General features: G+C 45.9%; 1 protein-coding gene and 1 pseudogene across 1 annotated transcript; one reads left to right on the top strand and one right to left on the bottom strand.

Moving 5' to 3' along the window:
* Nucleotides 1-148,644: 148,644 nt before the first annotated feature.
* On the bottom strand, nucleotides 148,645-279,323 carry LOC146809771 (C-type lectin domain family 4 member E-like). The gene is made up of 7 exons (XM_085614383.1): nucleotides 279,023-279,323; nucleotides 206,641-206,694; nucleotides 205,139-205,249; nucleotides 204,510-204,572; nucleotides 171,516-171,667; nucleotides 161,209-161,309; nucleotides 148,645-148,912 (listed from the first exon to the last, which is right to left on the bottom strand). Exons 1-7 carry the CDS (start codon nucleotides 279,138-279,140, stop codon nucleotides 148,762-148,764), a joined length of 750 nt encoding a protein of 249 aa, XP_085470509.1. The 5' UTR covers nucleotides 279,141-279,323; the 3' UTR covers nucleotides 148,645-148,761.
* On the top strand, nucleotides 203,300-203,420 carry LOC146809772 (U6atac minor spliceosomal RNA; annotated as a pseudogene).
* Nucleotides 279,324-288,358: the final 9,035 nt, after the last annotated feature.

Raw genomic sequence — 288,358 nt, 5'->3', positions numbered from 1 at the left:
AAGCTTGTTTCTGGTCCAGGGAAGGCATGGCTTGGCAGTTTGGGCTGGACTGTTCCAATGAGGCACAGGGTCAGACTGATTTGCATATGGCCATGTCTGACCTGGGGTGGCAGAGTGGGCTAGAGAACGGTGATGGATCAAACCCGGATCTGTTGACTGGGTGTGAGTGTTTGATTGGTTCTGATGCTCCGTCCATCACCACCCCTTTTTGTACCGCTTTGTTCGCCATAAGTTGGCAGGGTATGCTCAGACGTGAGTCCCTTGCTCACTTTTCCACTGGATTCAAGCAAACCTGGCTGAAGATGGCTGAAATGCCAGAAACTGGTCCTAGGAAGCTTGTTTCCGGTCCAGGGAAGGCATGGCTTGGCAGTTCCGGCTGGACTGTTCCCATGAGGCACAGGGTCAGACTGATTTGCATATGGCCATGTCTGAACTGGGGTGGCAGAGTGGGGTAAAGAACGGTGATGGATCAAACCCGGATCTGTTGACTGGGTGTGAGTGTTTGATTGGTTCTGATGCTCCGTCCATCACCACCCCCTTTTGTACCGCTTTGTTTGCCATAAGTTGGCAGGGTATGCTCAGACGTGAGTCCCTTGCTCACTTTGCCACTGGATTCAAGCAAGCCTGGCTGAAGACGGCTGAAATGCCAGAAACCGGTCCTAGGAAGCTTGTTTCCGGTTCAGGGAAGGCATGGCTTGGCAGTTCGGGCTGGACTGTTCCCATGAGGCACAGGGTCAGGCTGATTTGCATATGGCCATGTCTGAACTGGGGTGGCAGAGTGGGCTAAAGAACGGGGATGAATCAAACCCGGATCTGTTGACTGGGTGTGAGTGTTTGATTGGTTCTGATGCTCCGTCCATCACCACCCCCTTTTGTACCGCTTGTTCGCCATAAGTTGGCAGGGTATGCTAAGACATGAGTCCCTTGCTCACTTTGCCACTGAATTCCATCAAGCCTGGCTGAAGACGGCTGAAATGCCAGAAACCGGTCCTAGGAAGCTTGTTTTCGGTTCAGGGAAGGTATGGCTTGGCAGTTCGGGCTGGACTGATTTGCATATGGCCATGTCTGAACTGGGGTGGCAGAGTGGGCTAAAGAACGGTGATGGATCAAACCCGGATCTGTTGACTGGGTGTGAGTGTTTGATTGGTTTTGATGCTCCGTCCATCACCACCCCCTTTTGTACCATTATCCTACTATTGGCGCAGGGCTCGCATCAGCAGTTTACTGGTGTGTGGTGCTCATACTCTATATAAGAGTTAGGGGCATATTATCAACGGCCAGCGATAACTATCGCTGGCCGTTCATAGCGATAGAAAAATTATCGCCAGCTATCGCTGAATATTATCGCCATGATAACGCTATATTTACAACGCATAGCGCTATGGCGATAATATTTCAGCGATAGCGGTGTTTTCAATGGAACATCGCTGGTTTTCCAGTGATGTTCCATTGAAAACAGCGATAACATTGCTGATAGGACCCTGTGGTCCTATCAGCATAATCCATATCCCATTAAAAGTATGCCTTAGTCAGGAATTTAACAGGTGTTAAATTCCTGAGTTAAGGCTGAGGTAGCGCGATTTTTTTTATCGCTGCACCTCCTTGTTAATATCGTGAAGCTGCCTTCACGATATTAACATGTGTTGTTTTCACAGCCACGCCTCTTTTGCATCTCATTAGCGATGCGAGGCGAGGCTGTGAAAAATCGGGCTCTACATCAAGGAAACACGCGCTAGCGTGTCCTTGATGATATTGCGATATAATTATCGCCGCCTTTCGCCCAAAAACGGATGCTAAAGCGGCGATAATTATATCGCCAGCTCTTGCTAATATGCCCCTTAGTTCTATACTTTGAGCTTTCTCACCGCCAAGAGCAGCTTTAAAGTACGCTTAAATGATCGAGTTTGAAACAGCATGGGTTATCAGGTAAGAATGTGAGGAAAAGAGGGCGGTAAAAATAATGGAGGAAGAGAACGCTGAAAGAAAGCAGGATACATTGAGTGGGGAGAAATGCAAGGGGGAGGGAGAATGGCGTAAACTTATAAAAACAAGCGCACGTGGCAGCAGGGGGAGGGGAGAGGGGTAGGGGCCTGCGCGATTCACTTGCGGGAGCGAGCTGCTGGCGCTGCGATTTTGATAACATATGGCGCAAGCCTCTCGCTCCTGCAAGTGAATCTCCAGACGTGCACTCGTTGCCATTGGAAGCAATACAACGTGTGCACGTTTTTGCCCTCAAAGCTGTGCCAACGGCTAAAGGTCTTTCCTTATCAGCACATGCGCACTGCGTATGCAAGACCTAAGAAACCATGGAGTTACGCAAGTAAAAACACACAGCAGCAGATAACCATTCACCATAGTCTGAGCCACGAGAATGATGCGCAGTTGGGACTCAGACTGTTAGATAAGTTTTATAATTGCGTCCATGAATCAGCGAGTAACTGCGAGCCTGAGTCAAGTCACAGTCCTATTACTGGGAAACTCAACCCTCAAAGGGAGAATAAAAGTATTTTAGGGACCCCTGTTTGGAACCGCTTTATTTAGCATATTTATATAGCGGAACTCGACCCGAAGGTATTGGAGCGCTTTACATGAGCACCTATTACGTTACACAAGAACACATTCATTTTTTTTGGTTAGCACAGGAGATCAGGGGGCATATCAGCAAGGCGAGGCGATAGAATTATCGCCGCTTTTGCGGCCGTTTTCGGCCGAAAAGCCGCGATAATTTTATCGCCTAATTAGCAAGCTCACGCTAACGCGTGAAAACTTGGGTTAGCGTAGGAATTCCTAACGCCCAGCTTTGCATCTCTAATGAGATGCAAAGTGGGCGTTCCTGACCTGACATGACAGGAGAAATGTCGCTAAGCGACATTTCTCCTATCATCAAGCCCCACGCTATGAAGCATAGCGGCAAGAAAAGTAGCGATAACCCCTGTTATCGCTACTTTCCTTACTCCTGCTTCAGGACTGACTTAGCCATGATATCCTATGAAAGGTGGATATCATGGCTAAGTTTGTGTGGCCCTATCATCAAGCTAACGCCACATTGCGTGAGATTATCGCTGGGTTTCCAGCGATAATCTCACATTAGGCAGTTAGTGAGGATATTTATTGCTTTTGCGATAAGCGTTGCAAATAGCACGCTATCTCAGAGATAAAAATCCACGCTAGCCGGCGATAATTATCCTAGCGCTAAGTGCGCTTAGCGATAATTATGATATGCCCCTAAGTGATTTGCCCAGAATCACAGGCTGTTGAGCGAACCCAGACTCAAACCTGGTTCCCCAGTTCTAAAGTCTGCAGCTCCGTCCCTTAGGCCACATGCTCTCTGAAGAGAATGTGATCCAATTTCAGCTCTTTCGTGCCCTGTTTGGCCAGGTCAGTGGCACACAGGTCCAAATTCTAAATGTGGTTACATCTAGTATATTTAGGGATGGTGATGCGTGTTTTCAATATTCTAACACAGCAGGAGCTGACTAATACTACTGCAAATAATACAACAGAAAGGAATACCATAGCACCCTATAACGAAATGTTCAAGAAACAAATAAGATTAGACAAAAGAGTGGTCCTTAATGTAGAAAAACGATATTTGACTATCTTTCAGTATAATCTTGTTCCTTTTTTAATAAATGGCTGCCATGAATGTATTGAAAACTGGAGAATAATGATTTGTGGAACAAGATTATACTGAGTGATACTCAGCGTTTTTCTACATTAAAGAAAACTTTTCTGTCTAAAATAAGCAGGGCATGAGTCGGGGGTACATGTGGGTGGACGCCGTCCGCCCACTATTTTCTCAGGGTGGATGCCGCCCACCCTGCCAAGAAGATGGGTCCCACCGAAAAAGTATGCTGAACTCGCCCTGGTGTAATGTGCAAACACCAGGACACATTCAGCATCGCCTACAGGTTGTTGTCTGCTTTCCATCCGACAACGTGCAGGCGGGCGGGGCTTTCTTAGTTCAGACTCCTGCTGGGCCCACAACAAAGGCCGTATCTGAGGAGTCATCAGACCTCCTTTTGTTCACGGCTCTTGGCTGGGAGCAGTCAGGAGCCTCACACCTAGAAGCAAATGCGGTGGAGGAGAAACAAAGGTTCACACCTTGTTAGCACTTCACACATACTTAGGAGAGGCAGCTTTTTACTTTGTTCAGTTTCTGTTTACTGGATATGCATGTACTGCAAGAATGCCAGATGTGTTGGTCTTTCCCAGTATTTACACAAAATAAATGTAATTTAAGTAGCACTTACTACCCATGAGGAGGAGTTTAAATAATTTAAGTACCACTATTTTTTCTTGTAAAGCACTATTGGTAGAGGAAGTTTACGCGGACAAAATGCAACATTGTTTTGTGTGTAGCTTACAAAAGTGTAAATCTTCTGCATCAATCAGGAGCGTTTCTTTGTACACTCGAAATGCTTTCCAATGTACTCATGATACACATGTTAAACATATATGTGAGGGCTTAAGATCTGATGTCACTTCTTGTGATGCCACTTCCTTTGGTGCCAATTTCTGTGATTTCACGCACCATGATGTCACGCTCCGCGATGTCAGGCGCCTCGATGTCATGCGCCGTGATGACACGCGCCGTGATGGCACGCGTCGTGATGCCACTTGCATTCTGTTTAACTAGGTCAGCCCCCCCACTTATTTTTTTAGGACTTGTGCCCTGAACATAAGTCCTTACTGTTTGGACCTTATTTGTTTTTTGAACATTTCATGATAGAGTGCTATGGTATTCCTTTCTGTTATATTGACACATTGGGGTCCTTGGTCCAGTGTGAACTCACTACTTTGGTAGTAGGGTGTGGGATTACCTTTTAGGAATCATCTTAAGGGAATTTAATATCATTTACATTTAGTGATTATTGTATGCCCACTACAGTTGCACTTTGAATAAGAAGTGAGATTTCTGTTCACTACTGCCCCTTCTTTTTGCTACTACTGCAAATAATCTCTGTGATACCCTCTCATTTCTCATTTGTAGGGTTCTGTTTTAGTTTAAAAGAAACTTTTTTATGAATATTACATGACACATAAAAACAAAATGTCTCTGCAAAATGGCTGTTATAGACTCTCACACATCAACCAAATTAAAAAAAGAAAGGAAACTGTATTTAAAACAATCCATTTAAGAAGTATTCAAGGTCATCAGGGCACTCGCAGAACAGACCTGGCTCTGAGGCGGCCCCCTTAAAGGCTAAAGCCCTGGGCCAGAGCCCACTTTGTCTGTGCCTTAAAACGTCTCTGATTGTGATGTGACAAGATGGGAGAAAAAGACTGACACTAGTAGTGGAATCACATACATCAGAGATCGTCAAACTTTCTTCTCTGAACCCCCCTCCTTAGCTAAATATGTTTGATTCAGGCTCGACTCCAGAACTTTATGGGATCAACTGGAGGAGTTGGAGGTGTAGCACTGCGCGCAGGGTTCGGTTCTTTTACGTTGTGTGTAAAAATGGACCTCCTTGTTTCCTTTTACACTGAAGTTAGGCATTACATGGTGCAGACCACCATGCTGCCAAGAAGTCAGGCTGACCATGGGAGACATTATAACCTGGTTACAAAGGGTGTAATAAAATTGCTGTTTGCATGATGTGGCATCAGGCTCTCCAAAACCTGTTTGGTCAGGTCATGCTAGAGAGGCTTTGAGTGAGAAGCCAATTTTTGCTTAAACATTGATTAGGGATACAAGATGTTAGTTTTGACCGAGTAGTACATCATTCGTATAAGCTTATTCAAGGTTTTGGTGTAAAGTGAGGTCAATTTCATGGACATATAAAGAAGGATAGGATTCTAAAACACGACGCAGAATTCTGTTGCACTGTAATCAGGAGTCGAAGTGTGAACTTTCTTCATGTTCTTCAGCTTAGAGAGGATTTGACAGACCATAGAAATCCAGTTTTAATCTGTTCTTGATTGGATACTCTTAAATAATAATAATAATAATACAGAGTTTTATAGAGCACGAACAGTTACCTCACGAGGAGATGTCCCGGCGCTAAACGCAGGCACAGAAACAAATACCGAAGTGCTAGTCAGTCAATTAGCGAGGTTGGGTGAAGAGCCAGGTTTTTAGCATTGTTTTAAAACAAGATTCAGAGGGGACCTGTTGGAGCTCAGGGGGGAGTGAGTTCCAAAGCCTTGCTACATTGGCCGAAAACGTTCTACCACCCAGCCGAGCCCTTTTTATTCGAGGGACTACTAGCTGGATCCGGTAGTTGGAACGGAGAGAGAGGGACTGCGTGTATCTTGGCAGCCGATCCCTCAAATAAGTTGGACATGAGCCAAACAAGGATCTGAAGGCTAGCGTAAGAGCCTTGAATTGATCCTGTGGGCTACTGGTAGCCAATGAAGTGATCGAAGATGCGGAGAGACAGAGTGCTTGAATGGAATATGCATTAACAGTCTCGCAGCCGCATTCTGGACCACTTGCAGACGTTGAGTTAAGTATTTGGGCAAGCCCAGGAGCAGGCCGTTCGCGTAATCCAATCTGGATGTGACTGTCGCATGGATTACCGTTTTCCTGCAATGCACTGGAAGAAGTCGCAGGATTTTGCGAAGATTCCTAAGTTTACCCAGACAACAACCCATCAGCTGTTGTGTGTGCGAAACAAAGGACAGATTGTTGTCCCAACGCACTCCCAGATTTTTTGCCGAGGGACTGGGGGAAGGGGGGGAACCCATTGCCATCGGCCACCAAAGCTCAGAGGGGGGCGGGGTGCCTTTGCCAAAGTAAAGCACTTCCGTTTTATCCGCATTAAGCTTTAATTTATTGGTGTTCATCCAGCGCGCCACATCATGGAGACAGCCTTTAAAACTTGACAGGGCTGCCTCTGACACCTCTGCATATGGAAACACAAGCTGGGTGTCATCGGCATAGGATACTGCCTTGACCCCCCAGTTAGCGATAAGTGTGAAGACTGGGGCCATATAGATATTAAATAATAGTGGACTGAGCGCCGAGCCCTGAGGTACGCCACAGCCTAACGGCTTGGGTGTAGAAGAAGCGGTCCCCAAGGCCACCTTCTGGGTTCGCTGGGACAAGTATGAGTGTAACCAGTCCAGCGCTTGATCCTGTATGCCCACTTCTGACAATCGCATCAACAACCTTGCGTGGTCGACGGTGTCAAAAGCCGCCGAAAGATCCAGGAGCACCAGCAAAGCTGAGTCTCCCGAATCCAACGACCATCTTATTGACTCTGCCACCTCGATCAGAGCTGTCTCGGTGCTAAAGCCGGGTCTAAAGCCTGACTGAGTATCGTGCAGAATCTTGTTGTCCTCTATATATTTGCTAAGCTGCCGCTGGATAACTTTCTCCAGCATCTTGCCCGGGGCAGCCAGTAGGGAAATAGGGCGAAGGTTGCTGAGATCCTTAGGATCTCCATTAGGCTTTTTCTTTAGTGGGAGGAGGGTAGCATGTTTCCATATATCTGGGAAGACCCCCGAAGAAATGGACGTATTCCAAACGTGTTGTAGGGACGGGGCCACAAAATCTGCTATTGTGCACCACAGTTTGGGGGGGCAAGGGTCGTCCGGTGAGCCCGACTTGCAGCACCTTAATTCCTGCATGACCGCGGGCATAGGTACTGGTTGAAAACAGGTTAACGGACCGCTTGTCAACACTTTAGCAAACTGATCTGTTTTCTCCGTTGTTACCTCTGGGCCAAATGAGTCGTAAACACTCTTAATCTTCTGGTCAAAGAAGTCCGAGATTTTATTACAGAGAGTGACCGAAGGCGGTATCTCCCTTTCAATGCATCTAGGTTTGAAAAAGGACTGAACCACCTTAAAGACTTCCTTGCTGGAATGTTCTGCCTGTTCAATCGACACTGCAAAAAACTGTTTTTTTGCCTTTCTGACAGCCTTCTGAAATTTATGGGAAGCCACCTTATATTGAGTTCTTTCCTGGGTCCCATAGTTTACCCTCCACAGCCTCTCTAACCGTTTACATTTTGCCTTCTCAATTCTAAGGTCCTGTGAGAACCATGGAGCAGAAGGCGAGTCCCTTTTGGACACAGCGCGTTTAGCTGGAGCAATGGACGAAATCATAGTCCCAATCCATTGATGAATCCGCAGAGCGTCAGTGTTGGCATTCAGAGTTAGCGTGGGTTTGTTTTTAGCCAGCACTGGGCCCATAGCGGAGGGGACTAGCTTCGTCCATTGCCTTCTCATAAAAACTCGTTTGCTTGGCATTGGTCTGTCAGCTGCCAGATTTATTAAAAAAGGTATAAGCAGGTGGTCAGACCAGAGTAATGGCAGGGTTTCTTCTATCACCACCTTTTCAATATTAGAAAGGATGAGATCGAGTGTGTGACCCGCTCTGTGTGTGGGGCCCTTATTAATTAAGCTCAGATTGGCGGCAAACAGAGTGGCCCTTAGTATCTCTGCTTGGGCACAGTCCGTTCTGTCCATATGGATGTTAAAATCCCCCACTACAAGGAAGTAAGGGTGGAGGAGGGAGCTCTGCACTATCACGTCCAACAGGGCAGTAAGATTAGAATCATTCCCCCCAGGTGGGCGGTAGATAACTAGACCTGCTAAGGAGGTCTGAGGGCCCACCTGAATGCAGAAGTGTAATCCCTCCATACCCGCGATCAGCGTAGGGGCCGAGGATGTTAATGTGAACTGTTCTTTGATTATAGCAGCTACTCCTCCTCCTCTTTTTCCACCCATTCGGTTAGCGAGACACATTGTGTAGCCCAGGGGCATTGCCAAAGCTATTGCAGTCACATTATCCTCACTAAGCCACGTTTCAGTCAGAAATAAGACATCCCAGTCATGACCTTCCAATAGCAGCCAGATATCATTGGCATGCTTTGAAAGGGATCTGCAGTTCAACAGCCCCGCTCTAAGACTTCTATTACTGAGCGGTCTGGACTTGCGGAGCCCCTTCTCCTCCTCATTATCCCACACACCAAAGGATTTGCCACACGTCCCGCAAGTGTGAGCGAGGGGGAGAGAACTTAGGTCAAACCTGTGCGAGCAGCATCCGTCGTCTGTGTTGAACCTCCACAGATCATCTCGAGACCACACGATCCTTTCCCTGGCTGTGCCACTACGAGCAGCATGCCTGGCCCTGGCCGCAGACTGGTCGCGGACGGGCGCAGACGGGCGCAGACGGGCTTGCCTTTGGCGCGCCTTCTGCGCGCCGCTGGCGCGCCCGCTGCGCGCGTCCGCTGCGCGTTAGCCAGGGCATCAGTTTTAAGCGTGTAGGGATGCAACAACTAGAGCGCTGACTGCCGTGCACCGGAAGTAGCGAGCTCCCTCCACATCAATCGGGACAACACCCGCGGTGGAACGGGGAGGAGCAACCGGTCACGGCAAACAATCAGGACCGAGTACAGGTAAATCTAAGTGCAAATGGCAATGCTTTACGATACGTTAATGTGCAAATGACGCGTTTTTAAAAATACACATATGTGCAAATAAGCTGAAGGAGAAACACAATTTTATAAAATGGCGGTGGAGGGTGAAGGTTATTTTAAAATATATAGGCTGCACACAAACACATTAAAATGACTGACTAAAAAGTTCTGGCTCAATCAACACAGGTCATCTAGCAGGACATAACAGTATTGTCTCACTGCGCGCGTCTTAAAGAGCTTCTCGATGAGTTAAGATTAAAGAAATCCAGAGGAGTATCTTGCCATTAATTACATGGTCACTGGTGTACAGATCCTCATAGAACCCCCCAAAAATACAATATCCTGATCTCTCAACAGTGGGGGTTCTGCTTATCCTTGATCAAAGATAGGTTTATCTACTTTTACCAGTCTTTAGGCAGACTGATCTGATTCCTGGTATTTCTCATTTATCTTGAGAACAGGATGGTCAAAGTACACAGTTTGTTGAATTCAATGTTTAATTTCTTTAGGTTTATTAGTACAATGTTCAAATTGGTTTCAATGTCCTTTTCAAGCGATTTCTTCTTTACGAAGTAATTTATGGAATGTTCTTTTCGTTCTGTCTGTTGATGGATGAAACTTAGATTATCTCTACAATTAGACTTTGTAGGTACCCCACGAAGTCACCATAGGACATGCACTTTTATTTCTGGCCTACTCAATAGTGTACTGCATCAACACAATTTCTAGGGCTTGTGGGTCATTTTGAGAAGGTAATGGGTTAAAGTTTTACTGTTGTTTAATTGTTCAATAACATGTTCGAAACAGATCATTTTCTTTTTGAGAGAAACGAGGAGATGAGTAGAATATGTACTGAACAGCAAGAGGATTTGCTCGATATTAGGGCTCATGTTGAGCTTGATCTTTCAGAATTCCCTGAAAGTCATCTCTCCCAGTGGCAGTACATAGTAAGACTGACATATTACGCTAACACATGGTTGAACTAAGTGTTACAATCACCCTCCATTATCAGATACCTTGTGGTAATTTAAAGATGAGATGGTCAACACTTTCTCAAGCATTGGGGAATCTGTGGGTCAGGGCAGGATAACAATGTTGCAGGGGGTTGAGTCAAAATCCGGCTTTTTCACTTTGCCATCCACCAGACTAAGGGGCATATCAACAACAACCGGCGATAATTATCACTGAGCGCACTTAGCGCTCGGATAATTATCGCCGGCTAGCGCCGATTTTTATCACTGAGATAGCGTGCTATTAGCAACGCTTATCTAATCAGCGATAAAAATCCTAGCGCTAACTGGCTAACGTGAGATTATCGCTGGAAACCCAGCGATAATCTCACGTTAGCTAGTTGATAGGGACTCAGAAACTTAGCCATGATATCCACCTTCCATAGGATATCATGGCTAAGTCAGTCCTGAAGCAGGTGTTAGGAAAGTAGCGATAACAGGTGTTATCGCTACTTTTCCTGACGCTATGCTTCATAGCATGGGGCTTGATGATAGGAGAAATGTCGCTTAGCGACATTTCTCCTATCATGTCAGGTTAGGAACGCCCACTTTGCATCTCATTAGAGATGCAAAGCTGGGTGTTAGACATCCCCACGCTAACGCAAGGTTTCACGCGTCAGCATGGCCTTGCTCATATAGCGATAAAATTATCGCCACTTTTCGGCCGAAAACGGCCGCCAAAGCGGCGATAATTTTTTATTGCCTCGTTGTAAATATACCCCTATATTTTTTAAGCAAAGTGACTGATGGTTTTAATGATTTATGAAGCACGATTTTCATGTCATTTTAGTTGCGAGAAGGCAAAAGACACCCAATTGATGGACGGAATGCAGAACAAATCAAAACATTCACCCTCAGTCAAAAGATCTGGGTTAAAGCCATCATTCTTTTGCTCACCATGCCATCTCAGTTTAGACCTTTTTTTAGTTGAGGCTGACCATACATCTTCCCAACCATTTTTTCACAATTAATCCAATTCTTATGCATCCACATGTGTTTCTTGGATTCAGCCTTTGTTATATGTTGGTTTTTAGAAACGTAACAAAATCTTCTGTCTCTTTATGAGGTAGCTGATCACCTTAATGTTCCTGGGAATACATTAGTAAACTATTACATAGCCTCCACGTCAACGAGGAAACATGGCAGCCGGCTGAGATTCCGGTCCGTTACTTAGTGAGTGGGAGCGGCGTAATAGTGCAATTTGTACTCACCGCCGCCAGCCTCTCGTTCTTTTTACTCCTGCAATCCCCGATTCAACAGGGTGCAGTCTGCCTTCTTGCGCACAGTCACTGAAGGGTTCTGGAGTGAATGGTGGAGTTGTGGCATGAATGGTGGCGCTGGGACCTCCTTCCTGGGTTGCGGCGTCAGGAGCACTGCGGGTGGTTTGCTTGGCTCGGCAGCTACCTGGAAGGGAGAAGAACAGAGCTGGCAGAGTCAGCACAAGTGGTTTGTGCTCCTGAAGGGATTCTGCAACACTGGCCGAACAGTCAAATAAGGGAAAAGGCGGTAGGTGACCTGCAATTGATCGCGGGTAAACAGCTGAACCATGATCAGAAAAGCAAGTGTTGGGCAGATGAGTATAAATGGACATATTGACCTAAGGGTAGAGCCACAACAGGAAAAGCAAGTAGGACACCAGCAAACCAGCCCCAAGAATATAGATAGATCACAGACCCTGCCAGATAGACGCTACACACTAAGATCGCGCATTTGCTCCCCCTGGGTATTGGAAGAGGGCGCAGGGGCTGAAAAATTCTTTTGCAAACCACAGTAAAATTACAGCTTAGTCGGAGGAAAGTTAGAACAAATACTGGTCTCAACAGAGACCAGCACCCCGTCCCCAAAAGGACCACCACTAAATTGGCGAATACAGGCCTGTTGAAGGGGAAACAAGTAGCTGTGGCCCAAAATTTTTCAGAAAATCACTCCCTCACTTAGATCTTATTTCAAGCTTAGTATTGACACAAGAACTGCGGAGGGATGTATAGAGAGCATGGATGGTAAAAAAATACCCCCGAGCAGGAAAGACTGGAGAATAGAGCAAAGAAGCTCAATAGGAAGACTACTCCTACCAGTGAGCCTGATATTCCCCAAGTTCTCCCAGTAGTTACAACGCAAAATAGATTCTCGCCCTTGAATGTGGAGGAATTACCCTCTGAGGTTGGTGGCAAAGGTGATGATGCTCCAGTACAATATCTAGGGACCGATGGGCTATCTACCCCTGAGTAGGTGAGAGCACCAGTAGCTCGGATAGTAAAAACGCATTGCAAGAGATGCTGTGCCGAACGCTTTGATATTTCAGAGGCAAATCAGAAAGAAATCCAGTGAACTTGCTTGAGCCTGAAAAGAAATATAGAAGGTCTCACTATACGAACGCAAGAATTGGAGCTGGGCTTTCAAGACCTACAGGCTAAAGCCCAAACAAACACACAAGAGGGGGAGCGGTTAAAACAAAGAGAGAGAGTTCTATCGGAAAGACTCGAAAGGTTGGAAAACAACACAAGGAGAAATAATATTAGAATCCTGGATGTGGCTGAGGGGTTGGAGGGATCAGATATAAAACCATATGTGATAAACTTGCTGAACAGTTCGTTCCCGCAGGAGGTCCCTCCGTTAAACTTAGAAGCAGAAATTCAGAGAGTGCATAGAGATCCTTTCAAACTACATCCAGGTTGAAAAAAACCACGAAAGATCTTGGTAAACTTTCTCTCGTACTTTTGGGGTTAGCGCTAAAAGAAAAATCACTACAAGCAATGGGTGCTTCCTACAGAGTTAGGTCGGATATCTCAAAATAAACTGCCAATAGACAGTGGGAACTGGGTAACAGAATGGATGAGTTAAAGAAACTGGGGGCATCCGTACAGTTGAGGTTCCCAGCTTTCCTAAAAGTGATGTGGCAAAATAAAATGCACAATTTTTCAGATCCGGCTGATGTGGATACATTTATCCAGGAAGTGAAACTAGGCAATACAAGTAACAGATAGAAGGCAGGCGGTGGGAGGAGGTGATGGTAATATGGTTCCCCCTCAGCATAAGCTCAATAGGCAGCAGGGATGCCTATAAAATATATTTTTGGGGGAGGGTTTCCATGGGAGAGTGCACTAGTGGTGGGGAGCATAGGGAAAAAACTAAAAAAAAATATTTTGTCCTCAAGTCAGTAAAGGAGTGCTTGTTATAAATCATCAAAAACAAGGTACGCAGGGATATCTAATGAGGAAGTTGAAGAATTATGAATAAGAAAGATCTGACGATTCTTTGTTGGAATGTGAATGGTCTGCGGGTCAAAAGAAGGCAAAGAATTATAGTGCAATATTTAAAAGATCAGAACGCCCAAATATTTATGCTTTAGGAGATGCATCTTCTGAGACAAGAATGTAGGGAATTCTTTTCTAAACAAAGATGGGTTAGAAAGTGGGTATCTACTGACCAAGCTCATTGTACTAAAGGGATAGAAATAACAAGCATTGGCATAGCCAATAGGTCTCGCCTTTGGGACCTTATAAGTGTTTAGCCATGCAACAGTTGATGTTGTTGCACCAAGAATATTGTGCTGCATGATTAAATACTTATAAGGTCCCAAAGGTGAGACCTATTGGCTATGCCAATGCTTGTTTGCAGGGGTGGTTGTTTGTGTAGGCAGGGCCTGAAACTACGAAGGTTGCTTATTTTACAAGCGATGCCTGGGTTCACAGTTAGCACCAATTCATCTCAAGAATGGAGCATAGATCAAGGATGATGAATTATTTGAAATTCTCACATTTCCGTGGCAGGAAGGAACATTGAATATTGATTGTAGGCATACATTTGTGCCAAAACAGAAGCTGGAATGAAGAAAGAAAACGACAATATATTTAAAGTTGCACTTAAAAATTTCAAACTCGTTCAGAGCACAGTATGTGCTGAAATGTGACCACGCACAAAGGGATGTGTTCCAGCAGGAGCAATGGATGTCACCTGATAACAGACTGTCAGACCTTTCAATAAAACCCCAAACTCTAGTCTGTGAAAGGCAAAGCTAGTATGAAAAGCAGCCGCTGGCTACTATGGCAACATATAGGCTGGACGTTTCACTGCATGTATTTGAAAGCCTCGTGAGAAGAAACATATCGGACGTTGCTCTTTTGTGGCGCTGAGCGCTGGCTCTCAGGCTGTGCAGGCGCTTTTTAAAAGCTGCATTTTGTTTGGAACAACGTGAAAGAAAGATTCATTATTGTGATGTATTCAAATGGCCTGTCCCTGATTGGAGGGGAATTCGGGTAACTCAGATAACAAGCATTGGCATAGCCTAAAAAGTGTCACTCGTAGTCGTTCAAATGTCACTTATAATTACATTGAAAATCTGAAAATGTCACACCTAGGCAGCTATGTAACGCACTACCAGCTCACAGCACTTCCGGCGCCACACGTCTCAGAACCACTCAAAGAATGATAGCTTAGACACACCGTGCCCTCCAGCGCCTTCTCGGAAACACTCTGCGCGGGTCAGCTAGGGACAGTTACCCTGGTCAAAGACGTGCTCTGCGTGGGGGGGAGGGGCGGAGGGAGTTGAAGCAAGGCCGGGCTGAAAGTGAAAATACACGCGATCTTGCGGTGAGGGAGGGGAATGGAGTTGAAGCGCAGCCGGGCTGAAAATGAAAATACATGCGATCTTGTGGTGAGGGAGGGGGATGGAGTTGAAGCAAAGCCGGGCTGAAAGTGAAAATACACGCGATCTTGCGGTGAGGGAGGGGCATGGAGTTGAAGCGCGGCCAGGCTGAAAGTGAAAATACATGCGATCTTGCGGTGAGGGAGGGGGATGGAGTTGAAGCGCGGCCGGGCAGAAAGTGAAAAGACGCGCTCTGTGATGAGGGAGGGGGAGGGAGTTTGCTCGAGCAAAACAGGGAGGCAGACAGATGGCGGTGCGCGCGTGCACGCTCGCATGCACGTAAGCTTTAGGCCACCAAAAGCCTGTGGCAGCACTTTGAAAACCCACACACTATATGTCTCGCAGAGCAGCTCATGCACTGGCTCAGCGAGACCTAATAATAAAGGTGAACTCAGGGATTGAGCTTCTTAGATACAGAGCAGATGAGGGTGGGCGTTGGATAATTGCCGAGATCAAGATAGCCCCCGTGACATATACACCAGCGAGCTATTACTGTCCAAACATAGATGATGTATCACCTCTGATTAAGCTCTTCTCTAACCTGGATGATTTTCAATCTCCCATTATTCTTGGTGGTGATTTTAATGTCCTATTGAATAATGATCTTGATAGGTCATCAGCTAGGACTCAAATTACCTCCCCTAAAATGAGGGCATACTTATTAGATATGACTGAGGATTTTAATTTGTGTGACGTCTTTCGCAGAGTCGAGGGTAAACGCAGGGGTTACTCCTTCCATAGTAAGAAAAACGGGCACTTCTGAAGAATAGATTACCTGTTCATGAACAAAAAGAAGTGGAGTTGGTAGTCGGGATAGACCTTCTGCCTATACATCTTTCGGATCATGCAGCGTTGTGATTGAAAATTAAGAGAAGAGACACCCATACAATCGGTAGGTGGACGATGAACAGAAGGATTATTCTACAGCCCGAGATAACAGAGAAGGTGCATTGTAATACTGAGAATTTTTTTCTCATGGAACCTGGGGTCAGCCTCCGTGCATACGGTATGGAATACCTATAAGGCATGGTTAAGCGGTATTGTTAAAAACCTAACAGTATACTGGGTCAGGGAAGAGAAAAAAGGCCTTAATAAAATCGAGGAGGAGAAAGGCAAAATCAAAAGCCTATTAAGAAAACAAAGGTTTGGAAAGGGAAAGAAAAGAGTGGGTAGATAAGCTGGAAGGTTTAAGATTGAGGTTTAGAGCCAAATTGCAGGAGAAAGTAATTCAACAGTGGGAGGTGACAGATCCAGAGATATTACACAAGGGGAATGCTGTGGAAAGCTCCTGGCTTGGAAATCATGGTTGGATAGAAATCAACATTTTTATAGGGAAGATTCTAGTAGAGGAGTCCGGGCTCATAGTCGTGGAGAGCGAAAAAATCAGAGCTGCGTTTACTAACTTCCTTCAGGAGCTGTATACAGAAGAACCGAGCAGAAAATACAAGGTTGGCTCTTAAGTAAGCAGCTTCCTAAACTTACAGAAGCTCAAGCCCTCTATTCGGGACGAGAAATAGATGGTAGTGAAATCCTGGAAATTTTGAAAAAGCAAAAAAATGGGATATCTGCAGGACCAGACGGGATTCCTATCGAAATGTATTCTGTACTACGGGAAGAGATTATCCCGGTGTGGGTCAAACTATTCAATTCTATCCTGATAGATGGGGGCCCTTTCCCGATTACATGGAACAAAGCAGTAATCTCCTTAATCTTGAAGCCAGGCAAGAACCCGACACATTGCCAATCATTACATCCAATATCATTCCTTAATAATGATTATAAGATCTTCTCTGGGGTTCTTATCACACGTTTGAATAAGGTAATGGGTCTGCTGATTCATCAAGATCAAAAAGGTTTTCTTCCTGGGAGATATATGAATGAGCTTAACTATTCCTTGATAGGTTCTATAGATTTAGCCATAACGCTTAACGCCCCCCTCACAATTGTCACATTAGATGCTGCAAAATCATTTGATCGCGTCAATTGGAGGTATTTAAAGACTACATTAGAACATTTTGGATTGAGTGAAAAAATGATAGATATTATTTTTAAAATTTACAGAGCTCCAACAGCAAAGATTCTAGTTAGTGATAGTCTGTCTTCCCCTGTGCAAATTGAGAGAGGTACAAGATAGGGCTGTCCTTTGTCTCTATATAGAGCCTTTCACTCAAAAGTTTGAGGTTAAACTAAGAGATTAAATCCTTTAAAATTGGTGCATACTCTAGGAAGATCTCGCTTTATGCTGATGACCTTATGGTTTATACCTCGAAAGTAGTATCAACTCTACCACACCTTAAGGCAGAAGTGAGGGAATTTGGTAAACTGGCGGTATATGTGGCAAACGAAGGAAAAAACAGAAGTAATGATGTGGAACCAAGATAGCGGAGAAATAAAATGCTGGAGGAATTGAGATATCTGGGGATTAAAATAATTAAAGACCTTGGGAAGATAGCGGCTGTTAATTTGGAAAGAGTAGGAACAGAGATAGATGTATTATTAAAAAGATGGCAGAATCTTCCACTTACTATCTACAGTCGGAATAATTTGGTGAAAATGTCCATCTTGCCAAAATTCACCTTTCTCTTTGATAATATTCCGTTGCACTTCGAAAAAGAAACACTCCTGAAGCTGCAGGGGAAGATTTCTTCTTTCATGTGGGCTAGTTAAGGAATACGCCTCTCATGGAAATAGCTGAGACGAAAAGTGGGAGTGGGAGGCATGGGTCTTCCTGACCTTCTAATCTATTGTTGGGTGTTCCAACTTAAAAACAATAGAATGCTTCTACAAAGACCTGATGAATCTCTAATAGGGGGTATGTTTAAATCCATGTTGGTGGGCTTGCCTGAGGAGGGCTTCTCTTATAAATATGGGGCATCAAAATTTTTCAAAATAGTCAGATTAAAATGCCTCCAGTCAGCGGCAAGAGCTTGGTATGAGATAAGATCGATCCTAGGTGTACCTTATTAGAGCAGACTGTCTCCCATGTGGGATTCCCCAGGTACCCTGGAATGTGTATCAGATAGCCTAGCAAAACCAGTGAAAAAGCCAGATGTTAGGCAGTGGGGTCAACTGATAGATGACGGACTAAAGCTAACTTGGAGCTCCTGGCATGACAAGACAAAAGGGGCAATATCTAGATTTAAAATCTATCAGATCAATTCCTGAGTCAAAAGGGGTTAGACAGAGTCTCAAAACAAATGGAGCTGGAACTTCAGATCACAACGGCAAGGAAAAAAGAGGTGGCACTTTGGTATCAATTCCTTCTGGATGGAGAACTGACGGGAATTAAATCACCACACAGTGTATGGGATGGATGCTTGCCGGAAGCGGAGCTGGCAGATTTATGGCAAGTATCTTGTGGTACACTTTGCTTGGTCGTTAAACCTGCTGCTTTAAAGAAAAATCACTTTTTAACCCTGCATAGAATCTATTGGTCCTCAAAAAGGCTGGGAAAGATAAAAGGATGCATGGATTCAAAATGCAAGCGATGTGGCAGCTGAGATGCTGACGACGTGCACATGTTTGCCAACTGTTCAAAATTGGCAGGATTCTGGTCAGCAGTGGGTAACACCATTTCGCACTCCGTGGGTGTCAACATAGAGGTAAGCCCTGAGTTAATTATGTTCGGGATATCCCAGCAGGTTAAAGATAAGTACGATCTGCAAGTAAACTGCCATTATTTTATTTTTTACTTAATACTACTGGCAAGAAGAGAAATCTGTAGACTTTGGGCTCAATTGGAGGCCACCTCCTGGCAGGGTTGGAAGAACTCTGTGGGTTTTTTCAAGGAAATGGATAAAAGTAGTCTCAGGTTTTGGAACTTGCTAAAATATTGAAGACCTCTCTGTCCAATGATTGCACCCTCTCATTTTAGTAACTGGGAGGGCAGTGCACATTTCAAAACAACCCAGTAATTCTGATTGATCTGTAGCCGATTTTGGGCACTCACAAAGAGCGCATCGACTGGTGCTAATCGGTGGTGACGTGAGGACAAAAAGAAAAAGTAAACTTTTATATAGTTTCCAGAAGCCAACATCAATGCCCTATGCACAGTATTTTGGAAATGGATTTTGGGAGAAATAAAATGAGTCATTGAGCAAAATCATTTTTTTGTTTAGAGTTTGTTTTGAGCTATGTAGATGCTCAGGTGAAACCCCACAGATCCTTTTTCTTTGCCTTGGTATTACTTGAGTGGACTATATTGGGGACTTTAGAGACATGAATTAATTTGGAAGTAAATGTTTAGACTTGCTCAATGATGACTTGGCTATCTGGTTAGAGGATGAGAAGTTTCAGTTGGAAGTTCTTGAGGTGGCTGCACATTTCTTCTTAATTCTGTCTTTGAGGCAGCATATAGATTCCAAACTTGTTTACTTGTTCTATTCTCTAGGTCTTCATTGGCCTTCTGAAACTCAAATATCTGTTCATGCAGCACCTCTTGGATGTTTGCAAGAATCTGTCTCAACTAACTTCCCTACTATCTTTTTGTAGCTGCAAAGTGTATCGACTGTGACAAGTTGTATTCAATACTTTCAGATTTTGATTCAGTGGGGGGAGTGAATAATGATGCTATGTTTTAGGCTCAGACTTAAAGAGGGGATCAGGTTCTTTTTGGGAGATAGCAGACTGTTATTCAGCAGCCATGTGGACTGATCCAGCATCACCCCACAACCGGAGTTCACCATTTGATTATATGCCAGTAGGTTTTGTGGCATACCATAGGATGAAGTTTACTGAAATTGGTGCTCGTAGCACTGTAGCAGCGTGCAGCCTGATAGCGTGCTCTTCCGCAAACCGCATGTATGAATAATCCACGACATAACTGACACTTCTCTGCATGCCAGATCAGACGCACAGCCAAGAACAAAATCCTTATTTTAACAATGAACCACTCTTCAAATAGTAATCTTGCGTATTTCATATCTTTAATTGAATTTTAAATTTTTGAACATAATTATTCCATTCACTTCAACAGTCCCATTGTTCCACATTATTTCAAGTTTCGCTAGCATGCCCACCAGGACTTAAGAGTGACACGTGGAAATTACAATTCATCACATCGCGGCAGTCGGATTCGCAGAGTAAACACACAAAACTGCCGCAAGGCCAGAGGAGTGAGCGCCCATAAAATTAGGATTCCATTGAGGTGACAGCGTGATGATCCGCTGCTTCCAACCGCGGTGATCGCAAACAGTGATGAATGGGAGAGCCGACGGAAGGGCTGTTGCATATCCACTGTGGCGGAATATCCGTGACAAATATGGCGGTCGGCAAAAAAAACACACACCAAGGCCACCAAGTGCACACATCAAACTAGCTCCTTCCCCCAAAAACACCTAACACACCTCAATGACATACCCCTATGGCAACTTAAAAGATAAAAATCCCAGCATAACCCACACAGCACACCTGTCAGCAATACTCCATTTTGACACACCCACATAGGTGAGTATAAAACCAGCCCCTTCCCTGACCAGAATCCTTTGCACTACTCCAGCCCTGAAGGAACTAAACCCTGCAGCTCATTGGATAGGCAAAATACCAAACATCTTACCAGCACAACAACACACACACGCACACACCACCTACACTACCCCCACCACCCTCACAACTGCACCTCAAACCAATTGCACATCACAAACCATGGCACAAAAGAAAATGCCCAAATTCACAGAGAGTGAGTTGTCAGTCATGGTAGATGAGATAATCAGAGTAGAACCACAATTGTTTGGTACCCTGGTCCAACAGACACCAGTAGCCACAAGAGCACAAATGTGGGAAAGGATAGTCAACAAGGTCAATGCAGTAGGGACCACCCCGCGCTCTAAGCAGGAAATCATGAAGCAGTGACATGACCTGAAGAGGATGGTGAAAGAGAAGAAGAACAAGAACCGTCAGCTGGCTCAGATGACTGGCGGTGGTCCTCCCATTCCACCAAGAACATTCACTGCATGGGAGGAGAAGGTGCTTGCCATACTGCATCCAGAGAGTCTCACAGGAATTGCCTGGGGAGTGCAGGCTGGTAAGTACAAACAAATGTACACCATTACACTGCCATGTACTGTCTTGAAAAACATACAAAGCTACACCTCCTAGGTCCAATCACATTCATCTGCACCACAATACCCAACACAGGTCTCACAGATGTAACATTCACCCCATCTGATTCCCCCCAAAGGTATCCAGCTGCATTCCCAGGGTTGTATGTGTACAGGCAGCCAGCACCACAACTCACACCAGGCCCCCTTGTTCTACAGCTCAGCAAGATGGAGCACTCCGCCCACCTAGAAGCATGTGGCAGCCAATGCATTGTTCACTTTCACCTAACAGGTAGGTAGCCATCTCTACAGTGTTTTGGGGTGGAAGGCCTGCACAACAATTTCCACCAGAGCTCCTTGTCCCACCTCTGAGCAAGGTGGAGCACTCCACCCCCCATAAGCATGTGGCAGCCATTGCATTATAACAACCAAACTTACAGGTAGGTAGCCATCATCACAGGGAGGGGTGTTTGGGGGTGGGAGGCCTGCACAACAACTCCCACCAGGCACCCCTTTCCCACCCCAGAGCAGGATGTATCACTCCTCCGCCCAGACAGAAGCATGTGGCAGCCATCGTATCTCACCAAACAAACTTACAGGTAGGTAGCAATCTTCACAGGGAGGGCTGTTTGGGGGTGTGAGGCCTGCAGTACAACTCCCAGCAGGCACCCCTTGTCCCACCCCTGAGCAGAATGTAGCACTCCACCCACCCAGAAGTATGTGGCAGCCCTTGCATTGTTCACCTTCACCTAACAGGTAGGCAGCCATCTTCACAGGGAGGGCTGTTTGGGGGTGGGAGGCCTGAACTACAATTCCCACCAGGCACCCCTGTCCTACTCCTGAGCAGGATGTATCACTCCCCCACCCAGCCAGAAGCATGTGGCAGCCATTGTATCTCACCAAACAAACTTACAAGTAGGTAGCCATCTTCACAGGGAGGAGTGTTTGGGGGTGGGAGGCCTGCACTACAACTCCCAGCAGGCACCCCTTATCCAACCCCTGAGCAGGATGGAGCACTTAAACACACACCCAGAAGCATGTGGCAGCCATTGCATTGTTTACTTTCACCTAACAGGTAGGTAGCCATCGTCACAGGGAGGGCTGTTTGGGGGTGGGAGGCCTGCACTACAATTCCCACCAGGCACCCCTGTCCCACCCCTGAGCAGGATGTATCACTCCCCCACCCAGCCAGAAGCATGTGGCAGCCATTGTATCTCACCAAACAAACTTACAGGTAGGTAGCCATCTTCACAGGGAGGGGTGTTGGGGGGGTGGGAGGCCTGCACTACAACTCCCAGCAGGCACCCCTTGTCCCATCCCTGAGCAGGATGGAGCACTCCACCCACCCAGAAGCATGTGGCAGCCATTGCATTGTTTACCTTCACCTAACAGGTAGGTAGCCATCTTCCTAGGGAGGGGTGTTTTGGGGTGGGAGGCCTGCACAACAACTCCCACCAGGCCCCCTTGTCCCATCCCTGAGGAAGATGGAGCACTCCACCCCTCCAGAAGCATGTGGCAGCCATTGCATTACAACAATAAAACTTACAGGTAGGTAGCCATCTTCACAGGGAAAGGTGTTTGGGGGTGGGAGGCCTGCACTACAACTCCTACCAGGCACCCCTGTCCCACCCCTTAGCAGTATGTATCACTCCCCCACCCAGCCAGAAGCATGTGGCAGCAATTGTATCTCACCAAACAAACTTACAGGTAGGTAGCCATCTTCACAGGGAGGGCTGTTTGGGAGTGGGAGGCTTGCACTACAACTCCCAGCAGGAAATCCAGCCCCACCCCTGAGCAGGATGGAGCACTTATAAACACACATAGAGAGATGTGTCAGAAAGTCCACCCCAATGTGACAACAGAACAGGTAAGTAGACAGTGCATGCACCCAGAGGCGCAACTAGAGCCAAATTCCGGGGGGGGGGGGGGGGCTGATAATTCCAGACAAAGGCAGAGTGGAGCTGCAGGGGCTCTAAGAAGGGGTGAAAAAGCAACATAGCCTAGTTAACAGGTGAATGGTCTTTTAAAGACCTGTGAAGTACTCGGGTGCGGCCGGCAGCTCAAAAGCTATCTGTGTGTGTGCTCGGGAAGCTGTCTCAGCCCGGGCTGACACACACGACGGGGGGGGGGGCTGAAGCCCGTTGAGCCCAATGGGTGTTACACGCCTGCATGCACCCCACCATTCCTCTCGAAAAGCATGGAGCCATATGACAACACCAGCCCTTACATCCCACCAAATTTGACACAGATACAATATAAAATAACATTGTGCAGACAGCTAAACATATGTAACTGTCACAGAAGCAAAAGTGTAACTCACCAAAATCACATGTTGAAGAAACTCAGGACACAAACATGCACAGCACTGAATGTTCCATGGGGGCAGAGCTTGAAGGACCATATGTAAACAAAGCAAGCATGGTCTGTAGAACAAATAAATCACAGCACAGGACATGACAAAGGTATGCATGAGATAACCATGGCTAGTTCATGCGCCTGCCAGGCAGATTAATCAGCAAAGATGCTTCACATCAAGTCGTAGTGCCACTAGTTGTTAGATGACAACATGTCCTCGTAATCACAAAATCTGCACTTGGGGCCTGGTATCCATTGACATATCACACCATGGAAAATTAATGTATGTACTTCCACATCATGTCATGATGCACAGTACTGTGCGGACATACAATGTGAGAACTAGTAAACTGTGTACTGATACATCGAACACCAAGCTCGAGGGATGCACATCAATGACCATTTCCCCTCTGTCCCACAGGTGACCAAGAACTGACTGCAGAGGATGACAACACCAACCTGCAGAGCCGGTCTCCACCCCGGAACATGGACTCTCTGATGATGACTCCCTGGATTTCAAGGATGCGAAGCTTGAAGCCGGCCCATCTGGCATGCCAGGGCGCAACAGGTCCCACGACCCCACTGTCCCCCCTCCACCACATCAGCAGCAACAACAACTACGCAGACCCCTGCTGGAATGACCTGTGCACCTCCACCACCACCAGTGCTGCCTGCAACACTCTCCCTGCCCCAGAGGATGACCACCCCACCCCACCAACTGAGGAGGGCAGGGAGAGTAGGTGGGTGCGTACAGTGGTGAGGCAACAGGTCCGTGACAGCAGGGCAGGTGGGAGGGCAAGGGGGAGTCTAAGCCAACCGGACACTGGGACCGAAGCCCTGGACAACATCACCTGAGACCTTGGGGCCTATGAACGGGCCCAGGGACAAACGGGCCAGGCTCAGGAAGATTCATGTGAGCCCCACCAGCTGCTGAGGTCCATAGACACCTGCATGGGCCCAATCGTGGACCTCTTGGGCTAGCTAGTGGCGGTTCTGATGGACTAGCCTGAGGCACAAACAACACCTCCACCTTCCTCCGGTGGCCCACAGGATGACAGATCCACATCCTCTCCTGCGGCCACGGAGAAGGGGGACTCCTCAGACCCCACTGGCCCTGCAGCAGAGGCCCCCCTGCCAAACGACCAAGGGGCCGTCCAAAGAAATCCAAGGGAGGATCCCGTGGCAAAGCACCTGCCAAACGCCAGTCAAGGGGCCAGCCATGATGGAACCCCTCTTCACCTTGCCATTGACTTTGTTGATTGTCATTCCACATACTGCCATGTTAATGGCATCCGTCTGTTGGACTGGGTCACCACATCAATGTGGTGACTACTCGATCGTCTCATCTTCCATCACTGACAACTCATTTCTTCACTATTCACCTTTTTGTAAATATTCACTCCCCTGTCACATGTACCCATTGTAAATAAACACTCCTTACACACCTATGTCGTGTCTGCTCCGTGTTTACCACAGGATGTGCAATGTTCACCATGATTACAATGTACCAGGGGCACGGATTGTTTGTAGGCAAGGAGAGGCTGAAGGGAGCTAGAAAAACACAACAGAACAATATTGACTAGTCAGACGGTAGCATCACAGCAATCACACAACACTTGTCATCAAGGTACTTCAATCTGCACACATTACAATGAGCAACAGTACTGACATCGATATCCTGTATCTGTGCTACACTACCCTGTCCCCAAAACATTAGCATCCAGCACAGAGTCAACAACAGGCAGCAGTCACAAAGCTCACCTACACCTCTTCCCCAACAATGACATCAGAAGACAATGGCCCCGTTGTACGTTTACACTCACTTTCAAGGTAAGTAGCGGTTGATGAGATGTTTACGCAGGTCGACACCTTCCTCCTCTCCACTATCCTCGTCACTGGACATGGGTTGGTTTACATGCGGGGGCCTTGGCTGCCCATCAGCGTCCAGGAGAAGGGGGATCTCCTTGCGCAAGGCCAGGTTGTGAAGCATGCAGCATGCAACTCCAATCTGACACACCTTTTTGGGTGAGTACATCAGTGCACCTACGGTCTTGTCCAGGCAGCGAAATCGTGACTTCAGGAGACCAAAAGTAGACTCCACCACACGACGTGCCCTCCCATGGGCATCATTGTAGCGGACTTCACTTGGGGTCCTGGGATTTCCGCAGTGGGCTCAGCAACCAAGGACAGTTGGGAAATGCAGAGTCACCTAGAAGTGAGATACACAGAACAATTTTGTAACATTACTGTGGTAGAGGACAGCATGTCACACACACAGCACGCTTCTTGACTCTGCGTACTCACCCACAATCCATGCACACTCCGGAAGCAGATTAGCCATCAGCTGTGGCACAATGCTATTACACATGATGTACGAGTCATGGGCTGAGCCAGGAAACTTGGCACAGACATGTGAGATGATCATATCTGCCTGGCAAACTACTTGCACATTGATGGAATGGAATTGTTTCCTGTAGATGTGCTCACGTGCCTGTGGTGGAACCAGGCCAACATGTGTGCAGTCAATGGCACCAACAACATTAGGGATGTGCCCAAGGGCATAAAAATCACCCTTCACAGCCGCCAATTCATGCCTCCGGGGAAAAAAGATGTATCTGTCCTTGTAGGTCAGGACAGGACATCACTTAGCACCATGCTGAACATAGGTTGCGACATCCCACCTGCGCTGGACACTGTGTACTGGAATGAAGCAGTAGCAAAGAAATGCAGGGCCGCCATCACCTTACATGTTGGTGTCAAAGCAGTTGGATATGTTCTGCAAGGCCGCAGGTGGGGTTTCCAACAGATCACATAGGTCATGTAGGGTGGGTCGATCCAGACGGAATTTCTGTATGACTTCCTCATCCTCCATGTCCCCCAGCACTGTGAAGGGACGATGTACATTTGGTCGCCTCCTAGGTGAGATGAAAGGGGACCCATGTCATTGCAATCCACCATGTGATGTGTCCAACATCTTACGTTTTGACTGACACAATGCCAACAATGACTGGCAGCAAACCTCAGCTTACAGCACAACTTACATGTAGGGACACCGTCAGCTACACTAGTCGTACACTTGTACACTGTTCACACAGTGAGTCCCTCCAAAACAACATCTGACTATGTGAATGCCAAAGGTATGTTGCCACATCTTGCATGACCAGCACTGACAGTAGTTCATACAGCATATGTGTGAAACAGCAACTCTACTATCTCCTACATAGCTGCCACACCTTCTTGCGTAAGTAGAACAGGGCACACATCAACAACACAATGAGCACAGTCTGTGCATTAAGATCAAGTATGTTCATGAGCCAAACAAAGTAGACAATGAAATATGCACATTGTGTAGTCAGACATTCATCACTGTGAGTTGCTCAGCCATATCACACATTGACATGTGTACCCATTGGAGAGTACATCACAACACTGTTCTGTGTAAATGCCCAGCAAGATCACAAGTGACATGTGAGGGAGTACATGCCAATGTTTGCAATCATATACACCAACATGGCAGGTGTAGTCAGTAGCGGGCTAAATGTTACATTGGCATTGTTTGCACTACCTTATGCCATGAATCATGTGTCTACTGTACACTGTTGAGAACCATATCACAGTAGCGACCGCCTGGCCCCTGCGGTCTGTAACCACCAATGCCCAAACCACACTCGCGGATAGTGATATACATGTAGTAAAATGGCATTTGGCATACTCTGCCACCCAAATCACGGTCATAGGCACCAATGGATAGCAGCCATGTCGCGGTATCGACCGCCTGGCCCCTGCGGTGTGTCACCGCCACTGCCCAAGCCACACTCGCGGATAGTGATATACATATAGTAAAATGGCGATTGGCATGCTCCGCCATCCAAATCACGGTCATAGACACCAATGGATAGCAGCCATATTGTGGTAACGACCGTCTTTCCCCTGCCGTGTGTCACTGCCAATGCCCAAGCCACACTCGCGGATAGTGATATACATTTAGTAAAATGGCGGTTGGCATGCTCCGCCACCCAAATCACGGTCATAGGCACCAATGGATAGCAGCCATTTCGCGTAGCGACCGCCTGGCCCCTGCGGTGTGTCACTGCCAATGCCCATGCCCGTACAGCCAATGGAAAACCCCAATCGTGGTAGCCTAATGCATTTTTTAAAATAGCGGTAGGCATGCTCCGCCACCACAGGGCCAGTCATTGGATGCAATTGAAGGATGCACGACTGCGGTAGCGACTGCCTGGCCCCTGCGGTGTCTCACCGCCAATGCCCAAGCCCTTACAGCCAATCGGAACCGCTATCGCGGTAGCCTAATGCAATTTAAAAAATCGCGGTATGTGTGCTCCGCCACCGCTGAGCCGGTCATTGGATGCATTTGAAAAAAGCGGACCTGGAACACCAATTGCAGCAGCTTAGAACCACTGAAACTACCCCACGGGGCCATATATGTGTGGGAGAGAGCCTCACATTTCCACTGCTTCCAGACACTGCTGCCTGACACTCTTCACCACCAACTGCTACTGCTCCTGTCTCCAGATACTGCTGCCTGACACCCGTCACCACCAACTGCTGCTGCTCCTGTCTCCAGACACTGCTGCCTGACACCCCTCACCACCAACTGCTGCTGCTCCTGTCTCCTGACACTGCTGCCTGACACTCCTCACCACCAACTGCTGCTGCGCCTGTCTCCTGACACTGCTGCCTGACACCCCTCACCACCAACTGCTGCTGCTCCTGTCTCCAGACACTGCTGCCTGACACCCCTCACCACCAAATGCTGCTACTCCTGTCTCCAGACACTGCTACCTGACACCCCTCACCACCAACTGCTGCTGCTACTGTCTCCAGACACTGCTGCCTGACACCCCTCACCACCAACTGCTGCTGCTCCTGTCTCCTGGATCCAGTGATGGCAAGGACTGAGAAGATAAGGGCCTGTCCCTTCACCACTGAGGAGCTGGAGGTCCTGGTGTATGAGGTGCTCACACATTATGGGAGGCTATATGGTGCTCCAGATGTCATGGTAAGTGTTTCAGAGTGGAAGTGAGAGTGCAGGGAGTGCACACATGAAGTTGATCTGCTGCACTATGTGCCTGAGAGTGTGGGGTTGTGTCATACACTGCCTAGCATGCTGACTCCAGGGGAAAGGGGTGTGTAGCCTATTTTACACGTTTCCCTGGCTGCACATCAGAATGGGAGGTACATGCATTGTTTCTTCAGCCATATATGGACACAGCAAGTTGGTTGAGCGGGAGTCAGGACAGAAATTGCCTGTGTGAATGGATGTTTGGCTCCATGATGTTCTTCACAGGCTCATCTGTGACATTACCAAGGGTTTACATTCAGAGGGTACTGATGGACGTGTGGCTGTATAGGTCAGCACTATGCACAGAACTTAAATGCCAGAGGGTAACACTCTGGTGGTAATTCACCTATGACACAGCAGATTATTGTACTTTTATACAGAGCCCCTTCCATTTTCATCAGCATGTGTACTGAGTCGCATTTGTAGGCACTGTTTACGCTCTCATATTGTCCCTGCATGTGACATTTTTGATGCCCCACGTTGGACCTCAGCGTGATCCCACCTGGCCTGCACAGTCACTGCCCAATCTGGCAAGGACACATCACTGAATGTACAGAGTGAAACATATGGGTTGTCTGCTAGACTATCCATCAAAGAGCTATCTCAGCTTTGCAAACGACCGACCTTGTGAGAAGGGTGTGAGATTGTAAGATCATGTCCCTACAAGTGACCTCCATGACACAGTGAGCCATTCACAGGGCATTGACATTGTGGGCTGCGCAATGTTGGACAAAGTGAGTCTGCCCTGAAACATAATTTCCAATGTATTGTATGTCTTGCTCACCCACAAACTGGATAGGAGATGTGGGCCCCCTACACATATCTTTCTGTGCTGGCATCCTGCATGTGTATGAGATGGGCAGGTACTGTGTCCACCCTCATACCTGCATGCATTTTTGTATGATTCTCCCATGCTTATGTACTATGTGAGATGCTGTATTGTCTCTGCTAGACATATCTGTGAAGTAGTGCTGAGTTAGTATCATGCTCCTGTACTGAGAGATAGTGGTACATAACCCTGTGTCACTCAATTTCCCCACTCTTGTCTCCCATGCCTGCAGCTCAAAGTCCACCAGCGTAAGGCCGTGTGGAGGTTCATTGCATGCAAGGTGTGGGCTCTGGCTGTCTCCAACCGACGGCGAACACACTGTCACAAGAGGTGGGATGACATCTGCCGGCTGAGCAAAAACGTGGCATAGATGACACTGGGTCTGCTCCCTCGAACTGGAAGGTTGGCACGTAGGAGCATGACACCACTAATGGACAGCATCTTAGCTGTGACACAGCCTGAGCTTGATGCACGTTTGAAGGAGCATCAGCAGCAAGCTGGGGGTGAGTATTCTGGTAAGGGTGACTTTGGTTGTGAGTGACTGCATTATTTCCAAGCCTGAGCCAGTGCTGAGCTCTGTGATGTTGCTAGTGTGATGCAATGGCTTGTAAGTGGCCTCTGTGTTGGGTGCAGCTGTCATGCATTTTCCCTACCTGTACTATCCCATGTCATTGAAGTAATTGCCCTTGACATTGCATTCTGAGTTGTGGCCTTCTGGCATCGTCTGCATTGGGGAAGTCAGGGACATCCCATGGAAGGGAATGGCAGTGTGCCTCATCTGAGTGTGCTTACATCAATGTGTGCATTGCTTGACATCAGAATTATGAGGACCATGGCATTGTGGACTGATATTTTGGAGCCTGTATCTGTGTTGTCCCCTTCTGCTGCCTCCAGATGTGACTGTGGCGACATGTTGGGAGGTACATCTTCCCCTTCCCCCCTCAGGACTCTAGGTATGCTCAGAGGGATCTGTATGTCTGGTTACACGGAGCCACGGGCAGTCTATTCAGCTGTGTGGTCATCACATAGCTCACATATGTCAAGTTTGCATGATAACACGCAAAATTCAAGTTTGGAAAAGAGGTTGCACAATGTTACTGCACAGGGTGGTGTGCAACATGGGGATATCATCATCTTGTTAAGGCTTTGCTTGCATATGATGTTTGTGTTAATGCCACTGTACTGATCCTACGTCTCTGTCCCTTGCAGCATCTACTGTGGGCACAGTAGGACAGGGGACGGACACCAGTGGTGAGGCATCAAGCACGACTGCTACACATGAGGACACTGACACTGATGTGACCAGCACCTCGGAGGGGGACAGGAGTCTGCTTGAGGAATCACAGCCAGAGACACCAACCTCAACGCCATCTGATGCCAGCGGTGACACATCTCTGTTGGCGGGCACAAGGAGCGGGAACTCTGCATCCTCTTCCACCACACATCGTCCAGTGCCCACCCTCCCAACTACTTCCGCTAGTGCTGCATGTGCTCGCACCAGTAAGAAGGGAAGAGTGTCCTTCACCCCAGGCACCGCTGCCCCTGAACCTGTCTTCCCTGCTGCCTTCAGTGTTGAGGCTGTGGACCTTTTGCGCCAGCTGTTTGTGGGTCAGACAACTCTCCTCAATGCCTTCCTAGACCATGACAAAAGGTTGGCACAGGTAGTTGCCTTCATGGAGGGCATTCATTCAGACGTGGGTGGGCTACACCGGACTGTCAGGTCTTTGTCCTCCACAGTGACGGCAGCCATTCAGCTGTCACAGGCTCAGAGTCCAGCTCCAGTCCCTTTGGCCACCCCCCTGCCAGTGGCAACATCTGATGATAGTGACCACACACCACAGACCTCAGGCTCAAGATACAGCACACGCAGCAAACAATAGCAGCAGCCCAAGTGGGCCAGAGTGCAGACACCATCCCCAAAAAAACCAAAGCCCCCCCAGAGTGCAAAGGCAAAAGCCCTTCAGGTGACACTCAGGGGCATAGAGCCAAGAAGCAGGCATTAGGCTCACATGCCTCAGAGGCATCCCCAGCCAAGGACTCTCCTCTCCCAAAAGCGTCTCACAAAGAAAAGCAGTCAGTTCCTGTTCCTGCTGTGAAGCTGGTGCCTGCTAAGGGTCCACAGAAAAAGCCAGCTAAGGCAGATTCACTCACAACTTCTACTCTCATCCAGACCCCTGTGAAGAAGGGAAAGGAGGTCAGTGTACGGGGTTCACTTGGTAAACAGGTGGTGGAGGGGAAAAGGCAAGGCCAGGCCAAGCTTACCTCCGGATCCGGCAGGTCCCCAGAGGGAGGACCACCGGCTGCACCTGATGCAGCTTTGGTGGAAAGTATGCCTATTGTGCTGGCCCCACTTACCATTCCTCCCAAGACAGTTCTTGCTTATCGAGTCCCCAAGAAGTGGAAAGGCACCCCTCCACAGTCTCCCTCCCACACTGTGTCTCACGGCAGCATGACTCCACCTCCACGTGCCACCACACCACCCGGTCCAGCAAGCCCTCCGGCTCCCAAAGCCACTGATGTCTCTACCTCAGCTGGTCCTCTCTTTCCCAGGTCCAGTCCTCCAACTGGCCCCGACACTCAGCCACCTCCCAGTCCGACTGACAGCCAAGTCTGAGACAAAGTCCCCCTCATACACCTGTCTCTCCCGCAGCAGTGCCTGGACTGCCCATTGTGATGCCCCTAACTGTGTTGCTGACCATGTACAGTCTCACCCATTCCCTGTGCAGGTTCTCATGCACACATGTGCCTACTTTTCACTTTTTACTGGCCACTGGCATAGCAGTTCATTACTGTGTTTGCCCATTCCCTGTGCAGGTTCTCATGTACCTACTCTGCACTTTGGACTGGCCACTGGCCTTGCTGTTTATTACAATGTTTGCCCATGCCCTGTGCAGGTTCTCATGTACCTACTCTGCACCCTGGACTGGCAACTGGCCTTGCAATTCATTACTGTGTTTGCCCATTCCCTGTGCAGGTTCTCATGTACCTACTTTGCACTTTGTCCTGGCCACTGGCCTTGCTGTTCATCATTTTTGATGCCCATTCCCCGCGCAGGTTCTCATGCACACATGTACCTACTTTGCACTTTGTACTGGCCACTGGTCTTGCTCTTGTCTACTTTTGATGCCTAGCTGTGTAATATGTGAATAAAGACAGTTGCTCCTGTCATCTGCTTTGTCAGTGTCCTTGCTTGTTTTATTTGTGGGTATGCTTTAATGTGACACATGCTCTGTATGCCACTTTAACATTGCCAATGGCTGAGTTCACTTTTTCAGGGTTTTGCAGAGGTGACTGGCACTTCAGTTCTTCTTGACTCTGAGGCTTGGGGGTGCAATGATGGTTGTTTGTGATGAACTATTGTTATCATAATCAATCTATGGTGATGTTAGCTAAATTGAACACATGTCATGTTTGGATGCACTGCCAGCACAGAATGGGATTCTATCCACAGATTTGCAGGTAGGCTGGCCAGCGTCCATCATGTCTGTGTGATCTTTCTTGATGTGTGAACAGCAGTGTTGGTGTATGCTCATCTTGTGATGGCCAGTCATCGTAGTCACATGGGTAAATTTCAATGTGTGCACTTGGGTGGTCATGAAGTCTGCAGCGTGAAGGGGGTTACTTTGTCAGTAGTGTTGATGTGTGTGCCCCTGCGATGGCAGCTGCACAAATGTGCCAACCTGGATTTGAGTGTCTGTTAGTTGGATTGGTCAGCCCTGTGCTTGTGATTGTGTACACATGTGGGAGTTGTAGGTTGTGCACTGTGCAGTGTGTTGGTGTATCCTTGCACTTCTGGGGGACACCTACTTGTTGTTGGTGCCAATTGTGAGTATGCAGAGTGTGTGACTGGCAAGTCAGTGTTGTGTTTTGTTGATCAGCCATGCGTCTTGATACTGTTTGTGCTCACTGTGCAGACCTGCTCAGCCACACTGACATTGTGGCTGTGTTTTCTCATGCATTGCTGTCACTTGAGCCATTCTTTGCTGCAGTATTGCATGTGGGATGTGGAGTTGTACCATCCCCTATCTGTGCTTGTGATACCTACCCATTGTGAGTGAGCACTCCATCTGTTTGTGTATGGTGCACTTCTGCCATGTCCACTCATGACATACACACCACTTCACTCTCATGTCAGCTATCCCTTTGGATTGCCAGTGTGTGTTCCTCCCCACCATTTCATGTGTTTCACTATGTTTTGTGGTGCTGATCTGTGCACAGGTTCCTCTTCAGCCCCACCTGCTGCGACTGACTCCCTGGTTGTTTGGTGTGTGGTTCAGGGTCTGGGTTCACCTGGCTGGTTAATTGTGCAGGGGAGAGCTCAGGAGGGGCACACAGCATATTCCCTGATGGGTGTTGGGGGCCTAGTGTGTGAAGGGTGTAGTTGTGGCCCTGTGAATCTTTGGGGACTGCCCATGACTGGCGCGGGCCCTGCCTACTACATTGTGCGCATGTTTTCCTGCGTCTTCACCACTGCGGTGATGTGACCGGGAGATTGCTGTGATTTCGCGGTTACCGGGTGACCTGGATGCGGAGGGGTGATTTTGTGACAGGTAGGATGTGTGTGGGTACTATTGTGGATGTGTTCCAGTCCCCACGAGAGTGTCTGGTGTGGACTGGAACCATATATCAGCCCAGGAGTTGTGTGTTGTGGTTGTGTGCGGAATTGTATCATTGCATACCTGAGGCATTATCCGTGACAGTGCATTACTTGCTGGTAGTGTATCAGGTACAGCACCGGGAAGAACAGTAGAGCTGGATCCATTGCGGTACAGACCGGGTGGAGGGGACCAGGAGTCTGGTCTGGGGCTCAGCTATCGTGCTTCTGCCGTCTCCGGTTGGGTGGTTTCTTCGCAGCGGTGTGACGGGCTGCTTGGGGCATCCTGAGTTGTACGGCGGTCGGTACGTCATCCCGCAGGGCGATGGGTTTCTATTGGCTTTCACCGCCGCAGTGGCGGGTGATTTTTCTGGTAGTTCACGTCGCACAGCGGATGCCGGGAAATGGGCTATGTTTGCCCATTGTAATATGGCGGGCATGAGGACTGCTGCGGAAAATGACATTTTCCGCCACCGCAAGCACGGCGGTGGTGCCTCCGCCCGCCATCCTAATGGGACCCTTTGTTGTGGCACCTATGTAGTCACTAGTGCTCACAATCTATTTTTGAGTACTGCAAGGACTGATAAACTACTGCTGGTTAAGTGCTGGCCGCAAGGTGTGCAGGTTTTCAGTCACCCAGTTTGAAATGTATATTTTGATGGAAAGGATACTCTTCTTTGATAATCACTTTTCATTATTTTCATGTATATTTTGTCATAATAAATTGATCTTGGCATTATTGGTCTGTCTGTGCTGTTTCCAGTGCATGATACATATTCAAAGTGGGCTTTGGGTTAACCCGTTGCTCATGATTGGATGGCGTTGTTGTATGTATGTAAGATGATATTGAGAGGAGGGGAAAACCAAAGGAGAAGAGAAATATGGGCTTGGGGTTTAGGGAAAAGCCACGTTTTAAGTTTTTTCCAAAACAGGGGCGTTTTCCTGATGCATCTAAGCCTCAAGGGAAGTTTATTCCAGCATGAAGGACCCTAGACAGAGAAGGATCTGCACCCTGATCTCGTCTTCCTAAACCGCAGTACTTTGGCAAGACATAAGATGGAAGAGCAAAGGTTTCTACGGGGCACGTAGAACTCAACTCTAGTACGCATGTAGCCCGGGCCAGTTCCATACAATGCTTTTTGAGTAAGAAGCAAGATCTTAAAACTGATTCTTTTCCTGATTGGAAGCCAGTGAACATCGAGAGGAAGCCGTGATACTCGGGCACTGCGGGTAATCCCAAACATTGTTCATGGAGCTACGTTCTGAACCAGCTGCAGTCTATCAATCAGATAGTTTGGAAGGCCTGAGTAAAGTCCATTCCCGTAATCCAAATGTGCTGTGATCAGGGCTTGAACCACTTTTGTCTTGCGTAAAGGATAGAAAATGTAAAATGTTGCGTAACATACACAGTGCGGTGAAACATATACCCACTACTGTATTAACGAAACCCAAGTTGTCCATCAAGTTTGATTCCAACATTTTTCACTGTTGAGTTTTGAGTAAGTGGTGGCAAGGCATCAGTGGGCTAAAAAGATTGCCAAGATACCTCTGCTTCATCACCAAAGAAGAGAAGCTCAGTTTTTCCAGCATTACATTTAAGTTGGTTCAGAGAGAGCCAGCGAAAGACTACACTGTGGAAAATATTGATTTTTGTACCTGGGAACATCTCATTGTTTTTCCAAGAGAACAGCAACTGAGTGTCATCGGCATATGACACAGTTTTGGCCCGAAGTACTCTGTCAAGGTAGCCAGAGGGGTAAGATACACATTGAACAGTGTGGGGCTCAATGCCGAGTCCTGAGGCACTCCTCCCCGCAAATAAGGGGATTTGAAGAAAAAAAACGGGGACACCATACCTCTTGTCATCTCCCCTCAAGAAAGGATGCCAGCCAGTTCCAAGCCTGCCCTCCAATTCTGAATGAGCGGAGACGTTCTAGTTATATGCAGTTAGAGACAGTATCGAATGCAGCCGATAGCTCTGACATGATCAGCAGCGCCCTGTCACCTGCATCAAGGTAGATAAGGATGAAGTCTACTACCTCAAGCAGGGTTGTCTCAGTACTGCAATTCGTGGGAAAACCCGTTTGACTAACGTAGCAGGATGTTGGTTTCTAGGTAAGATGAAAGCTGATGATTTACTTATTTTTCAAGGACTTTCAAGACACCTGGAAGTAGGAAGATCAGCCTATAATTGCCTGGTTTTTTTTCAGTAAAGGTACAATTTTCGCCTGCTTCCATGTTGTAGGCACTATAGCTGATGTGAGGGAGGTGTTGAGAAGCTGATTTACCAGAGGGTTGATGGCCTCCACTCCACGGGATAGAATAAAGTCTGAGAGTGAGCACCTCAGTGCTGACAAGGAATAATCCATTGACGTCAGAGAGAAGGACTATAGGAACCTAACATTGTCCCCAGAAGTGGATGCTAATTGAACTAACTCGAGATTGTTCACTCTCAGCTTCTCTCCGGGAGTTTCCCTGTCCCTGCCAGCATCTATATTATTGCCTTCCTCCCTGGAAGGGGGAGTGGAGGGGGGGCTGGCCTGGATGTCGGCTATTTTTTCATAAAAGTGGATGGCAAGTCGTTTACACCATCCCTGGGAGTGTGCTTATGGCCCATGACGACTTCGGAAGAAGTGAATGATTTAACGATTTAAAAAATTTCCTTGGAGTGGTTGCCGGCATTTAGAATTTTAGCCTCAAAGTATGATTTTTTTGATAGTTTAATTTCTAAATTAAATTTACTTAAAGAAACCTTATACTCTCACTTTTTTCATAGGGCAGTAGTTCGCCCTACATTGTCTCTCCCTAGTTTAGTTGTTTTGAGACAGTAATTATACCATGGGTAAGCTGGTTTAGTCCTGTGCAGAAGTTGACGTCTTTCTGGTGCCAGGGCTTGAATGCAGGACTCAATCCCACTTCCAGCCTACTGCAGATGGCTTCAGATTGAACTTTATGAAAGGCTCTTACTGTACTGGATAAGTTGCCTTTATTAGGTGGAGGACACATTCGCCTATTCCATCTGAACCGCAGCATAAAGTGGTCTGACCAAATCAGAGGGATAGGGGCGTCGACTTCTAGGGGTCGAGAAGTACAGATTTGATCTAAGGTGTGGCCAGCAAGGTGAGTTGGGGCAAAAATTGACTGTGTCAAGCCCATAGCTGCCATACTCGCTTTGAGTACAGATGTTTCTCTCACTCTCCATATGAAGAGTAAAGTCTCTCAACATGATAGCAAGATGCAGTGCACATTTCTAAGCATTAGAGGAGCCAGAGCATCACATAATGAGGATATACATCTTCTTCTGGGGCTTGGAGTCCTATAAATAAATGTCTCAATTAATGTTTCAATTGCCTGCTTTTGAGTCAATGACTTTCCTTACTAGTCGTGTGTTTGTCTCATCAAGGAGCATCCTGGTATGGCAGAGTTCTTCTGATTGTCTGACTTGTATCCTTCCATTGTTCACTTGAGAGGACTTTCTTTTCTTTTTCATGCAGCACTCCACGGCAGTGTATGATTGTGTTTCCTTGTTCATACCCCTACCTGTTCCTGTTTCCTCCACGCTCTCTCGTCTACTCTCCAAGGCTTCTCACTTGCTCCCTGCCTCGCTGCCCATTTTAAATAATTTATTTATGTTTTTTATAACGCCTTGCAGTGGCAAAAACTGCAACTGTTGGACTTGGTTCTTTTTCCAGGGTTATCCTCAAACTTTTTGTTTCTTCCTCCTATTTTTCCCTGTCCTGTTTTTGTTGGCTTTAGAACTCTGGGCACTTTACCACTGCTAATCAGTGCTAAAGTGCATATGCTGTCTGTGTAAATTGTGAACATAATTGGTTATCGATGATTGGCGTATTTCCTTTCAGTTTAAAGTAGAATTTTATTGAGATAAATATGCAATTACAATACAAGTAAAATACAGTGAAGCAAAAAAATCATTAGGTCTATTATCTCAACTATGCGATATATGACAACATTCGAAGAAAATATATCAAAGCTATAGAAACCTGTAAATATTTGTAAGTAAGATCAAAAAGCAAGAAATGAAACACATAAATTATTGTTATTACTTTAAAACAGGTCATGGAGGTTTAGGTACTTCTTCAGTTCTAGGAGAGTGTGACTGTTAAATGCGTACGGATTTGTTTAAAAAAGGAGTTATGAGTAGCCACAAATGATCTCTTTTAATAGCAAGAGCCATTGGATAAATGTATTCTCTGTCAAGTCTCCATAACACCGAGCTTGAAAAGACACCTGAGAAGTGTCCTTCCAGGATTTCGTAATTTGTTGAAAAGCAACAGCCCGAAGTAAATCTATTATATGAAAATATTCAGATTGGGAACCCAATAATCGGACATACTACCTAGAAAAATGTTAATAAAATTAAATGGGGCCTGCATATTAAAAGTAGAATTTATCTTGTGCCAAAATTTCAACCAAAATTCATAAATAAGAGGGCATTCAATTCAATTCAATGCCAGCTTTATTCGCTTTTCAAGCAAAAAATCATAAAAGCATTCACTTTAAAACATCAATATTACATGATAAAAAAGTGCACAGGATACTTTTAAATACAAATTACTCAATAATACAGCTTTTAATTCCAACGATAATTCACAAATTAATTTTGTCCATCTCCAGCGAATTTCATATAAAGATTCCTTTCCTGCAGTTTACAATACTTTTCAAAAAAGATGCTATTGATTTTGCGAAACATTTATTTTCTAAAAATTGTAGAGCTAAAAGCGCTGGCCTACATTGTCTCAATCCTAATAGTCTTAAAATAGATAAAATCCATCTCCTTCTTTGCATTACATACAATTTACAGACTAAAACCACATGCATAGTTGTTTGCTGAGATTGTTTATCGCATGGGCAACTACTTAATATTATGGACCAGTTGTTTAATTCAGGAAAGCTTATCATACGATGAAAAAATCCAAATCTAAAATGAGTTAAAAAAATCGGCCATACCCACTTATTGCAAAGTTCAGGTACGGCTGTGTACCATAAGTAGTGAGTATAAGTTGGTTAGATTGTACCGACGATTTAGCTGCCTCGGCAGCAAATCTATTTGCCTCCATATGTGCTAAACAACATTTTTTAAGGTGCTTTCTAGTAACAGAATGTAAATTTCCAGGATTATTAAAATATTCAGAGTGGCCCAAATCATTCATACATTTTAAAATATATTTCAGGAATCTCCAGAACCCGATCTAAGATAAGGCTATCTTTTAATATATTACAATTATAATTATTTTTGTAGAAGTCCAGAGCCTATACCACAACAGAACTGGTTGGACTTTTATTAAGTCTGAAATGTAAGGCAATCCTAGTTCTGAGTGGCATACATAGGTGGAGGTACTATCTGGAAGCGCCAGGAGATATTTTAAGAAAGCATTCCCCACCGGTAGAATAGGTTTAGTGTCACGGAAGCCCCACACACTCGCACCATACATCGCTATACTGATAAATTCTGCCCTATAAATTTGTAACAGTTCCACTGGTGGTTTTCTACCAAAATTGTTTGCGAAATTGGCCAGAGCTGCAGTAGCTTTCATAAAAATCAGACTCCTGTTTTTTACTTCCTGGTACCATGTCCCCTTATTGTCGAATAAAATACCTAGGTAAGGAAAAGTTATGGTCGGTTCCACCTTTTTATTACCAATAAAAATGCCCCTGCACCTAGAGCTATTTTTACCACACTTCATTATAAAAGTTTTAGTAATATTAAGTCGTAGGCCCAACTTCTCCATGTACTCGGTGTAGCTAGTGAGTACCCTTTGGTGTCCTAATCATGTGCGGGCCATCAACACTGCATCGTCCGCGTGCAGAAGGGCGGGTACAGGGTGGTTATTTATTTGTGGCAAGTCCGGGCACTTCTCGATCAATGCTTGTTCCAATCCATTGGTATAGAGTGTAAATAAAAACGGTGCCAGGACGCATCCCTGTCTAACCCCCCTTTCCACGTCGAACGGTGCTGTGCATTCTCCCTTAAGTCCATAGCGAGTCCTTGCTTTCGCATTACAGTACAATTGCCTTACAAATCGACGCAGTCGTAAGCTGCCGAAAGATCTACGAAGGCAAGATATAATCTACCTTCTTTGGACCGCGTGTACTTCCCTATCAAAATATTAAGGTTTATCCTTGTTCAAGTGTACCCAAACCCTGGTGAAACCCAAATTGAACATCTAAGAGCACGTGATTATCTTCTGCCCATTCTTGGAGCCGATTAAGCACACTCCGTCCCGCTATCTTCACTAGTGAATCCAGTAAAGATAATGGTCGGTAACACACTGGGTTCTGCCAGTCGCCCTTTTTAAAAATGGGTACCAGAATAGATTCTGACCACGTCTCAATGATTCCAGTAGAACAGCAGGCAGCTAAAACCTGCGTTAAAAGTGGGCCCCATAAGAGCAGATTAGATTTAAAAAGATCAACCGGGACGCCATCAGGGCAGGGAGCCTTACCTCCCTTGCTCTCAGTTATTGCACGTGTTACCTCTTCTAGGGAAAAGGAGAGATCTATTGGATAATTAACTGTGGTTGTTAGTCCCTGTGATATATGTGTATTGTTTGAGATACTATTCTCAATTTCCAATTTATATACTTTGGAGAAAAAACCCACCCATTGGTGTTCACCAATGGCAATCTCTACATTCGGTGTATCTTTCACTTTAAGGAATGGAGCATTTACTGCTCGCCAAAATGCTGCACTGTCCCTATTTTGTGATGCTTCATGCAGCATTACCCATGTCTCATCTTTTAGTACCTTTCTAAGGACTGTCTGAGCCTGGTTATATTCCCCTCTACACAACCATATCTCATTGATATTTCTTTATGATTTATGCAAAGCATGTTTTAATTTTGTGTAGGCTTTGGTACAGTGTGAGTCAAACCATCTATGATTACTCATTAGTTCTTTCCTATTCTCAACCCATTAGGCATCTTTTATTTCGCCTGTGAGCTTCTGCGTGGGATTCTAGGATGTTGACGTGGGTACTTGTCTCGTCCAAGCAGATTAAAAGAGAGTTATAACTTTTTTCAAAAATGTTTCTAGTAAACTCTGCTGAATCTATCTTCCCCCACTGTAAGGAAAAGCCATTAGTTTTGCCCACGGATATATTTTTAACCATGGATACTGTATTATTGTGGAGATTTCGCATTCTGTTAGGAAAAGTTAGAATTATACTCTGTGGGAAATGGTCTATTATGTCGATTTTCTGAGTTCTAAAATGTATGAGTCTGTTAGGTAGTATTATATAATCTATATTTGAATTTGTGCCTCTCCCGTTAAACATCTGACTAAAAGGGGCTGGAGGGGTACAAAGATTATTCGCAAAACCTGAATGGAAAGAGAATAAAATCTCGTTTAAAAGATCCCCGTATGTTGAGTGGGGAAAATGAAAACACACATCATTGTTCTCTAATTGTAGTCCACAATTTTTACCTCCGCTTAGTGGGCATAGGACAATATTAAAATCACCCCCCCAAAAAACAATCACTTCTCTTGCATTCCCACACTGTAGCTTATTCGAATCCCTGACCAATCTTTTTAAAACACCCGCAATTTGGTCCCTTTGAGAGTTATTATGAAAATGTATCATTGCATAACAATGGTTTTAATCTACATACATGGTCACAATTTGATAAAAATTATCAGTGATAACCAGGGCTATCTTGTTAACATTCAGTTGATTTGAAATGTAAATACAATAACCGCCCTTAGAACTCCCATGTATGGCAGGGACAGCAGGTGTAAGAAACGTCTTGTATCCATTAATATCGGTTTAATCTGTCATCCATGTTACCTGGAGACATAGTATATTAAACTTTTCAATGAATTCTAACCATACTGGGTTTGTGAGCTTTGAGCGGAGACCAGCAATGTTCCAAGATAATACAGAAACATTCCCCATCTTTTCATCATCGACTTCTATCCTGTCAAGCTGTTCTCGGTTAGTGTATGTTGAATCTTGTGTCACACCAAATTCTCTTGAGGGGCTGTCCATTGGGATACACAGTGAAATGACTTCTAGCGTATCCCGCTTACTTAGATGGTATTCCCCCATAGTACTCATTGATTTGTCAGGCCCTATGATGGTGTTTCTGAGTGATTTATCTATATAAACATTTGAGAGTTCTTTTTCTACCCTCGGGACACCTTTCAAATTGTTAGCAGTTATATCTAGTGGGGAACATATGTCATTGTTCCATTGGGGCGTGATGTTACCTTTCCGAATATGAAGTCAATCTACCTCCTCTAGCATAGATAGGGGATCAAACCTGTTTTTCACCACCACGTTGAGTATGTTATGATCGTTCCTTGATATATCTCCCCTATTCGTTGTAAAGCCAATATCAGGGGGCGGCTGATAAAAATAACCCAAAGCTAAAACATGAATGCCTTGTGATGTTATATTGTTGTTTCCTGCTTTCCAGAGAATGCTTTCTACTAGTCGTGGTGTTTTAAATGACAGGACAACACAGTCCCCCGGTAGTGTTTTTCCATCTCTTCCGAGCCAACTAACTCTGCTCGCCATTTTAAGGTCCATGAAGTATCTCGGTTAACCCTGTCTTGGCCCCCAACCAGTGCAATGCTTTATTTTTTAAAGAGTGCCAGGGTTCATTTTCCTGCGCCATTATTCTCAGGACATTAGTAAGAATAACTGTATATGACGTAGCTGCTGGTGGCAAATCTAGACAGTCAGGAATAACTGGGGTTTTCATATGAATTGGATATTTGAGGCGCTCGTTGTTAGTTAATTATGAAGAGTTTCCATCTCTACAATTAAATGCCAGCCTCACATTAACTGATTTGCCATTGGAGTGTTTGGGAAATAGAGAACTCAAGGATTCTACTGTGGTCTGTAGTGTTTTCTCTGCATGGCTACTATTATCCTTGTATCCCTTCTCTATTGCTGGCTATCTCAGGAGGTTTTTGTGTGGTAGCGTTGCCTGTTTTCACAGTTCTAGTTAATTTTCCTAGGCCCTCTTTATTCTGGGGTTGATTATCATGTTTCATATTACTATCAGTTCCTTGGCAATTATTCAATCTCTGTTCGATCATGGAGACCCTATCAACTATTTTCGCTAATATGTCTTTTACAAAAGAGTCTAATTCTTTTACTAAAATAGTTAGGTCTTCCAATTCAATGGGGGGGGGGCGGGGGGGGGGAAACAATAGATTGTGTTTTAAAGTGGGGCCTTAAGTTTTCTCACGGTTTAGGTAAGATCAATGTTTTACCACACTTGCTTGGTTTTTTGTGAGGCTTTAATAGCAATGGCTTAGGCTCCCCTGAGCGTGTCTGATCATTTTTGCGCCTATCTTTGGCTTTCTTGTTACCTCTGGATTTCTTGAGTGCTTAGAGGGAGGTTGTGAATACTGCTCCTGATCACTAACCAGTATATGATCGGACACATTATGAATGCAGCCATTTTGCAATTGTGTGCCATTTAAGTGCCCAGAGGGGCCTGCCTGGATATCTATCTCATCAGGTTCCCTGCCCGAATCCCCCTGTTTGTCCAGATGTAAAGATTCTTCTACCGTGATGATTTGCTTTTCAATGGCCCCAACTGCCCCAGTCAGATAACTTAATGGTGTCTGGTGAGATGACCCCTTTGCCGCTGGGAAAGGGGGTGGGGGGTTATTTGTAGCCTTTCTTTTTCCCATCTTTGTGGTATGAACGACCGTCAAGGATTACCGCGGGTATCACAAGTATCCCAAAACCCCACTGATTATGTACAAATCCCCCAAGCCTGTATACAGTGGTTGATAGATAGGACAATCTTCCTGAAAATGACAAACATACAGGATGAGGGTCAATGTTTGAATGTCAACATTTTTTTTTTAAACTAACAGTCTCCAGCTGAGTCCAATGTGTCCGTGTTTGGGTGTGGATTTAATCTACCCTGGGACAGCTGGCTTCCTTGAGGAACTTAAAACACACAATGAGTCCATAGTGCTAGGACCGATACAATCTCCAAGTCCACTGTTAAATCACTCAGAGCCCAGAGGGGTGGCCCAGCCCAGCCTCCGTCGGGCTAAGAAGGGCCCGTCTTGGCCTAGTCTTCACCCGGCCGTGCCCGGGCACGCCCCGTGCGCGACCCGCACTGCGGGACTCCTCTGTCAGTTTGATGGCGCTCCTGCACCCGTTGCGTCTCATGGCCCCTCCTCTTGGGACTCGGACCGATGGAGTCAAGGGACCGATCTAAAATGCAGTGCAGTATGCAGTACTCAAGGACTCCCACCCTGCAGTACTCCTCTGTCAGTTTTATGGTGCTCATGTGCCCGTCGCGTCTCGTGGCCCCTACTCTTGGGACCGGTGGAGTCGAGGGGCCGGGTCCAAAGTGCAGTGCAGTATGCAGTACTCAAGGGCTCCCACCCCACGGGACTCCTCTGTCAGTTTTATAGCGCTCCTGCGCCCGTCGCGTCTCGTGACCCCTCTTCTTGGGACCAGTGGAGTCAAGGGACCGGGTCTAAAGTGCAGTGCAGTATGCAGTAATCAAGGGCATTCAAAGAGCATGTGTTAAAGGTCCGCTGAAGGTTGAGAACAAGACCAACAATTGAGAGATACTGCAGAATTATTTTTGTGTAGCGTAGTAGGGGTGATCAAAAGGCGGTTGTAAATAAAGAATAAAGTTTGAGTTTCATTAGCTGCTCTAGACGATTTTCGTATTTTAACCCAGATGTTGTTCCAAATTGAACAAGAAAAAGTAGTTAGCAGATCGATTTCCCAAAGAGTCTCTACTTCAGACTTAGCTCTTTTTTCCGGAACAAGTGTAAGCTGTCCATATACTTGAGATGCAGAAGGCAATACTTCCAATACGTTCTGTATAGGAGGAGGAGAGCGAGAGATTAATTGATCAGGAGGAAGTTTGTTATAAGATGATTGAGTTGCTGAAATTAGCAAATGGTATTTAATTGCATAAGAGTCTGGAAAGCAGAACAACGGCTGCACTACACTAAATGGTAGGCAGGTACCGTGTTGAAAAAATTGGTGAATCTATTTAAAACCTTTAGCATGGCAATATTTCCAGAAAATTAACTTTATTATTTATTTTAATAGAGTTATTGTACCAAATCGATGAATGCAAAAACTGATCTTTAGGAGATTTATAAGAAATAAAGAAGGGAGACAACATTTTACTTGTGTTCTTCAAAATTGGAAGAGATAAAGATGAAGGTCTAGAAGTAAAAGACAAGCACTCATTTAAGGCAAAAGTATGCCAAGAGGATTTTTCAAGATATATCAGTGGATATATCAGGGGATTCATTTTCTTTGAAAAAAAAGTATTAGCAAATTGTTTAAAGGCATGTGTAAATTGCAAATCCAAGAGAGGAGAATTATTAAACCTCCACCTCTTAATTCCCTGGGAGGGAGGAAGGAGATCCAAATCTAAGGTAACCGGTGCATGATCAGATATCAAAATGGAACCTATATCAAAATTAATGATGTGTTGAGATAAAGCATTAGAAGTAAAAATATAATCTATGCTTGATTGGGAAAAATGTACAGTAGAAATGAAAGTGAATTCCTGTTATGTTGGATTGCACAATCTCCAGGTATCAGAAAGAGATCGTTTGTGGAATATCGACTTGAACTGAAAATGAATTTGTGATGGTAAAAATCTAGATTTGGAGCGTCTATCTATGATGGGATCAATAACCATATTACTGTCACCGCCAACAATCAATTACTCATCAGTAAACGTCATCAAATTGGACAACACCCCTGGCCAAAATAAATTATCTGGAGAGGTGGGTGCATACAAATTACTAATAGTGAGAGGAATTTTATCAATAAGTAAGGAGACTGAGACCCATCTTCCTTCACAATCAACATCTTGTGAAACTATTTGAATAGCAAGCCGTTAATGACATAGAATAGCTACACCATTATGTTTCCCCGAACCCGGAGAAACGACAACATGACCAACCCACTGCCTTTTCAGTTTAGCAACTTCTTTGTCTGAAACATGGATTTCTTGTAATAAAACAATATCACCTTTTAAATTGGCAATGTGTAAAAAAACCCTTTGGCGTTTTTAGGAGAGCCTAAACCCTTTACATTCCATGAAAAAAATCTTAAAGCCATTTATAAAACGACAACAAATTTATAGAAAATATAACAGGTAGCAAAAAGTTACTTTATGTGAGAACCATATAACCAAACAACAAAACATATCGCAGAATAAACCTGAGAATGAAACAACTTATTTAAATAAATTGCATAGAAGGTATTACTTGAGATTAGAGAAAAAGAAAAAGAAAAAAGAGGATAAGAAGACAAGAAGATATCAAAAGAAGAGTGAATAAGTGGAGGAAAGATAAAAAAGGATACTAAGAATAAGCAAGAGAATGATAAAAGCTTCCCAAAATGTGAAAGTAGAGGAGAAGGATAAGAACATGAAGAAATAGAAAAGAGAAAGAAAAATAAAACCTATACAAAAAGGATAAAAACTAACATACCAGAAAAGACACACAAACTTCGAGGGTGGTGGAACCACATAAGGGAAACAGTACAAGAACTGAAACTCTCTGAAACGGGCACAGGAGGAAGGAGAAATATCATCAATAATGCAAGAGACGTCAACATGTAGGTTCACGACAAAGGCGTTACCTGAGAAAATGAAAAAGAAGAAAACGGTTATACAAATACTAATGACGTAATATAAACAACATATAAGACATATGAATAAGACTGTATGACAAAATGACAACACTCATTGAAGTAAACTTAAACAGTAGGTCAAGAAACTTCCATATCTTCCAGTCTGCAATTGTCCAAAAATCATTGAAGAAGACAAGGGTCCTCATAGGTCGTGGTCTTTTTATTATAGGTGATTTTAAACAAACAAGGATGGATAAGACCAAATCTGGCATTAAGGTTTCTCGGTGCTGGCCTCATGTCCAAAAATGTCTTCCGTCTATCCGCTGTTGCCTTGGCATAGTCCTGGGAAAAGAAAAGGGTGGATCCGTGCCAGGAGACTCTACCATTGACCTTGACTGCTTGCAGGACCTTCAGCAAGTCTGTATATTCTAAGAAATACAAAAAGACTCCTCGTGGTTGATTGGATGAAGATGCAGAATGTGACACATGACCTAAACGATGAGCTCTCTGGATGTTTAATTGCAGAGATTCCGGAAGATCAAGAATTTTTGGGAGAAATGACTGAAAGAAAGAAAGAGGATTAGGACCTTCAAGACCTTCCACCAAGCCGTAAATGCATAGGTTGTTGCATCAGTTGCGATTTTCAAGATTCTCAATCTGCTTTTGAAGATGCGAAATTTGGGATTGCATAGAAGGAACTTGAACTGCAACTGAGTGAAAGGGGTCCATTTTGTTTTCCAAGTGTACAACCCTACTTACCATGTGTGACCATTTGTCGTCCAACTGTTGAAGGAAAGTATTGGTCTCTTCCATGTACGGTTTAAGAGCCCGAATTTCCTCAAGAATAGTCTCCATAGAGATTAAAGGAGGAAATATAGTTGGCGAAGGTGGATCTTTTTTAACTCTTTTTCCAGAAGAAAGTGCTGACAAACATGGTAATTTGGACGCCATTTTGGAACTGGGAAGAGGTATACTGCAAGGCGGGAAATTTGATGCAGCACCTTAGTCGGAGTCCGCCATGTTCTCTTGAATAAAAGAAAAAAGGGTTGAAATCAATTGCAAAGGATGGAGACTTATTGGCAGAGCAACGAGTAGGTTTTGTTCTCCCCATGCACCAGATATCATAAAAGGAACACTTAGCCTTAAAATTGAAAAAGGCTTGACAAGGCAGAACAGTAAATATACTGGTACTTTATGTCAAAAACGTTTGGTCACCAGAGGAGCAAATGAGGCAATGTTGAAGGAAAAATTCACTAGAGCAAGTCCAACAATAAAGAAATTATTTGAGGACCTCTGAAGAAATACAAGCAAAGTAGTTGTCGTGTATATGCATCATTCTTGAATAATAAACGTTAGCAGGAAACCCAACAACGAAGTCTTCATGGCTTACTTGGTAGGAAACTCATTAACAGTCATGTCTGAAGAAACAGAGACATTTTCGCGGTGAAAAACAAGATCGCGGCCGCATTCCCTGAGGAAAATGAGACGAACGAAATGCCCAGAAACTGTTTTTTTCTCACCGCTAGGTAACAACCAATGACAAAAATCAGATGTAGGCAGCTTCACAGGGCGTCGCTTTACAGTTGAAAGCTCACGGCGGGTTCCTTGCGCTAGATGCAACAAAAGTCCTCCGCGCCATTATGGAGCTCACAGCGGAGCAGCCATCTCCGTCGGCATCAAAGCCACACCCCCCATGATTGGCGTATTTGATTTACTGGTAAGCCCCTAGTAAAGTGCACTGAGTATGCCAGGGCCTGTAAACCAAATGCTACTAGTGGACCTGCAGCATTGATTGTGCCACCCACATAAGTATCCCTGCAAATGTAACTCAGGCCAGCCACTGCAGTGACTGCGTGCAGTTTTGAGCAGCCATGTACCTGGCAAGTGCACCCACTTGCCTGGCTCTAACCTTCCCCTTCCCCATTTCTACATGTAAGGCACCCCTCAGGTAGGCCCAAGGTACACCCAGGGGCAGAGTGCAGTGTATGTGAAAGGGAGGACATATACTGGTGTGTGTGACATGTCCTGATAGTCAGTCAGTCAAGTATGCTTTATTCGAAAAATATTCATAAAAGCAAAAACAATAATACTATAAGAGCAATTCATACAATTAAAAAAGAATTAAATTCCAATCGATGATACCAAAATAAAAACATACTGAATATAAATTACAAACTTGGTTACTGGTCCTATTTAAACAAAATAATATTCTATACAAAAGTAGTAAAAGTGAATCAATCCCGGGAGTTAAAAGTGCTATATAATTTAAGAAAGTTAAAATGGGAAAAAAAATTAATTAAAATGCAGACAGATGAATATCAGAGAATAGTCAGATGACTAGCAGTCTCTATCTAAGCGAGAGAATAGTCAAATGACTAGCAGTCTCTGTCTAGGCAAGAGAATAGTCAGATAACTAGCAGTCTCTTTCAAGCAAGCAAATATTCAAGTGGCGAAAAATCTCTGTCTTATCGACCATGCCCACCCTAGGTATTTTGCAGTGGCAACTGATATCCAACTAGTGCAAATAATGCGCAAAGCAACAGTGCTGCTGGTGGTCCCTAGATTTTTACACATCGGGGACAACCAAATGCGCCTTGGAGCAGCATAAGCTTTGCATGAAAACAAAAAATGGCCAATTGTTTCTTTAATAAAGCCACAAATAGAGCAGCTACCACAAGATCCACCATCCCACTTAGCTGTCAGATATCTAAGGGGAAGAGCGCCTGCTCTAAGTTGAAAAAGGAGTTTTCTTTCACCCGGCTTATTTATGATGTCCCAAAATGGTTCTAAACAGGGGTATAACTTAGCCTCCAAGAATTCTCCAGTCATAGACCCCGCACTGGAGCTACTCCAATGCCGAGAGGCGACCATCTCCCAATAGATATCTTTTAGAACACATTTTGTGGGGAAAATTGCACTCTCCGGGTCTTCCCAAAGTGAGCGCAGACCAAGCTCAGTCAAGGTTATCTTAAGCGTTTTTAACCATCCAATTTTGTGGAATACATCAGTTCTTATTATGTCTAGAAAACCCTCGGCATAGTGAGAGAGCACAGGAGTCGTCCATATCCTACGCCAATATAAGATTGGGCGAAGCTTAACCAGATCTGAAACTGCTCTTCTACCCAGATCGTATTTAAGGGGGAGCAGAGGGGTGCTTTTAGGAACACCCGTTATAGCCCTAAAGAATTTATTTTCAGAAGATTGAAGCACAACCACTTTCTCAAAGCCCCAGAGCTCGGCACCATAAAGGGCGGAGCCTAGGGCCTTTGCTTCATAGACCTGTAGGGCGGGTTTAATTGGTTTAGTTAAGGATTTCCTGTGCTCAGCACAGATAGCACCAGACAATTGCCTGTGTCTAAGTGAGGCAATGTCGATATGACGGCGCCAACTTTTATCGCTAGAAATATGCATGCCTAGGTATGTGAAAGAATTCACAACTTCTAGCGGGCGGTCATTGAGAGTAATTTTGGTTTTAAAATTACGATGGGGGTTAAAGGACATGTTGTTTTAGCTGAATTAATTTCTAATCCATACTCCCCACAAAATTGGTCAAAAATAGATAAAGCACGCTGCAAGCCACTAGGGGTTTTAGATAAAATAAGCGTATCGTCTGCAAACATTAAAATGGGGATCTTAATCCCAGGTAAAAACGGAGCATCCACTTGAGCAGAAAGCATGCGGTCTACAACCTCATTAATATACAAAGTGAAAAGTACAGGGGCCATTGAACAACCTTGTCGGACTCCCCGCTCAACTGGGAAGTCCACTGTAACCGATCCTAATCCTCCCCATTGTATTCTTGCAAAATTAAATTTGTGGAGTCTCATTATCAGAGATAATAGGTCATCAGGTAGACCCTGCTTCTTAAGGACCAGCCAAAGCTTAGAGCGGGGAACGAGGTCGAAGGCAGCCCGCAGGTCTACAAAAGCCGCATACAAGCTGCCCTCGCCTAAAACAACAGTCCGCCATTGCAGCATAGTAAAGCGAAAAACCTGGTCCACCGTGCTTGTGAGCCTTCGGAAACCTGCCTGGAAGGGTGATAGAGCATTGAACTCCTCCGCCCAATCAAGAAGCCTGTTGGCAATCACACGTCCGACAACCTTTTGAATAGTATCAATTAGGCTTATCGGTCAGTAATTGCCCGGCTGTGATCGATCACCTTTCTTGTAGATAGGAATGATTACGGCACCCTGCCAAGAGGTTGGTACCGCAGCACCCGATGCAATAGCGTTTACAAGGAGACGGATATACTTGCACCAGCGTTCTTTATCATTTATAAATACATCAGCTGGAACGCCATCAAGACCGGGAGCACGGCCCGGGGCTACTGAGTTAATGGCCGTCATAATTTCATCAGTGTTAAAGAAGTGATCTTGAAACTGGTTTACACTGGTGTCTGGCCCTAATTCAACAATGTTGGGCTCTGCATACTGATTTTTGAAAAATTTTACCCATTCTTCCTGTGGAACATTATTGCATGGGGGGTCGGGCAAACCTGAGCTACCCCATTTAACAATATGCCAGAAAACCCGAGAGTCCTTCTTGTCACTGGCAGCCTTTAGCTCAGACCAGTGGTGCTCATCCCAGGCTTTTTTTGCCATTAAAATACTGGATTTATAATCTTTTCTGGCGGATTTTATTGCAATTGACTGCCCGCCTTTAATGGCTTTACCTAAAGCAAGTCGTGCAGCCCTACACTGATCATTATACCATTTTGCAAGTTTTGGGGCTCTAGCTCCTTTATTTTTCACTGGTATAAGAAAATGAGCTTTGATTGTAGAAAAAAGACAATTATGAATTTCTAATATATTGTCCATGCCGGAGCTAATTAATTTAGAGTGCTCTATGGCCAATATTGCTTGGTCAACCTGGTCGCTGATGTTAGCAATGATCTGTTGATTAGCCTCTATGTTTTCCCACCTTAATCTTCGCATATCATTGGTGGGAATGATCTTGGGGGGGATCAACTCGGTGTGACCAGAGGACTGGATGGTATGGGGCCACCATTTGTGGGTTACGCACAGGGGATTGTGCTCACTCTCTATTCGCCAGGCAACTTCCATGTCGCTAGTCAGGGGCCACAGTTTAAGACTACATAAGACGTAGTCAATCCTGGTATTATATCGCCCATTATCAAATGTGCTTGCCCCATTCTTATCACTGCAAGTCCTTCCATTTAGGGCTCTTAGACCCTTTTCATAACATAGAGCATTTAAGCTAATCACATCTTCAGTCCACCGCACGACCGGGTTGAGCTCCAGTTTAGGGATTCCCCATTGTCGGTCCTCTTCGTCACCAAAGAGGTCATCATCACTAATTAAGGGTTCGAATGTTCTGTTAAAGTCTCCCGCTATAACAATATTATGATTTAAGGAATGAGTATCAAGAAGACAACCCAAGGTTGATAAAACCTCGGTCCTCTCTCCCTTATTACACCTTACATAGATGTTATAAATATCCAAGATCCCAAGTTTATTTAAATTTATCCTAACGAGTTGGATATCTCTATGGTTGGTGTCTATAACTTTAATAAGGAGCTTTAAACTCTGGCGAACCCAGATAGTTAAACCCCCCCATAGGCCTCCCCTTTGGGCCCTTTAATGCAGGAACAAAGTAATTTAAATAACCCTGCACAAAGGATGGTTCACATGACCAGGTTTCCTGAAATAAACATACATCAAAATTGTTGATAAAACCTAACCAATCATCGCACTCCAATTTAGAAGTCAGCCCTGCAATATTCCAGGACAATAACTTCCCCGATATAATCTCAGAGTCAGCCGAAAGGCTGGCAAAGTATGGAGAGTCCGGGGCAATGAGATGATTGGTACAAGTAACAACACTGGCTTCAGGAACTTGGATTCCTGGCTCATTAAAAAGTGTAGAAGAGACATGAAAAGATGATTCAACGGTGGTTAGTAATGAACCCTTGGGGTAGGTAAGTCAATCTACCTCTTCGAGGTTGGCTAAAGCCTCATATCGGTTTTTGAGAGGTATGGGAGGGTTAAGCCGACTGCGAAGTGAAGCCCCGGCATTAGGAATGGGAGCTGAAAGGGAGCGAGAATAAAAATAAGTCAGCTCCCAAGTAGTAATAAAAGACTTAGCATGATTTTCGTGCCAATTGAGGATATGGTTCACCGCTCGAGGATCACTAAAATTAACTATTATAATGTCCCCATTTATGTTCTTTGGGGTGTGGCCCAGCCAAGGTAGACGCCGAACATGTAAAATTTCCCCATTTATGTATGATGGAAGAGGGAGATTTTGGCCAAGCCAATGAATCACTTTGTTTTTTAACTGGGGATAACTCTCAATTACGTCATCCTTTAGAGTAGGAACACCAGCAAGGACGACCACCAGGGGCACAGCTTCTGGTGGGAGTTCAATACATAAAGACCTACGCATCTGTGGGATAGAAATTGGATTATTAACTTTACTATCACACAATATGCCTTTTGATGTTGCCTTTATCCCTCCTAATGAGGCTCTTTCTGCAGCTATAGTGGGAGGTTGCATTGAAATCAGGAGATTGGTTCTTCCTACATTGTTATGAGTTACATCAGTAACTTTTGAGTAGTTTTGAGAAATAGGCTTTGGTGGTACAACAGGAGGAGGTAATGTAACAGGAGAGGAGATAATAGAAGAAGGAATAATGGGGGGTGCTATGGTTGGTTTGACAAAATTCTTAATTAATTCTCTGTTACTCTCTATTACCGACTCAACTTTGTCAAGCCTACTATTAATGGATTTCAAGCTCTCAATGATAGGTGACATAAGAGATTTCAATAGCCGATCAATCTGGGCCAATAACTCTACAGTAGCTGAATCTTTTACAGGACAAGATGCAAGCATAACTTTGGTCTGTGGATTAACATCAGAGAGTATACAACTATTGTCATTAGAAACCAAGTCAATATTACAAATACTTTTTGCTGTTTTATTATTTGGCTGGACGGAATCCACCTTCCTCCTTTTTTAGGGATTGGACCAGACTTTTTAACATGCCTGGATGAGTTAACCTTACGGGGTTGGGGTTTAGTACCTTGCAAGGGTAGCTCTTTAGATAAGGCTACTTCAGGAGATAAATTAAGAGATACAAGTGATCCGGTAGCGAGCATGTCCTTAGGTTGCTCGATTATGGAATTTACATTTCTGGATAGTGTTGGGGAATCGGCATTACTAAGAGTACATAAAAACTCTTTTTTAGACAACACACTCGTAACCGGAGAAATATCTGCAAGAAGGGGGGGAGCCACAGGAAGAGGCGTATTTTTGATGTGCTCGATAGAACAGCGACGCCTAGCCCTTAATTCCGCAAGAGTGGCATCCCGATCATTTCCGGACATGACTTTAAAAACATAACCGTCAAGAGTCCCCTTGCTTGCACCTTCAGCCATATTCATACAGCAGGGGCGAGTATGAAACTACAGAGTAGAAATACAGCTGATTCCACTGCAACAAGCAAATTAGTAAATATCAAATACTACATAAACATTACGATACCAAATGAAACATAAATAGGATCAAATGGAGGAAAAGCACAGCAGGCAGGGAGGAAAAGCACAGCAGGCAGGATTTTACTAGCCCCCTGAGAAGCGCAACAGGTAGGGAGCACACCACCAACAGATTTAATTAGGCAGCGAGCAGAGAAACCCCTGTCCTGATAGTGAAGTACAGTGTATTTCGTTTTTCACTATTGAAAGGCTACCTGCCCCACAGATTTTCACGCATCGCACCTGTGCGGCAAGTTTTCCAGACACATCACCCACAGACCAGAACCGTCTTGAAATTGACACATCACTTCCCCCTACAGTCTGGTTTCGACGCATTGCTTCTCCTGCGTGCAGCAGAACTGTCACATCGCCTCCTCATGGACTCAGGAACTGACGCATCCCTTTATTTTGAGATGCTTCCCTTCCTTGTGGCTGTTTGGCCTTGTGAATTTTGACGCATCTACAGGCACTTCGTGTAAAATCATGTATCCATAGTTTCCTAAAGACAAAGGGCCAGATGTACTAGCCCTTACAATTTACGAGTCGCAAATTGCGTTGTCTTGCGACTCGCAAATAGGAATGTACAACAGTGTCTCAGACACTGTTTGCGATTCCTAATAGGGTTGCAAATTGCCTGCCTCATTTATATGCATGAGGCAGGTGCAATTTGCGGTGGAATGGCTAGCACACCCAGGGATTGGGGCCTGCTGGGGTCAGCAGACCACCATTTCTATGACTGCTTTTTAAATAAAGGAGTTTTATTTTTAAATGCAGCCCGTTGTCCTTAAAGGAAACCGAGATGCATTTTAAAAAGAAAAATGAAACGTTACTGTTTCATCTTTTAGGAGTAGACAGTGGTCAGTGGGACCTGCCTGCTCTTAAAAAATATTTTCAATGGCAGTCACAAATTGAAAGGGGTCCCTTAGGGGCCCCTTCCAGTTTGTGAATGGGTTACTACCAATTTGTAATGGGTGGTAAACTGCGAGTGTTTTGCGGCTGCAACGATCTTACATTGAAGTGCGAGTCGCTATTAGGAAGGGACACCCTTGGCACAGCCCTTCCTATTAGCGAGTCGCAAACCCTATTTTGCGAGTCAGTAATAGGTTACCGACTCGCAAAATAGGGTTTGTAAATAGGGCAGACCTATTTTGCAGTCGCAAACTGGCCGCTTTTCCGTTTGCGAGAGCAAAAAATGGTTGTACATCTGGCCCCAAGTTGCTTGAAACCTTTCAAAACTCATATTCTTATTACACGTATGTTGGATTTTTGTTGTTTTGGTCTTGTGTTGGTTTAGATAAAGATACCTTATTTTTTCTAAGCTGTGTGGTGTTCATTTGTGGTGTTATCACTGTATTACTGTGTGTTTTGAGTACAAAAACTTTACACACTGCCTTTGGGATAAGCCTCTCTGCTCATGCCAAGCTACCAAGTGGGTGAGCAGGGGTGATCTAGAGTGTGGATCTGCCTTGCCCTGACTAGAAGCAAGGGTCCCGACTTGGACAAAGGTACCAACCTCTGCCAGCTAGACCCCCCCCCCATTTCTAACAGCTGCGCTACACACCCCTTTTTTCTGCACAGGCAACTATTTGTTTTTGTATTTTTATTACTTTTAATAAATTGTTTTCACTTGTCCGTCTGCCTTGTGGGAAATAAAAAGTGGCTGCTGTTCATCATGATATGCAATGCATGCATCACAACATTCACTGTGACACTCATATGTCACAATGCATGTGTGAGCCTAGTAATCATGTATAAGTGCATAAAAGTCATAGTTAGACTTGAAATCCTCAGCATAATATTGCCCCAGACATTTTTCCTTCACTCCACTGTTGAACTCATTTTTGTTGGCATTAGAACTTTACCCCTTCGAACCGGTGGTAAGGTGTTTGTGCTCTCTCCATTAAACATGGTAAAATTGGCATACACACAAAGAGGTGGGTGTTCAGGGGGAACATGGCAGCCGCCAGCTAGTCGGCCACAGGTCTTCCATCAGTTGCGCATTATACTGAGAGGGCTCTCCCTCTCTTTCTCTCTCCCCCTGCTCTCGCTCTTGCTTACCACAAAATGACTACTTGGACGCTCCATTCTTGTTCACCTTTTGGATCTTCAGCACTCGCCGATCCAAAGCCAGCATCCCCCTTCCAATAGTGCCGGGCAGTGTCTTCATTTCGCTGCCCGCCCCGCAGTGGGAGGGCCAGGCTTGGGAGCTGCGTCGCTGCCGCGAGGCTGCTCTCCAGTTCCGGGTTGGCAGATGAAGAGCCAGCATCGGGCGGGACGCATTGGAGGCATCCTGCTACATTGATTTACACGCGTGGCTGCCCACGGATGAATACGGTGGGGAAAAGGCAAGTCCTCATCCACAGGAGGCAGGGCAGGGTAAATCCTTCCCAATAGTGGCAGGGGGGGCCTGTAGCGATATCACTGGCTGGGTTACGGCCGTACACCCCGCCCTTTTTACTATTGAAAGGCTATTTGCCCCAAAGGATGACATGGGAGATACATTGTGCAAAACACACAAGATGATGGACGGAATGTTGCACATTGGCAAAACATTCACCCCCAGTCACAGATCTGGGTTTAATCCATCGTTATTTTGCTCACCACGCCACCCCAGTTCAGACATGGCCAGATGCAAATCAGTCTTGACCCTGTGCCTCATGGGAACAGTCCAGCCCGAACTGCCAAGCCATGTCTTCCCTGGACCGGAATCAAGCATCCTAGGACCGGTTTGGGAGATATGTTGTAACATCTTACAAGTATAACTTGGGGCAAGATAGAGAAATAAAGTTTACGCTCTCTGAACTCAGCATTTAATAACACATATTTTAGTAAAGATGGTTTTTAAATTGTGTGTTTGAAAATGCCACTTTTCGAAAGTAGGCATTTTCTGGTCTAACTATTCTGTGGGCCTCTGCCTGTTTGTGTATAGACTGTCTAGTTTTGGAGTGACAGGAGCTGTGGATGTGCATTCACTGTAGACGGGGATTGAGGTGTGCCTGGCCCTCCCTGGATGACTCAGAGCTGAGCTGACTAGACCTTGGCTGGGAGGAGTTTTCCTCGCACCTGAATAGGCCCTGTCTCTCTTGCACAATGCTGTCTCCACCCACTGTGGTCATACTGCACCAGTGAGGACAGAACTGGTTTGGACTGGGCTCATTAACCCTTGCACAAAGAAGAACAAATACAAAATGAGGCATAAGTAGTAAACCAAAAACCAAAGAACTTGAGATCACTTCTGTAATCATGAGGAACCTTTGTCAAGGAGAAGAGCTGGAGAGCTGTAAGGAGTATTGCCCCTTTGCTGTGTGCTGTTTAGAGTTGGCCTGCAGTTGCTGTTTCTGCCAAGGAAAGGACAAAGACTGGGACTTTGCTGAGAAACCTGCTTGAAGAAGAATCTCCAATGGCTTAAGTGAGCTGGCTTCCTGTTCTGAAGTCTCAGGGCCACAAAGACTTCACCCCCAGCTTCACTGAACTCTGCTGCTGAAAGTTCTGACCTTCCAGTAGTTGCTTGTTCCGGTTTTGGGCCTCTGGAGGGAGCTGGAAGAAACTGAAGAAACTAAGAAAATTGATGCATCGCCCTTCCTGCGGTTGTTTTCCAATGCAGCACCCCCATGCAGGAAGAATCTCCATGTATCCCTGCCGTGCGACTGTGGAGACGATGCAGTGCCTGCCCGCAACTGCAAGAACTGCCACATCGTGGGATCGCGACTGAAGAAACCGACGCAGCACTATTTTCCGCTGCCGCATCGATCGCCAACGCATCCCAGATTTTCATGCATCGCACCTGCGCGGCAAGTTTTCCCAACACATCACCCGCAGACCAGAACCGTCTTAAAATTGACACATCACTTCCCCCTAGAGTCCGGATTCGACGCATCGCTCTGTCACATCGCCTCCTTTATTTTTGGACGCTTCCCTTCCTTGCGGCTGTTTGACCTTGTGAATTTTGACGCTTCTACAGGCACTTTGTGTAAAATCATGTATAATAATCCACATTTGTAAAGCGCGAACAATCACCCGTAAGGGTCTCTAGGCGCTGGGGGCCGTTGGGAAGATTAAGCAAGCTATTGGTCAGAGTCACATGGTGCTGGGCTAATCTGCCGCCGGCGATCGAACCGTGATCCTCAGATTGCGAAGTCAGAAGCCCTGGCCGCGGTGCCACACCTCTTTCCTATCCTATCCATAGTTTCCTAAAGACAAAGGACTAGATGTACTAGCCCTTACAATTTACGAGTCGGAAATTGTGTCATTTTGCGACTCACAAATAGGAATGTACAACAGTGTCTCAGACACTGTTTGCGATTCCTAATGGGATTGCTAGCACCATTTCTGTGACTGCTTTTTAAATAAAGCAGTTATTTTTTTAATGCAGCCCGTTTTCCTTAAAGGAAAACGAGATGCATTTAAACAAGCTTTGGAATAGCCAATAGGTCTTGCCTTTGGGACCTTATGAGTGTTTAGTTATCCAGCACAATATCACCTGTTGCATGGCTAAACACTTATAAGGTCCCAAATGCGAGACCTATTGGCTATGCCAAAGCTTGTTTACGATGTTGCTGGGAGCGATGCTGCTGACTCTTTCCTCTGGGTTAAATCATTGAGAGCAGCAACAGGCATTAGCAGCAGCAATGTGGCTGAAAGAAGGAGGCGCGAGGCAGGGACGGCGCCTGGGTGCAGGGGCAGGGGCAAAACAGCGACAGCCAGGTCAGCTCTGGAGTTTCAGTGCTTTGACAGTTTAAGCTATTAGCATTGGAAATGGAAATGCCTTTTATTCATGTTTTTAAAAAGCAAAACATAAATAAAAGGCATTGTCATTTACAGTGCCAATAGCTCAAATTCAAGTAAATGACAGCCCTATTGCATTGCAAATGCTTGTCTTTTTGGGCACTGAGAGGTTAAGTGTTTGATCAGAAACACACGATGTTGAGAATCGAAACTCTGTTTTACTTCCAAAGTCAGCAGCTTTGGCCACACGCCACATCCTCTCTAGTGTCGCGGGGTCACAGGTATGCCCTCACATATGGTGTGATACAATGGGCCTATGCTGCTGAGCTACAATGAACAGACAACCACTCATTATTACTTGGTGTCGGCCGGAAGTCCCAAGCGATCCAGGCCCCTTTATTTCAGCCCTTTGGCCACACCTGGCCAGAGAGTGATACATTGTGTGTGTGTGCTTCCGGGTGGGAGTCAAAAAGGAGATGGGCAGTGAATAGACTAGACCGCTACATCCCATCCCAAATCAGTTCTTTAACCAGAAGTACTTCAATAAGACTAACACACAAAATCAGCAAATCTTTGGTTCGGATTGGGGTTAGGCCTGAGGTTATATCGATGTTGGCGACCACTTTGGATCTCCTTTGGACTGGTCGCTTCATGTCTGCCAATTGAGGCTCTGGAGCTGGTGTCTGTAGCTGGTGTCGATGCTGCACGGCTTCGAACTAGGTCATCAACGGAGCTGGGTTCTGTTTCTGTACACAAGGCCCCTCCGCTCGTTGATTGTTCTGAGTCTTGCCCTTCGACCGCTGCCACAGGGACCTGAACCATGAGATATTCTGGCTTATCACCTCTCCATTTCGCTTGCCAGTGATGGCTGTTCCTCGTACTGTTTGAACAGTCCATAACCCTGACTCGTAAGGGGTGCGGAATTTCCCTCCGCTCCTGCGGTTCCTTCCCAGGACAGTACATCCTGACGTCAAAGTTCAAGGTTGCGCTCTCCTCTGTTGACTGGCTTTATTGTTTGTCGATTACCTCCTCACTTGGGTGTCTGCTGGGTCATACAGTTCTTGCTCCCAGTTGTCCGCCATGGGGAGAGTGTCACACCTGGGCCCTTCCAGCATCAACGACCACGGAGGCCTCTGCGTTGTGCAGTGAGGGGTACTTCGGTACTCCCGCAGGAATCTCTGGAGTGTGACCTCCGGGTCCATTTGTTCAGCCACTGCTATGCGCAGGATTTTGTTCACGGTCCGGATGAATCGTTCTGCTTCACCACTGGCCTGTGGCCACTGCGGAGTGATGCGGTGATGCTCAACTCCTAGCTGGGTTAGGAAGTCTTTGAACTCACTGCCCTGGAACGGAGGACCGTTGTCTGTCTTGACTACATGTGATAGTCCGAAAAGCGCAAATGTCTTTTCCAGAACCGGCTGCAGGTGATTAAACACCGTGGATGGCAGGACTTCCACGATGGGGTATTTCGTGTAGCTATCAACTAAGACAGCCATGACTCGTCCATCTGGGAAGCTCCCAAAGTCGAGGCTCACCCACGACCAGGGTGACGGAGCCGGATCCTCGGTTATCACGGGAGCAGGTGCCTCTGGACTCCCGGTGAGCTGACAGGCTCTACAATTCCACACGACAGTGTCTACTGCTTCGTTTAGCCCAGGGAACCACACTTTTTCCCTCATTCTGGATTTCATTCTTCCCGTTCCCTGATGGCCTTCGTGTGCTAAGACGGTCGCCCGTTCTTGGAAGCTTTGTGGAATGATGATGCATGATCCTCTCAGTATTACACCATTTTCAGCAGCGCTGAGCTCGTCTCGGACTCTCCAGACCTTTCCCAACCGGGCACGGTCAGGCTCATTCCATCCATGGATGTCGTGGAGGAACCTTTCCCACGAACCCTTCTGTAGAGCGTCTGTCACTCTTTTGAGTACCATGTCAGTACACGTGTGGGTCTTGATTTCTTCTATGGAGAGGGCTTGTGAGCATGACCACTGAGAAACCATGTTGATAAAGTCTTCCGTTCTCTTCTCTTGGTCAGAGTTCTCATCTGCGGGGTGTGCGGGATGGCACGATAGGAAGTCGGCTGGGTTCTTCGAACCAGGCCTGTATACCAGTTCTAGTTGATAGTGTTGAAGTTGGATTGCCCACCGCTCAATCCTGGGTGGTGGGTGAGGTGCAGTTCCTTTGAATAGCGGGAGCAGAGGCTGATGGTCTGTTACTACTCTGAAGGGATGTCCACTGACGTACAGATGGAAGTGGTTACATGCCCACTTGATAGCAAGTGCTTCCCGCTCAATCCGAGAGTAGCGGATTTCGGTCGCAGTCAGTGCCTTGTTCGCAAAGGCCAGCGGAATCCAAGTTCCTGGTTCGGTTTCCTGTGTCAGCAGGGCTCCTAGTCCTACCGGACTGACGTCTACTATCAGTTCTGTTGGTCAAGCCGTGTTGAAGTAGGCCATGGTCGTGCTTTCCAGCAGCGCCGAATTTACTTTGCAGAATGCGTCTTCTTCTGCATGAGTCCACCGCCAGATGGTCTCCTTCTTGGTTAGGTTCCGCAGTGGCTCTGCAATGGTGGCGAGGTTCGGAATGAATCTTCCGCAATATGTTTCTATGCCTAAGAAGCTCCTGACTTCTGTTGCGGTTGTGGGGTCCACCTTCACCCCTTCCTGACTGAATACATATCCGAAAAACTGTTTTTTTTTTTTAAGAACTGCCATTTCTCTTTGTGGAGAGTCACTCCGTGATCTGCGAGGCGTTTGAGGGTGGCTCAGAGCTGACAGTGATGGTCTTCTATTGTTGCCGAATGCATTAGGATGTCGTCACTGACGTTAATGACACCTTGAAGCCCCGATAGGATTTCTCTTACAGCATTCTGGAAGATCTCCGCCACTGACGATATTTCGAAGTTTAACCTCTTGTAGCGTCGGAGCCCAGATGTGTCAAAAACGTGGTGATATACCTGCTTTCTTTTGCTAGTTTTAGCTGGTGGTAACCAGCGTTGAGGTCCATTTTGGAAAACCACTGGGAACCGTTGAGGTCAGCCAGTATGTCGTCGACCGTCTGTGTCAGATTCCTCTCTCTTTTTATCGCTTGGTTGGGCATTCTCATATCGATGCAAATCCTGATTTTCCCCGGTTGCCTAGGCTTTTCGGCTATGACCATGAGAGATACCCAGGGAGTCGGTCCCGTCACTTTTTCTATTACTCCCTGCTGCTCAAGCTTCAGTAGCTCTTGTTCTACTAGCGGTCGTAGGTGAAACTGTATCCGCCGATGCCGTAGGGCGATGGGTTTCACTGCTGTGTCAATATGTAATTTCACCGGCAGCCTCTTCATACACCTCAGACCTTCAAATAACTGCGGAAATAGCTCCAGGATATCTCCTATTTGGGGTGACTTCATGGCATTTGCAAATGTTACCAGACTCAGGTCCTCAGCGGTGTGGCTTCCAACTAATATGTCTGCTTCCCTGTCGACTACATGAAATGTAGTCGTGACTTTGTGGTTTTCCGACTTTACTTGAACAGACATTTTCCCTTTCAAGGGAAGTTGTGTTTGACTTCCGTATGTGAGGATTCTGACTTTGGATGGCATAAGTGCAGGCTTCGGGTTTAACTTCTTGTAGTGTTGACACCCCATGACGATCACTGACGCACCGGTGTCGATGAGAGACGTGACGGGTGATCCGGCGATCTCGATGGCGCATGTTGGCTGTGGCCGTCGCCTTCGTTTGAGGTCATTCGCGAAGGATATGAGATGGCATTCTTCTTCCTCATCCGTGGATGAGTTTTCAAGACACTGTTTGCAGTGTGTCGCTGACGTCGGTGTACTCGAGGTGGCAGGTTCTTCCAGTGAGAGGTGTCTCACAGCTCTGGATGGCGGCCTCCGCCCGGGAGTCCCTTTGCTCCGCAGTCCACCTCTGCATACACTTGCAAAATGTTTGGGGATGCCACATTTTGTACAGGTTCTGCCCCATGCCAGGCATTCATCTGGGGTGTGTTCTTCCTTACCACAGTATCCACACTGCGATCGTCGCAAGTTTCTATTTGGCCATCTTCCTCGTCCACCACAAACTGGTGTGCGAACGGCATCCACTCGCTCTGTCTTGACCGTCACTGCTTGTTCTGCTGTTTGGTTGAGAGCGGCTTCCATGGCAGTTGATCTGACATCGGACAGTTCATGTGAACGTGCTAGAATAAGTATGTCTTCTAGAGAGATTTGTGGCTGTCGAAGAATGAGGGTCCGCAGGGTCTTGTTGCGGCACCCTTGGATGGCTTGCGCTCTTACTTCTTTGGCTTGATCGTCTTCGGTACACGTGCTGGCCAACTCTCTTAGACGCACATGAAACATATTCATGGACTCTCCATCCCTCTGGCGGGCTTGTCAGAGTTTAAAGCGTTCGTAATCGGGATTGAGTTGGGGGTCAAAATGTGCGTTCAGGGCTCTGACCGCAGCATCGCAGTCTGTGTGCGCTCCTGTGTTCGGCAGATGCGCAAACAACTTGTATATTTCGTCTCCTGCAAAGTGCAACAACAGCGACCTCTTAACAGCACCGTCCGTTTCCCTCGTTGCTATGAAGTAGTTATCGAGACGGCCAATCCATACTTTCCATCTAGGTGTCGCAGTGGCAGGATCAATTAATTTGCTGAAAGGAGGGAGTGCGCTGACCTGGGAGTGCAGGTGGGGTGGTGGTGCTGCAGGAGTCACTGGTTGCTGGGCTGCGGCTGCTGCTTGATCGGTCATGGTAGGCCCCTACCTCGTGGCCCTCTTCAACTGTGACCTTTTCCTCTTTGTGGTTGTCAGGTGCTGTGATTGTAGTGGCCAATGCTTGTTTCTTGGAGCTGCACTTGATTTTGCCAATGTTTGTTTCTCCCTTCTCATGTACAGGCTGTTTCTGGTGAGGCGTTGTTTCCTGGCACGTGTGTGTGTTTCAGCGCACTGTCAGGGCACTGGCTGCGTGTCCCTGAGCTCGTTTTCTCGAGCTTAGTGGCGGCAAGAGGGTACAGCGCGAGCTCAACCAGATCGCCGCCGGGAGCACCAGCGCTTCGTGTCTAACTGGCGCGGCTCAGTAGGGCAGGCAGGCGCTGGGGGAACAGCTTCTTTACTCACTCACCGGCCGGTGATGCTTGGATTTTCTCCCCGCTCGGCAGGCACACGCCGACCCTCTGTGTTTTTCGTTGCACGCTGGGGCGCCGGCTGCGTTTCTCAGCTCCGGCGTTATCGTGGCAGGCCGATGGGCCAGAAGCAGTTTAGCCTTCTTTCGGGACACTGCTTTGTGGACGCAGACATCCCACCCTCATCACCAGTGTCGCGGGGTCACAGGTACACCCTCACATCTGGTGTGATACAATAGGCCTAGGCTGCTGAGCTACAATGAACAGACAACCACTCATTATTACTTGATGTCGATCGGAAGTGCCGAGCGACCCCGGCCCCTTTATTTAAGCCCTCTGGCCACGCCTGGCCAGAGAGTGATACATTGTGTATGTGTGCTTCTGGGTGGGACTCCAAAAGGAGATGGGCGGCGAATAGACTAGACCGCTACATCTAGGACTATGGTTTGATAGCTTGACCACAGTTATTCATAGAGGGCTGTTTTTATAATTGTTTTTATACTGGAAAATAAACGTTCGTACACCATAAGAGATATCTGCTTCCGGCCACACCACTCGTATCGGTTCTACCATAGTCGCACCACTCGTCTGGTTTCAAGATCACGGCATAGAAGAAGTGTTCTCATGGCCAGAGCTGCCATCTTTGGAGCTGGGGAACCAGGTTCGAACCTTAGAGTCGGTTCAGCATCTGTGCTTCTGGCAAATTACCTAATCTCCCGTGCCCACCATAAATGAAAGTGTCCTTTTGTAATGTGACTGGTGCTTATGTGTGCTCCGGTATATTCGAGTCGAGGTCACGCTACATAAATCTGCAAAGTAAAGGTCAAGCTTGCGACCTTGGAATTGGAAAGCCAGGTTCGAGTCTCAGTGGCGGCTAAATATATTATTGTGATTGTAACTGGTGCTCATGGAAAGAGCTGCAAAACCTTCATTAGGGTGGTTCTCGCGCTATATAAAACTGCAACAAAATAACCAAAGAGGAAAACGCGCCGCCAACAGCGCTCTAGACCTGCCGCTCATATAAATATAGAGTGCGCATGAATAACATCCCAGACTGGATAAAATTGTTCAAAATCCACTAAAAGATTGGGAGTCTAAGAGGTGCTGCCATGAAACCCGTGAAAATGAACACACTCTGCATTGACTCATGGTCTTGCTTTTTCCATACGGGGGTTTATTAGAATTTTCAGCATGTGTATTGCGAGACTGTGTGTGTTTGGAGGGATAGTACACTTTCAGCAAGTGCCATATTAGTGTAAAGCCTGCTGCCACCGATTGTGCAGCTAAGTGTAAATTTGTGCTCTTTATCTTAAATTATAAAGGGGCATATCAGCAACAACCGGCGATAATTATCGCTCAGCGCTCTTAGCGTGAGGATAATTATCGCCGGGTAACGTGGATTTTTATCGCTGAGATAGCGTGCAATTAGCAACGCTTATCTCCTCAGCGATAAAAATCCTAGCGCTAACTGCCTAACGTGAGATTATCGCTGGAAACCCAGCGACAATCTCATGTAGTGTGGCGTTAGCTTGCTGATAGGGACTCACAAACTTAGCCATGATATCTGTAGGAAGGTGGATATCTGACTATGGTTACCCCCAACTTTTTGCCTAGTGTCTAGCTGGTTTTTCGACTTAGTTGGCCTGAGATCCTGCCATTCAGGGTCTCAGGCTGTCTGCTCTCTCTTTAAAATGGACTTCATGTACCCTAGGTACATAACCAATTAGTAAGGATCACCTTATTGGACCCTGTACAGTGTACCCTAGGTACCCAGGGCATAGGTGTACCCTAGGCCTACCAGGGGCTGCAGCATGTATTATGCCACCCCTGGCCTGGCCTTCCAATCAGACACAACTGGCTGATCACTCAGCTGGGGCAAGGTCGTGTAATCACCCCTTGCTTAGTATACCTATATCTACCCTTAAAATAGACACATGTGTACCTATCAGCCACTCCTATGGCAGGCCTTAACAATCCTGGAGGCAGAGTGCTTGGTAACATGTGAAGTTGTGCTCTAGCATGTGCTGAGCCTGTCTGCAGCTTTCGGAACCATGTCCTTATAGCTGTTCTATGATATAGCCTACCATATACTCTAAAAGTGCCTTATAATCCTTAACGGTTATGGTAACTATGGTTTGGCTTTATCAAAACATGTCGTGTAAGGTGCCTAACACTTTGGAATAATACCCCCGTACCATTTCTGGTGATGAGGATATTATTCCTCCCTTCTAGAGGGAGAGACATGTTAAAATCCTACTTTGCTGTTTAACTCTCATCAAAGCCTCAGCATCACAAAATGGATGCTGCTGCCACAGACACGAGTCAGACCTCCTGATGCTGGGAGCCCTCCCAGCCAGGGAGGCCTGGACAATAGGTTTCTTGCTTGGGGAGGTGCTAGCACCTCCCCAGACAGACTTTAGTGTATTGGGGCAGGGAGGGCTGAAAGGAATGAGACATGCCTGGGGCACACAAGGTGCTCCATGCATAGTCCAGTTCAAACCGGTGCTGGGGCACTCCAGCCTCAGTCCTGGCGCGAAACTGGACAAAGGGAAAGGGGTGTACCCACCCCCCTCCCAGGTCCCACCCATAAGGCGTGACCTAGCAGGCAACCCAGCCCCCCAGATTAGTATAAGTGTGGTAGCTGGGCCCCAGGAGATTAGATTATCCTGAACCTGCAACTTGAACAGAAACTCTGGACCTTCGACATTCGACGAAAGAAGAAGACTGAAGAATCTCCCTTGTGGCCAAGGAGTGGCCACCCTGTGCGAACAGGCACCATCAAGAGACTTACCCTTTGCTTTGCTGAAGTTCTACGAGGGACCGACTGCAGAGCCTGACCAGAGCCTTGACTTCCAGACTTCTCCGACCCTGATCCACATCCACAGCCAAGCTGAGATCCGTGGAGGCGACGGGAGACGTGGGACCGGCCACCTGGGAAAAGTGGCGAGTATCTTCCAGCGCAGCTTCTGAGGCACCCTCGAGGTTGTGCACCGGGTATTTAGAAGCCCCAACCCCAAGCACCATCTGCACCGAAGATCAGCCCCCCACACTCCACGAGTCCTGCGTGGGGCCCTTCTGCATTTTCCTGCTTGCCGCGTCTGTCCAGTTGCTTGCCCGTTGGCTAGTAACCTTTGCGACGACACACCTTCAATTTTCCACTGCTGGTTTGGCTCCTCCAGACTGGGTCCTGCTCCTCTGTAAAAGAGAAGCACCCCAGACCTTCCTGGTCTGCACCAGAAGCAAGTCCTCCATTCTTCGTGGGTTCCGCTTGCCAAGGCTTGGTGAGTCCTAGTTCGACTTCGACGCCGCCGACAGCACGAGCCTTCGTGGGACAGTTCGCCTCCTGGTCCTGGTCGTCCTCGACGTCTCCTGGTACCCGTGGCTGCTGCGACAAGCTTCACCGCTTCACCTGCAATCTCCCGACATCGCCTGGTTCCACGTGGTCACTGGCTAGTGACCCAGACTCTGTCCCTTCTGCTTGCAGGTATCCTTCCTTCGTGATCCCGGCCTTGGGATCCACCGGACACTCTTAACTGACCGCCTGTCAGCAGCTTTCTTTCAGGCATCCATAGGAGTCGATGACGAAACCCAACGCAAGTTCACACCTATGCATCCACAGCCCGTGGGCTAGGTAACTTGGGTACTCCGGTGCTCATCAGGGTATTGACTATCCTAGTGTCTAGTTCTCAAGTCTCGACTTCCTAGCTACTCCAGAAGTGTCCTAAATCTTATTAATTCTGAACTGTACTATTTCTATCATTTATACGCATTACGCGTGAGTGTTTCCACTCTGCACCTGAATCCCGTGGGCCTCCCACTTCCTAACCTTGGGTAGTATAGTGTAGCCCCAGCAATTCCCTAGGCCTAGGCCTATCCTATTTCTGTGACAGTGGTCCTTATATCACTTACTTAGTTTATGGTTTGCGTGGCCCCTAGGGCCTAACTGTATTACTTACCTGTGTGACTTAATGTATGCTTGAATAAGACTGTGTTGTACTTACCTCGAATCTCATAAAGAGTGCTGAGGGTTTGACTAGAATAAATACACTTTATTTTATATATATATCTGTTGTGGTGTTCTTTCATTTGGTATTCAAGGGGTTACAAATGGTATAACAGCTGGCTTCACATGTCATTCAGAGTTTAGCCTAAGACTGCTCTTGTCCATGCCACCACTAGGATAGCTGGTCTATAAGGTTGACTTTACAACCAATCACCATAAGGGTTGTTTGGACTGATACAAGGTGTACACTAGAATTAGTGACATCATATATCAGGCCAACTTCTCACATTGGTGAGCAGCGGTTGGGATCTGAGCTTGCTGTTGTAATACCATTGTAATCTTGAGATACTAAATTGAAAGATCACACAGATATTGTTTAGGTACATATAACATAGATTATAAATACTTAAGTCCTACTGGACTTAGTTGTTGTAGGTTGAAGGGCCTAACACACCCTGACTACAACTACTAGAGAGGTTTAGTAGATGCAACTAGTGTAGGTAGGTGCACACACAACACCCTCACTAGAATCATGTCCCTGAATGGAGATCACACTGATACTCCCTCAGGAGAGGAGAATCCTCGACAGATTCCCTCTAGATATGATGCATTCACTTTCCAGGAGATGAGACAACCGTGTACCTCCAAGAGATTAAAACAGGGTTCCAACCCTACCCTTAGACAGCTAGTGGAGCTTCTGGAGGCCTATGATGCTGAAAGAGCTGCCAAGTATGGTGCCATAGCTGTAGATAAGGGCCTCCCCTCCACAGAAGAGACCCCTGACTTAACTGATACAGATGAGTTAGAAGAGACCTCAGAGGAAGAGGGAGGTAGCAAGACCCCAGTCAGAAGACTTAGTCAGGCTAACTTAAGCTTGCATGGGAGCTTGCATGGGAGCTTCCCTTACAGGCCCCCAAGTAATCTTAAAAAGAGAGTTAGGAGGGGTAGATCTCCCTCAGGGGACTCTCTCCACTCCTATCACTCAAGAAGCTCCAATGCTTCATCCTACAGGGGGATGACTTCCCCCCAGAGGAGAGAGCATGGGGCCAGAACGAGGGAAGCCAAACTGAGGATTGAAAGGGAAGAACTTGCCCTTGCCAAAGAGAAGCTTGCTCTGGCCAGAGAGCAAAAATTGTGTGGGTCAGAACCCACTGGTAGCAGCAACATTCCTAGAGATAGGGATAGGTCTTATGACCATAGAAACCTAAGCAAGATAGTCCACCCATACAAGAATGGGGATGACATCCACAAGTGGATGACTGCTTTGGAGAGGGCCTGCAAAGTACAGCAGGTACCCCAGAGTCAGTGGGCAGCTATCTTGTGGCTCTCCTTTTCTGACAAAGGTAGAGACAAGCTCCTCACAGTTAGTGATGAGGATGCTAACAATTACAAAGTCCTGAAGAGTGCTCTGATAGATGGGTTTGGCTTAACCACTGAACAATATAGGTTGTTGTTCAGAGACACCCAGAAGACACAGACACAGGACTGGTCTGATTTTGTGGATTGTGCCACTAAGGCTTTGGAGGGTTGGTTAACTGGCAGCAAGGTGCAGGACTATACAGGATTGTACAACTTGATTATGAGGGAGCAGATCCTTAATAATTGTCAGAACCAGCTTCTCCATCAACACCTGGTAGACTCAGATTTGACCTCTCCCCAAGAATTGGGAAAGAGGGCAGATAAATGGGTCAGGACCAGGATTAGGCCTAAAAATCAGGGTGGTGACCAAAAGAAAGATACCACCAAGCCTCAAGAGAAGGGTGGGGATAAAACAAAAGAGAAATCTTCCTCATGGCCCCAAAACTCCACACAGGGTGGTGGGTCCCAAGCTCCCTCCTCTACCACAGTTAAAAAGCCTTATTGCCATGAATGTAAAATTCCTGGGCATTGGAAAACTGACAACAGTTGCCCAAAGGCTAAAAACAAAACTGTTCCTCCAATTACTCCTGTCACACCACCTATTACTGTCAGCAGTAATCCCCCAGGTGGTGGGAGTGCCCCCTAAAATTTGGTTGGGTTTTCTTGGGGAACACAGGGGGATCCTGGCTTAGCCAATTCCCCTACAGCAGCTACTCTTGTCTGTGCTGGTGGCATGGGGTTTTCCAACTTCACTGCCTGTCCCAACACTTTGGGTAGGTACAGACAGGAGCCCTACATCAATGGTAGAAAAGCTGAGGCCTACAGAGACACTGGAGCTAGCATCACTATGGTGGCCCATAGGCTAGTTCCCTCTGAGCAGCTTTTGCCTGGTTTCTCATACCAGGTAACTAACATTGATGGCAAACAGAACAGTCATCCCATGGCAGAGGTATGTCTCAGCTGGGGAGGTGTCACTGGCCCTAAAAGGGTGGCAGTGTCCCCAACCTTGCCTGTAGACTGCTTACTGGGGAATGACTTAGAACTCTCAGCTTGGGCTGGAGTTGAACAAGACACCCATTCAAAAATGGTAGGCCTTTCAAAAAAGAGTAGTGGGGTTGTGCCAGCCACAACCCCTGTCCAAGTAGATGTCCTCCCTGAAAAGGTTGGAAGGGCAGTGGTAGCCACAGCCCAGGCAAAGACAGACTTCCCTGTAGAGACTGGCAGAGCTGTGCCAGTCACAGCTCAAACCCAAACTGAGTGCCCCCCTGAAAAGGTTGACAGGACTGTAATGGTCTCAGTCCATACTCAGACTGACATAGGTGTAGTGAAGCCTGAAACTATGGATCACTTCACACAAACAGAGAGTAGTGGGGAGGAAGAAAAGTCTCCCTCTCCCCAGACATTAGGAAAAGGTCAGCCTCCTCAGGGATCTGACCTCACCCCTTGTGAAGGAACTGCCCCAGAGGTAGCCAGGCCTGGCCTGGCAGAGCCTCTGATGTCAGTGGCCCCTTCCAAGGTGGGACCCAGTCTGGTGCAGGTAGCCTGCCTCTCTCTACCCTGCCTCAGTCAGCCCAGGGCTGCAGAGGTCAGGGAGGCCAGTGGACCCCAAGAGGGCCCCTGTCCACAAGAACCCCCCCATCAAAAGAATGAGGATTGCCTGGCTAGTAGCCCTAGCCAGGTGATGGTTAAAAACATTCCTGAGGGATCTCCTTTACAGGTAGTTAGGGACCTCCCCCAGAGGGATTCTGTTGGGCCCAGGCAAACATGGGACCTTAGGGCCCCAAACCTGACCTGTCCCTCCAGTAAGCCCACAAAAGGGACCCAGCCTTCAGCTTTAGGTAGCCAGAGGCTGACCCTGAGAGCACAGTGCAACTCAGTTAAAGAAAGAGAGGCATCCATGGTGGAGGATGATTGGAGGAAGCTGAGGACTCACTTTGAGGACACTCACTTCAGTACTCCATCTCAACACCAGCCTTTTACTTTGCAAAGACACACCAAAGGTAGAGATTCCCTATGGTGGAGACCCTATGATACCTTTAGGGTGAGGGATTGCTTAGTGGACCATGAGACAGGGGGTAACCATGCCAGTGCTGGTTCTTCCTTATATGGCCACTTAGGCAATAGAGGCTTACCTTGTCAAGTACAGCCTTATCTCCTTTCGTTTGGGGGGGGGGGGGGTTGTGTAGGAAGGTGGATATCTGACTATGGTTACCCCCAACTTTTTGCCTAGTGTCTAGCTGGTTTTTCGACTTAGTTGGCCTGAGATCCTGCCATTCAGGGTCTCAGGCTGTCTGCTCTCTCTTTAAAATGGACTCCATGTACCCTAGGTACACAACCAATTGTTAAGGATCACCTTATTGGACCCTGTACAGTGTACCCTAGGTACCCAGGGCATAGGTGTACCCTAGGCCTACCAGGGGCTGCAGCATGTATTATGCCACCCCTTGCCTGGCCTTCCAATCAGACACAACTGGCTGATCACTCAGCTGGGGCAAGGTCGTGTAATCACCCCTTGCTTAGATATAGTATACCTATATCTACCCTTAAAATAGACACATGTGTACCTATCAGCCACTCCTATGGCAGGCCTTAACAATCCTGGAGGCAGAGTGCTTGGTAACATGTGAGGTGGTGCTCTAGCATGAGCTGAGCCTGTCTGCAGCTTTCGGAACCATGTCCTTATAGCTGTTCTATGATATAGCCTACCATATACTCTTAAAGTGCCTTATAATCTTAAACGGTTATGGTAACTATGGTTTGGCTTTATCAAAACATGTCGTGTAAGGTGTCTAACACTTTGGAATAATACCCCCGTACCATTTCTGGTGATGAGGATATTATTCCTCCCTTCTAGAGGGAGAGACATGTTAAAATCCTAATTTGCTGTTTAACTCTCACCAAAGCCTCAGCATCACAAAATGGATGCTGCTGCCACAGACTCGAGTCTAACCTCCTGCGGCTGGGAGCCCTCCCAGCCAGGGAGGCCTGGACAATAGGTTTCCTGCTTGGGGAGGTGCTAGCACCTCCCCAGACAGACTTTAGTGTATTGGGGCAGGGAGGGCTGAAAGGAAAGAGACATGCCTGGGGCACACAAGGTGCTCCATGCATAGTCCAGTTCAAACCGGTGCTGGGGCACTCCAGCTCCAGTCCTGGCGCGAAACTGGACAAAGGGAAAGGGGTGTAACCACCCCCCTTCCAGGTCCCACCCATAAGGCGTGACCTAGTAGGCAACCCAGCCCCCCAGATTAGTATAAGTGTGGTAGCTGGGCCCCAGGAGATTAGATTATCCTGAACCTGCAACTTGAACAGAAACTCTGGACCTTTGACATTCGACGAAAGAAGAAGACTGAAGAATCTCCCTTGTGGCCAAGGAGTGGCCACCCTGTGCGAACAGGCACCATCAAGAGACTTACCCTTTGCTTTGCTGAAGTTCTACGAGGGACCGACTGCAGAGCCTGACCAGAGCCTTGACTTCCAGACTTCTCCTACCCTGATCCACATCCACAGCTGAGCTGAGATCCGTGGAGGCGACGGGAGACGTGGGACTGGCTACCTGGGAAAAGTGGCGAGTATCTTCCAGCGCAGCTTCTGAGGCACCCTCGAGGTTGTGCACCAGGGATTGGGAAACCCCAACCCCAAGCACCATCTGCACCGAAGATCAGCCCCCCACACTCCACGAGTCCTGCGTGGGGCCCTTCTGCATTTTCCTTCTTGCCGCGTCTGTCCGGTTGCTTGCCCATTGGCTAGTAACCTTTGCGACGACACACCTTCAATTTTCCACTGCTGGTTTGCGTTCCTCCAGACTGGCTCCTGCTCCTCTGTAAAAGAGAAGCACCCCAGGCCTTCCTGGTCTGCACCAGAAGCAAGTCCTCCATTCTTCGTGGGTTCCTCTTGCCAAGGCTTGGTGAATCCTAGTTCGACTTCGACGCCGCCGACAGCACGAGCCTTCGTGGGAAAGTTTGCCTCCTGGTCCTGGTCGTCCTCGACGTCTCCTGGTACCCGTGGCTGCTGCAACAAGCTTCACCCCTTCACCTGCAATCTCCCGACATCGCCTGGTTCCTTCCTGGTTCCACGTGGTCACTGGCTAGTGACCCAGACTCTGTCCCTTCTGCTTGCAGGTATCCTTCCTTCGTAATCCCGGCCTTGGGATCCACCGGACACTCTTCACTGACCGCCTGTCAGCAACTTTCCTTCAGGCATCCATAGGAGTCGACGACGAAACCCGACGCAAGTTCACACCTATGCACCCGCAGCCCGTGGGCTAGGTAACTTGGGTACTCCGGTGCTCATCAGGGTATTGACTATCCTAGTGTCTAGTTCTCAAGTCTCGACTTCCTAGCTACTCCAGAAGTGTCCTAAATCTTATTAATTCTGAACTGTACTATTTCTATCAATTATACGCATTACGCGTGAGTGTTTCCACTCTGCACCTGAATCCCGTGGGCCTCCCACTTCCTAACCTTGGGTAGTATCGTGTAGCCCCGGCGATTCCCTAGGCCTAGGCCTAGCCTATTTCCGTGACAGTGGTCCTTATACCACTTACTTAGTATATGGGTTGCGTGGCCCCTAGGGCCTAACTGTATTACTTACCTGTGTGACTTAATGTATGCTTGAATAAGACTGTGTTGTACTTACCTCGAATCTCATAAAGAGTGCTGAGGGTTTGACTAGAATAAATACACTTTATTTTATATATATATCTGTTGTGGTGTCCTTTCATTTGGTATTCAAGGGGTTACAAATGGTATAACAGCTGGCTTCACATGCCATTCAGAGTTTAGCCTAAGACTGCTCTTGTCCATGCTACCACTAGGATAGCTGGTCTATAAGGTTGACTTTACAACCAATCACCATAAGGGTTGTTTGGACTGATACAAGGTGTACACTAGAATTAGTGACATCATATATCAGGCCAACTTCTCACAATATCCACCTTCCATAGGATATCATGGCTAAGTCAGTCCTGAAGCAGTTGTAAGGAAAGTAGCGATAAGAGGGGTTATCGCTACTTTTCCTGCCGCTATGCTTCATAGCGTGGGGCTTGATGATAGGAGAAATGTCGCTTAGCGACATTTCTCCTGTCATGTTAGGTCAGGAACACCCACTTTGCATCTCATTAGAGATGCAAAGCTGGGCGTTAGGAATCCCCACGCTAAAGCAAGGTTTCACGCATTAGCGTGGCCTTGCTAATTAGGCGATAAAATTATCGCCGATTTTTGGGCGAAAACGGCCGCAAAAGCGGCGATAATTTTTTATCGCCAGCTTGTAAATATGCCCCAAAGTGATGTACTTTTCTCTTGTCCAAACAGCAGCTTTTTCAAATAATCAATGCTTTGTTCTGGGCGCATTAAAAAACAGAAAGAGGGAGAGATTGATTCTGTTCACCTTTCCATTCGTCTCTCTACATATCCCCCTCAAGTTACCTTTTCTCAATCTCTCATCTGGCTGCCTCCCAAAGCAGCTTCTCCTAATAACTCTACCCCCAACACTCAGTATCTGCAAGCTCAGAAAGAAGCAGCAGCTAGGAGTAGCTGTATATCTGTATTGGAACCCCAAGTAGACCTGACTCATCATACAATGGTTTCAAGAATGAGAGATGTGCAGTAGCACTGTCATTTCACACACAAGCCTTTTAAGAATTCCACTTGATGGCGAGTGCAGGGAGGCCCTCTTTAGAGCATTCGTGAGTCAGAACTGTGAGCAGGTAGAAAGTTAACTAGATTCAGCAGCACTATGCTCACTCAATGAGCTTTCAAAGGTTGGAAAGAGGTGGAGAAAAAGTGAGGAAGACAGAATGCAAAGGGAACCACATAGAAGGCTTGCAGATACCTTAGTAAACATAAAGGAAGGCTGAACATTGCAAACTCTGAAGCTCAAGCAGCGCATGTATGCACCCCGCCAACCTTGCTGTGCAAGGCACAAGCACACTGGTCCTTTGAGAATTGTCACAAAGAGAAAATGGCTCTACAGCCAACCTTAAAAAGTGCATTTGACCCCTTACAGCATTAATGTGCATCGGATAGTTATGTTAATAAAATGGGCGTAGGCAACAAGTTTGATGAAGCGTACCCTCTTGCCTCGGTTTGTTCTGTACTAAGTCACGTGCTCACTTATTGCCAAAAAATGGTGAACGGACATCCCATACTATGACGAAGCACAAATGTAGAATAAGACATCATAGAGAGTCTTGTCTTTATCACGGGAGCCCAATCTTACAAGACTCTTTGGACAATTATAATTAGAATATTTTTCTCTTTTAGCTTAAGCTGCCTCGATATACATACATCAGGGTTGGTTCAAATCATATGCGCATCCCCTTTCTTTGAACTATCACTAACGTACGAGCCTCTTTGCTGGCATGACTCACTCTGCATGTGAAAATAACATTTGTCAATTAACCCATCCAAGAGTCTCATAAACGTATATTTCCCTTATGTTGCAGTCCCTCTCTTTTAAGCCTTAATGGGCTATCAGCTGAGAAATATGAATAGTAAGCAACACAATGTCTCATGCCACCTATTCACACAGTGAAAGAAATCTGGGAAATGCCTCGCTAAAACTAACACACAACACGAATGCAGATCACGCCCAAACTTAAACAATTAAAACCTCAAAGCAGGAAATGCGACGCACGCGGGCTTAAGTTTTAGTGAAGTTGGTAAAATTAACCTAGGATTCCCTAAAATAAATTATTCAGATCAGATGCATTATTGGCTGAATACAATTTCTTGAAAATAAGTAACGTTTAATCTATCATGTCTTTGCCATGCATGCCCCAATTTATCTGCTAATGAGATTCATCACTGTGTATTTAATTTCCTTGAAGAAAAAAAATCTAGCGGCAAAAGTAACTTGCAGCTTGAATTTTATTAACCGACTTCTAATCGCCACAGTATATATCTGCAAGTCAGTACTGTCCGCCATAAGAAAAAAGTGTTTTCTGTTTCTGCATGCGCACTAAGCAAAAGTAAGGGCATTCGCATTAGAAAAATCTAAAGGCATGGGTAGTCAGCGGTGATCGTTGCCCCTAACCACGAGGCAGGCACCTACGGAATGACTTACCTTTTCGTAAGGGTAACACTAAGTACAAAGCCCCCACGTGCTGCACAAATAGAGGACGACAGAGTTGGTAAAATTCGAAGGGCAGATCTGCGTCGTCTCCCGCATACTGTGCGCGCGGACCTGGCCATTAAGGGTCACTAGACGTAGAAGACGCACTTTCACAGCCCCCTCCTCAGCCATGTTGGAGGATTCGCGGGTCCCTTCAATGACAAATGCAGTACCGACTCCCCACTGCCAGCAGAGCCCTGGATCAGCTGCTCTCATGCGTAATTTGAATCACCCTTGTTCCTACACTGTCACATCAGTGTAGCGTCACCACAGGCCACGCCCTCAAAGCTGAAGACTGAAGCGGGGTTACTGGCTTACAAGAGGTCCACTGCTTCTTGCTCCTCGTTACTGCATCTAAATTGCTTTGGATTTGTTTGCGACTGCCTTTTTGGGTACAGTCAGTGGCGAAAAGTATATTGCGCCTTTGTGTGTTGATGTCCAGCAATTTGCACATCACGGTATCAAGAAACACATTTGCATGGGAGAGGGCAGGAACAAAGGGATCGGGGGAAAACTAAACAGGAAACTAAAGCCAGAGCAGCAAGTGGAAGGGGTGGGGGGAATGCGGCCGACACCGTTTCCCTTGCGGGAGCGAGGAGGAACCATCAGTTTGCAAGTTAATTACAAACAGATGGTTTTGAAAGCTCTCTCCCGCAAGGGAACCGCCAAACGTGGACGCGTTGCCATTGAAAGCAATGCAACGCGTGCACGTTTTGGGGCGAATAAGCGAACCGATTACTAAGGGTCTCTCCTATGCATCGCATGCGCGTTGCGTAGGCGAGACCTAAAAAGAAAATTGAAACGTTACTGTTTCATTCTTCTAGGAGTAGGCAGTGGACAGTGGGACCTGCCTGCTCTTAAAAAAAAAATTCAATGCCAGTCACAAAGGGAAAGGGGTCCCTTAGGGACCCCTTCCGGTTTGTGAGTGGGTTACCCCCTATTTGTAATGGGTGGTAATCTGCGAGTGTTTTGCAGCCGCACAACAATCTTACATTAAAGTGCAAGTCGCAATTAGGAAGGGACACCCTTGGGACGGCCCTTCCTATTAGCGAGTCGCAAACCCTATTTTGCGAGTCGTTAATAGGTTACCGACTCACAAAATAGGGTTTGTAAATAGGGCAGACCTATTTTGCAGTCGCAAACGGACCGCTTTCCCGTTTGCAAGATCAAAAAATGGTCGTACATCTGGCCTCAAGTTGCTTGAAACCTTTCAAAAGTCATATTCTTATTACATGTATGTTGGATTTTTGTCGTTTTGGTCTTGTGTTGGTTTAGATAAAGATACCTTATTTTTTCTAGCCTGGTGTGATGTCCATTTGTGGTGTTATCACTGTATTACTGTGTGTTTTGAGTACAAAAACTTTACACATTGCCTTTGGGATAAGCCTCTCTGCTCATGCCAATCTAGCAAGGGGTGAGCAGGGGTGATCTAGAGTGTGAATCCCCCTTACCCTGACTAGAAGCAATGGTCCCGACTTGGACAAGTCTCTGCCAGCTAGACCCCCCCATTTCTAACAGCTGCGCTACACACCCCTTTTTTCTGCACAGGCAGCTATTTGTTTTTGTATTTTTATTACTTTTAATAAATTGTTTACACTTGTCTGTCTGCCTTGTGGGGAATAAAAAGTGGCTGCTGTTCATCATGATATGCAATGCATGCATCACAACATTCACTGTGACACTCATATGTCACAATGAATGTGTGAGCCTAGTTAGCATGTATAAGTGCATAAAAGTCATAGTTAGACTTGACATCCTCAGCATAATATTGCCCCAGACATTTTTCCTTCACTCCACTGTTGAACTCATTTTTGTTGGCATTAGAACTTTACCCCCTCGAAACGGTGGTAAGGTTTGTGCTCTCTCAGTTAAACATGGTAAAATTGGCATATACACACGAGGTGGGTGTTCAGGGGGAACATCGCAGCCGACAGCTAATCGGCCACAGGTCTTCCATCGGTTGCGCATTATACTGAGAGGGCTCTCCCTCTCTTTCTCTCTCCCCCTGCTCTTGCTTACCTCAAACTGATTACTGGGATGCTCCATTCTTGCTTACCTTTTGGATTTTCAGCCCTTGCCGCTCCAAAGCCAGCGTCCCCCTTCCAATGGTGCTGGAGCTTGGCAGTGTCTTCATCTCGCTGCTAGCCCCGCGGTGGGAGGGCCCAGCTTGGAAGTTGCGTCGCTGCCGCAAGGCTGCTCTCCAGTTCCGGGTTGGCAGAGGAAGAGCCAGCTCCAGGCGGGACGCATTGGAGGCATCTGTAGTGTCCAAGCATGGACACGTTCTAGTGTTCCAACATGGGTGTATTACACTATACACCCACCCACCACAGACGTCACTGGGTCAGGTGACGCTGTTAATAAAAAGGCCGAGCGCACGTGCTCGTGGCCATTGCCCACTACCTCAACTATGTGTGCAGTGTCAATCATTATACCCAGAATGCGGGCCTAGGGCCCAACATTACACTGGCAACGAGGGGGCTGTGCCCCAGCGTGCAGCAGCCCAGCAATATGAAAGGGGGAGAGAGATGCCTGCGGAGAGGCCCCCCAGCAGGCGAGAACAGCCCCGGGCGTGAGCGGTGACCGGGAGCCCACCCCGCACCGCCGCGAAGACCTGCGGGCGTGCAAGCCGCCCCGGAGGGACAAGCGAGGAAGTCGAGTGCCCACCCCGACCCCGTCGCGTTTGCTGCAGTGACCCCGGTGGGGGATCGCCCCGAACAAAGAGCGGACCGATCGGAGCCCACCCGCATCGGCCGCGACGTGCCTGGTGAAGGAGGAGAGGAGCGGACCGATCGGAGCCCACCCGCATCGGCCGCGACCCGGCAAGTGGCGCAAAGCACGCGGAGCCCACCCGCGGGGGAAAAGAGGCCCGCCGGCCAAAAGGTGAGGAGCCGCACAAAAAGTGACGGCCACGGTCCGCGGGAGCCCACCCCGCATCCGAGAGTGTAGAGGAGCTCCGTGCGAGTGAAGCGGACGGGAGCCTACCCCGCCACGATGGAGAAGAAAGCAGAAGCGACACCAGCAGGCCCCCCCGCGCGGTCCGTGAAGCTAAGAGACCTGCTGCGGGGGCGGGTCGAGGGAAAAGCGAAAGAGGAGCTGCGGGCGTGCGGGCGTGCCCGGGAAGACAGCGAGGCGGTCCGCCTCATGATACACAGCCCGACGAAAACCCGTAAAAGCGGCGAAGGGCTCTGCGAGTGGCCCCCACCCCCCTCCCTGCCGCGCGAGGACTGCAGGAAGCTGCCGCGGGCAGGGAGGGCGATCGTAAATATGAAGAATGGCCGCCGCCGGCCATAGGAGTATGCCCCCACCTCACAGGACCCCGGCAGCATTAAAGAATGAAGGTAAGCGGCCAGCGCCGCAGAAATAAACTTAAACGGTGTGCGTGATGCCACCATGCCCCACAAAAGTCCTGAGTGTGTCGAGGAAATCCAGCGTGACCCTGGAGCAGTTCTCCCCCAATCCGCAAACGCAGAGTGATGCCTGATCCTCAGGGCAGCTCCCTGACAATACCTGTGCCCCCCTGCCTCTCAATAAATAAATGTAAAAAGACTTACCTGCTGTCAAGCCCCGTGTCCTGCACTCCACTGCTCTGCTGTGGCTCCAGCCCTTCTGCACGGCCTACCAAAGCCTGGAAAAGTGAAAGAGAACAAGGAAGAAAAGGTTAGCAGCAGAGAAGGTTGCTGCTGAGTGAAGGGTAAAGCGACACTGCCATCTAGTGGCCACTGGTGGTACTGTAGCAATGGGAAGATTAACAAGCCTGCAGCAAGACAAGGAGGAAGTAGAACGGTGTCAAGCCACATCCACCCCAGCGAGGACTGCGCTGTCGCCGCATCAAGTGGAGCGAACCCTCGAGAGAGCGAACGGACTCAGCACAGATGTACCCCGGATGCGGAAGGTACACAGCAGCGCCTACAGGAGAGGAACCCACTGAAGAGGATGGGCGCAGCAAGTATCCGACACTGATGGGCAAGGATGCAGAGGCACACCCAGTGGCGCCAAGAAGCCACCACGTCAAGAGATCACACGGTACAGGGTGCAACGCTACACTGAAGATGTACCACGACGGTACGAAGAGAAGCACGCACCAGCGCCGGACAAGGCAGCAAACACAGGTAGTCACACGACGTGACGCACCTCGTGAACACAGGTAGTCACACGACGTGACGCACCTCGTGAAGCCGACCAGCCAAATGGTCGCACCACAAAAGCCAACCCACCAGGGGTTGCAAGAGGAGGTGACCGACGCACGGGTCAGAGTGGACATCACACCAACAAGTGACCAGCCAGGTGGTCAACGCACAGAAGCCAACCCGCCAGGGGTTGCAAAAGGAGGTGACCGACGCACGGGTCAGTGAAACTACAGAACAAGAGGTCTGACGGAAGACCGAAGGTATCCTGCCAGTGATCGGCAGAGTGGACCGTCAAGTGGTCCAAGAAGTTGAAGAACGAAGAGGACCAAGAGTATGGCACCGTGAACTTCGACAACCAAAGTACCCAAAAGGAGAAGACGAAGAGAAGGTCATGACCCTAACTCGGAATGCGGAGGAAGATGGAGAGAGTGTCCTCGGACGAGGACAAGACCAGGGGGAACGCGTGTAGAGTGCGCGCGCTGCATGGAGAAGCCTGGCCAGACCAAAAGGAGAACAGAAACGGTCCAGAGTAGGTCGTGAAGCGAAGGGATGAAGATATCAGAGTGGCACTTCCGCCACTACAAGAAAAGAGGAAGAATGAGATCTGAGTGGCACGTTTGCCACTACAAGAAAAGAAGAAAGAAGAGATCTGAGTGGCACGGTTGCCACTGCAAGAAGAAGAGAAGAAGGAAATAGATCCGGGGCACGTTTGCCACTGTTAAGAGTGGGAGGAGAAGTCAGAGTGACTCGACACCCTCACGGGGATTAGAACCGAGGAAAGAGAGAGGAGTGTGGCAAGACTACTCACACCCTGAAGATAAGGAAGGCGACAAGTATCAGAACACTGTGCGTAAGTCCTGAGAACACCCGTGGCACGGAGAGAAGACCATCTGCTTGACGATGCTTTCAGTACACCTGGGATCTGCAGAGGTGAGCAGGCCGGACCATTCAGAACATCCACCTTTGGGGGTCACACGGACACTGGACAACGCCAGCCGTGGTGACTCAGGGGCAAAGGCCTCAGGGATGCCAGTGAGAGAGCATCCCCGCGACGAGAGATGGTCATCAGCCGCCCTTCAGCAAAGGTCCCAGGAGGATGAATACATCGCGCGCAAAGACAGGAGCAAACAGCTACCCTCCAGGTCTGACTGCGGAATCTGAGGTGAGACTTGTTGTCTCCTCCGCACCCGCACTTATCGGCATGGGAGTAACACGATACAGGACACTCAACCCAGGACAGATCTGATGAAGAGGGCCTCAGGGATATCCCGTGGCAGGGGAACACCTGCGAGAGGGGCATCATGGTGAGAGGGGTGTCTTGCAACCAATCCGTCTTTTGCCAAAACAGAATACACGCCACGATAAAGAAAAGGACAGGACTGAAAGATGAACGACAACATCTAGCGGACGGCAACATCTAGCGGTGAGCCACAAGAACTCCGACTGCGTTTGTCGCCACGGAAGCAAGGTGTAGAGAAAAAGATTGTGAGGACAACTTCAAGGCAGTGCCGTCAACAGACAGGATCCATTGAGCACCAATGGCTGGTGCCACGGAGAACTGTTGGCTCCACGGCAGGGAGAACGTCGTCTGCGACTCCAATCAGCTGAGGCGTAAGAGACTCTGCAGAAGTTTGGTCACTGTATTGTACATGGGTATATCTTTCTTTCTCCCACAGGTTGAATTTTGACTTTGGGTTTTTGTCATTAAAAATTGGGAGGGATGTAGTGTCCGAGCATGGACACGTTCTAGTGTTCCAACATGTGTGTATTACACTATACACCCACCCACCACAGACGTCACTGGGTCAGGTGACGCTGTTAATAAAAAGGCCGAGCGCACGTACTCGTGGCCATTACCCACTACCCCAACTATGTGTGCAGTGTCAATCATTATACCCAGAATGCGGGCCTAGGGCCCAACATTACAGCATCCTGCTACATTGATTTAAACGCGAGGCTGCCCACAGATGAATACGGTGGGGAAAAGGCAAATCCTCATCCACAGGAGGCAGGGCAGGGTAAGTCCCTCCCAATAGTGGCAGGGGGGGCCTGTAGCTATATCACTGGCTGGGTTACGGACGTACACCCCGACCTAATAAAAAAAACAGCAACTTGCTCCGCAGTGCCTTACAGTGTCTTTGTAGACAGGGCTCCTAGAGGCTCTAAGTCAGCAAAAGGGATGCTGGCTTTCTGGCCTATGGAGACGGGCAAGAATCTTCAGATTAGATCAGAACCAGGGAAGATCTGTAGATATACACTTCGTACTAGGGGGCACTAATCACTTCTCTACCAGGACTAGCAGCACTCACATCACCCCCTCCTGTGCCCGATACAAGTAACACGACCAAGGGCCAGAATAAATCACCTGAATGTTCCAGGAAGGAGAAAGGTCTAGGAGGGAAGGTGGAGAAAGTAGCAACTACAGCGGCTGGTGAGAGCCCAAGAAGTAGGGGCAGGGTGAAGAAGGCTATCCGCCCGAAAGTGAGGGTCACTGAGTCTAAATTTCTTTGATGAGGGGAGTCAATGACCTAAGATTTCTCCCTTGGAATGTTAACGGGCTTAGGTGCAAGCATAGGCGTAGATTTATGATGAAATAACCTGGAGGAAAGCAGAGCGCATTTATGTCTGATTCATGAAACCCATTTAGACACCCTTAAAGGTCAAGCTATATTTTCAGAATACCCCTGGATAGAGTGCTTTCGAGCTTCAGAGCAGGCAGCACACTGCAAGTGTGTTGCTATCCTAATAAAATGGGGGTCGGCTGCGTTATCAAATCCTCTAAACTTGATAAATCTGGGAGGTAGATAATTGCCACTTTAGATTGTGGATGAGCAGAGCTTGTGGGTGCTGTCTTCTAAGGGCCCAATATTGATGATCCCACCTATCTATCTAACCTCAAATGGAATTTAATGAAAGCTACAACACACATTATAATTAAGGTTCCTGGTTTTCCATTTAAACGGGTTTTTACATATAAATACAGACGGAAAAATATTTTCTTTCCGTCTGTATTTATAAATAGAAATGGAAAAATACGACCAAACCGGTGCTCCGTTGGCAAGTGGTTGCCTCGCCACGCCGCCCTTCCTGATTTCAGTGTGTGCCTGCCCACATTAATACCTGCTGGGCCATTAATCTTTGGAAATGCATGGGAAATTCCTTCCTATGAGGGTCTTGTATTGACCTCTGGCCTGCCCTCCATAACCCTTTTGTTTCACTGTTTGCTTTTTATGGAGGCTGGGGACGCGCTCAGTAGCTAATGCGAGACTAGTTGAAATGGGTTGATTGCAGGATAGATTGTGAGGATCGGCAGGGTGACAAAGCATTCAAAAACTCTTTCAATCCTTTCTCTTACCTGTAGCTTTAGTTATTTTCTTTTTTTTTTAACTGCTTATTGGAAGTGTGTGGCAATAATAAGCAATTAACCAAATGGTCACTGAGGCACTTTGAGAAAGAAAAAAATATCTTTTGAATGTGACCCGAAAATGGCTAAAAGACCGGCAGCATAAACACAGTAGGGAAATTCGGTCGGATAACATTATGATCCTTGCAGGCCATAAAACGAAACTTTCCACCCTGACTTTGGTTGGCATGAAGAAATACAGCAAGAAGACAATAGCAGAATGTAACCATTCCTGTGAGGTGCATCTTGCCGGAGACAGCCAGGGCATATCTGTAAACTCTTTTAAAGTTAAATCGTGTTTTTTCCACGGCCTCAGTTACACTGTGTGATATAGCGCACTAATGCACTGAAAACGACTTTAACAAACAGAACTTTGTCTTCTAAATTCAGTAAAAAAGGTTCAATGCTACTAGGCAGTAAAAAGAAAAATAAGGCAAATGATACACATGTAAGGCCCAGACTCTTCAATGCAGAGACTCCCTTCTGGAAAATGTATTTTGCATTAGCGAAGAAATTGATTGAAAAAAATTGATTCAAAAGCTGACAGCTCATTTGGGTGTTGTTCATTATTTCAGGTTTCAGAAGTGTGAGGGAAATATAGCCCAGCAGGACTAAGGCAGGGCCTTAATTTCTGAGGAGCGCAACTTTATGCCCACGCCAGGCGGATGATTTATTCTCAAGACCACCCTATCCACATGGAAGATCATGGCAAAAGGCGGAGATGGGACAAAGGTGTTGGCATGACACATTAAAGATCCTTGGTGGTCAGAAATAGGAGCCTGCTGCTTAAAAGGAGGTTCTTTGCTCGCTCAGCTGTGGACAGCAACTTGCACCACAGAGCATGCTGCAGAGAGGAGCATGGAACTGGCAATAAGAGCAACAAGGCACCCAATATATCTAAATTATCATGAAAGTTGTCAGCTCTTTCATGCCCTGTTTGGCCAGGTCACTGACAGTGCACAGGTGCCCTCGTCTAAATTCTAAATGTGTTTACATCTAATAATCTTGGCTAGTAACATAGTGTTTGCAATATTGTAACACAGCAGCAGCACACAAGTGTATTGTATTCACTTAATTTGGCATATATATATATAAATATAGCTAAAACTAGAACAACCGTGTGCACTGTCTATTTAAATAAACATGGAGAAATACTAGCTCCAGAGTCTTATCTTGCTTGCGCCAAAAATAAATGCGGATATATACAGATAAAATGACAAAAAATAAATATGGATAAATACAGACGGAAATGTTAAAAAAATAAATACCATAAAACTGGGAGCCCTCATTATAATTGGGGAGATTTTTATGTTTTATTGTACCCTGTGCATGATAGGTCTAATAGAAGATTTCATGATAATGCCCCTCGGGTGCGCCAGACACTAAACAATATGTTGCATGAGTTGGCCCTGTTAGATGTGTGGAGGTATAAGATGGAAGCCAGCCAAAGCTTTACCTTCCATAGTAAAAAGTAAAGCCATTTTTCAAGGTTATATTACCTCTTCACAGACAGGGCCATCATAGAAGCAGTAACCACTGTAAATATCCTCCCAGGTCATATTTTGGACCATGCTGCGATCTGTTTCTCTTCAGCTGGTTATAGCAGCCCCCCCAGGCCAAGATGGACACTAAAGAGGGCTACCCTTACAGACTCTGACATGGGAGAGGTATTAAAGCAGGCATGTGTGGCCTACTTCAAGGACAATATTGGATCTACCTCCATACATTAGAGGGGTGTTACAAAATTTGTCCTATGTTAAAAATAAGGCTGAACATTTAAGTTTAAAAGATATGGAGGATAAAGTGGGTTTACTGTAGGCTGATCTTCTTTGGGTGCGCTTGGGGCCTGCCGCGGCAAGGGCATGGATACAGGGACTTTTAGAAGATGCGAGGCAAGACTACAGGATTAAAATAGACCAAACGTGTAGAGCGCAGTGGTATGCTAGGTGTATGCAGAATTTTGAGTATGGGGAAAAGGCTGGTGCATTGCTGGCCTGGAAAGGTAGGGCAGATAGATCTAGGAATCTCATCAGCCAATTAGTTGTGAATGACAGGGGGGGATATCTCTGATAAAATGGAAGACATGCAAGCCAGCCTAGTCTCCTTATTCCCCACACTACATAAGGAAGAGATTTCTCCTAGCAGCTTAGAGCTTCTTAAGGCCTGGCTGAGTAAGATACAATTGCCTAATTTAACAATGATTCGTGAGATACTTGAGGCTCCCATAACTAAGGAAGAGCTTTGCTTAAGTCTCACTCAAAGCAGGAATGGTAAAGCTGCAGGCACTGATGCCCTTCCCAATAAAGTGTATAGGACCATATGCAGGTAGTTAAATACCGGTCGGTAACGGCCGAAAATCTGTAATTTTCCCGTTACCGACCGGTATTTAGCCCCTTCTAATGTAGGAAGCAGGTTTTTAGGATTCGGTAATTTACCGATTCCTTATTTTAAGGAATCGGTAAAATACAGAAGGGCATATGCATCAACCAAACTAATACCGATTCCTTAATAGCGAAAAATAAGGAATCGCCATTAAGGAATCGGTAATTGGCATGCATCAACAGATTCGGTGAAATTTAGCGATTCCTTAAAAATCGCTAAATTTACCGATTCCTTAATAGCGGGGCACGCAAACGGCCTCACTAGCAAATAGCGAGTTCGGTAATACCGATTTGGCTAATAGCGAGTTCGGTAATACCGAATTAGCTATTACCGAATCGGTAATAGCGAAATCGCAAATTGCCGCGTCGCTCCGGGAACAGGCTGATGACATCACCAACCAGGAAATACTGCTGCCCCACCCACATAGCCTCGACAGAGGAGCAGACAGGAGCTGGAAAGAAGGACAGGCTGTGCAGAGTGAGGCCACACAGATTCTGCCATTCACATCACACATCCATCATGTCGCAGGAAGTGCCATCCAGCGCAGAATCTGCACGCAAGCGCAAGAAGAAGTTTTCGGACAGGGAGCTGGAGTACCTCATCGAGGGAGTGTCCAGCAAACACGACCGCCTCTTTGGCAAGCTGTCCCTCAAGGTGCCTGAGACCGAGAAGCGGCGCATCTGGCAGCGCATCCGTGAGAGGGTCAATGCGGTTGGCGTCACTAGCCGCAGCATCGACGACCTTAAAAAACGGTGGTATGACCTGCGGAAGCGCGCAAAAGAGAGGATTGCTGAGAGGCTCCGGGAGGCAAGAAGGACTGGAGGCGGAACAACCACTGCACCATCCAACACAGCCCTGGAGGACCTTGTGGAAGGGACGATAGAGCGGGAAGCCGTCGTGGGGGTGATCCAGATGGACACGTCCGGCGCAGCCACAAGTGCCCAAGGTAAGATGCATGCCTGTGCCACACCCAGCATAGCGTAAATCCATACCCATGCCCCCAGCCCAATCTCACTGTGTCTGCAGCTCTGGCACAGACAGCTCCACACATGACACTACTGCATCTTGGGAGTTGTAGTCTAGTCAGCCCAGAGTGCAGGTACAGGCGTAAATCCTCTGAGCACACACCACATATTTTGTACATGGCTGTAGACTGTTCATTTGTTGGACCACAGAGGGACATTAATGGGTACAACACTATGTAGGTGTAATCATCCCACTAATCATGCACTGTTTCACACACAGATGCATCACCTGGGGACTCTGACGACAGCGACCAGCTGATCATTTCTGAGACACCCGTGGAGTCAGACCAGAAGATTGCGCAGGATGCGCACGCACCGCCAACACCTGCCACCCCACCAGCACCACCTCCACCAGCGCCACAATCAACGGCACCAGCACCAGTGCCACAAGCCAAGGCACCAGCACCTGCGCCACAAGCCAAGGCACCAGCACCTGCGCCACAAGCAACGGCACCAGCAAGACAGCCTGCAGCTAGTACAGCCACAATACCGCAGAGGCACAGGCACCAAGTTGCGCCCTTGCAGGAGATGGCAACCCCCCCCCCGCAATTGGCACCCACGCAGCGCACATCCACACCACCTGCTGCACCACCTGGAGGCTCAAGACACGCACGGCGTCACAGGGCCCGTCGCAGTTCCGTCTCCTCAGCAGACCAGGATGTCCCAACAACCTCTGCAATCGAGGAGAGGATGCTGCGTACACAGAACCTGCAGGGAAGACATGTGGCTAGCATCAGCTGCAATATCGTGCGCCTAGCGAGGGAGATGCGCGCCATGACTGCAGCAGTCACCGACATGGGCTCCGCGGTCAGGGACATGGGCACGGCGGTCAGGGACCAGACCACTGCGGTTGCTGATGGCAATGCTCAGCTCAGGGAGGAGGTACGTGAGCTCACCCGTGCCATCAGGGAGGGCCATGAGTCCCAGAGGAGGAGTAACCGGCAGCTAATGTTGCGTTCTGCCGCCGCTACCAAGGCCATACAACGGCACAGCAACTGCACCGCTGTGTTGGCACGCCGCACAGTCTCCCTGCAGGTGGACCTTGGGCACTTCTGCGGTGATGTGGCCAAGTCACTGGGACACATCACCACTGCTGTGGAACAACTTCAGAGCAGCACATGCAGTGCTGCAGCATTGGGAGGGGATGACACCAGTGAGGCTGCCTCCAGTGTCAGCAGCGTGTCACTGGCAGAGGCCAGCACCAGGCGCCGAAGTTCGCGTGCCTCCACGGGGACAGGCCGTGGTGAGGCTTTGGATGCACCTGAGCGGAGGCTTGGTGTACGTGGCAAGCGCCACTAGAAATTTGGACATGCTGCAGGTCCATGGTGGAGCAACCATGGCCATCCAATTATTGTGTTTGCACAGGCCTGACTTTAAGGAACCTTTTATTTACATTTATGCAATCGGAGCATGATTCACAATGCTAGTTCTGTTGCACAATCCTCAGTGCTACTGTGCATTAAACAGTTGCACCCAACACCAACTTGTAATGTCTCATTTTACCCAGGGTCAAAAATGATTTTGCATTATGTCTGTCCGCCTCCTATGGCCATCTGCTGTGTTTGGGATGTGTGCCGGTCGTCGTTGGGCGGGTGGTTGGTCAGCCTGGGGGTCGTCATCCCTGTCCACCTCCATGGGTATCCCCCTTCTGGTGGCAATGTTGTGCAGCATTGCACATACAGCAATTATCCGACAGCATGTGTCTGGTTGGTATAGCATGGCGCCGCCAGTCTTGTGGAGGATACGGAAGCGGCTCTTGAGAATCCCAAAAGTCCGCTCTATCACATTCCTCGTGCTGATGTGTGCAGCGTTGTAGCGATGTTCCTGCGGGGTTGCTGGATTTAGGTATGGGGTGAGTATGTATTCCCGCAGGGCGTAAGCACTGTCACCTAGAAGATAGAAGCATAGACTTAGCATTGGTGATGTACATACATGTGTGGTGTTGGTGTGGGGAAGCGTAGTTCTACGTACCTAACAGGAGTCCCTCTCCAAATTCTCCATTGAGTAGTCGCCTGTGCATTCCACTGTTGCGGAAGATGTATGAGTCGTGTGTGCTCCCTGGGAATTGTGCCACTAGGTCCGTTATGATGTTGTTGGCATCGCACACAACCTGCACGTTGATCGAGTGGTATGACTTGCGGTTCCTGAAAAGGTACTCATTTGCTGACGGAGGACATATGGGGATATGCGTGCAGTCGATGCATCCAATCACATGTGGAAATTGTGCCACCTGGTAGAATGCCTGTTTGGTGCGGTCCAACTGCTGTGGGGTTGTGGGGAAGCTGATGTGTGTGTGGAGCATTGTCAGCATGGCATCTAGGAATTTCTTGAAGAAGCGTGACAGTGCGCTTTGCGAAACACCTCCGGCAACCGCAATTACCCCCTGGAAACTCCCTGAGGCCAGTAGGTGCAGGCTGCATAGGACCTGAACGTGCGCAGGGATAGCATTTGTCCTGTGTGTCTGGTGCTGCAGTAATGGTTCCAGGTCTGCAATCAGGCGCATGATCATAGCGCGATTGAGGCGATACTTCTGGTACACCTCGTCCTCATTCTGGCCGAGCAAGGTTATGCGCAGTCTGAACACTCGCTCCTGGACCCTTCTCCTGCGCTGTCCTGCTGCATTGATCCGCATCCTCCTTGCAAGCACGTAGAGGGCAGCCATTTTGTGGGAGCCAACAGGGTCTCCTGGGCCACATTTAAGGGTTTAGTGATTGCCTCAATCATTTGCACATGTAGGAAGATTTTTTTTATTTTATTATTTTTTTTTTTTTGTAACTTTACCTCCAGGTTTTGATTCTCCTTATTTAGCTCTGGCAAAATAGCGATTTTTGGGATTTTCGTTATTAGCGAGTTTTGTTGCATTGGGGTGCGATTCGTTATTTGCTATTGGCAATTTCCGGGAGCTAATAGTGATTTCGGTAATTGCGAATTCGGTATATAGCGATTCGGTAAATTAGCATTTTGGGTATTAGCGATTCGGTATGTTCGAGGTTATTTATTTAGCGATTCGTTATTTGCTCGGGTTTTGGGTTGATGCATTGGGATTGGGTATTTTTCACACAATACCGGGAGCTATTAACGAATCGGTATTTTACCGACTGGATTTAGGCTTGATGCATAAGGGTGAGAATCCTTAAAAGCTATGTAGGAGGCACTCAAGTGAGTGCATTTTTGCATTCAGGATTCGTTATTTACCACTAACTACAAGTTGGTGGTAAATACCGAATACCTTTAAAAAAGCAATCATTTGCTTTTTTCAAGGTGCCATGTGGCAGACATACATGCCATTAGGGATTGGCCCTGCCAGATTTTAATTGGTATTGTGCAGCTTTCCAATTTCAAAACATTCGGTTGCTACTGGCGAAGTCTGACTACTCCACTTGGGGAAAGCTACTTGGGTAGATGGTGAGGTAGTGGAGTGTGGAGGGATTCCTCTACAAGTTTGGTGCTCCCAGGTTCTTCAAGAAAGTTAGGTTAAAAGTATTAATTTGGGATTCCACAGGCAACCTGCTATGCTTAAAAGATGGGCTAAGTCTACAACTTATGAGGGTGGGTATTACAACATGGATAGATTTAATGACATCGGAGGGAGTGTATCCATGGGAAGTCATAAAAGCAAAGACTGGAAACGACCTATCTAGGTTTAAGTTTATACACCCATCCCCCCGGTTTGTTGCCTAAAAAAAGGAAATTGGGGGGGACTGGGAGCTGGAGCTCTCTCTCCAAGACACAAGTCCTAAGAATATGGAGGTTGCAAGGTGGTATAAGAAACCTTTGGAGGTTGAGTAAAAGAAGCTAGCACCCCCATACTCAGTCTGGATTTGAACCTTTCATGAGGGAGTTCTTAAAACAGTTTGGGATAACTCTCTGAGGCCCCTCTACTCTATTCTCAAACCAGCTAACCTGAGGAGGAATCACTTTTTTACCATAAACCGTCTGTACTGGACTCCTTCTAAAATTGCAAAGGTTGCTCCTCATCCTCGTCCCAATTGTGAAAGTTGTGGTTGTTCAGAAGCCAAGGATATCCATATTGTCACGGTGTTAGTGATGACGGACAGTGTTAGACTCCACTAACCATGTCGTAGCAGCCAGCGGGAACGATGACGAGCTGAGGGGCTTCCCAGCTCTCCGAAATGCTATGCCCCACAGTGCAAGAATACGCAGCTATGTGACTCAGCACCCCGGGGAAAAGGGAAGGGGACAAAATAAGAAAGGTCACTGCCTGGGAAGCGTCTGGCCTGTGTCTGGTCTGCGCTCGAAATCCGGATAGTGGGAGGGCCCTATAGAGGGACGAGAAGAAGGTACACAAGCATCAGCACTTATCTCTACTGACATCCACTCGCCCCCGTCCCTTCCCTTCCCAAGGCAACCACCCCAGGCACTTACTGGAACCAGGCAGTCATGACCCAGGAAATACGTGTCCGAATTCAACACGTAGAGAACGCGTTCCGTTCCTACTGGATCAAGGCAAAGGTTTTGAATGGAAGTCTGTGCTCCCGTTATTTCTCAGGCAGAAGCTGCAAAGTACTGACGTGATGCACAGCCCGGGGCAATCTGGACAGCTGTAGAAACCCCCCTGTAATAGGCACGAGAGTCTGCACCCACAGGGCGGGGGAAGAGGAGCCGAGGTGGACTGAGGCAGCAGAAAACAGTTCTGCACAAGCAGAAAGTACCCCGGGTTAAGTTCTATCCTTGCACCTCTGTGCGGGAAGAACAAGAACACAGCAAGCAAAAAGGAACGAGGGTAACAAGCAGGCAAACGCGGTCACGCTCAGGGAGTAGTACTTGCGTGAGTGCCAACAGCGATGCCTTGCAGCCCTTGGGGTCCGGTAACGATCGTGAAGGAAGTTCCAAACGCGACGCTGAATGTCCCAGCGGGACCTCGGGGAATTCAGCAACGGCGTTGACTTCGGAAATCCTGCGCGGGAAGGAAAGCGTCCGCCCTGATGAAATCTGCACGGCGTTGTCTTCGGAAATCCGGTGCGGGAAGGAAAGCGTCCGCTCCGACGTAGGAAGCTAAACAGATTGTCAAGCACCTTCTTCCTGTGGAGGAGGTGCTTAAGGGGGAGTTTGAATTAGTGTCCGCCAATCAGAACGACGGAGGAATGTCCCAGGGTATGCTGGGAGTTGTAGTGCCACGGGTCTCAGTCATTCTCTCTCGTGCTTTCATACCCTAGGGGAGCGCTGAGGTGTGTACTCTCTGTGATAAGGGTTTGGAGATGGGGAATCGTGACAGAACCCCTCCTGAAGGATCGCCGACTCGGTGGTCGTCCGGGTTTCCCTGGATTGTCTTCGTGGAACTGGTCTACTAACTCTGGGCAATGGAGATTCTGCTCGGGTTCCCATGTCCTGACCTCCACCCCAAATCCTTTCCAATCTACCAAATATTGGACTCGTCCCCGAATCAATCGGGAATCCAATATTTTGTTCACTTCATATTCCTCCTGCCCATCTACAACAACTGGAGGGGGTTGATCTATAACTCGAACGTTGACTGGACATGGCTGGAGAAGGGAAACATGGAAGACAGGATGTATTCACCAGGAAGGGGGCAATGCTAGTCGTACCGCTACTGGATTGATGATTTCTTCAATACTGTAGGGGCCTATGTATTTGGGTTTGAGTTTGTCTATGCCTTTCAGATGTATGTTTTTTGTAGCTAGCCAGACCTTATCTCCAATTTTATAGTCGGGTTCTGGGGTTCTTTTCTTGTCTGCGAATCTTTTGTGAGCTGCTTGCGCTCTCACCAGGTTATGTTTTGCCTCTATGAGAATTGCCCTGAGATGAGCATGGTGTTCCTGGAGGCTTGGAAGAGTTGTTTCTATGGGCCACTCGAAGGGGAGTATGTTTGGGTGGTGTCCCAATAAACAGAAGAACGGAGAGCATCCCAACGTAGAGTGTTCGGTATTATTGTATGCGAATTCCGCGGTCCATAAGAGATCGACCCAATCCGTGGCATTCTGCATGGTATAACAGCGGAGGTACTGCTCCAAGGTTTGGTTCAAGCGCTCCGTTTTTCCATCTGTTTGGGGATGGTAACTTGTTGAGAGCTTGGCTTCTATCTTCATGGAGGCGCATAGCGATTTCCAGAAGCGGGAGGTGAATTGTGTCCCTCGGTCTGTAATGATCACACAGGGAATTCCATGGGCTCGTACGACGTGTTGGAGCATTAACTTTGCCAATCCATACGAAGTAGGGAGTTTTTCCAGAGGGACAAAGTGTCCCATTTTGGTAAGGTGGTCAACGATCACTAGTACCACCGTATATCCCTGACAAGGAGGCATTTCTACGATAAAGTCCATAGAAATGGTATGCCAGGGGCGTGGGGGAACTGGTAAAGGACGTAGCTGTCCTGTGGGTTTCGAATGCACGGCTTTACCCTGAGCACACACGGCACAGGTTTTGACGTAGTCTCGCGTATCAGCTCTCAGTGTTGGCCACCAGAAAGATCGTTCTATACCTTTTATGGTCTTCTGGATTCCCATATGTCCTCCCAAAGCTGTATCATGTGCCCATGTCATTACTTGCTCTTGTAATTCTGTCGTTGGGATATACAGAGCGTGTTGAACAAAGAGCAGACCTTCTTTCTCCGATCTTGTGTCCGGGGCTTTCGTTAACCAGGCTTGTGTGTCTATGTTGGTCAGGGATGCTTGGACTTCTTTCAGGAATTGGTCCGCGTTGATAACGGCAATGGTGGGTGTTTTCACAACTCCCTCTGCCAGAATGAATGGAGTTTCCATGCGGGCGTCTGCTGTGTCTCTCTCTTCGTGGGGAAGCCGGGAGAGGACATCCGCTTTTCCATTCTGGGAACCTGGCCGGTACTTTATAATGAAATCATAATCCGAAAAAAAAAGAGTCCATCGTAATTGGCGTGGTGTTAGTGCTTTCGCAGTCTTCAAAAAGAGTAGGTTTCGATGGTCTGTGTAGATTTCGAATGTATGATGAGCCCCCAACAGATAGTGCCGCCACTCTTCGCAGGCCCTTTTGATCGCCAATAATTCCTTGTCCGATATAGAGTAGTTGATTTCGCTGGGATTTAGTTTTTTCGAGTAGTAGGCTACCGGGTGTAGTTGCCCTGTCTTAGGATGTCTTTGGGACAAAACACCAGCAATAGCGTATTGGGAAGCATCCGTCTCTACAATAAAGGGGACTTGCGGGTCTGGATGTCGCAAGATGGGAGCTTGAGTGAACTTGTCCTTCAGACTTCGGAAGGATCGGTCTGCTGCCTCTCCCCAGACAAAAGGAGCATCCTTTTTCAGTAGATGCGATATGGGTTGGATGATTTTCGAAAAGTCCTTTATGAATCGCCGGTAGTAATTCGCAAAGCCGAGGAAGCTTTGTACTGCTTTTACTTGCTGTGGGGTTTTCCACTGTATGATAGCGTCCACCTTGCTCGTATCCATTTTGAACCCCTGAGCATTGATGACATAGCCCAAGAAGGCGACCTCTTGTACGTGGAATAAACATTTTTCCAATTTAGCATACAAAGAATGCTGACGAAGCCGATCCAGAACAGCGGTGACGTGGGTAACATGTTCCTGGAGTGTGGTGGAATAAACGAGAATATCGTCAATATAGACCATGCAGAAACTGTCCAAGTACCCCCTCAATACTTCGTCCATGAAGTATTGGAACGCTGCTGGGGCATTACAGAGCCCGAATGGCATCACCCGATACTCAAAAAGGCCAAATTTTGTTCGGAAGGCGGTCTTCCACTCGTCTCCGCTCTTTACCCAAACCAGGTGGTATGCCCCGCGTAGATCCAGTTTAGTGAAATATCGGGCCCCCTTGATTTGATCGAGGAGTACCGGAATCAAGGGTAATGGGTAGCGATTCTTCACCGTCACCCGATTTAGCGCGCGATAATCTATACACGTGCGGAGCTCGTCGCAGTCCTTCTTCGGTATAAAAAAGAGGGGAGACGAGGCTGGTGAGGATGAATGGGTGATGAATCCTGAGGCGAGGTTCTCTTCCAGGTATGTCTGTAATTAGTGGGTTTCAGCCTCTGTCAATGCATATACCCGACTTCACGGGATATCCGCTCCTGGAATCAGCTCAATGCGGCAGTCGTAAACTCTATGTGGCGGGAGTTGTGTCGCGGATTGTTTATCGAAGAGGGACTTATAGTCAGCGTATTCCTCTGGTAGCGTGGCTGCAATAACAGAGGTTTCTGGTACGTTTGCGCTTGCCACGAGCCTTGCCTTGGTATTCTCGACGGCTCCGGGGGGAAATTTAACTTGAGTACAATGTTCTTTGCAATACTGGGAATTCATGGTAACGGTGCGGGCTGCCCACTTTACCTCTGGATCATGAAATGTCAGCCAGGGCATACCCAGAATTAGACAAAATTGTGGCGCATCAATCAGGTCAAACTGTATGCATTCTAGATGGTTCTCACCGAACTGCATTAGTAGCGGTGGTGTATGCGAGGTGACTGGTCCTGAGGTTAGCACTGAGCCATCCACTGCCTTTACCCATTCGGGTTTTTCTTTTCTTTCGCTGGGGACGCCTATTTTCTGAGCGTAGTCGATATCCATGTAGTTCCCTGTTGCCCCCGAATCCATTAAGGCGTCTGTTTTAAGGGGCGAACCCTGGGTCACCCATAGGGATACGGCTACATTCAGGTGCGCCACTGCGGGTTGTAGGGTATTGGCTATGACGGAGGAGATCGAGGTTCCTCTTCCGCCCGGTCCAGCGATCTCGAACTGGTTCGGGCTCTTCAGTTTTCCGCTGTTTCTTTGGTTCCCATCACAGTCGGCTGTCTTGGTGACAGGCTCCTTTCGGGAAGCTGTGCTCGGGCTCGGCATTCTCGGATGAAATGACCTCCTTTCCCGCAGTAGAAGCAGAGCTTCATCTTTCTTCTTTTCTCTCACTCTTCTACGGAGAGGGGTCCACGTATACCTCCGATTTGCATTGGTTCCACTCCGTCCGAGTTCTTGGGTCTTGTTTCGGAATATTCTTTAGGTTTGGGGTACCAGGGGCGTGCTTCCCCCCGAGTCTTATCTCCCTTGCGTTCCTGTAACCGGTGGTCTAATTGTACTGTCAGTTCGATCATCTCCTCGCACGTCGGAGGTAATTGAACTACTTGGGAAAGTACATCTTTCAATTCCCTTCTCAGGCCCTGGTAGAACAAGGTGGTTCTGTTTTCAGGTGGCCAGTCGGTTTCTACCACTAGCCGATTGAACGCGGTGACGTATGTGAGCAAATCTTGTGTCCCTTGCCTTAAGGTGAGGAGTTCACGATCCAAGGTTAACATATGGGATTTTCGGTCAAAGAGTTTACGTAATTCTATGCAAAAGTCCGGGAACTGGTGCAAGACCGGATCGTTTCTCTCCATCAACGGGATGGTCCAGCTGGCGGCGTTTCCCCCCATATACGACATCATGAATGCTGTTTTTGCCGTGTCGTCTTGGAAGACCGCTGGTTTGCACAAGAAGTGAAGCCGGCACTGATTTAGAAAGGTCTCAAATTTCTTGGGTTCGCCATAGAAGCCTTCGGGGGGTGCTAGAGGTATGCTAGTATTCTGAATCACGTGAACTGTAGGTACTGGATCACTAGACTGTGAAGGACCTGAGGACATGGTAAAAAAAAAACCACCTGCCTGGTCTTCCCTGGCTGGAGGGCGTGTGGTGACCCCTGGGGGGGGGGAGCGTTGCTTCTCTAATGTAGGGGCTTCTCCGCGTTAGACCTGCCACCTCTCTACGCAGAGTACCCATTTCCCTTTCTAAGATCTTGGTTCTCTAAGCGTGCAGTTTGCACCTCCACTTGTAGAGCATTCAAGCTCTCGAGTAACGAGGTCAACACTACATTCGTGTCCATCGTTCAGGCTGGTCGTCAATTCGTGGGCTTAACAATCTGTCACGGGCGTTAGTGATGACGGACAGTGTTAGACTCCACTAACCATGTCGCAGCAGCCAGCGGGAACGATGACGAGCTGAGGGGCTTCCCAGCTCTCCGAAATGCTATGCCCCGAAGTGTGCCCTTCAGCATTGGCCACGCATTTAAATACCGCCTTACGTAATTTTACGACCCAGCTGATCCGGTTATCGACCGGCTGGTCGTCAAGACTTGCTGCCTTCAGATTGGACGCTATGCTGCTGTGGGGCTCCAGGATCGCCTGAACACAACAGGACTGCGAGGACCGGGGAGCATTGCGCTCCGCTAACCAGGCTCACCTGCTCTTCTTCCCGTTGACCATCTTGCCCACGTCACGCTACGCCTCGCGGCCCCCGCTGCGCGGGTGCCGCTCGAAGGCTCCATCACCATTTAAAAACTCGGCTTGTGCTACGAAGGTTGGGTTTCCCTTTCTCTCCCTGTGCAAGGACGCTACGCTGCTGTGGGGCTCCAGGATCGCCTGAACACAACAGGACTGCGAGGACCGGGGAGCATTGCGCTCCGCTAACCAGGCTCACCTGCTCCTCTTCCCGTTGACCATCTTGCCCACGTCACGCTACGCCTCGCGGCCCCCGCTGCGCGGGTGCCGCTCGAAGGCTCCATCACCATTTAAAAACTCGGCTTGTGCTACGAAGGTTGGGTTTCCCTTTCTCTCCCTGTGCAAGGACGCTACGCTGCTGTGGGGCTCCAGGATCGCCTGAACACAACAGGACTGCGAGGACCGGGGAGCATTGCGCTCCTCTAACCAGGCTCACCTGCTCCTCTTCCTGAAGACCCGCCCTCCTTACTATTTAACTATGTCCATGTGAATCCGCAGCGCGGATCGCAGCGCGGGCGAAGCCCGGGCCAAGGGCGGGCCCGTTGTAGCCCGTTCGAGACCGAGAGAGACCGGACCGGGCTACCCCTCTTTCACCTACGGCTTTAGTGCGTATGTGTTCATTACATGTCATTTCTATTGCATGTGGTTGTATTGTTCATATTGTCTTGTGGAGGACACATCGCTGCTATATTAGAGTAACTGTGCACTGTGTTGCATCCTAATTGAGCATGGCAGCCAAAGAGGGTAGGAAACAAGCGACTAAAGGCAATCTCACTGGTACACTAGATCAATTCATAGTTAGAGCCAACTCGGTGATTGACCAGGGTATTGTCCTTATGGAGCGCAGAGTGTCGCAGGATCTGGCCCTAGCAAGAAGATCTTCCTTGGGCCTCCTTGCATCTGCACGCACCCCAAATGGCACTGGTAGTAATGCCCTTCCTCTTACCCAATTTATTGATGAGACTTCTAGCAGTGAAGCTTCTAGTGACAACGACCCTGTGGTCAACCTTAGAACTACATCCCCCCCAGTGACTAGGTCGGGACCGATTCTACGGGAAAAAAGGGCCACTAAGGTAGGGCTGTCCGCAAACTCCAAGTCAAAAGCCACCAGGCAAGTTCGCTCTAAGCCAGGGGGAGCTAAATCTGCACACCATGGTGCAGCTTTAATGGCAGACTCGGTGGCTAGAGATGGTCAGGGTAGTAGCTCCCTCCCTCCAGCTTCGTCTTCCTCTAAGTCTCCTGGGGATCACCTTGCTCAGGCATTAGCTCTGCCTGAATTGATGACACAGTCACAAGGGGACGCAATAGTTCCGTAACAATTAGATCTAATGCTGCGTGCGCTACTGGCACCCCTGGAATCCAGGTTGGAGGGAATAGTCACCCTTCTGACTAAGCTTGAACAAGGAATTAAGGATCACACTGAGGGTGCCAACAACAATAAAGTATTCCCCGCATGCTTTTGCAATTGCCACTGTACCACTATAGCCGGGGCCTTACCAGTCCCGGCGGCCCATTGCATAGCTCCACGGCTACCATCTGTCCCGAAAGCTACATCACTGGCAATTCCAGCCACACTTAACACTCCCTCACTAGAACATCATGAAGTTAGGCCTCTTACTGACCATCACACAGATAGTAACACCTTGGGAGAGGCCCCCTTGGGTAATAATAGTGACAATATGAGGACAGTGAGAAAGCGAACCCAGGATAAGGCTACTAGGATGACTTCTAGAATAGACCTGCCCCCGGAAGCTAGCCCATACATGGTTGTCCTAACAGGGGTTCCTGAAATGAATGATCATAATACTGAGGAGTTCCTGAACCTAAAAAACAAGGTAATCCACTGGCTCTCAAACCATAGGCCCCTGCCACCGCAGGTTAGTTGTGAGATCATCATGGTTAGAAGGGTGGGGTGGGTAGGGCACACTCCTAAAAACTTAACTGGCGACTGTGTCATAGTTAACTTCCGGGATGCCAGGACAGCAGATTATATCTGCAACTGGAAAAAACCCCGCTTAGACACCAACATTGGGGTGCGCCCCCTCTCCTACTTCTACCCAAATGATCATCTGAGGATAGAAGAGAGCGGTTGGACATATATTCCGCATAGACAAAGGGGAGGTGCTGGGAAATCAAGGCATCTGCCCTCCGACGCAGAATGGGCTTATCCTATTTGCTCAAACAGGTTTAACTGCCTCGACCAGGTCGATTGACTGGCCAAGCCAACCCAGGTAGCTCAGGGTTCTATGGGGGATAGTATTCTAGGTTTAGAACCCCCTGGGCTGCATGAGGAAGGGAATTTGACTTTTGACACCATGGGCTGCACCACTAGTACAGGGGAGACCAGTTACAGTAGTACTAATGGCAATCCCCAAGCGCACCCCCTGCAGTTTTCTGCTTCCCTTCCAATGTCAGCCGCCTCCCATAGTGCTAGTTCCACCCTTATAGGGAGAATTGATCCCCACCAGAGGAGTAGCATTTCGTCTGTACCAGATCCCCCATCCCAGCACACACTTCGCCACCAATGTATGAACTTACTATCATGGAATGTGGCAGGCCTAACAAATAAGCTAGCATGTCCTGAATGGGGCTCTTTTGTGGACACTGCTGACGTGATTCTATTGCAGGAGACCTGGGCCAGGGAGGTGGTTCATAGAGCCGGGTTTGCTTCCTTTAACATCGCAGCTCGGTGGGGAGGCAAGGGCCGCCCTTCTGGTGGCCTGACAACATGGATAGGTGTACACCTGGGTTGCAGTGTGGATTTGATCCAGACCAATTCGGATGACATCCTTTGTGTCCAACTGTCCTGGCCCAACTCATATAAATTGGCAGTTGTGAATGTATATTCACGCCCTACTGCTATGGCTAAAGAATCAAACACCGTAGGGGAACTATCATCTTTCCTAGAATCCTTGGACCATGATATTAACTGTGTGATTGCAGGAGATTTTAATTGCCACTTTGAGCCCCTTCCAGGGCTGGGTGAGGGGGCATTGCAGGAAGAAGATGAGTTTTGGGGTATCCCACAGTGCAGGTCCACCTATGCAAAGGCATGGACCCCATTGGCTATCCAGGTCATGACTTTAACCTTGCAGTTTTCAGTTAGGGCGGTTAATGGCCGAATGCCTTCGGACATTCCATCCAAATGCACCTATAACAAAAAAGACCATGAATCCCATCTGGACTACTTTTTGGTCCAGACCAGGTTATGGTCTAAAATTATGGATTTGGAGGTCGTGAATAGATCGGACAGCGATCATAACGCCCTACTGTTGAGAATGGAAATGCCAAACTCTGCTAAAGCCCATACGGAACCAACTGTTGAACTAGGATTGGTTCTTACCAACAATAGGAGGAGGGTTAAGTGGGAAACCCTATGTGAAAGGCGGGATGCATTGCCAAGCCTATACTCATCTATTCTCCCCCTGCTCAAGATGGCAAGTGACATCTGGGATAAAGGGCAGTCCGAGGATAACTCTGCACGCTTCCTCAATGTCCACAGGGAATTAGTTGATACCCTTGCAGGCTTTTTAAACCCTATAGTTCCTGCTAGGCAACCAAGGACTATCCCGCCATCCTGGTATAATGCCGCATGCAGGAGTGCTAAAACTGTCTTGATTAATGCCATCAAAACCGGCAGTGACAAGCTAACAATCTGTTCACTTAGGGTTGCCCATAAACAAGTTTTAAAACAGGCTAAGATAGATTGGGATTGGGAGAGATGGGAAAGTTTATCATCAGCCCTTGCAAACAAGGAATTGAGCAGATTCTGGGCCATTGTGAATTCTGGGTGCGCGGAACCCCGCAATGCCATCGAAGCTAATCTTGACCCGGGGGTGTGGGAATCCCATTTTAAAACTCTTTATGCTGCCACTTCTGATCTAGATCCCTTGCCTTTTCGGCTTTCGTCTGTGGGGGATGCCGAAGCCCTGGAATTCACCGTAGATGATGTTACGACTGCCATAGGGAAACTGGCAATGGGTAAAGCACCGGGCATAGATAAGATACCCGGGGATTTGCTCAAAGATCAGCCTAAGATATGGGCACCGTACCTTTGTGCACTCTTCAACTCAATTTTGCACGGTACGGAGGTCCCGGACTCTTGGTTGGGAGCGGAAATCGTACCGATATATAAGAAGGGTTCTCCCCTGCTCCCCGTTAATTATAGGCCTATCAGCCTCATTGACGTCCCCCAAAAAATAATGGCAAGACTTATTTTAGATCGCTTGCAGGACTGGATCAATGAGAATGATATCCTTTCTCCCTATCAGGCTGGTTTCAGAAGTAAAACATCTACCATGGACCAGATCTTCCGCCTAGTAATGTTATACTGGAAGACTGTGTCGTTGGAGGGTGGCAGTCTCCACATGGTATTTGTTGATTTACGCTCTGCGTTTGACACTGTTCCTAGGGGCAAACTTTGGGCTGTTTTACGCGATCTGGGTGTACCCATCTCCTTACTGGGTATATTGGTGAGGTTACATACTGAGAATTTTGCCCAGGTCAGGTGTGCAAGAGGAGGTGTATTGTCTGACAGGTTTGCTGTAAACAAGGGAGTTAGGCAAGGGTGTGTCTTGGCCCCTACTCTGTTCTGTATCTATGTGAATGGATTGATTGCCAGCCTGGATGCAGTCCCTAACAACGATGCACCCAGGTTGGCAGGTAGGAAAGTAGCAGCCATAATGTTTGCGGATGACACCCTGCTCCTTTCCAAGACACCAATGGGCATCCAACGTATATTGGAGGGTTTTAGCAACTTCTGTAGGGAGCACGGACTACAGATCAATGTAGATAAGACCAAATACATGATTTTTAATCCCCCAATACACACTAGGCCACCACCTACCCTTGATTCAGTTGCACTCGAGAGAGTTCACACCTTTCAATATCTTGGTGTTACCCTAGGTGAAAAACTTTCCTGGGGCCCACATCTTGCAAAATCCCAACTTAAACTGACCCAAATAGCTGGGGGAATCTTAAAGATGACAAATGCCTCTACTCTTAAACCCATCAGCCCTAGTCTTGAAATCTACAAGATGAGGGCCAGAGCGGCTGCACTATACGGAGGGGAACTATGGGGGCTTGTTAATAGACCAGGACTGACTAAGGTTGAAAACAACTTCCTGAGACAACTGCTCGCGCTCCCCCAAAGTACACCCCTACTACCGCTGAGGCTTGACTTAGGTATACTCCCCATCCAGGAGGAACTAGCCATCAAACCTCTCAGGTTTTGGAGGAGGATTTGGCTGACCCCCGAGCTGGAGCAGTACAAAACAGAGCTTCAAGAAATACTGAGATTAAGCAGGGCAGCACATATCCCCTGGCTTTCCAATATCAAAGATGAATTTACGAATCTGGGTCTTGCAGATATGTGGGTGAATCCAGCAATAGCTTGCAGAGAGATCCCTGGGAAAACATTCACTGAGTTATACCGATTTCGATGTTCTAATGCGTGGCTCCATGATTCAAAGAATGGTACCATGGTGAAAGCATTCATAGAGATCAAATCTGTTTATTCATTCGAAGATTTTTTGGATGTAATTTTCCCTGTTATGGCTAGGAAGCTATACATACAATGGAGGTTTGGTGCACTCCCCCTAGCGTGTTTAACAAGCAAATGGTACCCGACTAGGTCCTCACACTGTATTGGTTGTGACATGATCAAAGAGGATGAAAGTCACATTCTTTTTTTCTGTCCACTCTATAGCAGAGCAAGGCAGAATTGGATCGTACCTATCTGTAGGAACCTTGGATTTAGGAAATGCTCGGACGCATTAAGGGTTTTTAAGACTGAAACTGCAGGTCACATTGTATTTGCCTTAGCCAAGTATCTGCATGCTTTCTGGATTAAAAGGAGTTTTATACTATCTAATACTGCCTAGTAGCCGGGCATGTTTTCTGCTTGTGTAACGCCAGTTACAGATACAATGTGTGTCCTAAAATTAATATTAATACTGACATTGATTTACATTCCTGATTTGCATTTGCCTATGTCATTTTAGATGCTCTTTTAACACTGTAATTTTAATGTGTATAACATGTTGTGTACTCTTTTATGGCTGAAATATTGCCGAAATAAAGATTTAAAGAAGAAGCTATGCCCCACAGTGCAAGAATACGCAGCTATGTGACTCAGCACCCCGGGGAAAAGGGAAGGGGACAAAATAAGAAAGGTCACTGCCTGGGAAGCGTCTGGCCTGTGTCTGGTCTGCGCTCGAAATCCGGATAGTGGGAGGGCCCTATAGAGGGACGAGAAGAAGGTACACAAGCATCAGCACTTATCTCTACTGACATCCACTCGCCCCCGTCCCTTCCCTTCCCAAGGCAACCACCCCAGGCACTTACTGGAACCAGGCAGTCATGACCCAGGAAATACGTGTCCGAATTCAACACGTAGAGAACGCGTTCCGTTCCTACTGGATCAAGGCAAAGGTTTTGAATGGAAGTCTGTGCTCCTGTTATTTCTCAGGCAGAAGCTGCAAAGTACTGACGTGATGCACAGCCCGGGGCAATCTGGACAGCTGTAGAAACCCCCCTGTAATAGGCACGAGAGTCTGCACCCACAGGGCGGGGGAAGAGGAGCCGAGGTGGACTGAGGCAGCAGAAAACAGTTCTGCACAAGCAGAAAGTACCCCGGGTTAAGTTCTATCCTTGCACCTCTGTGCGGGAAGAACAAGAACACAGCAAGCAAAAAGGAACGAGGGTAACAACCAGGCAAACGCGGTCACACTCGGAGTAGTACTTGCGTGAGTGCCAACAGCGATGCCTTGCAGCCCTCGGGGTCCGGTAACGATCGTGAAGGAAGTTCCAAACGCGGCGCTGAATGTCCCAGCGGGACCTCGAGGAATTCAGCAACGGCGTAGACTTCGGAAATCCTGCGCGGGAAGGAAAGCGTCCGCCCTGATGAAATCTGCACGGCGTTGTCTTCGGAAATCCGGTGCGGGAAGGAAAGCGTCCGCTCCGACGTAGGAAGCTAAACAGATTGTCAAGCACCTTCTTCCTGTGGAGGAGGTGCTTAAGGGGGAGTTTGAATTAGTGTCCGCCAATCAGAACGGCGGAGGAATGTCCCAGGGTATGCTGGGAGTTGTAGTGCCACGGGTCTCAGTCATTCTCTCTCGTGCTTTCATACCCTAGGGGAGCGCTGAGGTGTGTACTCTCTGTGATAAGGGTTTGGAGATGGGGAATCGTGACACATATATTCTTCGAATGCCCCAGGTTGAGTAATTACTGGGGAGGAATAGAACTCGCCCTAAAAGTTATCTTTGGCAGGGAGATGAACTTAAACACAATGGTCCCGATTCCCAGAACTAACTTGAGACAAAATCCTAAACTTACTACTTTTGGCATTCACAGAATGAACTTACTACTTCTGGTATTCACAGAATGCACTTACTACTTTTGGCATTCACAGAATGAACTTACTAGTTTTGGTATTCACAGAATGGATTTACGACTACTAACTTTACGTCCGCACTGGGGCTGGAATTTCCGCACTCAGAGCGGGATTTACGCTTCCTGGCTGGAATTTCCACTTCCGTGCCGGAATTGCCGCTTCCGGGCCAGAACTCCTGCTTTTCTGCCGGAATACCTCCATTTTGGCCTGATGAACGTCTCAAGTGCATACCATCCCCCACCACGCTCCAGCTGAAGTCAATTAACACTAACTGCAAGACCAGCACCACCAAACATATAAAAGCAGCACACACTGAAGGAACAGGTTTGGCCACAGAGAGTTTGTGTTTACAATCGCAGTACATCGCCAGAGGAAAATGGATCAAATGAGGAGGAAGAAGAACTTTACCACTGAGGAGACCACCATGCTTGTGGAGTACATAGTAACACCACAAACGCCTATATGGTCTCCCACCTTACTGCACCAGTGGTACACAGAAGGCAGCTCTATGGCAGCAATTAGCCACTGCTGTCACAGCATTGGGGGAGGAGAGGCCCTCAGTCCAGGACATCAAGAAGAAGTGGCAGGATGAAAAGCAGAGGGTGAAGGAGAAGTACTCCAGGATCGAATTAAACAGGATCCTCCCTGCCCCACACTCCGGACCCCGCCTTCATCTCACCCCTCTAGAGGAGGATATCCTCACCACAATCTACCCCCACTTGGTCCATGGGCTGCCTGTTAGTGACGTCCGCTATGTGGTACCAGGTAAATGGGAAGACAAGCAAAAAGTGTATGAAAGATTGTCTGTGTTGCACTGGTATTGTGAGTAAGGAAGTTGTCCAAAGTGTATATAAAAATATAGTCAGTCCGAGACTCATGTGTTACCCTCTGTATGTTGCACCACAAGAATCCTTTGTAATAGAAATGGCAAATCCCTCTCCTACTATTGAAAACATGGGCACAGTACTGCTGCCGTACATACCTAACCCTGCTAAGTAGCAATTGACAAAGTGCCCATTCCAGATGTGTCTGAGTCAGTCAAAAATGTAAGGGGTTGCAGAGCATATGAAAATCAACTGACAAATGAATTGGGACACTACAAGGGGGCAGATTTACAAGGACTGGTGCATCCCTGCATATTAGCAGGGATGCACCAGCACCAATGCAAAACGCAATTCTACCCTTGCGCCACCATGGATACGTCGCATTTACAATGCTGCACGCCGTGGCGCAGGGATAGACAGAAGTGTGTAGCTTCTGATGGCATAAGGGCGGCGCTTTGCTGGAATTGTGTCGCAAGTGCAACGCAACTCCAACAATGTTCATGTACCGTCCATACCTAACGTGCTGCGCCACTCCTTACGTCTGCTTCAAGCAGGCGTAAGGTTTCGTCGCAGTAGCCTCTTAAAAGTGACTCCGTGAAATCTTGTAGATTTCACTGCATCACTTTTACGAGGCAGTTTGCAGAGGAATGCCCACCCTGCCTACATTAAACCTGACGCAGGTTTAATGTTGTGCAGGGCTCTACAACGTGACGCATCTCCCGAGATGAGTCACGTTGTACCTAAGTCGCAACAGGGCGCATGGTTTCGGCTGCCGCTGTGTCACAGAAGTAACGCAACGGTGGCTTAAATGTCTTGCAAGGGGCCTGTAAATCTGCCACAAATTATCCAAGAAGTAACTCACCCTGTGCCAGCAAAAATCACAATGCAGGAGGGGAGATAATCCTCAGATCAAAGTATGTCATTCACATATTCCGTTGTTCATTTCCCACCTATGCTGCATAACCTGGCAACTAAGAAAGGGACAGCAGTTGATTTGACCGACTCTGAGGATGATGACGATGGCTGTCCACAGCCAGAGCCCAGCGCAGCAGGAGCGGCACCAGCACCAGATGGGAGACAAAGACGGGCTGAGATTACAAGGAACTATTTCTAGGTAAGTAAGGAGACACAGCCAGTAATTGAGTGACATAGTTTAATAGCATGTCACTACGCCACATCATGAAGGGCTTAACATAGCAGTCCCAACTCCAAACAGCCTACAAAGCCGTCATGGGTTAATTCACCCATGTATCATAAACAAGTGTGCCTAGCATTACCTCCTGCGTCCACGCACAACATTGCTGCTTCCTCTGTGTACACGGTCCTCACTGGCAATCTGTCCGGTGCCACCACTTTGCCATCCGCCGCGCCTCCTGGACTCTGTAACAGGGGGCGTTTCACTACTGCGGCTATTTGTCTCCTCACTGTCCACCACATCACCTGCACCAGTATTGGCAGTCTGATTATTTTGTAGCACTTCAAGTGCAGTGGTCACTGTCACCAGCCCCCTTGCCACATCCCGGCTGCAGTGTGCCATCTCCTCCTGCATGGCCACAGAGCGCCTGCAGAGCATAGAAGTGGCAGTGGAGAGGCGGTTCACCGCCTTGGTGTAGTTCTCCATTTTCTGCCTCTCCCTGCGTCTTGCCATTCTGTCATCGTCCATCTTGCTGCACAGCAGCCTCACTGAGTCGGACATGTCCCTCATGTTCTCAGCCATGTCCCTCATTTCCTCAGCCATGTCCCTCATTCCCTCAGCCAGTGTTGTGTTCATTGTGCAGATGCCCTTCTCTATGCACTGCAAGTGTGCTGTCATGTGCCCCATCTGCCGCTTAACTGATCTGATCGCCTTTCCTTGCAGGTGCTGCACCTTCAACATGCTCACCTCCAGACCTGCATAGACACTCTGATCCTTGCCCTGCGAAGCTGGACTGTGTGCTCTAGCCCCGCGACGTCTGGCACCTGTGTGTGGTCGCTCTGTGGGAGACTGTGTACCGGCAGTATTGCCATCATCTGGCACCGTTGGCTGTTCTTCCCCCCTGCAGTCCTCATCGGACGACTCCATCTGTTGGAGGCTGGCAACTGCATGCCTCCTGGGTCTTGGAGATGATGGCGTTGGTGACGCTGCTGGTGATGCCGGTCATGATGCCGGTCGTGATGCTGGTGTTGATGCCGGTGGTGGTGGTGTTGATGATGGTGGTGTTGACGGTGGTGGTGTTGTGGTGTGGCCCGCAGGCGAAATTACATCCTCCTCCTCCGCTCTATCTCTCCGGGGTGCCTTTCCTGCCTTGCCTGGCACAACCCTGTGCGATGTCTCACCTGTGGAGACAGATTGTATATTAGTTCACTTGTCTGGCAGCAATTGCATACAAATACATTTCATGTCTACCAATAAATCTGACTTCCCTCTGCTTGCTTATCGCTGATGTGCATCACAGGCATTTGGGTTCAGTGGGCTGACTGTCATGATAGGTGTGACACAGACTACATCTGCCATAATGCATTGTTGGTGTATAGTAAAACCTGTACTGGAGTGGGATTCACACTGCCTCATATGGGGTTAGGGAGTGGGGAGCGCAGCTTGGTGTGCATGCATCTTACCTTGTTTGGTTGCAGCTCTGGCTGAGCTGTATGCATCCCCGATGCCGCTGACACTCTCAGGCTCAATGGTGGACTCCACAAGCAGTTCCAGGGCAGTCGGTGCAGGTGCTCTATTTTTCCTCCACCTGTCAGGTTTGCTTGCTTTTTCCTTTCAGACATCCTCTTCTTCGCCATACTCCTGAGGTCATACCACCTCTTTTTTAGGTCGTCCACGTCACGGTGGGTCACACCTATGGAATTAATGAGGTCCTGGATTCCAATCCATATTTGTCTTTTTTGTGACTCAGGCACTTGTAGTGATTTTTTACCAAATAGCTTTGTGTGTTCCTTTGCCACCTCCGCAATTAAGATCTCCAGCTACCTCTCACTAAATTTCATTTTTCTTTTCCTTTCTGCACCATCAGTTTCCCTGTCTTGGCTGTCCATTCTGGTGTTTGATGACAGGTAGTAAAGTTGCTCCTGTTTGTCTTTCTCTGCTGCCTACCTCTCCAACAGCTTCTGGTTCAGTGCAGCTGCTTGGGTGTGGCTACTTCCTTGTTGGGAGTAAATAGGATGCACAGGATTGGCTGATTCCTCAATTGCAGGAATTTTCAAATGACCAATTCGGTATTTACCGATTCGGTAATTAAGAATCGGTAATACCGATCGATATTAAGGATTCGGTATTTATTTTCCGAATTTTACCAATTCGGTAAAAATTACCGAACTTTTACCTACATCGGAAATACCTATTTCTTAATACCGAATTGGTAAAATTCGGTATTAAGAAATCGGTATTTCACATTTACCTACATCTGGCCCTAAGTGACACACACTTCTGCAACAGTGGTGCCCACAACTGCTTGTGCTTATCCTTTGGGCCTGAAATTGAGTGCATCACATGTGGCAGCAGAAATGTAAAGTTGCAAACACACTTATCATTGTAGGTACAATGAGGTCCTCCCAGAATCAAAGACACACACTGACTTCTGCTACAAGGTTGGCTGTGACATCTGGTCCGGGACCACACACTGGGCCGGTGGTGGGCCATGGTGAGTAAATCCAATAATAATGAACCTGAATGCTCATTAAATGTGCCCTTGATCTGCACCGTATGTTGTATGTGTTGTACAGCACTGTTGTCCTGCATCACAATATGCTCACATATGGCATCTAATCACATACCAGATCAGACTTTGGTGGCTAATGAAAGGATGACACAAAATGTATGCCAAGTGAGTGCAGAATGGACATAAAATAGTGCAATGTGTCATATGAAGTGTCCAAAACACAACCAGCTAGCAAGGCAATGATATGAAAACTCCCTAGCAAAATATCTATGGTAAAATCATATTGAAATTGGTATGAATGAGGCTCACACTGATGCCAGTTGTGTACCTTTGAGATGGGTGTATGGGCTGCGAAGCTGAATCTCCATGCAGTTACATTTTCAAATCACTTGGCTGAAAAGCAACACGCTAATCCAGTGCAGGCGGAAAGCATCAAAGCTTCCCAACTTAAACCGCAATGTGGGATCCATACCAAATGTTGCATTCTGCTTGGCTCCTCCTCTACCGTATTCACATATACAGGTGAGTGGTTGACATATGAGGTTAGGATATCTGCTGTGCAAGAAACCATCCGTTGTCATACCACCATGATTTTGTAAATAGGGTATGCAAACAGAGGACACTCAAAGGATGGACATAAGAAATCTGTTTTCTCTTAGTCAGAAATTAGCTTTGTGACTTCTTGGGTAGGGAAGCACAAATGACCAACATTATGTACCTGACTATTGCACATCTCACACATGAACACCTTTTGATTTGTCAACAGACAACATTACACTCATGAAACCGGTTGGTCTTAATGGTGAAGGTGAAATCAGTTCAAAGCGGAGGAATCCGGGTCATTTATCCCCTTCCTTGAAATATCAGTAACCTTCTCAAACAAGTTTGTCTGTTGATGTGTCATTTTATTGATGTCAGTGCTGCGTAGAGCTAACAGCTGGCAACTGCTGCATGTGAGCAGGGGCCCACATGTAAAGTCCATGAGGGAAACATGCCGGACATTGTCCGGGATTATCTGGTCAATTGTTATTGAGAATGACATGTTAGCTCATAGCTACCATCCGTTGTACTGAAGTATGAACATGTATGTTTCATCACAGCTGCTAACAGGATGACACCAGTGCAGCGTACACCATCCCGGGGAATGCATTACATCCTGGCTGCAGCAGTGAAACCCTCTCGCACCTGTCCATCAGGTAATTCTGGCATAAAGTGTGTCACTAGCTTAGAGTACTAAGCCATTACAGAGATCAATATCCCATTCTGTATGGAATCAGCAGTTGTTGTTTACAAAGTGACATACATTTTATGAGTGTTACATGTGCCTGTTTGTCAATTAGTAATGCAGATCATTGAGGATGTTGCCACTTCCCTCTACAGCTGCAGGATCGGGGACAACTATGACAACGACATCAAGGAGCAGACAGGTTCAGCAGTTGACATCAGGGGGATCGCAAAGGGACAGAGAGTTGTGGCTGGAGCTGGTGAGTTTGCTTGTATTATGTACATCTCCGTGTAACACCCCAGTGCTATGGTGTGAGCTGTCATTCGTGGTGGTACCCTAACCAGGTGACATGATTCTCATCTGATGATGCTAAGTACAGTTAACCACATGTAATACCAGGTCAATCACTAATAACCCGTAGTTTGTGTAATCTCGCTACGGGAAGATGTTAAAGCGCTACGCGAGCTATGCGTAGCTACGCGAGCAGGCGTAGTTGCTTGTCGCACCCGTTCGCGATGTGTTTTTCTTGTTCGGGAACGCGTTTTGCGCATTTGGGACGCTGTTTGCGTGCTCGAGGGATAGTATCTCGTGAAGTTGCCCATGCGGTAGCCTATGGGTGCGGCCATCTTGTTTTTCAATTGTCCCGCCCGTTCGTGATGCCTTATTTCCTGTTCCGGGTCGCATATATGCGTGTTTGCGATGCGCATTTCATGTTCGGGAATGCGTTTTACTTGTTCGCGACGCTTTTTGCGTGCCTGCGTAAAAATATTGCGCAAACTTACCTACGCAGTCGCAATGGGCGCGGCCATCTTGTTTTTCACTCTATGCTATTGTTCTGGGCCTGCTTTACTATCCTCCCTCAATCTTTGCAATCCTTAATTTTTTACACTGTTTTTTTTATTTTTTAACTATCTCGCTCAGTGTCCCTAAGTCTATATTTTGCATTTTATTTCAAATTTTACAGTTTTTTTACTTTTCTACCGTTTTATATTACTTCCTTCTTTAAGCTCCTATTTCTTCCCCTAACTTTATTTTTTTTTCCTTCTAACTTTTCTTTTATCCACACACCCAGAACCATGGCAAAAGGTAGCACTACCGACTCCAAGGGCAAGGCGCCTGTGCCCAAGAGCCGCCTGCCTTTGCGCAGACTGCGCCCTGCAGGGGTGCAGGTCCTGCAGCTTTTTTGCGAGGCGGAGGTGGCCGCCCCTTTTTTTTTTGTGCAGCGCCACCTCCCCTTGACCTTGGCAGCAGGCCAGGCTCCGGGTACCCTACCCAGAAGTGTCACCGCTGGTGGGCGAAGGTGCGCCGGGCAGTGTTTCGCTACTCAGGGGTCCAGCGCACCCATAACCAGCTGGTCCACCGGTGGTCAGACATCCTGGAACAGGAGCAGGACCTGTTGGACCTGCTAGGTGTTGAGGTCGTGGGGCTTGGTGAGTAGCTAATATATGGTAGTATAAGTATTGTGTATAATTTTTTTCCGAATAACAAGAATACTGCTGCTTACATTGCAGGTAAATTACGTTTCAAAATCTTCTGTGATTGTAGGACACAGGTGCTCAGCGCTACTCTTACTTGTTTGCAACTTTGCACTCGCTTGGGCTGATTATTATGTAAGAGTTTACTTTAAGTTAGGTAATGCTATTGCTAGAGAGACTCTAGTCCTTCCTTTGTCTTCCTGTCAAATAGTGGTGGATGGATTGAAACTAGGTTTAGTTAGTATTAGTTACATTTTGTAGTTTGTTTAGTGAGTGGTAGGCTTAGCAGTGTCAGTCACTAGCAGAACATCAGACGCAACCAACCAACAATTTGGTGTATGCACAAATTTATGCATGTATCCTCCATCTCATCTATGCATTTTTGAGGGCTAAAATAAATGGAAATTCAGACTTAGTGAACAATTGGCCCGCCTGGAATAGGTGGGCTAGGTCAGGTGGTACTTAGGCTTAGTTAGTATTCTGGAATCAGAATGGAACACTGGATTAGTGTTCATAAATATTAACTAGACGGTCCACGAATCCCGCAATACTAGTCGACCAGATTAGATAGGTCAATTTTATTGCAATTGTTGTTTCGATAAATGTTTTTTGAGTGTTTTTTTAAATATTTTATTTGTTTCACACCAATCATCCATGTTTGTCTCTTTCTTTTTTACATCTTTCATGATCAGCACCCAGGGGCAAGAAGACGGGGTCGTCGGAGTAGGCGGGAGCAGCTGATGACCAGGCCCGCTTCTCTACCGAGGGCTCTACTGCTGGCTCCAGTAAGTCCTCATGTTGTTCATATTAATAATTATACTTCCCTAGCTTTTACTGCACCTTATTTTTTCTGACCGTTTTCATAATTCTATTTTTTACAAATTCTTCTTCGATCATTCTAGACTATCTGTTTCTAAATTCTTGATATCCCTGCTGCCTCTGCTATGACTCTCTGTACTACTACTATTAGTCTGTCTGTAGCTAAGCTTGCCCAGTTGGCCACTCTTTATTTAAGGTTTTGAATAAAACTCAGATTGACCAATAGCTCTAGCCGCCGAGTATAGTCCTTTGGGATGTCCTCTTCTAGTCTTCTTAACCTTGAGGCTTTGACAATTCCCACCAACAAAATGCCGAAACCAGATATTTTACTATTTTTGATAGGATATAGTACATACTACTACGGTTGTGGGGATTCTGCACAGCCACATACAGAACTATGCACAAGAAAATAGGATGTTGGTGATGGGAGGTTGGACCTTCCTCACACCTCAGTCAGAATCCACAATCCCCTGACCGACTAGCTATAGCGTCTCATTAGGTCCCCGAACCCCCACCCAAAGATATCCAATGATTACATAACCCAGAACATAAAACCCTTTCGCTCACTCACTCGTGAAAGTCCACTACCACACCAAATACCACAGAGTCTATGTGTAAGTTCAAAAGGTTTATTTTCAACTAACAAGCTCTGTACGTTGTTCTATAATTCAGTATACTACAGCCAGCTCCAACAGCAAAATGCATAAGATCAAAACAATAAACATTGTTACAAATGCATAGAAGACAAAAGATCTGTGCGAATTCTGGGAGACCCCTCACCGTAGAACGTAGAAGTACTGGTTTGTCACGGGGTCACTGCTACGGAGAGACGAGCTATAGGGATTCCTGACTCTTCCTTTCCGCCTTGGCCACAGGACTCGTACGGGCCCTTTAACCCGACCAGAGAATCCCTCGAGGAGGAGTCGACGAACTGTACGTCAGAGGCCGCCGTCCAATCAGAGGCCCCGAGCCCTCGTAAGGGGAACCCGGAAGAAGAGGAGAGCGCGAAAGCCGGAGCGAGCAGCGAGAGTCGAGCGAAGGAGACGGAGCAGGAGCGAGGAAACAGCGGAGAACGAGAGACGACTGAAGGAGAGAGCGGAACCCGAGGGGCAGCGTCGACGGAGCCAGGAGGCCATCGGATACGCTACTCGCCCCGCCACGTTCCTGGAGGAGCGTGGCTGGGAAAGGTACGTGATCGTATCTTGAGTCTGTCACAACCACGGGGAGGGACGGGCTGATTAGGACGTGGGAGGTCACGGAGATACGGGGAGCCTGAGTGTTGGGTGTTCTTTTCTTTTGGTCAACTACACTCCCTCCCCCGACCAGCCCTCTGTGCCTAGGAGCTTCTCACTATCTCGTGTGGGTTACATGAGTCACGGCAGTTGGTGGTAGCCCCGGTGATCCCTCACACTCCTTTTCCCCTCAAAGCGCCTAAGGTCCCTGCAGGCCTACTTACCTTGGTGTCCCTGTGTGTTTCTTCCCTGGGTAACGGCCGGACGAGGAGACGGTCCCTACGGTGGAGCCCTTGACCCGGACTTCAACAGCCGACGACCCTGCACCATCCAGAACAATACAACCAAAGACTGAAAGGCGTTTTTGTATAAATAAAACCCGATTCTTCACCTCATTAGCGAGTTACGGTGTTTGTCTCCGAAGAGACCCACTCCCCCTCCACACCGTCCTTCACATGGTTACATGCATCATAAGCTCTGCAAATCTCTGGTTCGTAGAAGGGAATCTTCTGCCTGTTATGAGAAACATGGTGTGCATTAGATAGTATAATGCAAAGATAGTATAATGCAAACATTTCTCAGGCATGCCAAAAAGTGTAACATGTTATGGCTAAGCAATACGGACTAACCGAACTCCATAACAAAGTGGCTTGTTTTTCGACCTCTTGTACGCAACGCTCAGACAGTAGCTGTATGAGCTCATGTGGGCTCAAAGGCGCCTTACTGCACAACAAGCTGCGAGGTAACATGCGCAAAAGACATGAAGCTAAAATGGTTGCATGGCTCAGGCTAACTTTGCAAAGAGTAGAGTAGACTATAATGACCCTAGGGACCATAACACTACTAGTGTCTACTGACTCTACTCTAGTACCCGATTTGGACTAATGATGTATGTTGTACATGTATGTATTATCTTTTTTTTTCAATCTTGCTAGTGAAAACAAATAAATAGGGGGAGGTATAGAGGTATCTAAAAATGTTTTTTCTAAGAGTACTACCGACCACCAGTGCCGGCGGGGCCAGCGGCGATAGCGATGCGGCCATTCTGGAGGGGGCAGGAGATGTGGCACCTGCACGAGCTACAGGGGGTGAGCCAGCAGCAGTGGCGGGCAGTGGTAAGTTATATTCATTACTTATTGAAATTACAGTAGCTGGAAGGGTGTTCACTTCACTCGCTGTACTGTTGAGACTTATTAAGTTTGAAGTTGTAGTGAACATTATACGACGGTTGAAGAAGACACCATTTACTTAGCATTAGCAATAACTTAGCAATAGCATTAGCAGCGTAAGTTGAGTAAGCAATGGCCTCTTCTATCTGACTCCAACTCAGCTGTGAAAGTTTTATGGAAAAGACTAAAAGTTAGATCAGATGACTTTGATAGATGTGTTGAACAAAAAGGGTAAGAAGGGTGGAAGGAGGAAGGACGGGCAAGATATAATATGACTGGCAGAGAAGGATATGTTGGAAGCATGCATAGGTGGCTGATAGGAATCAGATGCATGGGTTGTTGAAGGTTGGGTGGAGGGTGAAAGAAGATGCCTGCCTGGGTGGGCAAGAATCATCAGCAGTGTTTGGGTAAAACTCAAAGCCAAGGCAAGCAAGGAAGGAGTGGATGCATGGGTGGTTGTTGGCAAAACAAACTAAGGTTTGTTGAGAGATTAAGAAAAATGATATACATTTACTTTGAATGGATGGATGCCTGGATGTATTCATCATAGACAGCATAGGTGGAGACTGTCACTGGATGCATAGTCTTAGTTTGAAGAGAATGTAAAAGAAACCGTGCCAGAGTAGCAAAGCCGAGGGGAATATAAGTTGTATTTTCAGACTACAGTTGACTCACAGTAGTTTGCAAGCACATCATATATATATATAAATTGTGAATAGTTATAAAGCGCCTTCCTCCGACTCTGAGGACCACTCCCTACCTATGTTAATTTATTTTCGGCTGTGTCAGCCAGCCTGCAAAGGGTGGCCTATCTGTTGGTTACACAATCAATCAAAACAAAGTACCTTATGCTGTAGCGGCCGGTGGTGGGTGTGCTGCCGGGCGGTGACATGGGGAGGGTGAGGGTGAGGGGCAGGGTGGGGGGTAGTAAACTATGGATTATGGCCAAATACAGGTAAGTAAACATAAAAATAAATAAAACGAGTTTCATTGTGCGCACTTCACTGCCAAATGTGATGCAGTGCGCGCAACAAAATTAGTTTTATTTATTTATATGTTTACTTACAGAAATGTCAGCAAGTTTCTTCGAAGAGTCTTGTCTTTCTCTGTCAAGTACCTTCTGTTCTGACAGTGAGGAGCTTTGGATGCCTGCCGAGGCTGTAGCCTTCTGACTGTGATGAGTTTACTTTTGGATGCCTGCCCAAGTTCTGACAGTGAAAAGTTGTGGATGCCTGCAGAGGCGGTAGCCTTCGGACAGTGATGAGTTTCGGCTCGGAAACAAAACGGAGGATAGCTATAGTCATGTTTCACTTCTTCTGGAAGGACTATTAGAGGCAACATTTCTTGTAGTATTCTATATCCAATGTCTGGCTTGATGGAAATGTATTTAGGGCGAGTCAGGAATATGGAGCAGGACTCTGAGGAGTGGACAGTTAAATGCACAGAGGTGCAACTCCAATAGGAAATAAAAAGAGGAGACGGTGGTGATGGATTTGTTGTGATTTGATTTGAAGCAGAAAGACAGATACACACACAAATGAAGGAAGAAAGTAACAATTTGAATGCCTAGTTGTCAGGGAAGAGGAGCTCGTCCTCAAACTCTGGTGCTTCAAACAGAAGTAGGTCATGTAACCCACTACTTCCGTCATCGAAGTCGCTCTCCTCTTTCTCCTGTGATTCACGTATTTTGTACTCCGGTGGTATAAAGTGCTGATTCATTTTGGTTAACCTCTCCACGCTTTTGGGCGAGAGACTGGTCCTTCTCAAAGTTACAATAGGACTAGCAGCAATAGGACTAGGACGCGCTGAAAGTTGAAGGGTGAGAGCGAGAGTGCTTGTTTTCACGTCAGGGGAGCGCCTGGTAAAGGGCTCCGCCATTCTACTTATATAAAACTGTTTGCATGGAGCGCCTGGTAAAGGGCTCCTAATTACGCTGTTTCACAATTGCTCACTGTTTTTACCATTGTATACTTTTAAAATTGCACCAATACCTTGATTAATACACTTGCGCCGCATTATCACCGCCGATTGTAGCACACGATCCCCGGTCCACCACCGAATTTTCGGATTGAGTGGAGGGATTCCCCGTGCAACAGGAAGGGGCCGGCACTTCCGGTATAATCCTCCAATCAGCGGCGGGCACAGATAGTTAAAGCCAGATGCCCAGCGCAACGCGCAGCGGACGCACGCAGCGGGCGCACCGCCGGCGCGCCGAAGGCGCGCCAAAGGCAAGCCCGTCTGCGCCCATCCGCGAAGGGCCGGGACCAGGGGCCACATCTCCTGCACCAATGCGCAGCCGCATCCTAGGAAAAACGAGCCGCCGTACTCATTACTCTAGTGATGAACTCAGGAGCCTCAATATTTTAAAGGCAAGTAATCCAGCTCTATGCGCACGAATGGGACCGTCAAACACCACAGGCCCTTTCTGCTGCATTAACTGTAGATGGGAGAGTGTTAGCTGGCTTGACCCCACTCTGATAAGCACCCCAAATATTGCCCTCAAGTGCATCTATATTAACGCAAGATCCCTACCCAAACATGCTACGGAGATATGGGACATTTTGACTGAGCTCAAACCCGACTTAGCGTTTATAACCGAGACCTGGTTGGATAATCATAGCACGCCCGATATTGCAACAGCCCTCCCAATTGACTATAAAATACTTTATTTAAATCGAGAGAAGAAAAGAGGGGGAGGGGTAGCCCTGATATTCAAGGACTCCCTCTCCTGCAAACAAGAAGCGATCACACAGGCCAATAGTCATGAAGCTATGGCCTTCTCGGTGTCTATAAACACTAATATTCTATTTGGCGGAGTGATAATTTACAACCCCCCAGGCAGCACGATGGATTTCTGTGTCCAGCTTCTTGCACAAGTCATGCCAGTCTGTCTCAAAAACAAAAATATCCTGTTGATAGGGGATTTCAATATACACCATGACAACGACAATAATGCCCTTACTAAACAGCTATTAGAAGATATGGAAATCCTACAGCTGACTCAGAGAATTGATCAGCCTACACACATAGCAGGACACACATTGGATCTGATGTTCTCTAATATAGGTACCATCGACATCACTGCAATAAATCCATTGACTTGGACAGACCATTTTTTGATTGAGTTCTCTATCAACCTATTCTCTAGACACCTCAAATTATCAACTCAGGCATCAATGAAAACAAGGAGCTGGAAAAGATTTTCGGTAGAAAAATTTCAGCAACATTTTTCACACACAAACACAATATCCACTAGCACGAATGATGAAATACAACTACTCCAGAACAACATCAGCAGTGCATTGGAACACTGTTCCGTATCACACTCTAAACACAAAAATGGATCCACGAGATCAGAGAAATGGTATGGAACTGAATTAAAGTTAATGAAAAGAAAATGCACACTTTATGAACACAAATGGAGACTCAATAAAACTCATGAAACTAGAGCCACTTACAAAAAAGAACTTTCACTTTATAATAAAGCCATTAGAAAAGCGAAGAAGGATTATTTCTCAAATAGAATAACAGAGAATAGAAATTCTTCAAAAGAACTTTTCAGAATAGTCAGGGAACTATGCAGCCCCACGAGTCTTTCAAGTGATCTCACTCCCTCGCAAGAAAATTGCAATAAAATAAACAAATATTTCTGCGAGAAAATAGACACAATCTATGCCTCTTTCTCAAATACCGATCTGAGACACACTGAACCCTATGTACCATCTTCAACCCAGGCTAACTGCCTCAGGTTCGGCCCCTTCTCAGAGGAGGAGGTGTGCAAAGTTATGCTAGAAGTAAAATCAGGCTCCTCCTCAGATCCATGTCCACACCACATATTTTCACAATTAACCTCGACAATAGGTCCTGCCGTTACAAAAGTATTGAACTCTTCTCTAAACTCCGCTGAATTTCCTAAAATTTGGAAAAACGCCATAGTCACCCCTCTACTAAAAAAAGCGGGGACGGATGTTAACAATCCGGCAAACTATCGGCCCATATCTCAGTTACCCTACCTATCTAAGGTGTTGGAAAAACTAGTCAACAGACAGTTGTCTAACTTCCTGGAAGTCAATGAGCTACTGGATATATCTCAAACAGGGTTCCGGATTAACAACAGTACGGAGACAACTCTACTAGCAGTGATGGATAACATCAGAACCCAGGTAGATCAAGGGAAAACAGTCGCCCTGATATTACTAGACCTCTCGGCGGCATTCAATTCTGTACCCCACAATCGGTTACTGGAAATTCTTGCAGCGAAAGGAATCCAGGAAAAAGCCTTAGGGTGGCTACAGTCTTTCCTGCAAGACAGGACACAATCGGTGCAGATGGGTGACTTTTTATCCACTCCCCAGAACATCAAGTATGGGGTCCCACAGGGGGCGTCATTAAGGCCGACTCTGTTCAATGTGTTTGTCTCCTCACTGGCCAAAATAGGACGAAAATGGGGTGTCGATATGTGTTCCTATGCAGACGACACCCAATTGATGATCACACTGGACGAGGAGGATGACCCTAAGGATAGACTACTCAATTGCCTTACGGAATTAGCCACTTGGATGCATAGTCACTGTCTTAAATTAAATGCAGACAAATCTGAAATAATGCTGTTTGGCAGACATTCACAGCTATGGGACAACAGCTGGTGGCCTGCAACATTAGGCACCCCCCCTAACCCTACATCGATGGCTAAGAATCTAGGGGTGTCACTAGATAACACCTTAAGCATGAAAACCCACGTATCAATAATCTGTGGGAAAGGCTTTGCATTACTAAAAATGCTCAGAAGAGTCTTTCCATGGATTCCCATTGCATGTAGAAAGATCTTGGTTCAGTCCCTACTTATGAGTAGACTGGACTATGGAAACTCCCTGTTCGTAGGAATGGCTGACAATCTCTTTTCCAAACTACAGGTCGTACAAAATGCTGCAGCCAAGGCAATATGCAACAAAAGAAAATACGACTCAGCCAAGAGCTGTATGAGAGAACTACACTGGCTGCCAATGAGACAAAGAGCTATCTTTAAGCTACTGTGCATAACGCATAGAACACTACATGATACTGGCCCCGATATTCTAAAAAACAAAGTCAAAATCTATGTCCCATCTAGGAATCTACGCTCCCAAACCACAGCTAGAGCCAGAACCACACGCGTGAAAACAACAAAGATGGGCGGGCGAGCCTTTTCCCACCTGGCGGCTACCAGTTGGAATGAGCTGCCTGTGAATCTTAGACTAACAAACAGCCACCTGCTCTTCAGGAAGCAGTTGAAAACATTTCTCTTCCCTAAACCTGACTAAAATTTTTCCATCTTGTACTCCCTTCACTTCCTTCACTGCCACAATAGCGCCGTGATATCCTATCTGGGATGATTGTTTGCGCTCTATAAGTACCTATAACATAACATAACATAACATAACTGAAAACATGCTCAGAAGAGACACTTGCGACAGGGGAAGTCAGATACTTTATCGCCAGCCTGCTGAGCACTGTCCATTGGCTTCTTTTCCCATACCAATACACCAATGGGTTTTGATCCATGAAGACCTCTGTTGGGTCATCCAGATAGGCCTGGACTGTCCGCTCAATGCTCAGGGGTGCTCCAATGTGCTCGGCCTCTTTTGCCTTTGCATCAGCACTGGACCGTAGAAACCAATCAGTTGCCGATTGTATTGTGGATGATCCTGTTCTTGCTGTTGTTGATGTTATTGGTAGTCTTGGTGTCGGTGACTTCTGGGAGGCAAACGCACTGCCCTCAGGCTCTGAAGTAGAACTTGACTCTGGATGCCCTGTAGTACTTGTTCTGGCCTGGGGCAGGGGGCCTCTAATTACCAGCCGTTCGTTTTCAAAGTCAATGGCTTGCTCAGCTATCAAAGTGTTGTACTTGGCAACATCCACTTCTGAAAAAGGAATTACTGCCTTACTGTTCAGAAATACTTAGTACTTTGGATCCAAAATTGTAGCAGTAATGTAATGTGGATGTGACACAATGTTATTTTGAATCCTTGTATTTTCAGATAAGCGAACGGCTAAGGAGTCCGCCAAATAATATGCGTCTTGTTTGTCATCCACACCTGCGTACATTTCAGACACCTCCTTCAGCTGTTGCTCAAGCATGTGCAACAATGGGATAGCTTGGCCCATAGTACATTCCTCCCTGCTGACTTCACGTGTGAAGACCTCAAAAGGAAGTAGCATCTCTGTCAGGCATTTAACGAGGTCCCATTGGCCATCCCAACGGTCATGCCTCTTACATTAGGATCCCCTAATCTTTGCATGACATAAGCATTGAGCGGTATGTACTGCTCAAACAGATGATCAAGCATGTAATAAGTTGAATTCCAACGTGTTGGCACCTCCTGGATGAGTGCTTTGACTGGCATTTTATGCTCAGGTTGAATGACCCTCAACTGCTTCCGGGCTTTAAAATAATGGCTGAAATGTGGGTATATTCTTCTGCTGGTAGCCAGTAAGTTGCTGACTTTGTATTCATTTTTCAGAAAGTCTTGAACAACAATGTTAATGCAGTGTGCCAAACACAAAACCCTGAAATAACCACCATCTTTCATGGCCCTAACTACATTACTGCCATTGTCCGTGGCAACAAAACCAATATTAAGCCCTCTTGGGCACAGCCACTCAAAGACCTTGTTGTTAAACTCATCCAAAATGTTTGCAGCAGTATGAGATTTCTCCATGGCAAACATGGCTACATTTGCATGTTTGCGAATGGCATGAAAAATATCAGCAGCGTCAACACCAGCAGATATCTGTTCTCTAACCCCCACAAAAGAGATCCAGTGTTCAGTGATGCAAATTTAATCAGTGGCTTGGCAACTGGTCCCCATGTCTGTTGTCAGGTGGATACTCTGAACAGCACTCTGCTTCAAGGTTTTTCCAAGCAATTCCAGCACGTCGTGATGTAGTGCTGGAACAGCAACTCTGGCAAAATAGTAGCAGCTGGGAACCTGCCATTTTGGGCAGATGGCTGTCACAAATTCCAGAAAACCCACCCCTTCAACAAAAGAAAAAGGGAGAAGGTCCAGTGCTAACATTTTAGGCAGCTTCGCATTGTACAAACATGCTATTGGGTGTTTGCGTTTGTACTGCCCCTCCCCCCTAAACATGCTGATAATGGTAGGCTGCATGGTTTTCCTTTCTCTTAGGCTCAGCAATGCACTTTTTTTCATTACGGTACTTCTTGCTGTCTCAGGCTGACTCTTACTCTTTTGGTACTGAGATGTTGCTGAAGATTTTGGCGATACTACTTTGAAATGGCGATAAGTTTATCTCAGGCTCAGCATCACTGGTTTCCACCATTAGGCTGGCTACCTCTTCCACACTCATGTGCTTGGGCCTGGGTTGGTGGGTTGGGCCCAATGATGAGGAGGTGCTGCCCCAGCTTGCCCCCCGGACACAGCTGCTGCAGGCGTCATTTTTGGTTTCCCAAAAAAGGTTTTGGGTGGCACACCAGACTTAAGTGTTACTTCCCTCTTCTGTTCTTTCTTCTCAATAGCAACTTTCTTGGTACTGGTGGACCTGGTACCTGCTTTCTTTGGGGGCATATTCTTCAGATGTCAGCAGCACTCAGTTGCACAAGTTACAGAGATGTCTGGTCAGGTCACTCACACGTCACGTCGTGTACAGCAGCAGGACGTCTGTCTGGCAGCATAACGGGCGATGATGACACACCTCCTCCTCAGTCTTTTGGGCACCTAAAAGCAAAAAAGCCAGAAGTACATCAGTCAAACGATAGCACAATCAAAGTAATATTATATATAACTTAGTGTGTGGTGGTCACAATAATTAAATTTTAGTAACTCAGTGAACAACAACAGTGTAGCCATTTATGAGACTTTGACAGCAAGGCCAGGGCTTTCCTGGTGTACTGTGTACACTCAGGAAAAATAAGAATAGCAAAGAAAAAAAACAAAAATGTAGTGGAGCCTGTTTGGCCTAAATTTGTGCATCACGTGGGATGGATGCAGCATCAGGGAGCTGCAGCTGGCAATGGGGATGGATTTGGAATCAGTAAGACAAGAGGAACAACGGAAAGACACGCAGGCCTATGTGGCAAAAACAGCACACTACTAACTACCACCACAAAATGGCCCCCAGCCACATGGTCACTCACAGGCACAAGGCACGGCAAACAATGAACTCAAGTAGGCCAATATGGAAAGCAAAGGATGCAAAAAGACCTAAAGAGAACAGTGGAACCTTCTCACTGCCAGCACCTAACCCACTATTGCTCCAAAATTCTATCCCTTTTGTACTTACAAGGATACATGTGCACACCGAACAGCACCCACTGTCAAAGTGCTTATTCCTTCAGGAACTCAATAATTTGAAACAAAAGCACAGCCACACCACAACAAATAGGTCAGTAGGAACTATTATAGAGTACCCATTGTGACGTGCTTGTACGTGCTCTTGTATTCTTATCTACAAAGATCTCTTAGTGCTGCCCACGTACATCTTATCACATGGACAGCCTAATATGTAGATCACATATTTAGAGTTAAAATGTATTAGCTGTTCTATAATATATTTGCATTTGGTGTTAAAGCAAAAATCTTTGGTCTTGTTTCTGCCTAATCTACAGACATTACACTCTCTGCATGTATAGAACCCTGTCACAGTGGAAATAAGCCAGGTTTGTTTTTTAGGAGTTGTGACATAGCTAGGACACAGCATATGTTATAAGTTTTGTTCTCTTCTATATGTCACCTTCGGTTTCGTGTCCAGAATACCCTGTAGACTTGGTATATCTACCAGTAGGTGCCAGTGTTTTCTAAGAACATTGTACACCCTTCTGCTGCGGTCATTAAATGGTGCACTAAAAGAAATTGGAGCTTTTTGGAGCTTTTGCTTGGTTTCGCTGGTAAAGTGGCTACTCTCGGTACCTCCATTAGTTTTCTATGTGCTTTGCTCAATATATTTTCAGGATATCCTCTCTCCAGAAAACGCTTCTCTGTCTCCCTAAGATTGGACAAAAAGGCCTCCTCTGTACTACAGTTCCATCGCATACGGATCATCTCCCCATAGGGAATATTCTTGATCACATGTTGTGGATGTGAACTCTGAAAATGCAGTGTACTGTTGCAAGCAGTAGTCTTCGCATGTGTACGACTGTGGATATGATTATCCTGTATGAAAAAAGTAAAATCCAGGAAATCAATTTCCTCCGTGCTGTAATTAATGGTAAACCTTACATTGAACGGATTATCATTAAGGTAGGCATAATACGACATGAGTTCTGGGGCAGGTCCATCCCAGAGTATGATAACATCATCGATGTACCTGCCCCAGAAAATTACATGTTCCATCCATGTTGCCGTATGGCGTCCCCAGGCATGCTCCCACTCAAACCAGCCCATTAAGAGCCCGGCGTAAGCGGGAGCAAATCTGGAGCCCATCGCTGTGCCCTGAGTTTGGTGATACCAGTTGGAATCATGGAGAACTTTTTTTTGACAAGATAATATCTGTCATCTCCAAGAGCACCTCGTTGTGTGAGTAGTGATCTGCCGTCCTTTGTCCCAAATAGAATTGTAGGGCTTTCACCCCAAATTCCTTTTTAATACAGGTGTACAGACTTGTTACGTCCAGGGTAACAAAGGTCAAAGTATCAGACCATTTGAAACCTTCAAATTTGCCCAAAATATCCTTAGTGTCTTTTATATACGCTGGTAGAGTTTACACCAGGGGCTGGATATAACGATCCACATATTCGGAGAGTTTTTCCGTGGGCGAGTTAACCCCAGAGATAATCGGGCCGCCCTTATGTATTTTGGGCAAAACATAAATACAGGGGAAGGATGGTTCCAAAACTGTGAGGTATCTGCACTCTTCTTCACTTAGCAGACCAACCTCACGCCATTCTACAAGTCTCATGTTGATATGAGCACTCAAAGCCTTAATGGGATTTCCCGATAATTTAGTGTAGCAGGAGGTATCTGCTAATTGGCGGTCTATTTCCCTTATATAACTAATTTTCTCCATTAAGACCACGTTTCCCCCCTTGTCAGCCTCACTTATGACAATAGTAGGATCAGACTCCAAACTTTTTAGGGCTGCATTCTCATTGGATGTTAAATTATGGTTAAGCATATTGGGGCGATGGGATGTTCCAATAAATGGTGAAATCCTTGTGTCACCCTATCATCAAAAATGTCTATATTGGGGTGCGTACCCACTGGAATGAATTTTGACTTTGGTTTCAAACCGCTATCAACAGGCACATCCTCCACAATATCAAATTCATTTCATATGAGATCCATGTCGATTGAAGTTTCCAACTCAATAGACATCGTTGTTTGAATAACATTTATTTCATGTACAGTATGAGTTGAAGGAGCAGTTTCAATCAAGGGCCTGACATCAGTGGAAGGATTTCGCATAAAATGATCCTTCAAAGGATATCTGCTAAACAACACAGCTTTAATGCAAAAACGAAAATCCACAAGGCTAAAAACAGTTTGGAAAGTTACACAACAACCACAACAAAACATACACATGCAAAAAAGGCATTTATTTAACACACCCAAAAAGTGAAATACACCCCCAAAAAAAAAAACATTTTACAATTCAATCCAATGCCATCCATGCCCTAAATGAAATCCAACAGACACCACAGAAACAGTTGTTTTCATGCACCCATGAGTACCTCTGGGCCTACTGGCTGAAAAGGCCTAACACACACCCAAAAAGTGAACCCACCCCAAAAACCACAATTTACAATTCAATCCAATGCCATCCATGCCCTAAGGGATGTTTAAATTCAACAGACAACACAAAAACAGTTGTTTCATGTACCCATGATAATTGATGAGTACCTCTGGGCCTACTGGCAGACTAGGCCACAAGCTTGGAGACCTATGGCAAAAGCACAGTGGCTGGTCCCACAAAATGGCCACCACCACATGGCCAGGCCACGCACAACAACAAGAAAAGGAAGATAAGACAGACAATGGAGGCCTATGGCAAAAGCACAATGCCTGACTTCACAAAATGGCCGCTACCCACATGGTCAGGCCACCCACGATAACAAGAAAGTGAAGACAAAGGACAGGACCAGGAAGTTGGAGACTGTGGGGAACTTCCTTCCTCTTTAAAAAAATTGTAAAAAATGAAAAATGACTCCTTGCTCCAAAAAGTACAGCCAAATGACAATCTGAGGAGTTTTTTTGAGCACAATGAACAAAATCATCATTTTCGAGAAGGTTTTATGCTGCTCGAGAGATATTCTTCGCCAGATTGCAAATTCTGCGTTTTCGGCATCGCGATCTTCACAAAAAGTCATATCGCGCGCGAACACGCATATTAAGCATGCAAAGAAGAAAAAAGTGTACGTCCGTGTTGTTGCGCAGTGCGGAGTTGCCAAAACTATGCAAGCTGAACGTCCAGGGTTACCTACTGGCTGAAAAGGCCTATTTATTTAACACACACCAAAAAACTGAAATTCCACCCCAAAAACCACATTTTGCAATTCAATCCAATGCCATCCATGCCATAAATGATGTTAAAATTCAACAGACAACACAGGAACAGTTTTTATGCACCCATGATGACAACCTCTGGGCCTACTGGCAGACTAGGCTACAAGCTTGGAAACCTATGGCAAAAGAAAGCACACTGCCTTACTCCACTAAATGGCCGCCACCTACATGGCCAGGCCACCCACAATAACAAGAAAGTGAAGACAGACAATGAATGCAGGCCTATGGCAAAAGCAGTGTACACTGCCTGGATGTCTCCACAAAATGGCGGCTAGCCACCCACAACAAACAAAAAAAAGGAAGACAGACAATGCAAGCCTATGGCAAAAGCACACTGCCTTACTCCACAAAATGGCCCCCACCCACGTGGCCAGGCCACCCACAATATCAAGAAGGTGAAGACAGACAATGAATGCAGGCCTATGGCAAAAGCACACTGCTTGGATGGCTCCACAAAATGGCCGCTAGCCACCCACAACAAAAAGAAATAGAAGACAGACAATGCAAGCCTATGGCAAAAGCACACTGCCTGCCTTCACAAAATGGCCGCCACCCACAGGGCCAGGCCACAACAACAACGAGCATAAGCCAAGGGGAACAAAGAAAAGACATGCAGGCCTATATGGAAAAAGCAGCACACTACTAAACTACCACCACAAAATGGCCCCAAGCCACATGGTCACTCACAGTCACAACAGGCCATGGAAAACAATGAACTCAAGCAGGCCTATATATGACCAGACAAAGGAAGCCTGCTAAACAACACAGCTTTAATACAAAAATGCAAAAACGAAAATCAACAGAGCAACGAAAGGTTGGAAAGTTACACAGCAAGCATAAAAACACATCCAACAAAGGTATTTATTTATTAACACACACACCCAAAAAGAGAAATACACCTCAAAAACCACATTTAGCAATTCCAATGCCATCCATGTCTTACATGATGTTTAAATTTAACAGATACCACAGAAACATGCACCCATGGGTACATATGGGCCTACTGTCTGAAATTTCAAAGAAAAACAACTAGGCCCCCATCTGAAACTACAGGCCACTCACAACAATAAATTTTTAAAACGATGAAAATCCCCAAAAAATGTAGGTACACTACAAACAAGCCCCAATTAAACAAACAAGTACACCAATTATCCAACTTACTTGTAAAATCTCAAATCCAAAAGTCCTCAAATCCAATCCAATGATATGATGCAGCAGACAGACACAAAAAGTGATCCTTCCAGCTCCAAATCCAAATGAAAGTGAACAGCACATGGACAAAGCACTGGGAGGAGCCTGCTGGACAGGAACAGGAAGTTGGAGACTCAGGGGCATTTCCTTCCTCTTGAAAAAAAAAGTAAAAAAAGAAAAAGGACTCCTTGCACAAAACACTACAGCCAAATCACAATCTGAGGAGTTTTTTTAGGCAAAATGATCATTTTCGAGAAGGTTTAAAACTTTTATGATGCTCGAGAGATATTCTTCGCCAGATTGCAGTTTCTGCATGTTCGGGATTGCAATCTTACTAACACTGCCGCGGGAAGTCAGATCGCGCATCCGAATGATGTGTCAGCATTTGCACACTCTCACGGGATCGTGCGGCAGGATTCCAAATCTCATGGCACAAGAGAACGGATAGGAACTCTCATCGGCGAACGCAAAATCACGGTAGGTCGTTACCGCGTGCGCAAGAACGCATATTGTGCGCACGAAGAAGAAAAACAGCTACGCTACGTTGCAGATTGTATTCAGTAACTACTCGTTCTACGTGAATTGCAAAGTTACCGAAACTCCGCAAACTCCGCGAACGTAGCGTAGTTCACTGCCCAGGATTAATCACTAACACGTTTGCAACCTCTGTGTTCCAGGGAATGAAGAGGATGAGGATGACGGACCCACATCCAGTGTGGGCCGACGGGCAATCAGAGGGGAGAATCCACTGATCCTCCAGGCAGTAATGTCGGCAGCAAGTACTGAGCAGGAGGAGGAGGCAGTTACTGAGGACAAAACCTTGGAAGATGATGGCGACTATATGTACATCTACTCCGGGGATGACGATTCGGATGCCATTGACAGCAATCGTACCACATTGGCAAAATCATTCACGGCATCACATCCTCCGCCCAGCAACGTTCATCAGCCTCCTCCAAAACAAACAATTGCCTTTCCCCAGCATAGAGCTAACCAGCCACAGCCCTCATGCCACCCAACTCAGACATCACTCCCTCACAGCCCTCATGTTCAGGACCAACATGGTGGTTCCCCTGCACGGTCTTCCCTATATAGTGTATCCCTGGCATCCTCTCCACCATCTGGGGGAAGTACCAACACTGTTGTGGTGCAGGTATCCCCTGGGCACCATTCTCCTGCCCACAGGCTTCCACCTGCCACTCCCCCCTGCTGTTGGACCTGCTGGTCCCATCCATGGCAGACACCTGCAGGGAGGGCCGGCACCTATCTATGGTGGCCAGTGGGAGCAGGAGTTCTTCCAACAGCAGACAGATGTGAGGCAGGACATTCGTGCCATAGGGGCTACCCTGTCAGACATGTCTGAGTCCCTGCAGGGCATGGTCCAATTCCCCCAGGTGGACAGACTGAGCCATGTTTTGGATAGGATGGATAGAACTTGGCAGGACATGTCCAGGAATATGAGAGACATGATATCCATCCAAAGGGAAGAGAGTGCAAGACACCATGCCTTGGCCATGAAGATGATGGAGGGCATGCTGAAAGTGATCCAAAGTTTCCCTTCACAGTCAACGCAGGGAGGGGAGCCATCATATCTGCCTGCAGGACAGCACATCCACACACCTGTACCACCAAATGCCCAGGACTACAGCAAAGGTACACATCCACACCAGCGCCCTGAACAGGCACTCCCACCACCTACACACCCACCAGCAACCCCTCTACAGGCACCCCCACCACCTGCACAACCATTAGCAACCCCTGTACAGCCACCCCCACCACCTACACAACCACCAGCAACCCCTTTACAGGCACCCCCATCACCTGCACAACCACCAGCAACCCCTGTAGAGGCACTCCCACCACCTGCACAACCAACAGCAAACCCTGTACAGGCACATGGACAACACCCACATACACGTAGGCGACAAGCCAGACCTGATCCCTCACAGCGATCACCCCCTCCGAAATTTCGATGCTGCAAGCACGATCGCCATTGACAACATCCCCAAAACAAATTGACCACTGTGAATATGTGTAAAGAAAAAGTAAAGATCTTCCCAAGTAAGAATCTGTTGTGTATCATGTTCTGTATAACGATATAGGTCGCCTGGAGATGTGAGGAGGCATGTGTGTGTGTGACACAGTTACAAGTGTAACCCATCATTGCAACAAGCCATAATCTGCATAGCAGATGACTCACCAGATACGTGTCCAATTTCTGTACCAGACATTCACAATGAAGTCAAACAAGTTAAAGTAAGTAGGATTCCTCAAAAATATTTATGTATGATTATAAGAACAACCGTCCGTTTGGAAGGGAGAAAGGAAAACAAATGATGATCTTAATGCAGATGGAGAGGGGAACTTGGATTGGGGTGGGGCAACAAAAATGTAACACGTCAGGGAGCGTCAGGGAAACCAGTCTATTTACAAGAGAAAAATAATTTTTTGTCCACAAAGATGTATCAGTCAAAAAGTCAGGTGTCCTTCTGGTCATCCTCTACTACCATAATGTCAAGATCCTCCGAGTCTGATGCAGGCACATGGCTGGCCGGTGCAGAAACAAGCACCACATGGGTTCGGGACACACGAGAGGTACGGGGGAAACAGTGCGGGCCAATGGACAGGGGGAGACATTGACGGTGGTATGGGAAGGGAGTTGGGAAACAACAGACGACATGGCTGTGGCCAGGGAATTGACGCTGGTGGTGAAGGTGGCCAGAGCTCTGACAATCTCCGCTCGCATCATGCGTATCACCAGACACACCTGCAGCATGATGCGAGCGGACATGTCTGGCTGACCCTCACACATCCACCTCAAGTCCTCTGGGGCAGCTACAGGAGGAACAACACAGGGAGGGGCCTGGGTGGAAGAGGAGGGATGTGGTGCCTCAGGTCTGGAGCTTATGTTGTGGTCGAGCAGGCAGCTACGATGAGGGGGACTGGTTGCAGGGGATGCAGCTGGCGTCCCCGATGGAATGGGGGCCTCTAGAGGTAGGGCGGGGCTGATGGCAGGCAAAGGCTGTGTATTGGCCTGCCCCGGGGACACATCGACCGAACCCACAGGTGAATAGCCTGGGTAAGAGTAGCTCTCTACCACCCCATGGCCATAGGTGTTGGGTTCTCCCCCCCACTTCAATGTCCACAGCCTCCACCCGGGCTGTAGCACCAGATTTGTGTTCCTTGTCAGACCGGGTGGGCACAATCCCCTTGCCTCCTGATGTTGAGGGTCCCTCCTTATATTCTTATTCCTTACTGGTCGAAAGAGGTTGTAGCCGCCGGCGCACTGATGGCCTCCCGCTCTGGACCTGGTACTGCTGTTTTGCCATTTGGCCAGCTGTGCCCTCTGAAATGTAAGCAAAATCATGATGTAGTGGTCGTTTTATTCAGGATGAGACACATATATAGATGAGCCAAGGTCAGACTTTGTTTTTCTCTGATCACACTACACAGTTGTCAGTGTTTATGAGTTTACATTACTTGTATGTTCACTGTAATCTCCTGAATTGAGTCTAACATGAACATCTCATGTGAATATTTGTGGCTTACACAACTGTATTGGACAACCCTCAACTTTGGCATTCTTGTGATCTGTGTGTCCTGTCACTGCTACATGTGCAGGTTCCAAAACCAGCCCATCAAAGGAGAACAGAGAGAGTCCAGATTCAATTGAAATTGGCCAGTGATATGCAGTCGCAGCTCTTTTACGTCTGGACAAATGTCATCTGCTGTGTAGCATTGTATAGGACAAGACAAATGCCGAATGCGGGTCACACATGCATGTAGGGTCTGGGCTATTTGATTTGCTACATTGTGAGTCTAGCCTTTTGATGTCCCCTCACAAAATCTGACAATCCAGTGCCACAGATTGGCTTTGGTGACTAATGAGGTAGTGCAGTACACCAGTGGTGGGTCATTGTGACAGCTACTTGTACATGTGAAATGTCATACAAGCCACTGAGGGTAAAACGTGTGTCAGTGGACACACTTTGCAAATTTAGAAACACTTAAGAGTGATGCAGGGATCTCAAAGTCTGTCTTGCCTCCATGGCACATGATGCTCTGTCTCAATTAAAACCCAAACTCAACAAATGCAATGCAAGTCACAGCATCCAATAGCCTTTGGCCTGCCATGCACACACTGGACGGTGTCTGTACCAGTGCTCATCCAATGCACATATCAGTCATGATAACCTTGGTTCACTGGAAGTGGTGCTGGCAGAGCAAATAAAAAAAATGCACAAATGTGGCTCATTTACCCAGTTGTCATGAAGAAACTACAACTCCCAAACTGCACTCTGCCCTGTACAGTCCATATGCCACAGTGCGCCTTTTTATTCTTGATGACTGCTGCATGGACATGGAATAGGTGAATGGGGGCATGGGACACACAATGGTACAGCACTGTCTTCACTCACATCATACTCCCAGACACATATTGCATATGATGCACTTATCAGCTCTCTGCTGCTCATGCTCCTCCAGCTGAGCATGGAGGGTCAGCCAAGCTGCTCGCAGGACCCTCCTGTACAGTGGGGAGAGGTGAGGACGATGCACATGGTGCTGGGAAGACTGGCCCACCAGCTCCTCAGCCTTGTACCGGAACCAGCATTTTAGGTCCTCCCAGCGCTTGCAGCATGCCCTAGCACTCCTAGTGTGGACTCCCACTGCACTGCAGCGCTCCTCGATGATGGCCCATAGCCTGGACCGGGTTGCATTGCTCAGCTGGTGTTCTGGGTCCCCATATAGCTGAGGATATTTGGACAACACCCCATCAGCTAAGATGTCTAATTCCCTTTCAGTGAAAGGTGGTGCTGTCTCTTCATAACCCTCATCCATTTTGGGGAAAATAAGTAAGATGAGAGCAGAAGGATGTCAGAGGATCTGATTTGTGATAAAGGATGACTCAGAATGAACACAAAATGGCTGACAACAACTTCCTGTGATGTATTTCCTGTCTCTCACTTCCTGTAAATCATTTCCTGTATGGAATTATGTGTTCCGGTTCATTTTCGGAGATTACGGCCCGAAAACGTGGTTTCCGGTTCCGGAGCGGCAGGTCCGCATCTGCGCATTATGGTCCGAAATCGGAAATTACGTTTTCGGGCCATAACCTCCAAAAATGGAACACATTATTACATTATTTCATACAGGAAGTGTGTTGTAACTTCTCCTTTAATTTATGGTTCCCCATCAGAATGCAATGACATCGTGTAGAATGTACGGGCAGGACAGGAGACGGTTGGTTCACGGAGTCAGCTGTGGTTGCTGTACATCTGGTGGGTGTTAAGAATAAAATCCCTTTGAAGTTCTTTATGTCGACTCTTTATAATACTGGCGACGATTAAAAGAGAACACCCACCAAAGAACCTGACGTGCCACAGAAAAAATTAACAGAAAAAAGGAAAGGTCGGTTCGTTTATTTTTGTTGTAATTGAAGGGCTGCCTGCGGAACTCTGGCGAGGACAAAAAGGAAAGAATAACAGGTAGCGAACTAGTGCATGCAGAAGGGTCATATTTATACATTGAAGATTATCTAGGCTTGATGTTTAACAGTTGCGCATTAATTAAATTGAAGCACGAGCAAAGAAATGTTAATGATACGCGTTGGCTTAGCGCGTGAAGTCAGTGTGAAACAAAGACGAAGGAAGTCAGCGTGCGGAGCCACCTTATAATCCAGTTAGGATTATAAGGTGTTATAATCAAACTGCCCATTCTCTTCAGAAGGAGGCCTTTTGTGGTACATGTCACTTGGGCTATCCAGCTGTTGTAATTACCATAATATGTCTCTGAGGATGGAATGGCCTGGCAGCAAGTAGCTTCTAGTGACAGGTGTATTCCAGGTCTGGTGGGCTGCACAGTAGGCTGGCCTCCAGTCCAGCACCATGCCTGGTGTGTGTTCACCTCATTTACCCTGTGGGTTCACTTCCCTCTCTCCTCTCAGTAGCAAGGATGTCAGGGCAAAGCCACACTTCCATCACAAGTCCATCACACAGAAGTAGGTCGAACAGAGTTGATCCTTATTGTGTCCCAGGATCGATGGACCCCCTGCCAAAGTGATCCAAACAGAGCAGTCTTTTAATAGGTCAGGGGAAGAAAGGAAACCACTACCACGTGTCATGATCTCCACCAGTCTGCCTCTCCTCGATATCCTGGAAAGCTCCCGCTTCACTGCTGTGTTGGTATGGGTCACCTCACAAACTCTTCCCTACCCCTAAGTCCTCTATTACGAGGGCCATCTCTGTCACTTCGCCTCCGAATCCTCGCTGGCAGCTCCAAACACAAACCTCACAATTTTCTCCAGTTTCTGTAGCTTCTTGTAAGGCAAGCAGTGCTGGGTTTTGAAGGCTTATATTTTATTGAGTCTTTGTGCTCACAGATGCACTGCACAGCTCTGTTTTCTACCCTGGTCCCATTCACAGGATCCCTCCTGCTGCTCTTCCTCACAATCACTGGCCTCATGTTGGCCACTAAATCGCACCGTCTGGAGCATATTTATGAGCCCTTGTGCCACCGTAGCTTTACTTTTTGTGACGCTCCGGCAGCACAAACTACAAAATCATATTTGTGATGGCCTCATAAATATGGAGTAAGGCAAGGCAGTGGAACTTGCTACGTTGCCTTACTCTGCGCTAGGGAGGCATTCCATAGGCATTGCAGTGGGTGTTCCCACGCAACACTCATGGATTTTGATGCTTCCCTAGATTTACAAAACCATGAAAACCTGGGGATGCACCAAAACCTTACACTTCCACAGGAGAGGCGGAGAGAGGAGAAAAACTTTATTTCTAATAATTTCTTCCTCTTTTTAGGGGTACTGCATTCTGAAGCACCCATAGAAAGAGGAAAAAGCCTCCCAGGATTGAACCCATAGTGCAAGTGTGCCTACGTTGGCTCTAGGCTGCCAAAATGGCGCTTGCGCAGGGGGAAAGGACACAAATGCACCATATTGGATAAATATGGTTCATTCCTGCCCTTTCACTTTGATGATTGGCAGCACAGCAACGTGGCTTGATGCACTGCCCTATACAATATTCCCCAAAATTAGGCTCTCAGGTCCTTATCTACAGGGATTTGGCATATGACAGTGCAGCAAGGCATGTGGCTGTGCTGCCCTATGCCAAAGTGAAAGAGCAGGAATGCACCCTATTCATGCAGTACAGTGCCTTCCTGTACTTTCTCCCTGCGGTGGTGTCGTTTGGGCTGCCTAGCGCCAATGCAGGCACCCCCGCACCATGGTGCAAGGGTGTGTGTGTTGTTGGCACAATTGTTTCATGCGGTAAGAGCCGCCTTCCTGAACAGAAACAATCCTAAGAGGTGTGTTCCTCTTTCTATGTGTGCTGCATAATGCAGCACACATAGAATGAGGAAACAATTAGGAGAACTAAAGATATTTCTCATTGTTACGCCTCACCTCGGGAGGCGTAAGGATTTGTCACTTCCCAAGGTTTACAAGATGTTGTAAATCTAGGGCAGCGTCAAAATCCATGGGTGTTGCATGGGAAAACCCACTTCAACGCCCAAGGGAACACCTCCTGAGCACAGAGTAAGGCAATGCAGCGATTTGAGCTGCCATGCCTTACTCCATATCTATAAGGCCAGCGAAAGCCAAATTCAGTGTCTTTGTATTGCCTCATAGATAAGATTTTGCAATCTGATATTCCAGGGTGGCCCAAAAAGCATCGGTCCAGCGGCGCAGGGGTCTCATAAATAAGCCCTTAAATCGCTTAAGGTGCCCGAGTTCATGTGAACAAGGTGCCAACTTGTTAGGTAAGTAGCAGGGTGAAGACCTTTGATCAGTCGTTTCCCAGTGACCCCAAGCAGTGGAGTGCGTGATGCGTTACACTGTCAACCTCTCTACACTGTCCTGATAATTTTCTATGGTCCTGTTTAAGCAGATATCTCCTCGATTCGGCCAAGTCATAATAGCACCCCCCGCAAGAGCCGCAGCACAGCACACCCAATCGGGCCTGCATCATTTGGCCACAACACCTCATATATTTATTTGTCAAGTTATATGCCTTTTTGGACAACAACTGAGCAGTGCAACCGACCTTTGTATTTTTAGTCCATTTGTATAAATATACATCACTTATTCTGGGGCATTATCTTACTAACTGGGGAGCAGTAGCTCCTTAATGTCATCCCATTTAACTGCCATAGGTCCCGTGCATCTCCTTCTTGCAGTACATCCTTTTGTACTCCATAATGTCCTCAAATTTGCAGGCGTAGTTCTATTTGCAGAAGGTCACTACCTTATCGCTTCAATGTGGTTTAGCATCTCACAGCAGCTGCTAAATTCTGATATTTGTGCATGACTGGACTTAATGTGTCTGGATCCGCCCCTGCTGGCTGTTCTCCTTCATCCACTATCGCGTGTGTTGCCGAGGAGTCTACAGCACGGATAACAGCCGTACCGGCAGCCGGCCTGAAGAGGGAGAGAAGGGAAGCCTGGAGCCAGGCATGGCTCCTCCACGGATGACTGCCCGAGGCGGACGAGGGGGAGACGGATCTGAGAACCTATGGCAGCCGAGCCTCCACAGAGAGTGGGTGGCACAGATGATGGAGAGGTAGAAGGAGAATTGAAACAAGCATTGGCATAGCCAATAGGTCTCGCTTTTGGGACCTTATAAGTATTTAGTTATGCAGCACAATATCCGTGCTGCAACAACATCAACCGTTGCATGGCTAAACACTTATAAGGTCCCAAAGGCGAGACCTATTGGCTATGCCAATGCTTGGGGTGAGGCTGGGGCTGTAGAGAGATGCTGTGGTGAGAAGGCGTGGGAAGAGGTTCTGTGACTGTGGGGTGATGCTGCAGCTGTGGAGAGAAGGCGGGGCTAGGAAGCTGTCTTGTGGCTGTGGGGTGATGCAGGGGCTGTAGAGAGATGCTGCGGCGAGAAGGTGGGGCTGGGAAGAGGCCCTATGGCTGTGGGGTGATGCTGGGGCTGTAGAAAGATGCTGCAGCTGTGGAGAGAAGGGGGGTACTGGGACGAGGTCATGTGGCTGTGGGGTGATGCTGGGGCTATGGAGAGATGCTGTGGCGAGAAGGCAGGTCTAGGAAGAGGTCCTGTGACTATGGAGTGATCCTAGGGCTGTGAGAGATGCAGCTGTGGATGGTCCTTAGAGCTTGCAGACGGAGAAAAAACCTGGAAAGTCCGGTTAGACAGAAAGCTCGTCAGCCACTTGAGTGCTGATCCTACAATGCCCTGCGAGTGTAAAACTTGTAGAAGGGCAGTGTGTGACACTGTGTTGAAAGCAGCACTCAAGTCAAGCAATATGACAAGACGTTGGTGCAGAGTTTCTGTAACTACCAAGAGCATAGATTCTGTAGAGAAGCCAGCTCTAAATCCAGATTGTGATGTATGTAGGATTTTTTGGGAGTCAACAAACTGCGTAAGTTGCTGATTGATATGTTTTTCTAAAATTTTTGAAAAAGCTGGAAGTAATGAAATCGGGCGGAAGTTAGATGGTTCCACCGGATCAGCAGTCACTTTTTTTAAAAGTGGGAGAACCATGGCATGTTTCCATGCCGCTGGCACTATTGCTTCAAGTAGTGATGCGTTAAGCAGCTCCATAATAACATTGAGTAGTGGTGGTTTCAATTTCAAGATCTGGCAGACTGGTATATGGATTCCCAAATCCAACGTGCATATAGGCTACCACTGTATGCTAAGCTAGTAGGGAAGTCAAGGCCCTCTCATCCTCACCCCATACTTATCTATGTTGGGAATTTTCTACTGCGACAGGCGATATATCTTAAAGCTCGCCCAGCAGCTCCATGGTCAGTCGATTCCTTCTCTTTCTATACTCGATCGGATCTTTGCAAGACAACAATGGATAGGCGCTGGAAGCTGCATCAGCTGATAGATCCAATGAAAGCTACTGGGGCACAGGTGTTCATACAGGAGCTAGCACAGTTGACGGTCATCAAGAACGGACGGTCTTAGATCTTCTTTACGGAACTGGAAGCCTCATGAGCTCTCACTAAATGCAAACAAGGGACTCCACAGACTTCATAACTCTTTAAAAAAGAAAACATCTTTGCTGTTATATGTTCAAACAATGTTAGAAGCAGAGTCAGGAATGAGAATGGGATGGGGGCTTCATTAGGTAAAGGGGCGATTGGATCATGTTCGGGAAGGCACGAAGCCTCAGAGGGTTGGGGTGGTTTAAGGATCAGGGTGGGTGGTCTGCTCAGTGCTCAGGGCTCCTCGTGTGCTGTCAAACAAGCTGACAGCATTAGAGGGTGGGTGATTTCCTCCTTTAGGCACTGGGTGGGTCGGGCGTGTTGGGATAGGTCAGGGGGTGTCAGTGGGAGGTAGGGGGGTTGGGTTCACAAATTAGTTGCTGTCACGGTGATTCGAAGTAAAGAGTGGAGTCAGAATAATCCGAAAATGTGTTTATAATATCATGTCAAGAGGGAGGAGGTTGGGAGTCTGAGATGGTGGGAAAGCACTTCTAATGGTTGTTGGTGGCCAGGTAATGACAAGTAATAAATTACTGTCTTGGAATATGGCAAGCTTCAATCAGGCGCAGAGGTGGCAGCTTATTCGAGAGGAACTAGCAATGTACAGGCCACAAATAGTTAGGGTTACTGACACACATTTGGGATTCAAGGATCGGCAAGTATTGAAGCAACTGGGGTACGAATTACTTGTATGTACAACTAAAACAGTGTCTATACGGGGGGTCGGTATCTTGAAAGCGAAGAAACTTGCTGCCAAGACTCTGCAAACTTCCTCTGATAGCAGGGGTAGATGGGCTATAGTGCAGTTGGATATTGATCTGCAGATTTACACTATATGTGTAATATACGGCCCTAACTCAGATGATCCAGCAGTCTTTGATTACCTAAATCTGGAATTGCTGGAATGGAGAGGGAAGCTGGTCATAATGGGGGATTTTAATTTTGTGTTGGATTACAGTATAGATACAACTAACCGGCAAGCTAGCATCTGGATGCCTAAAACACGCGCTTCTATCATGGAATTAATCAGGCTTCACTGTTTGGTAGATGCATGGAGAACCCTGAACCCTCGGGGACCTGGTGATACCTTCTTTTCAGCACCTCATAGGCAATATTCTCGTATTGAGCTGGTGCTGGTCCAGGGGCAGCTTCTGGAAGGGGCATCAATCGAGATATGTCCTAAAATCACTTCAGACCATAATCCCATCATATTTAATATGCAGCCCAGGCTAGGGGGGAGGGAAGGACCGGCGATCATTTACTTTTCCCCAGAAACTATTGGCTAGTACGGAATATTGGCTGTATCTGAAACAGTTACTTTTAGAATATTTTGTAAAGAACAAGAACTGCTTCCATCCCAATAGTATGGGATTGTATGAAAGCCTTTGTACGGGTGGTGACGCTTCGGTTTATCCTGGCTCAAAACAGGAATAGACTGGTGGAGGATACTCAAGCTCAGCAGGAATGCCTGCATTTGGAAAAAGATCATGCACAGGTAATCTTTGAAAAATAAAAATAAAAACGTACAGGAGCAGTCATTGTTTCTGCAATTAATTGAGAAGGGTCAAATTCCTCAGCAGGGGACTGAAGGAAAAGGTTGCTGCTGTTTTCCAGAAAAATAGGGCTTTTCAATATGAGTACGGGGAAAAGGTGGGGCGCCTGCTGGCGCTTCAGATCTCTGATAAAAAAAATATAAGAATACCATCCACCAGATTAGAGGGGAAAATGGTGAAATGTACACGAATCCTCATTCAATTTTGGGGCAATTTGCCATATTCTTTCAAAAATTATATCAGGGACCCGCTAGTATTGATAGTCAAGCCACAGATAAATACTTGCAGGATTGTGGTTTGCCTCAGCTAAACTTTCAACAGCAACAGGCTCTTGATGGGGGAATAACCTGGGAAGAGGTGGTTACAGCTATAAACTCATTACCCTCAGGGAAAGCAGTGGGGGAGGACTCTATACCACTAGAGTTCTATAACATCTTTGTAGATATCTTGGCACCTAAATTCTTAAAATTGGTTACTGCTATCAGTAACGGAGAGGCAGCCCCACCATCTTGAAAGAGTACTAATATAGTAATCTTTCTTAAAAAAGACAAAGCTCCTGAAGAGCGGAGTTCTTATAGACTGATCTCTTTGATAAACGCGGATACCAAGGTCTTCTCTAAGATTCTAGCTCGGCGTCTTGCTCCAGTCATACACAATGTGGTCTCAGAACAATAGCATGGGTTTATCCCCGGCAGAGACACTACGGTCCACATCAATACTGCAAATGTGGCATTTGATGTGGCTGGTATGGCTAAGGAGCATATTGGTATGATTATGCTGGATGCGGAGAAGGCCTTTGACCGCGTCACTTGGGATGCATTGTAGTTGATCATGGATAGATGTGGGCTAGGCAAACAATTCATCACCCTTGTTCAGAGGCTGTACAAAGATCCTGTAGCTAAGGTAATGGTCGCTGGCAATTTGTCTCCATCTTTCTGAATTATCTGGGGCACACAACAGGGCTGTCCACTTTCCTCCTTGCTGTTTACGTTGTACATCGAGCCCTACATTAGACATCTGAATCAGCAAAGGGGATACAACCTGTCTGATTGAATGGAATTAATCTGAAAGTAATGGCATACGCGGATGATGTTGCAGTGTTCTCTAGCAATCCGAAGGACACCTTGCATTTAATAGCCAAGGAAGCTGAACAGTTCGGCCTCTTTTCTGGCTACAAGTTGAACCTCTCTAAGACACAGGTCATAAACTTTGAGACAAAAGATCCTCTAACTGGAATGGCGGAGGTTGCAACATACCTCGGTTTATGCCTTTGCAATCATGTTGAGAGGATTATTTCTTTAAATTATGAATATCTTCTGAAAAAAGTCATAGGGCAATTTCGTCAATGCATAAACTCCTGTTGAGTATACTTGGCAGGTGTAACATCGTGAAAATGAACATACTGCAAAAGTTTTTGTATCTGTTTCGTGCAATACTACTCCACGTTCCAGATTCTTTTTTTAAACATCTGGATGGGGTGATTAGTAGTTTTATATGGGGATATAGGAGACCAAGGTGTGCTATTTGATTGTTGAAGCTACCTCATGCACAGAGGGGGTTTAGACTGTCAGATTTTAAGTTATTTTTCTGGGCATCATTTACTGGCCGCATCCGAAGTTTATTAGTGGGCTATGAGACTGACGCAATAGAATATGGGTATCAATTAGCTTTAGGTATTCCCGCTTTTTCTTGTATAAATCAACGGACCCCAATTATTTTCAGCAGGTGAGGTTTAAAGTGGTGAGGGACATAGTTCGAATTTGGCGAGAAATATGTACAAGATTTTCATTACCTATGGTCCATTCGCTGGTCCCACTCTCGGGCAACCCTCTCTTTCCCAATATATTTCATGATAGTGTTGGGCAATCATGGGGACAGGCGGGCATAGTCAACTTAGGGCAGTTGTATGATGGGCTTCGTTTTTGGACATTTATCGCTCTGTAGGCTACATCTGGGCTCCCACAACAACATTTTTTTAAATATCTGCAGGTGAGGGATTATGTCTCCAACAATCTTAAATATAGGAGTAATGTTAATACAACTGACCTTCTTACTCTTTATTGCTCAGAACAGCAAGCAAAGATGGTCAGTATTAGTTAAATGTATCAAAAGTACATGCTCTATGTCTCCGATGATGGCCCTCAACTTGCTTTAAAATGGAGCCAATGTCTGTCGGCCGCAGTTACGATGGCTGAGCTAAAGGATTCATTAACCGTTTTAGACCAGTCAATTAGTTCGGCTAATCTAAAGCTACAACATCTTAAAACAATCTGTATGCTATATTATACACCTGAGCATATTTCGAAATGGAATACGGCCAATAACACAGAACACTCATATTGCCCCAAGTGTAAGCTATATGCAGCAGATCTAGTACACATGTTTGTCAAATGTCCTGAGCTTAAAAACTATTGGGATAGTGTATCTGAGCTGGTCACGGTGCATACTGGGATACAAACCAAGTGGAGTGATATAGAAATTATTGTGGGAACTAAAGATGGTCTAACTCCAAATCTGATACCATTGATGTTGATTATTATCGTCTGTGCTCTACTCTATACCCCCTAAGGTGTCGGAATATTGGACTATTCTTTGTCAAATATACTAATGTAAATCTGCTATTGCCAAAGCACAGGGACCTATCTCAATAAACAAAATGGGGAAGATTTGATTTAAATGGCATTGGCCATAGCCAGATTCAAGCTGATTAATTTCAAACTAATTTATCAACTCTTAACTCTTGTGTATGTTATCTCTTCTCACTTTTTTAAAGCAGATTGGAGCAATTTTGTTTGTACAGTGTTTCTTTTGATTATTCTGACTCTCTGTGAAAATCCAATAAAAAAATAAAAATAAAAATAAAAATTAGGCCGCTCTTCCGTTTTCACCTGCATAGCGCTTGCGCCGTACTTGTCAAACACATTGTATTCAACATATCTTAAAAGGGACTTACGTCCCTCCTTCTCTTCTTATAGGTAGGTGTGCTTGCCACTTTACTTTTCCTCTGTTTTAATGGTTGTAGCCTTTTCTCCTTTCTGTATTTCTTTTATCAGTTTCCTGAGGCCCACATACCCATTCCCATCCACTTTGGAGGCTGGAACTTTCTTTTCTTTTGGTTAAGGCTGTACAGTGTTTACTGTTTACATTTTGTTATTTTTCCCAGGCTGCATACATTTAGACCGTGCTTGTATTTTGGTAATTATCTTGGCCTGTTTGCAACCATTTCGAATCAGTTTGTTACTTTCTTGGCGTCCATCTTGCAACTAATTATGTCATTTTTTGGACCATGCATTTATGCCTTTGAACTACTTATCTCGTTTTTGCTACTATTTAGTCTGTCAAATATTGTTGTGGCAGCATCACACACTTTATCCGTGTTTGCTGATTGTAGATTTTGCTTTCTTTAAAAATGTTGCCGATGCCATTGTATTAATTAGCGAGTTTCTTTTACCATGCATTCTGTGAAATATTTTCTTGAAGGAGTGCTCATTTTATGCCTGCATGTTTTTTCTTTAACTTTGGACCTTTCTTTAATTTAATACATTCATGCCTCAGACGCCTTTCAAATCATTTTCTCATATTTTGGGAACATTCATTTTGTGAAATATTGAAATGGCAGGAGCACACATTTTATTGTGTGTTTGATGCCTGCATGTTCTTGTTTTTTACCAATATTTTCCTCCAGTGCCTTTAAAGTACTTATTTTGTTCTTTACCACGCATTCTGTGTAATATTGTTGGACAGCAGGACGCATTTTAAACATATTGGCTGTCTACATATTATGCTTTTTTTCACTTATTTCACTCAGAGCCCTTCAAACTAATTAATTTATTTTTTTGTACCACGCATTCTGTCAAATATTGTCCTCCCAGCAGCATGCATTTCATGCATATTTGCTCTCTGTATGTTTTTGCTTTGTCAAAAAACACCTTATTATTAATCAAATAGACAAAACCTAATGCATTTACCAATGCTTGTTTATAGTCCCCTTTTAATTAATATATTACCAGCTTCATTGCGACATTGATAGCTTTTTATTGGATTATTCTGTGAGTAGAGGACCTCCATAGCTTGATTCATCGAGATTGCTTGGCTTCCTGCAGTAAAACACCTACCAGCAGTTCAAAGGAATCCAAATAGAGAAATAGAAGAGGAAGGTGGCCAGCACAGTGTAATGACGAATTGGTTGCCAATTTTAAGTTGATGAGAACATTTTTAAATGTATGTTTGTGTATGGCATGAGACTGTCATTTTTTTGTCTCTACAAAAAAAATCATCTTTACCCTCTAGCCTACTAACTTAGAAAAGTGAAAATGTAAAGTGTGTGCAGAAATGTAAAGGGTGTTTCTGTGTGTTTGAGTGCACACACATGTAAGGACATGAAGTATATTAATAGGATGAGACCTGTGCTGGACTCGGAGGTACATCAATATTATACAGTATGCTTCTGTCTACTTACCAGCAGTTCGAAGGCATGCAGATTCAGCATTTTGGAACTGAAATGTATGATGCAGAATGAAGGGAGGCATTGGGGTTTGCCCATCAAGCCACCAAACATAGTCTTTTTTTTTAGTGAATCTAGGGTACTTGAAAAGGCCATAACGGTATTAAGTTAATGTAAACTTTAATAATGGCAACATTTAGAAACGAGTTGTTTTCTGGTGATTGTGTGTGTGTGTCTATCTCTCTCTATATAGAAATCTATAGGAGAGATTTTAGCTGTATAGAGCCATCAATGCTTTGATCTCACCACATACATCAACACAATTTCTAGCCAACTTGCGAATGCCTTCACTGGAGCATCATTAAAGTTTGGAGATGTTTCAAAATGTGTGTGTATGTGTGGTGTGTGTATTTATACACACTTTAGTGGACACATTTGTATGAGGATATCTAGTTGATGCGCTTTCAACAAATGTTTTCTTGATATTCTTTCTGATCTATTTAATAATACCAAGAGTAGTGGATGAAACATTTGAGGGAGGATGCGACTCCTAACAGGTGACAAAGGAGACCCTAATGTTCTCAAAACTCCAGTGGGCTGAAGGCATTTAGTGATCCTGCATTTATTTATCTGTTTCTTGACCTATTCTCCTATACTGTGAATCTGTGATTCTTTGGCTCTTACCCGACAAGTACAAAATACCTCAAAGACTCCAGCTACACATGACTGTACAATGGTCTGGGAATGTGCGCAATGGAGGACTCAGCAATGCAGCTAAAAGTGGTTGGAAACTGCAGCAACACACCCTGCCTGTAGATTTCGCACATGTTCAACCGTTCTCACCAAAAAAGCTTAGTGACAATTTTCTTAATAAACCTTTCTTGGGAGATTCTCCTACAAAAATCTACTTCATAGGAGAAAACGTCTTGTAATAGTGGGTTTAGCAGAGGTTTTCTTTCACCAAAATCTACCTTATGGTAATTTCTCTTAAATGTTTTAAACTTCAAGAAGTTCAACAAGTTGGTGAAATAAAAAAAAAAACTTCACTAAGCGGCACAGGCAAAGTTGCAAAACTTTCAAAGCCACTAGTCTAGTGATTTGCTTGCCAAAGTGAATGCTGAGAACCCTTGAGTGGCTCCTGTCCATCTCACTGGTCTGTGTCATGGATGTGGACTGGGAGAGACAAGGCAGTTGGTGCAGGGATACGTCCCTTGAAAAAGCTTTCTTAGTTTAAGGGTAATGTTAGAGTACTCTAAGAGACTGAAGTTGAATTTGTTTGTCAGCTGGAGATATTTGAGCCCCTCACTTCGTCGAACATTTGACTTAGAAGTCACAGAGTTGGGAATATATTTTGGATCCACATGCTTGTTTTCAGTTGAATAAATTCAAAATTTACATTGGCTTGTGCTTGGAACACATCCTCTGCTCAACATGAGTGACCCTGGCCTTACAGAAATGGATTTCGCACAATCCAATAGTATCATCTGTATTTTACAGGGGCTAATATGTTGCTACTGTGTGCCAGTTTTGTTGGTGCAATTAAGTCTTATTTGTGGTTACCCATAACACAAAAGGAGGTGTGTTGTAGAAATTTAGATGGCCCTTCAGTGCATGGAACTATTTGTCTGTGGTGCTTCAATGCAAAGTCAAACATTGCTCATCTGTTTACCAACACAGTCTTGTTTACCTATCAGTTAGAGGAGTTTATTCTTCTTTGTATGGAAAAGATTCTTTCTTATAGCTGTCTTGATTCTTTCTTGTTTCTTTAAGCAATGCATTGATGCATTTAACAAAAGTGCACACTTTTTGAAGATCATAAAGACTTTTAAAACCAAAGGCCTGTTTTATTATCTGGCAGACGGGCCATGGTTCTGCCAGGGCGATGGAGTAAATTACTCCGTTGCCCTGGTGATGGGACTGCCCAACATATTTAAAAATGACCGCCAAGCTGCCGGTATTTATAAAGTATTGACAGGAACCGCCATCGTAGTGGTTCCTGTCAATGTATTTCTCTGATTGGTGCAGGGTTCCGTCTCCCATGGTGAAAGAAGCATTTAGTAGTTTTCTCTGTCCCTTACCGCCACGGTTTAACTGGCGGTGACGGGAAGTGAAAAGTGACCTCTAATTCCACCCATCTCATTCAGGTGGGTGAAATTACAGGTCTGCCTCCAATGCCCCTTACTCCACAGGGCCGTAGGAGGGGTTTAATCACAGCAGAAACTGAGTAATCTTCTACGTGATTAAAACTATAGTCTGTACGCATCTAAATCAGGTGGGCGGACCATTATCTTGGAGATAAGAACACTAATTCACCTTTCATTCACAGACTATGCTTATGCCAAGATATAAATCGGGCCCACATTTTTTTTTTAATTCTTCTCAAATTTTAACATGTACTGATAGCTTCACATTTAAATGACAATAAATGACAATACAAACGTCCAATGCCAGTTCCATCAAAAAAAATGATACGATTATTATAGTTTAAAAAAACAGGGCACATATAAAAGATTCCTGTATAAAAAATGATCATTGTAAAAAACAACCTTTATTTTAGTTTGTTGATGGAATATTTTCTGAGGCATGGGTTTAAAGTTATAGAGTTCTTTTGAAGGGTGAACCCAATCTGAGGCTGGGGTGCACCTATTCTGTTGATGACTGCATGGAGCACTGTTGACAAATGCTTTTCCGAATCTCTCCCTACTGCTGCCTGATGGCTGCTGTGATAGATCAGTTCTAAGGGCAGCTATAGGGAAACATCTTGGACATCATTTTGGCAGTGAGTGACCCATAATAAGAGGTTCTGAAATCACCCTTTGCTATTTGATTTCAACTTTAATTGTTGAAGAATGATGCTCTCCATTTGCCATCTTCCCTGTTTTTAGGTCGAGCATTCGAGACCTCTTGTATATACTTTAGTATATACTTATATGTGTATGTATTTTATGGGCTCTGGAGATCAGCCCTAGGATTTGTCTGCTTCCGCTTGGGGCCTTTTTTCTGTTCAACTGCCTCATTTGAACTATCTTGATAGAAAACAACCAGTAGAAGTCAGTAAAATACCACAATTGCTTTCTGCTTGTTCAACTGCTTCAATTGTTATTGCCTTTATAGAAAACGACCAGTAGCGGTCAGTAAAATACCAGAATTGCTTTCTGCTGAGGGACTTTCTTTTTTTCATTTTTCTGTCAACTGCCTCTATTTCTTGATAGAAAACGACCAAAAATGGTCAGTAAAATACTAGAATCACTTTAGCATTCTCTAGATTCCAGTCTATAGAAATTGTCTTCCACAAGCATCTGTAGACAATAATTTTTTTTTCAAATCTTGTATTTTCAGTGATATGACCACCGAAGGCCCTGATTTCGTATGAAAATTAAAAACAGAGCTTTGGACTATACCATTTATCGCTGAAAGGCAATATTTCTTTCCATGTGTTCCCATACTTGGTGTCTTAAGCAGTTTGGTGCTTACTTTCCCTTCATGTTAAAGAACAGTAGATGTTTCAGCACCCAGGCTAATGTGCTGCATAGCTAAATACATATAAGGTCCCAAAGTCGAGACCGATTGCATTGCAAATGCTTGTTTTTGTTGTTGCTGTCGGGACACTTGGAGAAGACGGCATGGTCAACTGCTTTGTTTAAGCACGGCAAATGTTACTTTATGTGGTACATGCACTTCTCAGTAGCAAAGCAAAGGGCACACACGTGCACGCACTGACAAATAGACCCTACCATTGCCTTGGTCAGAAGCAAAAAATGGTTGACTGGGCATGCTGTAAGTCAGGTGACTAAAGAGCGCTTTCTCTGGAAATATAGGGCCATATGTATGATGAAGTGGCGGAGCGTGTCGTTAGCCTCCTGGGCTTAACGACACGCTCTGCTACTTCGGAAACGCAAGGCTGCACAACATTTACAAGGATGTGGTGCAGCCTTGCGTTTCCCCCTGCCATAGCGCTAAGTTTCACAACTTAGCACCAACGCAGGCACCCTTGCACAAGAGTGCAAGGGTGTCTGTGTGCAGGGAAGGATTGGTTATGTGAAGGAAGGTGTCCCTTCCTGCACATAAGCAATCCTAAAATGCCATTTTATAACTTTCATGTGTGCTGCTTCATGCAGCACACATGAAAGTTACAAAATTGCATTTTTAAAAAAGGTTTGTTTATGTACAGGAAGGGACACCTTCCTGTACATAAACAAGCCTTGGCCTTTTGCTTTTTGCATGTGTGCTGCAAAGGGAGCACACATGGGAAAATCAAAACGAGGAGGAATAATGCATTTCTCCTTATTTCGCCACCTAAAGACCAGGCTTTTCCTTGTCTTAAATTTGGCACTGCCTTCTATGTATGCCATTCTTGTACATAGGGGACAGCGTCAAATACAATGGGTGTTGCGGTGTAACACCCACCACAACACCCACTGCACGCCCCTTTCACTCTAAACATAACGTGAAAGGGTGCCTTATGTTCAAGGCACGTTGAATGGCTTAACGCTGCCTTTTACATAAGGCAAGGCAAGGCCCCTATCGCCATGGGAACGTCACAAAAAGTGACGTTCCCGGGGCGATAGGGGCTTGTACATATCCCTGAAAAGGGGCTATTATTTACAAGCCCCTTGCGCCAGCGGTGAGTCACTTTAAACATGGGAAAAAGTGATGCACCTATGGCGCAAGGGGCTTGTTTTTAAAGCAACTTTTACAAATGTTTAGCTGGTAGGAAGTAAAAGGTTAACATATTGTTCATAGCTGTTTTAATCTTTATTAGAGTTATGCTTTTGTGATTTAGTTTCCATTGAACCTCTTTCAATGTGCCGGTGGTGTCCTTAAACCGCTTCCTTCTAACCCTATAAAATGACTGCTGGTCGTTGGCACAGCCCGAGTTTTGGTTTATGGCAGTCGTCGTCATTCCATCCAAGTGAGGTGGAGGACACAGTGAATAATTCTGCACAGCTCTCCAATCCACTTAAATTGTTAGGCTCACCACACTGCCAAAACCTGGAAAGAAGAGAAAGCTATTTTTAGACAACAATCCACGGGAGCATCAGCTCGTCTCACAATGCTGGCTAATGTTTGGCATCAGGACCGGCGTTTAGCAAAGGGTGCTGGGTCCAGACCAAGGTGGGCAATCTTCAGAGGGGCGCACAGAGCTCTCTGCGTTAAGATCATACAAACAGCAGCGCCCTTCTCACTTGGCTCCAGTGATTCAGTTTAAAGTGATTTTAATCATTACCATGCTGTAGACATTTTTAACACCCCGTCTACGACATTCCTTGCCCTCCCATTGCCTTCTCACCCCCTGCCACCACATATCAACAACACACCAACAATAATTTGGCCACAGTGTGACAGAGGTAAACTGTGAGTGCATCACATTAGTTGGGGAAGGTGTGGAGAGGTTCCTGCTCAGAGGTCAGTCACTGCTGTGATGCCATCAACCAGGGACTGACCTGAGATTACAAAATGACCCCTCCTCTCCTTGCGCTGCCTCATAGAAACAGGGGAGCCACTAATAAATCAAGCCAGATGCCTGGCTCTGGCTCAGCTTGACGTCCTCTTGGATCCTTGAATTCTGCTAGCCACCTCACACCAACCTCATGCACCAAGAACTGAAGACAATGCACTAACCTTTCATGTAAAACAGGAGACAGAAAAGATGCCCGTAGAGTGACTGATTGCACAATGTGAAACAAAAGCACTTTTGATCAATCCTAGCTGACCTGCTCGCAAATTGTGTGATTCTAAGAAACATTTTATTTCAGAGTCACTTTTTTTCATCATTATCACTTATGAGAGCTGCTTCAACATTTGAGTTCAGGACGTGTGCTATACAAAAACCGTTTGTGTTTGATTTCATAGACTGCTCCATCTAAAATAAGAATCTAGGTCACATTTAGGGGGCATGGCCACCAACTTGTCTCTTAGGTTACTAGTGGCTCTCTGTTCAGAGTGGTGGGGGAAGGAATGTTCAAAGGTCATGTCTAAAAACCTGAAGTGAAGACCATACACGCCGAGGTTGTTGGACGTGTTTATTATCTGTACAGGAGCGTTGTACCTCCATGAGCAGGGTCCAGAGATTAACTGCTATGCCTGGAATGCCATGATGTCATTTGTATTCCATGCCATAACTACATTCTGTAGAATCCATCACCACACTTCTCCCCTTTTTCCAACAAGATACAATTTATACATTTAAAGAAGAAACTACTGCGTTACAATCTAAGTGCCTTTTAACAGCGTTGTTTTACACCACAGACCCAACACACAAAGGTAACACAATGCTTAATTCTACAAAACTAACACAACACACCTCCTGTCCCTGTTAAATAAATACAAAATTGAACGAAAACCTATATACACCTCAAAATTAGCACAAAAAGAAGATAAAGGAATTCAACAATAGTTTAAAAGAATGGCTTTCTTACTATCAAAATCTTGCAATTTCTTAGGTACACACCTATAACATGAGCTTCTTCTTATGTTGACATCCATGCTCCCTGTGGAACTTTTACCACCCATATTTTTACGGACATCCTCATGAAAGCTGGGATCAAGGGCAATAGGAGAAGTACTCCACCAATTTCCATCCATTAATTTAGCTGAGTTTTTACGTAACTCACATATTTGTGCTGGCTCTTTGAATTTCGAACAACCTTTTCCTACTAGGATTCTACTTCAGCCTGAGGAACCTTTCCTTCCTTCTTCACAGTGCTAACAGATTTACCTTCTTCTCTGTAGTGCCATATTCAGTGATGTGAGACTTGTTTTTCTATGAACATTTTGTGGCTATATATATTTGTTTTCTCATCTACGTGGGTGAGTCCTATCATCTTCTATCCTTACTCTGCATTTTAATCTTCTATATTTCTTCTCCTTATTGTTATTTTCTTTCTTTCTTCTTCTTTTTTTATGCACTCTACTTGGTACTCTTCATCAGTCCGAACATCATCTATATTTTAGCATGACGTTGTTCGCAATGTCCCAACCTCCTGCATTTTTAAATGATGTTGGGGAACCACTTATTCCTTGGAAAAGATGGGTAAATCTTTTTGAATCTTATTTGATTGCTATAGTTGGGGATAGATTTTCCTCATGCTACTACATAATTAAGAAAAGTATGCAAGAGATATATTTGATGATTCTTCTGTTGTAATTACTGAAGGACAGGAAGAGGGAGAGGATGCGCAGGGAGATGTACAACATGATGTGCATCAAAATACACTTGGAAAATTGGAAATGCAATTTGGGAAGAAGATTAATGTTGTATTAGAGCATCACAAATTTGTTTCCAGATTGCAAGCGAAGAATAAAAAGTGAGTATTTACATTGCAGTCTTAAGGGGTTTGTCTTCCACTTGTGATTTTGGTACGTTGATAGAATACCTCATAAGGGACCAATTGGTAAGGTGTACCATAGATAAAAAGATTCTAAATTTTTTTTAGCAGAAAGTCCAGACTTCAACCAAGCAATAGACATAGCAAAAAGTATTGAACATACTGCGTTTTGTATGACAGAAGTGAGAGAGACTGTAGATACTAAGGGGCATATTTACAACGTGGCGATAAAAAATATTGCCGCTTTTGTGGCCGTTTTCGGCCGAAAAGCAGCGATAATTTTATCGCCTAATTAGCAAGGCCACGCTAACGCGTGAAACCTTGCTTTAGCTTCAGGATTCCTAACGCCCGGCTTTGCATCTCTAATGAGATGCAAAGTGGGCATTCCTGACCTAACATGATAGGAGAAATGTTGCTATCCTATCATCAAGCCCCACGCTATGAAGCATAGCGTCAGGAAAAGTAGCGATAACCCCCGTTATCGCTACTTTCCTTACGCCTGCTTCAGGACTGACTTAGCCATGATATCCTATGGAAGGTGGATATCATGGCTAAGTTTGTGAGTTCCTATCAGCAAGCTAACATGAGATTATCACTGGGTTTCCAGCGATAATCTCACGTTAGGCAGTTAGCGTTAGGATTTTTATCGCTGAGGAGATAAGCGTTGCTAATAGCACGCTATCTCAGCGATAAAAATCCACATTACCCGGCGATAATTATCCTCACGTTAAGAGCGCTGAGCGATATTTATCGCCGGGTGTTGCTGATATGCCCCTAAGGAAGTAACAGACAATGGGGTGTGTAAAGTGTCAGGTTGTGAAGACAAACGTAAATTAGTGATTACTAATATGCAAAAACAGAAAGGGGAGAGTGAGAAATTAAAATGTTACAGATGTGGTAATTCCAGTCATCTGGCAAACTACCTCAAGTGTCCTGCAAGAGGGGTGGTATGCAGGAAATGTAACAAACGTGAACACTTTGCCAAGGTGTGTAAAGACATGAGAAGCACTGTTACACATATGGTCAATAATGATGGGATCAGAGAGAGGACATTGTCTTTCAGATTGCAGGAGGCAGTGGGAATTTGGGAAATTGTTACCCCATATGTAACATTCTTTTGGATGGAGTTTCTTACACTGTATATGCTGACTCTTGTTCCTCATGATAAATAAGAACACATTGAGGAGGAACTCTCAAGGTAAAGTTTACTCATTGTTACCCCCTGATATTATCACTGGGTGCTATATTAAAGATCCTATACCCCTTGAAAGGGATGTTACCAATGTGGATAGATTTCAAGGGAAGAGCCACTATGGTGAAGGACTATGTTACCGAAAATGCACAAACCTATTAGGTTGGAAACACTAAAGGGATCTGGGGATTAAATTGGATCCCAATGCATCAGAACAAGTACATTTGATTGACAGATGTATTGTTGGCAAGCATATATGTGGTACATTTCCTGATGTTTTTCAGAGAAACTAGGCTCACTTAAAATATTTCTTTATAAAATAAAACTGAAGAGTCAGGCTAGACCGGTTACTCATGCAGCAAGATTTACTCCATTGCTAATGAGAGATCCTTTAAAGAAAGAATTGGACAAGTTGGATGCCAATGGAGTCAAAGAGAAGATAGAAAGTTCTGAACGGCTGACTCCCATTGTAATAGCATCCAAAGAGGAAGGGAAAGGTATCTGTCTGTGTGTTGACCTTAGAGACCTCAATGCCAACATCTGGGTGGATATACATCCACTTCTAAGTGTCATTCAGGGAGCCAAATATTTTAGTGTTCTATATCTCTCATCCGCCTACCACCAAGTAGCCTTCCTCCTGACTCTAGGTCCCTAACCTCCTTCATAACTCCATTTGGAGCATACCATTTCATTAGGATGCCGTTCGGTCTAACGTCTGCCTAGGCAGTTTTCCAAAGAGTGATGCAACATTTCTTGCAAGGGACCAACAAGGTCCTCTGCTTTCAGGATGATATCATTATGTATGGCTGCTCAGAAGAAGAACACAATGAGGTGTTGAAGGACGGTCTGGGGAAGCTAAGCAAGGCTTAGTTCACAACACAAAAAGATAAATGAAAAATTGGGGTTAAATCAGTTACATATTTGGGACAGACCATTTCTGAAGAAGGCATAAGTCTCAAGACTAGCTTAGAAGACTCAGTCAGAATGGCACCTGCACCCTCGATAAGGAAGAATTGAAGTCGTTTCGTGGCCTTGTGGAGAATATGTCTAAATACATCCAAAATTTTGTGGATAGAGTACAATTACTTAGGGCTTTACTTAAGAAAGGTTGCCCTTTTTGTATGGAACAGTCAATGTCAGGATGAATTTACTAGGGGTGGGTGGAATTTGCATAGTCGTGCTACGCAAAACTCTGCAAAAGGTAAGAAATCTCCACGAGCACGCAGAGTTCCGCAAACACGCAGAATTGCTTGTTCCGCCCGTTCGCCATGCTTCTTTCCTGTTCGCGAACGCTGTTTGCATGCTCGGGGGGAAATAGCTTGTGAACATGCATTTTTAAAGCGCGGACAAGCAAAAAATTCTGCGCAGCCGCAGATCGCGGACTTATTGACAAATCCGCGTTCACCGCGGAACGAGAAATTACCCAGATTCCGCAAATTCCACGAGCGGAATGCAATTTATCACCCAGGCCTAGAATTTACCCAGATAAAACAAGCAATTTATGTGACACCACTTTTTACTATAGTGCTAAAACCACTCTCACCACAGATTCCAGTGTAAAGGGGTTAGGTGCATCCCTTACACAGGTTGTTGATGGTAAAGAGAGGGTAATTGCTTTCACATCTAGAACTATATAAAAAACCATACATTTACATTTACATTTACAAAATAATCTGAATGTAATTATTCTCCCATTGAAAAAGAGGCTCTTGACTGTTATCGGGCAATCAATCACTTCAAATTCTACCTGTGGGACATTCCATTTGTTTTGAGAACCGACCATAAACCCCTACTTCCTATGTTCCCTACCAAATGTATTGAGAAGGCTACTCCTCGTATCTCCAAATGGGTACTAGGGTTGCAAGGATTTAACTTTAACATTGTGATTGTACCAGGTACAAAGAATCAAATTGATGATTGTCTCTCAAGGTTCCCCATCACAAGTGAAGCTTCCCAGGACTGCCCACCTGAGGAAGCTATCCTATCCATTGACATTCCAGCAGTAAAAAAGGATGAATGGGAGATGTGTGGAGAAGATGATGATAGCCTCAGGTCTTTTGACCCAAGAAACTTAACAAATTACTGGAAGTGCTCCGGCCTTACTGGAATGTGAAATATGAGCTATCTATCATTAATAATAAAATGTATAGATGCAAGACTGTTCCCCCCAAGGGCATGCAAGAATGCATCATAGAGATAGCATATGAAGGCCATCCAGGTAGGAGTATGACCAAAGGGAATATCCCTAATGATTACTGGTTTACCAGAATGGACACTATGGTGGAGAAGACACTGAAGGAATGTTTTGCTTGCAGCTCCAGCGACAAAATTAGAGTCACACATAAGACTCCTCTCCTTCCTGTGGAAGTACCTTCAAAGCTCTAGGACATATTAGTCCTTGACATCATAGGACCATTAAATATTCTCAACAATTGCCAGAGATTCATGTTTGTGCTGATAGACCATCATTCTTATTGGATATCTACTAAGATAGTCATTACCATTGACACTTCATCTCTTATTGGGTTCTTAAAAGAGAGATTTTCGAAAGAAGTTATACCCAACATAGTGCTCACTGACAATGGGGTACAGTTAACTTCTGATGAGATGACACAGTTTATGGAGAATTTGTCCATTACGAATGTTAAATCCCCCCTTTATTGTCCAGAGGTCAATGGGTTAGTAGAAAGGGCGAACAGAATGAGTAAAGACACCATTCAGTTGATCCTCACTTCGCATGAACCCATTGATGAAGCTTTGAGGAAAATGTTATGGTCCCATCATATCACTCCCAATGCAATCTCAGTAGTATCTCCATTCATTTGTCTTAAAGGGAGAAATCCAGGCTTCAAGTTGACTCCCAGTTTTATGGAGGTTGCCTGGTTTCGGTGGAAAGAAGCTCTGTAATGGACAAGATTGTTTGTCACCAAAATGATTATAAAACTAGATATGACCGGAAATGGGGTACTGTCATTAGAGATTGGAGAGAAAGTCAGTGGGTCATAATCAAGTGACCTAACCCTAATTGCTCAAAAATATCTTCGTTCTTTAAACCTGTGAGAACCAAGCGTATAAATCACAACTCTGTGGTTTTAGAGGATGGCTGTACATGGAGTATGGACAATGTGGCTCATTGTCCAGATGTGTGAATTCCATCCTAAGATGATGGTGGGGTTGAGGATGGAACAGTGTTGGACTCAAATGAGTCTAAGGATGTAAGAGTTTGACGTCCTCCTCGTTGGCAAGCAGATTATGAAATTTAATTTAATCCCTACCTCATTGTTGATAATTGCATTCCTGTGCTCTCTTTTCTTGAATTTGAACTGCCAGAAAAGGAAGCTTGAAAGAAAGTGCTTGGAGCTCACTCACCCTGCGAGCAGAGGTGATGGCAAACAGAAAGGCAGTCTTTAAAGTATGAAGTCTGAGAGGACAATTATGAAGCGGCTCAAAGGGAGCATACATAAGGTAGGTAAGCACCAAGTTCAAAACCACTAAGGCATTACAAAGGGAACAGGAGGAAAAAGATGAGTAATGCCCTTAAGGAAGCGATTTACAACAGGGTACTTGAAAAGAGATGGCTGATCAGGGATCCTAAGAAAGGCTGAAATAGCTGAGAGATAGCCCTTAAGAGTGCCCAGAGCAGAGCCCTGCTGGGCTAAAGATCGGAGGAACAATAGAACTCAGAAAGAGGGGCAGAAAGGGGATCCACAGCCTTTGCTGTGCACCATGAAACAAATTTGTTCCATCTGCTGGCGTATACCGTCTTACTGGAGAGGCGCTTGGCTGCCAAGATAACATCACAGACTTCGGGAGGAAGGTCAAAGGCTGTCAACTGTTGCCGCTCAATCTCCACGCAAGGAGGTGGAGGCTGGACAGGTTCGGGTGGAGGACCAACCCCTGCTGCTGCAACGGAAGATCCTCCTGAAGAGGCAGTCGGATCGGAGGATCGATGGCCATGTGTAACAGCTCGGGATACCAGACTCTCTGTGCCCAATCTGGAGCCACAAGGATGACTTGGGCCCGGTCGCGCTTGATCTTCTTTAGCACTCTGGGCAGAAGTGGTATTGGCAGAAAGGCGTATGGAAGACCGCAACTCCTTTCGCGACAAAAAGCATTGCCTAGCGAGTGTCACCATGGAAATTCCCACGTGCAGAATTGCCGACATTGCACATTCTCGTCGGTAGCAAATAGATCTAAACAAAGGCTCTCCCCACTGCTGAAAGAGATCTTGCTCCACCTCCACCGGACAGATGGAAGAAATGCATTTAGTGCAAGACGGATCACCCGAAGCTCCAGAAGGTTGATGTGGAGCCCAAACTCAGCCGGAGTCCAGAGTCCTCTGATCTCCACCTCCCCCATGTGACCGCCCCATCCCAGAAGTGATGCATCGGTCACCACTGTGAACTCTGACAGGGGAAGAGAGAGGGATCTGCTGTTGACCCAATCCTGGTTCGTTAACCACCAGTGCAATTGGTGTGCAGTGCCCTCCAAGATCTGGATGCAATCGGACAGGATCCCTTGAAGTTCAGCCCACGGAAACTTCAGGCCCCACTGCAGAGCCCGCATATGCCATCTGGCATGGTCCATCAGCTGGATGCAGGAGGCCATCAGGCCCAGTACCCCTGAGAGTCATCCTGACCGAAACCCAGGATAGAGGCTGAAAGATCAGAATTATAGCCCGAATATCCTGGACTCGCTGTTCGGGAGGATAGACCCGGGCCAAAACTGCGTAGTGTCCAGAACCGCTCTGATGAAGAGGAGCTTGTGAGAGGGGTTCAGGAGCAACTTTAGCACGTTGATGGAAAACCCCAGGGAATGCAGGAGGTCGGCCGTACTCTGGAGGTGGGAGACAACAGCTTGGGACAAGCCCGCCTTCAACAGCCAGTCATCGAGATAAGGGAAGACTGGAACCCCTGATCTGCACAGATGAGCTGCGACCACCGCCATCACTTTTGTGAACACCTGAGGGGCACTGATAAGGCTGAAGGGGAGCATGGAAAACTGAAAGTTCATGTGGCCTACCTTGAACCGTAGGTAACGCCTGTGGGCTGGCAGGATGAGGATGTGAAAATAGGCATCCTGCAAGTCCAACGCTACCCTCCAGTCTCCAGGGTCAAGGGCAGACAGGACCTGAGCTAGCGTCAACATTTTGAGCTTCTCCTTCTGGAGGAAGCAGTTGATGTTCCCGAGATCCAAGATAGGACACAGGCCTTTGGTTCTTATTGGACACCAGAAAGTAGTGGGAGTAGCAACCACGACCTACTTCTGGGGCAGGAACTCGTTCGATGTCTCCCTTGGCCAAGAGAGCCATGACTTCCTGTTGGAGAAGGGCCAGATGATCCTCTGACATGCAATGGTGCTGAGGTGGCATGGTTGGAGGGGTAGTCTTGAAGGGGAGGGAGTAGCCCCTTCGGACTATTTGCAAAACCCACCTGTTCAGTGTGATGGTGTGCCAGTGGGGAGGATGATGGCGAATCCTGCCACCCACTGGCGATTGGTGGCCCTGAAAGGTCAGACTAGGAGGGTTTGGAGGCTGCTGCAGAGGGGGCTGTGGTGTACTGGCCCGCCCGCTGGCCCAAAGAACCCCAGTGGTAGTTCCCATGTCCTCGGCTGTACAGGGGCTGGACAGCTTGTGCAGGCCTGTGAATCTGGGTGGGATGTGGCGGGGCACCACTTCCGTAACCACGAAAGGGGCGAAAAGCAGACTTCGCAGGGTGGGTGGTGGAGAGGCTCAAGGACTTGGCCATAGCCCGAGAGTCCTTAAAGCGCTCTAGCGCGTTGTCTGCCATGTCCCCGAACAGGAGACGGCCATCAAAGGGCATGTCCATAAAAGTGTATTGGACATCCCCCGAAAAAACAGTTGACCTCAGACAGGTGTAGCGTCGAAGGGCTACCAATGAGGAAATCGTCCTGCCAAGCCAGTCGGCAGTATTCAGTCCACAGCGAACGGTAAACTTTGCTGCGTCTCTCCCTTCAGCAACTGCATGGGAGAGTACAGCCCAGGCCTTGTCCAGGCACCGGGGCAGCATCGTATCCCACACGGTTTGGGTGTAACAGACCAACAGACATGCGGTGGTTACCGACCGCAGTCCCAAGCTGGATGAAGAAAACATCTTATTCCGAAGATGGTCCAGCTTTTTTGGATTCCCTATCAGGTGGTGCGTTAGGGAATGTGCCTTTGGATGTGGAGGCTTGAACCACCAAGCTCTCATGGGTGGGGTGTTGGGAGAGGAAAATGGGTTTGCCCAGGGCCGGGCGGTGGCATCGGGCAATCATCCTATCCACAGGAGCCCAGGTGCCCAAAAGGATGTCAGTGAGGGCTTCATTAAACGGTAGCAGGAGCTCCAAAGAGCTCGCTGACGGTTGAATCACCTCTGTCAAGAGGTTAATCCTGACTGCCACCATAGGTAGCTCGAGGTTCAGAGCCTTGGCCACCCTATGCAACCCCACGGCGTAAGACAACATGCCAAGGTCTGGTGAGGTATCCAGACCACTGGCTTCCCCCAGTTCCTCTCTCCAGTCCGGTTCGTAACCCAGCTGGTCAGTCCAAGGGTCTCCACACCCCTCCCAGTCCTCCTCACCCTCCTCTGGTTGCCAATCTGGTCTTAAAGACCCAGAGTAGAACAAGGGCACAAAAGTGAGTGTCGGCGCCGTGTCCGTGTCTACATCGGGGTGGTGGCCAGGGTCGATGCCGGCTGGGGACACAACCAGCGCCGGCTGCAGACATCGTGTCGGTGTAATCGGTGCTGGGCCAGGTTAAATCAGGTCAACCGGTGCTGATACGGGTCCAGGCCTGGATCCAAGGGGGCCCTGCAAGGGCCAAAGCCACCAGCATCGAAGGACCAGGGCCCTCAGCCGAGTCCGCGGGGTCTGAAGGCGCGTCGGCAGAGTCGGGCTCCCAAAGATGGTATGCACCGCTTCGTAAAATGTGCAAAGCTGGGCAGGGGCCGCTCCGGGTCCCGGGTAGGGAGGGAAACTCTGAGTTGACCCTTGGGGCTCCACACACAGAGTGGCACCACCCACATCCCTTGTCACATCTGCCGACCGACGGGGAGAAGTTGAAGAGCGATGGTGCTACTTCGACTTCTTCTTGTGCTTTGACTTACCTGAGGAGTGCAAAGACTTTGAAGAGGACTGGTGGTGGTGGCTCCGTGACCGGTCCCTCAACCTCTCACGCGACCGGGACCTTGAACGGCACGGAGCCAACTGCTGAACCTCGAGAATCTTTGGCCACCGCTCCAAGCAAAGACTTCGGATTCATGGTCCGGCAGTCGGAGCATGACTTGGGGTCTTGGTCGCGCTCCAAGCAAAACAGGCACAAGTGGTGTGAATCCATTACCGACATCAGACGGCTGCAGGAGCCGCAAGCCTTGAAACTCGGCATCCCTGACATGCACCAGGCATCGTAGACTCAAAATCGATGTCGACAAAAGTCAACAAAAAGTCATTCAAAAAGTGACTGGAGGTACCGCTCTCTCCGGATCTGAGCTGGCTGGCGCAGAAAAAGAAAGAACTGACGTCAGTGCACGAGGACAGCATCGAAGTAGCTACCGCGACATCATCCCGGCGACCACGACGAACGCGGACACGACAGACACCACCTTTCGATGTGCAGGGGTACTGCTGGCGAAATATTCTCTGGATCCAGTCTGACGCTTTGGGGTAATTTTAAGGTAAGGTGTCTATAACTAATTGCCTCTTTCAGATATGCAATTTTGTTTTGATAATTATAAAATATTGTTACTATACAGCATAATAATGCATTTTGAAATACATATTTATGCACTTTCCTTTTTCAAAAGGCAACATAGAGACTGTTCTCGAGGGTATTTTTTATTCATTTACCATTCTGCTGATAATCTCCATATGGGACTGAAATCATCTCTAATTTGTAATCGTTCTTCATATATTTCCAGAACACTCGTCTATCTGTCGTTCACTTCCTTTATTTATTCTGTGCCTCTAGTGATGGCCATTTTGTGTATACATATTTTGGGATTCGCACACTTGAATCCCGACTCCACACTGCCTGAAGAGCACTCTGGGTACCGCATTCTTCCATGACCATTGTGCTTTGGGCGAAGGGCGTGGCCTTGGTCCTTGCCCTGTGCCAACCACACCTGACACCCAAGCCTTCAAGCTATGGCCTGAGACAAAGTCAAGTGTACTCAAAGCACATGAGGTTCTTTAACACTGCTTCTTATGAAAAAAGATATCCCTACCTCATTCACCACCAGACACTCCCATTCTCCTTTTTCTCACTCCTGCAGGTTCCTGTCTTCTTCCTTTGTTACTGTTTTTTCTGATTTCTCTTTCTCCTTCTTTCCCCTTTAATGTTTTTCTCTCTCTTGTTCTGGGTCAAAGTCTGATGAGGAAAACAAAGTGCCGATCCCAACAATGAGTGCCGGTGGCCCCCACCGCACCCACCAGCTGAAATTAAGTACTGTTCTTTATCCACCTCTGCTCCCAGTTCCCAAGTCATTAAAGCTTGCAGGAAACAAGTGGCTCTCGGTGCAGGGGGATACCTTCTGGCGACCCCGTGTCCCCACATTGCAGACTGCAGGCCACAAACTTCAGCAGCCTGGCACACTGCACTCTTGGTGTGTGTTGTGGTCTGTGGTCATAGACTTCACCCAGTCCTCCTTTCCCTGAAGCCCATTGGCCATGCCAATGGCCGTTTAGCATTACCCTCAAGCCCCTCCTATTCCCAACAGCTTGTTGGGCATGGTCTCATCTGGCTCACTGTCTACAAACATCTCATTACATACCTGTCACATAACAAGGTCCCATCCTCCCAGGTCCACAGACCATTCTGCTCCCTGGACAGACCAATCCATATACGCCCGTAGCCTCTGTGTTCTACAAATGTCTGAAAATTAAACAGGAAAGATCAGTTTATTCATCACATGTTTATAAACATCAGTCGAGAAAACATTTTTTTGAAAAATAGTAACTTCCCCTAAGAGAGCTTACCCCCAACAGAACATCACTTACAGCCAGTCTTTAAAGAACTTACAATTTGAAGTGAATCTGATGCTGGTCGTTCCACTTGACTAATGTCATAGCTCATGAAGAGATCTAATTTACTAGGAGGTGTTCTTGGCGGAAACCATCCAGTGTGCCTCTGCTAGGATTGTGGATTGCATGTCTGGCTTTTGGATGACAGGGGCTGGAGCAAGACAGTGGCTCCAGAAGTCTGATGAGTCAGGGCGGGGCTGAATAGGCGTGGTCTGCATTTGGAATTGTGGGATGAGTAGCATCTTCACCTGAATAGGGCTGTGCCTGCCTTCCACTATGACGGCTCCGCCCCCCCTGTGGTGTGTCTAGAGCCAGGGCTCACACTGAGAAAGGAGGTTGTTGTGCACTTGCCAAGTGCCCCACAGAACTGGTTTTGGCTGGGTACAGACACTTTCTACCATCAGAAAACAAAGGATTTTGTAGTATAAATATTGGGGCCCAGACCCCAGAACTTTAGATCACATCTGGGAAATCAAGAGGAACCTTTGCCAAGGAGAACAGCCGGATAAGCTGAGCAGGAATCCTGCCTCTGTGCTGTTTGCTGTCTGGGGTTGGCCTGCAGTAGTTGCTTGCTGCCAAGGAAAGGACTTTGCTGTTTGCCTTGTCAACTGCTTGAAGAAAAGATCTCCAAGGGCTTGAAACTGAGCTTGCCTCCTGTTATGAAGTCTCAGGGAGACAAAGACTTCACCACCAGCTCCCCTGAATTTCCTTGCTGGGAATTCCAACCTGCAAAGATGTGCCTGCTGCTGTTTAGGACCCCTGTTTGTCGCAGGGAGCTGGGAAATCGACGCAACACCGAAGAAGCGTGTCGCATCCTCACTGGTTTCCCGATGCATCGCCAAAGAAACCCTCGCAGTGCCTGCCACGGCTCGAGAAAACACCGCCGCCGCACCGATCCCGATGCAAACCTGCTGTGCAGCTACACGCAGACATGCATCGTACCGGATCAACACATCGCGTCGAGGTGCCAAAGACTGTCACGTCGTTTGGGGTCTGCAGTAAGAAACAGACGCATCAACTCCCCACGCAGTAAGGAACTGACGCATCACCTCCCCTGCGCCGCAGTAAGGCAAAGACGCATCACCTCTCCTGAGTGTAAGGAACAGATGCATCACCTTCCCTGCGGCCATTTTGTTTGCTTTGTGTGACACATCTAAGGTACTTTTGAGAAAAGTGTCACATTTACAACTTGCATTGAACTAAACTATTTCTACCATTTGAAAGCCTTATTTGTAATACTGTATTGTGGATTTTTGTTGTTAGGTCTTGTTTAGATAAAGATTACTTATTTTTCTAAACTGGTGTGGTGTCCATTTGTAGTGTTTTCACTGTGTTACTGTGTGTGTTCATAAATGCTTTACACACTGCCTCTGAGATAAGCCTGTCTGCGTGTGCCAAGCTACCAAGGGGGTGAGCAGGGGTTATTTTAGGAGTCTATCCCCCTTACCTTGACTTGAAGCAAGGGTCCCTATTTGGATAAAGGTGCCTACCTCTGCCAATTAGAGACCTCCATTCCTAACAATCACCAGTCAACTCTTCCTGATCCTGGAGGCTTGGTGCTTAGGTTTCTGTTAGCAAGGCTGTCAAGAGATGTGATATTACATTTCCCTTACACAAACAAGCAAATATGTTGTGAAATGGCTTTATCTAAAGTATACACCTTCTTATTACACTGTATTTGAATTTGGCACGCAATATGCTGTATCTCAAATTTCACAAAACTAGAATGGGAACCGCAAACATGATTACAGATATGTATGTTTCTAGCCAAATTATATTTGATATATAATTTTGGTGAGGACTGCATATACCAAATCCTAATTCATACTGAAAAAAACTTTCATTGGACATGGACTTGGAGTTTACAGCAGAAAGCTGTGAGTCTCACTTCACCAAGCAGCTGAATTAAAAAGGGCAAACAGAGCGAATCAGTACTCGTACTGCTTTATGGACGAAATACCTTTTCCCTCTCTTGCAGGGTAGGTTATCCTACACTGATAATGCTGATCTGTGAGTGCAGTCTATGCAGTCTTGAACTGTTGGAGAGACCTGTGTGATCCAGTTCTACAAGAGTAATGTACACCCTTGAGCACAGCCCTCTGGGGATACTGGAGGGGTATCTTTAGTTAACGTACAGGCAGTGAAAAATTGATAACCTGCTATAGTTGTGCTTGCTCTCACTCTGCCTTTTACCTGTAGTTGGATGAACAGCAGCATTTTTATTGCCTGGCTTTATAGCATAACTGTCACCAGACAATTATGTGAGGATCACTTGCGAGGGGCATTGGCTCCGCCCACATGTTGCGAGCTAGGAGTACATGTTTTGATTGAGCAAAAGTTGTGAGCTTTCACAAAAAAGTGCTTACCCGCCACACAAATGTGCTAATTTCGTCGATTTATCCAGCTGCCTAACCTTAAATTTACAGGGGCACACAATGACACTGGGATGCTATTTAAATGTTGTTAGACCTGGCATCCTTGGCATGGTTTTACCCTGTCTTTTTTACTCTGCCTCCTGTATTTTTGCTGTGCGCTGAATTTTGTTTTTGCTGGTCTAATTGCTGTGGGCACTTTGTCGCTGCTGATCAGTGCCAAAGTGCAAGTGCTTAAATTGTGACTATGGATTGGTGTTTCCATGACTGTCTTGTTTGACTTACTACTAAGTCCCTAGTACAGTGCACTGTGTGGGCCCAAGGCCTGTAAATCAAATACTGCTAGTGGGCCTGCAGCACTGATTGTGCCACCCACCCAAGCAGCCTTTCAAAGGGGTCCTGGAAATGCCATTGCTGGGTCTGCGCGCAGTCTCTACTGCCATGTGGACCTGGCAAGTGCACCCACTTGCCAGGCCCTAACCTTATCTTTATTACATGTGAGTCACCCCTAAGGTAGGCACAAGGTACCTTTGTGGGTAGGATGCAGTGTATGTGAAAGGTAGGACATGGACTTATGAGTGTTTTTTCACTATTGAAAGCCTATCTGTCCCGAGTTTATTTATAACATCTTATAAGTATAACTTCCCATTGGGACAAGGTAGAAAGATTGACTTTAGTATGCCAGAACACTCAGAATATACAAATACATCTTTTAATAAAGATGATTTTTATATTGTGTGTTTGAAAATACCACTTTTAAAAAGTGGGTATTTTCTTGCTTAGCTATCCTGTGTGCCTCTGCTGGTTTGTGGATTGACTGTCTGGCTTTAGAGTGACAAGGGCTGGGGATGTGCAGTCACTGTAGACAGCCACTGGGGGGATTGAGGTGTGTCCTGCCTTTCCTGTATGCGTCAGGGCTGGGCTGCATTTAGAGTAGGGGAGGAGATGTCCTTGCACCTGAATGGGCCTGGTCTGCCTTAAACAATGCTGTCTCCACCTCCTGCTGGGAAGCTTGGCCAGAGAGAACATAACTGGTTTTGACTGAGCAGAGAGTCTTTCTGCCACAAGAGAACAAAGAGAAATGGAATATAAATATGGGGCCCAGACCCCAGAACTTTAGATTACTTCTGGACTCAAGAGGAACCTCTGCCAAGAAGAAGAGCTGGGAAAGCTGAGGGAGAAGTATTGCCCCTTTGTTGTGTGCTGTCAGGGGTTGGCCTGCAGTTGCTGTTTCTGCCAAGGAGAGGACCAAGACGTTGCTGTGTGCTGTGTATCCTGCTTGAAAAAGATCTCCAAGGGCTTGGTGTAGAGCTTTCCTCCTGTTCTAAAGTCTCAGGGACGCAAATACTTAATTTCCTCTGTCCTTCTGCATCTGGAACTGCTATTTCAGCTGCCACAGAGGGAAATTGTAACACAGACGCTGGAGAGCGGTACCACGATCTGCAACGAAGCAGTGGACACTACTTGTGAAGCCGATGCCGCACCATAAGACTCTGAGGCCACTTCCTGCACTAGAGCCAAGGGCACCTCTCATGACGCACCGCAGACCCAACCTCATCGATGCCGGTGCTTCATCATCATGGAGCCGATACTGGACGTGGGTGTCTTCCTGAATCCATTGACACAGCACCATTGTAAGGAACCGCCACCTCACCACCACCGCCACGCCATCTCCCCGGCAACAGTAAGGAACCAACGCTTCACCTCCCCAACAACAGTAAGGAACTGATGCTTCAACTCCCCTACATCGCAGTGAGGAACTGAGGCCTCACCTCCCCTGGGGTCGTAAGGAACCAATGCTGCCTGGCGCCAACAAAGCATCACCTTCCTGATGCTGTGCACCGTCTTTGCATTCATTGTTTGCCAAGATACTGTTTTTTGGGGTCCATGTGACCCTGGGCCCGACCCTTCGTACCTCGCCGTCGGTGCCAGACTTTTGGATTTGCTTCTGTCACGATTTTGTAATACCTCCAGGTGGAGTTATTTGTTGCTATAAGCTTGCTTTGAGTGAATAACCTATTTTTGGTGATATCTGAATATATGTATTGTGTATTTTTGTAGTTTTGATCTTGTTTGGTTTAGATAAAGAATACTTATTATTCTAAATGGGTGTGGTGTCCATTTGTAGTGTTTTCACTGTATCGTTGTATGTGTGCACAAATGCTTTACACACTACCTCTGAGATAAGCCTGTCTGCTCGTGCCAAGCTACCAAGGGGATGAGCGGGGGTTGTCTAAGGGCATAACTCCCTTACCCTAACTAGAAGCATGGGTCCCCCTATTTCTAACAAGTGTCTTAGATAATTAGATAATTTATGTTGTTTTCCTCTGTCAACACCACAGATGGGAGGAGAACGGTCTTTAACGTACATGGATTTGTAGGTCTGGCATGACAGTGCAACTATCACCTGATCTTTTAACATACACCAATATTATTCTACATTTCTTTGCTTCCACACAAATACATATACGTATTCACGTGCTATTTACTTGTAATGGTTCACATTACCATAACACATTCCTTTAAAGCCAGGCCTTTTGGGATTGCTAATGCTTGTTTACCTTATGAATCTCAAAATTATAATTAACTTGAAGCAGCAAACACCTTTACAGGATCGGAGCAATGCCTTAATTATGGCACAAAAACAGCCTCTTCATTACTATTGGCACATATATTGATTTTGTGCAGAAAGGAGCAAACCCACTTGTAAACAGGTGAAATTGTTGTTCCATCCTCATATCGCCCTCACCCTAATCCCGCAGCCTGTCCAGTAAACACGTTTCAGTATAGCTGGTAGTGCTTTCCCCAGGCTGTGCAGTAAAGCCTTTCTCGTATAGCATTATGCCTGCTTTTTAGAATCATGAACCTCAGACATTCCCACTGTACGTCAACACTTCCAAGACAAACCACAAGTAAGGTAAATTTAAGGGGAATCATGATTGTTCCTATCAAGGCGGTGTTTAATAGAGGCCTGCTAGAATAGTCAATCGTGTAATAATGAAAATGTCTATATACTATAGGCCTTCACTGTAATAACAGTAAATATACAATTTAACATATGTGGAATGATGGAGGCCTGAGTCTGACTTGCCAGGATTCAAACGTGTTACCTTTAGATTACAGCAGAATTTAGCGGTGATCAAATTGCACCAAGCAAATTGCCTGCCCATCACCTCTGCTTGAGTCCCACCAACCTTTTAGTTCCAGTGGTGTGTCAGAGATTTTCTTATGTCCACTGTAGACAGCCTGCTCGCAGTAGTATATGAAAAACCCGATATTCCCAACTTGATCTGCTACCTTAAATGCTGTTCCATCTATGTGCCAGAGTAATCAAGCACTGACTTGAGTTGCTGCAGCCTAACTCAATTTGTGTCCATCGAAGCCATAACTTAAACTTTATTTGATATATATGTTGATTTCCTGCTATTTGATCTACTTGTTTCGCTGGTCCTATCAATGTTTTTACTGGTCAAGACACATAGCTGCAGGAGAAAGCTGGTTTAACAAGCATTGGAATAGCCAATAGGTCTCGCCTTTGGGACCTTATAAGTGTTTAGCCATGCAACAGTTGATGTTGTTGCACCAATGATATTGTGCTGGACAACTAAACACATAAGATCCCAAGGGCGAGAACTATTGGCTATGCCAATGCTTGTTTGCCTCGTGACAGAGTTTACTGCGACTTCCGGTAGAAAACTTTCGAGTGACCAAGCACCGGGAGGAAGCACATGAGAAACTGTAGGCCTCTTTAGTACTAGCTCTACTCTCAAGGATCAAGTAAACTTGAAAGAAAGGATAATTTCATGCCCATGTGTAAGAAACAGCAGGGGCTTCCTTCCTTCCTGAAAGCTCATTCGCTTAGAAATGCGTCTTCAATTGCGGTGTCTAGCAAGCTTGGCAGAGTTATATCAAAGGCTCTCTAACTACACCATTCCTTGAAACCAAAAAACTGCTAAATGCGGGCAAAAGATTTTAGTAGGAATGCAGTTCAGCTCATGCCACGATGGGGTATGCTGCGCACTCCCGTCAAACTAACAGACAACTCAACTTTACATATTTTGTGGTAAAACAGTGAGCAGTTTGACTTCCTGGATAGGCTGTTTTTCAACACTGTTTCAATGGATTCATGTAAACTAAGGGTATATTACCTAAATACTATTATCAAAAAATCATCTGACATAAATAATGTGCTCTAAATGTCACTTGCAAAAATACGGACCCTGTGGAGTTAATAATACTAAATCTACACACAGTCGGACGCTGTTTTTGCAGAATATATGTAGGGCATTATATTTATGCCAGAGGATATTTTTGACAATATTAGTCGGAAATACTATCAAACTAAGAGAATGACTATGCAAGCGCTCCAGTTACGGGAAAACCAAATATTAAAACACATCTCTTGACTGTTTGGATGAATTATATAATAATTGCGAAACTCAAAAAGTAACAGTCAGGGCAGGTATACGTCTAGTTAGGATTAAGCAGATGTATTGTGCTGAAAATGAACGTTGAACTAACACAAATTCGTCAAAATACCTATTGCAATATTGCCGAGTATGTCAAAATCCACGCAGGAGTAAGCTGGCAGATGTATTGTGCTGAAAATGAACGTTGAACTAACACAAATTCGTCAAAATACCTATTGCAATATTGCCGAGTATGTCAAAATCCACGCAGGAGTAAGCTGGCAAACATTAAATTGTAAGATATGCATTTGAGTAGGGAGGCAGGTTGAGCAATATGACATTCATGACTGTTGCACTGCGATCAACCATACACGTGTATCAGAAACTGCTTCTGCAAAGAGGTAGCCGCTGTTCATTAACATCAAACCTTAAAACAGGAAACGTCTATTTTTGGTTTAATATCTCAGTATGGAGGATGTTCAACATAAAATCATTCTCAGTTGGGATGTGCAAAGTTGGAGAAATTCACTTCAAAATATTTGGGCAAGGTGCATGAAAAAATTTGAGTAGTCTGTGAAGTTAGCAAATAAAACAAGCCTTGGTAAAGTCAGTAGGTGTCTCCTTTCACTGATGATACCCTGCTTTTTGTCTTTGACAAACTTTTGCACTCTGTTCTGCATCAGCAAAAAGAAAGAAAAAAATACGTATTTGAATGTAGAGCAGCACTGGCAAAAAAAAAAAAAAACAAGCCACCGCAGCATGATGGCATATATGTGTCTAAACTTTATTTACCATGCATAGGCAAGTTGGCGAATGCCTATCTTGAAGCAAGCAATACATTTAAATAAGACGTGCAAAAGTGGATTAAAGTAAAATGAGAGGTGCCGTAACAAATTGAAGCTATCAAGCACTCCAAAAAAAGACAAGCAGGAGGTGGGATAAGGGAGGGGGTGGCAAATGGTGATCACTTTCGCGGCCGCTTTGATGTTCTCAGTGGCCGCGCGGCTCACTGAGAACATCAAAGCCGCCGCGAAAGTGATCAGGCAGGCTGCCATATGGTGCACGCGCCCGGCGCACATGCACTGTATTTGGAGGCCTGAAAAGCACTAGTTTGCACTTCCAAATCCCCCATTTACAAAAGCTCTCGCCAGAGCAGCGCTAAAGCGCTGGCTCCGGCGAGACCTAAAAAGTGCCTTCTGCACTTCGAGCTGTCTTTTTGGTGGAACAATACAGTTCCTCCTACAAACAGTGAAAAGCAGGGGAGTCTTAACTGCCTGCTTTCTTGTAGAGGTCTCAATTTCAGCAGATTTAAAAAAATGTTTTTACTGGTCAAGATACATAGCCGCAGGAGAAAGCTGGTTTAAATAGTGCCTTCTGCACTTCGTGCTGTCTTTTTGGTGGAACAATACAGTTCCTCCTACAAACAGTGAAAAGCAGGGGAGCCTTAACTGCCTGCTTTCTGGTAGGAGTCTCAATTTCAGCAGATTTTAAAAAAGGCCTCTTTTTGGTAGAACAATTTTACTAAAATGTTCAGATGACATATCCGCATCGAGGAGGCCATTGCAACATAATAAAAGTATCATGAAAAACAAGTTAAATGTTATGGTAATCGTAATATTGACACAAACTAAACAGGCTTATCAACAAAAATAAACAGCATTTTTATAAACAAAATAATTAAAATATACATGATAAATACATTCTGGCCATTACAAAAAAGGATAGAATGCGACTGACCACGGTTCAGCACATCAATTCCCAGGTAAAGATAAAGAATTAGAAAGTCTGTGCAACTACTTCCGGAGCTCGCCGCTCTTCCACTCCACTGGAAACCAGATAAGCAAAGTTGTATGAAAGGGAAGCTGCACCAGAACAAAGTCAGTATACTCCAAGTATATCCAAAGTCTCTTTATTGTTGTTTGAAGTTAAAAATTGGACATCAGCCAACGCGTTTCGTTCCACAGCTGGAATTTCATCAGGGCTTGACTATTTTAATCCAGGCCCGATCTGCCTGTATACTTGAGCCAATGTACTCTAAGGTCACAAAATTTAAAGACAATTCTCAAACAATAAATATAGTGTGCTTGTAGATTCGGTAGTATAGCGCAACCGTCAAGACTAATAGATTCGTGGTAGTGGCACAAGTCCTCCACATCAGCTGCAACGTAGTAAGGAAATGTGATATATCTCTTAAAATAGTCAAGCCCTGATGAAGTTCCAGCTGTGGACCGAAACGCGTTGGCTGATGTCCAATTTTTAACTTCAAACAACAATAAAGAGACTTTGGCTATACTTGGAGTATACTGACTCTGTTCTGGTGCACCTTCCCTTTCATACAAACATTCTGGCCATTAATACAAATTAAGCTGCAAACGAAATTACATCAAAAAACGAATAGGATGAAAGTGACAAACAGAAAAGCAGAAGTAAAAATAGGATCTAATATAAAAGATCTTACCTATAACGTTTATTTAATTGATAAAATCAAAAGAATGATCAAATACTTCCAGGTGATTTACTGAAGTAATAGAAATAAAGAAGTCTACTATTTTCTTGTTGTCAATACAGTCCAAACATTTAATTTAGTCCAAAAGTTCAAGACAACCCATACATCATTTTGGGAAGGTACGTGAGAAATTAAATTTAAGAACACAATTCAATTTATACAATCAATAAGACCTCATTTCAATCCATATAATTTGTGAGTGTATATTTAAATTTGTAGAAATAATGGTGTGTCCAAGGGAATGCAAATGGTGGGTAGTTGACTAGTCTTGAGAGAAGATTCCAACATCACCTATAGGCCACCCACATGAAATGTAATCTTAAATTGGAACGACCTTTGAACTGCCATTAGCATCTATGCCGTTCAAGATATTACAGGTGAAGCAGTTTCTGCTTCAAGCACATGCCCACAACCCTGTGCAAGTATGTTAAGTTAATCTGCGTGGCATCCGCCTGCTCTCTTCTGAAACTGGAATTGCAGTAAATAAGCAGAGAAGAGGTCCCATCTAAGAATGCTGCATCCTTTAATTATATTTGTAGCTATTTCAGCACAGCGCAAATTTACATCGCAGTTAACGGCGTACGTTTAATGGCAATGAATATTTGTTTTTTCTGTACTGCCATGACATCACTGAATCTTTTGCTGCACTGTGACACGACCAGCCACGACCCTTGCCTAAAGAGCATAATGGTGATAAACAAGTCTTCACAAACTGTGCATTGGCTTTAAAATATATGCCACATTTCGTCTTCAGTTAAGTGTTTCTTTACCTCTTCATCTCTGTTTTTAATTACTGCAAGCTGAGAATCCATACGTCTGCAGTTATCTCTGCTGTCTGTCCAGTTGAGTGAGTCAGTGGAAAAGAAATAACAATTTCCAGAGTGGTAGATCCAGTTACTGGGACAGGAAGTGCTGGACGATGCTGTCAATACAGAAAATAATAACATGTTAACGGGCATAACACGTTAATTGAACTCATTAAAAAAATCCAAAGCACTATTCATTTATTTCTGCATAACACCTATGCATTTAAATTTTAACTAATCTCTGTTTCATTTATCTCAGAAGGATTAAATTTAGCAGAGAATTGAATCAATGTCTGAGATTCTATGACCATATAACACCATTATCAAGCCAATCAATCAATCAGGGGTTTATAAAGCGCGCTACTCACCCGTGAGGGTCTCAAGGCCTTGAAAGGTTGGCGATCAAAGAGCAATCACAGTTGCATAGTACTAAAGATGCTGCATGGTGGCGCCCCAGGCTACTTCTCTATAGGTCTTCCAGCTCTACCATCTGGCACATCATGTGAACCTACTGCTCATCTGCAAGAGGGACTCCCTCATTTATACTTAACCACAAGTGAGGTCTTTCATCTCTTATAGTTCCCTCATGCTGAGTTAAGGAGTCCGCATGAGCGCACAATGGTTTTCTGTAATATTTCTAGAAAATTGCAGTCCTTTTGAAGAATGCGCATTACTTGAGGTTTTCAGATAAAAACATTGGCGCACTTTGTTGACAGATAATCACCACAACATGTGCCGTGCGCAAGCAAGTTTGTTTGTGGTTGATGCACAGAAGGAGGAAGCATAGCCTTGCTCCCTCATTTCGGATCAAGCTTGTTTGTGTGTATGGTGAGGCACAGGGCCGTCAATCTGTTGTAATGCTAATACACTACCAATGACAACCCTGTTAAAAATATATTGACCTCCACCCTGAACCCAGCAATAAAAACAATTTGACAACCTTTAGTGACCAGGTTCCACCGACAGTGCCAGTGACAGGCCTCGGGCCCTGCGATATGCCTGGAGCCTGAACTTCACAGAGCCATCCCAGGTAAGGTGGGAAGGAGACTACCCCTTCCCCCATGTACAGTTCATGTAGGTGATAACTTTAGGGCACAGGAAGCACTATCACATCCAAAAACAAATGTAGCCATTGCAGCAGCGTCGACCCCTCCGCAATGGCCGAGGAGCACCGCCCCACTGGCTCAGCCAGTAGCCGAAAATTAAACAATCTTGTTTTATTTTTTGGCTGCTGGCTGAGACAGATTGTTTGAGGATGGGCGGGTCGGGCCAGGCCAGGCAATGGCAGGGTGGCAGAGTGATGTGCATTGCTATCTGTGCATGTCTGTTTGTCTGGCCGGCCTAAGACATGCGCAGTTAGGTTTCTCCAACCTGGCTGTATTGCACAACCAGGATGGAGAAACAGCACAGACTCATCAAAGCAGCCCACTCGGGCCAATCCCATGAGAGCAGCAGCACAGGGATTAGATGGGGAGTCTGCTGCTCTCCCAGTGTCTTCTGGGACCAGGAAGCAGAGGATCACCGAGGCGTGAGGCAGCAGAAGCAGCATGAAGTAAGTTTTGTTTATTTCCCCCCCCCCAGCGCTCCCACCCCTGTGCGCTCCCTCCTCCCTTGTGCGCTCCCTCCTCCTCTGTGCGCTCCCTCCTCCCCTGTGCGCTCCCTCCTCCCCGTGTGCTCCCTCCAGCTGTCCACCACTGTCAATATGTATTGGCCGCCACTGCACTGCAGCCACCATGCACTGCTCAGTGTTTCTTCCAGCTCTAAGCATACGGATTGAAAATTTGCAACCAAGGTTTTCCCTTACATTCTCCATCGTTTATCCACCAAAGAACGCAGTATAAATGAGGGTGTGAGTCTTCATTTCGAGTTCAGGTTGAGTTCTCAATGATACACGTCTAATGCCACAGCCGGTGATAAGGGCCTCAGCCTAGCCCTTAACCTTCGGCTCTCTTTGGTTCCTGAGAGCAGATGAAGTTGCCTGACACCCTCCCACCCCAAGGGAAACAATCCTGCAAATCCTTAGTTGATGGAAAGTGCAGCTTTGGATACATCAATGTTCATCTCCATTAACTGAGGATGGCAAATTTTCCAGACAAAAAAATACAGTTGCCTCTGTTCTCCTTTCAGTGTGATAATCAGTGCAATATTTCATTTGTTTTCATGGTCGAGCCTGCATGCGCTGGCACTTCTGTCTCGTTTGCGAGACACTGTTGTTTACAAAAAGGGCTTGGGGTCCTCCCATTGCTTGCCATTTGTTGGCTGCAGCATCCCTCTCTTTTGCAGTCAGACTTGAATAAGGTCACTAGGATATTCACTGCATCAATAAATCCCTTGTGACAAGTTCAAGTTCCACTCCATATTCACAGTCTAGTTCTCAATTTTGCTCCTGTGCAAAACAAAATAAGAGAACATATAGGAGTGATTTCCGTGCACCTGAGCTCATAGATAGGAGCTCTGTCGCTGCCATTGTCCCCAATTTACCACATTCCAATCTTCCCCACCCTATTCTACTCCAATCTATCCCACCCTACCCCACTCCAACCTACCCCAATCTATCTCACTCCAGTCTACCACAATATACCCAACTCCAATTTACCCCCATCTACCCCACATCAGTCTACTCCACTCTAATCTACTCCACTAAAATCTGCCCCAATGTACCTCACTCAAAGCTACCTCAATCAACCCACCTCCACTCTACCCCAATCTACTCAACTCCAATCTACTCCACTGTACCCACACCACTGAACCCCAACCAGCCCCACCCCACTCTACCCTTCTTCCCCACTGTACCCCACTCCACCCCACCCCAATCTACACCCCTTTACTCTACCCAAATCTAACCCACTCCATTCCACCCCAGTCTACCCACTCCACTCAAGATTACCCCACACCATCCCAATCTACTCCACTTGTCTATCCCACTATACTCTATTATAACCCACTCTGCCCCTCTCCCCCATCTTCAGTCTTCACCAATCTATCCCAATCCACCAATAGTTCAATCTATCCCATTCCACAGTACCCCAATCTAGCTCATGCCCCTGCAATAGGTCCCGCTCTACCCCAACATACCCCACCCCAATCTACCCCACTCCATTCTACCCCAGTTTACCCCACTCCACTACCTCTCCACTCTATCCCAATCAACCCCACTCCACTCTACCCCTATCCACCCCACTCCACTCTACCCCAATCTACACCACTCCACTCTACCCCAATCTACCCCACTCCACCCCAATCTATCCAAATCTACCCCATCTAAATTACCCTGATCTACCCCACCTCAATCTACCCCACTCCACCCCACTCTACTCTATCCCAAACTATCCTATACCATTCTACCCCAATCTACTCCACTCACCCTCAAGCTACCCCACTTGGTTTAACCCCAATCTACCACACTACTCTACAATCTACCCCACTCTACCCCAATCTACCCCATTCCAATCTACCTCACCCCATTCTTCCCAGCTTTATCCTTACTCTATCCCACTTTACCACACTCCCCTCTACCTCAACCTACCCTACTCCATGACAGTCTACCCCACTCTACCCAACCCCAAACTACCCCACTCTACCTCCACTCTACCACACTCCACTCAACCCAATTTACCCCACTCCAATCTACTCCACTACAACCCCCTACAATCTAGCCTAATTTACCTCACTCTGATTTACTCAACTTTACCTCACTCCAATCTACCCCTTTCTACCTCATTCCACTCTACCCCAATCTACCCCATTCCTTCCGACCCCACTCAACCCTCCCCCATTCTACCCCTCCACTGTATGGTAAACTACCCCACTCCTCTCTACCCCAATCTACTCCCATCCAATCTACCCCACGCCAATCTACTCAATCTAACCCACTCCAAACTACCAAACTCCACTCAACTAAAATCTACCCCATTCCACTCTACCCCAATCTACCCCACCCCTATTTACCCTACTCTACTGTACCCACACCATTCTACCCCAATCCACCACAATCCAATTTGGTGGTGCCTCTTGCCATGTGGATGCTCCCCCCTGTGTGCAAGCACACCAGTACCTGCACGGTATGGACTGCAGCAGTCCATGCCGTGCAGGTACTGCCTTTGATGTTTCCATTGTGGAGTCTAGTTAAAAGGCACTGCCCTGGGAATGCCAAAGACCCACCCGCCAGAGAGAAGAAAACTCCTGAACTGGCGGCAGTTCGTACATGGGTTTGGTGGTGTGGGAGCAGGTGGTCCCACTCCCGTTCCGCAATGAGATCTGAGTTAAATCCATCGTTCTTTTGCTCACCATGCCACCGCAGATTAGATCCAGCCATATGCAAATCAGTCTTGACCCTGTGCCTCATGGGAACAGTCCAGCCCGAACTGCCAAGCCAGGACCTCCCTGCATATGTCTGTGTTCTAAACTGGAATGGCATGAGGAGCAAAAAAACAATGGATTTAGGCCCAGATCTCTGTACTGGGGTGAATGTTTGACATTGTGCAGCATTCTGTCAATTAATTGTCCAGTTCGGGCTGGACTGTTCCCATGAGACACAGAGACAAGACTGATTTGCAAATGACTGGGCCTAAACTGGGGTGGCATGTTGAGCAAAAGAGCAATGGATTTAACCCACATCTCTTGACTGGGGGTGAATATTTGATTTGTTCTGCATTCCCTCCATCATCTGTGTGTCTTTTGCTTTCTTGCCCTAAGTGTGCCGGGTTTGCCCAGATGTGGGTCCTGGGCTCACTGTGTCACTGGATTCAAGCTAGCCTGGCTGATGAGGGTTGATGACTCAAAACCGGTCCCAGGATGTTTGTTTCTGGTCCAGGAAGGACCTGGCTTGGCAGTTCGGGCTGGACTGTTCCCATGAAGCAAAGGGTCAAGGCTGCCTTGCATATGGCTGGGCGTAAACTGGGGTGGCATGGTAGACAAAAGAACAATGGATTTAACCCAGATCTCTTGATTTAGGGTGAATGCTAGATTTGTTCTGCATTCCGTCCATCATCTGTGTGTCTTTTGCTTTCTTGCCCTAAGTGCGCTGGGTATGCCCAGACGTGGGTTCCAGGCTCACTTTGCCTGGCTGATGAGGGGTGATGGCCCGAAACCGGTCCCAGCATGCTTGTTTATGGTCCAGGGAGGACCTGGCTTAGCAGTTCAGGCTGGACTGTTCCTATGAGGCACAGGGTCAAGACTGATTTGCATATGGCTGAGTCCAAACTGGAGGGGCATGGAGAGCAAAATAACTATGCATTTAACCCAGATCTCTTGACACGGGGTGAATGTTTGATTTGTTCCGCATTCCATCCCTTGTCTGTGTGTCTTTTGCTTTCCCTCCCACCTATGGTGGTCATATCAGACAGGTGTCAGACGGACCATCACCATCTTTCACCAGAGGGCCATAACCAAGAACCCTGGCTTGTGGATGTTCTGCCCCTGATATTCATCAGCTGAACTGCCTTTCCCGAAGACGCTGCTGTGGGCCTGAGCAGGAACCACGGGGCAAGCAAATGTTTGGATCGAAGGTGTGTAGAGTGATTGCCCCATCCTGAGGGACTCAAGGCACTCAGGAGACTTTTTTCCACTTCATAGACATATCCAACTATCATCTAGAAGAGACACAGTGAACCTGCATCCTGAGCCCAGCTGACACCATTTATCACTTCTAGCATAATGGTAAAAGAGACAAATGGACCTCCTCCCTCCCAGGGGAAGATAGATAAATTTGAAAGGCCTTTCAATCATGCAGTCCCGTCACTTTCACTGGTAGGGTTTGGATGGCAGGGAAGTGGAGTGTGATGCCTGAGAAATGAGGTCCTCTTTCAAGTAATCCACAATACTATATTGTTTCTGGAGAACAAAACTGAGGAAATGGTTATTGACATCTAACTGCTGCAATAAAATTTACAAAATTTGGTGGGTTGTGTTACTGAGGCAGAGTGGAGACAGTCATCTGCGGCTTCCCACCCAAGGTTGCATGACTGCAGAAATCTGCCATGATCCTAGAACACAAAGTAATATGAATGAAGGCTGATTGATGCTCATCAACATCAGAATCATGGGGGTTTAGGAGGTTGTGGAGGGTCCTAATTCCACATAATTGGTATTGAATTGGCTGCAGTCCTTGGTCCATGCAGAAGGCTTCTCCTGCAGCTTTGTGGTTGAGAGGGTTCTTCACTCTTGGGCCCAATGACTCCCCTAGCAGCCAAACCCACAGCTATCATAGTGCATCTCCTGCCTATGCTGATGGGGATGCAATACTCAGAACTGCCATGGATAAGGGAACTGTCTATCATGAATCATCTAATGGCCTTCCCTGATTATGACCTTAAAGTCCAGAAACAGTGGAAAAAGTACGCCGATGTTAAACACAAAATATATGCCATGCAACTGAAGTTCATGTTGCTATTCCCCACCAATGGTACCCACCAAGGAAAACCTCACTCCTTTGAAACATCATATGACTCTTAGGGGTGACTGGAGATGCGGTGCCAACCCCAAACTCTTGCCTGGGCCTTGAATTATAAGCTGAGAATGAACAGTCCCTCAAATGCAGCTAACATCCGAAAGTACAGCAGCCTAGGTGCTGGAAGAGAACAAGCAGACATACATCTGGGGAGCAGCAGGGTGTATCTGTAGTGGATGAAGATTCAGACATCAGGGGAGCAGCAGGGTGTATCTGCAGTGGATGAAGATTCATCTGAAGCATCTCACCTACAACCATGATGAAGCCGGGGTTGTGCCTAAATGCGGCCAGAGATGTCAGTCTAACCTGCTTTCCCCACTCAGATGTGACAAGGTACTTAACCTGCTAATGCCTATCGTAAAGGGGCTTGTGAACAACTCATCCCTTCTGTGGCAGAGATCCACATCAGCCTAGCATTTACAGTTTGGTCCATATTGTATTTGTTTGACTTGTTTTTATATTGTTCAATAAGTGAAGTAACACATGCTTCAATGGTAGAAGTGCGGGGAAGGGTATGTTTGAGGGTTGGAGAACTTGCCTTTGTTCTGTACGTCCTGTTCTGATCACACGGCTAGAACTTGCGGTCCTTTCAAACATCGCATACTCAAAGCTAGACCAAAAACCCTATTCTCAGACCCCTACTTCTGCACCAACAAAGGTACTCTGGTTAATTACCTTATCTTCTATACCAGAAAACGGGATTGCTGGCGAACTGTGCTCTACTTCATGCTTCGAATACCAGGATCTAAGAAAACCTCACATGGTCTCAAACTAACAACGTCTCCCTCGTCCACCCTCAAAGCCACCACCACTATCACCCTCTACAATAATGGTTTCATCCTAATCCAAGCCTCTAATATCAACCCAGTTAAGAAGGCCAATATTTACCCCACTCTCAGAAAAGCGATTTACGGCAACTCCACTGACCCCTACTCAACCACCACGTCTCAGCTGGGTTTAACCAGCACTCCCCCCTTAACAGTTGTGAGTACCCCACTCTCCCTAAACCCCATACCTCCTCTTGCTGATCCCAGAGCCACCTTGTCCCCAGTCGGATTATGTCAACCCACTAGAACACCCTATCAGCTGGATTGGCGGTTCTATGGGCTCAATCTCCTCTCTGACTGTCAGTCCGATACAGGATGACTTTCGAGTTGAGAGGTTCCCTCAAGCCCTACAGTCTTCTCGATTAACAGACTATGGGCCATATTATCAAGGAACGGCGATAACATTATCGCCGCTTTAGTGCAGGAAACTGCCGCTAAAGCGGGGATAATGGGCTTTATAATATGCCCTTGTGAATTCCCATAGAAGCCCAGGTTCACAACAGAACCTGGGCTTCTATGGGAATTCACAAGGGCATATTAGCAAGCCCATTATCGCCACTTTAGCGGCAGTTTCCTGCAGTAAAGTGGAGATAATGTAATCGCCATTCCTTGATAATACGGCCCAATGTCCCTTCCCTCATCCCTATAAGATTGCCATATGCTAGACTGGAGTCTGGGCAACGATCCTCCCCACAGGCCTCAACAGGCTTACACTGAGGCCCCCCGTCGCTATTCCCTCACACCCTCCACCCCTCGCCCAACACTCAGTCTTGGCTGCACACCTTGATGATATATCTCTACAGTTGCACCTTCTCACTTCTGAGCTACATAACCTGAAAGACCTCTCAAATTATCTTTTCCCCATGATCAGCTCTCTCCTCACCTCTGCGACTGGCATAGAGTGTCCACTAGGGATAGTGATCACATGGGTCAGCCTTTAGCCCCCTCCATCTCGAAATCCATTCCCCTACCCAACGCCCTCGCCAGCCACAGAGGATGTGAGTCCCACCCAGTGTCCATTGATCTCCATGACTGTCACAACTCTTTCTCTACTTGGTCCAATTCTAACATGATCCTGCCGAGACAAATACATTCCATCCTTTCCAACCCGAACAGAGAACCTCCTCGCAATCTTAGATGCAGCAATACTGACAAACTCACCTGTGTGAACGTCACCCAGACTCCTTCCCCCCCTAATCCACTAGGACCTAAATGTGTACTACTTAATTGCAGATCAGCCAGTAAACATGCTTACGATATCTTCGACCTCATCCAACACAATGATTTAGACATTATCATCCTCACTGAAACTTGGCTAAATCCCGCTTCCACTCCTATGTTAGACCTCCTACTACCTCCCACTCATGACATAATTAGGCTAGACGGAGCTCTGAAATTGGGTGGTGGCCTAGCTTGTATTCACAGGAACAGACTCTCGATTTCTCACTTAGAGTCCTCTACGCCTTCCTCCTGTGAATACCTCTGTCGCAGCATCTCAAGTAAGAACCTACTGGTTTGCAAACTTCACACCTTTTACCATCCCCCGGGAGACAATCTCCCTTTCATTGAGCAATTAATGGAAATCATCACTAGCAATGTCGACGCAGCGGTATCCCAAATCTTCCTTGGTGATTTCAATCTTCACTGGTCTAACCCCAATAAGCCTATTGTATCTTGCCCTAAATCCTTCTTAACAGATCAAGAACTGACTCTGCACTGTAACCAACCAACTCATATTAAAGGAGAAACTCTAGACCTCATCATCTCTAAAGGGCAGACTATCACCCTAGATTCCATTACCCCGTGTGACTGGTCCGACCACCAAAGCATCCTCTTTCAAATTAACAGGGAAGTATTGATGAGGAAGGATCAACCAAAGAAATTAAAGATATGGAAAAGGGACCTCAGCTCAATAAACTCTGACGAAATAGCTGCCTACTGTAAATCTGCCCTCTCCTCCCAAGCTGACTTGGTCGAGGTGCAATCACTCACCGACGCCTACAATTTGACCATCTCCAACATCATGGATAACATTTCTCCACTCCAACAAAAAATGCCTCAACAAAAATATCCAAACCGTGGTATAACGACAACTTAAACACGGAACACCGCAAGCTTAGGGCAGTCATGGGGCACCTTTACCCCATTTAGTGAAAATGACATCAACAAGATTCTTCCGAATATCAACCCTTTCAACCACTTCAGTGACCCGTTGCCCCCATTCATCTTCAAAGAAATCAAGAATGCACTCATCCCCACCTGAACAAGGATTGTAAACACTTCTCTATCACAAGGCACGATCCCCGACTGCCTAAAAGCAGCTCAGGTATCACCTATACTAAAAAAACCTAACGCTGACAAATCTGATCTCAATAACTTCCGCCCCGTTTCCAACATCTCCACCCTAGCGAAACTCCTAGAAAAACATAGTTTATGTTGGAGGCTGAAGACTCCCAGCACCCCGTGCCTCTGGTTCCCTTATCCCAGATTTTATCTGGATTTTGTGGTTACACAAACCACTCTCAATCCCAGACCTCTCCTGTACTCATGGGGGTCACCCAAGGGTCCGCTCTATCTCCTGTTCTCTTCAACCTTTTCTTGGAACCTCTTGCTAACTCACTAAACTCCATGAACATTCTCTTCCACATGTATGCAGACGACACGCAACTCTATCTGAAAATCTCATCACCGGAAAACATCTCACTCAACACTACCCAAACGTCTACTCAAAACTGGTTAACGGAGAACCATCTCCTGCTCAACACTTCGAAAACAGAATTCCTGCTCATCTCCCCTCTGAACCACATCCCAAAGCTAGACCTCTGGATGAGTCACCTCACTGCTTTCAACTGCACTCCTCTCATCATAGACTCAGCCAAGTCTCTTGGAATCACTATGGACAAGCACCTGGATATGAAAAATCATATCAGCAATGTATGTAAGGGAGAAAACCACTTGATGACGTCACTCAGAAATATCAAACCTTTCCTTTCACTAAATGATTTCAAGCAGGTGGTCCAAGCGTTTGTCTTGCCGAGGATGGACTACTGCAGTGCTACCCTCTGTGGCCTTCCCAATTACGTCCTGGCCCCACTAAGGGCATCACTGAACACTGTGGCTAGACTGGTTACAGACATCAATTGAAACAATCATATATCCCCAGTCCTAAAATCTCTCAAATGGCTGCCCTACAAAGCACGAATTCAATTAAAGATTACCACTCATCCTTAACAAAAAGAGAACTAGTCACCGAGCCTTCTCCGGCGCTGCCCAAAAGATACGGAACTCTCTTCCACCGGAAGTACGCAGAATCTCCTCAACGCCGGCGTTCAAATTGGAAGCCAAAAGATTGCTAATGAACAAATTCATACCCTAAGTGGGATAGGCTCACTTCCCCGTTGACATTGTTCCTACTAACATTGTACCTCCATTTGATGCGGCTCTTCTTTACTGCATACTGTGACCCCCCCTCGTTGCCCGCTTACACCAGTTAATTGTATTACCCTCCTGGGTGCAATTGTCCTGTAATCTGCGACCATTCCTGTTTCTCCTACTTAATGTGGATATTGCATGTACTTCCTTCCATCATATTGTAAAGCGCTCTGATACTCTCGAGATCTTGCTCGCACTATATAAAAGTTTATAAATAAATAAATAAATAAAATATCACATCAGATAGTGGTTTCAGCACTCCTTGTGCATACAAACACTAAAATGGAATGTTAGTGGAACGCTAATGGACCAAATAACAAAATTCCACGTGGCGCTTTACCTGTGAGTCCTTTCCTGTGTTCGTGACCCATGTATACAGTGACCCACAGGGACGTTATGCACTAGTATCTGGTAAACTGGTTGCTCTGAAATGGATGCTAGCCAGAGTGTACGCCCGCCCTGCCCTCCTTCACTAAACATTACCAAATCTGACAGCAGCGCTCCTTCAATGTAGCATTGGTGGGGACTTGAAAACATCTGGACACATGGCGCATTATTTCGTCCAAGTTGCACCATGCATATATTTGTCGACTGGTCCTCTTCGTAGGCTTAAGTGATGTGTGGCATGCCTGGTACCTGGGAGCCTATTGATTCACTCTCTTTTCCAATGCCCACAATTCCTGTGAAGATCAGTACGTAGTGGGATTAAAAATACTTCCTCTGGGAATATCCGATCACTCGTCTGCATTGCTCCACCTTGTTTGTCTGGACAGACAAAGCAGTGGCAACTGGGACCTCAGTGCCTTGAGGCTTCTGGTTAATGACATGTTCATCTCCTTTAGGGGCAATATTACCAACTACTTCAATGTTGGTGTCCCATCGGTGAAATCATTCTATTTCTATAGGAAGAACTTAAAGTGGCGATTAGAGACATCAAGCGGAGAAAGGAAGCGCTTGAATGCAGCAACGTTCCCCCTGAAACTAAGGTGAGAGAGCTAGAGAAATAAGTACAGTTGTCCGAAGAGAAGACATGGCTGAGGCAGTTGGCCTCTCCTCAGCAGCCATTAAAAGATCTGACTACAGCTCTCCAGATATGGACGGCCACCCAGAAGAACATCTAAGACCCAGGGGATACATCTCAGAAGCTACTGTTTGGTTGCCATTGGCAACTCAAGAGCTGTCAGACAGGATCCTACACTGCCTCTGTACTGTTCAGGGTGAGACGGTTTCTCTAACCAGAGATACAGCCAATGTTTTCGCAGATTATTATAGTTAATTATACACTCTGTCCTGCCCATCAGAGGCCGGGCAACACCGACTTTCCACTGAAGACCTCTCAGTCAGGGCTCTCGGTTCCGCTGACAGCGTGTACTCTTCTATTGCAAAAGAAGAAATCTCAGGGGCTAACACTTGCATGCAGTCAGATGTGACACCAGACTAAATGGTTTTCCTATTGCATTTTTTTAAAAAGTGTGTTTCTCTCACCAGTCCACAGCTCTTATCCTTACTTAACGAAGGGATAGATGCGGGCTCCTTATCAGCAGATTTATGGGGGGCGTTTATAGGGGGGAGTGGGAGGCAAAGGTAGTGATGATACCAAACCAAGGTAGTCCATCTGAATGTCTGTCTTCCTCTGGGCCGATTTGTCTTGTTAAAGTCAATACGCAATTAGTGCATTCTGTTCTATTCTATTATAATATTTTTTGTAAAGCTCATTATTACCCAACTGGGCGTCCCAGTGCTTAAAGCAACCAACACCAGCCGAAGTACCATCAAGACCAAAGTGACTTTGTGCATAGGCGAGGAACCAGACACAATCTCAGACAACTGCACCTGGCTTTGGCTAGGAGCAATGGTTTAGAGGCCAGCAAACTATGGGGCAGATTTACATGCCCCTTGCGTGACTTTTGCGCTGCAGTTGCGTCACTTTTTTGACGCAACAGCGGCACAAACAATGCGGCCTATTTACAATGTGACGCATCTAGGGAGATGTGTCACGTTGTAAATCCCTGCATCACATTATACCTGCGTCAGGTATAATGTATGCAGGGTGGGCGTCCCCACGCAGAAAGGCCTCGTAAAAGTGACTCAGTGAAATCTACAAGATTTCACTGCGCCACTTTTAGGATGCCACTGCGTGAAAATCTTACGCCTGCTTCAAGCAGGCGTAAGTAGTGACGCAGTGTAGTGGGAATAGGCCTCAACACGCATTGCTGGAGTTGCGTCGTACATGCGACACGACTCTAGCAATGCATGACTTTTCCGCCAACAGATGCGTCAGAATTTGTGACGCATCTGTCAATCCTTGCGCCATAGTGCGCCGTATTCTAAATACGGCGCATCTATGGTGGGGCAAGGGTTTCTAAGGGTGGCGCAGGGAAAGTGACGCATCTGTACAGATGCGTCACTTTCTTGTAAGTCTGCCCCTATGGCCCTTATCAATTTAAAAAAAAACATTTGACCCCATAAGCTGGCGGTTTCTGTTCCAAGTGCTTAATAAAATCTATGTTGTTTTGTGTTTTAAAGCTCTCAGGTGGCTTGATGGAAGGGTGTAGCTTTAACAACAAGTACTGGCAAAGCCAACATGTCTGGTCTTGGCATGTGTGCTAAGTTTATATATAATGTTTTTCTTTTTTTGGGGGGGCAGGGAATATGTTATGTGCAAATGCAAATTGTGTTGGGAACATACAATAAAATAAAGCTTCTAGTAGCCCAAGTGGCTCATTGCCTCTTGGCATAATGCTAACAATCATAAGGCAAGGAAGACAATGGCTGAAGTGGGATGGCCCACTGCCCTATGCTGTATGTTTTATGCCCTATGCTTTCCCTCCTAACCACCACCTCTTTCCGGTCTTTCAAAACAGATCTTAAAACTCTCCTCCTCCAAAGGCACTTCCAGGAATAATTCAACCCATTTCCTGACCCTTACACCCATCTAGCACTCACATGAGGTCAACTTTGTAAATATGTATTTTAACACTGACACCTTTATTTTTTTACAATATAAATATGCAACTTGTTAGCTTTGTAACTGCATATATGTAACTTGTTAGCGTGTTTAGTCTACCTTGTGTACCTTTTGTAACTTTTGTAAAGTGCTCTGACACTTTTGGGTCAAGTTTGCGCTATATAAAACTGCATTAAATAAATAAATAAATATGTTGCGATCAGCATAAGCAAAAACGTGAATGCCACTTGAGCAGACCAGTTAAGTAAGAGAGTTGATGGAAAGCCCCTTATGTATGTGTTTTATATGTACATTTTGCCCCTGAAACAAATTTACGCCACTGTAACACACAATGTCCATGGGCAGGCGATACAGCAGGAAAAGGTGAGCAGGCGAGCCGCACCTCGTCTGTCCAAGGTTGGCAAGAACAAGTGCGGAGGATAGAACTAATGCCCTAACTTCTGGCCCTTGACTGCAACAGGAACAGCTTTCTGATGTAGCGAAAACGATCAACAAGCATTTGCAATGCAAATTGGTCTCGCATTAGTGAGAGTTAGAGGTATTGGCGCTATAAATGAGAATGTGTTTTACCCATGTGTTTTGGATTGGATTGGATGTAAGTGGTGTGAAGTGGAATTATGTGGTTTTGAATTGTTAGTTGCGCAATTGTGTGTGGTGGAATTGTGTGGAGTGGATTTGTGCAGTGGAATTATATAGCATGGTGTGTAATGGAAATTTGTGGATAGTAATTATATGGTATTGAATCTATTGAAATTACGTGTAGTAGTAGTGTGTGTCAGAGTGGAATTGTGTGGAATGACATTCTGTGTGGTCGAGTGGTATGTTGTGGAGTTTAATTATGTGGTATGCTTTTGAATTATGTGGAATGATGTGAAATTCTGTGGTGTGGATTGGATGTATGTGGTGTGTTGTGTAATTGTGTTGTTGAGTTGAAATATGTGGTTTGTTGTCAAATTATGTGGTGTGGAATGGAAATGTGTAGAGTTGAATTGTCTGGTGTGGAAGTGTGTGGCGCTGAGTGAAATTATACTGATTGGAATTATGTGGTATGATATGGAGTGTATTTGTGTGGATTGTGTTACCAAGCTTAAAAATGATTAAACATAATTACAAAGAAAGGTGGCCTTTGATTGCGCACATTGGTGGTCTTGTTAATGCTAGATCACTGGTAAAGCATAGATATGAAGTAGCTCACACTATAGAAAACTTGGGATTGGACATCCTTTTTATAACAGAAACTTGGGCCGATGCTGCTTCAGGTCCCGATTTCATCACTGCTACTCCTGCAGGTTTCCGAGCGATTAGAGTGGACAGGTCATTAAAACGAGGTGGTGGAGTGGCTATTCTTTTTAGAGAACACTTTTTAGTCACCTACTATCCTGTGTCTACTCCTTTCTATGAGGCTCTCCAATTTACTTTTGTACTTAGTCCTAAACTGACCTTCAAAGGTGTCTTATTGTACCGACCACCAGGTACGAGAAGTGCTTTTTTAACCAATCTTGATACTCTGCTTGAACCCATTTTCTTAAATAAGAACTTTACCATCCTTGGAGACTTTAACTTCCACCTAGAAGATTTAGATAATATAGAGACGGTGGTGCTTTCAGATGCCCTAGGAGCGCTAGGGCTAATCCAACTAGTGCAATCACCCACTCATGAGGCCGGTCACACGTTGGATGGTGTTTTTTCCTCAGCCCACGGGCTTATAGTGAAAGAAATCCTCTCTCTGTTATGGTCTGACCACTCACTTATTAAGTTTAGTCTTCCATGCATTATGGTCAGACAGGCTAGCATTATTAAGCCACCTGTCTCTACCTGTGAAGCATGGAATAAAGCGGACAAAATAATTCTTCACACCCACTTGGAAGCCTCATGTGCTCAATTTCAGGGCCATGTGGACTCAGCTGTTTCCAATTACATTAATTGGATTTCTGAGGCAGTTAACGCCTCGGTACCCACAAAAATAATGTCCGGAAACAGGACTACTCCATCTGCCCCCTGGTTTTCTGAATCACTTCGGAAGGAAAAACAGAACTGTCGCTGAATGGAATGGCATTGGCGAATAAACTATTGTGTGTCGGGAAAGCAAGCAAATAAGGCAGCCTTATTGAATTATAAAAAACGTCTTATACTAGGAAAAAAAAATGATTTCACTCAACAGATTGAGTCAGCTAATAATTCCCCTAAGGAACTATTTTCGGTTATCAATAAACTCACCATGCCCAATAACACAGGAAAGAAGGTCAATCAAAAATTTTGTAACAACATTGCTGTAACATTCAAATACAAGGTTCTGGATATTTTCAAAGTCTTTAAGGATGGATCTGGCCCTTGTTTTTCACCCCAGACCTTAACAATTGAACTTTGTTCAAATGTTCTCCGGTCTCTGCAGAAGCAGTAGGAAAGCATATTAATGAAGCCAGGTCAGGATCTCCTTTGGACCCATGCCCACCAGCACTACTCAAAGGATTAGTAGATCTGGTGAGCCCTGGACTTGCGGAAATTTTTAACTTGATGTTCGATTCTGGCATCTTTTCCACTACTTGGAAGGAAACGTCCATCCTTCCTTTATTAAAAAAGCCTACTTTAGATGCCACCAACCCCATCAACTATCGACCTATCACCAGACTACCTATGTCAGCTAAAATAGTGGACAAAATTATGAATATTCAACTGTCTCAATTTATCAATGAGAATAGCCTGCCTGCTGGATCATTCCCAGTTCGGTTTTCGTAAGGAACACAGTACGGAAACAGCGCTTATTAAAGCGACCGAAGAGATCAGAGCGGTGATGGATGGAGGAGGCACAGCTGCTTTTGTGCTCTTCGATCTATCTGCCGCTTTTGATACGGTTGATCACACTCTTTTGCAACATCGGTTGGAGAAGCTGGGAGTGGGTGAAGCGGCCCTGGTGCTGCTGTCCTCCTTTTTAAAGGATCGGAGATCTACGGTGTCTATTGACGGTTTCAACTCGGCTTCTTACATTTTGCCTTGTGGTGTCCCTCAGGGCAGTTCGTTGAGCCCCTCTTTGTTTAACATCTATGTCTCCGAACTGGCCCCATTGATCCGGGAATTCGGATTTAGTTTGACGTCATACGCCGATGACACCCAGATTGTGGTAGCTGCATATAAACCTCAAATCTCCCCTTTTCGGCAGTTTCAAAGCTGCATGAGTACTATTAACAAATGGATGATTACACATTGCCTCAAACTTAATTCCGATAAAACGGAAGTCTTGATTTTTGGCAACATGCAGCCAACCTGGAGCAATATGTGGTGGCCGGCGGAGATGGGCACACCACCCAAACCAGCGGCGAAAGTAAAGAATCTGGGTGTACTGATTGACAATAGATTAACACTGTCAACAGACCATTGCCGTGGTCTCTGCATCATATTTTCTTATAAAGAAAATAAGGAAGATATTTCCGTACATCCCGGTGGATACTGCAATGGGCTATACCTGAATGCCCAGAAGCAGTGCCTAAAGAAGCTTCAGATGATTCAAAATTCTGCGGCACGTCTATTGCTCAATATTCCCAGGCATATAACGGTATCTAATGAAATCTGCAATGTGCACTGGCTCCCTGTACTTCAGCGCATCAAATTCAAGGCACTGTGTCTTGTCTACAAAGCCTTGAATAATACAGGCCCCTCTTTTCTTCAGAATCTTTTCGTATGGTACCAACCGACCAGACATCTTCGGTCGATGGGGGCAAGACTGCTGTTGATGCCTAGAATTCGTACTGCACTTTGGGGTGGCCGCAGTTTCCATTACGGTACATCTAAACTCTAGGACTCTCTTCCACTGGAAATTAGGAATGCCAGCTCCTTAACCGGCTTAAGGAAAAAATTAAAAACTTGGCTTTTTCAGTTTTAGGCGCAGAGCTTGCTGATTGGAGTCCCCAGCGCCAAGACACCCGTGGGTATTCGTGCGCTTTTATAAATCTCATTAACATAACATAACAAAATTACAAAACCTTATAATATGTAAAGACCAAATATCAGAACAAAAACATGCAGAGTCAACTTCCAGCGACATTTATGTTCATGAACTCAACCGGGGGCTTGAACAAAGCACATTTATAGGGGACAGTCTTCCAGCAGAAGGAACCATGTTGGCCTTTGTCCCAAAGCAAAAAGAGCAGAGTTCAAACTTCTCAGCCAGCAGCCAAGCACAGTAGCAGTTGGTGCTAATGTACAGTTTTTGGAGGGAGGTGAGGTGGGTGGAATGAACAAAAACAGACATGGGTGGAAGGGGCTGGTTAGAAAGGTCCTCCTTGCTCTAGGTCTAATGCTATCCTACTGGGATAAGAAGGGGAAGTGGAGAAAGATGCGTAACACCTTGGTGCTGGAGATGTGCAGACAAACATTGCCGCACAGAGTGGCTCCCTGCCTTTTAAGTAGGGTTACTCTAAGTGGCTGGTGTGGTAGGAATGTTCTGGTAGTGTGGAAAGCACTTGGTTTTTAAATGATGTTGTCCCGATTTAGACGCCGTTGGTGCTGATGGTGCCGACAGTGGCTTGTTGGTGATCAAGAAAGAAGCTACTGACTCACAAGTGTGCAGAACACTAGCTTAGGCTCTGGTGCTAGGGTTGGACTATTAGTGGCAGGCACTGAATGCCTCTGAGGTCAGTAGACACACTGCACTGGGCAAGCTGGGCTTGTTGGCGAGTCACTATCCAGAGAACTCCGGGAGCGAAGGGAGGAGCTGGGTAGAGCAGCAAAGGCAGCAGGAGGCCTCTATGAGATCATTTCAGGCAGGCTCACACTCCCAAAACCTTCAGAAGCAAAAGCATAACAGATTTATTATTTAGCTCCCCATCTGGTGAAAACTATAACAAGCTGTCCCAAGTGACATGAATAATGTTTTCTCAAAATACCGGTTCTAATGAATCTAAGGAGTATGTGGCTCACTTGGGTAAACTTAAGAACAATTCAAAATACTATTTCAAACCTTTGACAAATGTACGCATTGGAACTGTTCAACACTCATTTCGCAGTCCGCATTATCCAGTAATCACTTCTAATGTAATTGTCTAAAGAATATACAAGAAGTTTTGAATGCTCGACCTAAAAATCAGGAAGGGTACAGCCGATAGACGAGATCACAAAGAGGGGATAAAGGCTGGAGGTAGAGAGCTGCCGGGCTTGGCAGAACAGGATGAAAGAGGCAGCAGGTTTTGGCATAATGGGGTTCAATGGCAGCTGGTGTGGAACATTGTCAAATCAAGAAAAGCCGTGCTTGAATGCTGCTGACTAAATACCTTGCCCTAGAATGAAAGCCCTGAGCGAGAAGCACTACAGCTGTCTCATGGAGTGCCACAGGTCACAAGAATCTTCCTCCTCCCTTTTGAGTCTGAGATTGCAAACAAGAAGCGGGACTGTCAGACTTGTGGGAACTGTGGATCCCTAATGCAAATATTGCCCATTTCCAGAACCACTAAGAGCCTTGTGGGCCTGTGGGCCTCGTTATCTAGTACATCTTTCAGAGACCAATCCGAAGGGTTTGCACAAGCATGTAGATACAAGAGAACCATTTCATGATTGGCCCTGGTGGTGAGTTCCTTGTCCTAGTTAGTCTGCAGAAGACACCTCCTAGAGGTCATATCGCAGCAGGGTGACAGCCAAAGGCTTACATGTAACAAACTGATGCATTCTGGGAGATAGAGACTCTGCAGACCTAAATATCCAATTAAGTTTAGCCGCCGTAGATTCACATTCAGAGATTGCGAGATTCTTGCACTTGCAGAATACCCCCAGCTGAATATAGATAAAAGGGAATCGGCTTGATTGATTGACACTTTTCACGATTTTAAATTTACCCATTCAGTTTCATGATTCTTGTCGGACTTTTAAAGAACTAAAAGCCTTCACGTAAAGACTAAATTAACTCAAAGGATCTCAAAAGTGACTAAATTAACTCAAAGGTGCTTGAAATAGGCATGGCTTAGTAAGATAAGAAACACATTTTGGAATCTGTTTGTTTGGTGGATTGTTTAGCAATAATTCGCTGGTATGCTGTCACAGAAAAGGTTTCGGAATGCAGCACTTTAATCGCTTATTCATTTACCACATGCTAGTCATGTTTAGTGTCAGTTGCTGAGCGGCATTGCTGGAGCGGCTAATGCAAAATTTTGTATACCCTCACCATTTGCATGTTTATACTAATTAGAATAATTAATTAATTATAACCGTACTAATTGTTTGAAGTGATGAATTAATCAATCTTACTAATATATGAATTATACATGGGATTTGCATGGCCTAATCAATACGTAAACTAAATTATGTACGCATACTAATAGTAGAGAAATTAGAATATTGCATGATATACGTTGCTTTGGTGATGTATTTGTGATTTGTGCTTTATTAAGTGAGTATAAACTGCTTTGAGTGTTGCTTTCGCTAGTTAAATACACACACATATGGGTATTAGCGAGGGAATAACATTTTATTAGCCATTTCTATGTTTTAATTACGTTTTTGTGTTTCTTTTGCTTAAGTTGCCCATTCTGGCCTAGACAAAATGGCTGAACGAGACGTTGAACGTGACTGCCCTGACAACACGAGGTTCTGAGTGAAGTGCGCATGCATTACCACCAGCAGCAGTGGCCTGGACCTGACCCCGGGAGAACATGTACCCTTCAAGGTCTCTCCGGGAACTTGGCCAGAAAGCAAAGACAATGGACAATTTAAAAACCGGAATCAGCAAGTACGATGAGTTCATTAGTTTGACACTCTGAGAACCTTTCCCCGCGACCCCAAGTCGACCAATCAGGATTTTCTAAACCCCGATCTTGATACTTTTTGACATAATTTTCATTATAAAAGAAGGTAGGGAATTGAACTAAAAAAAATACTTGCTCTTCTCTGACGAACTCGATTTCCTGACGTTATGCTGACGGAGAGGACGGTGACACTGCTGGACAGCTGTTATCCTGAATCATTGAGAGACTGAATTACAGCTTAACTTTGCTGATTAAAGATTATCTCCTTGACCTGACTGACTTAGAGGACTATGTGGGCACAGGTAAAAGTAGCAGAAAGGCAGGAAGCCAGAGATTTGGTCCTGGGAAAGGAAAGGGCAATATAGAAGAAGCTAAGAAGAAGTTCCCATGCCATAATTGCGGTAGGATAGGGCATTGGAAATCCGAGTGTAAATTTCCCCCAAGTACTAACAATGAAAATCCATCATTGAATCCACAGGTGCAGAATGAGGTCAGTGGTCAACTGCAGCAACAGCAGCAGATTGTTACCTCACAGAATCAGGTGCCAAAACCGCCTTTTCCACAGAGCAGAAACTCTCAGAAGTATAGTAGTGAATCGGAATTCTACAATGAAGAACAGGTAAATAAGCTGCCATGCGCTAGCGCTGTCTCGCAGTATTGGCTACAATGCGATGAAAGTGACCCAGAAGAAAGCTATTGACGGTGCCGAAGGGAGGAAGAAGAGTGCGTACTTGGTGCAAATCTAGAAGTAGACCAGACAGGACCATTTGTAGATGGGAAGGTTAATGATGAGAATATTACTTTTCTAGTGGATACTGGTGCTACTCGATCAACTGTTAGATCAGCTGATGTTAAGAATCTTCCTCTCTTGGATGAAACGATCCAAGTAGTTGGTGTATCCAACAGATAGATTAAAACATACCTTACAGAACCACTGAAAGTTAGCATAGGGAAATTTTCGGAAATGCACCGCTTTGTTGTGTGTGATACTAGTCCTGTGAATTTATTAGGTAGGGACCTGTTGTGCAAAATGAATTGCACTATATTTTGTACTCCGGACGGAATAGCATTTGAAACACCGGATGATGATGTACTGTATAAAATGACAATAGATAACAGAGAAATTGAGGTTGCTGAAACTTATGCTGTATTCAACCCTGATGAATTACCTAAAGAATTGAAACAATCTGTAAAAGCAGAAGTATGGGATTTCACTGGAGAAGCAATATAAATTGACACCTGAGATAATTGAAAGAGTAACTCCTATAATAGAGAAAATGATCAAACAAGGAATTTTGAGAGAAATAATGAGTAGTCCATGTAATTCACCAATAATGGGACTGAAAAAGCCTAATGGGAAATTCAGAATAGTGCAAGATCTGAGAAAGGTGAATACAATTGTTGTGTCATGTTGTCCCATTGTACCAAATCCATCAGTAATTTTATATCAGATTCCCCATGATGCAGAATGGTATACAGTGATTGATCTATGCTATGCTTTCTTTTCTATTCCATTGCACCACGATAGTCAGCAAATTTTTGCATTTCGTTTCGGCGAGCGTATTTTGGCTTGGTGCCGAATCCCACAGGGGTATACAGAAAGCCCCTCAATATTTAATCAGCTATTGAAGAAGTCTTTGGAAAGTCTAGAAATGCCCAAAAATTCAGTGTTAGTTCAATACATCGACGACCTTCTTGTAGCGTCGAAAACCCGTGAAGCCTGTGAGGTAGACACTATAGCGTTGTTAAATCATTTGGCAAATGGAGGACTGAAGGTGTCACCATCAAAATTGCAATTCTGTAAGAAGGAAGTAGAGTACTTAGGGCATAATATTGAGAAAGGACTGAGAAAAATAACAATAGACAGAATCAGAATCATAAAAGGAATGAGAGCTCCCATAACCCAAAGAGAGGTGAGAATGTTTCTGGGAATGGTGGGATACTGTCGTCAGTGGATCAGCAATTTCTCCTTGATTGCAAAACCTTTGGTACGACTGACGAGAAGTGATGTGAAAGATCCCATTGAGTTGAACAAGGAAGAATTGGCGGCATTTAAACGATTGAGAGATGGTTTGTGTGAAGCACCTGCATTAGGTATGCCTGACTATGAGAAAGAGTTTAAGCTGTACTGCAGTGAGAGAAATGGATGGAGTGCAGCATATGCAGTATGCACAGTCGCAGCAGTAATGGAAGCATCCTATCTGAAAGGAGTAAGCCCAAGTAGCGGAGCTAGTGGCCCTAACTAGAGCATGTAAAATCGGAAAAAATGTGAGAGTGACTGTGATAACTGACAGCCAGTATGGCTTCGGGGTTGTCCACGACTTTGGCCAACTATGGCTACAAAGAGGTTTCCTAACCTCGAGTGGGACTCCTATTAAGAATGCTAAAGTGGTTGGAAAGTTGCTTGAGGCGATACAGCTGCCTAGACAATTGGCTGTTGTGAAATGTGCTGCTCATAGTCAAGGTGGTGATTATATCACCACGGGAAACAGATACGCAAATGACATGGCACAATATTGTGCACGTAATCAGAATTCGGTCAATCGGGCGAAGGAAAGGGAGATGTTTTCTTGCTCCTTTGATGTTTACTAACATTGTGGGAACTTGGGAAGAAGTAAGACAATTGCAGGAAGAGGCAGGCGATGAGGAATTGAAACAGTGGGTAAAAGCAGGATGTGCACCAAGAGAGAAGGATCATGTGTGGGTCTATCGAGATGGACGACCAGTTATGCCTGATAGCATGATGTCTACCATGGCACGGATGTATCATGGCCAGGGACATATAGGGAGAGACGCCATGATCAGGTCATTTAAGCAGACCTGGTACAATGCAAAGTTCAGACTTGTAGCAGAAAATCTTTGTCAGAGATGCCTAATATGTCAGCAATACAATCCTGGGAGAAAGACAGTAGTGAGTCTAGGAACAATAGGCCATGAAGGAGGGCCTTTTACCAGAATTCAAGTGGATTTCATTGAGATGCCTCCGTGTAACAGACTGAGGTATGTTTTGGTTTTGGTCTACCTATTCTCTAGGTGGGTGGAAGCATTTCCAACAAGAAAAAATGATGGGATGACAGTGGCAAAGCTACTTTTGAGAGAGTTCATCCCTAGGTTTGGGTTCCCAGTGACAATTGAATCAGACCGAGTAGGACATTTCCATAATGAAATCGTAAAATTGATTTGTGAAGCATTGAATGTACAACAAAAACTACATTGTGCCTATACTAATAGTAGAGAAATTAGAATTTTACATGATATACGTTGCTTTGGTGATGTATTTGTGATTTGTGCTTTATTAAGTGAGCATAAACCACTTTGAGTGTTGCTTTCGCTAGATAAATACACACACATATGGTTATTAGCGAGGGAATTACATTTTATTAGCCATTTCTATGTTTTAATTACGTTTTTGTGTTTCTTTTGTTTAAATTGCCCATTCTGGCCTAGACAAAATGGCTGAACGAGACGTTGAACGTGACTGCCCTCACAACACGAGGTTCTGGGTGAAGTGCGCATGCGTTACCGCCAGCAGCAGTGGCCTGGACCTGACCCCGGGAGAACATGTACCCTTCAAGGTCTCTCCGGGAACATGGCCAGAAAGCAAAGACAATGGACAATTTAAAAACCGGAATCAGCAAGTACAATGAGTTCATTAGTTTGACACCCTGAGAACCTTTCCCCGCAACCCCAAGTCGACCAATCAGGACTTTCTAAACCCCGATCTTGATACTTTTTGACATAATTTTAATTATAAAAGTAGGTAGGGAATTGAACTAAAAAAAAGACTTGCTCTTCTCTGACGAACTTGATTTCCTGAAGTTATGCTGACGGAGAGGACGGTGACACTGCTGAACAGCTGTTATCCTGAATTATTGAGAGACTGAATTACGGCCTAACTTTGCTGATTAAAGATTATCTCCTTGACCTGACTGACTTAGAGGACGACTTTTAGTCAGATTAGGTAAATATGATGTGCTGCTATGCTGATGGTGATTTCTAACGATTTTGCAATATTTCTTAGATTAAGAATATTTGATTAATTGACAAATGTGTTGTGTTGAATTGTGTGACCTGAGCCTGCTGCAAAATAAGACTGACCAGTCATCAGCCATGAAGGCTGCTAAGAAGCTGGTCAGAAGTGAACCAGTATTCCATGTCAATGCCTACCCGGTCCTCATCATCCCAATCGCAATAGATTCCAAGCATTACATCTTCCTAGGGGATCTCAATTTCCACCTCGATTACCCCAGCAACGGCAACACCACTGATGTCCTGGAGAGCATGAGTAACATCCGCTTCAAGTAGCTTGTTACTGACACTATCCACAACACAGGGCACATGCTCAACCCCATCTTCACCTCCAGTGACAGAGCCAAGTACAACTCTGCCACACAACTCACTGGGTCTAACCACAATGGCTTCCACTTCACCATCTCAGAACTCACCAACTCTGGTGTCGTGCCCCCCTGAATCCACACGCAGAGATGGGAAAAAGATATCAGAAGACCAGTGGAACAACACTATCTGCTTCCACCTACCAGACTCTACACCAGACCCAGAACAAGTAGTAAAAAACTTCTCCCAGTTGATCACAGAATGCGCCAAAACTATAGCTCCCACTAAGATAGCCAAGCTCAAGGACAAGCTAAACAAGCCAGCTGGTTCACCGAAGAACTGCAATCTACCAAGTGACACTGCCTTCAACGAAAAAGGAAGTGGGACATTAGCAAAAAGATGAAAGACCGCACCACCTTCAGGGCAGCACTGAACCAGTACCACCGCACCTGAAAGAAACTAAGAAGAACGCCCTTGCAGACTACTTTGAAGGCAGCACAATCCGCAGCAAGGAGCTCTTTGCCATCATGAAGGAGTTCTCCAATCCCGCTACCACCTAGGAACTGTGCGATGACCTTGCTGACTTCTTCCACAACATGATCTCGACCATCTGCAAAAACTTTTAATGCCAACCCCTCCGCCACCGACAGTATCAACCAGCTCACACCCATGAACACTAACCCAGAACACCTGCTCACTCACTGGGACCTCCTCACGACTCAAGACGCTATCTCCATCATGAACTCCATGCACTAAGGAGCACCCATGGACCCCTACCCCCACCACATCTTCAACCTTGGAAGCAAGACAATGGGTGACGAGATTAGGAAAGTCCTGAACACCTCCATCAACTCAGCCACCTTCCCTGAGGACTGGAAACATGCTGAAGTGAAGCTCCTCCTGAAAAAAACATCTGCTGACCCAGCCAAACTGAAGAGCTACTGGCCCATCTCTCCTCTCCCCTATCAAATAATCAATCATGATCATGCATTTGCTAAGCGCTACTACTCACCCGTGAGGGTCTCAAGGTGCTGGGGGAGGGGGGTTTCGCAGGTTCCAGTCCATCAAGCAGGGGGTCTGTCGATGAGCCAGATTGTGAGGTTTCTTGTGAAGATGGGGAGAGATGTTGTCTGTCTGAGGTGGAGAGGAAGGGCGTTCCAGGCTCTGGCCGCGAGGAACGAGAAGGAGCAGCCACCTGATCTGGTTTTTCTGGTGCGACGGACCATGGCGTGGGAGAGCTGGGCTGATCGTAGGGTCCTTTGGGGTGCGTGGAATTTGAGTCGGCTGTTCAGGTATGCTGGTCTGGTGTTGTGGAGGGCCTTGTGAGCGTGGGTGAGCATCTTGAAGGTGACTAACTTCGATGGGGAGCCAGTGGAGTGTGCGCAGAGTCTTGACAGGTTGAGGACAAGTCTTGCGGCGGCATTCTGGATGTTCTGTAGCTTGCGTGTGAGGTTTTTGTTTATTCCGGCATAGAGTGCGTTGCCGTAGTCGAGTCTGCTGGTGACCAGGGTGTGATTGACAGTCTTTCTGTGTTCTAGCGGGATCCATTTGAAGGTCTTACGTAGGAGGCGGAGGGTGTGGAAGCAGGAGGACGAGACGGCATTGATCAGGCGGTCCATTTTGAGTTCGGAGTCCAGGATGATTCCCAGGTTGCGTGCATGATCCGTGGGGGTGGGTGGACTTCCGAGGGCAGGGGGCCACCAGGTATCGTTCCAGGCATCGGGGTGCAGGCCCATGATGAGCACTTCTGTTTTGTTGGTGTTTAGTTGAAGGCAGCTGTTTTTCATCCATTTTGCGACGGCTTCCATGCCTTCTCAAAAATTGTGTCTGGCAGTGTTGGGCTCGGTGGATTGGGAGAGGATGAGTTGGGAGTCGTCTGCGTATGACACAATGTTGAGTCCGTAGGTTCTGACGATGGGGGCGAGCGGAGTCATGTAGACGTTGAAGAGCATAGGGCTGAGGGATGACCCCTGGGGGACTCCGCAGGTGGTTGGTGTAGGGTCCGAGACGAAAGGGGGTGTCTGACCCACTGCGTTCTGCCGGAGAGGAAGGTGCAACTCCAGTCGAGGGCCGTTGAATCCCTTCGTCGTGGAGTCTGTGTATTAGGGTGCGGTGAGAGACTGTGTTGAACGCTGCTGAGAGGTCAAGGAGGATGAGGGCTGCTGTTTCTCCTTTGTCCAGTAGGGTGTAGAGGTCCTCAAGAAAGCAATCAACCAGCAATAGACCCAACATCTAGAATACCACAACTTCCATGACCCCTCCCAATCCAGATTTCGAGTCAACCACAGCGACAGCCTTTACTGCAGCCACCGATTACATCAGGCCCTCCTCGACCACAGGGAAATGACAGCCCTCATCCTCCTGGACCTGTCAGCTGCATTTGACACAGTCTCCCATCACATCCTGATCAACAGACTCCAACACATCGGTATCCAGGGGGACACCCTCAAACCACACGGGTAGAACCCAGAGGATCCGTCTCCCACTGTTCACCTGAGAGCCCAAGAAGATAATCTACGGAGCCCCCCAAGGATCGTCCCTTTAGCCCCACCCTCAACAAAACCTACATTACCCCCTGGCTAACAGTCAGATCGTACTGACTCAACATCGTCTCCTACACCAATGACACCCAGGTCATCCTCTCATTGTCCGAAGAACCACCCACCACCTGAGCCAACTTCCACAGATGCATGAAGAACGCTGCTGACTGAATGAAGGAAAACTGCCTCAAACTCAATATAGATAAAACAGAAGTCCTCGTCTTTGGGAACAACACCTCGGCATGGAACTATGCAAGGTGGCCCAAGGAACTCAGCCCACATCCTGCCCCAACAGACCCCGCCCGCATCCTCGGCTTCATCCAGGTCACCATGCTAACCATGAAGAATCAAGTCAACGCAGTCTCATCTGCCTTCTTCCACTCCCTTTGCATGCTCTGCAAGATCTTCAGGTGGCTTCCAGTCAACACTAGAAGGACCGTCACGCAGACCCTCATCACCAGAAGACTGGATTACGGAAACACACTCTACGTAGGAATCACTGCACGCCTCCTGAAGAGACTCCATACAAGGCAAAACTCAGCTGTAAGACTTATCCTTGACCTCCCTAGAAGGACCCACATCACATCCCACCTCAAGGAACTACACTGGCGCCCGACACAGAAGCGATGCCAGTTCAAGATGCTGACCCACGCATACAAGGCCTTGCACAACAAATGACCAGTTTACATAAAAAAACACCGAACATTCCACCAACCGATCAGACACCTGTGATCTGCTTCCCTCTCCCTCGCAGACACCCCATGGATCTGCCTAACCAACAGCGGAGGATGCTCCTTCTCACACCTGGTGGCCAGGCCATGGAACAACCTTCCCCTGCACCTCAGGACCGCACCGTCTTGTTCCAACAATTCAGGAGAGAACTCAACTCAAGACATTGATGTTCAAATGAACAACCCACCACACAGCAGCCAACATCTTCAGCACCTCGAGACCCTTGCGTTTTTTTTGCTGCACTTTACAAATGATTGATTGATTGTTTGATTCTATTTCTACCTTTGATTTAGTCTTGATTTTAACAGATAATTGCACATTATTTGGGTGGTAGTAGGGTACCTCCAGTTGGCAGCCCCCTGCACCTTTAAGATAATTCATTTACAATGTTACCGGTTCCTCCACACTGAAAGTAACTTGAAAGGCAAACAGAGCTACCCTTACTTGATTAACTTGAATGTTCATATTATATTCATGAGTTTGGCTATACATGGCTGAAGGTAGACCCCTATAGTTTGTTTCTTATCTGAAATCAATGTTACTTTATATTATGCTTATATTCATTTTCCTCTGGTCACTGCCTTTTGATATTTCCTGAAATGCATATGGTACTGCTTTGACTACCTGTGCTCATAAGTGGAGCAGTTTTCTTGTGGACTTATATGACCACAAGCTATGTAGGACGTAAATCTATAGCATTGGGACTTATTAGCAAATTGCAAATTCTTATGTCTGCAGGACATTAGTTTTTCTCACTGCTGTTCTTATTCGAGTGCAGCATAAAGAAACACACATTGCTGCAAAGAAATGCTTTGATCTTTGTATCATGAATGTATAAGGTGATGAATGCATTTCAGGAGAATTTCCACCTAAAATTGTCTCAGAGAGGAATGACACACATACACCTTCTGCTATAAGAAAATTCTTGACTTCAGATTATCTCTCCAGTTAAAAAGTGTAATGGCTGTGCTGTGCTGTTTCACCCCTCCGCGCCACCTCCTTACATAAAAAGTGAGCAAATGGGACAGAATAGCTAGCCACATATCAGATGTAGTTATCAGTAGAGACAGCAACATCTATTTTTTCATACGGCTTTCCCCCCTTTTGCGATATATATATATTCTCAAGAACATATGAGTAATCCCATTACCCTACAATATGGCTTGATGTCCTTGATGCCTGGAAATAATACAGTGTTCCTGCTAAAATAAACAGCAGAGCTTGATGAAGTGTACTTTACATAGGGCCTAACTGACACTCTGCTCCTAGTGAGATAAAATGCCGGCGTCAGTGGATTGGCAGGCTTGGGAGAGATCACTTCCTCAGTGTGACCGGTACAACAAATGACAGTGCATACTGTAAGGTGAGCTCCACAATTGGCTGAGCACTGCGAGATGAGCCAATCTTAGATCATCTTACAGTGTAACAGAGAGTACCGGATGCATGGTAGTGACGTGGATATATTCCAGCATCTGATTAGCTGTCATCATTTAACAGCCATGCAGGCGTAAAGTTACAAACAATGTGTAGTATTCCACCTCCTTGAATGAACTACTCGCTAGTTTGACTGGGGCCAGAGTCTTTACCAAGCTTGATCTAGCATCGGCCTATCACCAAATTGAATTGGAGACAGAATCAAGACATTTAACAGTGTTTGTGTCCCCGTTTGGTACCTTTCAGTATTGCCGCATGCCTTTTGGACTAGCATCAGCGGCATCAGTTTTTCAACGTACCATGGCGGATATACTGAAAGGCATCAATGGGTTATCTGTATTTCAAGACTAGGTGTTAATCTTTGCACCAGATAGGCAGACACATGATAAGGTTCTAGAAGAAGTATTAGACAGATTCCAAAAGAAAGGAGTAGTACTGAGAAGAGATAAATGTGTTTTCCTAACTTACAAGGTTGAATATCTTGGACATTCTATGAGTAGAGAAAGAGTTACCCTGAAGTCTAGTCTGGTCGACAGTATTAATCAGACAAAGCCACCTGTAGATAAGCCTGGTCTGAAGTCGTTCTTGGGGCTATGTGAATTTTATTCATGGTTTAACTAAACTTTTGCTACAAGGTTGAGACCATTATCATCCTACTTATGCAGGGGGTAGCTTTTGTGTGGGATGCAGAGTGTCAGGAAGTTTTCGATTGGGTGAAAGCCCAAATGTTTTCACCCAAAATCTTAAAACATTATGATCCTGCTCTGCAATGCAATTTGACCATGGATGCGAGCAACATAGGTGTGGGGCTGCACTTAGTCAAGAGGAATGTGGTGAGATCAGAACTATTGGTTATACATCACATGTCTTAACTTCAGCTGAAAAACAGTACTCAGTAATTGGGAAAGAGCTCTAAGCCTGTTGTTGGGCAGTTATGAAGTTCCGGAATTATGTGTGGGGAAGGAAGTTCAGAATGCAAACTGATCACACACCTTTGATTTACATTTTAAGTGGAAGGAATGCTAGACGGATTACAGCTCGCATAGCATGGCTGTCATCTAAGCTTTTCCAATACGATGTTATGCCAGAGTACATCCCGGGTAGTAGGAATGGATGTGCAGACTATTTGTCATGTAGTTCTGAGTGTGTTGAGGATGAAAGTAAAGCAACAGATGATGATAAGATTGATTGTTTAGTTGCTGCAAATGATCTACCGGAGTTGTGTGCCATTTCTGAAAAGGAGTGGCGAAAGTCCTTGGAGGACGATACTTTCATCAAGTTAGTTATGAAATATATTGAATCAGGATGGCCTTGTGAAAGAAATCTTGATTACCATTTCAAAACTTTTGTGAAGGTTGCGGATGACTTGTCTGTTGAGGATGGATTGTTGATGAGGGCGGACAAGTTGGTTCCACCAGTAGTGTTGAGAAATATAATCATAGTTTATGCCCATGAAGGTCACCTTGGGGCAACAATGCCAAAGAAACGGGCAAGACTGTCTTTTTGGTGACCTGCAATGGACAGGGAAATTGATGAAGTGGTTAAAGAGTGTGTGATATGTGCTGCCAGTGATAAGACTATCAAAATGCGCACCCCACCTCTGTGCTCCATTGAACTGCCTGCTGATCGGTGGGAGAAAGTTGGAATAGACATTGTAGGACCTTTTCACGAATTAGCACCTTCACCATAATTTGCGTTAGTCATGATGGACTATTACACAAAATGACCAGAGATCAAGTTTGTGAGGGATGTCACTGCTGGAACAGTTGTTGAATTTTTTGAAAGATGTTTTTCTAAAAGAAGGCTTTCCAGCTATGCTGGTCTCGGACAATAGTACCCAGTTTGTCTCTAGTAAAGTGAAGGGATTTTTGAAATCCAGTGGGCTGAAACATCTAAAAAGCTCGCTGTATCATCCCTAAACAATGGTGTGTCACCGTTCGAGTTGTTATGAGGCCATAGAGCCACCACAAGTTTTTGTCCTGCTTGGATGAATAAGTGGGTCAAATTAGGGAAATAGTCGGATGGCACTGTGTGTGAGCATGTAGAGCTGACCCAAATCAAACAAAAACAATATTTTGATGCTGAAGATTTGAAGTTAAGGTTGGGGATCTTGTGTACACAAGAAACCTGTTCACTTGAGGAAAGGGGAATACAAGTTTGTACCACCTGTGAGTGAGGATTATGAAGGTAAATGGAAACTGTGTAGAAATTGGTGGAGGCCAACGGTGGAATGCCAATAGATTGAGCAGAGTGTGTGTGGACAATCACAATGGGGGCATTGGGAGTGATCTTGGTACTGAGAGAGTGATGGAGGAGAGGAGAGATGCAGCACCAGGACAAGGATGGTACCTTTGCGGTTCTGGAGATAAACATTCATTTGTTACAATTTTTCAGAAAATACTGTTTTTGTATTTCTTCTATTTTTTCATCAGTTGTTCACTTGTATGAGTTATGGTGTTTCTTTTGTATAGTAATACTTTCTTTTCTTTTGTGATTAGTCTTGTTATTTAGCATGGGCTTGCAGCTAGTTTTGCTAGACGCTAGTAACATTTTCCTTCATATATATATATTTACATGCTGTGCCTTTCCTTTGATGTAGTTTTTGTTGTAGTTATAGTATTTTTTTCCTAAAGGGAAAAGCCATGTAGTATTCCACCTCCTTGAGCCGTGTAGAATGCCAAGCATGGAACACAGGTTTGTGTGTTCCATGCTCGAGGAGGGTTCGGTTGATCATGGCGGAAGGAGAAGGGGCTGCTGGTGACTCACCAACGTACCTGCATGCGGAAATTAAGAAGTTCACCTCTGATATTTGTGATGCCTCGTTCTTCCTCACTGCAGAATGCGTCCGTAACAGCAGCAGTTATCGGACAACAAACATTTAGCCAAATTAAAGAACAGAAGGCCACCCTAGCAATGAAATGTAATTCAAAGCTGCTCCCTCACTGATGAGCGATGCCTTCACGAGGAGCAGGAGCCCCCGGTACAGGTTGTGGAAGAACAAATGCTAAAGGGAGTGAAGTTAAACGAGATGCAGTTATTTTTATTTTTGTAGGAGTATTGGAGTCAAACGCCCAATACATTAAGTAATGCAATAAAATGAAAGGAGAATGCTTGCCAACCTGCTTGGAACTGAGTGCACTCTTGAAAATGAGGGTGTGCATATGTGCAAGGTAAAAATGCTGTCACTCAGAGTAAGGGGAGCCAATGGCTGAAATGGGGCTACATTATATATGCTGCGGTGGGCGTAACCAAATTGTGCATGACAGTTTAACAGGTCAATCGAGGTGGCCTTTGAACCTAAAGGCCCATATGTATGTATATTTTGTATATATTTTTTTAACAACAATAGTCTGGTGAGACAACTAAATCTAAAACCTTATCTCAATAAATTACTACGTGGTTACCATGAGTAGTTTGGTTAGGAGAAGGCCATAACAGTACACTTTAACTTGCTCTATTCCTATAAGTAGGAGTATAAGTGGTAGTAGGGTTTCTAGTACATACAATCAATTACCATCGTTCACACTGATATTCGCCTTCACCGTTTGTAGTCCTGCATTGTCGATCCCTTTTTTACCTGTAAGAAATAAATATGGATGTAAATTGACAAGTATATGGTGACAGTGAGCATCGTTTTCTTAAATGACCTTAGCCAAAGTTTCTTCTATTATGGTTTGGTCTTCATTTGGACTATCAAGTGACACTTTATTATGTAGGTGTGATGCTGGTGCAGAGAGACAAGGGAATGTGTATTTGCCCACATTAGGTAATTCTTGTGTTCAGTTTTTCCCAGGTCTGGTCCAGGTCAAATGTTCCAGCCGATGAGTATTGCCGCAATGCTGAGGTTAGAAGGTAGCCTCGCTAATTCTACTCTTGAGCAATTGACTAAGAAAAGACTAGGTCAACCACAGGTATTACATGCTTACACACCAAATGTCCATTATACTTCATGAAACACCAGATGGCCATTCTTGCTACTATGTATGGAATGTTTAGGAATGTCTACTCTTCTGACAAGAGGCTGCAACGTGTGAGATTTTCTTAGGAATCAGAACACTGTTACCAATTGCAACGAGGATTTCAGCATCATCCTTCAGCATTTTCGTTTTTGAATTCAGATATGTGCATATAAAAGGCACTTACATTGTGTAAAGAAGATGGCAACAGCAAGTATGATAACAGAAATAATTAGTAGGGACAAAGTGATGGCTATTATCCTCCAGAAGCGAAGCTTTTTCTCAAGGTCCTTCACTTCTGTAAAAAAAAAAAGAATTGGCATATATCAAACTCCGACCATCTTTGCAACAGCTATCAGCTCATTAATCATCATTGTGATGTGTGTGTTAACTCCTGTTACCAGGCACATCATTCATTGCGAGTAACATGGAATGATAGCCTCAATCACCAGACTCACCACTGAACTCTGCCTTCAGTATGAAGCAGCATTTGCCTCATTCTTACAGGTGAACCTTTGCCACAGGGGTCTCGGTTACAGTGCCCAGTCACTTTCATTGCACTAAGTGCTTTGTACTCCCAATGGGCAGCCCAGCACCCCATTCCTTCTGCAGAAAGGGCATTAGGCGTGGATAGGAGAGGCTACTCCTCTGGGTTGCTAGTTGCAATCTCTTCGGGTGGCATCGCAGTCCATGTGACTTGAACAATCAGAATGAAGATCTTCTAGATGTAGGTATGCCAGCCCCCCCTGTCCTGAGCCCTAAAACCCAGCCCTCAGCCCTACAATCTACCCACCCCAGCCCTAAAAACTACCCTGCCCCCACACTGAGACCTAAAACCCAGTCCCAGCCCCAAAAAACTAGTCCAAACCCAGACCCTTGTCCTGAGCCTTAAAACTGGCATCCATCTCTGAAAACTGCCCTTTTCTCCCCTCCCCCCCTGAGCCCCAAACGAGGCCCCCAGTCCTAAAAACGACCTTGACCTCAGCCCCCTGTCCTGAGCCCTAAAACCGGCCCCCAGCCCTATATTTACCTCTACCCTCTGTCTCCCGGCCCCAGACCTAATTGCCAAACCACGCCCTGGTCCTTCCTGTCCCCATCCTTCCTGTTCCTCTCCCTGCCCATTCGCTCTGTATCTGGAGAGCTGACTGCCTTATCCACACTGATACGTGGTTAAGGCATATGCATGGTTAAGGCAAGCGCGGTTCGGTTTGCATTAAAATGGCATGCATGGTTAAGCAGTGTTGTAAATGCCGTTTCCCGTGCAGTCATAGAATAGAGCAGCTGTTGTTGCAAGAGGTGCATTCGGAGTGGCACGAGAAGCCTTGTGTTTAATAGGGACATGAAGACTGTTGCACTTCAGTTTTTCTATGTGCAGTTCTCATTTTCACTTGAAGCAAACTATTTGCAGAATGCACGGATCCAATATCCATTTTGAATTTAACCCTCATGGTGCAGTATCTATTTTGGCGTTGGCATATCTACTGCACTAGTGGGTAGTTCTAAATGGATGCCTTGCTTTATGTATTTCCTGCTTATTTTCATTTTATTGCATTTACCGATTCCGTTGTTACTTGCTTCCCAATACGTAGATGCCAGGAGTAGTAAAAGTAGTAAGCATTTAGAAAATAAAAAGGGGTTTGGAAATTACATGCTAAACAATGAATTTGTGTATAAGGCTCCAAGTCTTACCGCTTAAAATCTGTCGATCCTGTGAGGACTTCTGTATGCCTGCCTCTGGTTTATCTGTAACAGAGTTTTTTAATATGTTTGAACTGAATCTTACTGTACAGCGAATAATCCAACAATTGTTAAACTTAACACAGAACCACTTATTTGAATGTATTTATTCGCCACACCTGTGTGATCTTGTTCCCAAGATCAATCATTGCATTAGAAGTACTTTTCTAAAAAAATACAAACTTATGAAAGGGTGCATGATTGTTTTTATTTCAACTTACACATGATCAATACTGGTGCTGAGCTGAAAACTATAAAAACCACAGGTGACCGGAACTGTAAGTATCACTTAGCAACATCAAGTCACATTACTCCTGAGACGTGAGCATTTTCAGCATATGAGATACCATTGAATGTCAACCTCTTTTTTCACTGTGTAGGAACATGAGTTTTGTAAGATTCACATCCGTTTTGTAAAACTGCTTTGTAGAGATCAAGAAGATCGAAGAAAGATATCAATTCGAATTCATCAAAAACGGATTCATGACATGGGTTTTTCATGGCAAAAACTAATTGATTTTGTTTAAACAAAAGACTGAATATGAAACAAAGAGGAAGTGAATCATAGTGAGCCAAATAGAATATTTTGCTGCTAAAATTCATGACACATTAAATTACTTCATGTCTGCCCAAAAGAAACCGAAGGAAGGTAAATTAATTTGTCACTAATACTAATCAATTCATTACTAAGTTTCACCCATTTGTGAACACCAACTGATGAATAACAAAAACAGTAATTCATGAAAAAATTACCTGACAAAACACAAATAATTTGTGACTAAAATGAATGGAGTCTCAATAAAAATATTTAAATCTCTGATTAAAAACAGGACTTGATTTCTGACATAATGTATCATGTGTAAAAATATTGTATTGGTTATTAAAAAACCAAGGGGCATATCAGCAAGAACCGGAAATAATTATCTGTCAGCGCGCTTAGCGCAAGGATAATTATCGCCAGCTAACGCTGATTTTTATCACTGAGATTGCGTGCTATCAGCAACGCTCATCTCAACAGCGATAAAAATCAAGGCGTAAACTGCCTAATGTGCGATTATCGCTGGAAATCCAGCGATAATCGCACAACGTTTGACGAATGCTTGCTGATAGAGCAGGGACAGACTTAGCCATGATATCCACCTTCCATAGGATATCATGGCTAAGTCAGATGAAAAGCAGGCGTAAGGAAAGTAGCGATAACCGAGGTTAGCGCTACTTTTCTTATCGCTCTGCAGGTTATCGTGAGGCTTGATAATAGGAGAAATGTCGCTTAGCGACATTTCTCCTGTTATTTTAGGGATGCAAAGATGGGCGTTAAGGGAAAGAGCGCTGAGGAAAGGATTCCCGCGATAGCGTGACCTTGCTAATAGGGCAATACAATTATCGCCGCTTTCTGGACGAAAACGGCGGCTAAAGCGGCGATAATTGTCTCCGCTGATAGGCCCCCAAATTGTTTTCTGTAAAATAGTAATTTCTTTGTGAAAAAATGAAATTGAGTCATATGAGAATTGACGCACAGCAATAAGAACTAAAGCCCTCACAAACTGTAACTGATTCCATACGAGTGTGCTAATTCACAAAACGGCAATTCGTAAAATACCATCACAAACTCATTTATGAAAAAAATGTCGCTGATAAAAATTGCAAACTGATTCATGAAAAAACGAATTTCCTTCCTGACAAAACTATTTGAATTTAAATATATTGAGATTTGTAACAAAACTAATTAACTAAGTTAACAGTAGTTAATTAAGTAATAATTAAACTGCTAAAGCAGATTAATTCCTGGCAAAATCTCATTTAGAAGTGACAATAAGATAATTGATTTATTACAGAAGCTAATTAGTTTATGATAACATTGAGATAATTTGTGACATAATCTATTAATTAGAGGAAAAACACTTTATGCCACGCAAAATTGAATTGATTACGGGCAAAAATATTCAGGAAACCATTAATTGATTAATGACAAAAACAAATCAATTCCTTGCAAATACTAGTTGATTAATGACAAAAATCTCAATAAATAATGAGGTTGAATGATGGAATCATGCATAAAATTACCAAGCATGCATTTACTGTGTGGTTGTTACAGTCTGGTTCCATTACCACTCGTTACCTTTTCCACGCATGTCTTTACCTTGCATATGCCTCTACCACGCATGGCTTTACAACAAATTTAGTTGTAAAGGCATGATAGGTAAAGGCATATGGGTGCTAAAGGTTACTTGTGGTCATGGGATCCACTTTGTGCTGCTGGCATCTGCCACCGCCCGTCCCGCGCCTGAGCCCTTATGCAACACTCCTCCCCTCTCACCCAGCCCTGAAAACCATCCCGCCTCACGCCCATAAATCTTAAACTAGCATCCCAGCTCTAAAACACCCTAGCCCCCCATCCTGAGCTCTAAAATCCGGCCAACAGCCCTGAAAACTACCCTGACTCCAGCCCTGAGCCCTAAAATCGGCCTCCCAGACCTAAAAACACTCCAGCCCCACGCCCTGAGCCCTAAAACATGCCCCCAGCCCTGAAAACTACTCTGCCCCCACCTCTGAGACCTAAAACCGGCCTCCCAGCCCTACATACACCCCGGCTCCCCCACCCTGAGCCCTAAAACTACTCACCCGCGGCCCTGCACAAGAAGCCAGCAGGCAAAAAAGCCTCAAAGCTTGCCCTTGGGCACCGCACTGGCAAGAAGTAGGAAATCCCTCCAAGTGTCTCCAACACCTCCCACCCCACCCATTCCCTCAGAGTTTAGAGCCATGACTACCTTTGCTATGCATATGCCTTTATCACCTTTACATTTTTCACTGTAACGGCATGAGTGGTAAGGCATACTCATTGTTAAACCCTGTGTGATACAGGCTATGCGTGGTAAAGGTAAACACGATGTAAGGAGCCCATTGTTAAGGTAACACATGGTAACAACCTTGTGGTAATGTCTGTTTCCCAAATAATGACAATAAAAAGATTCATGGCAAAAATAAAATAATATATACTAGAAGCCAACCTAGTGATAACAAATACTAATTGATTCTTAATGAAAAGAATATAACAAATGAAGCAATACTTCTCTAGTATTGTTTCTTTTTTAGATTCACATGCTTGAAACTTCCCCGTCGTCATGGTGGAAGTCCCACGGTAACAGTAAAATAGCAGTATTAAAACTCAACATTCAAATGCCCATAGAAATTCACTAGCGTTTAGCAACCTATTACTATTGTTTTAAAACATCCAAACGTCAGCCAATCAGAGCATAGACAATAGAGTCTCCTTCCCCTGTTCGGGCCACCATACCTCAGATTTCTTACCGCACGTCATGTGTTAGGGAGTCTCCCTGAGCTCTGCTCAGTCACAGTGTTTCTATTGTTTCCCTTTAGAACTTCCAGCTAGCAGTTCATTGATTCACTTCATATCTACTGAGGTACAGTCCAGAAGTGTGAGTACCTATTTTTCTTCATTATGTCGGAGTCTAAAAAAGGGTTGTTTAGGCCCTGTAGGACTTGTGGAAAGTACAGACTATATTCTGAGGACCCACATAAGGAGTATCTTTATTGCCTGTATACAGATCACAAGCCCAATGGATGCAAGTACTGTTGCACTTTCTCCATAAAAACTCTTAAACACTGTGAGGGTAAGCTGCTTCCTTGGTTGCAAAGGTAAAAAGCAGCAAAAGGCTCTGAGGCTGAGGACAAGCCCTTTACCTCCTCCAGAAAATAAAAGAAGTAGGGTCTTCCTCTTCACGTAAAGACCCTAAAAAACCCAGGTCTCAGAGTAAAGAGAGGATTGAGGAAAAAAGGCAAAACAAGACCAGCCTGGTCCCTCTCACCAGAGATCTTCTTCTGCTGCACAGTCGATGCCTCATACTCCTTCCAGGGAATCCTCAGCTGAGAAAACCCACTTGTCGATGGTCCCGTCGACAAAGAAATCAGCATCTACAGTCTCTGCCTCCACAGGAGCTGGCGCTCTGTTGACGGTTTCTTCAGTGACTACGCTGACGGTCAAGTCGACGACGTCGGCTTCCTCGACAACGGCAGTAGTGGTGTCACCGTTGTTCGCTGCGGTTAGATCATCTCTGTCGATGAGGCCTTCACCATCAATGGTTCAGCAGGTTTGTTCACCGTCGGCAACTCTTTAACCACCACAGTCGGTTATGCACTCGATGCTCCAGTTGTCGTGCTCGTCTACGATCCTGTCGATGAGGGAGAAAGACAGCCTGCTTCTGTAGCCGATTCCTCCTCTTCTGCCAGATTTTTCAAAGATTTCTCCGTTACCTCCTACTCGTCTCCTGGATTTCAAGGAATCTGAAGATGATGGTCCTTATGGCCCTGCATAAATTCTCTCACAACTCAGTGTTAAGTGTCACTACTCAGAGGAAGAAGAGGAAATGAATGACCCATCTACTTGTTTGGAGGGGGATTATTGTTTTTCTGGAACAGGGCATCCCAGTGGTCAATGTTTAGACACATTTCAGGAGCATTACCCTTACTCCTGTTCAGTAGGCTCCCATTTCTGTATCGCTGGCTGAGCCCCCGTTGCAAAAAAGCAAGACCGTTCCGCCACCTGTGGAAATCCCTATACAAATTCAGGATGATGATGACCAGCAACTAGAGGAAGGGGAATTGCAGTTGGACCCGGATGTTCATAATGAGTGGGATGAATATGTGGTTCCTACTCCACCTTCTCCTACTCTGCCTCTAGCCGACTCCCCGCCTGCAGATATCGGTGGGTTCCACGATCTGATGGAAGGCGCTTTAAGGCGGTGTGACCTCCCTATGCCTGCCAAGCAGACAAAGTGTTTCTTATACGATTTTAAGCCTACAATGCAGCGCTCCACTTGATCCATTCCCATAGTAGACTTCTTATGGCAAGAGGGCCTGAAGTTGATGAAGGCGCCAGCTTCTACCCCTGCAGTGGAACCGAAATCGGGCAACCCGAGGACTCTCCAACCTGCCTTATTGTTCACCCTCGGCCTGATTCGGTTACTACGCAAGCTGCTCAGAGGAGATCTAAAAAGCCTTCTTCTCCATGGGTAGCTCCACCTAACAAGGAAGGGCGCTGACTAGACAGAATCGGCACAGGGTTCCCCACTTTGGCATCCACTGCCATCAGGACCTCCAATGCCATGGCTATCGTCGGGCAGTATGACTGCCAGATGTGGTCCAACATCTCTGCCTTGCTGGAGTTTCTTCCTGAGGAGAGGAAAATAGAAGCAAATGAGGTGCTATCGGAAGGAGAGAGAGCCTCTTCCGAAAAGATTGATGTGGCTCTGGATATTTAACAGACAACCTTCAGGCAGATGGCAGGAGGGGAGGTGTTGAGACAGCAGGGGTGGCTGAAAGCTACAATGTTCCGCCCGATGGTGCAGGCCAAAGTATTGGATATGTAATTTAACTGCAAATATCTCTTTGGCAAGCATGTAGATATTGCGTTGCAGTTAATGAAGTGGGATACGGAAACAACTAAATCATTGACGAATCTGCAGCAGAAAAAGTTAGCTCCTTCTTGAGAGGAGGCAGAGGTCAATATCTCTCTCGACCTCGGCTTCAGCAACGTTTCCAGCCATATTATCAGCAGGGGTTTCGTTCTCAGTAGCCCTTTTAGCAAACCTCAACATTAGCCTCTCCTAGAGCAGCGGCACGTCGACACCTGCCATATGGAGGAAGGGCTCACGACTCCAATAAGTGGCATGGAGGATCTGCAGGCCCCTACTACCGTAGTCCCACTTCAATTTGGCCCCACTCACTCCAAATTCTTTAATCAATGGAAGCTTATATTTTCAGACAAATGGGAGTTAGATATATTACACCACGGTTACACCCTGGAATATGTTCAACAGCCCCAGTATTTGCCACTGTGAAGAACTTTCCATTGTCATCTGCAAGTCCTCAAAAAGGAAGTTAAATTGCTTGATGCCAAGCAGGCAATCAAAGCGATGCCGCCTGATCAGCGCAATCTTGGGGCTCTATTCTCACTTCTTAATAAAGAAAAAGACGGGGCAATGTAGGCACATACTGGATACGATTTCGAATCCAAGCATTAGCTGAAAAATAATATGAACTTTGCGTGAAAAACAGAACTACAATTCCCAAGACGCTATGGGATAATAGCGCTGTTACATGCAAGCAGTGCGCTTCAACCCACTTTTACTGATAAAAGGCTCCCATGAGCCGGCCCCAAGCTGATGAGCTTTGGAACGCCTGCAAGCTGTGAGTGGAATTATACCCGAGAAAATTGGCAGCATGTCCAGCAACCCATAAATATTCTCTACTGATGAGGGAGTAATCCCGAAACACTGGTGTCTAGAGATACGATTTCGAAAGATTGCGTTAGCTGAAAAATAATATGAACTTTGTGTGAAAAACTGAACTACAACTACCAAGACGCTATGGGGTAATGGCGCTGTTACATGCAAGCAGTGCGCTCCTACCCACTTTCACTGATAAAAGGCTCCCGTGAGCCACCCCATGCTGACGAGATTTGGAACGCCTGCACCCTATGAATGGAATTATACCTGAGAAGTTTGGCAGCATGTCCATCAACCTGTAAATATTCTCTACTGATGAGGGAGGAATCCCGAAACACTGGTGTCTCGAGATGCAATTTATAAAGATGGCATTAGCTGAAAAAGAATATGAACTTTGTGTGAAAAACTGAACTACAACTACCAAGACGCTAAGGGGTAATGGCGTTGTTACTTGCAAGCAGTGCACTCCTACCCACTTTCACTGATAAAAGGCTCCTGTGAGCCGCCCCCAAGCTGATGAGCTTTGGAACGCCTGCACGCTATCAGTGGGATTATAAAACCCTAGGTGGGTAAGTCCTCTCCACCAGCGAAGTTTGCGGAGATTTGCCTACTCCGTGGCTGAGTGAAGTTAGCCGCTCTCTCCCCCTCCCAAATACTTTAAAAAGATATAAAGAAGGCACTTACCTGTGTTTCTGTCACCTCTCCTGCCTGGCAGCTCTCCTTCCTGCTCCACCTCTCACGTCCTCGTCATTCTTTAAAAAAAAAGCACTACGTTGTACGTCTTGCGAGTGCGCATGCGCACACGCAACACTTACAACATAGTGTTTTTTTTATGAAGAAGGAGGTCGAGGACACGAGAGGAGCAGGTAGGGTAGCGACCAGGCAGGGGAGGCGGCAGAAACACAGGTAAGTGCCTTCTTTATATCTTTTTAAAGCATGTGGGAGTGGGGAAGGAGCAGGGAGGGAGCGGAGCGGAGCTACGCGTAGTTCCACTGATTTTTCAAACTCTGTGGAGCTGCACGTAGAGGCACTATGGCAGCTCCGCCCAGGCCTCGGATTATACCTGAGAAAATTGGCAGCAATCCTTGTATTTCTCCCGCCTCCCCTGCCTGGCCGCTCTCCTTTCTGCTATTCCTCTCGCGTCCTCGTCGTTCTTCATTAAAATAAAAACACTACATTGTACGTCTTCTGAGTGTGCATGTGCACACGCAAGACTTACAACGTAGTGTTTTATTTTATGAAGAAGGACGTTATGGACGCAAGAGGAGCAGGAAGGAGAGCGGCCAGGCTGGGGAGTCGGCAGAAACTCAGGTAAGTGCCTTCTTTATATCTTTTGAAAGCATATGGGAGTGGGGAGGGCGCGGAGCTCCACTGAGTTTTTTCCAAACTCCGTGGAGCTATGCGTAGAGGCACTACGCCAGCTCCGCCCAGGCCATGGATTATACCTGAGAAAATTGGCAGCATGTCCAGCAACCCTTAAATATTCTCTACTGATGAGGGAGGAATCCCAAAACACTGGTGTTCCTAGACATATGATTTCGAAATACGTCATTAGATGAAAAATAATGTGAACTTTGTGTGAAAAACTGAACTACAACTATCAAGACGCTATGGGGTAATGGTGCTGTTACATGCAAGCATTGTCCTCCTACCCATTTTCACAGATAATGGATCTCAGGTCATTGAACAAGTTCATCAAATCTCAACCCTTCTGAATGTTGTCGCTCCAGGAAATCTTGCTTTGCATGGAGGCGGGGGACTATATGTCCTCCCTCAATCTTCTGGACGCATATTCTCATGTTACCATACATCCAAAACACCGTCGTTTTCTCAGGTTTGAGGTGGCAGGGTGCCATTATCAATTCAAGGTGCTACCCTTCAGGTTAAAGTCAGCTCCAAGAGGCTTCAGCAAATGCTTGGCCTTGCAATTCTGCCGCATGCCAGTCACCAGGTTTTCCCTTACCTGGATGACTGGTTAGTCAAGGCTCATCGAGCCAGGCTGCCAGAAGGTCGACAGACACCTGTGTTCGTCTCTTTCCCTCCCTGGATCTCAGAATTTACCGAGAAAAGTCCTCTCTGGCTCCTTCTAGATTGATAGTATTCCTAGGAACAAATCTGGATACCACGCTTTCAAAAGTCTTCCCCACAAAAAAAAGGATCTTACGCCTCCAGAAGACAGTACAATGCCTGTCCACATAAAAGAGCGTTTCAGTGAGGACATACAAATCAATGCTAGGGATGATGTCGTCCTGTTGTCCGCTGATTCCGCACTGCCCCCCAAGAATGAGGCCTCTTCAGGAGCAGCTCGATGCTCAATGGACTCAATCTCGATGCTCATTTGAAGACATCATTTCAATCACACTGGTGATGATTTCAGCATTGTGCTGGTGGGTAGTCACAGACAACCCTTCCCAAAGTCTTTCTTTCCTTACGACAAAACCAAAGTTGGTAATACCGTCAAAGGCTTCCATGGAGGGGTGGGTTGCCCACCTGCAGGAATTACAGATTCACAGGAGGTTGTCGGCCCAGGAAACACAGTGTCACATAAATTTCTTGGAACTGAAAGAAGATTTTCTGGGCCTCCAAGCATTCCTGCCAAGGATCAGAAAATCGTCGATCCAAATTTGCACGGACAACACCACCACCATGTTCTATCTGCTGAAACAAGGTGGGACAAGATCTCATGCCCTCTCAATCCTGGCTCAACAGACCTGGTAATGGCTGATAGCCCACAAGACAATTTCAGCATGTGCCAGGAGTCCAAAACGATTGAGCCGATTCCCTTAGGAGGGACATCAAACAGTGTCACAAGTAGGAGCTAAATGAGGATCAGCAACAAAGGGTTTTTCGCCGTTGGGGGGTTTCCAACCCTAGATCTTTTTACTGCATCTCTCAATAACAAATGCAGGTTCCACACCAGCAGATTTCCTCAGCAAGTCTCCTGCAAGGAAATGTCTGCTCACGCATTCCATCCATTTCCTATCATTCCAAAGGTTCTACAAAATATCAAACAGAAGCCTTGCCGCTTCATCCTGATCGCCCTAGCATGGGTGTGACAATAGTAGTTCACAGGACTCTATTGCCTATCAGGGGCTTCTCCAATCCTGTTCCAGCCAAGGGAAAATCTTCTTTCCATGAACCAGGGCCAAGTGGTTCATCATCAAATCCACGCACTACACTTGTTGGCTTGGCTCCTGATTCGGACAACTAGCAATTTCTGATGAATGTCAAGCAATACTGCAGAGAGCCCGAGCCCCTTCTATGGTCAAATGCTGCTCTGCCAAGTGGAAAAGACTTTGCATATGTTGTGCCGCGCACTATTGCAATCCTCTCTCATCGCTACCTAAGAACTTTTTGCCCTATCTCTTGACTCTCGCCAAAGCTGGTCTAGCGCACACGTCCATCAAGGTACATTTGGTGGCAATATCCAGATACAGACAATGCTCCGGTTGCTTGTCTTTGTGGCCTAACAGAGTGGTAAAGGAGTTCATGAAAGGCCTTTTCAGGGTCTATCCTCTGGTAAGACCTCCAGTGCTATGGCAATTGAATATTGTCAAGCTATAGCTTATGAAGTCACCCTTTGAACCAATTCACAAGTGCGATTTGAATTACCTCTTTTGGAAGGTAAATTTCCTGTTGGCCATCACGTCAGCTAAACGCATTAGTGAAATTCAGGCCTTTACAACTACAATACCTTGCCTGCAGTTTCTTCAGGATACAGTAATTCTTCATACCAATCCATCTTGTATTCCTAAAGTACCTTCTACATTTCAACTGAATGAGCCAGTGGTTTTGCCCTCCTTCTTTTCAGCTCCATCTTTGCTGGCTGAGAGAGCACTCCATTCTCTGAACATTAAACAATGTTTAAAGTTCTACTCGCAAAGGACTCAGTCTTTCCGAAAATCTACTCAGTTACTCAATGCCTTCTCTGCCCCTAGGAATGGTAAGGCTTTGACACAGGCGATAATTGCTCGCTGGGTCTCATCGACTATCTCTTCTGTCATGAGATGGCAGGCCACCCTCTGGTTTCCAAAGTTGCAGCTCATTCAGCATGCAAGGTGGTGACTTCTTCTGTGCTATTTGCCTGAGTGTCCTTGCTGACATCTTCAGGGCGGCAACATAGATGAACGTCCGGACCTTCATGAAGCATCACTGCCTGGATGCCTGGCAGACGGCAGATGTAGCAGTTGGTCAAGCTGTTTTTCAACGTCTATTCGCATAAGATATGATCTTCTTCATGTCTGTTTTCTTCAAATGCTATTGTTTTATAATAAGTCATTAATATGTTTCGAATATTTCCTAATTTAGGTATATGTATATATATATTGATGTGAGCACTGGTGTAACGAAACTCGAGGGGGCCTCCCTGCAAGGCACGTGGAGGGACCCCCTCCAGGCTCAATCAGGAGCTCTGCAGCCAGAGTGCTGTGCTGAGGAGGCCCCCTGGAGCTTGGGGGACCCTGCACCTCGGGGGCTGCGGGGTCCTGTGTTACGCCCCTGGATGTGAGCTCATGAAATATGCTCTTTATGATTATTATTCGTATTTCGCTTCTGGGTTTATTGGTGGGATGGTTCACCTATCCTCCACCACTAACCCTTTGATCACGGCTTGCGATTCTGATTCAAGCATGTGAATCTATAAAAGATACAATATTGGAGAAGAAACAAGTTACTAACCTGTACACTGTGGTTCTCCAGTGTTGCTATCTTTTATTGATTTACATGCGGCCCTCCCTCCTCCCCTTTCAGGTTCACCTTCCATACCTCTCTTATTCCTCTAATGGTACGCGTGCTCGAAATCTGAGGTATGGTGGCCCTGCAGGGAAGGAGACTCTATGGTCTACGCTCTGATTGGCTGGAGTTTGGATGCTTTAAAACAATGGTAATAGGTTGCTAAACGTTAGTGAATTCCTATGGGCATTTGAATATTGAGTTTTAATACTACTATTTTACTGTTACCGTGGGACTCCCACCATGACGATGGGGAAGATTCAAGCATGTGAATCTATAACAGATATCAATACTGGAGAACCACAGTGTACAGGTAAGTAACTTGTTTTTTCCCACAGATAACTGATTTATTCTTGAGTTTAGGCAAACATAATTTCATTTCTTGACCAGTTTAATTGATTCATATCTAATTCTAATTGATTTGAGCAAGAAACTAATCAATTCATGGCAAAAACAATTGATTCATGCGTTTTACCACTTCCAAGAATCCATACTGATAAAAATTAGATGGATTCCCTAGAGTATCGTAAGTAACGCATCATTTGACATAATGCTACATTGTACTGTTGTCTTAGACTTTAAATTCAAAACCATGGAAGACCATGTTCCAACTTTTTGAGCACACCTTTCTATTTTTAGGGAATGGAGCCAGGGACTCTACTGTATATTTCCTACAATGCAAAGTAGCATCTCAGTTGTACCAGCAAGACTACTCGACTAGATTGTGAGATGTCTTATGTACTTATTTATATAGTTTTTCCCTATATCAACACAAAGGTAAAGATTTTCAAATTTTTCATGCAATGCAGCACAGCTTCCAAATTTGCTGTGCTGCGTAGCACTAGAGGGACAATACGCTGCAGAACCTTCCCTACTAAGATTGACCTGCTGCTGTCATCTCCTGCAGTGGGCACAAACAGGCTGTCTTGTGGAATGCACAGCCTCTTAATATGGTGCTGCAAAGGTGTGTGCGTTGTGTCTTGCATCGACTGTGTGCTGAAGGCATAACCTTCCAGGACAAATTTCTGTGCATAAAAACTCAAAGGAACTGCAGTATACATGCAATGTTTCACTCTTTGTGCAAAATTAACACATTTCCTTTTGCACCCAATTCAATCGGCATTATACTTGGTCCAAAACCCATCCTGGATATCTTAGAAGATGACGCTTTGTGACAGACTGTGAGAAATTGGGTTGTTGGCTGACTGGGGTGTCAGCCCTAGCCAAGAAACAGCCACAATCCCTTGCAGTGTGAACCACACAAGTCACTGAATTAACCTGTGCTTAACACTGGGAGGCTTGGCAAAAAAAGCAGTCAGGGTTAACTTAGGGGTAATGTGTAAAGTATTTATGCAGCACACAAACAGTAATAAAGTGAAAAGACAACACAAAAAAAATCAAACACCAATTCAGAAACATATAGGACATTATAAAAAAATATTTGAGACCAAAATGACAACAATCTAATCAGTAGAACTAAAGTTATGACTTTTTAAAGTTTTTAGTAAAACTAGCGTCTAAAAGACCAAAGCGCCAGCTGCGGACATTGAGTTGCGCGAGACCGGGTCAAAGTAAAAAAATATGGTTGACCGCGATGGAGCACGAGTCAGATGCAAGATGTGCGTTGGGCACAGTCAGCGCTTAACTTCGGATTTAGTAGAATTTTCAAGGAAAATGTTCGGAGAAGAAAGAGTTCAGCGGGGCAGGCTGCAGGCAGTGTCCGGGGGGAACCATCATCATCGGGGAGTGTTGTGTCAAAGTGGCAGTCAAGATTTCAATGTTCTGATTTACTCTCATTTTTGGAAGTCAAAAATCTTCAGCGGGATGAAGCAGGAGGCCGTAGCCAAAGACAGTTCCAGGAGCTTGGATACCCCTTTGGCAAAGGGCCACTGAACACGATTTGCTGCTGTAGAGAAGAATGTGGCAAGAGCAGGCACGAAGTCAGGCCGACAGGCAATGCACTTTTGGCGGATTAACGAGCAGGCTGTTCCAGGTCTTCGCTCAGTGGCTCGGGAGTGAGGAGAGATCTGCCTGGACAATATAATCTTCTTTATATCAATCGGGTTCAACAGATTGATAAATTATGGGATGGGGCACTACTCTGACGAGCAGGCTGTTCCAGGTCTTCGCTCAGTTCTCAGAGCAATTTGGGGATTTTTGGCTTCCTGGGCACCTTTAGGACCACAACCAAGGGCTCAGGACTTGTGCGACACCAATTGGAGTGTTGCAGGGATTCTGTATAAACAGAACTATGCCTTGGACCTGAGAACGTCAGTATGTAGGAACTGAGGGGCTCAGTACGATAGTGGAACGATATTTACCATCAGGCGGGCAGTGGCAATTGTTCCACCAGCGTAAGGAGATATACCCACCGCCATATTAGGATGGCAGTGGGTATTGCGGCAGACGCAAAGTTCATCCGCTGCTTTTCCGCCAGTGGCAATCGTCACGATTGCCGGCCGGGCGGAGCTGGGTCTCTAATATTAGGATCAGGGTGGGGAATAGGCCTTTCCATGGCGGCAATGCTGCCATGGCAAGGCTGGCAGGGATTGGCTTTGGGGCCCGTTGCGGGACCCCTGGAGGTGGGAGGGAAGGGTGCACTGGGGGTTACCCATGGTAACCCCCTGCAGTTCCCGGCACCAAGTGGCAGGCACCGCGTGGTGCCTGCTACGTGGTACAGGGAAATGCTGTGCATGCCCTTTTACCGTTGCGGATGGTGCTGCAGCCAGCAGCACTATCCGCAATGGTAAAAAACCTGGCCTGGCAGGCGATTCCTAATTGGGCCGGTGGGACCGCCGCACATCTGGCGGGAGGTCCCATCACCGTTAAGGTGGCGGGCGGACTGATGTTCGCTCGCCTTCATAATGAGCCCATGAGTCACTATACCACATCAGGGTATTCAGACAGAATATCGAGTTCAAAATATCAACAGACAAGAATATCGATCAGAAATATCATGACAAAGAAATATTGACATCAATAATAAATAAATAAATGCATCCATATTTGTAAAGCGCGAACTACTCACCCTTACGGGTCTCAAGGCGCTGGGGGCCGTCGTGAAAATTAAGTGAGCTATTGCCCAGAGTCACATGGTGCTGAGCTGAGCTGCCGCCGGAGCCAGGGATCGAACCATGAACCCTGTGCTCAGAAGGCAGCTGCCCTGGCTGAATATCTATGTCAAGAATATCAAATTGTAGGGAAGTAAGATTGAATTTTAAAATATAGAAGACATTAATATCGTTTGGTAAAATATAGTTGTTTAAAATAGCGTTTTTAAATTATTGTTATATATTTTAGAATTTATTTTAAATGTTTATGATGTCATTTTTTTGTTTAATTATTGTTATTACTATATTAGTTACATTTTTAGTAGTTATGCAATTTTATTAAATTAATTTTTGTGTTTTTTTGTGTTTTTAGTTCTGTAGCGTGTTGTGGGTTTATAGGGGTATATGGTGGGGAATAATTTTATTATAATGAATTAATTAACATGCTTTATTTAATAATATTTATTTAATTGAAATTTAATTAGGTTAATTGTGCTATTAATTTTATTTATGTAAATGTTTTCCGCGGGTTGTGGGATTCATAGGGGTAAAGGGTGGGTAGTAATTAATTAATAATTAGTTGTCAATTATTATTAATTAATTAATTGATAGTGAATTATGTTAATTGCTCATTTACATTTTCTATGTGTATATTGTGGGATATATAGGGGTAAAGGGTGAGGAGTAATTTAATTTAATTAATTAATAATTAATTAATTAATAATTAATTGTTAAATACTATTAATCATTTAATTGTAAATTAATTATTTTAATGTTTCTATCAATTTCTTTTTTGTTTAATTTTAGGTGGTGGTTGGTGGGTTTATAGGGGTAAGGGTGGAAAGTGAAAGTGAATTCATTGTAATTAACTACTGCCTTGGGCGAGGTGAGACAGAAGGAGCACAAACATTGAGGATATATATATATCTATATATCTCTATCTATCTATCTATCTATCTATCTATCTATCTATCTATCTATCTATCTATCTATCTATCTATCTATCTATCTATCTATCTATCTATCTATCTATCTATCTATCTATCTATCTATCTATCTATCTATATATATATATATATTATTCACTTAAAAAACCATAGGTTTCACACACGTTATAGTTAGGAATTAGCATTTAAAAAACCTTGCAAATTCACTTAAAAAACCATAGGTTTCACACAGGTTATAGTTAGGTGGATATTTCACTCGTAAAAAACCAATGAAATTCCCCCGTTATAGTTAGTTCAGATAACTATAACTCGCGCGCCCGCAATCCACTGCTCATGACGTCACATATTACATCACTCATGACACGGTCAGTGGCATCACTCATGACATCACTGATGACATCATCCTTGTGATAGAGTGGCGGTCGCGCGAGTTATAGTTATCTGAACTAACTATAACGGGGGAATTTCATTGGTTTTTGTACGAGTGAAATATCCACCTAACTATAACCTGTGTGAAACCTATGGTTTTTTAAGTGAATTTGCAAGGTTTTTTAAATGCTAATTCCTAACTATAACAAGTGTGAAACCTATGGTTTTTTAAGTGAATTTGTACGGTTTTTTAAATGCTAGGGTGCCGATTCCGATCCTGGAGAAATTTTCCCCGTACGAATGGGAAAAAATACATACGAATCGCATTGGGAAAATTCCCCGACACGTCCTCGGGTCGGGAAAAGTGTCCGACTGTCAAGGTGCGCTTGAATCTCCACAGAGGCAGAATGTTGCTTTTTTCCCAATGCCCACCTCCCGGAGCTCACTGCGTTAAGCAGCTTCTCCAGGCCGGGGGAAAGGGGAGTGGACAGAGAAGAGACACTCGTGCTGGACCTGAACTCCTTCGTCGCCTTTCTTAGATGATACGGGAGCACCTAATGCACAGAGGGAGACAACACTTCAATACTACTCTTGTACTTACTTCTGACTTCTTCCTCCTTATCGAGCTCTCTCCTCTCTTGAATCCTACCAGGTTCGGCGTGAGTATTGCTTCTCTTCTATTATTCTGTTATTCAGAAGATTGCAGCTGGGATTGAGGGACAGCTACTTACTAGTGCACATGGGAGAGAAAAGTAACAGTTAAACTCCCTTCCTAACCTTCTTCTCTAATTCTTCTATGGGCCTCTCTTCCTACCTTCTCGCTATTCTGCGACTACCCAATGGATGAGTATGAATTACAACAGACAGCAGTTTGAATAGTCTTCTTGATGAAACTATAGTCAGTACTCTGACTTCTCATAGAATTCCAAATCTCTGGGGGGTGAAGCCTTGGAATGAAAGCAGATATCCTTATGCTCAGCTCCTTAGGACAGTATGCGCAAAAAGGAAACCAGGTAAGGAGAAAAGGGTGGAGGTAAGAATAGGGAAGCACGCATGAAAGGCGGGGAAAAAAGGAGACTGAGCATGTATTCTAGCAGAGTTGTAACTTGCTTTGTTCACGACGCAGTCTTTACACTGTCTAGCTCTTACTTGTCTCTGGTCACGACGATATTCCACTCGCTCACCTCGTACTCAACGGTAAGCCTACCGGAGCCGTGAAACAGTAGGGAGCTTCTCAGGAATTCGACGAGCAAAGGAAAGCTTTGAACTTCACGGCTGAAGGGGCAGCACAGTTGACCAACTGCCCAAAACGAGAAACTGTGATGAGGACTTACTAGTCTAAATACTTCTCTACTCTTCTGAAGAGAATGTGCATAAGCTATGAGGGACGCTACCAGTTTTGACAAAAACTGTAGCGCGACACCGGAAATAAGCTTCTACTCCTGTCAAGACTCAAATTGAAGTGCGCAATGGAATGGAAAAGGATGAAATCTCGGATCACGCAATATCCATGCCTTAGCACAAGTACATCAGAAGAATTAGCAAATAGGGTGGCCATCTTAAAGGGGTCAATTCCGCCTAAACGTTTACCCAACAATTGCAACTAGAGGGCTTCACAATAACCCTACGATTGCAATTTTGATTCTCCATAACAGAAATGACGTTCACTAGGTTCCTGACAGTACCCCCTCTCAATGACCGATTGATCGGTCTTGGTTTGAAGGGGTGTTGCAAATGAAAACGTTTTATATGTAATGGAGCATGAACCTCTTCTGCTGGTTCCCAGGATCTCTCTTCAGGACCATACCCCTTCCAGTCAATTAGATAAAATAATTTTCCTCTAAATTTTTTAGAATCTAAGATCCCTTTAACTTCGTACTCTAAATGTTCTTCAATTCTTAAACGGGGGGTGGTTTACCTTTCCTAAGATTTGATGCCACAGTCTTTAAAAGGGAAACATGAAAGACAGGATGGATACCGAAATGAGCAGGTAGTTTCAATTTAACAGTCAATGGACCCAAGACCTGTTCTATAGGAAAGGGACCCACAAAACGAGGCTGAAATTTTCGATTGCCTTTCAATCTGAGGTGGCGTGAGGACAACCAAACTGAATCTCCCACTTGATACTTTCTTGCTCTCTTCCTATGTTTGTCTGCTTGCTTCTTATAGCTTTCTTTTGCTTTTAGTAGGTTAGATTCCGCTGACCTATGAGCTGAAGATAACTCTGTGAATAGATCCTTAACTGAAGGCACCCCAAAATCTCCTTGAGTGGTAAAAGGATTTGGATGTCTCCCAAAATTCAAAAAGAATGGGGAAAACCCTGTGGAGACATTCTTTGCGTTGTTTTGTGCAAATTCAGCCATCCACAACAGGTCGGACCAATCGCCTCCCTGATCCAGAAGGAACAGCCGAAGGTACTGTTCCAACTCTTGATTCATCCTCTCGGTCTGACCATCTGTCTCAGGGTGGTAACTAGTGGAGAGTCTGACCTCTACTCCTAAACCTTTCATAAAAGCTCTCCAGAAGTGGGACACAAATTGGGGACCTCTGTCTGAAATTAGAATCTTGGGAATCCCATGTATCTTTACTATATGTTCACTAAAAAGCTTAGCTAACTCTGGAGCTGAAGGAACCCCTTTTACTGGGATAAAGTGACTCATCTTAGTGTAGGTGTCTACTACTACCAATACTGTGTTGTAACCTCTACTCAATGGTAGGTCCACTATCAGGTCTAATGTGACAGTATGCCAAGGGTGCTTTGGGATGGGTAATGGTTGCAAAAACCCCTGGGGAGCCTGTCTAGTGGATTTCCCTCGGGCACATAGCTCACAAGAATCTACATATTGTTTAATCTGGGTTTTCATGTGGGGCCACCAGAAGTAACGTTGAATTAGATCGGTAGTTTTCAGGGTGCCCTTATGGCCAGCCAAAGGGTGATCGTGACAATCTTTCATAACATGTTCTCGAATCTCCTCAGTGGGCACATAGAGGGTTCCATTATAGTATGGTAAAGAATCCACGATCTCTCTTCCCTTTTCCTGACTTGCCCATTCTGTCATTTCAGAAGAAGACATGTGTTTTCCAATTTCTTCTTTGTAGTCGGTCAAAGAGAGAGTACATACAATCTTTGATTCTGGAATGATCGGCTGTGGATCTATCGGGTGTTCTGTGGCTTCTGTCTGTATTCGGGATAAGGCATCCGCCTTACCATTCTTGTTTCCTGGGCGATAGGTAATTACAAAATCAAAATATGCAAAATAAAGGGACCATCGCAATTGGCGAGGAGTTAAAGTTTGTGCGGACTTAAAGAATTGCAAATTCTTGTGATCGGTGAATACTGTAACCGTATGTCGAGCTCCAAGCAAATAATGTCTCCATTCGGCGAAAGCATCTTTGACTGCCAATAACTCCTTCTCAGCAATAGTGTAATTGATCTCAGCTTGACTGAGTTTTCTTGAGTGATACGCCACAGGATGCAATTGCCCAGTAGTTTTGTGCCGTTGGGACAAGACTCCCCCAATAGCTTGATCTGAAGCGTCTGCTTCCACATAGAATGGCTCGGTTGGATCCGCATGAAGCAAGATTGGGGCTGAAGTGAAACTCTTCTTGAGGTACTCAAAAGCTTGTTCCGCCTCAATTGACCACTGGAACTTTACATCCTTCTTGAGCAATCGAGTAATCGGGACAATCTTTTGCGAAAATCCTTGAATAAACCGGCGATAGAAATTGGCAAAACCCAAAAAGCTCTGGATTTCTCTTACATTCTTAGGTGGAGGCCATTCTACTACAGCTTGAACCTTCTTAGCGTCCATTGTGATTCCACCAGGAGACACTAAGAATCCCAGAAATTCTACTGACTGTACACTGAAAGCACATTTTTCAAATTTGACATACAGTTGATGTTGACGTAGCCTCTCTAGTACAGCCTTAACATGACCAGAATGTTCTTGAGGATTCTTGGAGAAGATTAAAATGTCATCCAAATAGATGACAGCAATGTTATCCAACAAATCTCCCATGATGTCGTTGATAAAATGTTGGAAGGCCGCTGGGGCATTGCAGAGACCAAATGGCATAACCTGATATTCAAACAATCCGTATTTGGTTCTGAAGGCGGTTTTCCATTCATGCCCCTCCTTCATACGAATAAGGTGATAGGCCCCTCTCAAATCTAATTTGGTGAATATCTGAGCATCTTTAAACTGATCAAGAAGAACAGAGATCAATGGTAGTGGATAACGGTTCTTAATAGTTGCTCGATTAATTGCACGATAGTCTATGCACGTTCTTAAGGAACCTTCTTTCTTCGGAATGAAGAACAGCGGAGAAGAGACCGGCGACTGAGACGGTCTAATGAAGCCGTTGGCAAGGTATCTATCGAGATATTCCTTAAGGTAGCCATTCTCTGCTTCGGTCAAAGCATAAATCCTACTGCAAGGCAGAGCAACTCCTGGTTCCAAGTCAATGGCACAGTCGTAGGAACGATGTGGTGGCAACTTCTCAGCCTCTTGTTCACTGAATACCTCATATTCCTTTGGAATTTCCAGGGTATCGATAACTCCGATGGATCCTCCCCCCAAAGGACAACAGAGTTGCTAGCGAGGGCTCCAAGATCTCTTCAGCTTGAGGGAAACAATGTTCTGAGCAAAAGGATGAATCCATGTTGACTGTCCGATTTTCCCAATCAATATTAGGGTTATGCAAGGAGAGCCACGGAATACCTAGGATAATTTGAAATTGCGGGGCGTCAATTAAATTGAATTGGATATTCTCTCGGTGGCCGTTAGACTGAATGAGTTCCACCAATTCTGTATGATGTGTAATAGGGCCCGAAGAGAGGTTGGTTCCGTCAACTGCTCTAACTGATTCTTTACGTTCCTTAAGCCCCGCTTGGATTCCCATCTTTCTGGCATATTTAATATCGCAAAAGTTGCCAGTGGCCCCAGAATCAATCATGATTACCACTCCTGTGATTTCTTTCTTTCTGAATCTTACAGTCATTTGCAAGGTTAAATGTGGACTTTGAGTTTGAAGGGTATTCATAATTTGATGGCTCACAGGAGTCTGATTCCCTTGTTTCACCACCTGAGCGACTCCGCCTACAGATGGTTTTGGGAGTTTCCCGAAGCTACGGTCTTAGGTCTCTTAGGACACTCCTTCACAAAATGTCCAGCACTCCCACAATACATACAGAGCTTCTTTTCTCTTCTTTGTTCTTTCTCTTCTCGGGTCAAGGGACCGCGAACAGATCCTATCTGCATGGGTTCACCTTCCATGGAAGTTCCCGAACTCTTACTCTGATCAGCTCTTGCTATATCAAATCGTGGAAAATTCCATCGTATATCTCGTGACCTCTTTTCTCCTTTTCTCTCTGAACTTCGGAAATCAATCTCCAGCACTAGGTCCACCAGTTCCGAAAACTCTGTAGGGCAATTCGGAATCTGTGCCAATGTATCTTTGATGTCATCACGTAATCCCCGATAGAATAGGGCAGATCTTTTTTCCTCTGGCCAGTTTGTTTCTACTAAAAGTTTATTAAAATGAGTCAAATATGTTATAAGGTCTTTGGATCCCTGACGCAACTCTAACAATTCATTATCTGTAGCTTGGGAGATTCTGCGTCTATCAAAGATCCTCAAAAATTCAGTCTTAAAACGTTCAAAATCATACAAAAAAGGATCATCCCGTGAAACTAATGGCATGGCCCAGTTTGCAGCATCCCCACTCAGGTAGGATAATATAAAGGCTACTCGTGACTGAGCATCAGGAAAGAGAGTAGAACGACACATAAAATGTAAGGAGCACTGCGTGAGAAAAAGCTGGGCCTTTTGTGGATCTCCACTAAATCTTTCTGGGGGGGCCAAAGGAATGAGTGGAGAAACTGAATGCACTACCTGTGCTACTGTGCGTTGGTCTTGGTCAGATGGAATGTTACTAGGCAAGGACTGGGACATGGGAACTCCTGTCGTGATTTCACTAACCCTCTTAGAGAGTAACATAGTCTCTTGACGGGAAGCTAATATATCCTGTCTTACATTTTTGTTGTCTTCACTAAGTGTCCCCATTTCTCGCTGAATTCCCTCTAACATTTCTCCTAAAACCTTTAAACTAAAACCCTCAGCCATTCTGCCTGGGTGAAGGAAATTCGTGGGCACTTCAATCTGTCAAGGTGCGCTTGAATCTCCACAGAGGCAGAATGTTGCTTTTTTCCCAATGCCCACCTCCCGGAGCTCACTGCGTTAAGCAGCTTCTCCAGGCCGGGGGAAAGGGGAGTGGACAGAGAAGAGACACTCGTGCTGGACCTGAACTCCTTCGTCGCCTTTCTTAGATGATACGGGAGCACCTAATGCACAGAGGGAGACAACACTTCAATACTACTCTTGTACCTACTTCTGACTTCTTCCTCCTTATCGAGCTCTCTCTCTCTCTTGAATCCTACCAGGTTCGGCGTGAGTATTGCTTCTCTTCTATTATTCTGTTATTCAGAAGATTGCAGCTGGGATTGAGGGACAGCTACTTCCTAGTGCACATGGGAGAGAAAAGTAACAGTTAAACTCCCTTCCTAACCTTCTTCTCTAATTCTTCTATGGGCCTCTCTTCCTACCTTCTCGCTATTCTGCGACCACCCAATGGATGAGTATGAATTACAACAGACAGCAGTTTGAATAGTCTTCTTGATGAAACTATAGTCAGTACTCTGACTTCTCATAGAATTCCAAATCTCTGGGGGGTGAAGCCTTGGAATGAAAGCAGATATCCTTATGCTCAGCTCCTTAGGACAGTACGCGCAAAAAGGAAACCAGGTAAGGAGAAAAGGGTGGAGGTAAGAATAGGGAAGCACGCATGAAAGGCGGGGAAAAAAGGAGACTGAGCATGTATTCTAGCAGAGTTGTAACTTGCTTTGTTCACGACGCAGTCTTTACACTGTCTAGCTCTTACTTGTCTCTGGTCACGACGATATTCCACTCGCTCACCTCGTACTCAACGGTAAGCCTACCGGAGCCGTGAAACAGTAGGGAGCTTCTCAGGAATTCGACGAGCAAAGGAAAGCTTTGAACTTCTCGGCTGAAGGGGCAGAAATGACGTTCACTAGGTTCCTGACACCGACACGTCCCCGGACGATTTTCCGTACGAATCGTAAAACTGAAGTCCGAGCGCGCAAGTACGATCCGTCCCATGCGTCCGATTGTACAACCGTATGGAAAAAACACCGTACGGAGCGAAGTTCTATAGCAACCATGGAGACATGTGCCCGCATACGCGCCGTCCCCCACCAGCCCCCGTATGTACGCGCCGTCCCCCCACCCATGTATGTACACCCGTGTATATACACCCGTGTATGTACGAGACGTACCCCCACCCGTGAATGTACACCCGTGTATGTACACCCGTGTATGTACGAGACGTACCCCCACCCGTGAATGTACACCCGTGTATGTACACCCGTGTATGTACACCCGTGTATGTACGAGACGTACCCCCGCCCGTGTATGTACACCCGTGTATGTACACCCGTGTATGTACGAGACGTACCCCCACCCGTGAATGTACACCCGTGTATGTACACCCGTGTATGTACGAGACGTACCCCCACCCGTGAATGTACACCCGTGTATGTACACCCGTGTATGTACGAGACGTACCCCCACCCGTGTATGTACACCCGTGTATGTACACCCGTGTATGAACGAGACGTACCCCCACCTGTGTATGTACGGTGCGGACCTCCAGCGCGTAGCGTAGCGCTGGGGGTTCGCACCGTACATTCACGGGTGGGGGTACGTCTCGTACATACACGGGTGTACATACACAGGTGTACATACACGGGTGTACATTGACCGGTGGGGGTACCTCTCGTACATACACGGGTGTACATACACGGGTGTACATACACGGGTGTACATTCACGGGTGGGGGTACATCTCGTACATACACGGGTGTACATTCACGGGTGTACATTCACGGGTGTACATTCACGGGTGGGGGTATGTCTCATACATACACGCATTCACGGGTGTACATTAACGGGTGTACATTCACGGGTGGGGGTACGTCTCATACATACACAGGTGTACATTCACGGGTGTACATTCACGGGTGGGGGTACGTCTCGTACATACACAGGTGTACATTCACGGGTGTACATTCACGGGTGGGGGTACGTCTCATACATACACGGGTGTACATTCACGGGTGTACATTCACGGGTGGGGGTACGTCTCGTACATACACAAGTGTACATTCACGGGTGTACATTCACGGGTGGGGGTACGTCTCGTACATACACGGGTGTACATTCACGGGTGTACATTCACGGGTGGGGGTACGTCTTGTACATACACGGGTGTACATACACGGGTGTACATTCACGGGTGGGGGTACGTCTCGTACATACACGGGGGGCTGGGGGGGTCTGGGGGGGATGGCTCGTACATACGGGGGCTAGGGGGGGGCGGCGTGTACCGGGCTCCCTATACCACGCGCATCGCGGCGTACTTACCTTTTCCGGCACTTTTTGGGTGCCGTAAAAATATTGCCGTCCGGACTGCTGTCGGTACGAATCGTACTTGCTGGTACGTAAAAACATGCCTAACTCCGTCCGGACGTCACGTCCGCGGTGTCCCGGATCACATTCGTATGTATTTTACTGTCGGTCGGTGTTTTGTCCGACTCGTACGGAAATGGTGTTTCCGTACGAATCGTACTTGCAAGTTTGTAGGGTTTTTTTCTGGGTACGAGTCGGACGGAGAAAACGCTCCGACCGACGGTTCGTACCCGGTTTTTCCAGGATCGGAATCGGCACCTAAGTTATGTATTTATTAAAAAAAAAAATTCTTCAAGGTTTCTCACCGTGCGCGCACCCCACGATTTAAAAAAAAAAAAAAAAAAAGGGGGCTAGGGGGTCAGGACCTCTCTTCTGTGCCCCCTTTTCACGTTTTCCACCTTTTTTCCCCTTTCCTTTTCAGTGCGAGAGACAAAATGGCGGCCGACACTTCCTGATTTCGACCGCTTCGAATGTTTACCGACATCTAACAACCAATCAGAATTTCGCTCGCGCACGGTACCGTGCACGCACGTGCGCGCACCGTGCGCGCACGGTGCGCGAGTATAGATATTTATATGCTTTTAAATGCTATTTTCTCAGGAAATACTGAACAGATTGACACCAGACCTGCAAAAGGCACTTCCCTGACCTGAGGACTACCTCTCTGCCAAATTTCAAGTAATTCTGTTCAGCCGTTCAGGCTGTACCTTCGACTAAAGGTCCTATGGAAAAATGCATGGGGAAAACGCGTTTTGGGACCCCCCTTTTTTCTCAGGCCCCGCTTGACGAATCACCCCGAGACTTTCAGGGTAGGAGCTGAGCGGAACACCCCATTTGTTTTGAAAATTTCACGAGGATTCGTCAACCGGCGCCAAAGTTATTCAAAATAGAATTTTCAGATTGCCTATGGAAACACGGTCCTAACTATAACTATCTACTGGCGACCGCCAGTAGATAATATATATATATATATATACCCACGCTCCCTATCTCGCACTCTTCTCAGCGCAAAGAACAGAGCACTCACGGGGGCAAGTCCAATTTGTTTAGTCACAGACTCTTACTGCAAACAGACTTGTGCAGTTGCCTTTCTCGATGGTAATCAGGCCAAAATTGATGTCATTAACTTCTCATGACCCGACATGGATCAACAGTGAGAAGGGACAAACTTTCATGAAATCACAATGCCATCTTAAAACATGCAAAATCCGATACGCGCAATTCATTTCATCAATGAGCACAATATTCATAGTTCACATCCAATAGTTGAGAGTGTAAATACACAAAGCCTATTTCATATTGCATTATTGCGTTCATACAAAAATTTGTAATGCCACTCAATACATTATGCCCACAGATGGGCTAAAGTGCGTGTGCTTTCTTTGCATGTAGAAATCTCCACATTCAAAAGTTTAAGGGTGATTCACATTCGGATTACATGATGCAAGTTTCACCAATACCTCCCGTCTTGATGGACAATTACCCAGCTTTCAGTAATCCGATATCGTCAATGGAGGTAACATTAAATATCTCGCCCTATATGGGCACCAAAACTTAAGCATGAAATTTCACTTGAATTAAAGCATGTAAAAATAATTAATCATATGTCTCGTCCCTAATCAACCTGATCCATCAAAATATATACTTAGCTTGTAGTCAATCTACGGGTGCAAACCCTAACACATCTTAAAATTCTATTAGAAACGTTTTTCAGAAAAATCACTCACATGATCATAACAGTTTAGCATTGTAAAATATCTAATCACCCAAGTGTATCGCAAGCTTCTCATTACTATTCAGGCCCTTAGGTGTCTTGATTTGGAGATCAATTATATATCTAGATTCCAACCTTCTTAGACTGGTAACTCTGTCACCTCCCCTCGGGTGCAATGGAACATGATCTAAGGCAAAAAAGGTTAGGAGATCCCTATTGCTGTTGTGTTTAGCCTTAAAGTGTCTAGCCACCAGGTAGGACATATCACTATTCTTAATTGCCCTTGTGTGCTTCAAGATAGGTATCTTGGTTTGATGTATTGTACTCCCAATGTACTTAAGTCCACAAGGGCATTTCAAGCGGTAGACAGTATATGGTGTGCTGCATGGGATAATTCTCTGAATAGATCTTGGTTTCTTTACTCCTGGTACCTCATATGTTAAGACTCTTTTACTCCCTACGCAGGCTTTGCACTTGCCACAGGGGAAGAACCCACGTAATTCCTTTCCAAATAAATTAGGTACTGCGTTAGTCATGTGGCTACTAGTAAGGCAATCTCTTAATGCCCTAGCTTTTCTAGAGGTAAGCAATGGGTGAGCTGGAATATCCGTTCCTATGACTGGGACCATCTTTAACAAGTTCCAGTTCTTTCGTAAGATTGTTCTCAATTTCCCTGTCTCTTCTGAGAATGTTGTAATCATTCTAAATTTACAATCATTGGTTTTCTTAATGACTCTACTGTCCAACAATTTACTCCTAGGGACGGAATTAACTTTTTGTAACGCACCATTTAAAAATTTTTCTCCAAAGCCTCGTGCTTTAAATCTATCCAGACATGTTTTTGAAAATCAATCTCTCTTGTGTTGTTCCTTTTTATGCATAGCAACTCCCCATAGGGGATGCTGCTGATCAGTCTAGGGGGGTGACTTCTGGAGGCATGTAATATCGAATTGCCTGCTGTGGGCTTTCGATATAGTTTAGTACAGATTTTGCGATCTACCTCACAGACTTTCAAATCCAGAAAATTCACTGAAATAGAGCTTATGTCTGCACTGAACTTCAAATTCATGCTGTTTTTATTAACCATTTGCACATAATCGATTGCTGTCTCGTTCGATCCCCTCCAAACCAGGAAGAGATCGTCTATATACCTGTACCATGCAACTACTTTACTGGTCCAGATGCTGTTGGCATCCGCCCAGACCACCTGCTCCTCCCACCAGCCCACGAATAAATGTGCGCAGCTAGGGGCGAAGTAGGTGCCCATAGCTGTCCCGGATAGCTGTCTGAAGAGTTGTTCCTGGTACAAGAAAATAATGTTCTTCAAACAGAATCCCAAGATTTCTAACAGCATCTCGGGGGCGTGACTTGCAGCCGCGGAAGATGGCCACTTGCGAAGAGAGCTGCGCTAGCAGTTAGCGAGTAAGCCCACAATCCAACATCATCTGAATCTTATCGTGGCACCCATTGGTGCCAGTCTGTACCGGAGTGTGTCGGCGTGCGAGTGAGACAGGCAGCGGCTGCCTAGCAGTGCTGTAGCCAGCGAAAACGGCGAGTGGTGCTGCCTGGCTGGACGGAGCCAAGATGGCGTCCGCTAGAGATTGGTGAGCGGAGACCGCCGACCCCCTTGATCGCGGCTCCGAGAGGAGGTGCCGGGGCGGGCGGCCCCTGGGAAGGGCTGAGTGTCCGAGACTGGGGCAACGCAGATGGAGGTAGGACGCTGAGAGGCGAACGCAGTGAGGGCCGGCAGCCTGACAACAAGAGGCGGTCCCACGAGGAGGCAGCATTGATTACCAGTAGGGCCTAGTCCTCCGACAGCGCAGATGCTCGGCCCGACACCAGAGTGAGTGGCCGCCCGGCAGTGGGAGCGGTGTCATCTTGAAGCAAAGTCAACTCCTGAAACCCAAACGCCTATGAAACTTCTTTTCAGTCAAGCGGGCTCACCGAGCGTTGGGGGGCAATCCCAAACCTGGGGCTCCCCCGCGCACCATCATCCCCCACATCCTGAATTTTAGACACCGGGACACTATCCTGCAGGCGGCACGGGTGCATGGTGATCGTCAACTTGAAAATGCCACTATTCGCTTCTTCCCTGACTTCACGCTCCGTGTTCAACGTCAGCGATGCTCATTTGATGGCGTGAAGAAGGCTCTCAGGGAACAGGGAGTGAAATATATGATGCTTTTCCCTGCCTGGCTCAAAATCCTTGACGAAGGTAAAGCGTACTTCTTTGAGGCACCAGAAGAGGCCAGCAACTGTTTGGAGGGTTGGCATACTGTGGGTAGAAAAGGTGGCCTGCACAGATCCGAGCCGCGCCAAAATGGACAGGACACTGTGAGCAAAGAGAGACACTTGTCGGGCAGCCAGAGACAAGAACAACGAGTAGTTACGTGATTTTGGGGTAACCTAGTCCTTGGGTTGTTAATGGATCATATTCTGGGAAGCTGTCTGGACTCTGCGTTATGGGTGGGGGGATACGCCATGATGAGTCCTGGGAAGCATGGGAGTCAGACTCCCTCGCATCTTACCACACTAATGTACTGAATACTATGGTGGTTTGACTCAGCCGGGAATGTGTGGGGGTAGAGAGCCCGGGGGACTGGCATCGGGGATGCTCCATTACAGCTTGCAGTGTGGGAGGGACATTCATCTGTGATGTATATTTCTTCCGTCTGACTGCAAGTTCATGGTTTCTCATTAATGTTGGTTTTTGGATTGCTGGGGCGACAAGCACTCTGCAAGTTTGAGAGGTGGGAGGTTGGGGACTCACCGAGCAGGGAGGGGTGAGTTGGGAGGGGGGTTTCTTCGGTTTCAGGGGTTGGGATGGTTCGCTTGAGACCAGGATAGACATCTAGCTATGGGAAATAAGCCTAGCGACACAGTGGGGCCGGAGGGTATATCAGAGGGGTGTGGGCTTCTCCGGTGAAAATGGGTGATCCAGCTAGTATAACAGTCTGGATGTGGAACGTGAATGGGCTTGGCAACAAAATTAAACATAAATTGGTACTGCAACACCTTAAAAGGCATTCACCTGATGTGGTTTTACATCAGGAGTCGCATTTATATGGAAGCAGGTCCAGGTCCCTGGATTGCTTTGGTTATAAAATGGTGGCCCACTCGGGGTTCACATCTGGCTCACGGGGAGTGGGTATTTTGGTCTGTAACACCTTACCCATAGTTATGTCGAACAGGTGGACAGATGACGCGGGTTGCTTAGTGGCGGCCACGGGTAAATGGGAGGGGCGCGTCCTAGTGTTCTGCTCTTGCTATATACCACCAAGCCTTCACTCCTTGACTCTACCGAAGTTGGGCTCCTTCCAGGCGGGTCTTCCCCCTGGGGTTCTCCTGGTGGGTGGGGACACAAACGCCGTCATGAGTGCAGACCTCGTCCATTCTAACGCACAGACAGGCAGCAGGGGACAACGGGCTTAGAAGGATTTGTCACGGCACTGGGACTCAGAGACCTGTGGCGCACTCACAACCCTACACTTAGGCAATACACGTTCTACTCAGCCTGGCACGAGTCCTTTTCAAGGATCGACCATTTCTTCACCTGAAACGATCATGTGGGGGACTTCGCTGAGCCTCAGATCATGGCACGTGGGATCTCCGATCATTCCCCAGTCAGCGTCATTCTTAGAGGCCCAGTCATCAATAGGGCATCATTTCCAAGGATAGATCCTTAGCGTCTCCAGGATCCGAATATAGGGGAAAAGCTCCGGGAGAGCTCTCAGCTTTACTTTAAAGAAAACCAGGGTTCGGTGGAGTCCCAGATAATGCTATGGGAGGTCTATAAAACGGTGTTGAGAGGGCAGGCGCACGCATTGATAGGGGCTCAGAAAAAGGAAGAATCGCTACAGATCAGGCAGCTAGAGAGTGAAATTGAACTACTGGAATGCAATGTTGAAACCGCCTCCTCTGTGGACTTTTGCCATAGTTTGACGCTAAAACCGAGGGAACTCAGGGCCCTGGCCGAGGGAGAGGCACGCGCCTATGCTCTAGCCACACAGCACCGGATTTACGATGTAGCTGATAAGGCCTTGAAGTTACCAGCTTGGCTTGAGCATCACGCTAGGGAGCATTCATGGGTAACCTAGGTAGGAGATGCGTCGGGGTACCTCCTACCAACTAGCACAGGCATAGCGGAAGCTTTCGCTACCCATATCGAGAGAGTGTACTCCCCGGTATGCACTAGGACCGAAACCGACTGTGCAGAGTTCCTACGGGATTTTGCAATGCCCACGTTGTCCACCGACCAAAGTGACAGACTTGAGGTAGAGTTTACGGAGGAGGAGATCGGAAACGCCCTCAGCTCCCTCCAGTCCGGTAAAGCGCCTGGGCCCAATGGGCTCCCGGTGGAGATATAGAGAAGACCGGCGGCCGTCATTATTACTCCCCTTCTTCGGATGTACTCAGAAGCACATGAGGCTGGTAGGCTCCCCACAGGTCAAAGAGAGGCCACGATTGTAGTCATCCACAAAGCAGGAAAGCTGGCAGATCAATGCTCTTCGTACCGCCCCATATCGCTCATAAACGTGGAGACCAAGGTCCTGGCGAAGGCTCTATCAGATAGGTTGGTGTCCGTTATTTCAGCCCTTGTGGATGTCGACCAATCAGGGTTTCTGCCCCGTCGGAGCACCCACCACAACCTGCGGCGACTCTATGGGGTACTTTACATGACCGAAGATGTTGGGAACACTCAGATGGCGATGATGCCGTAAGACGCCTCAATTGCGTTCGACAGTATTGAATGGCCCTACCTGTTCATGGTGCTCCAGAAATTAGGTTTTGGCCCAATCTTTTGTAGCTGGGTGCGCCTCCTGTACGAGCAACCGACTGCTTGGGTGGGAGTCAATGGCGCTGTGTCCAGGGCCTTCCCCCTTAGGAGGGGCACCAGGCAGGGCTGCCCCCTGCCCCCCTCCTTTTTGCCCTAGCTCTGGAGCTGCTGGCTCATTGGATTAGGAGGGACCCGGCGATATAGGCCGATGATATTGTACTATATTGTACTATACCAAGCGAGGCCGTACCATTTGATAGCGCAGGTGCTGCATCTCTTCAAACTGTTCGGCAGCTATTGTGGCTACAGAATCAATTGGGCAAAGTCAGTGATCTTCTCCCTGTCGGCCCCCCCATGGGATCCCCACTCGGTGCCCGGCTTCCGTGGTGACAGACGGGTTCAAGTACTTAGGAATCTATGTCACAAGGGACAAGAAGGAGTTTTTTGACAAAAACCTTGAGCCCCAACTGGCTAGCCTGGGGGCGGATGTAAGTCATTGGTGATCCCTTCCACTCTCCCTTATGGGCAGGGCGGCATTATTCAAAATGCTCACACTGCGGAGACTTCTCTACATCGTACAGAATACACCATATCCTGTCCCCCCAGGAGTATTCAAACGAATATCACATGCGGTACGAATGTTGCTGTGGGATGGCGGGTCCCTGAGAATTGCGCTACACAAGCTGACTAGAGGGGTATATGATGGTGGACTGGTGCTCCCTGACGTCAAACTGTATTATTGGGCTTCGCATGGACAGTTCTGAACCTGCATACAGGGTGGATAGGCTGGTTATGCCAGGGGGCAACTGTTACCCTCTCCTCTATCCCCGGAGGTCACGGGTGGGGTGGCCTGAACACACCAGAGTTGTATTGCAGTGCTGGAGGGAGGCTGACAAACTCCTAGGGTGGGCGGACACACTGACAGGGAGAACCCCTCTGTGGCTTGGTGACCAGATGAGAGAGGTGACCGCGTCAACAGGCTTCAAGGGGTGGAAGTTAATTGGCATAGAATATTTGGGAGATGTCTGGAAAGGGGATGCCCCCGCTCCTTTGAGTACCTTCAAAAGGAATATGACCTCCACGACTCGCAAATATATCACCATATACGTCTCCTCCATGCCCTACGCTCATACATACATAGAGGTACGTCAATCCCGGAATACTTCCCCATGGAGGATAGACTATTCCTAGAGCCCATACTAGAGAAGCCCACATCTACCATCTACCGTAAACTCATAAATAACATACCAGACCCTTTGATAACTCTTAGGGCAGCATGGGTCAGGAAACTTGGCAGCCTAGATGACGAGGACTGGCAGGATGCCATACAAAGTCCGCGCGAAATAGCAATCCGCTCAAGGTTTAGACTGGTGCAATTAAAAATCCTTCACTGTACCTATTACCCCCGCACACACCTATATGCATGGGGCAGGAGTCATTCGGCCTTCTGTGTGAGGGGTTGTCAACAAGAGGGCACCTTCTACCATATATTGTGGGAGTGCCCGGAGGTCAATTCCTTCTGGACCAGAGTCACCAACACCATGTCTGAATTGGTGGACGAAACGGTTCAGTTGGAGCCAAGGTGGCTGTTGTTAATGATTAAAGGGGACTCTGACTGGTCCAGGTACGTGGAGATTTGGCTCGCATTGGCAGCAGGGGTGGCGAAACGAAACATTGCCAGGTGGTGGGGGTCACAGGCACAGCCGCAATGGGAGGGGTGGAGGTGGGATCTTGATTGGTGCCAAAGGACCGAAGAGACTGTATATAGGAGCAGAGGATGCACCAAGAAATGGAGGAAAGTTTGGGGGACTTAGCTGAAATACAGGGGGGCAGAAGAGGATCTGGAGAAGTAATGATAATATTGGATTATCCCGCATGTGTCTTCGTAGGCTTTAATTTGTTATCTCCAATGCTATTTCCTGAGATGCTTTTCAGATATTGTCCGATGTTGTTTGGTCTTACGAGAAATGTTAATAAAAAGAATTTAAAAAAAAAAAAAGAATTTTACCAGCATCTCATTATGCTCACTGTATTTAAGTGGTCGGTTCTTCAAAAAATATCGAACCGCCTGTAGACCCTCCTGTTGCGCTATGCAAGTATATAAGCTGGTAATATCCATCACAATCATGTTATCCCCTTCCTGCCACTGCACTTCTTCTATGTGTTGAAAAAAAACCTTGGTATCTTTGATGTAAGATTTCAATGTTATCACAAACTCAGACAAGAAATTGTCTATATATACAGGCAAGTGCTCCAAAAGACTACCCTGCGAGGAGACAATTGGTCTCCCCGGTGGTGATGTAGCGTCTTAGTGTATTTTGGGTGTGACTGGATTTAAACACTGTAGGAACAGATAGTCTTCTGTCTCCAACATACCCTTGTTGTACCATTTCCTCAATAACACATGGCAATTTGTGATGCTCAAATTGTATACATTTTTACTTTCTGTTTCATAATACAATGCTCCAGATAATTGCTGTAGGGCTTCCTTATCGTATGCATCATAAGTTTTAAGCACCACATTCCTGCCCTTGTCTGAGGTCTTACAGACAATAGATGTGTCCCTTCTGATGTTTTCAATTGCTTGATATTGCTCTAGAGTAAAATTGTATTTCCTTGTCCGTGCATAATCCTGTTTCCTGAGGTTCATCAATTCCTTTGTCACAGCATCAGAGAACATATCAATAATGTCATTCGGCATTTGGGGCAAAAATGTAGATACAGGTTTAAAAAAAGTCGTTGCTCTCTGTTGTTCTATGCCTAATATCCCTGCCGATTCATTAGTTTCCCAAGGACTTCCAATTTAATTGCCCAAGTCCTCTAGAGCTTGTAGCGCAGGTAGATCATGTCCGATTAGAATGTCGATGGCTGAAGATTGTTCTCCCATTCTCTTTGTCTGCTGTTTCATTGGTCTCAACTTAAAGAATTTATGTAACTTTAAATTTCTTGTGAAGTTGAATAAATCCATTCTTCCTCCTCACATTGCGTCAATTTGCGTGGTGTTGGATTAATGATGGTTAAGTTTTCTCCTGTTGCTCGCGCTAACGCTGTTTGTTGAATTTTTTCTTGCTTCTGCTGATTGGCGGAGATCTGCGTCCTTTTGTGCCACTTTCCCCCTCTTCTTGTTGGTCTCCGCTTTTTGATTCCGGGGGTTTCCCTCTGTTGCCTTTCTGCTATGACTGGCGGATAACACGAAATTCGTCGTGAAAAAGGGATTTATTGGAGGCTATGCTTGAAATGCCCCCGCTTTCTTCCCCAGATTGCTCGGGATCAGTCACCTCCGATTCTGAGATGTCTTGTTGGTCAGTTGCCTGAAGCACCGCTTTCATCTGTAGCGCCCTCCGTGGTGCATTGAACTTCTTGGCGAATGTAAGCACTCTCCCCAGCGTGTAGTCACGCTCATCACGCTCAAATTTTTCTGATTTCTGATGTCTAATTTTTCTTTCATAGATTTTAAGACGTTTCAACATTTGTGTTCTCAGTTCATCTTGTCTACTTTTGTTTTCATCCTTTGCAATTTCTACTTCCAAATCCTCAATGTCTTTGCGTGCCTTATCCCGGTCTCTCCAAGCAAACTTAATGAGGATGGTGAGCATTCCCTTACAGGAGTTGGTCGTATGCCCTGACCATTCTGCTAGTAATTGGGGATCCGGATTCTCATAAGCCAGTACTGTGTATATGCGGAGACCTCTTGGAACTCTCTCTACCTCCACATAGTGCTGTAAGGACGATGCTTCCCACCATTTGCGGATTTCCTGCTCATGTAGCTTTTCTAACGCAGTGAACTGAAACAATAGTGTGGATGCCACCCGACCTTCTCCCTGGGCCTTTGTTATCGCTGTGGGCGGTCGTTTCTTAAAGACTTTTGAGTCCGCCTCACGGCGCTCTGAATCACTGTACATTTTGTTTCAAATGTTCGTAATGTGTTGTCGGAATCCAGTACAGTCGGATTCTAACCCCCTCGTTCTGCCGTCATTAAATATCCAGCAAGGATCTAACAGCCTCTTACCGTAGAGACTCCTTCTCCATGTGGCGCTGAAGTGAATACTCCTGACAGCAGTGCGCGGAGACAATCTTCCAGCTCCAAAGTGTGTACCTCCTCCGTGCACTCGCAAACGGGTGCTCATTCGCACCACCCGCGAAAGAGCACCCGTTGGCGAGTGCAGGGAGGAGGTGCACACTTTGGAGCTGGAATATATATATATTACTTCTCCTGAGGCACAGCCGGGAGCAACGATCTCTAGCTTATTTTAAAAGTGTAATTTGTTGTGTTTTTAAAACTTGTTGACCTACCTACCCTTGGCACATCCAATCTTTATCAGCCAGAGACTCCCCCGCACAGCGGATCTAGCGCAGCAGCGGGAGCGGTGTTTGGTGTTTTGTTTGCCGCCATTTCAGCGTTCCAGTGGGACACGCCCACTTGCGCTGGCCACGCCCCCTTCACCTAGGCTACTTACAGCGCTGACTACGAGCGCCGCACATCACTCTTACTTCTCCTGAGGCACAGCCGGGAGCAACGATCTCTAGCTTATTTTAAAAGTGTAATTTGTTGTGTTTTTAAAACTTGTTGACCTACCTACCCTTGGCACATCCAATCTTTATCAGCCAGAGACTCCCCCGCACAGCGGATCTAGCGCTGCAGCGGGAGCGGTGTTTGGTGTTTTGTTTGCCGCCATTTCCGCGTTCCAGTGGGACAAGCCCACCTGCACTGGCCACGCCCCTTCACCTAGGCTACTTATAGCGCTGACTACGAGCGCCGCACATCACTCTTACTTCTCCTGAGGCACAGCCAGGAGCAACGATCTGTAGCTTATTTTAAAAGTGTAATTTGTTGTGTTTTTAAAGCTTGTTGACCTACCTACCCTTGGCACATCCAATCTTTATCAGCCAGAGACTCCCCCACACAGCAGATTTAGCGCTGCAGCGGGAGCGGTGTTTGGTGTTTTGTTTGCCGCCATTTCCGCGTTCCAGTGGGACACGCCCACCTGCGCTGGCCACGCCCCCTTCACCTAGGCTACTTATAGCGCTGACTACGAGCGCCGCACATTACTCTTACTTCTCCTGAGGCACAGCCGGGAGCAACGATCTCTAGCTTATTTTAAAAGTGTAATTTGTTGTGTTTTTAAAACTTGTTGACCTACCTAACCTTGGCACATCCAATCTTTATCAGCCAGAGACTCCCCCGCACAGCGGATCTAGCGCTGCAGCGAGAGCGGTGTTTGGTGTTTTGTTTGCTGCCATTTCCGCGTTCCAGTGGGACACGCCCACCTGCGCTGGCCATGCCCCCTTCCAACCCTTTTCTCCACCTGTATATAATATGTGTCTCCACCGGAAGAGCAGCGGGCGCGACGATTGCGCGCCGAAGGCGCGCCTAAGGCAAGCCCGTCTGCGCCCGTCCGCGGCCGGCTGGGGCCTGGGGCCCGTCACTCTGCCCAATTTACATCTTACTCTCCCAGGGACCTGATCTCTTTACACACACCCTGGCCGCTGGATTCTACCAGTTACCTGAAACTACAACAACTAGGCATTTTCCAAGCCCGTAGTACTTTCTCCGAGTTCAGGACCCTCCCGTCTTCCCTTACCCCCGAGCACATAGACACCTCCCCTCCCCCTAAATCCTTGTCCGCTCAGGCACCTGCTAATATGGAATTAGCAATCATATACCTTAACACTCGGTCGTTAGTCAGCCATCAACTTGACATATGCCACCTCCTGGATTCAGACCGACCTGATATTCTACTCTTAACGGAGACCTGGCTGAATGAGGATTCTTCCCCTGACATCTTGGTAGCCATCCCACCTGGGTACTATATTCTCCAAGCCAACCGTCCAGCTGGGAAATCTGGTGGCGGCGTAGCCGCCATTATCAAACTCCCCCTTAGGTTCACCTCCCTCTCCCTACTTACCATCCCCCAGGTCGATTACCTGGCAATCAGATTTGAATCCTCGGTGTCTCCCCTTACCTGCGTTCTGGTATATCGCCCTCCCCAACCTATGCCAAATTTCCCTTCGCTCTTTGGCGACCTACTCTCCCAGCTCACGATCAACTACTCCAAACTCCTGGTCCTGGGAGATTTCAACTATTGGCCGTCAGACGTCCATGAAAGCTCCCACTCCTTGGCCTTCACCGACCTATTAAGTGGGCTTAATGGCCTTCAACACGTCCACACGGCCACTCACTCTAAGGGCCACATCCTAGATCAAGTGTGGACCTACAAACTTGGAATTAAGTCGCTTACGATCTCACCTTGCCACTGGTCGGACCACTCCTTAATCTCTTTTTCTCTCCTGGTCCCTCCACCGCCCCCCCGTAGCCGAGGCCCTAGCCTCCTGGCCCGCAACTGGAACAAAGCAGACCTCGATCTATTTCTTACCTCCTTAACATCTTCGGTTCTGCCCAGTCCCGGCTCCATAGACTCCCAAGAAGCCGCACTTGTCAAATGGCTAGAGTCCGCCAGTGACAAGGTTGCCCCCCTCAAGCTAATTAGAACTAAGCGTCCTCATGACGCCCATCGATGGTTCTCGGATAGCCTTAAATCTTTAAAACTGGGACTCCGTCAAGCCGAGCGCCGCTGGCGTAGAAACTACGACTCCTCAGAAAAACTACAATTCTTAAAACTTTCTGGAGAATACAAACAGGCAATCTCAGTCGCCAAAACTGCTTACTTCTCCACAAAAATTCTTAACTCCGCGCAAAAATCTAAAGACATTTTTGCCATTGTGGAGGAGCTCTCACATCCGGACAGGGTGACCCTTAAACCCCTTCCATCCCAGGCTCTATGTGACTCCCTTAATCAATTCTTTACAGACAAAATCAGTAAAATTAAAAATAGTATCTCCTCTGGATCCCCGGCGATGTCCCTTACAGAGGCTATTCCCTCCTCTAATCCCCATTCCCTGACCCAGCTTCCCCCATACTAGAAGGAGACTTTCTTTCCCTGCTTAACAAAGTTTCATCTGGCTCCCCCACGGACTGCTGCCCTCCTGCGATTCTCCGTGCTGCCTTCTCGGCTTGCCCCGCCCCTCCGCTGGCCCTCCTGAACAACTCTCTCCTGCTCGGTGAGGTTCCCAGCCAGTTCAAGAACGCCGAGGTGGTTCCCATACTAAAAAAACCTAACGCCAACCCCGCGGTTATGGGTAACTTCCGTCCCATCTCCCTTCTCCCTTACCTGAGTAAGGTACTTGAGACACATGTGACCAGCGTCCTTAGTTCTTTTATTGAAGAGTCCAACTTCCTAGACTCCCAGCAAGCTGGGTTTAGACCTGCCCATTCGACGGAGGCGGTCATCCTCTCTGTCATGGAGGAACTCCGTAGAGGCGCCGACTCTAATATTTGTCAAGCTCTGATTCTCCTAGATCTATCGGCGGCCTTTGACACGGTCGACCACACCATCTTGGTTGACCGTGTCAAAGAGGCGGGCATCAGTGGGACGGCCCTCAGCTGGGTTCGCTCCTTCCTGACGAACCGCCACCAATCTGTCCGACTCTCCCAGTTTTCGGCTGACAAAATGAAGCTTACTTGCGGCGTTCCGCAGGGTTCGTCCTTGTCACCACTCTTATTTAATTTGTATCTCACCCCCCTGATCCGCTCCCTCCGGGGAAGGAATGTCACTGCATTTAACTATGCAGATGACATTCAGCTTGTCTTCAACCTTGATTCCTCGGACGTAGCGATCCAAGACTTTCAGTCCACCCTCTGTCACATCAGTAATTGGATGGGTGCTCACCATCTTAAACTTAATCCCGACAAGACGGAGCTTGTTCTTGTCGGAGGCCCATCCAACCCCTGGAACTCTACTTTTTGGCCCCCTTCCCTCGGCCCCTCTCCTTGCCCTGCTGACAAGGTGAAAAGCCTGGGAGTTTACATCTCCCATGATCTCTCAATGAAGCACCAGGTCAGTGCCACTGTGTCCTCTTGCTTTTTCCAGCTTAGGAAGATCCGGAAAATAGCTCATTTCCTGACCACCGAGGCCCTTACTCTGGCACTGCTGGCATTAGTCATCTCCCAGATTGACAATGCCAACGCCCTGTATGCAGGCATCCCACAATATCAAATTAAAAGACTACAGCTGATACAGAATCAGGCAGCCTGCCTGATCTATCATCAACCCAAACACCTCCACGTCCGCCCCCTGCTTAAAGCCCTTCACTGGCTCCCTGTATCGGAGCGTTGCAAGTTCAAACTAGGTTGTTTGACCCATAAATCTCTGGCCGGCATCGGTCCTTCCTTCATTTCTTCTCTTTTGCACCCCTACGCTCCCCCTAGGCACCTTCGATCCTCTCATCATGCGCTCCTCCAGACGCCTAGGTTCAGGCGCAAAAAACACGGTGGTCTCAGATTTTCTTTCCTGGCTCCCTCCTTTTGGAACTCACTTCCGTTGGAACTTAGACTCTCTCCCTCTTACCCTCACTTCAGGTCTCTCCTCAAAACTCACCTTTTCCGCAGCATCTATACATAAGCACTCTTTTCCTCCCCTTCTGTGCCCCTTCCCAAGTAAGTGAACAGCGCCAAGAAACCGTCCGGTGTAAGTCGCGCTCTACAAGAACTTTTTACATTACATTACATTTTACATTACATTACATTACATTACATTACATATATATACACACACACACACATATATATATAGTATATTTTACCCCTCCACAATCCAACACTTTTCCTACTGTTGTACTGACTGGAGTGGGAATAGTAAATTTTACCCCTCCACAATCCAACACTTTTCCTACTGTTGTACTGACTGGAGTGGGAATAGTAAATTTTACCCATCCACAATCCAGCACTTTCCCTACTGTTGCACTGGCTGGAGTGGGATCCTTTTTCTTTTGTTAATAATAAATGTTATTGTTGTATTCAATGTAGTGGGAATAGTAAATTGTAGTATTTTGCAACGTTATATTTTATGTAATTTTAAATTTTTATTGGAGTTAGAATAGTAAGTCTTCTTTTTAATGTAGTGGGAGATGTATATGTATATATTTTAATGTGTAATAATTGATTTTATGTTTTAATTTATATAATCATGTGTTTGATTTATTATAATAATATTTACAATTTACAATATTTTTTGTTTGTAACTTATTTTTAATTGCATTGTAAAATATGTGTGTTGTTTAATTTTTGTTTTAAATTAAATTTTCCTTTTTTAATATGTTATGTTTTTATTATAATTAAATATGTTTACATATATATTTTTGATAATATTATGTTATTTACGATTTTTCAAATTATATTATTAATTAAAATGTTAGTTTATTTATATTTTTTATATATGCACACACACACATATATGTTTACATTTTTAAAAGGAAGTTTGTTGTATTTGTTAAAATATACATTTAATTATATTAAATTTTTTATAATGCAATGTTATTATTTAATATATGTTTATTTTAATATTTTAAATTATATTGATTTTGAAAATGATATTTAATACAATTATATTATTGTAAATGATATTTGTTTTCAATATTTCTGTACTTACCTTTTTAAATATAGGGAGTCGATATTTTTCTATCCTATATTTTTCACACTATATTTTTTACATCGAAGGGCAGATTTATGTTTCCTGGTGCATCCCTGCAAATCAGCAGGGATGTGCCAGGAAAGATGTGTGATGCAAGTTTACCCTTGCGCCACCACAGATGCGCCGCATTTACAATGCGGCGCATCATGGCGCAAGGATAAACAGATGTGTGTCGCATCTGCCGGTGTAAGGTTGGCGCAGTGCTGGAGTTGTGTCGCGGGTGTGATGCAACTCCAGCACTGTTCCAACCTGGCCTATCCTCAACATGGTGCGTCACGCAAGGTTTTGACGCAGCGGCGTCGGAAATGTGACTGAGTGAAATCTTGTAGATTTCACTCAGGCACTTTTCCGTGGCGTTCCTACGACGGAACGCCCCCCCCCCACCCTGCGCCAGAACACCCACATGAAACCTGACGCAGATTTCATGTGGTGCAGGGCTTTACAACAGGACGCATCTCCCTAGATGCATCACGTTGTAAATAGGGCGCAGCGTGGCACATGGTTTATGCCGCAGCTGCATCACAGAAGTGATGCAACGGCGGCGCAAATGTGGCGCACGGGGCGCGTAAATCTGCCCCAAAAGTTTTGTGGTAGATATTCTGTCAGTGAACTTACACCAGTACCTATGAGCCCCAATTCATCCTAGCTCATAGTGCTGTACCTGCCCTCCTAACCTTCCCAGAGTGACAGCTAAGTTAGCACCCCAGAACACAACAATCTAGTCCCCTAAGGGAAACCCTTGAAACAGAAAGTCATCCTTTCGTTATCTCACTCATGCATGTCATTAATAAACACAAAAGACACAAGAACAGTTTACAATGTTTATTGAAACCTATCATGCCCTATTATAAACATTCTGCGCTGCAACTAGAAAACATATGCATTCCAACAGAGTGAGGAGCGTTACAAGCAAACTATAAACAATAAGAAGTCCTACTATGGTGAATTATTTATCTGCCTCAGCCTACTCCCACTAGGGAAACACAGTGTTATATTATAGATCTCTGGAATCAGTAGCAAACCCCATACCTGCTATGCATAGGTAGTTGTTCTACATCTCAGGCTGTGGATTTCTCTCTCGTTAGGACCTTTGATCTGGTAGAATGTCTTCTCTCTGTTTTCATAATGGCACGTCTCGAGTTTTCTGCTTTAAAAACAGCAGCCGTGAATGTTTGTTGTGTCGAACGTAGCTTGGCACTTCCAAGCTACATTCGCTAACCGATTACAAGAAGAAAGGAACAGTGTTGTTTGACCTTGTACAAGATGATCAGACAGTCTGAAACAATAACAAAAACCTGTGTAGTACTTTTCTAAAATAATGTCATGTCACAAAAATAAATGTGCCAAGCGTAACGTGTACAAGGCAAATATATTTATACTGAATTATTTTTTATTGAATTGCATGGCATCTTTCTTTGAAATCAGGTATACCTTGTCCATGTACTTCATGCTTATCTGTTGCCCGGTAACTTGTTTCAGCGTCGTGACAAAGGTTTCGCGCCAAAACGCGTAGATGCTCTTTTACCGATTTTTGCTTTTCTTGATGGAATAAAACAACATCTTGATCAATGCAAGCTCTGTCGAGTGCCGTTCCTTCCTTGCGAACATTTTGTCAACACAATCTCTAATGCAACAGCAAGGAATTAACATAAATGGTGCTCCAAATACGATCTTCAAACCTAAATCAAAATTCGTACCTGTAATGCCTAAAGACTCCATAGACGCTTTTAATGAAACTGTAACAGCGGAAATAAGAAGATTACATTTTAAAACACAAAACAACCGCCGAAATCGTAGCAAACTGTAGTAATCAAGTCCACACTGGTAGGTATGATTCAAGATGATTTATTCAGGTTAGTTACAGGATCAGGTATACAGCCAGTGTAGAGCCAGAGTTAACCAGTAAAGAGCCCCACCAGGAGCAGCCAGCCAGGCGCTCAGCCCATCTCCAACTGTGTGTTTCACAGATCAACATTCCACATGACATCATCACCCAGTGTTCCACTGGTGGAGAAGTAAATAGGAAGAAACACACTGTACCAAGATATGACATATCCTCCTTCCTTCCAAACGAATAACCAAACAAAGAAATTAAGAATCAAATAAAGAGCTCAGAAGAACCAAACTAAATAGAAAGATTCAAGGGCGAACAGAGCGAAGATAGAAAAAGAGATAACAAGCAAAGTTCTTAAGGAAACAGAAAAACAAGCAAAGGTCTTAAAGAAACAAATAACCTAACTTGTTTCCCATCCTCCTTTCTACAAATGAAAAAAACGTCAATGAGTACTCCCTCTGCACTCCAACTGGCCAGGTGGGTGTGCGAGAGAGCAATCACATCAGTAAGAACAACATGACAGAGAAGACGAAGAATGCGTAAAATTAATCATGCTTCCCTGTGATATAATTAAAGATAACCAAACATTTTTTTTAACCGCACTGGGTAAAACAACAGAGAAAGATCTTAGCACCCAGTGAACATGGAGTTAAAGCGCAAGGCGACTTACATTAACTGTAACGTGATGCGCAGGGCGGCTTACACACAAAAGAGAAAAGAAACATGAAGCGCAGGGCGACTTATACATACATAACATGAAGCGCAAGACGGCTTATACTAACATGAAGCGCAGGGCGACTTATACACAACTATAACGTGATGCGCAGGGCGACTTACACACATAACGCAAAACACATGAAGCGCAGGGCGGCTTATACATAGTTATAACGCGAGGCGCAGGGCGGCTTATACACAGATACACGGGTGAGGCGCAGGGCGACTTATATACAACTATGACGTGAGGCGCAGGGCGGCTTATACAAATATAAAACATGATGCGCGGGGCGGCTTACACACAGTCCAAACGTGAGACGCAAGGCGACTTACACACAGGACTAACATGAGACGCAAAACAAGGAACGGAAATGTAAACGTGTAAGGTACTTTACATAAACAAGATAATTGTATATAAAATGCAAAGATGGAAAATGTATTAACACCCTCAGCATACATAAATGAGCAAAAAGATAAAGATAGCTGGTAATCAACGTGTACATGGCATCTCATATGAAATACACACTATTGCAGGACTACACAGTAGAGCTTAAACAGAAAAATACGCTGTGTAGTTTTAACAATGCACACTATCATTGGTGTGCCTGTCACCGGAGTAGGAACAGGCAGACAAAACACTAAACCAGAGAATACTCGAAGACTGACTGCTGACTGATTCAGGTCCCTGACAAAAGGTGACACTTGTAATTAGAAGGAGTAGCGAGATCACCAATAATCAGCGCATTTGTTCAAGAGCAGGGAAGTGTAACTCACCACCCAAACATAGAATAATACTTGCTCAATAAAGGTGAAATGTTGAAGTGATGTGATGCCTTTCGCCCCTAATTGGAGAAAACTTTATTGAAAAAAACAAAACAAAAAAAAAACAGCGTGGTTGCCAAGAGACAAGATCGTGGTTTGCAGAAAACATCGACTCCCTTGTGCCAAACGATCGTGCTCGGACTCCCTCTAGTTGGCTAAGAGCAGTGAAGCACTGTAAACATCACAGGTTTTAGCCAACCAAAAGATGGCGGTGCGCAATTGACGTCGCTGCAGGGTGGCTCACGGTGCTTCTGTGCACCAACAGAGAGGACAAACAACGCAGCAGTGCTGAAGGTTCCGAGAATGTGAAGGAAGGACGTCAGCGAAGAGTCATCAGGCAGCACACACAAAGGTGAGTGTGCTTGCGCATACATTTTCAAAATGTCCAGTTGCGGTTTAACCGTCGTTGTTGCCACAAAGGTAAAACACCATTAAAAACAAAAACTGTTCTTAGCAATATAGAAACATGGCAAAAAAAAAGCACAACTGGGTCATTCCACCAATTAAACATTGTTGACGCGCAAGAGTTGAGCAAGCGTGAGTCTAGAGGAGGCATGAGGTGCACCGTTGACGGGAACTGCCATCGCTTGATACAAAATCTTCCCGTGAACACACCGCTGTGCCCTACATACTAGACAAAATTAGACTCACCTCACCAGAGCTTGAGGGTGTTTGATGTGTCCATCCATCCAATGAGTATACGCACTCGTGACACGTTAAAAGTGTCCCAGAAAGTGCCTCATCACTGAAGTCGTTGTAGTATTCAAGACACTGTAGATCGATGTGGCAAAACAGAAACACCTCACTCCACGCTGAGACAGAAACTCAGGCAACACCAATTACCTTGCTTCTTGGGCAATAAAGACAGGAACACATCACTCACCCCAAGAGCTTGGTTGTAGAGACACTGCAGAGACAGCAGGAACTGATTCCTTGAGACGCTGTAGGAACAGCAAAAACAGACCTTTTGAGATGCTGTAGGAACAGCATGAACAGACTTTTTGAGACGCTGTAGAACTGCAGTTGAAACAGATGCTGTAGGGACAGCAGTAACAGACTTGAGCTGCAGTTGTGACAGGAACTTGCACTGTAAAACCTTGTTCCTTGCACGTTGATACGCTGTAGGAACAGCAGAAACAGCCTTTTTCAAATGCAGTGTGAACAGCAGGCAGAGGCTTAAACTGTGCAGAAACTGGAACTGGCACTGTAGAGTTGAGGGTGACCGTTGTAGAGGTCACTGGTGGGGCTGTGAGTGCCAGAAGTTGAGTTAACTCAGCTATAGTTACAAGAGTTGCTTTTATCTTGAGAGTAGGTACTCCAGATGTCCTCAGAGGTAGCAGAAGCAGGTTCTTAGTTTCAATTCGTCGCCAAAAATATGTAGTAATCAAGTCCACACTGGTAGGTATGATTCAAGATGATTTATTCAGGTTAGTTACAGGATCAGGTATACAGCCAGTGTAGAGCCAGAGTTAACCAGTAAAGAGCCCCACCAGGAGCAGCCAGCCAGGCGCTCAGCCCATCTCCAACTGTGTGTTTCACAGATCAACATTCCACATGACATCATCACCCAGTGTTCCACTGGTGGAGAAGTAAATAGGAAGAAACACACTGTACCAAGATATAACACAAACATCATCTTAAATACCAGCAAATGATCAAAACATTGCATGACAACAATTCAGTGGTAGTGCAAAATTCGGACAAGGGTGGTAACGTAGTTATCTGGCCAATGGAACAATATATGGATGAAGCTCTAAGGTAGTTTGGAGATCGAAACTGCCATAAATTAAGCACAAGGCAGGCCACAAAAACAGCACAAAATGAACTGTTTGGCAAACTACTAGCATGGAAAAGCATGGGCTTAATTAACCAAGATGAACTAATTTTTTTTTTAAATGATTACCCAATTCTACCGGTAATATCCCGAAAATTCATAAGGACTGTCAACTGCCACCTGGGATGCCCATTATTTCTGCAATACAAAGCCTAAATGAAAATTTCTCAATATATATTGACTCTTTTTTACAAGAACATGTACAGACTCTTCCATCGTATATACAGGACACCACGGACTTCTTAAATAAGATAAAAGGTGTTCAGTGGCATAGTGATTACTTATTAATATCAATGGATGTCTGTAATCTATATACATCAATTCATCATCACGATGGAATAAGAGCCCCGGAACATTATTTAGGCAAGAGACCAATAGAATTCCACCACCATAACCAAATGATGATAGATTTAACGAAATTTGTTCTAAACAACAATTATTTTTTATTTCAGCAACAAGTCTATCACCAATTGAGAGGCGTAGTCATGGGTGCAGGTTTTTCACCCAGCTACGCCCTCTCCACATGGGGTGGTGGGAGGAGATGGTCATGAAATCAAAATATGCAGATATATGGTCAAGCAAAGTAGTGAAATGGGTTCGTTTTATAGATGACCTGTTTGTGGTATGGCCTGGTGACAAACAAAGTGCAGAGGAATTCATCTATATGTTGAATAATAATGATATAAATGTAAAGCTTACATATGACATCAGTGATACATCCATCTGCTTTCTAGATGTAAAAGTGTATGTGATCAATAACAAGATAGATACAAGACTGCACCGTAAACCTACATCTGCCAATACCATTCTACACCCCAGTAGCTTTCACCCCAAACACACAATCCACAGTATACCATACAGTGAAATGCTGAGGATACGGCAAATTAGTAGCCGGGAGGAAGATTTGGTAAAAGCACAGGATGAATATAAATCTAGTTTTTTGGCCAGGGGCTACTCAGAACGAACGGTGGATAAGGCTATCCACAGAACAATAGAGCTCACTGGAGCAGGAATACAATGCAATTGCAGGTTTACCATTGACTTTTATTGAAGTGTTGCTCACAATGAGCAGAATACCAAATAAGTGCAATATATATAATGAAAGTACTATATTATTGAATGCGATATGGTATACCAAATTGATACTCCCGAAATAATGTGGTGATGTATTAATAGTGGCTTTCAATAGAGCAATGTAATATAGCATTGCAGACATTCTACTCTTGCGAAGAAAGTGACTGCAGAGTCTAAAAACGTTTGTGATTTGTGTCTGTCTTCACGTTAATCACAGTTGTAATATGTTATAGTATGTTATGTGACTTGTTTGAAACACGTAATGCACTTTAAAAAATGGCCGCGTTCACAATTTTGTTATCAGTGAACAAGACTGTTTTACAGTCGAAACGTGTTTGATAGCGGCAGCGGAATAAACCTTTAAAACCGCACTTGGCTTCATCATTCTTGATAATTGATAAATATATATATATACAGGCATGCACTGCTTATGACATCACTCATGACATGTTCTATGACATCACCGACATCTCAAATTACATCATTGATACATAATACAAGCTTTGTTTTACCGTATACTGCTGTATAAATTGGTTTGGCACGTAGCATAGATCACATTAACAATCAACCGTAGAAGCCCTCAATTATTATGATGTTAAATCTGTATACAACTGTTCAGAGAAAGTCAAAATAGTGAATGCCAATGTTCACACTGTCAAAGTCACCTAACTATAACGTTACTTTAGCCTTTGTTGTTTCAGTGAATTTCCAGGTTTAATAAAAAAAGTTAATTAATTATTTCTGTGAGTGTATGTATGGGAGAATGACTTTAAAATATATGTTATGTTCTGACATTATTTTAGCAAAAGGTTGTTTTTATTGTAACGAAATAGGATATGATTCAGTTTTAAAAACCTTTGTAACATGTGTGTGAGTATTAAACAGATACATATTCAATAAAAATTGCTTATTTGCTCAGTTATTATGAATTGGATAGCATCATATGTCACCAGCAATCTAATTTTTGAGTTTGACTGGAAGGTATTAGAGTGCTTTATACAGTTTGCATCAAGAACATTTACACGGAGTACACAAGAAAAAAACATAGTAGTCATACAAGAATTAATATAACATAGAGGGTTGAAAAAGTTTGTTGGCCGCGATGGAGGGTTGATTCAGAGATTAAAGGAATAGGTTAGCAGAAATCTCCTGAGGTAGAGATGTTTGGGCTCTTCGATGGTTGAGGGAAGTGCATCAGAGCAAGTCAATTATTTTAGGATTGCGTGTTCAGGTGTTTGTTGCGGAGAATTGATTTAAGCCAGTTGTGGATAGGGTAGGACTTTACTTTTGATTGTATGAGAAGGAGTTTGGTTTTGTTGGGGTTGACGTGTAAGTGGTTGTTGGTCAGCCTGGATTGAACCACGGAGAGAGTGTTGTTTAGGTGTTGAATGTATTTAGATGAGACGATTTTGAAGTAGATTTGGCTGTCATCTGCATAATGACGGTACGGAATTCTGGATTGTTTCAAGATCTCTGTAAGGGGTTCCATTATAGAGGTTGAACAAAGCGGGGGGCAGATTTGAGCCTTGAGGAACTCCTTGTGGGACAGATACTGCTGATGAGGTGCAATTGTTTAGTTTAATTAGGCAGGATCATTCATTCAAGTATGAGGCAAACAACTGAAGAAGTACCATTGATGCCTGCATGCCGTGAGAGGGTGTTTAGGAGAATGTTGTGGTTGAGTGTATCAAGGGCCACTGAGAGGTCTAGGCGGATTAATCTTTTACAACTCTGTGTAAGCCATCAATGATGTTTACGATTCCAGTTTCAGGGCTGCAGCCTTTCCTGAAACCAGATTGAAGGTGTCGTGAAGTTCGAATTTTTCAATGTGGTTGTTAAGTTGGGAGAGCACACATTTTTCATTAGTTTTGGCAAGGAGAGGAAGATTAGTTATAGGTCTGTAGTTGTTAAGGTAATCTGTTTTTTGATGATGGGGTGACTTAGCCGAGTTCAAGGGAGGCTGGCATACAGCCATTGGAAAAAGAGGATTTGAAGATTTTAGTCCATGTTGGGGAGATGATGTGTCTGAAAGTTTTTATAAGAGGGGAGGGAAGATGGTCATAGAGGAGTGATGTTGGCTTCGTGAATGAGAATATGTCACTGTCTTCTTTTTCTGAGATAATTTCAAACTTGGTCTAAGTTGCATTGTTTTTCAGTTGTATGTGGTTGTTGTTGGTATATGGCTCAACTTTTTATTGGGGGATCAACAATAGTTGGAGGTGTGGTAGCATGGTGACCATTTGTGAAGAAGGGCCATTGTTGGTGAGGTGGTGGCAAGGTGGCGAGGTCTAGATAGAGTTAAATGTTTGTTATTAATTCTGAGAAGAATCTGGCAAACTCTTCACAGCACTTGTCAGAGTTGTCAGTTGAATGTTGTGGGAAAGAGGAGATTTTCTATTTGATGATTTTGAAAACATTTGTATTTGTTTTTAGAGTGGTCAAGTTGGGCTTGGAAGAAATAGGATTTCTCTCTGTAGTTGTGCTTTTTGCATTTTAAACATTCAGCTCGGAGGAGAGTCAGATGGGTCCAGATTCTTTCAGTCAGCCTAAGTTGCAGTCTCTCCTTGTTAAGGTCTTTATTGAACCAGGAATTGGAAGGGATACTTTTTGATGCTTTGAGTTTTAAATGGGCGACAGTGTCAAGAAGTTCTGTCATTTTTTAATTGTATTTGGAACGTCAGGTCGTCTGCGAGATGAGGTCAGGTGGGGGTAGAATCTGGTAGCTGATTTAGGATTCAAGCTGTGATTGGTGGATAAGGTGCATGTTCCTCTACCAGCCCTTATGATGAGTAGTTTGGGTGAAGAACTTAGGTTGGTTGACCTTGAAATCCAATAGTATTAGGTGGCGGTCAGTCCAGTTGATAGTTAGGATGGAATGGAGGGATGTGATATTGCCATTAGTAATGATTACATTGAGGGTGGAACCTTTATTGTGAGCTTGCTTTTTGCAATGTTGAGTGAGACATTTAATTTCAAGGAAGTTGGATAAGGCTTGTGCTGTTTTGTTGCTGGCATTGTTCAAATGTAGGTCTCCTAGTATAATGAGAGTGGTGGCCTTCAGGGAGTTTCGCGTTATTATGTATGTTAAACCCTTGATGAATTGTTGTTTTTCACCTGGTGGGAGATATATGGCATGGAATTTGATAGAGTTAGAGTCTTTGGAGGCGTGATCGACTCCTAAGTATTTAAAGGTAGAGTAGTCAGATGTGTCGAAGGATTTGAGCACAGATCCTTTTTCAGTATGATAGCTAATACACCAATCTTTCCGGTCTCAGAGAATGATTGAGAAGTGTGGTGAGGAGATCGACGATGGGGGATGAGTGATCATTAGCCTTGAGACGCTGTAGGAACAGCAAAAACAGACCTTTTGAGATGCTGTAGGAACAGCATGAACAGACTTTTTGAGACGCTGTAGAACTGCAGTTGAAACAGATGCTGTAGGGACAGCAGTAACAGACTTGAGCTGCAGTTGTGACAGGAACTTGCACTGTAAAACCTTGTTCCTTGCACGTTGATACGCTGTAGGAACAGCAGAAACAGCCTTTTTCAAATGCAGTGTGAACAGCAGGCAGAGGCTTAAACTGTGCAGAAACTGGAACTGGCACTGTAGAGTTGAGGGCGACCGTTGTAGAGGTCACTGGTGGGGCTGTGAGTGCCAGAAGTTGAGTTAACTCAGCTATAGTTACAAGAGTTGCTTTTATCTTGAGAGTAGGTACTCCAGATGTCCTCAGAGGTAGCAGAAGCAGGTTCTTAGTTTCAATTCGTCGCCAAAAATATGTAGTAATCAAGTCCACACTGGTAGGTATGATTCAAGATGATTTATTCAGGTTAGTTACAGGATCAGGTATACAGCCAGTGTAGAGCCAGAGATAACCAGTAAAGAGCCCCACCAGGAGCAGCCAGCCAGGCGCTCAGCCCATCTCCAACTGTGTGTTTCACAGATCAACATTCCACATGACATCATCACCCAGTGTTCCACTGGTGGAGAAGTAAATAGGAAGAAACACACTGTACCAAGATATAACACAAACATCATCTTAAATACCAGCAAATGATCAAAACATTGCATGACAACAATTCAGTGGTAGTGCAAAATTCGGACAAGGGTGGTAACGTAGTTATCTGGCCAATGGAACAATATATGGATGAAGCTCTAAGGTAGTTTGGAGATCGAAACTGCCATAAATTAAGCACAAGGCAGGCCACAAAAACAGCACAAAATGAACTGTTTGGCAAACTACTAGCATGGAAAAGCATGGGCTTAATTAACCAAGATGAACTAATTTTTTTTTTAAATGATTACCCAATTCTACCGGTAATATTCCGAAAATTCATAAGGACTGTCAACTGCCACCTGGGATGCCCATTATTTCTGCAATACAAAGCCTAAATGAAAATTTCTCCATATATATTGACTCTTTTTTACAAGAACATGTACAGACTCTTCCATCGTATATACAGGACACCACGGACTTCTTAAATAAGATAAAAGGTGTTCAGTGGCATAGTGATTACTTATTAATATCAATGGATGTCTGTAATCTATATACATCAATTCATCATCACGATGGAATAAGAGCCCCGGAACATTATTTAGGCAAGACACCAATAGAATTCCACCACCATAACCAAATGATGATAGATTTAACGAAATTTGTTCTAAACAACAATTGTTTTTTATTTCAGCAACAAGTCTATCACCAATTGAGAGGCGTAGTCATGGGTGCAGATTTTTCACCCAGCTACGCCCTCTCCACATGGGGTGGTGGGAGGAGATGGTCATGAAATCAAAATATGCAGATATATGGTCAAGCAAAGTAGTGAAATGGGTTCGTTTTATAGATGACCTGTTTGTGGTATGGCCTGGTGACAAACAAAGTGCAGAGGAATTCATCTATATGTTGAATAATAATGATATAAATGTAAAGCTTACATATGACATCAGTGATACATCCATCTGCTTTCTAGATGTAAAAGTGTATGTGATCAATAACAAGATAGATACAAGACTGCACCGTAAACCTACATCTGCCAATACCATTCTACACCCCAGTAGCTTTCACCCCAAACACACAATCCACAGTATACCATACAGTGAAATGCTGAGGATACAGCAAATTAGTAGCCGGGAGGAAGATTTGGTAAAAGCACAGGATGAATATAAATCTAGTTTTTTGGCCAGGGGCTACTCAGAACGAACGGTGGATAAGGCTATCCACAGAACAATAGAGCTCACTGGAGCAGGAATACAATGCAATTGCAGGTTTACCATTGACTTTTATTGAAGTGTTGCTCACAATGAGCAGAATACCAAATAAGTGCAATATATATAATGAAAGTACTATATTATTGAATGCGATATGGTATACCAAATTGATACTCCCGAAATAATGTGGTGATGTATTAATAGTGGCTTTCAATAGAGCAATGTAATATAGCATTGCAGACATTCTACTCTTGCGAAGAAAGTGACTGCAGAGTCTAAAAACGTTTGTGATTTGTGTCTGTCTTCACGTTAATCACAGTTGTAATATGTTATAGTATGTTATGTGACTTGTTTGAAACACGTAATGCACTTTAAAAAATGGCCGCGTTCACAATTTTGTTATCAGTGAACAAGACTGTTTTACAGTCGAAACGTGTTTGATAGCGGCAGCGGAATAAACCTTTAAAACCGCACTTGGCTTCATCATTCTTGATAATTGATAAATATATATATATACAGGCATGCACTGCTTATGACATCACTCATGACATGTTCTATGACATCACCGACATCTCAAATTACATCATTGATACATAATACAAGCTTTGTTTTACCGTATACTGCTGTATAAATTGGTTTGGCACGTAGCATAGTTCACATTAACAATCAACCGTAGAAGCCCTCAATTAGTATGATGTTAAATCTGTATACAACTGTTCAGAGAAAGTCAAAATAGTGAATGCCAATGTTCACACTGTCAAAGTCACCTAACTATAACGTTACTTTAGCCTTTGTTGTTTCAGTGAATTTCCAGGTTTAATAAAAAAAGTTAATTAATTATTTCTGTGAGTGTATGTATGGGAGAATGACTTTAAAATATATGTTATGTTCTGACATTATTTTAGCAAAAGATTGTTTTTATTGTAACGAAATAGGATATGATTCAGTTTTAAAAATCTTTGTAACATGTGTGTGAGTATTAAACAGATACATATTCAATAAAAATTGCTTATTTGCTCAGTTATTATGAATTGGATAGCATCATATGTCACCAGCAATCTAATTTTTGAGTTTGACCGGAAGGTATTAGAGTGCTTTATACAGTTTGCATCAAGAACATTTACACAGAGTACACAAGAAAAAAACATAGTAGTCATACAAGAATTAATATAACATAGAGGGTTGAAAAAGTTTGTTGGCCGCGATGGAGGGTTGATTCAGAGATTAAAGGAATAGGTTAGCAGAAATCTCCTGAGGTAGAGATGTTTGGGCTCTTCGATGGTTGAGGGAAGTGCATCAGAGCAAGTCAATTATTTTAGGATTGCGTGTTCAGGTGTTTGTTGCGGAGAATTGATTTAAGCCAGTTGTGGATAGGGTAGGACTTTACTTTTGATTGTATGAGAAGGAGTTTGGTTTTGTTGGGGTTGACGTGTAAGTGGTTGTTGGTCAGCCTGGATTGAACCACGGAGAGAGTGTTGTTTAGGTGTTGAATGTATTTAGATGAGACGATTTTGAAGTAGATTTGGCTGTCATCTGCATAATGACGGTACGGAATTCTGGATTGTTTCAAGATCTCTGTAAGGGGTTCCATTATAGAGGTTGAACAAAGCGGGGGGCAGATTTGAGCCTTGAGGAACTCCTTGTGGGACAGATACTGCTGATGAGGTGCAATTGTTTAGTTTAATTAGGCAGGATCATTCATTCAAGTATGAGGCAAACAACTGAAGAAGTACCATTGATGCCTGCATGCCGTGAGAGGGTGTTTAGGAGAATGTTGTGGTTGAGTGTATCAAGGGCCACTGAGAGGTCTAGGCGGATTAATCTTTTACAACTCTGTGTAAGCCATCAATGATGTTTACGATTCCAGTTTCAGGGCTGCAGCCTTTCCTGAAACCAGATTGAAGGTGTCGTGAAGTTCGAATTTTTCAATGTGGTTGTTAAGTTGGGAGAGCACACATTTTTCAATAGTTTTGGCAAGGAGAGGAAGATTAGTTATAGGTCTGTAGTTGTTAAGGTAATCTGTTTTTTGATGATGGGGTGACTTAGCCGAGTTCAAGGGAGGCTGGCATACAGCCATTGGAAAAAGAGGATTTGAAGATTTTAGTCCATGTTGGGGAGATGATGTGTCTGAAAGTTTTTATAAGAGGGGAGGGAAGATGGTCATAGAGGAGTGATGTTGGCTTCGTGAATGAGAATATGTCACTGTCTTCTTTTTCTGAGATAATTTCAAACTTGGTCTAAGTTGCATTGTTTTTCAGTTGTATGTGGTTGTTGTTGGTATATGGCTCAACTTTTTATTGGGGGATCAACAATAGTTGGAGGTGTGGTAGCATGGTGACCATTTGTGAAGAAGGGCCATTGTTGGTGAGGTGGTGGCAAGGTGGCGAGGTCTAGATAGAGTTAAATGTTTGTTATTAATTCTGAGAAGAATCTGGCAAACTCTTCACAGCACTTGTCAGAGTTGTCAGTTGAATGTTGTGGGAAAGAGGAGATTTTCTATTTGATGATTTTGAAAACATTTGTATTTGTTTTTAGAGTGGTCAAGTTGGGCTTGGAAGAAATAGGATTTCTCTCTGTAGTTGTGCTTTTTGCATTTTAAACATTCAGCTCGGAGGAGAGTCAGATGGGTCCAGATTCTTTCAGTCAGCCTAAGTTGCAGTCTCTCCTTGTTAAGGTCTTTATTGAACCAGGAATTGGAAGGGATACTTTTTGATGCTTTGAGTTTTAAATGGGCGACAGTGTCAAGAAGTTCTGTCATTTTTTAATTGTATTTGGAACGTCAGGTCGTCTGCGAGATGAGGTCAGGTGGGGGTAGAATCTGGTAGCTGATTTAGGATTCAAGCTGTGATTGGTGGATAAGGTGCATGTTCCTCTACCAGCCCTTATGATGAGTAGTTTGGGTGAAGAACTTAGGTTGGTTGACATTGAAATCCAATAGTATTAGGTGGCGGTCAGTCCAGTTGATAGTTAGGATGGAATGGAGGGATGTGATATTGCCATTAGTAATGATTACATTGAGGGTGGAACCTTTATTGTGAGCTTGCTTTTTGCAATGTTGAGTGAGACATTTAATTTCAAGGAAGTTGGATAAGGCTTGTGCTGTTTTGTTGCTGGCATTGTTCAAATGTAGGTCTCCTAGTATAATGAGAGTGGTGGCCTTCAGGGAGTTTCGCGTTATTATGTATGTTAAACCCTTGATGAATTGTTGTTTTTCACCTGGTGGGAGATATATGGCATGGAATTTGATAGAGTTAGAGTCTTTGGAGGCGTGATCGACTCCTAAGTATTTAAAGGTAGAGTAGTCAGATGTGTCGAAGGATTTGAGCACAGATCCTTTTTCAGTATGATAGCTAATACACCAATCTTTCCGGTCTCAGAGAATGATTGAGAAGTGTGGTGAGGAGATCGACGATGGGGGATGAGTGATCATTTAGCCAGGTTTCATTTAGAAAGCAAATTTCAATTTTGTGTAGTAGAATAATTTCTGCTATGCTGGTGGAATGCTTGACTGCTGATCAACAATTTATAAGCATGTAGTTTAACATGGATGCTGTTCTAGGTTCAGATTGATTGGGGTGGATGGTAGTTAGTTGGGCAGGTGGCATGGAGGGGCAATTAGTAGGGGGACCCTACTGGTGCAAAGGATAACCAGAATCTTGGGGTAGCAGTGTTGGCTGGGTACATTCTCGTATATGTTGCTCAGCATTTCCGCTTCCAGCTGCAACATGCCAGAGTTGGTGCATCTAGGTTTGAGGTGATAGTAACTGAAGGGGAGAGTTTGGTGCATGATCCATGTTCCACATAAATGTGTAATTTGTAAGTGAGTTGGTGTAGCTCTTAGTGTCCTTTTGTTTTGGTGTGATTTCTTCCAGTATAGTGTTAATTTTAAGTTCCAGAGAGGTAAATAAAGGGGTCAGTTGGGAGGCAGTAGGGTCTGTGACAGAGAGCGGAGTAGACTGGGGATCTCTTTAGGATCGATGGAGTCTATGTTTAGGTCTTGCCTGATGTGGTTCTAGGATTGGGAAGAGTCATGTGTGATTGATTGGTCTGATTGAGCAGGGTAAGTGGGCCTTTATGGGGGGCTGATAGTTCTTGGAGTGTGGTTATTAGAGATGGAAGGAGATGTAGGGTGTGTAGTTAGGGTTGGTGTGAGGAGATTGTGAAGCTGTAGGTTCTACTGGGTGAAGAGAGTGTGTTCTGTGGGGGGAGCAGTCACGGCTGCTGCCTAGAAGCAGCAGGGGTGAGGGGTGGGGGGAATGATTAGTTTTGTTTTTTTAATACTTACTTCCCAACAGGTCTATGGCTGGCTGCCACCACTTCTCCTGCGTCCTTTTCCTGGCTTCTTGTGAAAAACAGGAAGCACCAGGGCTCCCACGCTCCCCGCAGCCAATCACAACACTGCAATGCAGCATTGTGATTCGCCTGAGCGCCGTGACACGGTGCTCAGCAAGGGTCTGGAGGGGTGGGCATGTTCTCCATGCAGGCTGTAATGCAGCCTCCATGGAGAACAGGGAAAGTGTGCATGACTGTTTTGAGCTACCGGAGAGGGCCAACTAAACCATCACTTTGCACTTAGGAGTGTTCTACCACTCTGCAGCCCCAGCCTGCCCTTCACGCAGGCTGCTGCAGCAAGAGGACAAGCATTTTATTTTTTCCTTTCTTTTGCTGCTCTATGGCAGTGGGGCGACGCTCCTCCCCCTTAGCGAAGGATCCGCCACTGGGGGGAGGTAACAAGGGATTGAGAGCGGATGTCATGGCGGCACAGGGAATGGGGAAATGATGGTCAGCGATGGAGAGGTTCTGATCTGTGGCTTGGATTAGGATGTTTCCATTTCTATATATGGACATGGACAGTTCACTGCCAAATGTTTGGTATGGGGATATAGTGAGTTTGGATCTGTATGGGATGGTAATTTTGTTGGTTATGTGTAGTTGCTGTAGGAAAATTACTTTTCATTTGGCAGGCTTCTTGGTGTCGAAGATGAAGTCCGTAGTAAGGCCTTGGTGAGTTGGGCTGGAATAAATGTTAGTTATTAGTGTTGTTGCGTGTTCCTTGACTGGTTTGTGTTTGCAGTTTTTCATGGCATATTTGGAGAGATTCTGAGGGAATAGTATGCAGTAGGAGTTGAGACCATATTTTTACATGGCGGTGCTGTGTGGGACTGTATTTGAGTGCTAGAGGTCTGTGTTTCCAGACAGTGAGGGGAGAGTTAGTTGGGAGCGGTAAAATAATGGAATTTATGTGCGCTAAAGGGTTTGTTATAGGTATAATTAGCTAGAGAAGGGAACCAGCACCTATTTTATGTGAGGGGAGTTGTTCTTTTTTTAAGTTTCAGTTTCAACTGCTCTAATTGCTCTAGTAAAAGGAGGATGCAGCAGAAATCTGGGCTCAAGGGTGGCCTGAGTAATGCAATCTGATCTGTTCTAGGTTTGAGCACCAGGATTGACTTCTTACAGGCTGTTTAATTTGACTGTTGGGATCCAGCAGCTGAGGAAACTTCCCCCAGTTTCCCATGGTCAACTGAACATGTAACCATGTAACCATGTGCTGCAGACTGCCAGAGGGTGTGCCTTCTAATTCAGCCATCACAGAGGCCCTATGGAATGTCCGCAGGTTAAGAATGTGAGTTGTTTCCTGGTGAGTTTGTTTTCCTGCTGGGGTGGTGTCTTCCTGTTTGCTCTAGTGTTTAGAGAGGTGAGAATGTGGCTTAGGAATTGATGTGGATAACAGGAAGAGGTCAACCCTTGCATATGTCTTGTGAGCTGCACAGGAATATGAGTAACCCTGCATGTCAGGGTATTTGGCTTTCCAGATCAAGGGCCTCATTACGATAGGGGTCAGATGAGTGTCTGACCACCATTGCTGTGGGATAAGGCCCACGACATGTAGTTGGTGGTTCCACCTGCCGTATTATGATACAAAACATGCAGTTTTCTATTGCAGCTTGTGCAGCAGCTCAGAAAAGGGCTGCAGCACAAGCCACAGTAGAGAAAGGCATTTGCAAAGATCCATGTGTTGTGTGCCAGGCAACATGTGGTGCCTGGCACATGGCACATGGATGTTGGGGGGGCACCACATGTGCCCACCCTGGCCTCATAGTGGGGTCCCACCACGGGGGACAGGGGCCCTGCTAGGGGCACCCAAATCCCTTTCTGACAGTGTTTCCACAGCGATGAGACCACCATGAAATGGCTGTGGCAAATGGACATTCTCATCCCAACAGCGGGGGGTTACTGTCCGACTGCCACCCCGACAGGCTCCTTGAGCCTGTCAAAGGTGACTGTGTTTCCCCTCACCCACTGCTCTCCGACCACCGGTATCTTAATCCAGCAGTCGGACTATTGCCATGGATGTAGGGTGGACCGCCACCAACGGCCTGTCGGTGTATTCCATCCAACATAATAATGAGGGCTCAAGAGTTTAAACCACTCTCTTCCTTTTTTCGAAGTTTCCCCTTGGTGCCCTGTAATAGAAGCCGAACTGTCAGGAGAGTTGCCCGTCATTTTGTTGAGGTCCTTTCAAGCTTGAATGCTTTAAATAAGAGTGACCATTACATTGAGAGTCAGCCTATGCCAGACCATGGCAACAAGCAGAAATAGTTCTCCTACTCCCTCACCCAGATGTTCTAGCTTTACACACATATGTTGCCAACACTTAGCCAGCAAAAAATGCCTCTAGTCCAATATTTCTTTCAGAATTGTTTTCTTTCCAGCAGCAGTGCAATAGTTTGAACACCTTAACATGCAACAGGACTGCCTACTATTAGGTGTATTAATTGCATTTAATCCTCCTAAATAATCTTTCCTACCCTTCCAGAAGGGTCATCAATCAACCACTTCAGCTTGTATCATGCAACAGGACGGCCTACTATTAGGTGTATTAATTGCATTTCATCCTCCTAAATAATCCTTCCTACCCTTCCAGAAGGGTCATCAATCAACCACTTCAGCTTGTATCATGCAACAGGGTTGCCTACTATTAGGTGTATTAATTGCATGTAATCCTCCTAAATAATCCTTCCTACCCTTCCAGAAGGGTCATCAATCAACTACTTCAGCTTGTATCAGTGATCAACTATTTATTTTATTAATTTGTCACCCACCACACTACCATGAAGGTTTTCTTCAGCTAAATCCACCCATTACCATAAGCTACTAAGATTCTTAATACCATTCTGAAGTCCATGTGTTATAGGAATATCAAACCTTGAAAAATAAACAAAATAAACATTTAATGAAACAGTAGATTTGTAGAGCGCTTCTTGTCACCTGTAAGGGTATCCAGGCACTGGCAGGGTCCAATTGATTAGCAGAAAAGCCAGGGACTTTTGGAACTCTGGGAGAGATGGGGAGGTCCTTACATAGGTACATAGGATAGCTTGTTCCATGTCTTCGCTGCTAGGTAGGAGAAGTAGCAACCTCCGCATCTGCTACATCAAATGCTGGATTGAGGTTTAGAAAAAGGAACGATGAGCGGAGGTGTCTGGTGGGCTGATCGAAGTGCAGGCAGACTTTCAAGTGTGCGGGCCCACAGTTGTGTAGGGTCTTGTATGCCTGGGGCAGCAGCTTGAACTGGCATCTTTTCTGTACAGGGAGCTAGCGAAGTTTCCTGAGGTAGGCGATCGGGTGCGTTCATCTAGGGCGATTCAGGATGAGTCTGGCGGCAACATTCTGCATGGACTGTAGTCAGAGGAGGTGAACTGCAATCGCTGTATAGAGAGCGTTGACGCAGTCCAGTCTGCTGGAGGGCCTGGGTGATGGTAGGATTTATTTTGTGCTAAAATATTGCACAAAATAATGGATTTCCATTTTGCGTAATTATACGCAATTTCATGTATTTTGTTTACATTTTGCAGAATTACATGAAAACAAACAAATTAAGCGAATATAGCACACCCCTAATGAAAGCACAACAAACATCACCATTACCACCTCCAAACACTAGTGGGAAATGTGGAATTAGAGCTGTGTAAAATTGTGTACTGTAATATTGTATGTTATGCCTCATTTTTTACTCCAAAAATGCTAAATTTGAAGGTAAAATCCCCCAAATATTAAGCAGCTAGCTGCTTTTCCCTCCTGTTTTAGCACTATGCAGTACATGATCACCATTGCATTTCAATTAACTTTCTAATTTCGAATGTTCCATATTGTTTGTTTTCATCCTATATTATCATAATTTTGTACTTATTTTTTTTTATCTTTTCCTTCCGTTTGAGTGTGTGGTGTGTGCAGCAGATGCATTCACCAAATTAACTATTTTCAAATGACCTGAAGTTGTTGTTGTAAGTAGGTTGTAAGAACACTTGTGCTTACCAAACTCTACAACACATTGTTAGCTGCTACAAGAATACAATTAATTAAATACCATATTCTTTAGTACGTAGCGAAGTGACGCAACAAATATAAGAGTACTACAGTTTTCCAAATGTATATTACTAAATAATATTTAGCAAATCCTTTGCATAGATTACATCCTACATAAAATTGCATCAACAAATAAATGTACATTTATCACAACTCATTTAGGATAAGGGAAGGCTCAATGAGTTAGTAAGTGACAGGCTGAGTTCAGCATTTGTTACCACACTGGAATTTGCACCCTGACATTTGCAGGTACCAATCCTGGTTAGGGTGCATTAAGCAATTGTGCTGTTCAGCAACAGGCAGGTGTGGCAATAGCTTTATCCAAGGGATCGCCTAAAAGTAGGTGGCCCAGTGGATTGTGGGAAATGTTGTCCTGACCTCCAGCAATTTTCAGGCACCTACCATTTTTTCCAGGATCTCTGGATGTTTAAATAACTTTCTGCTGTCCTTATAGCTGTCAAGGTTTGTTGGTCTCCAGTCCGGTAACCACTCCCTTTACTCAACGCTGCAGCTCGAGCGAACTCCACAAAACTTTTATCTGACATCAGCAGTTGCTTTGTTGTTGACGTTTTGTATCCTGTTCCCCACCAGCACAGTGTAAGCGGTAAAACCAGCTCCCCCACGGCTTAATCTTCAGCACCACGAACAGCCAGGACAATTCTGAACCCGGGCTTCTCGAGCCAGGTAAAATCAAACTGACTATTGTCACTTGATCCTGCGACCCACATTAAGTTTACCCCCTTTGGTTCCATGCAGCTCGACCTGCAAGTGACTGATTGTCACTAGTGCTTTTTACCATTGATCGCTATGATAAAGTTTGCAGTTCTGTTTTGCACTGATTCAGTTTTGCTTTAAAAATCTATAACTCTGGTTATATTTATCTGATTGACTTTGTTTTGGTGTCTAAATTTATATACAAATCTACTTTTGTTTTTGAGGTCGAGTCTAGGCAGCACGCATGCAATGTCTTTGAGACATCCTGTATTCACTCAGTGGGCTCACATCTCACCTCCTGCTTTTGAATTGCTTTTGTCAGTGTCATTCAAATTGTCTTGCTTTCAAGTCCCAACTTTTTCACAATTGTTAACTCCCATCGAGTAATGCCAGAGGACTTGTCTGGTACACTTTTATCTCTGCCTGGTGCCACACATAAGGAGGGCATGTGCTGCAAGTTGCCATGGAATGGGAGAGCTTTAATATGGTGTGCTGGGAGAGGGCTGCTGAGGCGGCAAGGGAGAACTACACGGCGTGTGGTGCCGCAGTCTTGCAGGAGAAACCAGACTTGCTGACCAGGATCCTACTCGCAGTACAGGGAAAAGTGCTCCTGAAGACCTGCTGAACGGTCATGGTGCTGCCGGATCGGCGCTGAGCACAGCAGGAGCTGAGAGTAGCAGATCGTCACTCTCGGTTTTTGTTGCAACCCCGGGAGTGCATGCCCCAGCCGCTTAGGCCGGGCAGGATGCACAGGAACAGCAGAGGAGCTCTGCTGGTGACTTGAGTGGAGGCGGGGTTGACGAGGAAGGCTGGGCCTGCCCCTTTCCCCCAAGGACACAAGACCAGCAGGGAGCAGATTGACTGACACTTCATTCTGGGTCCTGCTGCTGTCCTGCGGGAGCTGATGTTTCAAAACAAAGCTGTGCGAGGACCGCACTAAAGGAATACCACAGGCATGGTGAGCAGGGGGCTGTGCAGTCGCAGGTAGCTGGCTAAATCAAGGATTGCTCACAGAGGAGCACAGGGAGGTTTTCTCTGTGATTATACCACTGGGGGCATCGTTGTCACTGTAGGCTCACCGCACCCATGTGTAATGTATGGGTCAGCAACCTACATCTGCCAACCAGTTCTAGCGCACCGGATCGGTGTGCCACTGAGTGAGTAGCACAGAGGTGCTAATCCCAAGAGGGAGATATAGGCAGTTTTCAGTCAAATCCTTTGTCTTTTAGTAATTCCCGTCATTTGCCTGCTCCTGATAAAACCAGTGGGACAAATTTCATGGTAGCCAGACCAGCCTGGAGTGCGCAGGCAAAATGATATTGGGCCAAAAATGTTTTGCCTGAGGAACAAAGTGATCTTGGGCCTCACATGTTGAAAAAGTGACTTATGTTTTAGGACATGTGCAACTTTTAAGTACGTGCTGTACTGCACTGATTGTGGTGTTTATGACAATTGCCTTATTGCAAAGTGATTTATACGATCTACATATATTATGCAAACACAAAGAGATGATGGACGGAGCGCTGAACTCTTCAGACACTCACCCCCAGTCACAGATCTGGGTTGAATCCATCATCGTTCTTTAGCTCAATTTGCCACCTTTGATATATGCAAATCAGTCTTGACCCTGTGCCTCATGGGAATAGTCCAGCCCACACTGCCAAGCCAGGTCTTCCCTGGACCGGAAACAAGCATCCTGTGACCGGTTTCGGGGTAACATCCCTCATCAGCAAGGCTAGCTTGAATCCAGTGGCAAAGTGAGCAAGGGACCCACGTCTGGGCATACCCTGCCAAATTAGGGCGAACAAAGCAAGCACAAAGAGATGATGGATGGAGCACAGAACTTTTTGGACACTCACCCCCTGTCACAGATCAGGGTTGAATCCATCATTGTACTTCACCACCCCAGTTCATACCCAGCTATATGCAAATCAATTTTGTCCCTGTGCCTCATGGGAACAGTCCAGCCAGAACTGCCAAGCCAGGTCTTCCCTCAACTGGAGACAAACATCCTGGGACCGGTTTCGGGGTAACATCCCTCATCAGCCAGGCTAGCTTGAATCCAGTGGCAAAGTGAGCAAGGGACCCACATCTGGACATACCCTGCCAACTTAGGGCTAACAAAGCAGACACAAAGAGATGATGGATTGAGTGTTGAACCTTTCAGGCACTCGCCCACAGATCTGGGTTGAATCCATCATCTTTCTTTAGCTCACTCCGCCACCCCAGTTCAGACCCAGCTATATGCAAATCAGTCTTGACCTTGTGCCTCATGGGAACAGTCCAGCCCGAACTGCCAAATCAGGTCTTCCCTGGCCCGGAAACAAGCATCCTGGGACCGGGTTAGGGTAAAACCCCTCACCAGCAGGGCTCACCAGCCAGGCTAGCTTGAATCCAGTGGCAAAGTGTGCAAAGGACCCACGTCTGGGCATACCCTGCCAACTTAGGGTGAACAAAGCAAACACAAAGAGATGATGGACGGAGCGCTCTCCATGCCAATGGAGTCAAGCTATCTTGGCTGAAGAGGGGTGAAACCCTGAAACCGGTCCTAGGATGCTTGTTTCCAGTCCAGGGGTGAATGTATGACATTGTTCTGCATTCTGTCCATCAATTGTTCTTTTTGCATTCTACATGTAATATGACACGTGCCTAGTGGCACAGTAATTTATGTGAGTGGTGGTCTAAATGTGCTTTACATATTATCAAGTGATTTGTGATCAGTACACTACATGTGATGTGACGACCATCACCTGAGGGCAAAGTGATCTGAAGTGTGGCTAATGTGTTTTGTGTATAATACAAAGGATATTTTCATATAACCTTATGTGGAGTCTATTTTTGGGTTGTGCCTAGTGTGTCACCATGTGTGTGTGTGTGTGTGTGTTGTGCAAACGCTTTACACATTGCCTCTGGGATAAGCCTGACTGCTCTGCCAAGCTACCAAGGGGACGAGCAGGGATTATCTTGCGTGTGTTATTCCCTTATCCTGACTAGAGTGGTGGGTTCTGCCTGACTTAGGTGTATACCCTAGCCAACCAGAAACCCCATTTCTAACAGCCTAATTTTCATTCTCCTATCATGTCTTGCATTTTTATGCAGCCTTCCTGCAGAGTGGACCACTAATCAAGCGACCAATTTAACATATCACCTCCCTTGGTCTGTGTGTATAGGTGACAGTATATCAGGGGAACTATGTGAATGGATGCCTGCAGTTTTTTGTGTGTGAATGCTTGTAGGCCTTTGGACCTGGGTGCATGTATGTGTGGTATTTTCACATGGATATTTATAGATGTGTTGGTCTGTGCGTGCCTGATGTCTGTAGATGTTTTCTTGTGCCTGCATAGGTGCATTTATGAATACTATGGTTTTTTGGCTTTGTAAATACCTCCTTACATGCATGAGAATAGCTACATTCAGCTACACAGTTTGATTGATTAAAAGGTTCTGGGACAGGCTCTCCACCATTACATATGTCATCACTGATGACTTTGAATCTATGCAGCACAACACAGACGAGGCATGACCCTGCCCTCCCCCATTGGCTTCAGTGAGATTAGGTTAAAGGAGATGTCTATCTGCCTTTCAGAATACATTGAATCATAGTACCCATTCATGTTTGATCCAGCTTTAGGATCACATTCTTACATCACCTTTCATGTGTTCAAGGCTCTTCATCCATGAGTCACAACATTCAAAATGAGCAATGCCAAGGGTAAGAACATCATACTCTTAAAGTCTTGCTTTAATAAATGGAAAACAACAAATCATTAAAAAAAATACCATGAAAAAATTAAATATGTAAATTCTATTGAGGCAGATGACCTGAGAACCAAATTTAAAAAATCCTGGTATATGAAATTTGATATCAGAAAAGTATTAGAATGCCACCTGAAAAAATAAGTCACGCAAAAGTTAGTGAATATGCACTAAGGTATGTATTTGCCCAAACCATAGCTTTTCGAGGGTAGAGAAGAGAGCCGTGGATATATGCTCTAGAGATACACATATCGTAAAGACAGATGAATAGAAAGATAGAAAAGAGTGAAATAAGGGGCATGAAGTGTCTGGTAGTGGATTGAAGAGGCAGAGTTGAGGCCCGAAATTCACACCAATCATTTTGACAGTGGTTTCGACTTGGGACCTGTTAGAAATTGGGTTGGAGGTTGACTGGGGCAACAACCACAATCCTAGTCAGGATAAGAAGCAGGCAAATCCTATATTAACCTGTGCTCACTCTCTGGTAGCTTGGCACAGAGCAGTCAGGCTAATCTTAGAGGCAATGTGTAAAGTATTTGTGCAACACTTCAAACAGTAAAACAGTGAAAACAAAACCCATAAAGATTCCACACCAGATTAGAAAAATAGAGCTTACTGTAATAAATAAAATAAGACCAAACAAACACACATCCAACAAGTAGAAACTGAGACATTGAATTTCAAAGGTTTAGGTTAATGTAGAACCTAGAAGCAAAAAGCACTGTGTGGGATATCTGGTCATGCCAGACGGGAACAAAGTCAAATGCTCAAGCCTACTGTGATGGACCGTGGTCCGGATACAGGGGCCCAGTTAGGCCCACTGAACCAAAGTACCTTAACCTGGGTGTGGAGCACTTGCATGGATCCGCATCGGAGATGCGTCATGCAGCCAAGGCGATGCGTCGGTTCCAAGATGCAGCGAGGCTGTGATGCAAGGTGCTGATGCATCATCGAGGATCTTGTCGGCAGGACTTGCGATGTGAAGTCCGGTGCCGAGGATGCGAGGTGCAGCGTTGGTTCTGATGAGCAGTGAAGCTGCAATGTAGAGATTGTTGTTGAGTCTACCATCGACGAGAGATGAGAGGAGGTTGCATCAGGTAGAGCTTTTTTCAACTGTGGTTTTGGAGGCGATGTGCCTGTCCCAGATACAGGAAGCTGTTGTGATGCAAGCCTTTTGCAGTAAGTCCAGTCCGCGCAACAGTGGCGATGTGTTGGCTCTGCTCGAAGATGCACTGCTCAGCCGAGTAGATGTGTTGGTTCTGCTCCGAGATGCATCGCTCAGCAGAGGATGCCTCGGTCCCACTGGAGAGGAACCTTAGGCCCAGTTCCAAGGGTACAGGACTGGGATAGCACCATGGGCACAGCAGACTCAGACAGCAGAGCCTGGGTGCAGGAGCAGATTGGTTAGAAGTCTTTTATGTCCCTAAGATTTCAGATCTGGAGGCCAGCCAGCTTGCCCTTGCAGTCACTTTGGGTTCTGAGTTCAAGTGATGCAGGTCCAGTCCTTTTTACCAAAGCAGGAGGGCAGCAGGCCAACAGATCAGCACAACAATGCAGGAGTCCAGCAAAGCAAGAGTCCAGCAGAGTGGCAGTCCTTCAACAGCACAGAAGTCTTTCTTCATGGCAGAGTATCCACAGGTCCAGAAGTGTACTGAAGAGGTGATGTCTGAAGTCCAGTACTTATGCTCAGCTGTGCCTCAGAAGTGGGGGAGACTTCAACAACATTCCTTTGAAGTGCACAGAGGTCCTCCTTTCCTGCTCTGGATCCAGTTTCACTATCCCTTTTGTGAGGACAGGACCCAGCCTATTCAAGTGCAACTGAGGCTGGATCCAGCTCCTCCCTCCCATCTCGCCAGAATGGCCCATCAAGTCACACCTAAGCTCCCATTGTGTGTGGCTGTCTAGGGGGAATACACAAAACCCAACTGTCGCCAGATGTCACTGTGATCAGAGACAGGCAGCAGGCTCCAAATGGTTAAAGTAAGAAATGCCAACATTTTCAGAATTCCAGTTTAAAATATGACTTCATCATAAGTTTGGATTTTACATTGTGATTCCAGAGACACCAGACTTGAAAAATCATCTCTTCCCAATTGGGAATTACATTTATAGAATGTAATAAGGAAGTTCTCCTACAGGACAGATAGGCCTTGCAGTACTGAAAACAAATTTGATTTGTTTTTCCCTAGCAGGAAATGTGAAACACATGTCATGCCTTTTAAATACATTGCATCCTGCCCTTTGGGTAGTCCAGGGCCTACTTTAGGGATAACTGATATGTATAAAGAGAGAACGTTTGGGCCTGGCAAGAAGTTTATTTTACCAGGTTGCATTGGCAGTGTAAAGTGTACACTCTGCAATGGTAGGCTTGAGCTATGATTAGAGGGCAACTTAGGTGTGTGGCACAATATGCGCTGCAAGCCCACTAGTAGTATTTAATTTACAGACCATGTGCACATGTAGTGCACTTTACTAGGGACTTATAAGTAAATTAAATATGCCAATTGGGGATGAGCCAATATTGCCATGTTTTAGGGGAGAGAGCACAAGCACTGTAGCACTGGCAAAGTGTGCAGCGTCCTAACCAGCACAAACAAGGTCAGACAAACTGGATGAGGAAGGCAAAAAATTGAGGAAAAGACCACTAAAGGCTGTCAGGTCTAACAGCATCTATCAATGAATCTCAGTGTTCCTATTACTGATCCTTAAAAGGAGGATAATTGTCTGTGAACTGAGGACCCAATGGTTATTTCACCCAAATAATTGATCTGGTTCTTTTTTGCTTCATGGTGCTGCCATCTAGCCCTGATGAAGAACCCTTTGAAATATTTTATATATCGATGTTATGACATGTAGACTGATATTTATTGCCATTCACTCAAACTGTACTCTAAAAGAGTCATGATTTAAAATTCTATTGGAAATATGTCTACAGTGTTTCTTTTTTCTTTTTGATAGCTACACCTAGTGCACCTTTATTCATGTGTCACGTTCTCTGTGTCATTCACTGTAGCACCCAATGTATAATCATTGAGATATATATTTTGGATTTGGTTCATTATACTACGTGTTGCTAAATGCTATTATTATATTATTTTCATATATTTGTGTACGTGTTGATTGTTTATTCAAAGCGAGCTTAGGCTTTAGACTTCCTCCAAGGGAACCATTGTTATTTCAGAATATTGATTACCCAGTTTCCTAGGAATACAGGGTTGCCCCATATTTAGTTCTGGATCCGCAGTCACCATGGAGGGCAATGTTAAATCTTGTCTAAATGTTGAGCCCCCCCAGGTCTTTGGTACACTCACAAAAGTTCACTGGTTCCTGCAGTAAGGGGTTTCAAGTTTCAGTCAGAAGCTGCATCTCCCCTCAAGAAGAGGAGATGTGCAATGGCCATAGCAGGGCTATATGAGTCCGCACAGCTCCAACACCCTCCATTCCTTGCATGGAACACAGGACTACCCCCAACAAGAGGGTGCAGTCTATGACCTTGGGTCCTCATGAACCCTTCCAGCCTTCCTAGACAAGCCAGGTGCCGCTTCCCGTCTCTGAGACGCAGGCACTGTTCAGAGGGCTGGCCCGCTGGCACAGACGCGGGGCGCACCCCGCGCATTTGAGGCCTGCTTCTTACACAGCAACACGCACTTGGTGGCTTTGTGGGTGGCGCTGTTCCACTTGAACCGCATTTTGCGTAACATCATCCAATACACGTTTGTACTATGTATTGTGTAATACATGTATGTGTTTACTTTACATTGGCCATTTGCAAACAGAAAATTAGTATCAACCAGATAATTAATGTTCTTTGATAATAGCCGTCTCACTAGCAGAAAAGACGGTATTTCTTGAGCCCACCTTACACAAGATCTGTCAAAACAGTTTTGGTAGAATGACAGGTGTTTTGGGTTGGCTGAATTGGGTTGGTTGGAAAATGTTTCTTTTTGATGCGAGGACCCATAGATGGCTAAACTTGAAGCAGGGCAGGATTTGATCTTTGAGACTTACTGAATTATTTCGAGCTGTACAATTCACCTTAAAGTGACCGAAGAAAAAGAATGGATTTCAAAAGGGCTCACGTGCAGTTAAAATCAATTAGTAACACTGAAATTTGCTTTAAGGAGCAGCTGGTTCCAGAAAGGCCTGCTACCGAGAGAATAATGTGCAAAGGTTAGACAATAGTAATATGTCTCAGGTGTATTGCTTCGTGTACTAACTGATCTATCGGCAAGGGCATCCTGGCTCCTAAATCCAACTCTAGCCGAATCAAAGCCTTCAGGAAGCGCTTTAATCTGAGTGAAACATGTGTCAGTGGCAGCAGTCAAATACAGTTAGACTCTATGGGGCAAATTTACAAGCCCCTTGCGCCACTTTTGCGTCACTTCCAACATGAGAAAAGTGACGCAAAGGTGGCGCAGGGGGCTTGTAAATCTGCCCCTATGGTTGTAAATTTCTGACTGTGTGCGTGCCCGTTTTCTTCCATCCATTAAGAATGTGCGCATGGTTCTGGGTTGAAGTTGACTAACTATTAAACTTCCCATGCCCCTTTACTTAGTGCTCTTCTGTGGTTTCACATTCCCCATTAAAATGATTTATTTCCTCGTTCGTTTATTTAATCTAGAAAAAAAACATTCAGGTAAAATGTGTTTTCATTCAACACTGTGATTCAGAAAATAGGTGTTCGAGGAGTTCTGCTTTCAATTAATTTACAAATTGTTTAATACCATCAAAATAAACCCAAGACATAGAATTACGAAAGAAATGAAAAACGAAACAATGAAGACCCAGATTTACTAACTGTTTGCACTGGTGCTCAGCAATGGGAAGCACCCAAAGAACAGCAACATGACATGTGAATTTGTAAAGCACGCATTCACCCAGATGGGTATCTTGGCGCTGAAAAACATTACAGTACTCATTTGATCGATTTCAGAAGGATGAAAGGCTAAGTGGAACTACTGGGATGTGATCTGACAATGAAATTAAACACTGGCTCCTAGAGTGGATGCTTTAGTCCACTAAGCCACCAGAGACAGCAAAGAATTAGCTTTCAAGCTCAAAAGTTATTTTGTGCTGAAAGTTGACCACCCGCTAATGTATGCAATGGGGCTGTGCCAGCGGTGGGACAGGTCAAAAACCTTAGGTTTGGAGGAAAAGGCAAATTTACTAAAATAGCGTGATCTGGCGTTGCCTCAAATCCTAATGTCAAAGAAGAGTACGCAGAAGTGTGCGGTCAAGTGGGATATCATCCGATATAGGAACATGTAACATGTAAAGCACATATCTTACATATTTGTTCCTGAGCTTGTGGCTCCACTAGGAATTTGTGATGAAAGGTGTACGTCCTGTTCAAAGGTTAGACAAACATGGATGCTTTAACCTAAAGCACACATCGCACTTATTTGATCCGTGAGCTTGTGCCTACACTAGTGGCCTCATTTACATTGATTTGGCGCAGGGCAGTGCCACCAGTCTTTTTTCTGTGCTGCCCTACGTCAAATCAAAAGGGCAGGAATGCACCTTATTTACAAGATACAGTGCATTCCTGTGCTTTCAGCCAGTGCACAATTAGCAGCCGAGCGCCAATGCAGGCACCCTTAAACGATGGTGCAAGGGTGTCTACGTTGTAGGCAGGATTGTTTTTGTGCAGGAAGGGACGCTTTCTTTGCCAAAAACAATCCATGGAGGCGTTTTCCTCTATGTGTGCTGCGAGGAAATAACTAGGAGAAATAAAGATATTTCTCCATGTTACACCTGCCCTGGGGAGGCATAGTTTTGACACATGCCCAGGTTTAAAGATCCTTGTAAATCTAGGAATGCGTCAAAACCCATGGGTGTTGCGTATGAACATCCACATCAATGCCCATGGAATGCCTCTCTGACGCAGTGTAAGGCAACATAGCCACTTGTCCTGCATTGCCTTACACCATATCTACGAGGCCATGAAAAGGCACGGGTCGGCACTCTGCTCTGCCGGAGCATCAATCAATCAATCAAAACATTTATAGAGCGCGCTACTCACCCGTGAGGGTCTCAAGGCGCTGAAAGGGGGGTGGAGTGCTGCTACTGCTCGAAAAGCCAGGTCTTGAGGAGTTTCCTGAAGGTGAGATGGTCCTGGGTTGTTCGTAGGTGTGTGGGGAGGGAGTTCCATGTTTTGGCTGCCAGGTAGGAGAACGATCTTCCTCCTGCGGTGGTTCTACGAATCCGTGGAACGGTGGCGAGGGCGAGGCTGGTGGAGCGGAGCTGGCGGGTGGGAGTGTAGAGCGAGAGGCGGTTGTTGAGGTATTCGGGGCCTATGTCATGGAGTGCTTTGTGTGCGTGGGTGAGGAGCCTGAATGTGATCCTCTTGTTGACGGGGAGCCAGTGCAGTTTTGTCAGGTGGGCGGATACGTGGCTGTGGCGAGGGATGTCAAGGATGAGTCGTGCGGAGGCGTTCTGTATGCATTGTAGTCGTTTCTGAAGTTTGGCGGTGGTTCCTGCGTATAGGGCGTTTCCGTAGTCCAGTCGGCTGGTGACGAGGGCCTGGGTGACCATCTTTCTGGTTTCGGTGGGGATCCACCGGAAGATCTTTCGGAGCATGCGCAGGGTGTTGAAACATGATGACGAGACGGCGTTGACTTGCTTGGTCATCGTGAGGGAGGAGTCCAGGATGAATCCCAGGTTGCGTGCGTGGTCCGAGGGTGTCGGTGCGGAGCCCAGTGCTGAGGGCCACCAGGAGTCGTCCCAGGCGGCTGGGGATTGTCCGAGGATGAGGACCTCCGTCTTGTCTGAGTTCAGCTTCAGGCGACTGAGCTTCATCCATTCTGCGACGTCTTTCATTCCTTTCTGTAGGTTGGTTTTGGCGGTGGCTGGGTCTTTGGTGAGGGAGAGTATCAGCTGGGTGTCGTCGGCGTAGGAGATGATGTTGATGTTGTGTTTGCATGCGATGGCGGCGAGGGGGCTCATGTGGATATTGAAGAGGGTAGGGCTGAGCGATGAGCCTTGGGGTACGCCGCAGATGATCTTGGTGGCTTCTGAGCGGAAGGGAGGGAGGCGGACTCTCTGGGTTCTGTCGGAGAGGAACGAGGTGATCCAGTCCAGGGCCTTTCCTTGGATCCCAATGTTGAAGAGGCGGGTTATTAGGGTGCGATGGCATATGGTATCGAAGGCTGCCAAGAAGTCCAGGAGGATGAGGGCGGTTGTTTCTCCGTTGTCCATCAGGGTCCTGATGTCGTCGGTGGCTGCGATGAGGGCAGTCTCGGTGCTGTGGTTGGCTCGGAATCCGGACTGGGATGGGTCGAGTGAGTTGTTTGCCTCGAGGAAAGCAGTCAGCTGTTTATTGACGGTCTTCTCGATGACTTTGGCCGGGAAGGGGAGAAGAGAGATGAGGCGGAAGTTCTTGAGGTCTTTGGGGTCCGCTGTGGGTTTCTTCAGAAGGGCGTTGAGTTCTGCGTGCTTCCAGCTCTCGGGGAAGGCGGCTGACGTGAGCAAGATGTTTATGACGTTTCGGAGATGGGGTGCGATGATCGTGTCCGCTTTGTTGAAGATATGATGGGGACATGGGTCCGAGGGGGAGCCGGAGTGGATGGAGTTCATAACGTTGGTGGTGTCTTCAGTGCTGATGGGGGTCCAGGCGCTGAGGGTGGTGGTGGGGGTTGCTGGTTCGGTGACTGGAGGCGGAGACTGAGGTCCGAAGCTGTCGTGTATTTCTGCGATCTTCCGGTGGAAGAACGTGGCGAAGGAGTTGCAGAGTTCTTGTGACGGTGTGATGTCGTTGTTGCTGGCGCTGGGGTTGGAGAGCTCTTTGACGATGTTGAAGAGATCATAAAAAGAGACTCATCAGCAGCATAAGGGGCTTGTAAATGAGGCCATAGGAGTTTATGATGAACTATGTACCCCTGTGCACAGTCTACATAAGACAGCGTAGAATCTCATATGTGCCACAGCACGAGGGTCTGCGTTCTGCGCACATCCAGATTTAGCGTAAACCGTACCGATGTTGTCATCGGCAGGTACTCCTATGCATCTGCTGCTGCGCTATGTTCTGCCCCTCTCACAACACAGCGCTTCAATCTTTCATGCAGCGCTCGCTTGCAGGAAATGAAGGACATCTGATCACACTTCCTTACCTTGTAAAGTTGGCCCATTCCTGGAAGGCTGCTGCTGCTTGCGCCGTACTTCGTCTAGCATGGAGTAGACGTTGCTGTCTTGATACTTTAAGTCCTGGTAAATGGGGGGAGCCGACATCTTTCAACTCTTGGGCAGCAACGCAGAGAAAGATGACCATTCAAAGGCAACGCACCGTCTCCCATACGACAAACGACTTTTGTTCAAATGCTCTCGCGTTAAAAAGTCTGGTTAAATCTCCGTTGTCTTATGCGGCGGCACGGCGCTTCTCAATGGACCTGTCAAAAACAGGCACAGATAGGCGAACCCAAAGCCCCAAACCTCGGTTAAATAGCAGGGTGTGTGCTTGTTGGAAAATGACGCAACCACCCTCACGATATGGATACAGGAAACGAGATGCAGTTCGGTAAACATTTCGAAATTTGGAACCACGGCCTCATGCAACAGCATGTTTTCCCTCTCTTCCTGAAGCAGCCAGCTCTGGAGCCAGAATTACCTGTCAGGGTTGATCCAGTCTAAATCCTAAAACACGAGCTCACAAGATGGAGAGACTCGCTAAGTAAAGAATGTTTTTGGGAGTCAGGGGTAGAAAGTTTTGAGTACCAATTGGAAAATAAAGGAGGGGCGGTGTCGTCGCCTAAATATGTAATGAACGCGATGAACAATATATTGCATTTTATCTTTCGTATTCTTTTATACAAGACATATTTTCAAGGGACGATTACAAATGCACAGCGCAGCAAGCATACAGATACCCCTGCACACAAAGACATACTATACATAAAAACACAATACACAAATGACAACATTGAAAGAGCCACAGACAAGATATTGCCACATTGCTGGCCAGGTCGATGGATGGGTGGATGGATGGATCTATGGATGCTGGGACGGACAGATTGATGTAGGTTCATACAAGGAGGTCTGGATAGGTAAATAGGTCGTCCGAGTAAATGAATGGATGTGAGTGAATGAATGTCTGGGTTTGGGGGAATGGAATGACTGAATGCATGTGTGTGGGCCGATAGATGCATCGGTGGGTAGAATGAAATGATGCATAGATGTGATTAGATGATTGTTTTTGATCAGATAGGTGAATATATATATGTAGTTCATGTACATATGGGTGGATAGTAAAATGAATGAATCGTTGGTGCTGTTGCACCAATGGGAGTAGATGGGTGCAAAGATGGACGATTGCATGAGCGTGGGGGTAGACAAATATATCGATGCTTGATGAAAAGCTGAATATTTGAGTGTGTGCTCATAGTTGAATGCATGAATGCATGGTGTGTCCACTTGTAAGTTGATAGATGGATTCGGGTAGGGGCGTAGTTGATGGATGAATGTGGAAGGATGCTGCTGGGTGGATAGATGTGTGGTCTTCACTGGATAGAAGAATGCATCAGTGTCCGTGGAACCATGAACGATGATGGATGAGTGTGTCAGTGGGTGGAAGGATGGATGGATGTCAGTTCTCATCCTAGACCGTAGAACAAGTCCCTGGCTCACAGCCCACCTTCTACCCTGCCTAGAGACCTGCTCTCCTGTGGCAAGTCGTAGTCCCTTCTAATGGGCGGCTTCACCAGCCTGATGGAGCCCGAGCATCAGCCACTGGTCCTTAGCTGAGGGCAATTGAGGGGGAGAGGGGAGGGATTAGGACAACAAAGGGCACGCACAGAGGAACGAGGCTCACGGAGGACTGACTGGCATGGAGGTGGCCTTGGAGCTCTTCTGCCGCCCTCTGCTGCAGATATGCTGTGAAAAGAGGAATAGTGCTGATGGGTGGTGAAAGGAACAGGAACTGTGAAGGTTTGGGTGAAGAATGAGATATACTCCTGGGTGACCATAGCCATCTTGTGCCTTCCATCCTCTCACAGCATCTCCGAGCTGTGATCGGACCGTGTGAAAGAGGCATTGAAGCACTGTGAGTGTCATATACACCTGAGGAGAGAGGACCATCGATACAAAGGAAAGACTACACCACTCCAAAGGTGGATGCTCTGCAGACAGTCCTTACCTGTCCCCTCCTGACCCCGGAAACCACCTGCGATGATACTACCCTCTCTGAGCTCTGCTGATAAGAGGATCATTGAAAGGTGTTGCAGTCCTGCCTCTTCTGGGCCGGGGGAGGATTTTGTATGTTGAAGATAATAATGTGTTTCGTAAAAAAGCAGTTTACAGTTCATGCTTCAGGTTAGTTTCCTGCACGCCAACAACTTACTACAACCAGATAGCGGACCAATCATAATCAATTTGGAGTGCGTGAGTCCAGCTTTATTCATTCGTTTGTAAAATGCCCACGCAAACAAGCCCTGCTTTGGCTTCATGTTACTGGAGGATTTCAGAAGGGCTTCGTTTCTAAAGGGATGATTTTCTTAAATTAATTATGGCTGATACATGTTAATACATTAAAATGACTTATAATGCATAAAGCTACGTTGTATTTTTAAGAAACGCACACAGTTAATAGTATATGCTCCACTTAATTGAGCACGTGCCTAGGACAAGTAAACAAAAGTAGAATACGTGGCAATGTCCGGCTGTCCAGGACGAGTAAAAGTGGAGGCCAATGCAACCTATAAATATGAGGCATAGTAACCAGCCTTGACCAGCATATTTGTGGCAGTAAATGTGAATCCTGCTGGCCCTTAGTCAGACAGTCTGACCAGAGAGTGGTCCATACTAGCGTAGAGTGAGGCAGCTACTCTAGTGAACGAGGCATTTCTGGCCTACTGTTCTCGGACCACCCCCCACTCCTTCCCCTTCAGTGAAAAGCCTTGGAGTGATACTGAACTCCGATCTCTCGCTTAGAGGCTAGGTAGGGTCGGTGGTTTCCTCATGCGTCTTCCAGCTGAGGAAAATCAGGAAAATTGCTCACCTACTCACCCCCTCGGCCCTTATTCAGGCAGTCATAGCTCTAGTGCTATCGCGCCTTGACTTTTCCAACTCCATCTACTTTGGTCTGCCCACGTTTCTGCTTAAACGCCTTGAAATGGTACAGAACCAGGCAGCCAGACTAATTTTCAAGCAACCCAAATGGCACTCCGCCAGGCCTCTGCGGGCTAAATTACACTGGCTCCCAGTCGCACAGCGGGTGGCTTTTAAAACCGGGTGCCTACTCTTTAAAGCCTTGCACTGTAGGAGCCCCAAATTTCTCAGCAGCCGTATTGTGAAATACACCCCAAGTCGCAACCTACGGTCTGGCAACCTCAGGCTGCTCGCCACTCCGACCATCAAACTCAAACGCCAAGGGGGGCTTAAATTCTCTTACCTTGCACCCTGCTTCTGGAACTCGCTAGCCCTGGACATCAGAACACAGAATAACCTTATGGGCTTCAGAAAAGCCCTCAAAACACAGCTGTTTGCACTTTCACACAACTAACCTTCCCGCCGTGTCTCTTGGCTCAATTAGCGCCATGAAACCTTTTGGTGTACGTGCGCTCTATAAATTCTTCATAACATAACATAACAGGCAGGGTAGTCCGTGCGCGAGATAGGTGAATAGTGAGTGAGGTAAAGGGATCATCTGAGAAAGTGAGGTGACCCGTGACTGATGCAGGGTGAGCAATGAGGGAGACGCTTGCTCATAACAGTGGTTCCGTTTGTTCATTATGTGCAGATTGTGTGCAATTTTTTTTCTGACGAGCAAGCTGTCTGCAAGCCAACACCTACAACTCACACTGCCCTACACTGTCAATCCTCACTGCCTATCTCTGCCCACTCCTCACTGCCCACCACTGTCTACTTCTGATTCTTCTGCCCATGTCTACTCCTCAAGCTATTCATGATTATTCAATCCAAAAGTTTGAAAAATTGTCCTCATCTTCTCACAGCCCCAGTGGTGAGTAAATTACTTTACCAAAGACTGTGTCGTTTTGAATTTCTACAAATTATGCAGACTTCTAAATGCTGAGACCCACCTGCCCGTGGCCTAGCACTGGGCTCTTTTTACCTCTGCTGTGTTACATCCACCGAGAAGAAATTAAATCACTCCACGGATGAAACCAGCGAAATGCAAATCTCCAAGTTGTAAATAGGTGTAGATTAGTAGAAAGTGCATTTGCTTAGACAGTAATGTCATGTCTAGTGTGACTCGCAGCCATTTGTGGCTTATAAGCACTGCACATGCTGAGATGTTTGGGCCCACAACCAGCATAAAAACTACAATTCCCCATAGGCAAAGTGTTGCTGGCTTTAAGTCTAGATTGGTTGGACTTACATCTGCACGGGGTAAAGCGGCTGTACAGTAGTGAACTGACAGGAGCATCTCTGAAAGACGTGCAGGCTGGGTCCCGCCACATGCCATGAACTCCTGTAGAAGGCCAGAAACTATCTGCCATATGACACATTTTCGTCTTAAAGACCAGCTATGCTGCTTCCCATTGCGTCACGTCAGACTAGAAACTCAAGAAAATTATTTGCAGCAGGCACAATTAGTCACATGAAACAAAACGCACTTATTTTACAATCACACACATTTACTGGATTCACTTTTTTATGTCCAGTTTTTTCAACTGGCGAATTACAAAAATATATCTGGTATAGTGCCCCCTCACGGGGCCCGTGGGGCATTGCAGTGCCAGGGCGCTGTGGCGCAAAGCCCGATGTTGAAGCATGCCACCCTCGGGTGAGTGAGGGTAATTGTTCCTAAGAGCACTTGCTCCCAGTGACCTGTTAGAAGCTAGAGAGGCTGTTTCTCTAGGGTCACACATGGAACAGTATACTTTCGTTTTTTAGGTCGAGGACGTAAGTCGGAGATTTAATGACTTGGAGAAGAGGGGCTTGAACCCGCCCCTCTTCTCCCCTGTTCTCCATTGGCTGGCCTCTTGAATGCTGGCCAGCCATTGGAGAAGAGGTCAGTCATTCCGATCATGCCCCGTCCTTTTCGGATCGGGGGACGTGTTTTTTGCAAGAAGTCTCATTCTCTCCTCCAGCCAATGGCTGGAGGAGAGAAAAGACAAACAGGCCCCCGAATCCGAAAAGGACGCTGCGTTTCTCCGAGGCATTTCTGCTCTGCCTCGGAGAAAGGCAGTGGTGTGCTCGTCCGCTCCCCCTGCGTCCGGCTGCTGCTCTGGTCTCCTCACCTCTCCTCACCCTGTCCTCTCCGGAGCTTATTGTTTACTTTAGCCTTGGAAGCTGCTTTCCTCAGCAGCATTCTGCTTTCTCGCTCACATTCACAATTACTTAAACGGCGCGACTCACTTCACAGGCCTGCACGCGCTGTGTGGCTTTATTCAGCAGGCACAGCTGAGAAGAAGTAATTTGTTTTTGTTGACAGGTATGACAGTTTGATGACGCGATACCAATGCAAGAGTGCAGCCTTCTTCCTGGCTTCCCCTTGCGCCCCCCCCCCCCATATATCTGTATATTTCCGAGATGCCTGCATACCCTGCCCAGTTATTCTAAATATAGCGGTGTCAAGGGGAAGGCGATGCAACGGAGCGGAGCGCACTCCGCTGTGACTTTCTCGGAGCTTCCTTCCAACAGCTGGATCCTGCCAGTGGCAGGGCAGCGGCGGAAGGGGCCTCGCGAAAGGAAGGGTCACTGCAGTTATATAAAGCAGGACACGTTTGAATCTCCTCGCAACCGGATCCATTTTGAAGTAAACACGCGGGGGTTACCTGCCAAGTGGCCCCATGCCATGCGTGTGCCTTCAGCCAGGTCTTCCTGTTTAACCAAGTACATCTGCATACTGCAGTTTTCCAGACTTTTTCGTGGCAATGCCATAAGCAGGCTGCTGCTGTAGAGTGCTGGCTGAAAGCGGTGAGTGTCTCAAGGTGTCACACATGACAAGGTGACACTTGGCAGCCATCACAGTCTCTCCCTACTGGTAGTCTGCAATAACCAGGGCTACTAATATTGGGTTAGTGACATTTTCCACATACTCAACAATCTGATGCATATATTGCAGATTTCACAAAACAAGTTTGTTCTACCTCAAACCGAGCAAAAAGTACTAAACAGAAAGCACCACACATGGTTTCCGTGCAATGGCACAACTGTGGCAAGGGTTATCTGGCCCCCATTCAGTTGCTGATGTTATATTCAGGTGTTAAACTGGTACTGAGATTTTTGCCGAGACAGTGTGAATAGTTGTTGAAATGACCGAGTGCCTTTTTTGCCACATAATTGTGTGAACGCTGCAACTTAATTTTACCGTTTACTTCCTGTGGCGCTAATAAGAATCCGCAGAATGCAAGCAATTATGAAAAATGCCAAGCTGTAAACAAGGTAGCCATGTAGCGAGGGTACCCGATAACGCATCGAGGCTGGGACATGGTCACCCCTTCATTTACATTTGTCAGGGATAGGTCAGAAGTTGTGGGAGGTGTAGTACACGTATCAAACCTACAAGTGCCAGAACGCAGTGTAAACGGAAATGACTGTAGACCCTGAGGTAGTCAGCCACAGCAGACCAGCTGGGAAGTTGTCCTGTACCACGCACAAGACAGCTTAAAACACTTTATTTTTTCTCGTGAAGGTACGTGAAAAGTCATTTTTCAAAGCCGTTCCACTTATGGTTTGTGACCTAGGCTTCTTATTTCTATGTACTAGTGCAACACGTGTTTCAAACAAAGCGTGTTTTGATATATATATACATTACAATTTAATTGTGTTCTCAACTTACTCCCTGCCGCCTGAGAGTAGTTTAACGAGCTGTTTTTCCCTCTCATTCTGCTGTTTGTTAGGTCGAGGACCTAAAAGAGCCTCGGGGAGATTATCGTGTTTACTTAATTTTTATTCATCCTCGCAGCTGCCGGTGAAGCTGACCTTTACAGCCGCATGGTGCATGGTCTGGCGGGTATTTATTTTATGACAATATGGCTGACAGGAGGCACGCCAAGCCGCACCTACACGTCTCCCTTCGAATTCCCCTCAGAAAATGATCTCATCTTTGATTGATGGTGCTGGCCTTTGACTGCTCTCAGCTCTTAAACGCGACCTTGCCATCAGTGGCGTAATGTAAAATGACGACACACCCCCCATGCAGAATGTGACGAGGGCCCCTCCAGTCTACTGTATCTCACAGATATCTATCAACCTGGGCCTGCTTGGGGGCCCACTCTAGGGTTACCCGCTCCCACACACCCCGTGTTAGGCCCCTACTGGTCACTGATATCATATTTAGGCTGTGCGACAAACTGAGTGAAAAAAACAGTGAAGCGAGGCAGCGAGCCAGCCACCAGCGGATGCGATGCTCAGACTACAGGGGCATTACCCCCAGGTCCCTCCGTCCTCGTCCCATTCCTTACAAAGTGGAGATTACTATCTCCGCGACAGAAAAAAAGAACAGGAGCATGCTGGGATACCTAACCCACTCCCTCCCGCTGGGAGTACATAAGCGGTACCAGCCCAGCATGCAGCCTGTTCTTTTTTTCTGTCTTCCGACAGATTAGGACGTGCTGATCTTACCTGTGATTTCTTCGTTGGATGTCTCGTGGGGCTGCTGGGCTGTCCTCGACATCCTCTTCCGCGTCTCCTGGCCTGCTGGGCTTGCTGGGAGTCGCGTTGATTGGCGCCCGGCCCTTTGCGGCTGGGGCGCCGGATGTGCTGATTCCTTCCGGGTTACCGCGCGCGTCCTCCTACGGCTTGGCCTGGCTGGAAGACGCGCTGCTGTGGATGAGATGGGAGCCCAGGGGCTGCGCCGGGCGGTGCTCCTGGTCTCCCTTGGTGTGCTGCTCGCCTCCTTTCCTACCAGTGCCCCTGCTGTTCCTGAGGTTGGTGCAGGGATGATGCTTGATGGGGGTCAATGTCTGATCGGTGGCTGCAGCTCTCTTCCTCGCCCGGCGCTGGTGTCTTGGAGGGCGCCTGGGCTGGGTCTTGGGGGCAGGGCGCTTTTGGTGTGCTCTTCCTGCCCCTGTGGTGAGTACCGCATAGCGGTTCCGATTTCTTCCATGCTTGTTCCTCTGTCTCTGTGCTTTGCCTGCTGGGTCTGGCTGTGCACGGTGGGCTGCTTCGGCGGTCTTGGCTGGGGGTCTTGCTTGGCTGCTTCGGGGGTATTCTCGCCGTGCTTGCTGCCTGGCGATTTTTTACTCTGGGGCCTGGCGTCCTCTGGTTTCACCGTTTGCTGGTTGATTCCTGTTGGGGTTTTTCCGTGCTGGCTTCTGGCGCTCCCTGTTCCTGCTGCTGGTGGTTGGTTGCTGGGTTGGGGGCGTTGCGTGGCTTTCTGCGCTGTGTCCCTGCTTTGCTTCCCGATGCTGCGGGGGGGGGGGGGTGCTTCCTCCTCCGGTTCTGGGTTCCCTGTCATCAGGAGCTATAGCTCAATGGTGAGTCTTGTGCCTACGGTTGTAAAGGGTCTCACAGGACAAGGGTTCGAGTCCCGCACACTCTGTCAGAGTGGCATAAGGTGGCGAAGTTTCTCACTCATCTTTAAAGCTCCTTGTTTCCGCTTGCTCGACGCTTGTTGCTGAATGGCGTCTGGGCGGAGGGGTTGGGGGACGGTCTCTGTTTTATGGGGTTGGCCTGTCCCACTGGTGGGTGCCGTTTTTCTTTCTTCCATGTGCTGCGCTCTTCTGCTGTGCTGGCCTGCGGCCTTGGCTCCCTGTTTTCCACTGCTGGGGGTGTGCCGGGGCGGGCGGGTGCTGTGGCTGTCCCCCGTTCCCCGGTGCTCGCTTCTGCTCCCCTGGGCTATTTTCATTTTCTGGTGAGGTTCGTCCTGGTTCGTTCCTCTGTCCTGTGGGCTTCCTGCCTTCCTGCCCTGCGTGCTTCTGTTTCCCCCTGGTTGGTGCTTGGTTGTCTGTTCGCACGGATTCTTCAGCCTGCTGCCTGTCCGCCCTGTTGGTTCCTGCTGTTCTTTTATGGCCAGCCCTGGTGCGTGCCTATCTGGGTGCCTGCCTGCGGCTCAGGCTGCTGGGCGCTTCTTGCGTCCTTCCAGGGGTGTTGGTGTGGCCCGTACTCGGGGTGCCTTGTTTTTTTCTGCCCCCCTGTGCCTGTCCGGTGCTCTGAGCTTCAACGTGTGGGGTTTCCTGGCCTGTGGCCTTCCTTCCCTGCTGGTGCCTGCTCCTGTCTTGGTGTTGCGGCTGGGCACGCCGGTGCCCTTGCGTCCGCTCTCTCCTGCCCTCCGGCGTATCTTCCTGTCTGGGTTGGTGGGCTCCTTCCCTGGCAGGTTCCCTGTGGGTGTACTTCGTGCTGGTTGTGGTCGGGGGGGGGTGGGCCTGTGGCCCCCGGTGTTCCCCCGTCTGAGGATCCTCCACTTTGCGCTTGGCCTCTGCTTGTGTTTGGCTGGGTTGCTTCTTGCATCCTGCATCTGGGTCCTTGTTGCTTCCGGACTCCCTGTTTCTTGGGTTCTCGGGGGGGGGGGAAGGGGCTGTTGTGCCTTCCCTCTGTTCCGGTGG

This window comes from Triturus cristatus, chromosome 7 (genome assembly GCF_964204655.1).
Source record: "Triturus cristatus chromosome 7, aTriCri1.1, whole genome shotgun sequence".
Taxonomy (NCBI): domain Eukaryota; kingdom Metazoa; phylum Chordata; class Amphibia; order Caudata; family Salamandridae; genus Triturus; species Triturus cristatus.
The sequence above is the reverse complement of the archived record's forward strand: the minus strand, read 5'-3'. Positions and strand labels throughout refer to the sequence as shown.

Coding starts and splice junctions, on each gene's coding strand:
- LOC146809771 (XM_085614383.1), bottom strand. CDS start 279,140: ATGTCGGCTCCCCCCATTTACCAGGACTTAAAGTATCAAGACAGCAAC. Junction 206,695..279,022: donor GAATGGGCCAACTTTACAAG/GTAAGGAAGTGT, acceptor ACTCTGTTACAG/ATAAACCAGAGGCAGGCATA. Junction 148,913..161,208: donor GGGACCTTGTTATGTGACAG/GTATGTAATGAG, acceptor TCTTCTTTCCAG/GTTTTGGCAGTGTGGTGAGC.